The following is a 270,437-nucleotide window of genomic DNA, read 5'->3' as shown; positions in this document are numbered from 1 at the left end:
TACGAAATAAAATATATATTTTTACACAAAATAACAAATATATTTCTACACCAAATAACATATATATTTCTACACAAAATAACAAATATATCTCTACATCAAATAACAAATATAGTTCTACACAAAATAACAAATATATCTCTACATCAAATAACAAATATATTTCTACACAAAATAACCCCACAACTTAATATTTATTTTATTTTCGAATCTTATTTTATTAAACAATAAAATAAGTCACAATGTCTCATAAATTTCTCTAAAATCATATAAATCACATAAATATTATAAATCACACTAATCATATAAATATATTCTAAAACTCATTTAAAATAATTAAATAATCGAAACGGGCGTTACAACTCTACCCCCCTTAAAAGAATTTCGTCCTCGAAATTCAAAGCACAAGAGAAAAATGAATTTAATTATTACTTAAATATCTTTAACAAAATAGTAACTTCAAACATTACACAAAAACCAAATTAAGGTTAGTCAGTCAAACATGATCACATAATAAAACATAACCATTAAATAGAAAACACAACGACAGTATTCTACCGTCACACGACACAACGACTCATCTACTTGGCCGGACGGACCAACCTGCTCTGATACCAATTGTAACAACCCGTTTTCCTAACGTAAAATTTTCATAATAAAAATCAGAGTAATTCAACTTAAACGAAATGTCACATTCTTTTTCTAAAAACATAAACTAAATAAATAAATATTTATCCTTCAAAATTCAATATCATATTATTTTAAACTTCGCAGCGGAATAATTACAACAACTTTCATGTTTACAACAAAGATCAATTCAAAACAGAAACATATGAACAAAACGCAAAAACATGAAACAGAGAATGTTGTCACCGTACAATTTCGCTAAGACCTCCATGGAGTATTTTCATCATAACTCAAAAACTAAAAATCATATTCACGTCAAACCAAAGCCACTGGAAAGCTAACAAAATTATCTAAAACTTTCATGTTTTCGCCTAAGACCAATTCTGTACCGATCAATACCAGTTTTCATTTTAAATTCGGAAAGTTGTGCTGAAAATCCATAAAAATTCACTGTGACCTACGTGCAGTAATTTGACCATAACTCAAGTTCTATAAATCTTTTTGACGTGAGACCAACGACATTAGGAAGCTAACATCCATACCTACGACTTTCGTGTTTACACCTAAGATCAATTCGGCGCCGATCAATACCAGTTTTAATATCAAAATTCGGGCAGAATGCAGATTTTCTCCAAGTTTCACCTAATCTCATGGTTCTAACCTCAAAACTAATTCCAATAATCATCCTATGGATTATCTAAGGTATGTACACAATTTCTACATCAATTCAACAAGTTTTCATCATCTAATTATCAAAACCCTAATTCTCAAATTCTCATAAACTCAACCTACAACATGTTAAATCTAATTATCAGTATTACAGACTTAATATTACTGAAAGTTAGTCTCACCCTTACCTTAGAATTATCGATGCAGCCTCTTCTCTCTTCTCTTTGTCTTCTCTTCTCTTCTCACCAAACTTTGTTTTCTCCAAAAACTGATCGTACGTTTTATGTCTTTCTAAACCTAACTTCTCTTATTTATAACCCCTCATCTAATTTCTCTTACACCTCAAAATTACTCTTTTCCTCATAATCTTATTTATTTCTAAATTAAATATATATCTCTCCCACTTAATAATATTAATACACCAAATAATAAATATACCTCTTCACTGGATAACAAATATATTTCTACACCAGATAACATATATATTTCCACACAAAATAACAAATATATTTCTACACTAAATAAAATATATATTTCTACACAAAATAACAAATATATTTCTACACCAAATAACATATATATTTCTACACAAAATAACAAATATACCTCTACATCAAATAACAAATATATTTCTACACAAAATAACAAATATATCTCTACATCAAATAACAAATATATTTCTACACAAAATAACCCCACAACTTAATATTTATTTTATTTTCGAATCTTATTTTATTAAACAATAAAATAAGTCACAATGTCTCATAAATTTCTCTAAAATCATATAAATCACATAAATCTTATAAATCACACTAATCATATAAATATATTCTAAAACTCATTTAAAATAATTAAATAATCGAAACAGGCGTTACAGGCTCGGGTCCGGGTAATTACGCGCAAATTTAGATGGGTATGGGTGCGGGTAAGGGCACTATACTACCCAGCCCCGCAACCCGCATATACATATTTATATAATATAATAAATATTTTATTTATTTTTGGTGTACAATTATTTAATTTATTTAGCTATTTAAGCATAAACCTAAACCTAAAAACTAATATGGTAATCGTTTCATCCTTACCTTCATAAACTCACGAGCTACAAAGTTATGATTTAAATCAATTTGATGTTTATTTTAGCAAACACTTTTTTATATAAATTTTGAATGTTTTTTATTTGGTTAAATGCTACGGTTTCTACTATTTTATGAGTTGCTTTAAAAAAATTGGACAATAGTTTTATTTCAACTGTGATGTTTTTTTTATTGTCTTTTTATAATTAAAGTGCGGGTAATGGATACGAGTATGGGCACTTAGGTGCCCATAGAGTACGTGGAAAGGCACTAAAGTTGTTACCCACGAGGGTACGGGCTCGGGTACGGACATTTTTTACAAACGCGGGTATGGGGAAGGGTATTATAGTACCCTACCCATTGGATACCCATTGGATACCCATTGCCATCCCTTTCACTTTCTTCCCGCCATCACTATTCATCTGGTTGTCTCTCCTTCTTCATGGACAACTTGTTCATCATGTAGCACATTATTTGCAACAATACATTTTTTTTCTTCGTCGGGTTTCCTTCGACATAGTGACCAAATTTACCACATGTAAATCACAACATGTGGAATCCTTCATACCTCGCTTTATAAACATGTACCTTCAATTCAAACATTGCCAAAAATGACTTGTTAAACTTAACTTCAACACACAACCTGCATTTTTTTTCTCTTTCATAACACAAGGTGTCCCTTTCCACCTTAATGGCTTTGCCAATTTGACTACTGGTAGAGTGTAACACCTTTGCATCGTATTATATGGGTAGATTTTGAACCTGCACCCACACAATAGCTTTTTCAGTATATGGTTGCACTACTGAGATGGAAATTAGAACTTAATTTCCCATATATGAGGCAGTGATCATAAATCAATCATAGTTTATCCTCCAACGTCCCTGTGTCATCTTCTTCATGACATAAATAAAGTAAGAAATAATCCATTTCCAAAGCTATTATATTGATAACTTCCATCTTAACCCACATATATCTTAGTATGTTCTCCAAATACTTACAACCAATTCTCCTTCATAGTAGTATGTCGATATCACCTAGTTTCTACATATTTCTAAATCTATTATACTAATAACGCATACCTGTTTGAGTATGTTCACCAAGTATTTTTACTCCAATTATCCTTCTTAGCATCTTTTCGATATCACCTTGCTTCCATGGATGAGTAATCCCTTAATCCTCCTTGGAAGGACCGAAAGAAGGTCGGACTATCATATTGCCCTATATTTTATACGATTCGTAGGCTTTGAAACAAATCAACATCATCTTCCTAAAACTATTTGCAGCCATGTCTTCATTTCCACTCCTGACACCTCTTCGACCCACATATTTTGCAACAATGATTGATTGCATGCCACTTTTCGATTTTGTCAATATCACGCATTTCATCGTCATGCATGTCCACCTACGAGACTCACACAAACAATTCTCCCGCGAATCCTCTTCTTATTCGCTTAAACTCATTTTCACTTTGCTTAACCGTATGTTCTTTCGCTTAGACAATTTTCATTATGATTCTTCAAACCCTATCAACAATTTTGAGTCTTTGGATTTGCCTTTGACAAGCATTGTCAAACCCTAGCAGAACACTTATTTTAAGTTGTAAATTTTCTATAACTAATCAAATCAACTCACGTGTAAGGTTTTTTTTGTTGAAGGAAAACTTCATCAAATCGAGTACAATTGAGACCAAAAGCTCATTACAGAGATAAGGTTACAAACACTTTAAGTACAAGATAGCATGTCATTCAAACATCATTAAAATCAAACGTTTATTTATTTTAAGAATTAAATAAAATCAAATGATTTAATAATAAATTTAATAAAAGTGGTAAAAACGTTTGATAACAATGTTAAATAAGTTTTTTGTTTATTCAAAATACCGTGAATTTTAATTTTAGTTCATAAAAATTAAAGCATAACGTCTTTGACCTCTCAAAATTTTCCATTTAATTTTTTTATCGTCAATAGTAAATTTATGTTCATATTAATGTCCGATTTCTGACTCTTTTATGTTCAAATGTGTTCAAGTTATGTCAAATTGTTAGTACACTATGTCAAAACCTTATATGTTCACTTCATATTATATTAAAAAAATGTTAAAGACATGTCAAAAATTATTTATTTATTTATTTATTTTTGTCAAATAATCTAGTGTTAGAGAAATTCACCTTAAAGATGAATAAGTGGGTGTCCGGAGTTCGAACCCCGACCCCTACATATAATATGCATTGTCCTTTCACCAAGTGAGTTAAGCTCACTTAATGTGATACATTAGGGGTAAAAAACAAACGAAAATTTTGGAAAGACAAAAACATCTTATTTTATTTTTTAACAATTAAAATTAAAATTTGCTATATCTTCAAGATCTTAAAAATGTTGACATTTATATAAATTAAAATTTTACTTTCACTTTAGTCTGTGTGAAACCTCAATGTCATGTCACTGTGTCACATCATCATTTAACAAAATAAGTTAACGTCAGGGACTAAAGTGATAAGTACAGAGTCAGAAATTTATTTGTATTTAATCTTTTAAGTCAAAGACCTATGTGACAAGGGATTAAAGTGAGTATTTGGTTGTCATTTTATTTTATGTGTGTGAGTTTTAATGGTTAAAGTTTGAACTCCAATCAAAACTGAAAAAAGTTTGAAAAGTAGGACCCACGAGAATCAGGGAAAAGCATGGAAGCTGAATGCTATCTTATCTTTCCTGGATAACAATATCATCACTTCAACCCAACTCACTCTCACTCAAATCAAACCAAAATGGCGTTCTCATCATCCATGTGGTCTTCTCTCTTTGTTCCAAACCCAAACAAAACTAACCGTTTCGCTACATTCTCTCCCTCCTCTCCCGCCACCCACAACAAACTCTTAACAACCACATTCGCCATCCCTCCACTCTCAACCGCAACAGCCGCCGACGTTACCGGCGCCATAGACGGCACAACAATCGCGGTCGTAAGCGGTGGCTTCGTCGCTGGCCTCACCGCACTTCTCTCCCTTTCAGACCCGGAAAGACGACGACGCGAACAGGCGGAGGAAGTAGGCGGTGATGACAAAGAAGTTGTGAGGGAGTATTTCAACAACAACGGGTTTCAACGATGGAAGAAGATTTACGGTGATACTGATGATGTTAATAGAGTTCAACGGGATATTAGGTTGGGACATTCCAAGACTGTTGAGAATGCTTTACAGATGTTGAAAGATGAAGGGCCACTTCAGGGTGTTACTATTTGTGATGCTGGTTGTGGTACTGGTTCTCTTTCGATTCCGTTGGCGAAGGAAGGTGCCGTTGTTTGTGCTAGTGATATATCAGCTGCCATGGTTGCTGAAGCTGAGAAACAGGTTAATTTATGTGTACCTTTGATTGCTGAAATGTAAAGTGTGTGTGTATAGCATGAGAGTTCAATTTACCGTATGTGAAGCGTTATTTTAGTGAAGAAAATAAATGTAGCTCAAAATTGACTCCAAAACTTAGATATGATAAAATTAAAATGATATTAACATAAATTGAATATCGTAGACCAATAGCGGTTTGTTAAAATTTTGCTATGATATAGCTGTTATTTGATAACAATGCTTGCAACTCATTTTGAAGTGGAAGGGTAATGTTGCTTTTGCAAACTCCGTTTACAAAATGATATTCACGCAAACCGATGTTTACAAACATCAATTGAAACTTATCCGTAATTGTGCTTCCTAACACATCATGTTAGAGGTTAGAATAGGGAAATTAGTTATTTACTAAGTTGTTTTTGTTAGAGAAGGATTTATATAAATAGGAAGATTATGGAGTCAGAGAGGTATCATTTGAATATTGTACAAGTTTGTGAATAAAGTAGTGCCTCTATTCCCCTAAAAAAAAAAAAGTTGCGACTCTATTGTGAAAGGGAAACCTTTAAGGAGAGATTCTCTCATGTTCTTTCTTATTTTCTTTATTCAATTGTTCTTTCTGTTCCATTCAATTCTTAGGTCCCTAACATGCCATTCGTGCCTACCAAAACACTTTTTATCAAAGCAAATTTTTCTAGATATAAATCTGTTCCCTATTAAATTTGACCCATGACCAGGGTGAAACCTTAGAGACCAAATTTGTCTGGTGTGTGTTCTGTCAACTAAGGATTTGTGCCCCTCCTTTTACAATGTCTGACAATAATAATGTAATCATTGGCTAGAGTTATATCCCCTTAGTTCTGATCCTGAAAGGCGAAAGAGCCCGGCGCAAGATCCGGGTATTTCAAATTGTCTAAAACCAAAGTCAAATTCATTCAAAACTATGTTTTTGAACAAGCAAATTCAAACACACAAACTAACACGGCAAGTGTGTTTTTCACTTTGCAGGCAAAAGAACAACTTGTGTCCAGTGAAAATGGAGTGTCACCTGCGATGCCAAAGTTTGTGGTGAGTGATTTAGAGAGTTTGGATGGATTGTACGATACAGTGGTGTGCCTCGATGTTATGATTCATTACCCTCAGAGTAAAGCAGATGGGATGATTGCTCACCTTGCTTCTTTGGCAGAAAAGCGATTGATTCTGAGCTTTGCACCTAAGACATTTTATTATGATGCACTAAAGAGGGTTGGAGAGTTGTTCCCTGGGCCTTCCAAGGCAACCAGGGCATATCTTCATTCTGAAGCAGATGTTGAAAGGGCGTTGCGCAAGGTTGGGTGGACGATAAAGAAGAAAGGCTTAATCGCTACTCAATTTTACTTTGCCAAGCTTATTGAGGCTGTTCCTATGTAGTGAGTCCAGAGGATTCAGAGGTAAGTTTTGCATCATTAGAGGAAATTCCTAATGTATATTGTAAGCCATTTTTGTGTGCTTTTGTATGCTATGTTATCCTATGATCCCCTGGATATGTATATTATATTCCTTCTTAGCGTAAATGATGCTGATGTATTGTTTTTTATTTTGTAATATGTAACGGAAAGAATCCCAAATTTGAAACTACATGCCAGTTGATGCATCGATTATATTTATTTTGCTACTTCCTTGGGTGATGAATTTTCTGCCTTTTATTATCATTGCATGTTCTCAAAATGTCAAGGCGTTTTCACATTTATGTAATGTGTAACACGGTTAGGTAAGTATTATAACCAAAGCAAAAATAGTTTTTCCGTGATCTGGAACTTGAGGAAAAAAAATTACAGAAACATTATCTGAACATCAATTTAAGACCCCTATGTTCAACAACTTTTTAAATGGTTAACAGGTATATCAAGATTGGATAATTCATTAACTATCAAGTGAACTTTACTAACCACGATTTCAGGTATTCCAACTACATGACGATTTGAACACATGAAAATGATGGTTAATCACGTTTAAACCCGTGGTTAATAAAGTTCAATTGACTGTTAATGAGTTGTGACACTTGATATATCTATCAATCAAATCTAACACTTCATTAACCACGTATGTGAACAGTGTTAATCATTTAAAAAATTGTCGAATTTCGGCATCCAAAGTTGATGTTCAAATAACACTTCAGAAAAAAGTATAGAAAATATTATGCAAGCTGGATCTGGAATTGAAAGGATAAACATCAATTTCATAAGAACAAATGTATATGAAGAGAATATTTCACCAAAATAAAACGGCAAAAGAACTACTTCAAGGGGATAGTTGATAACAATAAACTCAAGTGCCAAATTCAAAAGTGATTGAAAGAAATAAACGATATCCAGCAGAAAGAAAGAAAGAAAAAAACTAAAGGGGAATAATTCATAACAGCAAATTCAAGTGCCAAATTCAAAAGTGATTGAAAGATCCTTTTCCACGGATACTATGTCTGATTGCAATGAAGAATACTTCATTCTCTTGAGTTTGTCTACATCTTGTCAGCAATTTTTGTGATAGCATCAGTAAGCCTGCCAAGGGCTGCAACTAAGCTGTCTGATTGCTGCTTCTGCTGGTCTCTGGCCAGTTGGGAATTTATGTTCTGAGCTCCAAGATGAGTTTTCAGTATGTTACTATTCCTTCTTAGCACTTTGATGACATCTTCATTGAAATCTGTGGTGTCTTCGGAATTGTCTGATGATAATCGCTTTCTTTTGTAGCCCTCATTGAACAAAGCTTCTCTCTGACACCCTGAATCAATATATTTCCAATGAGTTTATCAATGGAAGGGACAAATAGATGGCACCAAATAAAACCAATAACAGATGTACGTTGGTTTTGGATAAACGTCTAGTTTATGTATCATTTTTAATTTCAAAATCGTCTTTCATTTTCACTTTGTTTTTGTCTTTAAAGATTTGTGCATGAATCATTGAAAATTACAATTTTTAAAACATGAAAAATATAATGGAAACAATGGACGATCTGCAATTAAAAGTTCTCAAATCAAACAGGTGCCAATGGGTGCATTTGAATATCTCATTGTTTAGGGTTGTGGGGGTGGTAACAAAAGAGCTCTTTGAAAAGGGAGAAATAGATAAAAAGAGGATGGTGTGATATAAGAATATGCTAATCAAACATTATTGCAACCACTAAAATTGTATGATTTGTAATATCACAGGTCAAACTAAACGATTTGAACAGTTAAAAGGTTGATATTAATATATTATAAACAGGAGTGACAAGAATTAGAAAAGTTGGAAAACTGAGTTGATTTCATTTACCTGGATCGAAGTTCCCTTGGAAAAATGGGTGTGGCAGTCTCTCTGCTTATCAGTGCAAAGCAACAAGAAAATAATTGATCAATAAGAAAAAGGTAAACGATAATCTGCATATCCTTAAGGAATCACATGCACACTGATTTAATGATTTGTATTTAGAGTGAAATAAAAAGACATACTTGTAGTAAGACAATGATCATTTTTGAGCAATAGTACAATCAAATTGACTGAAATATATATTATTACGAAACTTAAAATGAACATTAAGATGAAATGAGAAAATGTTACCTGCAGAACCAGGCAGTGTGATTCCTGGAGGTGTCACTTTGAGAGTCCCTATAATGTTGGATTTCTTAGCATTTGGTGCTTTGAATGGACTGTTAACCATATTTCCATTTGTGTTTGTCTCATTGTTTTCCTCCTCAGTGCTCCATCCCATTTTGTCACTATCAACAATAGCCTCGTCCTCATCCTCTTCATTTTCATCCTCTTTATTACATTGCTCTAACGCCGGCGCACCTTCAACTGGATCACCATTCTCTGCTCTCGGCATCATCTTGATCAGTGTCAGTGGGAATGCAGCAGCAGTGCAAACCCCTCCATCCAACACATTGTACACCACAGAATCGAAGAAACCAGGCAATTTGTTTTCTTTCCTCACATCATTTCTCATTATCCAAAAAGACTCGGACTCATCCTTTATATTTGACTCCCATTTTTTGATCTTCCTGAAATCAGTCAGAAGATTTCCCCACCTTTTCCTGCACTGAACAGCTCCTCTTTTGACACCATGTTGCTGACACAGTGATGAAACCAAATCCCATTTCGGGTCGGTCTGAACAAGCCCTGATGTTGATGATCTGTATCTGCAAACCTGATCTCCATTTTCAATCACTTTCTTTGCCTCAATTAGGACAAGTGTTTCTTGTCTAGTCCATCTTGGGTGCCTTGTGGCTTTGACTCTTTCACTGCTTTTGGGTTCAGCAGTTTCTACTGGTTGTGCTCCAACTGGTGTAGTTGGAGACTCAGCACTAATTTCACCAACTTTCTCTGAATTTGGCTCACACATCTCTGACATTATGCTAAACTTTGAGAAATGAGAATGAAAGATGAGATACTTTCATTCATTCATATAGCAAAAAAATGTGCTTTTACTCTAATGAATGAACTTCCAAAGAAGGATTCAATATTTTTCGTGTAGGTAACTTCTTTTCTACAATTGATTATTGTCCAAATATCTTTACTCATTTATAAATTTTATATGGGATATCCTCTCCTTCCAACTAAGGAGATATTTACTATATGGACCAAATGTAGACCAAGAAACAATGTTTAAGGAAAGTTAATGACCCTCTTACGGGTGCCCTCATCTTCCAGCTAAGGAACCAGTGGCATATTTGGCGTTACATTTTAATATAAAGTATAAACCATATCAGGAGTTTATACCATTACTAACTCTTTACCAACTTCCTCATTTTTCTTTTCTTTTATATAATTATTTTCCAATAAAAGAAAAGAATCGGATTTTGAAGAATCAATATAAAGAGGATATCTTAAAACTTTTATTGATAGGGATAACAAAACTTAAATTGGCATCATGTATATGGACCTGGTGATGATGGTAGAAGATAAAAACGGTCTAACATAATAATAAATTGTCTGCAGGTTTGGAAATAAAGAAAATAAAAGCATATCTCACTTAAAAGGCTAAAACTTCAAAATGAATGAATCGTCGTGAAAAATGTCAATGATATTTTCGCATTCTGTTTTCATTAATTATAAACATCTTTGTATTAATAATAAAAAGATACTGTCCTCTTGGAAAAAATTATAGTAGTGTACTCTTTATTTTTATCCAAAATAATGTACTCCAACGCCTACATCCTCTTATGATTACAAACTAATTTTTTTTGGACTAAATTACAAACTATAATTATAGATGCTAATATTTACTAGGATACATAATTTTGAACAATACATATATTATATTATCTTTTTGACAAAGATATTCTTAGATGACCAATAAAACTTAGTTTTGGATTTTTTTTTTTGGTCATGAATTCAACTACTTAATTGAGAGAACTGTTATTGAATAGTTTATAAATTTTATTGATATGCACCGATAGTATAAAATTTTGTTACAATGATAATTAATCATAACCATTATAATATCATTCAAATATTTAAAATTATCTTAAAATTCATACAACTGTATATTCGTAAAAATTCATTACATCCTAAAAAAAGGTTTATACAATGTACTCGTAGAGTATTATGATGTACTTTTAATATCCAGAAGGTATCTATTAAATATATGTTTGAACACTTGACGAAGAAAAAAAAGTTTGAACAGATGTTAAAGCAAATTTTTTTAATTTATGTGGAAAAAAAAAGCATTTCATTTAACAATATGTTTAACCAAAATTGTTTTATTCAAATTTACAAGTAAAAGGATATAGAAAATGATAGTACATGGGAACATAATAAATAATTCATATAAAAATATCTACATTCCAAAATATTAAAATATTTAAAATTTTAGTGTATTTGAAATTAATTTTTTATTGAATATGGTGTTTTTTACGAGTGTCTTAAGAAGTTGAATAGAATATCATTCAACATATGTTTGTATAATTCTTGTACTTTTATTTCTGTATTCAACCATTTTTTTTTAGTATGCCAAAAAGTTTTGCTCGTTGGCAACGTACTGGTATTTGGCCCTCCCTCCTTGTTGTCATTGATCATAATATTAGTTTTGCATCAGTTGTGTTTGCTGTTTTACAACAATTAGATGCCCAACAAAAGTTGGGGTGACCTTATAGAGTATTTGGAAACATCAAAATGATAATGTTTGGAACAATACCGTTGAATTTGTTATGATGAATAATGCATCATACAAGTGTTCAAATAAATGTTAAAAAACATCATACAAATGTACTCCTGCATCCTAAAAAAAAGTTTATATTAACAATAATGCATTAAAATTAATCTTTTAGTATATTATGATGTACCTTTTAATATCCAACAAGGCGTCTATTAAATATATGTTTGAACACTTGACCAAAAAATATTTGAACAAATATTAAAGCAAAATCTTTTAATTTCTCTGTAAAAAAAAAAGCATTTCTTTTAACAATATGTTTAACCAAAAAAAAATTATTCAAATTTACAAGTAAAAGGATATAGCAAATGACAGTACATGAGAACATAATAAATAATTCATATAAAAATATCCATGTTCCAAAAATATTAAATTTTTTAAAATTTTAGTGTATTTCAAATTAATTTTTTATTGAATATGGTTTTTATTACGAGTGTCTTAAGAAGTTGAATAGAATATTATTCAATATATATTTGTAAAATTCTTGTACTTTTATTTCCGTATTCAACCATCTCTTTTTTGAGCATGACAAAAAGTTTTGCTTGTTGGCAATGTATTGGTATTTGGCCCTCCCTCCTTTTTGTCATTGATCCCAATATTAGTTTTGCATCAGTTGTGTTTGCTGCTTTACCACAACTAAATGCCCAACAAAAGTTGGGATGACCTTATAGAGTATTTGAAAACATCAAAATGATAATGTTTAGAACAATACCGATGAATTTGTTATGATGAACAATGCATCATACAAGTGTTCAAATAAATGTAAAAAAAAAAAAAATCATACAAATGTACTCCTACATCCTAAAAAAAAGTTTATATTAACAATAATGCATTAAAATTAATCTTGTAGTGTATTATGATGTACCTTTTAATATCCAACAAGGTATCTATTAAATATATGTTTGAACACTTAACCAAAAAAATGTTTGAACAGATATTAAAGCAAAATCTTTTAATTTCTGTGAAAAAAAAAGTATTTCTTTTAACAGTATGTTTAACCAAATTTTTTTTATTCAAATTTACAAGTAAGAGGATATAGAAAATGACAGTACATGGGAACATAATAAATAATTCTTATAAAAATATCCACATTCCAAAAATATTAAAATTTTTAAAATTTTAGTGTATTTCAAATTAAATTTTTATTGAATATGGTTTTTATTACGAGTGTCTTAAGAAGTTGAATAAAATATCATTTAATATATGGTTGAATAATTCTTGTACTTTTATTTTCGTATTCAACCATCTCTTTTATGAGTATGACAAAAAAATTTGCTTGTTGGCAACGTAATGGTATTTGGCCCTCGCACCTTGTTGTCATTGATCATAATATTTGTTTTGCATCAGCTGTGCTTGCTGCTTTACAACAACTAGATGCCCAACAAAAGTTGGGGTGACCTTATAAAGTATTTGGAAGCATCAAAATGATAATGTTTGGAACAATACCGTTGAATTTGTTATGATGAACAATGCATCATACAAGTGTTCAAATAAATGTAAAAAAACATCATACAAATGTACTCCTACATCCTAAAAAAAGTTTATAGTAACAATGCATTACAATTAATCTCGTAGTGTATTATGATGTATACCTTTTAATATCCAACAAGATATCTATTAAATATATGTTTGAACACTCACAAAAAAAATGTTTGAACAAATATTAAAGCAAAATCTTTTAATTTCTGTGGAAAAAAAAAGCATTTCTTTTAACAATATGTTTAACCAAAAAATTTTTATTCAAATTTACAAGTAAAAGGATATAGAAAATGATAGTACATGGGAACATAATAAATAATTCATATAAAAATATCCACATTCCAAAAATATTAAATTTTAAATTTTTTTAGTGTATTTCAAATTAATTTTTTTTTGAATATGGTTTTAATTACGAGTGTCTTAAGAAGTTGAGTAGAATATCATTCAGTATATGTTTGTATAATTCTTGTTCATTTATTTGCGTATTCAACCATCTCTTTTTTGAGTATGACAAAAAGTTTTGCTTGTTGGTAACGTATTGGTATTTGGCCCTCCCTCCTTTTTGTCATTGATCCTAATATTAGTTTTGCATCAGTTGCGTTTGCTGCTTTACAACAACTAGATGTCCAACAAAAGTTGGGGGTGACCTTATAGAGTATTTGGAAGCATCAAAATGATAATGTTTGGAACAATACCGTTGAATTTGTTATGATGAACAATGCATCATACAAGTGTTCAAATAAATGTAAAAAAACATCATACAAATGTACTCCTACATCCTAAAAAAAAGTTTATATTAACAATGCATTAAAATTAATCTCGTAGTGTATTATGATGTACCTTTTAATATCCAACAAGATATCTATTAAATATATGTTTGAACACTCACAAAAAAAATGTTTGAACAAATATTAAAGCAAAATCTTTTAATTTCTGTGGGAAAAAAAGCATTTCTTTTAACAATATGTTTAACCAAATTTTTTTTATTCAAATTTACAAGTAAAAGGATATAGAAAATGATAGTACATGGGAACATAATAAATAATTCATATAAAAATATCCACATTCCAAAAATATTAAATTTTTTAAATTTTTAGTGTATTTCAAATTATTATTTTTTTGAATATGGTTTTAATTACGAGTGTCTTAAGAAGTTGAGTAGAATATCATTCAATATAGGTTTGTATAATTCTTGTTCATTTATTTGCGTATTCAACCATCTCTTTTTTGAGTATGACAAAAAGTTTTGCTTGTTGGTAACGTATTGGTATTTGGCCCTCCCTCCCTTTTGTCATTGATCCTAATATTAGTTTTGCATCAGTTGCGTTTGCTGCTTTACAACAACTAGATGTCCGACAAAAGTTGGGGGTGACCTTATAGAGTATTTGGAAGCATCAAAATGATAATGTTTAGAACAATACCGTTGAATTTGTTATTATGATTTGTTAACGGGCGAGCACACTGCTAAATACCTACGTCATTGCCCAAGTTACTTAAGAACCCTCGTTCATAATTCGACACAGATATTGTTGCTGGCGCAAACCAAGTGTGGGTCTTTATAAATGTAATGTGGATGTCTCCTTCTTTCAAGGGCCAACAAAGTTAGCCTTGGTATATGTATTCAGGATGATGAGAGTCACTTTGTGTTAGCTAAGACATAGTGGTTGTCTATGTTACTCGATGTTGACTTGAGGGAGGCACTCAGTTTATTGTATGCTCTTTGGTGGGCACGTGATCTTCAGCTGGTTCATGTAGATTTTGAGATGGACTCGAAGGTGGTGGTAGATGGTAACTACGGTTTTACACTCGGTGTCTCCGATTTGGTCCAATTATCAATGTTTTTGGCGCCTACTTTCTTCTGATTTAGCAACCTTTGATGTTAGGTTTATTTGGAAACAAGTCAATGAAGTTGCTTATAGTTTAACTAGGTAGTTCCATGTCATGCTGATTTTCATATTTTCATTTGAATTCCATCATGAATCTTTACTCTTACTTTAAATGAATTGCATTAAGTTTTCTCTTGTCAAAAAATAAAATAAAGAGGATACACGATAGTATATATAAATGGGATGCACAATTTTAAACTGTCTTTTAATCTTCCAAAACAATTACTCCCTCCGTCTTGTAATAGATGACCCATTTGAAAATTTGCAATTTTGACCTAACTTACTTTGACCATATTTTTCTACTAATATATAAAGATAAATAATATCATATAAGATGTCGTTAGATTCGTATCGATGAGTATTTTCAAAATATCAAATTTTCATAATTTTTTTAACATATTATTCAAGATATTTAAGCTCAAAATTATGCATTGGCATGCGTAAATTATTATCCGATCAGTTATTCTTCCTTTTAAAAGCATTTTTCTTTTTTTGTCACAGAAGTTATAGTGAGAGAAGGCAAAGGCCTAGAAATAGAAATACAATCACCGATAGGCCAAAAACAGAATGCGCAGGCTCGTAACACAAATGAGTTGTACACACACAACATAGAAAACAAGTACACCATAAACTAAACTAAACAAGTACACCATAAACTAAACAATACAAAACATGTACATTTTTTTAGGGGACAGAACAAGTACACTTATTCATTGAGAAGAAGGATTTGCTTTGAAGATTTTTTATTTTTTTACTAAAGAAGAATGTTTTTTATGGGTTCCACAAAAACTTGGTTTTTATCTCTCTTCTATTCAATCATTCTTATCAAAATTATTGATTTTAATCATTTATCTATTGTTTTCTCTCATCAAAATGCACTAAAGTCGCCAAAGTCTTTTCCGTTTTTTATACCACCCATACTAGTGTCAGGAGGGTAGTGTCTTTCATTCCGCCTTTTCTACTGCCCTTAACAACCGGATTTAACTGATTTTTTCAATTAAAATTTTAAATATTATTATACTTAAGATAAAATTGTAATTAGAATATTTTAAATAAAAAGTATAATTAGAAGATAAAAGATTAGTCCAAAATCATGTAATCCATTTATATATAAGTATAGATAGATTTGCTAAACAAAAAGTATAGATAGATAACTAGTCCCCTTATGCTATAGTTCTATCAAAAATCCTATTTCACTTTTGAAAATTTTCATTCCACTTCTCTAGTTTTGTTTTTCGATAAAGTAAATTAAAAAAATTGAGTTTTATCAAACTTTTTATTTAGAAGCAAAATTAGTCAACACAAATTAATACCGAGAAAAATCAAACACAAGGCTTCGAGAAAGAGCATACTACAAAGTCTCAAACTAACACCACCCGACAAACGGGTTGAGTTTTTGGTGTACAAATTCATTGAGAGAATCACGGTTTTTCTAACTCAAAAGGTAAAAAAAATAAAATTGCAAGGTGATGTAACTAAACTTGTGCTAATATAGTTATGTTTGACACATTCACCCAAGTTTGACTTCAAAATCATCTCACCATTGCGTGTGAATTTTAGATAATGTTTATTAGATATTTTTCATAGGAAAAAAAAAAGCTTGTGTGAAAGTTTTAGTATATGTAAAAGGACTTAACATATACTTCATCCGTTTCAAAATGAGTGTCGCTTTAGGCTTTGGCACACAGATTAAGAAATTGAATGAAATAATCATTGGATATAACGCTTTTACTAAAAAGCCCTTACTTTATAAAATTAAAGTTGCATTGAAAATTGTGAGAGAGAAAAGTTAGAGTATTTATTGAGGGTAAAGTTGGAAGAAAAAAAATTAAAGTTGTATTGGAAATGTAAAGTGACATTCATTTTGAAACAATTTTTTTTGGCTAAAGCGACACTCATTTTGAAACGGAGGGAGTAGAAAAATGATATTTGTACAACCATTTTTTGACAACTTTTAGACAACTTTCTCTCTCATACTCACATTATATTTTTACTCTCTCTCTTCCTTTTTCTCTCTCCAATGTTTTTGACCAATGAAAAGAGAGAAAAAAGAGGTTGTCATAAAAGTTGTTAGCAAATGGTTGTTCAAATATCATTGCTCGTTAATCGTTATATATTACCATGGAGGAACGAGCGTTCAAAACTTCAAATGACTTTAATCTTGCGATGTTGGCCAAACAACCGAAAGACTTCAAAGGACTAGAATGGGGTTGTAATGGTAACTGGTTGCTAGTATCGTCTGATTCTTTCAGACTCAGATATAGCTGAAAGAATGGTGAAACTCATCGCTCTTGAAAAATCTTGATAGAATTTTCTAAAATATTACCAAAGCTTGATATATGCGCCAAAAATGAATATCACCTTGCTAAATTATTACTTAAGTTTGATAAATTCTAAGGTCCATTCCTTCCAACCAATGCTCATTTCCCACTTAAGGCTGTTGATTTGGTCCATACCCTAGCTCCAATCCCAAATGAGCGTCATTTTAATTCATACACCCTCTGGTCACTATTATAAGCAAAAAACAACATTTTGGATTCATTCATTTAATGATGTATGTGGTCTATAATAAAGACCAAATACATCATTAAATGAATGAATCTAAAATGTTGTTTTTTGCTTATAATAGTGACCGGAGGGTGTACACCACAAGCACATTTAATATGGACAAGGCAGATATATGACTTTTCTCGTGTCAATAATGGTCCTTATTTTTCTTTATTTATAATTAGTTCATATTTTAAAATTCTAAATTTGATTTAAATTCTTGAAACTCTTGTTTTCATCACTTTTCATTACATATTATGTTTCTATCCTAAAATTTGTAAAATTTATTAAAATAGTCCTACAAAGTTTAAAGAATGAAGAATTTTATAGCTCACTTTATATAGCGGCAAAGCTAGCTAACATATCACGAGGGGCCCAATAAAGTTTTTTTTTTAAAAAAAAATTAATATATTATTAAATTATCTTGTAAGCAAAAGACATCATAATAATTTTGCTTATGTAAAAGGTAAATTAAAGCAACACAAAGAAAATAAAAACTGACATTAACTATCTGGAAAAATCGAGCTGAATTACATTTCAATGAGTCAAATTCATGTATAATTGGACAATATATTAAAAAAACCAGCAATATATTTTTCAATGTAAACAACTTAGCTTTTTGTATGAAACTCATTGCTAATTTGTTTTTGAGTTTTGACTTGAGAATTTTGTTGCTAATAAAACTCTCTTTGCAGTTGTCGAAGAGATTATAAGTGTTAGAATATGAAGAAATCAATCTAGCAATTAAGTGACAATCTTTTGACTTTTTTTTATTTTTTATTTCTACCAATATATGTAGCTAAATATACGTTATTAGAGTATATAAATATATACACTACAAAAAAAAAGTATATAAATATATGTCCTCTAGAAACAATACATAATATATGCAAGGTCCGGAGTTCAAACCCCGACCACCACAAAAAAAGAGTATATAAATATAAAATACACCACCAAATACACCACCAAAAAAATATAAATATAAAATATACCCACCTATTAAAACAATATAACAAAAATTGGAACTCACTTGAGTTGGTCTAGTGGTGTTGGCTTGAGACTTTGGAGTGTGCTTCTCTCAAAGTCTCAAGTTCGATTTCCTCTAATATAAATTTCGGTATGCAAGTGAATAGTGCAACTGAACCTCTCAGATTAGTCGATCCTAGAGCTGGATATAGAGTTTCAAAAAAAAAATACAAAAATTTGGAGTCGTCAAAGCCTTCAACTCGGTCTTTATACAAAGAAAAATATAAAAAAAGAGAATTCAATTGAAGCACTTAAATTGCTTAAAATTCTAATTTCACTAGAATTTATAATTATCCTAGAGCTCTTGAGAAGATTGCTTTGGAAAAAAGAAACAGTTAAGGCCAGGGTTACAAGAAATGTTGGCATAGCTAGCAATGGCAAACCCAAGGAAGTGGCTCGTCATCCAGCCTGATGAAGCCAAAATTTCCAATCACCAACACAAAGATTCAAAACCTTTATCATGCATTGATGCAAGGTGATGTGTTATGTGCATTTGAAAGGCAATGATTCATTGAAAGAGGACAAGTTCAAAACCACCCTTCCTTAAAGCAAGGTCAAGTCAATCCAAACTAAAATTTTAAATGAGGCACTTAAAAGCAACTTGGCCATGAGTTACATGGTTGGGTGAAGTCATAATGGTCGGTCATTGATCACATAAGTTAAAATCTCCAAGCACACACAAATGCTCATTATTGTTTGCATTTGTGACTATCATGGAATTCATTTTATAGTTTGTAGCTAGAGTATATTATACATGAATTTAGAGGAAATTTTTCCACCATGCTTAGCCAGGCCATGGCGTGACTTATTGGATTTCATGTCTTACCAAAAATCCCTATTTTATTTTTACATACCACTACTGTTAATATGTTTGGATATATAATTTCAAATGAATTACTGAGTGAGTTTGCTCATTTTGTAACAGCCAATGCCAGAGGCTATGTAATCAACCATGTGCTTAGTTAATAGCCACATCAAGGGTTTGGATGAAAAATGCGTATTGGATATATTGTAATGTTATAACAACCGGATCAGAGGTCTAACCGGTGTGACCTTCAAGTTATGGATCGATGGATTGGACCGATACTAAATAAACAATACATGTAGTGCTAATTTATTTTAATAAGTAATTCATTTAAAATCATAACTAAGAAAGTAAAAATGCATAAATCCACAACAAAGACAAGTCTTCATGATATAAACTCAAAGTTCAGACTGCAAACATTAAAATATAAAATCTCATGCAATCTAATGATCAACCATGTATGTCGGTTGGATTTGATCATTAGCACCACTATAACTATTCACATCTTTTTTGGAAATGAATCCAAATTAAGTTCTTCTGCTTCAACTTCATTGATGGATGCCTTTTCAGCTAAAAATAGTAAGCAAGTCATTAAGTCTAGCATTTATAAACTAACATACCACAATAAAAAAAATGTACATAAGCAATATCTCATTCTCACCTTGCTCATTGTCTAAACCAACTGTGTGAATAGATTTCCCATTGTAAAGCAAAGTTTCTATCTCATTGAAATCAATAATAGATGTAGCATTTGTATCTTCTTCCATGATCCAAAATTCAATGTCATTTATGCTTTCATAGTCAATAGGATCATGTGCTTGCTTCTTGTTGAATGATCTAACCAATGTGAAGGGTATCAATTATGAAGTGATATTATTCAACTGATAATATATAAAGAAATGTAGAGGGTTGTAGGTAAAAAATTTAAAATAATTGTATACCTATTTTTTAAACTGGAAGTTGTAATTAAACAAACACAAGATCATTTAACCTCTGGTGCTCCAATCAATTCCTTTTTTTTTTTTTGGTATGAATTCTTTTAAAGACACTTAAATTACTTTCACAACCAGACGATGAAGCAGTTTAACGAAGTATTTTAATTTCCCATGGTTTCACCATGTTCAAAAGTCTTCCACCACATATCTATTAAATTCATAATATATTTGAAATCATGGTCAACCAAAATGGAATTGAAGTATCAACTTTTTCTTATGTTAAGTAAAGATGAGTGATATTTATACAATCAAAGTATAATAACTTTTGAGACGCCTATAAAAGAGAGAAAGTCGATCATTATTTAGGACACCAATAAAAGAGCGGAAGTGGATATATTTAAACAACCAAAGTGTGTTAACTATTTGCATTCAACTTAGCAACAAAAACTAATATGAGAAAACAGAAAAGAGTACAAACAAACTAATTAGTAACAAACTAACTCCTAACTTATAACTTCTTACATAAATGTTAAATTGACACACAAATTTGACAAATATATAGTATTGCTTTATATGCTTTTTTTTTCCCTAAAAGAATTCTTATAAGTTTTATATAATGAAAAACCAAGTAATAAGTAAAAAAAAATGTAAAAGTAAGTGAGAGATAAATATAAAACTATAGTATGCGATGTCTAATATTGAGTTTAGATAACATAACTCAAATTCTTATATCTCTCGTAATTCATATAGAATATAAATACACTATCCTCTTTTTTCTCTTTCTCTTAACCTAACCAACAACATTTTTTCTTTCTCAAATTTGATTTTTCATAATTTTCCATCTTGGTGTGATGTTTATTTGATTAAGGTTGAAGGGTTAATTTTGATCAAATGCAGACCGAATCATTGACTTTGCACCGTCGACATTACAAATATTGAGATATGTGTATTCCATGCACTAAAATACAATCATATTTGTAAGTTTATACATCTAGTTGTTTTATGCGATTAACCTGAATATTGTGAGTTTGTTTATAAAATTATCCTTTTTAGAGTAAACAACTTTAAATATGTATCATATGGATGCACTTTATCAATTGAAATGAATAAATTTATTGTAAAATAATCGCTAGTAGCATTTTCAAAGCATATATTATTATATTGAATAAATGGCTCTTTTTTGCACCCGTCCATAGTAGTTGTAGTTCTAGTTGTTGTTCTTGTTGTATATAAAATCATAAACCAACATGGATGGACATATAACACAATTATTTACTACAAAAAACTAAGCATAAAAAATGAATCAGAGCTTCAGAATAAATGATTGGCCATGTGATTAGGTATAAGCAAAGATAGCTGCTGATTGGTGGAAACTTATCCACACACACTACCCAAAGGAAGGAGAGAGGCGACATCCTCATATTCAAGTGAGTAGTTCCTTGAACAAACAAATCAACAACAACGATAAACAAATAAATATAAATAAACAAACAATCAAGTATTAATAATGGATAACAAATCATTTAGATATTGAAGTTGAGCACGACATATTGATAAACAATTCGAGCACATTATGCAAGTAATCAACAATTGAAATTTTAACTCTCTTTTTTTTTCTGACAAATGAAGTTTTAACGCTTATGAAGTTTTAACGCTTGTGTGCATAAAAAGTATTTGGTTGGAATAAGAAACCCATAAAGTATAGTTATAAAAAAATATTGACGTTTTTGTACAATAAAATGTTGAATTAGTTCGTATTTTTTGAAAGAGAAATGATCTTGTGCAATGAAGATAATTTTTAGGACAAATTTCTCTCTCACATCCGTATTGCATCACTCTCTCTCTCTTTCTATTTTTCTCTATATTATTTTTGTCCCAAAAGAAGAGGAAATAAAACGTTGTCCTAAAAATTATCCAAAATATAATTGTACAAATATCATTTTTTTTTTAAATTGTTATTGCGTTAGGATTCTCTTCAATTCTCAAGGTATGGAATATTCTACTATTTCATTTGTAGAGGAACACATGCATACAATTTTCTTTCTTTCTAATTATGGTCCGATAAATTGGTGATAGAATCCACCGTATATTTTTTTGTTTATCTCTCTTCAAGCTCTTTATTTCTTTCAAAAGGAACGTAGATGGTCTAACTCTACTTGACATTATTGAAGTTAAGATCTGATAAATTATGAGTAAACCATCAAATTAGTTCCTGAATTTTCACGCGTCGGCCAACTTAGTCCCTCAATTATACGAAATTTCTAATTAGTCCCTGAATTTGTCAAACGTCGATCAAAAAGGTCCCTCCGTCAAAGTGCTCTGTTAGCCATGCTGACATGTCGCCCTGCATGCTGTGTTGTCTTGTACGCGTGGCAAGAAGGAAGCCACGTGTTCTGGGACTAATTTGATTGATTTGGAAAAAGTTCATTTTTCACTTTTCAGTTTATTTTTTTCCTGCTTTTCCCATTTTGCCCCTGCATTACATATTCCTCCTTCTTCACATTTCAGTCAGAACCATCAAACACATCCTTGAACCTTCTCCTTCCCGCTAAAAATTTCTCCATTCTCACCCCTCCAAAATCATCATCATCTCCGACGATTCTGACGTTGGTAATGAAGAGGAAAATGTTGGTGCTTCTGATGAAGATTTACGGTGGCTGGCTTTGTGACCACCAAGTGCTTGATAAGATGGAAAAGCTTTGTCGCAAACACTGCACTTGTGGTTCAACTTCACTGGTGATGGCGGCGACTGCAACGGTTGTTGTTGCTGTGAAGATGATGATTCGATTTGGTGATGAGATTCAGAGATGTTGATTTTTTCATTGGTGTTGCTTTGTGAGAGCATGATTTTTTCGTTAGTAGCTCCTGTTGGAGAAGAATTCAAAGCTTGCAACTCTAAAGCCATTAAGCAATAATCAAACGATTAATTGAGGTTAAGTATGTTTGGTTGAGGATAGAAAATGAGTTGTGTTGGTTGGGTAGTGTTGTTGTGTTGTGTGTTGAGTGATGAATGAATATGAATGAGTTGGATGAATGACTTTTTCAAAGTCAAATCAAAACTAGTTATGTTAATGCATATGCTTTGCTTTACTTGCTACTACGTGATACGTCTGGGCTACCTTTCCTTTTTCTATCTCTTTCTAGGTGTATCATGTCATGAGTGATGTATGTGTGAACTACCACTAGCAGTAAATTTGTGTGTTATGTAATTTCAAGGATCTATTTGATATATGATTAAAAAATTCAGGGATTTATTTGATGGTTTTTAATATTAAGTAGGGATGTATTTGAAGGTTACATTTCTGAATCATCTTCAACCTCTTTTCATCACCATTAAACTTGGACATAGCTTGAGGAGTTTCATTGGCAGCAGGATTAGGAACTGTCTTGGCCTTTTTTACCTGTGTTATGCCTTTAGAATTGATATTTTTTAATCCTTTAGGTTTCCCCTGAAATAATATGAACACAATAATGCATAAGAAAATATTTTACATGAGCCATATCAGATAATGTAACACAATTTTGCACAGTTTTGCACATAGTTCTGCATAGTTTTACACACAAATTCTGCGCAGTTTTACACACGAATTTTGCACCATTTACATACAAATTCTGCACGTAGATAATCATCAAAATCTGCACATTTTTACGCATAATTCTGCGCAGTTTTGCATACAATTTCTGCACATTTTTATGCATAATTCTGCGCAGTTTTGCACAATTTTACATTTATTTTGCCCATTGATAGGTGTGATTCCTTCTTCATATCATTTCTTATAAGTATCTTTATGGTAATATACCTTTGCACATAGTTGACAGGGTCGTCAACCTTTTTATGAATTGCCGAGACTGCATGCCGGCATGGTATTCCAACTAATTCCCAGAAATTGCATGAGCATGAATGTTTTTCCAGATCAACAGTGAAGCTATCAGTCATATTAACATGAGTCACTTGAAAGGATAATCTACCAGCATAATGCCTCAAAATTGGGTTGCTTTTGCCTATGTAATTTCTCAGACTTATGACTTATGACCTATGCCTTTTGCCTATATAATATTTCAGTTTCAATTTGTGTGTTATGTAATTTCAAGGATCTGTTTGATATATGATTAAAAAATTCAGGGACTTATTTGATGGTTTTTAATATTACTTAGGGATGTATTTGAAGGTTGCATTTCTGAATCATCTTCAACCTCTTTTCATCACCATTAAAGTTGGAGCTTGAAGATGAAGTTCGACTTTAATAACAGTTTTTTCCCATATTCCCATTTAATTAGAATGTAGATTGCATATTGTTTAATTAGGGTTCCAATTTTATACAATTGGGGAAGACAGATACGTTGGGGAAGAAAAGAGCTGTTTGGGAAGAAGCCAAAAAAATTTCTGCAAATCAATCAATTTAGTCCTTCAAAATGTTTGTTATTTTCGGCCAAATTAGTCCCTGCCTACGTGGCGTATGACATGTGAGAGGTTAACGGCCACGTCAGCCCGTTAACCCTCCGTTTGGACAGAAGGACGAAATTGATTGACAATTTACAAATTCAGGGACTAATTAGAAATTTCGTATAATTGAGGGACTAAGTTGGCCGACGCGTTAAAATTTAGGGACTAAGTTGAGTATTTACTCGATAAATTATTGAATGATATTGTAAGAGTGATACAAACTTATGCTCAAAGACTACATTTAAAGAAATTTTGAATAGTAATTATTCCTTAATTTTTTTTGGGAAAATGAAATATACAACTTTTAATACAATGTTTTTATCTTTAGGTACCGTTTGGCCAGACTTTTTTTCGGTCTAAAAGCTACTTTAAAACAAAGTTAAAATAAAGCTCTTTAAGGAAGAAGCTAAATCTGTTTGGTTTATTTATTGTTTTTTAGTTTTAAAGTTATTTTTAAGTTAAAAGTTGTTTGGCAAAATATTTACAAAACTTTGAATTTATTACTTTTTTTATGGTGTCCGGGGTTCAAACCCCGGACCTTGCATATATTTATGCGTTATCTTTATCAACTGAGATAAGCTCACAAGGACAAAACTTTGAATTTATTATGAATATATCTATAATATGTATATGTGCGTGTATATATAATGAGAATAGTTTGTTTTTTCTTTTCCAATTATACTCTATAACAAATTTTGTTATAAGAATACCATATTTTTAGTGTCAGTCAAATAGATAAGAATTTATATTATATAATATTATATTTGTTAGATTGCTGGTGTCATTGAAAAAGATATGTTTAGTTTTTTTAATAAGAAAAAGATACGCATAATTTGTTACAATACAAATGTGTAAAATATATATAAGTATAATTTTTTTAGGCAACTACACTTGTACTTTTAATTAAAATTAAAATTTTATAAAAATAATTATATGCATTACGCAACACTAACAAAAATTATACGCATTAGTGTAACAAAAAAAAACATACAAATGGACATAAAGTATTACTCTAAACTCTAATGTGTGTGTGTGTATATTTCCGAGGTTGAAGAAAGAGAATAAAAATATTTGGTGTCATTCAATGACAACATGAATAAAAATATTTGCGAGGTTGTGATAATTAAAAGATATTGAAACTAATATATAAGTGATAAAAAGATAATAAAATTCCTTAAAAATAGATAATAAAATTAAATGGACCCTCCTTAAAAAAAATTAAATGGACCAGTTCAAAAAAATAAAATAAAATAAAATGGAAGAAAAAAAACATATTGAAAAAATAAAAGAAAAGGTTGCCAGCGTGATTTGAAAAGAGGTGCTTGTGAAATAAATTGCCGAGAAGTGGTTTTTTGAAGTAGCATTCAACAACTTTTGTTCAAAGCTCATTCCATTCAATTTTATGCATTCTAAAATAAGTACTGTTTTTAGAAGGTGCTTTATTGATATTGTGTTTGACCTAACTTCTTAAAAATATAGAGAAACTGAAAATAAGCCGGGTCAAACGGTACCTTAGTATACGTATAAATATCTTGAGGACACATGTTAACATTTTTTTTTTTTTTGATAAGCAAGGAACGTAGACAGACATCAAGAGGCATCATCAACGTCCCAACTAAGTTGGCACCTCGAGAGGCCTCCATCCTATGCCGCAACGCTCTAAAATTTTATTAAAAAAAGGGAAAAATAATTACAAAAGGAGGGGGGACAAGACCAAAACCCTCCAAAAAAAACAAAAAGAAAAACAAGAGAAACAGAAAAGAAACAGAAGAAACAAAAAAAAAAAAAAAAAAAACAACCAAAAAACAGATCATGGAAATCTATAATTTGGAAGTCCACATCTATCCCTATAGAGATTAAGCCATACAACAATAGGAATAGAGCCTAGCCAGACTATACCAACATAGGAGTGACCCATAGAAGCCAACCTATCTGCGCAACTGTTTCATCTAGTATTCGAACAGAGACAATTCAGTGATCAGTGGAACCCCGAGCACTGGATTTAGAAGACTTCTTTGAAAGAACATGTTGGACCTTCAGTTTCTGCTTCTGATTTCTTGTAAGAATAAGACCTGCAGATGCGCCAGCTGCAGCTTCAGCTGCTGATCGAGCATCATACTCTCGGACTCTTTCCCACAAATCTAAACCATGTTGAATGTTCTTGCTAGGATGTACCTCTTGTCTTTGTAATTGAGCTGGACCCACAGGAATTTCCTCAAGTACATGAACGGATGTGTTGGGCAGCCTTTCTTGATGGATTTCTGTGTCAACATTTTTTTCGTAGGTGATCATAACCTGTTCTTCGGCCTCATCAGCACACAAGTTGGCCTCCACAGCTAGAAATGCTTCAGTTGAGTTGATATCATGCGTTGGTACTGCCATAGTTGTCTGTGTTTCTACCGGGATATCATCTGCGTGATTAATACTTTCGTCCCCATGGGATAGGGACACTGCACCAAGCTCCAAAGTAGCCTTCAAAGATGCGGCCTCAAGAGTTTTTTGAACTGGAATATCTGAGTTCATGGATTGGTGTGTGACTGCTTCAGAAGGAATTGTGGTGTCTGCCATCTGGTCCGAATTTTCTTCCAACGGGATATTCATATTTGTGCCCATGTCATGTTGTGTAACATTGTTGTCTTCAACTGGAATATAAGATTGATGTTGCACCTCTGTAATATCTTCCTCCGGAATATTATTGTTGCCAATGTCACGATTCGAACCTGCCAAAGTGACCGTAATATCTTGCTGAATGGGTACCGGGGCCACCTCCTTCTGTGGTGCTGCAAAAGCAAGAGAGGAACCTATTCCCGATGGATTGTCTTTGATAGGAACCCAATTTTCCTTTGGAGTTGGAACTGGTTTTTTGCCTTGGACATTTCTTTCTTTGTGCACATGTTAACATTTTACATAATAATAATAATAATAATAATAATAATAATAATAATAATAATAATAATAATAATAATAATAATAATAATAATAATAATTTTGTTTTAAAAAAAGAAACTTACTAGGTAATGAAACATGTTGTAGAGCAACTAAACATGTTGTGACAGTGGTGGCCTCCGATCCAAAACAAAACATTTTCGTACACGACGACACTCACCTTGATACAGTAGCAGATGGTCGATTGGGATGTGCAACTTACAAGAACACAATAGATCTAAAGTTAAAGACAACTCTTTATTTATTTTTCATATTCATTTCACCGTATAATATTGCAACTTTTCTGTTGTTCTTGCGTTTTAATTCACTATTCGACAAAATGGCGAGGAAACTTGGAACAAGTTTTTTCCGGAAAAGGAGGAGGAAAAATGCTCATCAACTTAATAGGAAGGATAATCTTTTTTCCGGAAAAGGATGTGCAACTTAATAGGAATCTAATTTTTAGTCAAAAAAAAAAAGCTAACCATTAACAAAAACTGGTACTGAAGTAAAAAAAATAACAAATAAAAGAGTCAAAGGAATAAGAAATCTAAGAAAAATAGGAAGAAAAAAAAAGACCCATAGAGAAAATGCATTACAAAAATTAAATTATTATAAATCTAGGTGATTGAGCTTAAATAATTAATGAGTTTTATCGAATGACGAATTATTCGAGAGAATGCGAACTGAATTTTTAGATGAAACAATTGTTCGTGAGACTATACTTACTTTACAATCAAACTCTATATTATTAGAGCGTTCTATTAGAAATCAGAATTGACAAGACTAACCAAAAATTAAATTAAATTATTATAATATCCTTTTTAACAGAAATATTCTCTTGTTAAAATGTTAATACTTTTTTTTTGTCAAGTATTAAAATTAATTTAAGATGCGTGGAATAACAATTTTATTTATTTACTGGGTCAACAAAAAAACAATTTTATTTACATTACATAAATAAATAAATATTTTTTTGGTCAAAAAAAGTTTTATACAAAAATAATATTCTGATGGATAGGTGCATTGTGTGGCAGGTGTATTCAAGATTTCCATTTTCCAATCGAAATCTATAACACATAATATTTTTTGATTGGAATTTTTTATAAGACAAAAAAAATTGAGTAAAATCATTTTATTAAATTATTGAAACAATAAATAATATTCTTTTGATCGGAATATTTTATATAAAAAAATAAAATGTTGAGTGCAATACTTTTATTAATTTTTTATCAATTTTTTTTAGGGAACTTTTATTAAATTATTGAAATGTTAATTTTTTTGACTGTACTGTACTGAAATGTTAATTGTTATTTTTAATAAAACAGTGGATATTATACTAATAGGGTTAAACTGGAAAAATATATAATGTAATTTAATATTCTTTTGTTAAAATGTTAGTTGTTTTTTGTCAAATGCTAAAATTAATTTTTCTTGGTAGAACATTAAAATTAATCTTAAATTAAAGCGAAAGAAATATTACTTTTATTTACATCACATAAATAAATAAGTTATTTTGGTCAAAAAAAAAGTTTTACACAAATGAATACATGCACCATTTGTGTAACAAATGTATTCTAGAATTCCATTTTCCAGGCATAATTAAACGCATAATATTTTTCAAGTAATGATCCTTACTATTTAAAATGATTTTAAAAATTTAGTCAAAAAAAAGTTATAAAAAAATTATTAATCTTATCTTAATCAAAAGCCAACTAATCTAAATTCTCTCTCTATATTTTCTCTGTCTGTATTTTCTCTCTCTATATTTGTGTTTCTCTTTCTCTCTCTTTCTTACAAAGTCTTAAAAAACTCTCCTATTGTTCTTGTTCTTGTCTTTGTCTGGTTTCTTTCTTCAAACAACAACGCTACCGGCGAGCATAATCTCGCCGGCAAATTGCCCTATGCTGGCCGGAATTTCATTTCTCACCTCCATTTTCCGATCCCTTATTCCTTTTTCTCAAATTTTCAAGCCAGTATTTGGGTCCTCATAAACCAAAAAAAAAAACTTACCTCATTTTTTTTAATTTATTCTTTTATTGTTCTTCAAGCATTGCAAATATAAGAGGTGAGATTTTGTTAAAACATTACAGGATCATATGTTTCTGAATTCTTTATCTATTAAACCTTTGAAAAATTATATTTTTCATCTTTTTTCTCATACCCTCTTTCTCTTTCTCAGAGAATTTTGAGTTTTGAAGTTTTTTTATTTGTTTTGGAGAAATATGGTATTTGAATTTAGGTCCGAATTTTGCTTTGTTTGATATATTATTTATTAAAAAAACATATTTTTTTGACTTGGTTCTTTTGCCACATGGTGTTGCTGAATTTGAGATTGAATTCAGATTACAACATGTTGATGTTGTTCATAGTTGTCTTCTCCTTTGAAAAATTGGGTTTTTGTACTTGATCTATTGATATTGAGGGCTTTTTGAGTAAATTTCCCTTGAGCTAGAATTTTTTATCAAAATTTTGCAGATGAATTTGAATTTCATGATTTCGATGGATTTTTTTTTTGTTTCAATTCTCTTCATTGTTTTTCTTTGCTTGAAAATGGTTTCAATTGTGTTAGGTATTTGGTAGGTAAAGGGAGTTTTTAGTTGAATATTTATGCAAATATTTTCTGCTTAGTTTTTGCGTCTATCTCTTTGAATTTCGCAATTGAATAATATATATATATATATATGTAACAGAGTTTAAAATATTAAAAATTTCCTTTTTTTTTGTGCCATGTTTAATTTTTTTTTCCTTAAATTATTCTCCAGATTAAGATGATGATGAGTTGAGACCAAAGAAGGTAGCAAGTGAAGAACTTTTCAGCAATACTTGTAATTTATTTTTTTCCTTCCAGATTCTGTGCTGAAGGATGCCTTTTCAAGTCATGGATCAGAGGGGTGTTTCTGACCCCTCCAATTTTTTCGATGATATTTCATTTCATTCAGAGGTAATTTATTTATCTCATTTTTTTTTTCTTCATAAACTTCTATTCTATGATCTTATGAATTTGATGATAATTTGTTTTGTTCTGAATTATGATAAACATTAAATACTATTAAGAGAGAGAATTTTGTAAAAATTACGTGTATTAAATTAAAGAGCTAAAGGATATCTCATGATTATTAAACAGATATTTTACTTTACACAAGGCATTAATTAGATTTTATAATCTGTACTTAATAATCTTAAATGAAGCTTAAAAAGACATGGAGCTAGTAATTAACTTCCACTGAGTTATAGAATTTGGATTTTTTTTTTTTTAAAAAAGTGTTACAGTACTTAACTTCTGTTTGTCTTGAACTCTTTTTGTGCAGAGGAACGTTGGATTAAGGAAGCCAAAATACATGAATGCCCAACACCCCCAAGGTGAGAAACAAATCAACCCATTATTTGTTCACAATAGACCTATACGAGTATTGGTTTGCTTGCTGATCCCATCATCAATGCCCCGAAATATTTCTCGCACTTTTGTTTTGAACTTCTTATAAATGTTTGTGTGCTCATGTAATAAATTGTTATCAATGCAACTAGCAATTAGCCTTGATATGAGTGATTCCAAGTTCAAGAAGAAATGAAGTATATGATATAAGCAAATATATGTATTCGTGAATTGTGATATACTAGTATATATGCTATTTGTGATTTCATTGCTTTTTATCATGTTAATTTTGAACAGTGGTGTTCTGTTCAAATTTTGTAAGTGCATAAATATAATTCAATTACTACTTTATCTGAAAAACATGTTCCTTGTTGCTGAATAAGTAAGCTGTGCTGCATTGATTTTATCAGGAATGAATGGAATGGTAGCACCCCCTGGAAGTACTTTGAGTGCTTCATCACCCTTTGAAGCAAAATCCGGATTTCCGATGTCACAGACTAATCTATCGGAGGAAAGTGTACAAAAGCTACCTTTTGGTGGAGAACAAGGCATTGCTGATGTATTGAAGGGTTCAAACGGATCATTTCATCACAATCCCCAATCATGGTCTGACGTGTTCAGGCAGTCAGAACCTACGTCGTATCGTATAATCGGGAACAAGGTTGTTGCAACCAATGCTCTCCCTCGCGAAACTAGTTTATTTTCGAGCTCACTGTCGGATATGTTTAGCCATAAATGTAAGAATATTTTTCATGCATAGTTACATTTTATTTGTTTAAGGTTTTCCGATTTTACTCTAGTTAAATCAATATTCTTATCTGTGTTTATATGCATATCTTGGTGCAGTAAATATATTGGGGAATGATGTTCTGTCCGATCAGCCGACGGCTGCCAGTTCTCTTCTGGAGGAAGAACCATATAAATCTCTTGAACAGATGGAGGCTGACTATATACATAATCTCCTTCCTGATGAAGATGATCTATTTTCTGGTGTTGCTGACGGGTTAGAATACAATTCTCATGCTAGGACTAATGATGACTCGGAATATACTGATGTTTTTAGCAGCGGTGGAGGCATGGAGCTGGAAGGAGATGAACATTTAAGTTCACTAAGAAGAACAAGTGGTTTGGATGGAGATCATGGTTTCTTTGGAGGTTCCAAAGGAAAACTTCCTTTTGTTGAACAGCCTTCTAGAACACTTTTTGTTAGAAACATTAATAGCAGCGTAGAAGACTTTGAGCTAAAGACTCTATTTGAGGTATGTCTTAATCCTTTTTGACGCTAATGTATTCTTAAATTTTTAGCAAACATTTCAAAGCATTAATTGTAAAATGTAAATGGATTGCTGTTTTTTTTTCTGGCAGCAATACGGAGATATCCGTACCATGTATACTGCTTGCAAGCATCGCGGCTTTGTCATGATTTCTTATTTTGATCTAAGAGCAGCACAAAGAGCAATGCAAGCCCTTCAAAGCAAGCCATTGAGGTCTCGGAAACTCGATATACATTATTCGATTCCAAAGGTATTTTCGTAATAATGTGTTCTGTATGCATAATTCAATTTCTGTAGCCTTCATTTGGATATACTTGGCTGTGTTAATTTTCTTCAGTCATATAGTAGCACTGCTATGTGCTTTGCTTTTTTCAATCGCCTCGGTTTCCTACTTTTTATGCTTTTCTAAAGATGTATCATAACTTGATTGCATCTTTAGGTCAATGCTCCAGAGAAGGATATTGGTCATGGCACGCTGATGTTATCTGGTCTTGATTCATCTGTTTTAAACGATGAGTTCAAACGTATTTTTGGCTTCTATGGAGAAATTAAAGATGTAAGTGTGCATTGTTGGTTTTTACCCGTCTTAGTTGCCTGTATTTTCATGAAGATAATACAAGATTCCTTAAATGTTATGTTTTTAATTGCAGATCTATGAATATCCGGAGATGAAGCATCTCAAATTTATAGAGTTTTATGACGTGCGAGCTGCTGAAGCTGCACTTCGGGCATTGAACAGGATTGAAATTGCTGGAAAGCAGATCAAACTTGAACCTGGCCATCCTAGGTTTGCGACATGGTGGCGATACCCACTTCCTTTTAGCTATTTTTATTTTTTATTTGTTTCTTTTTAACACCCGCGATAAACAGTTCTTCTTTTAATGACTTTCAATTTATTTATGTATGCCTATCTAAGTGATATTTTGTAGATAAGGTTTTATAATGGATATGCATACTTAATATAGATCCCCTTGATGGAAAACTAGTTAACAACCGCAAAAACCTTCCTTTTAAAAATTATTTTCTTCTGTTAACAACCGCAAAAACCTTGCTTTTGTAGTCTGATGCAGCAGTCCCATAAGGTGCAAGATGAACGTGATATTGGTCATAGCATTATTGACAACTTATCATTAAGACAAAAGCGTAAGATTTTATCTGCCTCATCTAGTTTTTTCTTAGGAAGCAAATGCTCTTTTTGGTCTAACTAGACATCATTTACACATCATTTACAGCAACACTGTCGTCTGGAGCAATTGATTCTGCTGGCTCGGAAAATGGATATAATCAGAGATTTCAATCTGCTATGCGGCAACAACCTTCGAATGGATTTATTGATAATGCATTATTTCATGTCAATTCTGGCGTTAATAACACCGTGAGAGGGGGATCTATTGGAAAATTTTCTGGTGTTTCCGAGTCCAACAACCTTGTTGATGCAATGAAATTTGCATCCAGTCCAACAACATTTCATCCTCATTCTTTACCAGAGTTTCATGGTAGTTTAGCTAATGGTAGTCCTTATACCTTTTCAAGCACCATTAGCAACAAGGCTGGTAATATAGGGGCTGGAGTGACAGAAGCCTCCAATGGAAGGCATATTCAAGGAATAAGCTCAGTTGGGAACTTAGCAGAATTCAATGGAGGAGGTGAGTGTACTTGATGTTTATGTGCTGGATGTTTATTACAAATGATATCTATGATATCTTAGGAATCTAAAACTTTGCAATAATGGACTTAGTAGTTAAGGAAGATTCATAGGTTTTCTATTCCTCCTGTAATTTTATACCGATACTAAAAATATTGTTTATTTTTTGGTAATATGCCAAAATTATGAAAATCTATTTAAAAATCTGACTAATTTAAATGAATTTAGGGTTGCCAGTGTATCTGTCATTAAGTATTCCAAAATGAATTCATGTTTTATTTGCAATAAGGATTTAGTAGTTTTACATTTAAATCCTGGTGTGGAATCTTTTTTTTGTTTAGGATCATCAGGAAATGGGATCAACGCACATCATGGACTTAATCATATATGGAGTGGCTCCAATTTGCATCAGCAATCTTCACCAAGTAACATGCTTTGGCAGAAAACGCCATCGTTTGTTAATGGTTCTCCAGGCCTTCCTCAGATGTCAAGCTTTGCTAGAACACCGCCTCATATGCTGAGAACACAACATTTGGACCATCATGTTGGATCGGCACCGGTTGTTACAGCCTCTCCCTGGGAAAGGAAAAACTCGTACTTGGGAGAGTCTCCTGAGACTTCTGCTTTTCACTTGGGTTCTCCTGGAAATGGAGGTTTCCATGGTTCTTGGCAAATGCGTCCAATGGAATTTTCTGCTCATAATAACATGTTTTCTCATGTTGGTGGGAATGGTGCTGAACTCTCGTCCAGTGCTGGACAGAGCTCGCCTAATCCGTTGTCACATATTCTCTATGGTAGACAGTCAACGACTGCAACGTCAAAATTTGATCCTACCAATGAACGAATGAGAAACCTCTACAGCCGTAAAAGTGAAGCAAACACCACCGGCAATGCGGATAAAAAACTATATGAACTTGACCTGGGCCGCATATTGCGTGGAGAAGACAGCCGAACAACGCTCATGATAAAAAACATTCCCAACAAGTATGTGAATAATCTTCTCATTTTTTTAATATATTTTTCCTGCTTATTTCATTTTCTGTCTACAGCTGGATGTTGCAATGGTAATGTTGTTAATCTCCTTAAAGCTATTGTTTTATTTTAATAGATTGTTTTTAAGATCCAACAATTATTGTAGATATTTCAGAGGCAGTAAAGCATCCAAACTCGTTTGCACCGGTCTCTTGATTTGACCGATTTTGATTTTTTGGTAGGTATACTTCGAAGATGCTACTTGTTGCCATAGATGAGCAATGTCGGGGAACTTATGATTTTCTCTATTTACCAATAGACTTCAAGGCAAGTATTTATTATTAGTTGATTGATTCTTTCCTTTTGAGATGAAATCGTGATTATGTTTCTAATTAAATTCTTCAATATTTGCAGAACAAATGTAATGTTGGATATGCATTCATAAATATGATTGATCCTGCTCAAATTATTCCTTTCCACCAGGTTATTTGGAAATTCTTGTGCAATATTAATTTGAGTTATTCATCCATGTACAATGAATTTTGAGTTGGTGTTTTTTCACTTGTTAATTCTTGAATTGTTGTACTTAATAGATAAGAATTGTTTTACAGGCTTTCCATGGTAAGAAATGGGAGAAGTTTAACAGTGAAAAAGTAGCGTCACTTGCATATGCCCGAATTCAAGGAAGAGCTTCTCTTGTTTCTCATTTCCAGAATTCAAGCCTGATGAATGAAGATAAACGTTGCCGCCCTATTCTCTTTCAGACAGAAGGCCCAAATGCCGGTGATATGGTAAATCTACTTTTTCTTTTATTTGAACTCATTTACAAAGACACTGAGTTACTGCAATGCTTCCCTGATATTTTGCTCCATAAATCTGCTTTTGCTATTATTTATGTGGCCCATTGCGCCAATTGAAGTTGTGTGCATATTTATATAATTGGTGTTGATATTTAACACTGTCATGCTAGGAACCTATTGTCTTCATGCATGAGAATAGTAGTATCCAAAATGGAAGACATTCTATACAATTTGATTGGCTGAAACTAGTTTCAACAAGTTTAGTTCTATAATCATTCATTCCTGCTTGAAACAATTTCTCGTTGGAATAGCCTGTAATTGATTATCAGCTGTTTGGATTAGCTTATTTGAGTTTATCTATTGGCATAAACACTAGTCACCTGTTCGGCAGAGCTTTTGGAAACATCTTATGATATGTGAATAAGCTGTTTTTAGCTTATTTTCACAAGCTTTCCGGAATAGCTTATGAAAACATCTTATAGCTTATATTAAAACAGTTTAACTTTTATCTTTTGGTATAGAAATAGTTTATACATAAGTGCTTAATTAATGAGTTAACCTATGTCTTGACAATAAATCTCAACGAGAGTTAACCAAGTTCTTTGTCTCTACAGGAGCCTTTCCCCGTTGGAGCCAATGTTAGAGTGAGACCTGGAAAATCTCGTAATGCTGGCAACGAGGAGAATCGCATCCAAGCTACTCCTTCAACTTTAGCAAGCGGAGAAGAGACTGCAAATGGAAACTCCGATTGAAATTGCATGGAGGCAGGCACTAACTGTTCAATATTGCACCATAATATATGTCATGATTTCAACCCCCATGTATATTGACATGAGGTAAAAGGGCCTCACAATTTTTTTGCCTTTAGGAGGAGCCTCACTCAAAGTTTTCAGAAGCTGAGGTACATAACCAACCAGAATGAAGTTAATGTCTAGTATTATTTTCTTTAAATTTTTGCATGGAGTCTTTGCTATTATCTCGCAAGTTTAGAGAATGGCGTAAACGAGGCTCGAAATTTTGAATAGCTGTGAGCACAATTTGTAGTTCACATCATCGTGTGCGGTTCAAGGGTACTTGGCTGATTATGTTGTGCATTATTGTGCTGTTCATAATGTACTTTTTTTCTTTTCTTAATTCCGGAGTTTTTGTACCCTTCTGGGGTCAGTTTTTGTCCTTAGATTTAGATTTAGAAGTCATTGTTGAGGATTATATTTTAATTGCAACATTGTAGTTACCATATGTTAGTACTTTACTATTTTGGATACATTGCTATTTCTCTTTCAAATGTTTGGTTTTGCTGTTAGATCCCTCTAATGTTGGCTTGCGCATGTGATCGTTGTAAGCCTCTTTTGGTTAGCCGTTGTACCTGGCTGTTTTGATTCTAAATTTGCCTTCAAACTCATTTTTAAATAGAAGCAAAGTTTAGAAACTAATGAGCCTTTCATTCTTCACTTTTTTACCTTTTCTTATCTTGGAGTTTGTATTCAAAACAGTGTTGCTGGAAATTTGATTAGTGGATGGATGTTAGTAAACTTATATTTAACCGAACTCAAAATTTTAAAATGAGGTTGAATGAAGCTTATGTCTAAAAAATTTAGTCCCAATACACACTTAATTCTTAGGCTTTTCACTGTTAACCCCCGCCAGTTATTGATGGTTTCTTTTCAATCTGCTATGAGGCATAATGTTCTCTAGATTTTATACGGGTCTTGGTTTCTTCTAAACCTCTCCTTTGAACTACCTTGATGGCATTTAGATGATTTATTGGATTAGGTTTCGACTGACCTGGAAAGGTGACGGAGTTTTTTTAGGTGGTTGCCATTTGTTGGACTATTTAAGAGATTTGAGTTTCTAACATCTTATTGTGAGTGTTCATAGAATCAATCTTAGATCCCATTTGTACTAAGACACAAAAGAATCAATATTAGAACCATTTTTGATTATATTATAAGCACACTTTAAATTTGTTTCTCAAACATTGAATTCAATTTTCAAGTGAGCAAAGCAGGTTGACAAAAAAATATATTGCCAACAAATGCAATTCTGTGACCACCATATTGAGGGAAAATAACATACAATACAACCTGTGATAAAAATTACTCTAGTTTCAATAGAATAATAACAAACAGCAATATAAAGTTATTAAGATAGATGGATGAGCAACGAAACTTAAAAACGAATGCGACAGGTATAGACGAACCCATTTTTGTCAAATGCGTTTAATTTGCTAAATAGTAAGTACGTGACATCACAACACAACACAACACAAACCAAACTTTTATGGTACTGAATAATTTTTGGTCTTATATAATTTTGGTGGACAAAATGCTACTTTTGGTTACATCATAGCCATCATATAAGCTAAATTATTTTAGTTTGACTATAAAAAATTTCAATGTAATATACTAGTGTGGATGTTAAAATTCAATAGTTAAACAAAAGTCCATTATCTATAACAATATATAAATGATATTTTTTTGTCTGTATTTTTTCATTATTTCAGTTATACTCTTAAACAAATTTGCTTTTAAAAATGCTATATTGTTAATGTTATTGTAAAAAATAAGAATTTTTAATATATTTGTTCTATTATTGGCAAAAAAATAAGCATAATTTGTTACCATTTAAAGGTCACAAACATATAATTTTAATAAAAATCAAAATTTTATATAAAAAAAAAAACATTGTTTATAATTCACGGTGTTAGTGTATCCCTCAAAAAAAAAAATCACGGTGTTAGTGTAGTAAAAATAGCGGACAAACGGATGTGGAGTGTGTCCGTCTGAACCCTGAACGCTAGTTACAATAATAATAGTTGATTTATAATTTAACTTTAATTTTCATATAATGTGAGTGGCCAATACACTTTTGAAACCCCTTTAACGAGTTGATCTCCTCCAACAAATGTTTTTTCATACAGATCGGCTAAGAATCGAACCCTAGACCAAATGATCAAGGTCACACATTGATTTTTGGAAGTTTCACTTGTGTTTTTTGAGTAACGAGGGAGTACATGCAGTTATGTTGTTAGTGGGAAGTTAGCTACCTGTTCCGAATGATACGGCCGTTATGGTTTACAGGAATTAACCACGATCAGTTATGGGCGGTTCTTTCGCTTCTTTCAAACTTTGCTATATATACTACACTACTACTGGAATACTGGTAAGTAACCGTCCATAACACATAACACATATACAGATAAGAGAAAATGGTAGTTTCTTATCATGAAGAACAAGCGCATAGGAAGCCAATAGAGGAACATGAACAAAACGGAATTACTAGTACTACTAGTTTTATTGATGATCAAGAAGAACAAGAAGAAGCATTGATCGCTCTCGTCAACCACCGTTGTCGTCAAGTCAAAAACCTCCATGACCAGGTTCCTCCTTTTTCTATTTCATTTCTTGTTCTTTATGTCACATGCTACCATCTTTTTTCACTCATATGGTATGGCTAATCATGTTACATCATACTTGGTTTGAATATTAATATTTAATAGTAATCATCATCATGCCTAACAGTTACATTACTTTGCTAAAAAAAAAAAGTAAAACAGTTACGTTACTTGCTTATTGATTTCTTGTTATAAATACTTACTATGTGTATTCAGATTAGATTTACTTTTTATAAAATACAAATATATATAGATGGTGTTGGTGTATATAATATAGTTTCTATCTGTCTTTGTTGCATATAATATGATATATATATATATATATATATATATATATATATATATATATATATATATATATATATATGTATTCCTCCATGCAAACGTGCCTTAAATACATGTACTTGTTAATGACTTGTGTGAACTTAACATGTTTAATTTATATAGCAACAAAGGAAACGCCAAAAATAGAATGAATCTCTGCATTGAAAATTGGAAATTCTTATCTGATTGTGTTTGTGGGAAAATTTTGCAGCTTAAGAAAGCAGAAGAGAAGTACCGAAATTCTAAATCCAAGTTGGCTCTTTTTAAAGGTAAGAAAAATGGGAGTATATTAGATGCTGGAAAGACAAAGCATGGATCAAACGGTCTTAATCGTAAAAATGAAACTCCTTCCAAAATCCTTCATCAATCAAAGGCTCAACATTTTAGTCCAAAAATATCACAATGCATACGGTTACCAGATTCTGCAAAAGCTTTAATAAATTATAACTCTGGAGCTAACCTTACTCAGAGATTTCGTACCGAGCTGGATAACAAAGGAACGAAAAGGAAGTATGGTAAGACATTCATCTTGAGGCTAGCTACACGATGTTGTCTTTGTAGCACCGACACTTTTGCTGATTTAAGGTGTGTCTGAGTGTTTGTCATGTATGTAACTACATGGTACTGATCCGTCCACACTCGTAAAAATTTGAAAAAATAAATTAATTGTTTGTTAATACTTACTAGTTTGTCAATGTTGTGTATGTATCGGACACCGGACATGCCTTCCATCAGAAAAGGCTATGTGCTTCCATGTTGGTCAGCTAAGTTAACCAATCATTTTTGTTTTGAATGCTTTCAGAAATAAAGGAGCAAAAGTATTTGGTTCCTTTGATAGGTACAAGTTCTTCGTCACAATCGCTGAACTATCGAATGAGCAGCAACATATCAAGTCTACACAAGAAGAGATTGAGAAGTCTTGCTTTGTGTCCTTTGAATGATCAACTTTTTGTGACTAGGTATGGAAAGGTTTTAAATTGTAGTTACGATGATGTTGTAGTAAATTATATTGCAAAAGAATTATAGACAAATGCAGCTGCAGTTACTGCCACGGAGACATCGAAAAGCTTTACATTCCGGCCACAGTTGCAGTTGTGGACCATAATTTGAAACTTAATAAATCATAGTTTTATAAAAAAAAAACTCTAAGCAAATGCAGCTACGATTGTGGTCACGGTGACTTTCAAAAGCATCATACTGCGGCTACAAACTGTTGTTGTTGAAAATTCATTGAACATCAAAATTTTCACTTAATTTTTTGTCAAAGTCATACAATCTCCTTTTATCTTCAGAGATTTTACTATATGAAAATATTGGAAAGGGGACACATAACGCATCCTTTGTTAAAATTTCTATTTCATTTACAGGTAAAATAAATTTCTGGTGATACAAGATTCTTATATTCTCATTAGTCTGATTGCTTTCTTCATTTTGGGAATGGTTGCAGTGCTTTGGATGGAGTGATCCGCTTGTGGGAAGTTCAATCTCGAGGGTAAATATTAATTAGTTTTTTCTTTTGAGCCTTTATATTTTAATTATAATTCTCCTTATATGACATATTTTTCGACCATCAAAATATCAACCATGAAAGAGATGTTAATGTATTTAAATGAGTTTAGAATATGGATTCGTATGGCATTATTTCTGTCTTTGCTATTTCTTATATGATCATTTTCATTATGGCATTATTGTTAAACATTTTTTAGAATGCGGTTTGTGAAGCTCTTTAGTTCATTTGATTCCTCAACAGATGCATTTCATGAGAAATTTTGGATACTTTTTGGTGTATAGTATAGTAGGCGGCATTTATTGCTATGACTGATTTGGTGGTTTTATGTATTCATGTAGTCTGCATCTCTTATGAGGATCTAGCCATTTAAGATAAATTAGGTTGCTGCATCTATGAATAATACTGGGGGCAATGACTACAGTGTCAAATGTGAATAAGAAATCTTATGGTGGATGAAAATATGAATGTTGAACAACATATAAGTTAAATGATTCATTTACGCAATATCTTAATGTTTTGAGTGATGGTGTGGTATTTAAACCCCTTGTTTGTTTGCTCTTCTTAGTCTAATGTGATGATCCCTTTGTGGTCCAACATAATTAACACTATAGGGCAATTAGGTTTTGGCAGTTTGCATGGTCAAATTCCTGTGTAAATATGTGGGGTCTTTTCTTCATTTATTTTGCTAAAGTAAAATAATAATTATAGCTTCTTCTTAGTAAGTGCATCGTGTAACATTAAAATATGGTGTGCATGTTATTTCACCTAGTTTGGACTTAAATATCTGGTTCTTTCCATCACCAATGAGTCACTGATAGGCTTACTTTCACTTTTTTATTCCATATTGATTTGTAGATTAAGAGCCAGACTGCTCAGCACTACTGATTGCACATCTGCAGATCAGAAGAGATGGCCGGAAGATATAGCTTGGCATCCAGAAGAAAAGAGCCTCTTTTCGGTATACAGTGCCGATAGTCCTGACTCTCAAGTGTCAGTTACAAATTTTAAAGAAGGTGAAAGGGTAAGAGTCTTAAGAATTGTGATGCAAATATTGTTCTATAACTTAGATGTAGCAGTTTAGAGCATGGTTTTGAATAGCGCGTTCAATTGCGGCGATCTGGCCTGAATCCCAGTCTTGTTGCAATTTCAACAGTTATTATATTGCTGCCTAGATTGCGGTCCCAGACCTTTATTCAAAACCCTGGTTTAGAGTTTGTGCTTCTTCAATGTTTGAAAAATATACTAATATATAATATATATATATATATATATATATATATATATATATATATATATATATATATATGTGGTCTTGCAGAGTGGACAAGTCAATTTCTTACAAGACAAGCCTCATGTTAAAGGTGCTATCAATAGCATTGTTTTTCTGCCTTGGGAATATACCAGCTTTGTTACAGCAGGAACTGACCATACTGTCATGCTATGGAGTGAGAATGATGAGAAAAAATGGAAGTCAGAACCATTGCATAGGAATATTCATACTTCTGCTGTCATGGGAGTTGCTGGTTTTCAGCACAAGAAAATTGTGCTGTCTGTTGGTCAAGACAAGAGAATTTTGGGGTACAATGCTCACGTGGGAAGACAAGATTTCATACATCAGGTTGATAGTAAATGCTTGAGTATCTTGCCAAATCCAGTTGACTTCAATTTGTTCATGGTTCAAACAGGGTAAATTACATCTTCCTTAATGCTGAATTCATTTTATTTTAACTTTGTTTCTTTACCTTTCACTAGTCAGGCCTCATATTTATTGTTTGTCTTTATTTTAAGGGAAATGCTAACTTGTGCCCTTAAGGCACAAGTTTAGAAGCTAAATGTAGAAATTTAATTTTGGAAATCGTACATTCAATGTCTTGAAAGATTAAAAATTATTTTTTCAATACAAAACACATGTTTTAATTCTTTTTATAGATCCTTAACTTGTGCCCTTAGGGCACAAGTTAACATGACCCTTATTTTAATTACAAAAATATCACATTTTTTTATGATTCCTATTATTCAAAGATTAATAAATAAACTTTAGAAACATAATAAATAGTATAAATAAAGAAAAAGAAATTGAAATCAAATGAGGCCTAAGTAAGTTAAAACAGTAGATGCAATTTGTTGCATTGTTTTCATTGGTTTGTTTAGGTGTCATAAAAGTATTTGCTTTTGCACATGGTGCACTGTACATGATGAAAAGATTGTAATAATCACAATCTTTTGTTGTACAATGCACTGGCCTACTATGGGAAAAGGATGGGTTTTGATTCCCCTGACCTGTCAAATTCCACAGTAGTTGATGTGGTGCATGACAGCAAGACCATGTAAGCAATCTTTATGACATAACTAGATAATATTGTCATGCGTACAACAATGTAATGGTCAAAGGTTATTGTGATTTGCTATGATCAACTGGAAGACTAAATCAGGACAAAGATTCTGGTTTATTTTAAGGTGGGGTTCTAGGAAGGAGAAGTGTCTCATATGATCTATATCAAAATCATTTCAAACTCTAATAATGGTCAGTGTTGCTCCTTGTAACTTGTAAGTAGAAGATCATAGAGTTACACGACTGAGACGGTGGTCTAATTGATGCTCGTTTCGGCAAAAAACAAGGAAAACAAATATTAGTGTCCTAAAACTTGTTTTCTCGTATTTTGTTGAATCAACACTGATCATACCATTGTCTCTGTCGTAAGGACTTTGACATCTATAAACTTCTATTCAACAATTGTGGTGGTATCAATTGTACGTCGTCAAAGTTTTTAGTGATTTTCGAGCATAAGTCCATCGAATACGATATGTGATTCTTTTCCACCCTAACATTTGTCTCATTTTATTATGGTTCTCTAACCTCTCATAAAAAGATTTTCTTCTTCAATGTGAGTTTATTTATAGACGACATTAGCAAGTATTTATTATTTTTCTTATTGATTTGTTGCAGTTAGAAGCAACTTCGATTATTTGATATCAGATTGAAGCAGAAAGAGGTTCATGCATTTGGGTGGAAGCAAGCAAGAAGGGATACACAATCAGCTCTGGTAAATCAGGATTGGTCTCCCAATGGATTATACATAACATCTGGTTCAGATGATCCATTGATTCACATATTTGATATTAGATATAATGGTCATGAACCTTCACAATCTATCAAAGCTCATCAGAAGAAAAGAGTCTTCAGAGCCATGTGGCATCACTCTCGTCCACTTCTCATTTCCATATCATCTGATTCCAACATTGGATTCCACGAGCCTGTGTAGAAGTAGAACATCTTGCCTATCATCATCATCATCATCATCATCATCATCGTCCTTTGTTTTAAAATAAATCTTTAAAAAAATTGAGGTTAAATTAATTGATTTGTGTTTGGTAGCCGTAGTTTCATACAGTGTGTGATAGTTTGTGGTTTGATAAATGATCAACTGCACAGGGAGTGGTTATGGTGCATAAGTAAAACTTATGCACCATGCATAAGCCCAGACCGGATCCGGCCCAGTAAACCAAGCCCAAACGAAAATTACTTTCTCCACCCGCGAAATTGCTTTCTCCACCATAGTCATCACCTGTAACAACCTCCCGTCGCCTGTAACAAACTTCACCGCCACCGGCGAACATCATCACCGTCGTCGTTTTCCACCATCATCATCATCGTCGTCATTCACAATCTTCATCACCGTCGTCCTTTTCTGCGACTTCATCATCAACGTTCGATTCTTCCATCTTTTTCACCGTAACCGCCACCGTAACCGTCAGTCACCATAATCATCACCACCGCACTTCATCATCATCAAAATCACCTTCACGCAACCATTCTCAACTTCACGCAACCATCTTCTTCATCATTACGGTTGTAGAAATTGAACTTCAAAACTCAACAAAAATCAACAACACTCTTCAAAAATGAAATATAAACAGGTATGAACTTATCTTGAGAAGTTGAAATAATTAGAAAGTGTTTTGAAAGTGATTTTGTTAGTTAGAAACCATTTCTGTTTTGTTATTATTAGTTAGAAAACCTAGATTGACATTCTAATTTCGAATTGGGGAAAATGAAGTCAAATTAATGGTTTCAGAGTGATTAAATGTGGTGATTATAGTATGTTTTGTTTAAAAATTATGCCAAAACCATTTGCCTGTGTAAATGGTTTCTGAGATTTTCACTATGAAACCATTTTCCTGTGGAAATGGTTTCAAAGTGTTAAGTTGGTTCAATTATAGTGTTGTTGTTGTTTGTTTGTTCATGATGTAAATTGATCATGTAGATCTTGTTACTATTGGAAAATTGATCATGTAGATCTTGTTCATGATGTAAGTAGGTTCAATTATAGTGTTGTTGTTGTACTTTGTAAACACTTGTGCTGAGGAAATATGGTAAAACCATTGTGCTGAGCAAATGGTTTTGGTCAGTTGTACTCCAAAACAATTGTCTGTAAATTGATCATGTAGATCTTGTTACTATTGGAAAATTGTTCATGTAGATCTTGTTCATGATGTAAGTTGATTCAATTATAGTGTTGTTGTTGTACTTTGTAAGCACTTGTGCTGACCAAATGGTTTTGGTAAACTCTGGAAAATATGCTAAAACCATTGTGCTGAGCAAATGGTTTTGATCAGTTGTACTCCAAAACCATTGGCCTGTGAAAATGGTTTTGGTGAGTAATAAGCTAAATTCATACTCCATCAGTTTTCAATCAAGTAAAATTCAGTTTACTTCAGTTTTATAGCATAAGTTTTATAGAATCAGTTTTCAATTCAATGATCCTTTACTTCAGTTTTATAGCATCAGTTTTGTGTTTTATAGCATCAGTTTACTTCTGAAGTTTTAACAGTAATTTTCAATGATTCAACCATAAGCTTTGTATGTAAAACCATTGGCCTGTGGATATGGTTTTGGTAAGTTATACTCCAAAACCATTGGCTTGTGGATATGGTTTTGGTGAGTAATCATCAGTTTTATAGCATTGAGCTAATAAATCACAGATTGAATATTCACATTGAGATAAAAACATCACATATTGAATATTCACATTGAAATAACAACATCACAGGTTGAATGATTCAAATCTGTGATTTTATCTCAGATTGAATGAGTTAAAAATCACAGATAAAAACATCACAGATTGAATGAGTTAAAACTGATGATTACTCCAAAACAATTGGCAATGATTCAATCTAGTACAATTCAGTTTACTTGAGTTTTATAGCTTGAGTTTTATAGCATCAATTTTCAATTCAATGATCCTTTACTTCAATTTTATAGAATCAGTTTTCGATTCAATGATTCAACAGTAATTTTGTATATTCAACAGTAATTTTCACAGATTGCATCGAATTAATAGAATAAATCGAATTAAGAGAATAACTCGCCGGATAATTACGTCGGAGTGAATAACGTCGGAGAAGGTGAGTAATACGTCGCAAAGAAAGATGAGAATCACGTCGGAGTGAATAATCACGGCTAAGAATCAAGTTGCAGATTCGAGAAACAGTGAAAATAGCGGTGCCGGCGATGGATTTCTGAATCGGAAGAATCAAGATGGAGAAAGCGAGTAAGGGTGAATAACGTCGAATAGAAGGATGAATAAGGGAAGAATCACGTCGAAGAAGCAAGCGACGCTGAGAATCACGTCGGAATGGCAAGAAACCGGTGAGAATCTTGATTGCGCCGGCGACGGAATATGGAAACGGTGAAATTCTCAATCTGGAAAGGGAAGAAACGTTGTAGCAAGCAGAAAGCATAAGATTAAAACACGTGTACAAAATCCGACGGTTATGATATATTTGGGCTGAAGCATCAGATTATAACACCTGTCCTTGATCTAATGGTTCAGAGTGGCTTATGCATGGTGCATATAAATATCCTTATGCATAATAACTTGTGCCAACTGCACATAGCCCAAAAACATATATTCATTTTTATAAAGAAAAAATATTCCTAACCTCAGGGGAAATAGTAAATCAATGCAGTCAATCAATTTAAGCTAACTGATAGAGATTTTTTCATCAACAGCTGATATCATTGTCTGCACTAATTTTTCAAACAGTTTCATGTGCAAGAAAAGGGTTTTGTGTTGTTTTGGCTTGTCAAACAAGTTAAAGAGCGGGGATCAGTAGTTTACTAAGTTGAGCTAAATAATTAAAAGAGTTTAAAAAGTTAAATGTTCAGGATTTGAATCACGACAAAAGAGAAAATATTAATAGCAATTAACATTTATAGTAAAAAAATAAATTGTTAAGGAGCCAACCGAAAATGAAACACAACGACAAAAGAGAAAATATTAATAGCAATTAACATTTATAGTAAAAAAATAAATTGTTAAGGAGCCAACCGAAAATGAAACACAGAATGATGATATGCATTGCATGCTGGTGTACTTTTAGCTTTTAGGGGGTCAATATAAAGCAAGTCTATGAATGCTCCTTCCACGCGGACATACACAATCATAGCCCAATTTTCTGTCTCGCAAGCAACTTGTCCCAATTCCCAATTGCAAGTCCTTCCTTCACACTCATTTGGGAGGATCTCCTATTATCATCCAATAAAAAAAGGCTTAATTGCATGTTTGGTTCCTTATGTTTATTTTAGTTTTCAAGTTGGTCCCTTACGTTTTGAAAGTTTCAAGTTGGTCCCTTACGTTTTAAAAGTTTTCAAGTTGGTCCCTTACGTTTTGAAAGTTTCAAGTTAGTCCCTTATGTTTATTTTAGTTTTCAAGTTGGACCCTTATGTTTATTTTAGTTTTCAAGTCGGTCCAAAACATAAGGGACCAACTTGAAAACTAAAATAAACATAAGGGACCAACTTGAAAACTAAAATAAACATAAGGGACTAACTTGAAACTTTCAAAACGTAAGGGACCAACTTGAAAACTAAAATAAACATAAGGGACTAACTTGAAATTTTCAAAACGTAAAGGACCAACTTGAAAACTAAAATAAACATAAGGGACCAAACATGCAATTAAGCCATAAAAAAACTAGACCAATTCTTTTAAAAATGCTAAATACTTAAAGGGTCATGTTAACTTGTGCCCTTAAGGCACATGTTAAGCAACCCAAAAATGTAAACATTTTCTTAAATTTTGTGCATTCAATTATTGAAAAGTAAAAAAGTTAAAGTCAAATGCATTAATTACAATAGAATATTTCTATTTTGAATCATTAATTTGTGCCTTGAGGGCACAAGTTAACATTTCCCATACTTAAATTTTCATATTTTTCAATAATTAAAATGGTTTCAAGAAGCATAAAAGAGACAATTAGGAGCATTATTTTAAAATTAGGAGCATTATTTTTACATCAAAAAAAAATTAGGAGCATAATTTTAAAATTGAAGCTTTTTTCCATTGCTTAAAAAAAGGGGGAACAAGAACCGTCCCTTTTTTTGACACAAGACTAAAGAATTTCTCTGTACTTCGTATCAGTTTAGAAAAGTTGTAGGGGGTGAATTTTATGCTTCTTGATTTGTAACTTTGGAAATTTATATTTTTGTATGGTAAGATTCAAAATCTTAATATTGGACCTTTTGCTACTATGATTTTAGTAAAAAAAATTCAGGCGTCACCCTCTAAATGATGAGTCTCTAAATGGGAGTTTAACCATAATCATGAAATCACACATATTTGACTTTGTTAGTTTTGAATATTATGACTCTTGCGACTCAATGGAAATGATTATATGGAAAAAGACTAATTTTGGACACAAAATGATTTTGGATAGAATGTGATAAACAACAAAATGAAACAAGAAATTTATGGAAAGATTAGAAAATGGGGCGCCACTCTCTTCTAATCCAAGAAGGAATGATAAGCCAAAGGTAGAGGATCGCCACAAGAAAAGTGGTTTCTTGATAAGATCAAAATTTGGTCCAATCAAGAACCAAAAGAGCAATTCTCACAATTGCACAAAGAGTGAAATTTAACAAAGTTCTTCTATCTTACAAGAGTTACACGCCTCCTTTATATAGGAATGGCTAATTATTCTAGCTTAGAATGCAAAAAGAGACTCCTAGCAAAAAGAAAACTAAAGGAATCCAGCCATTAATGATATTGATTATTTTGTGGCTGAATTATTACAAGAAAAGCTACAAAATAAAAGAGAAATAGTGGGAAATCAGAATGGTACTGAATGAGAAAGTTTCAAATTGATTTCCATTGATCAACATCAATTTATTTTATTTCCTTAACTGGCTGCACCTTCCTTTTCCCTTTCATTTGCTTTTAAGCGCCTCTTGCTCTCTCTTGATCATAGATGACTCTCCTTGATTCAATCTTTATTTGCACAAAAGGAAACGCACCACAACATTCTATTTAAAGCTTTGGAAACTTTAAAATGGATTAAACACACAAAATATTCAAACATAGTGTTTTTATTTTATTTTATCATATCTAAAATAAAACTTCAAAATGGGCAGCAAACAAGCCCTCCTTCAATGCCATTGTGGTTCTCATCACTAAGGATGCACACCTGTTAATCATCACAAATTCTTTTTATTTTTCATTTTTCAGGAAGGGGTCAAACGGACACAACGACTCAACAACTAAAATGAACATTGATAGAGTCATGTCATAAGACTATGAAGACTCTACAACTAAAATGAACATTGATAGAGTCATGTCATAAGACTATGAATATAGATATATGTATGTAGATGAATGGTATAACCGCAAACGAATTAGCAACTTGGTTTGTCCTCCTAAAAATATGTTTGAGAGAAATCTTTCTTAGAAATCGTGGTTGGGCTTAACACAACCCCACAAAACCGGCCTGTGAAGTGAGGATTGCCCCACTTATAAACACATAGTCAAGCCATTTCCTAACCGATGTGGGACTCTTAACACCCCCCTCACGACCAGCACTATTGGGCTTGGTTCGTGGACATAAATGATGGATAATCCGATATGGGTAGTCCGATAGCGACAACCTGATAGCAGGTGGCCCGAAACCTGATAGCAGGTGGCCCACTGGATCTTGGACAGGCTCTGATACCATCTTCGAAATCGTGGTTGGGCCTAACACAACCCCACAAAACCGGCTTGTGAGGTGAGGATTGCCCCCACTTATAAACACGTAGTCAGGCCATCTCCTAACCGATGTGAGACTCTTAACACACCCCCTCATGACCAGCACTATTGGGCTTGGTTCGCGGACATAAATGGTGGGTGGCCCGATAGCAGAAACATGATAGCAGGTGACCCACTGGATCTTGGAGAGACTCTGATACCATCTTAGAAATCGTGGTTGGGCCTAACACAACCCCACAAAATCGACTTGTGAGGTGAGGATTGCTCCCACTTATAAACACATAGTCAGGTCATCTCCTAACCGATGTGGGACTCTTAACAATCTTCAATTCCCCTTCATTTTAAGATGATTGATGAAGATAAAGATTGTAACGCAAATTCTAACTGCAAACTTTTATCTGATTTGTCTTCTAAATTCAATTTTGCTATAAGACAGAACAAACCTTCAAATGCTAAGCTAGATCCGAATGTATGTAACATGCAACCACTTCGTCTTTGGCTCGTTTACCCGACTGGACCAAACAGTATTACTGTTTGGATCATGGCATGTCAAATTTCACGTCCCAATCTATGTGATATATTTTATTTTATTTTTTAACAAAAAATCTATGTGATATTTATGAAGCTAAATATGTAAGTTTTTGGTCACCCGTGAGAATGCGCCGCGATTTTATAATAACAAACGGTGCATCTAAACATTAACTACAACTAAAAAAAAGTATATTAACTAAAAATATTTTTTTAATGACAAATGTTAGTTAGTTATTAAATGTTTTTTTTAACTCCTCATTTTTTATAATATTATAGCTTAAAACAGTTGAGATACCCAATCCTCCTCTTAGGGTGTGTTTGGTAAAATTAAGCTATAAGTTAGCTGATAGCTGATAACTGAAAAGCTAGCTTATAGCTGATGACGGATAGCTGAAAGCTTATAGCTGAAAAGTTAGCTGATTGAAATTAAAGTGTTTGGTAAAACTAGCTTTTTATGTAATTAATAAATATGAAATGACATAAAAGTACATGTATGTTTAATTTATATAAGTTATATGCATAAACATTTTTCACCTAAAAAAATGTTTAAACATTTTTAACTAATATATTTATGTATTTTTCCCCTTGAAAATTATAAATATGAAATATGAACTTCATTGAGATATTTTTTTTAACTAAATTTGCTCAACTTCATAATCATATCTTTCAATTTTTATGAAAATTATATGTTTTATTTAATATGGTACATATGCGAAAAGAAAAAGAAAATAAAGCTAAATAAGTAATAGGAATTTAACAGAAACCGTTTCAAACATAAAATCAATATCGTGGGTAGCTTGTTTTTTAACGTGGCCAGTTTTTTTGTTTACAAACAATAATAAAATAATGTTAAAGGTTAAAAATGGAAGAAAATGTAAAAAGATAAAAGCTATAAGCTCAAAAGCTACTTGAATTAACTTTTTAAAAAACACTAAAAGCTAGTGAAAAAAGTTTTTTACCAAACACATCACATTCTATTAAAACAAGCTTATAAATTAGTCCAACAAACTATAAGCTAGCTTTTTTGTGTTACCAAACACAACCTTAATAAGAAATGCTATGCCAAATTCCTCTTTATGTATCAAAATAACATTGTCTCAAGCAACAAAAACAAACCATTGATTACTATAGAAACCAAAGTAGCAAATTAGAGTTAAACATAAAAAATAAAATAAAGAAACTCACATTTGATTGCCATAAATCATGGTCATCAATCATGTTGATGTAAGCATAACCTACGTAGATAATGATTTGTTAGTTTATAAATTAACCAAAATGTTCTAAACAAAGGTAAAAGAGTACAAGATGAAGAGGAACCGATTTTGTGTGCGGAATGTATAAATGCTCTTATTTTATTTCTAACAAATCTAAACAATTGATTAAAAATAGAGATGGAACAAAAAAACTGAAATTTTTATCTCTTATAAAAAGACAACTTTTTGTCAAAAACACAAGTTGTCTAAAATACCAAAATAATATTTTGTCTATGAAATAATATATGACAAAAAAGTTATTAAATGTCATAAAAGTTTGTTAAGTGTTGTTTTATGTTGTTTAATAGTTTGATTTTAGCAGATTAAGCACATCCTTTAATATTTATCGTTTCTCACGTTTTTTTATAACAACCGATGTAACAAAAAAAAATGATCACGCTCTTTTTTTGGTGGTGGTCGGAGTTTAAACCCTGACCTTACATATTTTATTCATGGGAATTGTTAACGAGTGCCTCCGGGGTACTCTTTAAGGGTCTAAAGTAGTAACTTTTTATGAAAAGTTGTGTAATCAATGCTTTAGAAATTGAACTATTTGACTTTTTTAATAAATACTCCCTCCGTTTCAAAATGAGTGTCCTTTAGCCAAAAAAATTTGTTTCAAAATGAATGTCGCTTTCAGTTTTCAATGCAATAATAACTTTTTCTTTTCAATTGTACCCTTCAATTAATACTATGTTACACTACTTCCAAAGTAGAGTATTATTTTTTCTTTCATGAAAAACAAACCAATAGTTGATTAGGATAATTTGGTAAAATTGCTACGACATTTGACTACTTTATTCCATTCCTTAATCTGTGTGCAATTGGCTAAAGCGACACTCATTTTGAAACGGAGAGAGTAATTTTCTAATTTAGAATGTTTAACGAGTGCCCCGGGGGCACTCGTTAACAAGACCCTTTATTCATTATCCATACGAACTGAGCTAAGCTCACGGGACAACCGATCACACACTCTAAAGCCACGTTAAATATTTGGCTAATAAATATTAAACCGTTAATAAATTGCTACATCTAATACTTTTTTTTTTTGTTTAAGACATCTAATAACCAAAGAGTTGTTATAAAAATCTATCAAGTCCAACTTTTTTTTTTCCTTTGACTTAAAAAATTGTCAAAAGTGTTCAAAAATATTTCTGAAAAGAAAAGCGCGTTTTTTTTCTTTTCTTTTTCTCTTTCTTTCAACTTCTCCTTTTTAATATCTGTAGTTTGTTTAAAGAAGCAAAAAGAGCGTCCACAAAATAACAAGAAAATAAAGGTAAATAAATTTGGCAACTTGTAAAAGAAGCATATAGATAAATAAATAAAGGATATTCAATTTTGTTGTCGTGTTTAGTCTTTTTCATTTCAATTTCAATTACACCGACTCATTTCATTTCATTTCAACGCTATGGGAAATTGCTGCTCCGATGTCGCCGGTGGCCGTACGGCAATCGGCGGAACTGCCGGAGGTCCACTGAATCCGGGAAACACTTCCAACGACGCCGTCGATAACTTCTTCAAGTCTCGTGGCTACCAAGGTCTCTTCTCTCAGATCGAGGTTCTCACTTTCTTTTTCCATCTACGCTACAATACAAACCAAAACTACTTCAATCAATTTTCTATAATTAATCGCTTCTAATTCGCAGTTGTCGTTTTCTGCTTCTGGTTTGCGTGATCGAGATGTGCTCTCTAAGGTTTGTACTCTTAACTCTTTCTTTCATCAATCTTCTCATAGCTAGTTTACTCCCTATATATTCTTATTATTTATTATTGATATTGTTAATTAATAATGATTAAGGATAAATTTATCGTAGCATTGAAACCTGTGTACATTAAATTAATCAAGATATATGATAAGAAAATTAAAGCGTAATGTTGAAGCAAACTCCTAAGTACTACTTCATGAGTATTTTACTTCTACAAATCGGAAGGGGAGATCATGAACTCTGTACCTTGAGATTACGAGGCTAAACTCTGACCACTGAGCTAGCATTTAAGTGTTATCAAAATTTTATTTTTGAAAGAGAAATATCTGAAGGATCTAATTGTAACTGAATGAGCTGTGAAGTAGTGATGTAGTATTGGAGTGCTTTCATATGAGTAGAAGTGTTACTTGAGTAATAAGACGATCCGAAATTGATATATGTTGCAGGGGCTATAAGGTTGACTTGGAGATGATGAGAGGAGTGACTTGATCTCACTCTCAGCATAATACTAACAATTACTAACGTGATCGTTTAAATTTTTTTTTTTTAAATTTCTTGTGCTTGAAAAAGAAATTTGTACTTGGGATTGATCCTCATCTTGTGAGGATCAGAGAGAATCTAAATCATAAAGAAAATTCAGTCCATAACCAGTATTGTCAAATAGCAGCTATATTGGTGCTATAGCGTAGCGGAATTTTAATGAGTTGCTATTGTAAGTACAAAGTGTTGTCAAATGGCAACTATAGCACTGTGGTGTTGCGAAATTTGAACATTCTGCGGTCGAGATGTGCTCTTGTTGGTTTGTCGTTTTAAGTTTGAACTCTTTCGTTCATGATTCTCAAGATCGTTTAGTGCTTCACATAGCTTTATTCATATTATTATTGCTAATAATTAAGGAGAAACTGAATTATTAGAGAAGTTTAGCCTGCGAGGACCACAGAAAATCCAGATAAAAAAGCAAATTCAGGCCATAATGCAATGCAATTAATTTGTTAATAGATTGCCTACCTTTGCCGCAGGAAAGTCAATGTGACTTTAGTGTATTTTAGTGTAGTTTATGAGAGAAAGATGAAAGAGAAATGATAGATAATACCAGAGAGGGAGCAAAATAGGAGAGAGATAGAGATAAATACATGTTGTTTTTACCACCTTAAAGGTAGGCGATCCGGATCCAATTCATTAATTTGGAGCAAAAAATACGCCATCTTTTTATTCAGAAAAAGATTTACAGCTAACAAAATTGGAAAATATTATCTTAAACACAATAAGTTTTGAAACTCCCCCTTTCTTCCACGTAAGAAGAAAATATGGTTGTGGAGTAGCCTTACATCATCGTAGCAAGTCAAATTATATTGAACTACTAGACCTTGTTAACATAGTTCAGCAAACACAACAGATGGATCAGGGGCTGATGTAAATTGTCCCTTTGTAATTTGTTTATACTGGTTGTCATCCTTTAAATGAAATGTTATGCTTTTAATGGCTAAATTCTCATTATTCAGTTGCATGGTTAACGTGTAACTGTTCAATGCTGTAGAGTGATCCAATAATGGTTCTTTATGCAAAAGGAAAAAATGGAGCACTTGAGGAACTTGGCCGGACGGAAGTAGTTTTGAATTCGTTGAATCCGACATGGATTACTAAACAAACTCTCATTTATCATTTTGAGGTTGTTCAGGTTTTAGTGTAAGTTTAAACATTGTTTTTATTTCTAACAAGACATATAAGCGTTTTGTTGTTTCACCAGGAATTGTTCTGTAAATTTCTTTCATCACAGGTTTCATGTTTATGATGTTGATACTCAGTTTCACAACGCAGACGTGAAGGTATAAAATTTAATATGTTCTGCAAATCCAAGTTTTTGATGTATATTTCTTCATTGAAAAAGAAAATAGCCTACTACTTACTGTTTCTGAGAATTTTTCTATTTACTAAGATGACTAACCCATTTATTTTAAGAATCTTGTAATCTACTTGTATTCATTTTCCTCTCTCTCTCTCTCTCTCTCTCTCTCTCTCTCTCTCTCTCTCTCTCTCTCTCTCTCTCTCTCTTGTACTTTTCTTTTTATCATTACCTGTTAGGGGCTTGCAGCTTTTGCATTGCAAGTTTCGTTCGTTTAAAAAATAATTGCATTAATTTATGGAATGCTAAAAATGTAAAGATGTTGATACTATCATATTATCACATGGCTGTTTATATTTCAAAATTATTTTAATGGATCGATTTATGTTTTTGCATGTCGGTTACGGCTCCATTATTTTTCCCAAGAGACTCTTACATTTCACCTTTTTTAGTTCAAGATTTTTTTTAATGAGGACAATTTACATGCTAAATGCTGTTGTGCTACCCTTTCTGTATGAATGTGTAAGTTTATAGTGTTGCAGCATTTTAGGAGAGAAATTAAATTGTGTGCATGTTTAACAACATGAATCATAGAATATGATTTTTTTGGTTACTTTCACACAATCAGATTGCTCACATTCTCTTCACTTATTTTTTTTTGTGCTTCACTAGATACAACCCAACTGCACTTAAAATTTTATTTCCTAATGGTTCAGATTCTGCACAATCTTCTCGTAAGGTTGTACAACAATCATTTCCAAGTTGTTTAGTTGACAAGATATTAATTTACTATGTGGACCTTGTCGCTTGTTCGATAGATGATAACACGTGTATTAAGCACGAGTATACAAGTTCAAATTGTAACTATTTGGTTAACTTGTGCAGATACTTAAGTTAGAAGAACAACAATTTCTTGGTGAGGCAACTTGTGCATTATCTGAGGTAATTTAGAGACGGTTCACCTTTTTGGCACCTGATATTAGACAACTAAATAAAAATTTACTACACTCTCAATGGAGCTGTATCTATACGACCATTCATTATTATTGTTTTTCTCTGTCAATGGTGATTGAAAATGTACGACTTTTCAGTTTTTAGAATATTAGGTAACTACAATGCATATTGTAAGTTTTTGAATCCAAGAAGTGCTTACTCAAAATATTATTCCCTATGTTTTACTGAAAATATATTAGTATTCCAACAATAATAGTATAATACCCATCAACAACAACAATTTGGCCTGTGCAGATAATTACAAAGCGTGATCGATCATTGACATTAGATTTACTCAGACAAGATTCTACCAGATCTGGTAACTCACAAAAATGTGGGAAGCTCAAAGTGTATGCTGAGGAATGTGTTGGCTCAAAGACTACAGTAGAGATGATACTCAGGTGTACAGATTTGGAATATAGGGATCTATTCTCAAAGAGTGTATGTACTTATTATCAGTATTGCTGTTGTTAAGCCTTATGAAGGAACATCAATTGTTATATATAATGTGCTTTTGTTTGTCTTGAAGGATCCCTTTTTATTAGTATCAAAAGTTGTGGAAAATGGTGACCATATTCCTATTTGCAAAACAGAAGCTATTAAGAATGATCACAATCCAACATGGAAGCAAGTGTTTTTGAATGTTCAACAAGTAGGAAGCAAGGTATAAAACTTGAATTTGTCTCCTCTGGATAGTCAAATGTGCAATTATAATTTATAACGACTGGCTGAATAATCAACAATGTTAGCAATTTTATAGTCTATTATAAATGTGCATATATTTTACTAAAATCTTAAACATTCTTTTCCAAACAACATTAATAACCTGTAGTGTGCCTGTCTGTTTAGATTTAGAATGAGATATAGCGGTCCAAGAAGTATCAAATTAATAAAACTTACACACGACGATATTTTTGTTTGTTGAAATTTAGGGAGTATGGAAGAGAGAAGAGGGAGAATTGTTTACTAATAGTACTGCAACCATATGTGATCTAAAAACACTCACCTAATATTTCTATTTAAGTATTTGTCTAGTAAAAGCCAGACAAATAACAGTATTCTATACTGTAATACACTCCCAATTTACAACTAAGCATACCTAGACTTGATGGCCTAGAAACGGTATAAAGTTGGCCAAATCTGAGAGACAAAGAACTAGCAAGCGTGAAAGTCATGCTAAGCCATAGTAGCATCTGATCTAGAGTTTTCTAATTGAGAGACGAAGAACATTTAGCTGGGAAGGAGAAATCCGTTGAGATTGAAGAATAAATTGGACAATAACGAGGAAACAAGGAGACTATTAAACCAAAATGGTTACGAACATTGTTAACAGATAGACAGAGGTCAGAATACCATGTTAATTTTTAGGAAATGGGTGAGAAGAGAGGTTAGTTAGTTACTAATAGGACTCTGAATAATCTTGATGTAGTTGTGTAAAAGCACTAACCTAATAATATGTTAGGTCTAGTACAAATGTTTTATTGCTACTACAACCCAATACTACTCCCAGCATAATAGATTGTTAGTGCAATAATAATCCTATTTTTATAATAATGTTGTTTACTATAGCTGCCATATTTTATGTAAAAATTTGGCTTAGCTAGCATATTTTTATATAGACATGTCTAGTTTTGATTGCCTAACGAAGTGAAGAGCCATAAAATTTCTTTTGTTTTCTAAATATGCCCTCAATGGTACAAGTGTACATAATTTAGATTTTTTTTCATTGTTAATAAATAAATAACCAGCTATGCTAATTTTTTTAACTATTAGGGATTTATGAATGGCTTTATATCTAGCATATCCTTGTCTTTGTGCAAGATCCCAAAGTCTCAAAGGGTGGTCAGTGCTTAAAATTTCTTTACTTCATGTCAGAATTCAACTTTTATTTAAGTTATGAGGTTGAAAGGATTGAACTAAAGACCACTTTGTCATAGAGGCTTTGATAACCAACTCTCCTAATAGCTTAGTTAGCTTGAGGTTTTTACTGGCTTTATATCTATTAAGTAATAACTATTTTTTACTGCATTTCAATGCATGCTATCACTAATATGGAGTTCTGATTAGTGTAAACTTATAATGAAAATGTGTTGGCTTGGGACTTTGGAGTGTGCTCCTCTCAAGGTCTCAGGTTTGCTTCTCCCCGGTGCCAATTTCGGCGGGCTAGTTTGGCTTATTAAAAAAAAATGTTGGTATTATTACCATGCCAACAGTCCACTGAAAGCATGCGCATCTTGTTTTCATGAGGGTGGCTGGTGTGCGATACCATGTGAGGGGATCTTATTTCTATGAGCGGCTAAGTCAGTGTAGGAACCTTACTGTTACAATGAGGGTCTTCTGCATTTATTGTTACCCTAACTTTGGAGTTTTCCCTTACTGTATCTCATCACTTTATCTTCTTGTTTGGGGTAATTTTTTGGACTTTATGATGAAGACATATCGGCAGTTGAAGCTAATCTCATTTTCATTACATACAGGAAAATCCTTTGTTAATAGAGTGCTACAACTTCAATAGCAATGGAAAACATGATTTGTTGGGGTAATTTCTGCCTGTTTGTCCTTTTGTCCCTTAAATCTATTTCTTGGCTGAAATGAATACCAGAGTTGTTTATCCTATTTTATCAGAAAACTGCAGACATCTCTGGTGGAGCTGGAGAAGCTCTATTCTGGTGGCCAAGGAGAACATTTATTTTTGTCTCCTGCCGTGGGTCATGATTCTCAGACCAAGGTTTTGTTATATTAAATTAAATGTTTATTTCAATCATGAATTCCTCTATCTTTCCCTAAAATAATATTTAACTATGACAAAGGTATTAAAAAGCCGACTATTTGTGGACAAATTTTCTGAAAGTATTCAATATACTTTCCTGGATTACTTGGCTGGGGGATTTGAATTGAACTTCATGGTGGCCATTGATTTTACAGGTACTCCATATACCCTTAAGTTTGTTGTACCTAATTATATTCTATGATTGTCATGTTTGTAATAGGCGAATTCGTTTTTAGTTATTTGGATCTGTTATTAGCAATGAAAATTGTATAATCTGTTCTCATCTTGGATTTGTATTAAACGAGTTTTAACTTTTTAAGTTTAGGATACTTTTTGTAAAATTGAAGTTAATTTAAATCCATAAGATTTAAATATGTATTGTAGGATATTCAATCTTGCTACTAGAATCATCCATAAGAAGTTCTAGTGTTTTTCAATATTGTTCTTGCTTTTCCTTTTTAGTTTATATCATTATGATTCTCATCATAGCTAATATTTTTAGCTTTGTTATCTCTTGGAAAACTTATATGAAATGAAATCGTTTACTCAATTTTTTGGAAATATTGCACTAACAGGATTGTTGTTCTTTGACTCTTCATAGTTAATGTAGATATTTGACTTTTTTTTTTCTCTCAGTTTTTTCATTAACCTTTTGCATTATAGGATTAGTTTTGCAAAATTAGTCTTTTGATGGTAGGACTATGATGTAACGGTATTTTTTATTTATTAAAGAGGATAACAATTATGTATGGAAATCTTAAGTTCAATATAATTTTTACTATTATTCAGCATTTCAGCTTCCCCATCATCCAATTTATTAGTTAGCTGGTTCTTAACTTATTAGTAAAATGTTCATACTTCTCGGTCCTTTCTAGTGTGTAGTTTCCAGTTTGCACCAGTGTGCGTGGCAGGGTGGGGTAAGGTTTTGTCCAGTCTACCTTAAGGGAGCATTTGTGGGTTCCTCAAAATGCCATTCCTGGGGGCCCTTTTACCCCTGTTCACTGGTATAGGGCTGACCTTATCCTTCCTTACTTCCCCAACTCCCACTCTCCGGATTATGAAATGATATAATTTATAAACATTATAGTTTATAAGACATGGTTTACATTTCAATCTGTCATGATGGTTATGTATTGGATGACAAGGGTGCTATACATTTTATTGGGTTAACCTCGTGTTGTTTACCAGCTTCAAATGGCAATTCACGCCTTCCAGATTCTTTGCATTACATTGATCCTTCAGGACGGCCAAATTCATACCAAAGAGTAAGAAATGATTTTTTATTTGAATCTCCACTACTTTATTTGTTGCTGATCCATGTTGTACGGATATTTTTAGGCAATTATTGAGGTTGGAGAGGTGTTACAGTTTTATGATTCAGACAAGCGATTTCCTACGTGGGGATTTGGAGCACGACCGATTGATGGTCCTGTCTCCCATTGTTTCAACTTGAATGGAAGCAATACTTACTGTGAGGTGAAAATGCTAAATCTGATCTTGCCTTTGTTGCTATATTGAAATAATTTAATAATTACATGTTTCTGTCTTTTGCAGGTAGAAGGCATTCAAGGAATCATGATGGCATACACAAGTGCTCTGCTTAACGTTTCTCTCGCAGGACCAACACTTTTTGGACCTGTCATAAATAATGCTGCAATTATTGCCAGCCAATCTGTAGCAAATGGTGGAAGAAAATACTTTGTCCTGTTGATAATCACAGTAAGAATTAGAATATGCACTTTTTCTGTATCGTTGCTTATTTATCTGTTAGAGTATGTTGGTTATAATTGACGTGGAATGGTAATTCCATTTAGATTGAGTCAATTCCATGGCATAATCATTCTTATGATTTTTGCTTATTCGCAAGAAAAAGCATGGAAAGGTGATTCTATTCTGTCTTGTTCCATAGAACCAGAAATCATCCCTTCGCCGGAGAGGTGGGATTGGTGATTCCTGGCTCCATATAATGAATTTTAAGTTCTTTTTCCGAACAATCCCTTCATTTAATTTATACGATGATTTTTATCCTTTTGAAATTATACTTGTATTATCAACCTACTCTTCATATGATCATATCTCACAATTGATTTTCAATTCCATAGTAAATTTTGAAGAATAATGATTAGAGTAAATTACACTCCCCTCCCCCATGAGAAGCTTGAATTACACTCCCTTCCCCTCCCCTATTATGTTATAATATACACTCTCATCCCTTGAAAATAAAAACCTAAAATAAATTATACTCCCCTCTCCTAAGAGATGCTTAGATTACAATCCCCTCCCCTAAGAATTATTTATATACTACATTTTAATCCATTTTTACATAAATAAATATTTTGTGATATCTACTAATTTTGATCCACTATTCAAGACAAAACAATTTGTTTCTTTTTAATTTCAATGTCAATAATAAGAAAAAATTGATTTTATTATTAAATTACTGATTTAGAATATAGAATGTAAAATGTATTTTTCAATACCCATATTTTAATGGTTTTAGTGATTTTTTAAAATTTATTTTCTATTGTTTCGTATTTTATAATAATGTTCAAAACTATATGTTAATGATATTGTATATCAAAAATAGAGAAAAATATGATTTGAATTTTAATTATAATAAAATGGATTCACACAATTTTTCAATGTCGTGTGTGCATTAGATTTTTGTTGCTAAAATATTAAAAATAAATAAAAATATATTAAGGGAGGGAAGTGTAGATTTTAACATTAGAGGGGGAGGGGAGTGTAATTCAATCTTCTTTCAAGGGAGGGGAGTGTAATTTTTTCTAATATTTTTTGCATGAGAGGGGAGGGGAGTGTATATTTTGACATAACAGGGGAGAGTAATGTAATTTAAGCATCTCCCGGGGGAGGGTTGTAATATCCCAAAATAAAGCTACTAGTCATTACATAATTAATATTATTTAGTTATGTGCCTGTAGTAGTTTGCCAGGAATACATATATGAATACATATTCTGATCATAAATTATATAAGTAGAATTAGAAGGAATATGACTTTACACACTTTTGTTACATGACTATTTTATTTAGGATAAGAACTTAATATTCTTTTCCATTTCCTTTTATTGCCATACGGTTCACTACACACAACAATTAATATATAAGTTGATTTTTAGACTTATCTTAGAGTAACTAAAAGGACCAATGAGAGGCCATGCAAGGCAACACCTTTTGAGTAGCCCCCTTACATCCAAATACAATATATTTTGCAACCTAGGATTACTTCAACTAAATCGTACTCAACCTTAAACTGTTGACCTAACCTTTAGTTGCTTTTCCAATGTGGTTGCATTTTCTTCCTTCATCTCCCCACTTATTTGTAGTTGTCTTCCTTTGGTAATGTTAACTACTAGTTTGTTCCCATGTTCACTAATTATTTTGTTGAACGCAATAAAGCTCTTGGACAATAAGATGTTGCGTCTTTTACCTTTGCGTTTTATGTAAGATACTTCTGTAGAGTTGCTATTCAGTGGTATGACCCTGATCTTCATTCCCATAGTAAAAATGCTGAATGGAAATTCGGAAGATAGATTTAAATTATCAAAGTTCTTTGTATCTTCAAAAATTGATGAAATCTTTTGCTTTTAATATTTATATTTGTGATTACGAGTCATTACTAACAATTATCTCAATAGGCTACTAATTGTCTTATTATTATGATTATGTGTGTTTTGATTGATAAATTGTGTATGTGCAATAGTTAGTCTGAGCTGGATCACAGTTTCTAGAGCTAGGGTTTTCATATTGTATCTTTCACTTTCAACTGTTTTGTAAAAACTCTATGTTTCATTCGAAGTGGAAGGAAGTTTCTTTGAAGTGTTTCAAGTATTCTTATGTTTTTACAAGATTTTCCTCTTGAGATATTCTAAAGAAAATTGTATGGCTTCAATTATTATTTTTTTTTTTGAGAGAATCTTCAAAATTTATTTTGTTGTATAAATTATTATACATGTTTTTCTGATTCAAAATTAGATGTTATAAGGGTAGTGTAATTTACTCTAATAATTATTATGTGAATATATGGAACAGAAAAATATAATAGTGCAAAATACAATAATCATCATAACTATCATAAAGAAGATATCATAAGAAGTGTATGGAGGGTTTTAGAAATATTGTATAAACTTCACTTTTGTCTAATAAAATTGAACAATATTATGTTATTCAATATACTGCATGGGGAATTTTTGGAGTTGGTCGCTTTGTGCTGCTTACATGGGAATGACAACTATGGTTTTAATGTATCCATGTTAGAACAATGCATACAACTTTATATTTGCCTTGCGCACCAAACAATTCCAAAAAAATTGCATCCTCTTGCGTTTTCCACTCCTAGTGCTAATGTCTAATTGGTATCCTACTAGGATGGAGTTGTGACGGATCTCCAAGAAACAAAAGATGCACTTGTTAAAGCATCGGACCTACCATTATCAATCCTTATCGTTGGCGTAGGAGGAGCTGATTTCAAAGAGATGGAGGTATTTAATTCAACGTGTATGCTCTTTAGTCTTAACTCAAAGTTATAATTGGTTGGCCTGAGGCGCTTAGCTGTGATGAGTGGTATGTAATGTCACCTCAGGGCTTATGTAGTTTTTATGTTCAATGTCGCAGATCTTGGATGCAGACAAAGGAGATAGGCTTGAAAGTTCATCTGGACGTGTTGCTTCACGTGATATAGTACAGTTTGTTCCATTTCGGGATGTTCAAAGTAGGTAACCAGTTTGCAAATTATGACTTTATCAAATGACCTTGAACTTATCAATCTCTTGTAAACTTCTTCCTATTGCAGGTGGTGAAATTTCAGTAGTTCAAGCACTTCTAGCAGAATTACCTACTCAATTTTTAGCGTATATGCGGAGCAGAAATATCCAACCAAATCTCTAGTCATGTAAAGATCTTACATATTCAAAATGTCCTATTCATTGATCAATGTGCAAGTTCAAGGCCCTTTTCATTTTTAATATTTCTTAAATCGATAAATTCGGCCAAAGGGCTGAGAACTCATGCTTTGTGCTAAATGCCAATTAAAGGTTCAAGAGAGGTTCATCTGTCAGCTGCTTTATCTTCAGGTCTGTCCGTTCAAGCCTTCTGGTTGGAGTTTTATTTTCTTGTGTTCTTTCTTTTTGGTTTTTCTGGGTAGTTAGGTCTGAAAAAAGTTATTGTACAAATTGAAGATTCTATTTTCCTGTGTAGCTGAGGGGGCAAAATTTCTAGTCCTACAGTCTACACTGAACCTGGAAATCCAATATAACTGAATACTTTTTTATCGTTGAATAAAATTCTATATAAATTTTATTCAAGAATGAGTCCCATCAAATAGAGTATTGTGATATTAGAGACAATGCATAATATATGCAAGGTCCGAGGTTCAAACCCCAACCACCACCAAAAGAGAAGGAGCTGTTGCGTCTAAGCAATTTTCTCGCAACTGGTGCTTTTTGAGCCAATTAAATTACTAATGGACTCAAAACACAAGTGATTTTCTCACAACTTCTTGCTACTAGTGCTTAGAGACCGCACTCAGTCACACATCATTCATAACTGTGAATATAGCCTACAAGAAATTAGAAATCAAGGGAAAGCTACAAACATCATTCGATTCTAGCTTATATACACCCAAGAAACTCATTGTAACAAGTAGCACAGAAAGTAGAAATTAAGAACAACTAGTAATGAACTTGACTATTTTATTCTCATCATATGTAAGATAAATGTATCGACTGAGATTGCAAAGATGAATTCCATGACTGATCAACATCAATGGTTAATATGGAAATACCACTGAACTATCAGTCTAATAGAACTCCTATCTTTTTATTTACTTAAACGAAAATAGTCAAGGAAATGCAAACAAAAACAAAATTTCAAATTATTTTTGTAGTCTCCTTAATTTGCCAGTGCTGATTAGTTTAATAGCTATCCTGGATGGGGACTAATTGCAGTTTGCCACCGTATATCTCCGGAAGTTGACTTTCGTCTATATCTTCTAAAAGTGTTGATTTCAGCTTATTGTTTTCCACAAATACTATCTGCAAGGAGATCGAACTCAACTTTTTAAGTATTTTCCATCAACATCTCAAACAAACTAATATGTAGCAATACCATGCAATGAGATATATATATATAATTTATTTAAAACATCACCTTCTTCTTAGTTTTGTTGTCAATGAACGGGTAAACTATTTTCCACACTTTCATAAAAATGTACGGTGCGTGGAGAATAAACAACTTCCCCAATCTTTCAGGGTAGTAATCCTGCATCCAAGAAATTAACAATCATAATCCCTGAGTGCTAAGCTTCCAACTACTTCACAATTCACACACAAACATAATGCTATAACGATATACCTGCAAAATGGAGAGGGCACCAATGTATCCACGCAAATCGCTATTTGAGTAACCCCATCCTTTGAGTTCTGCTATACCAACAAATTTTTCTTCCCCAGGTGGCATGCTGATACATCAAATGATATGTTACTAATCAATATTCTAATTGATTTCACAGTTTTATAGTACTGGAATAAGGAATTAATTACCTTGCACATAGTTTATCAAGAATATAAACTGCAAACCCTGTATCACAAAGAAAATTGCTTGTCATTGAGAAAATTGTTAATGAGTGGAAACAAATAATCATATCTAAGCTTACCACAAACCAATATTACACACTAGCACCAGGAATTAAACATTACATTATTTTCTTTTCAATAATCAATAATCTTTTTATTCACTTCATAATCCTTCGTTTCGATCGGTTGATCATTTGATGAAATGAGTTAAATTTGTTTATGTTAAAAAAAAGTAAATGGTAGCGAAGGGAGCACCCGAGTGGGGCACCAATGGTATACTAACCCTCTAATACTCAAATAGAGATCTAATCCAAATGATTATTGCACAAATTCAAATTACAAGCAACTTCACTCAATTGCAACTACTCAACTAGTCTCTTAATGCCAAGGGATCTCCTCGAGCAGAAATGCTGAGAGATTTTAGCCATTATGGGGGATTCACAGGGCATTGGAAGTCCAAGTACATATTCTTAACCAATTGTGCTAACTTCTGTTGGCATGTGAATTAAATTTAATGTTAACTAGATATAGGGATAGGAAATATCTTCAATGTTTATGTGCTTAATAAGTAAAAACATACGTTTGAATTCATCTAGACCATCCTTCTTTTGAAAATGTCTTCCACCAAAGACAAGAAGTATTGGTCGACCAATCTTGTCATGTCCTTGGGCGAAGGCCTTGTCTTGTGCAATTTGATTAGGAACCTGTGATAGAGATATGGAACCATTTGGAACAAATGAATGTCTCCATTTCAAGTACTTGAGGAACATTGCTGAAGCCTTCTCTACATCTAAATCACGAGCACGTAGAAATCTTCTGATCATCAAATCATCTTCTTCCTGTAACCAATAGTGAAATTAATTTCCCCTTATTACCATTTACTAATGCCAGCAAATTTAAGTATAATAATAACTTCTACTTTGCCACACAAATATATATATATATATATATATATATATATATATATATATATATATATATATATATATATATATATATATATATAGAGGACATATATTATGAGAATGATATTTTTATGTGAGAATGTGAGAATGAATTTTCAACCTTTAGATTAAGATTTAATGGCTTTGATTAAAATGCACAATTAAAACCACACGCACAGTATTAACTTTCTCTCTCTTTCTTCTATTGAGCTTCATGCCTATTCATGGAAGTAAAACATTTTTTTTCTTCTGGAAAAATGTAAAGAAAGGGTACGAGCCATTATTATTTGTAACTATCAATCATTAGACTTGTAATTGAATCAAAGACCTAATTTTGATTCCCTAATTACATGTCCAGGTGTAGATTAGGTAGTGCTTTGCAATCCTGTTTTTTATTTTGAAGAAGATGTTATGGATGAGATTCAAAACGCAAGTAGAGTCAGATCACAAAGAAGAAGGTTGGAACAGAGAAAAATAGAAACAAAAAAATCGATAACCACAAAAACAAACAGGGTAAGGCCGTAAGGGAAAAAGAAATCTAATTATCTGTCACAAGAAAAATAAAAATAAGAGAAGCAATTTGTTGCTCATGGTCTCATGGAAGAAGGAGGTTGTTAGGTTAGAAGGTTGCAGCCTGCAAATACGTGGAAGAAGAAGAGTGCGCGTGTTATTGGAAATGGAGAGGCACACCTCTTGTTTTAATTGAGCATTTTAATCTCAGCCATTAAATCTTAATCTAAAGGTTGAAAATTCATTCTCACATTCTCAAAAAAAAATATCATTCTCATAATATATGTCCTCTATATATATATATATATATATATATATATATATATCCACCTAAGACCATCTACAACAGAGCACCTTAAACCGGGTGTTTAAATTAATTTTATATGTCCACATCACTCATTTTACGGTAATACTTAATAAACACCAATTTTCTCCAACCCAGCACCTCAAAAGAAATTATTAAATAGGTCCTACAAATAATTTTATATCATTAAATTTCAACAAAATTTATTTATTTTATTAAGATTTATTAGGATCCATGAAAAATAAAGAGAGAGAGGGTGCTTCCATAGCCAACCTTCTCCATAGCCACCTACTCCCTCCGGTCCTTATTATAATCAACAATTAAATTTTTAGGTTTATTGTGTAAGTGATATATCTAGTCTATATTTATAATGAGATACATTAATTATCCAATGAACCTAAAAAGTCAATTGTTGCTTGTAATAAGGACCGGATGGAGTATGCATTTGATACTCTACGTATACCGGAGGGAGTATATATTATACTCCACAATGAGGGGTGCCTATTTAATATGGTGCTAAATAGATGAAAAACCCACCATTATGGATGGTCTAAGTAATTTATTAATTCTCGTAACCCAAAAAAAAATTAGTAGAAGATGAAATTTAAGTGTACCTAACCTAAAACAACACATTTAATATGAGAAGAGAACTATAATTATCAATATATCATCACCAGATATAATTGTTTCAGAAAAATACTGAATTCCAGCATCTGCTGCGGCACAGTATATTCTCAGAAATTAATTCTCATTATGACACTGTGTCAGATAGCAGCTTCATAATCGTAGTACTTTGTAAGTTGGTAGTGCCATTCACAAAATCAATCAAAGCCACAGCTTTCTATCAAAAAATGAAAAATTCAAAGCCACAGCCAAAAGGCAACAACTACTACAAGTTAATTATGTTGGAACAAAATATGTTTAACAATGAACCCCAAAGAGTTTTGATGATAACAAGGTATTAAAAATTGTAAATTGGACTAGCTAATATTTGTTCAAGTGTACATGACCACAGTTAAAAAGTTACATCATTAATTGGTTCTGAATGAGCAAATAAAGAGCAAAAGAAAATGAAGCTTAGATGATTCTGAAGGCAATACGCTCCTGAAAGTAAAAGCGCTCCTGAAGAAATAGTGCACCTGAAGAATAGTGCTCCTGAAGACAAGAGGTCCAGAAGCCACATTATCAGAAGCTGCATCATCAGAAGCTGCATCATCAGAAGCTGCACCTGCAGAAGCTGCATCATCAGAAGCTGCCTCATCAGAAGTCATTTCACCAGAAGCTGAAGATCAACTGGATTTGCAAAAGATTCAAAGATTGAAGAATCTACATTGCAAAAGCTGTCTATTGGATTCGAAAACATAGCAGAAAACTAGTGGAACATTGCAACGGTCACTTCAAAGGTGTTTGAAGGCATGTGCTTGCAATTTTGGACGAAAGCGTTGACATTGTACCTCTGTACGAACTGTACAACCACCTTCTCCACTACTCTGTTTTGTGTCCACGCTACAAGACAAGAAAACAGCTTCAGAATACGGCTTCGCCTGCAAAGATGTTCCTTTGGATAAGGAATGGATTTCAAATTTGTTCTTCATAGGACAACAACCAAATCAGGCAAAATATCATTGGTGAAAGATCAAGCTTCAACAACGACTCTTTGGTGTGCTGACAATTTCACAACGTCTCTTTCACACCTCTATATAAAGGAGTGAAGACTTAGAGTTTTGGTAATGCAAGAACGCTGAACGAAAGACTCACAACATTTTTACAAGTGTCAAACCTCTGCTGAAATTGTTCTGCATTCACTTAGAATTTCTGTGTCTCAGAGTCATATCTTAGAAATTCTTAAGTCCATTGAGTTTGTATCTGATTTATATTGTGAGCACCTCTGATTGTATATCAAGTGTTCAACCTTAAACAATTTTCTGTGTAATTTTGTTTAGTTAGGAAGTCTCTTGCAGTTGTGCTTGAGCAGGAAGTCTCTTGATTGTGTTCTTGAGCAAAGGAAGTCTCTAGCTTGTGTGCTTGAGCAAAGGAAGTCTCTTGCTTGTGTGCTTGAGCAATTGTAATCAGATATTACTCTTAGTGAAATCTCCTTGGAAGTGCAAGGGGGACTGGACTACTTCCGGATTGTGGAAGGAACCAGTATAATTGCTTTGTGTCGTTCTTCTTCTCTCTTTCTGTTTTATTCCGCTGCATTTAGATTCTGATCATCACTTCAGAAGCTGTCTCACTTAGCTTCTGATCAGTGTGTTCAGTTTTAGGAGAATTGAAGAATTTTTCAAAACACAATTCAACCCCCCTTCTTGTGTTTTTCTCACCTTCAATTGGTATCTAGAGCCTTGGTCTGTTGTGTAACACTTAACCGTGCAACAGTCAAAGATCTGAGAAAAACATGTCTACTCCTCCTCCTACTGGTTCTAGTGATACTAGCTATAAAAATGTCTCACATGATTATAGTGATAGTAAGAAATCCAGTGTTGGACAGATTCCAAAATTCAATGGAGATGCTGAAGAATTCTCTTGGTGGAAGACCAACTTTTACAGTTACATCATGAGCCTAGATGAAGAATTATGGGATATTCTGGAAGATGGTGTTGGTGATTTAGTCCTTGATGAAGAAGGAGCTGCTGTGGATAGAAAGAAACATACTCCAGAACTGAGGAAACTTTACAAGAAGCATCATATTATCAGAGGAGCCCTTGTCACTGCCATACCCAAAGCAGAATACATGAAGATGAGTGACAAATCCACTGCTAAAGCTATGTTTGCTTCTCTCTGTTCAAATTATGAAGAGAGCAAGAAGGTCAAAGAAGCAAAGGCTCTCCTGCTTGTACATCAGTATGAGTTATTCAAGATGAAGGATGATGAAACTATTGAGGAGATGTACTCAAGGTTTCAAACCTTAGTTTCTGGGCTACAGATTCTAAAGAAGAGCTATGTTGCTTCTGATCATGTAAGCAAGATACTCAGAAGCTTACCTGCCAGATGGAGACCAAAGGTGACTGCCATTGAGGAAGCTAAAGATTTAAACACTTTAAGTGTCGAAGATCTTGTTAGTTCTCTCAAAGTTCATGAGTTAAGTCTTAATGAACATGAGTCTACTAAGAAGAGTAAATCAATAGCTCTTCCATCCAAAGGCAAGTCATCAAAAGCTCTCAAAGTGGTTGAATCTGAAGAGGAAGAACAGTCAAGTTCAGATTCTGAACCAGATGCTGCTGAAATGGCCATGCTCTCAAACAGACTTCAATATCTGGCCAAGAAGAACAGAAAGTTTCTCGCCAAAAGGGGTAACTCCAGAAGCTCAAGGAAAGAAGATCAGAAGGGATGCTTCAACTGTAAGAAGCCGGGACACTTCATTGCTGAATGCCCTGATCTTCAAAGAGAAAAGTCAAAGGACAAGTCAAAGAGGTCTACATTCAAACCAAGCAAATTCAAGAAGCAGATTAAGCAGAGTTTAATGGCAACCTGGGATGATTTGGGTAGTGAATCTGGATCTGATAAAGAGGAAGCTGATGAAGATACAAAGGTAGCTGTTGGGTTGGTAGCAACAGCAACTTCAGAAGCTGGATCAGATTCAGACTCAGAAGATGAAAACGAGGTATGTCTAAGAGCAGTGCCAAAGCAAAGATCATGGTACCTAGACAGCGGTTGCTCAAGACACATGACAGGAGACAAGTCCATGTTCCTCAGCCTAACAATGAAAGAGGGAGGAAATGTGAAGTTTGGAGGCAACCAGACAGGCAAGATCATAGGTACAGGAACTATTGGTAATTCCTCTACCGCAATTAATAATGTATGGTTGGTAGATGATCTTGAACATAACCTTTTGAGCATTAGTCAATTTTGTGATAATGGTTATGATGTGCTTTTTGAAAAACCCAACTGTACGGTAATCAACAAGGAAGACAAATCCATTGTGTTCAAGGGAAAAAGAGTTGACAACGTCTATAAAATCAATTTTTCTGAACTGGCTGATCAGAAGGTGATTTGCCTACTATCAGTGAATGATAAGAAATGGATGTGGCACAGAAGGTTGGGACATGCTAACTGGAGGTTAATCTCTAAGCTTAGTAAGTTACAACTTGTGAAAGGGCTACCAGACATTGACTATCATTCAGATGCACTCTGTGGTGCATGTCAGAGAGGGAAAATTGTGAAATCATCTTTTAAAACCAAAGACATTGTTTCAACCTCAAGACCTTTAGAATTACTCCATATTGATTTATTTGGACCAGTGAGTACTGCATCCTTATATGGAAGTAAATATGGATTAGTCATTGTTGATGATTACAGCAGATGGACTTGGGTGAAATTCCTGAAAAGTAAGGATTATGCATATGAGGTATTCAGTAACTTCTGCACACAAATCCAAACTGAAAAAGAGTCAAAAATTGTGAAAATCAGAAGTGATCATGGTGGAGAATTTGAAAATGAGCCATTTGAAGCTTTTTGTGAAAAACATGGAATCATCCATGAATTCTCTTCTCCTAGAACTCCACAACAAAATGGGGTTGTAGAGAGAAAGAATAGAACTTTACAAGAAATGGCTAGAACCATGATCCATGAAAACAATTTGGCTAAACATTTTTGGGCAGAAGCAGTGAATACAACATGTTATGTTTAAAACAGGATTTATATTAGACCTATTTTGGAGAAAACAGCATATGAACTTTTTAAAGGAAGAAATTTGATGCCAGGTTATGAACAGCATATGAACTTTTTGGAAGAAATTTGACCTATTTTGGAAGAAATTAAACAGCATATGAACTTTCATCAATTTGGATGTACATGTTACATTCTGAACAACAAGCTCTACCTAAAGAAATTTGATGTCAAGGCCCAAAGAGGAATCTTCTTAGGTTACTCTGAAAGGTCAAAGGCATACAGAGTGTATAATTCAGAGACACTTTGTGTTGAAGAATCTATGCACGTTAGATTTGATGACAAAGAGCTTGAAGATAAAACTTCAAAGCAAGGTGAAAGTTTTGCAGAGATACAGGTTCCTGAAGTTACTCCAGAACCTAATCAGATAGCTGAATCTGAAAATAGTCCAGAAGCTGAACCCATATCAGAAGCGCAAGATGAAGCTGCTTCTGATGAAGCACAAGATGGCTCACATCAAGCAGATCCTCCCATAAACACATTCAAACACAAGTCTTCACATCCTGAGGAGCTAATCATTGGAAACAAAGATAGTCCAAGAAGAACAAGATCACATTTCAGACAAGTAGAGTCAATGATTGGACTAATCTCAATGATTGAACCTACAACAGTTGATGAAGCACTTTCAGATGATGGATGGATCCTAGCTATGCAAGAAGAGTTGAATCAATTCCAAAGAAATGATGTGTGGGATCTGGTACCCAAACCTCAGCACAAGAACATTATTGGAACAAAATGGGTATTCAGAAACAAGCTGAATGAGCAAGATGAAGTAACAAGAAACAAAGCCAGGCTTGTTGCACAAGGGTATAGTCAACAAGAAGGCATTGATTACACTGAAAAGTTTGCTCCAGTTGCAAGATTGGAAGCAATCAGGTTACTTCTTTCCTATGCAGTTAATCATGGCATAATATTATATCAAATGGATGTCAAGAGTGCATTTCTAAATGGTGTCATAGAAGAAGATGTGTATGTCAAGCAACCTCCTGGATTTGAGGATATTAAATATCCTGACCATGTTTTTAAACTGAAGAAATCACTATATGGCTTGAAACAAGCTCCCAGAGCTTGGTATGATAGACTAAGTAATTTCTTAATCAAGAATGATTTTAAAAGAGTACAGGTTGATACAACACTCTTCAGAAGGACCATTGGGAAAGATATTCTTGTTGTGCAAATATATGTTGATGATATAATATTTGGTTCTACTAATGCATCTCTTTGCAAGGAATTTTCTGAGTTAATGCAGGATGAATTTGAAATGAGCATGATGGGAGAGCTGAAGTTCTTCCTGGGCATTCAAATTAATCAATGCAAAGATGGAGTCTATGTTCATCAATCAAAGTACACAAAGGAGCTTCTGAAGAAGTTCAAACTTGAAGATTGTAAAGTGATGAACACTCCAATGCACCCTACGTGCACCTTAAGCAAAGAAGATGAAGGAGCTAAAGTAGATCAGAAGCTGTATAGAGGTATGATTGGTTCTTTGTTATACCTCACTGCATCTAGGCCAGATATTTTATTCAGTGTATGCTTGTGTGCAAGATTCCAATCAGATCCTAGAGAATCTCATATGACTGCTGTCAAGAGAATCTTCAGGTATTTGAAAGGAACAACTAATCTTGGACTCCTTTATAGGAAATCCTTAGATTATAAGCTAATTGGATTCTGTGATGCTGATTATGCTGGTGATAGGATTGAAAGAAAGTCAACCAGTGGCAATTGTCAATTTCTGGGTGATAATCTTATATCCTGGGCTAGCAAAAGACAAACAACTATTGCTATGTCTACAGCAGAAGCAGAATACATTTCAGCTGCAAGTTATTGTACACAACTACTTTGGATGAAACATCAGTTGGAAGACTATCAGATAATTGCTAACAGTATTCCCCTTTATTGTGATAATACTGCTGCTATTTGTTTGTCAAAAAATCCAATTTTGCATTCAAGAGCCAAGCACATTGAAATCAAACACCATTTTATCAGAGATTATGTTCAAAAAGGAATTTTAGATATACAATTCATTGATACTGAAAATCAATGGGCTGATATATTTACTAAACCTTTAACTGTTGAAAGATTTGATTTTATAAAGAAAAATTTGAACATGCACTACGTGTCTGATTAAAGTTTGCTTGCTCCTGAATAGGATTTTAGGTTCTGAAGTTAGTTCAGAAGCAGGAGTCCATCAGAAGCTCTGTATTGAGGTTCTGAGGAAAACTCGCTTCTGATGATGACGTCAGCATCTGAAGTCCAGAAGCTGGATTTATTGCTTCTGAATAGTTGAATTAGTGGAAACGTTGGGAGTTACTTTTTAAAAGTAACTTCTGGCCCACTAACTTGGTAGTTACTCTGTGAACTTCTTACGTGGCCTGTATGTGTTGGTGTATAACTAAAAGGGCAATGATGATTTAATAGCTTTGAAAGTACTTTTCACGCGCCCCCAATTTTGTCATTAATGTTATGTTTGTTTGTCTCTTTTGAATTGCAAACGTTTTTACTCTTAAACACTTTTTCAATTCACACACTACTCACTCACAACAAACACATTTTGCTCTCAAACCTCTTGCGAAGTAAGCGCAAAAACCTTAGAACCCTATATTCTCTAAATCTTCTTCAATCATCATCAAATGGCATCATCAAGCTCAAAAGTTTCAGAATCTACTTCAAGCAAGCAAGGCGCATCAGGATCTGGGTCAGTCTACAAAGAGAAGACTATGGATATTCCATGGAAATTCTTAATAGTTCAAGTAGAATCACCGGTGGACTTCGCTTCACTTAAGAAGTACAAAGTGAACATGGAAGGATTGATAGAAACTCAGAAGCTGTCTGAGTACTTCAAAATGCTGAATGGGCCAACATATGTGAACCTGATCAAAGATTTCTGGCTAAAAGCTGAGATGTACAATGGAAAGCCTGCAAAGGTCGAAGTTAAACAAACTGGGTCAAAGAAAGGGAAAACAATCATGGATATGAATCCCACCTCCTTTGATAGCCTGGAAATAAGGTCTGAAGTGATGGGCATTCCTATAACCATCACTGAGGATGTTATAGCTAAAGCTTGTAGAATGAATGCAGAAGGAAGGTTTCAAGAAATAGTCAAGAAGGAAGATGTCTTGCTGCAAAGCTACTACAACACTCTTCTGGGTGGAAACAAAGATGCTAAGCCTTCTGAAATGGAGATTCACAACAGAATGTTGGTGAAATTCAGTAACGATTGCTTATTTCAAAGAGCAGGAGGGTCTGATCAACCCAACAACCAACAGAAGCTAGCAATTTACTTCATGACCAATCTGGAAAAGATAAACTTCCCAAGATATGTAATGGATCATCTCTGCTGGGCTATAAATGAAGGCACTATTAAAGGAAGAAAACAAGTACCTTATGGAAGATTATTGTCTGAGATCTTTCATCAAGGAAGAGTGCTGGACTTCTTGAGAAATACAAGGAGTGCTTCTGATAAATGCTTTGAAGTGTCTACTGCTGAAAGGACTATTAGTAGTAGGAGCTTATTCTCTATGAAGTTTATCAAGAAAGCTCCTGAGAATGAAAAGTGGTTGGAGATGACCACAGAAGAAACGGAGATTATCAGGAACTTTCCTTCAATCTTTGAGGAAAGTAATTCTAAAATCTTGGCTAAATCAGTAGCTGAGTATGTCTTGGAAGAAGATGCAAACACTCAGAAGGAAGCTGTTCCTGCTAAAGTAAAGAAGGTTAAGAGTGCTACTGCATCAGAAGCAGCTACTGATAAGGGCAAGCAACAGAAGGTTGCTAAGAGAAAGAGAGGGAAAGCTGAAACTGTTTGTCATAAAGAAAGGTTGGAAGAAGCTTGGGAGGAGATAGAGAAAGAAGAGGCAGAGCCTAAGCTGAAAAGAAAGAAGGCTCCACTTGATATGAAAAGCTCTACGGTTCAAGTGACTCCAGTCATGAAGAGAATGGCTAAGGAACATTCTGATGACTTTTTAGCAAATAAGCGAGAAGTGAAAGCCTTGAAAGAACTTGGAAGAGAAGAGGAAGGAGAAAGGATGCTAATCGTGGATGAAGCTGATGCTGAAAATGTAGAGCAAGTTCAGAATCTTGGAACTTCAGAAGCAGTAGATAACTCTGCAATGTTATCTAAGGTACCTCAAGTTTCTCACATATCTTGTACCACATCCTCTATTCCTTCTGAAGACACTTCTTTTTTAGATCACCTAGAAAGTCATTATCTAGGTGAACTACCCCAATCTAGCTTTAACTCAACCTCAGAAAAAGCCTCTGAGACAACTCCAGAAGCAGCTGCTTCTGATAAAGTTGTTTCAGAAGACCCCCCTCAACAAAAACCTTCACCAGAAAAAGCCTTTTCACACCCTAAATCTGAACCTACAACTTCATCACCCCCACAACAACAACCAATTGTTCCTGAACCATCTGTTCCTGAACAAGTCACTCCTCAAAAGACCGTTCCTGAACATATTGTTCCTGAACAACCAGTTACTCAACCCATTCCTGAACCTGAACCTGAACCTGAAACTGCCGCTCCTGAACACATTGTTCCTGAGCTAACCTCTGCTTCCATAACTCCTTCACCAGTACAAGTTATCAAGATCACCCATCATACTGGTGTATGTGATATGGACACAGACTCTGAGGATGATCAAAATGATCATGCCTCTGATATGGTAGTTGACCCCACTCTTGACCAACCATCAACTAGCCAATCCTTAACTACAAATGACCAATCATCATCAAACCTACCCATTATACACTTAGCCCCTCCAAAACCCTCTAAACAACCTTCACCTCCCACCATTTACCTGGATTCTCAAGTACTAAAAGATGTGTGGGAAGATATTGCTTCTGAAGTTCTCAGACTGATAGCAGGAAGAAATGACTTGGGTCATCAAGTTAGCTATTAGAAGCAATGGAGAAGGATAAAAGAAAGGGTCGTCAACCTGATTTCAGCTTTGCATGATTCCTGCATTGAGGCTCAAGAGCAAGCCAAGCAGAAGCTGGAAGATTGGTTGAATGAAATAGAAGAGAATACTGGAGATGTTGAAGTTCTTGGTACTTGGGTGAAGAATCCACTCAGTATCAGAGGCAAAGAACCTGATGAATTCCTGCCTAAGGAGTTGCATCTGATTATTCCTTCTGAGATCCTGAAGAAGATTGATGCACCTAACCTGGCTCTAGCTCAGGAGAACAAGGTGCTCAAAGAAGAAAATGACAGGCTTGAAACAGAGCTACTAGAGCAGAAGCTGAAGATATCAAAATTGGAAGCAGATATGCAAGAAGCCAAGATCAGAGAAGACAACTACAGAAAAGATATGGACAAGAAGTATGCTGATGTTCAAGAGCTTCTGAAGAAGATTTTAGAGAAATAAGCCAAACCCATAGTTGCACACTTTTAGCTTATTTTTTTTGTCTCTTTAGGCTTTTAATATTCTTTGATCATCTCTGCCTCTGATTTAGTTCTTTTCGCTTCTGATATTATAAGCTTCTGAATTCTTCTTGCTTCTGAAAATCTTTAACTGTTTATACCTTGTGTGTTATTATTTGCATTGATAATAATGCTTGCTATGCTTGTTTATTTAATCCTTGAAGATGGTTAATATGCTTTAAAATGATTTGAATTATGCTCTGAACCTTTAATCTTATGTTTTTCCCATCTCTTCTTTTTGTTTATGTCTTTTTGCTAATGACAAAAGGGGGAGTATATGTGATAGTATTTAAAGGCTCTGAGCCCAATTAATAATATTTGAAAATTTTGAAAAATTTCTATCTTTTTGTTTTACCTTTAAAAGGGTGTGTCAAAAAGGGTGAAGTATCAAACTTCAAATAAAATTAATTGAACCATTCTTCTTATCTATAAGTCAATTCTTTTAATTTTTTTAAGCTCTGATATTATTGTGCGAAAAATGAATTTAATTAACCTGGATAGAACTTAGGGGGAGCTTACAAACCTCACCTTAAAGACTATCAGACTCAGGGGGAGTTAGAGCTTACAAACCTCAGACTCTGAGCTTACAAACCTCAGAAACCCCAAAGTCAACTCGTTAATTAGATTAACAACAATTGACCAATTTTAAATACTATTGTTTGTCATCATAAAAAAGGGGGAGATTGTTGGAACAAAATGTGTTTAACAATGAACCTCAAAGAGTTTTGATGATAACAAGGTATTAAAAATTGTAAATTGGACTAGCTAATATTTGTTCAAGTGTACAGGACCACAGTTAAAAAGTTACATCATTAATTGGTTCTGAATGAGCAAATAAAGAGCAAAAGAAAATGAAGCTTAGATGATTCTGAAGGCAATACGCTCCTGAAAGTAAAAGCGCTTCTGAAGTCAAGCTGCTCCTGAAGAAATAGTGCACCTGAAGAATAGTGCTCCTGAAGACAAGAGGTCCAGAAGCCACATGATCAGAAGCTAAATCATTAGAAGCTGCATCATCAGAAGCTGCCTCATCAGAAGTCATTTCACCAGAAGCTGAAGATCAACTGGATTTGCAAAAGATTCAAAGATTGAAGAATCTACATTACAAAAGCTGTCTATTGGATTCGAAAACATAGCAGAAAACTAGTGGAACATTGCAACGGTCACTTCAAAGGTGTTTGAAGGCATGTGCTTGCAATTTTGGACGAAAGCGTTGACATTGTACCTCTGTACGAACTGTACAACCACCTTCTCCACTACTCTGTTTTGTGTCCACACTACAAGACAAGAAAACAGCTTCAGAATACGGCTTCGCCTGCAAAGATGTTCCTTTGGATAAGGAATGGATTTCAAATTTGTTCTTCATAGGACAACAACCAAATCAGGCAAAATATCATTGGTGAAAGATCAAGCTTCAACAACGACTCTTTGGTGTGCTGGCAATTTCACAACGTCTCTTTCACACCTCTATATAAAGGAGTGAAGACTTAGAGTTTTGGTAATGCAAGAACGCTGAACGAAAGACTCACAACATTTTTACAAGTGTCAAACCTCTGCTGAAATTGTTCTGCATTCACTTAGAATTTCTGTGTCTCAGAGTCATATCTTAGAAATTCTTAAGTCCATTGAGTCTGTATCTGATTTATATTGTGAGCACCTCTGATTGTATATCAAGTGTTCAACCTTAAACAATTTTCTGTGTAATTTTGTTTAGTTAGGAAGTCTCTTGCAGTTGTGCTTGAGTAGGAAGTCTCTTGATTGTGTTCTTGAGCAAAGGAAGTCTCTAGCTTGTGTGCTTGAGCAAAGGAAGTCTCTTGCTTGTGTGCTTGAGCAATTGTAATCAGATATTACTCTTAGTGAAATCTCCTTGGAAGTGCAAGGGGGACTGGACTACTTCCGGATTGTAGAAGGAACCAGTATAATTGCTTTGTGTCGTTCTTCTTCTCTCTTTCTGTTTTATTCCGCTGCATTTAGATTCTGATCATCACTTCAGAAGCTGTCTCACTTAGCTTCTGATCAGTGTGTTCAGTTTTAGGAGAATTGAAGAATTTTTCAAAACACAATTCAACCCCCCTTCTTGTGTTTTTCTCACCTTCAATTGGTATCTAGAGCCTTGGTCTGTTGTGTAACACTTAACCGTGCAACAGTCAAAGATCTGAGAAAAACATGTCTACTCCTCCTCCTACTGGTTCTAGTGATACTAGCTATAAAAATGTCTCACATGATTATAGTGATAGTAAGAAATCCAGTGTTGGACAGATTCCAAAATTCAATGGAGATGCTGAAGAATTCTCTTGGTGGAAGACCAACTTTTACAGTTACATCATGAGCCTAGATGAAGAATTATGGGATATTCTGGAAGATGGTGTTGGTGATTTAGTCCTTGATGAAGAAGGAGCTGCTGTGGATAGAAAGAAACATACTCCAGAACTGAGGAAACTTTACAAGAAGCATCATATTATCAGAGGAGCCCTTGTCACTGCCATACCCAAAGCAGAATACATGAAGATGAGTGACAAATCCACTGCTAAAGCTATGTTTGCTTCTCTCTGTTCAAATTATGAAGAGAGCAAGAAGGTCAAAGAAGCAAAGGCTCTCCTGCTTGTACATCAGTATGAGTTATTCAAGATGAAGGATGATGAAACTATTGAGGAGATGTACTCAAGGTTTCAAACCTTAGTTTCTGGGCTACAGATTCTAAAGAAGAGCTATGTTGCTTCTGATCATGTAAGCAAGATACTCAGAAGCTTACCTGCCAGATGGAGACCAAAGGTGACTGCCATTGAGGAAGCTAAAGATTTAAACACTTTAAGTGTCGAAGATCTTGTTAGTTCTCTCAAAGTTCATGAGTTAAGTCTTAATGAACATGAGTCTACTAAGAAGAGTAAATCAATAGCTCTTCCATCCAAAGGCAAGTCATCAAAAGCTCTCAAAGTGGTTGAATCTGAAGAGGAAGAACAGTCAAGTTCAGATTCTGAACCAGATGCTGCTGAAATGACCATGCTCTCAAACAGACTTCAATATCTGGCCAAGAAGAACAGAAAGTTTCTCGCCAAAAGGGGTAACTCCAGAAGCTCAAGGAAAGAAGATCAGAAGGGATGCTTCAACTGTAAGAAGCCGGGACACTTCATTGCTGAATGCCCTGATCTTCAAAGAGAAAAGTCAAAGGACAAGTCAAAGAGGTCTACATTCAAACCAAGCAAATTCAAGAAGCAGATTAAGCAGAGTTTAATGGCAACCTGGGATGATTTGGGTAGTGAATCTGGATCTGATAAAGAGGAAGCTGATGAAGATACAAAGGTAGCTGTTGGGTTGGTAGCAACAGCAACTTCAGAAGCTGGATCAGATTCAGACTCAGAAGATGAAAACGAGGTATGTCTAAGAGCAGTGCCAAAGCAAAGATCATGGTACCTAGACAGCGGTTGCTCAAGACACATGACAGGAGACAAGTCCATGTTCCTCAGCCTAACAATGAAAGAGGGAGGAAATGTGAAGTTTGGAGGCAACCAGACAGGCAAGATCATAGGTACAGGAACTATTGGTAATTCCTCTACCTCAATTAATAATGTATGGTTGGTAGATGGTCTTGAACATAACCTTTTGAGCATTAGTCAATTTTGTGATAATGGTTATGATGTGCTTTTTGAAAACCCAACTGTACAGTAATCAACAAGGAAGACAAATCCATTGTGTTCAAGGGAAAAAGAGTTGACAACGTCTATAAAATCAATTTTTCTGAACTGGCTGATCAGAAGGTGATTTGCCTACTATCAGTGAATGATAAGAAATGGATGTGGCATAGAAGGTTGGGACATGCTAACTGGAGGTTAATCTCTAAGCTTAGTAAGTTACAACTTGTGAAAGGGCTACCAGACATTGACTATCATTCAGATGCACTCTGTGGTGCATGTCAGAGAGGGAAAATTGTGAAATCATCTTTTAAAACCAAAGACATTGTTTCAACCTCAAGACCTTTAGAATTACTCCATATTGATTTATTTGGACCAGTGAGTACTGCATCCTTATATGGAAGTAAATATGGATTAGTCATTGTTGATGATTACAGCAGATGGACTTGGGTGAAATTCCTGAAAAGTAAGGATTATGCATATGAGGTATTCAGTAACTTCTGCACACAAATCCAAACTGAAAAAGAGTCAAAAATTGTGAAAATCAGAAGTGATCATGGTGGAGAATTTGAAAATGAGCCATTTGAAGCTTTTTGTGAAAAACATGGAATCATCCATGAATTCTCTTCTCCTAGAACTCCACAACAAAATGGGGTTGTAGAGAGAAAGAATAGAACTTTACAAGAAATGGCCAGAACCATGATCCATGAAAACAATTTGGCTAAACATTTTTGGGCAGAAGCAGTGAATACAACATGTTATGTTTAAAACAGGATTTATATTAGACCTATTTTGGAGAAAACAGCATATGAACTTTTTAAAGGAAGAAATTTGATGCCAGGTTATGAACAGCATATGAACTTTTTGGAAGAAATTTGACCTATTTTGGAAGAAATTAAACAGCATATGAACTTTCATCAATTTGGATGTACATGTTACATTCTGAACAACAAGCTCTACCTAAAGAAATTTGATGTCAAGGCCCAAAGAGGAATCTTCTTAGGTTACTCTGAAAGGTCAAAGGCATACAGAGTGTATAATTCAGAGACACTCTGTGTTGAAGAATCTATGCACGTTAGATTTGATGACAAAGAGCTTGAAGATAAAACTTCAAAGCAAGGTGAAAGTTTTGCAGAGATACAGGTTCCTGAAGTTACTCCAGAACCTAATCAGATAGCTGAATCTGAAAATAGTCCAGAACCTGAACCCATATCAGAAGCGCAAGATGAAGCTGCTTCTGATGAAGCACAAGATGGCTCACATCAAGCAGATCCTCCCATAAACACATTCAAACACAAGTCTTCACATCCTGAGGAGCTAATCATTGGAAACAAAGATAGTCCAAGAAGAACAAGATCACATTTCAGACAAGTAGAGTCAATGATTGGACTAATCTCAATGATTGAACCTACAACAATTGATGAAGCACTTTCAGATGATGGATGGATCCTAGCTATGCAAGAAGAGTTGAATCAATTCCAAAGAAATGATGTGTGGGATCTGGTACCCAAACCTCAGCACAAGAACATTATTGGAACAAAATGGGTATTCAGAAACAAGCTGAATGAGCAAGATGAAGTAACAAGAAACAAAGCCAGGCTTGTTGCACAAGGGTATAGTCAACAAGAAGGCATTGATTACACTGAAAAGTTTGCTCCAGTTGCAAGATTGGAAGCAATCAGGTTACTTCTTTCCTATGCAGTTAATCATGGCATAATATTATATCAAATGGATGTCAAGAGTGCATTTCTAAATGGTGTCATAGAAGAAGATGTGTATGTCAAGCAACCTCCTGGATTTGAGGATATTAAATATCCTGACCATGTTTTTAAACTGAAGAAATCACTATATGGCTTGAAACAAGCTCCCAGAGCTTGGTATGATAGACTAAGTAATTTCTTAATCAAGAATGATTTTAAAAGAGTACAGGTTGATACAACACTCTTCAGAAGGACCATTGGGAAAGATATTCTTGTTGTGCAAATATATGTTGATGATATAATATTTGGTTCTACTAATGCATCTCTTTGCAAGGAATTTTCTGAGTTAATGCAGGATGAATTTGAAATGAGCATGATGGGAGAGCTGAAGTTCTTCCTGGGCATTCAAATTAATCAATGCAAAGATGGATTCTATGTTCATCAATCAAAGTACACAAAGGAGCTTCTGAAGAAGTTCAAACTTGAAGATTGTAAAGTGATGAACACTCCAATGCACCCTACGTGCACCTTAAGCAAAGAAGATGAAGGAGCTAAAGTAGATCAGAAGCTGTATAGAGGTATGATTGGTTCTTTGTTATACCTCACTGCATCTAGGCCAGATATTTTATTCAGTGTATGCTTGTGTGCAAGATTCCAATCAGATCCTAGAGAATCTCATATGACTGCTGTCAAGAGAATCTTCAGGTATTTGAAAGGAACAACTAATCTTGGACTCCTTTATAGGAAATCCTTAGATTATAAGCTAATTGGATTCTGTGATGCTGATTATGCTGGTGATAGGATTGAAAGAAAGTCAACCAGTGGCAATTGTCAATTTCTGGGTGATAATCTTATATCCTGGGCTAGCAAAAGACAAACAACTATTGCTATGTCTACAGCAGAAGCAGAATACATTTCAGCTGCAAGTTATTGTACACAACTACTTTGGATGAAACATCAGTTGGAAGACTATCAGATAATTGCTAACAGTATTCCCATTTATTGTGATAATACTGCTGCTATTTGTTTGTCAAAAAATCCAATTTTGCATTCAAGAGCCAAGCACATTGAAATCAAACACCATTTTATCAGAGATTATGTTCAAAAAGGAATTTTAGATATACAATTCATTGATACTGAAAATCAATGGGCTGATATATTTACTAAACCTTTAACTGTTGAAAGATTTGATTTTATAAAGAAAAATTTGAACATGCACTACGTGTCTGATTAAAGTTTGCTTGCTCCTGAATAGGATTTTAGGTTCTGAAGTTAGTTCAGAAGCAGGAGTCCATCAGAAGCTCTGTATTGAGGTTCTGAGGAAAACTCGCTTCTGATGATGACGTCAGCATCTGAAGTCCAGAAGCTGGATTTATTGCTTCTGAATAGTTGAATTAGTGGAAACGTTGGGAGTTACTTTTTAAAAGTAACTTCTGACCCACTAACTTGGTAGTTACTCTGTGAACTTCTTACGTGGCCTGTATGTGTTGGTGTATAACTAAAAGGGCAATGATGATTTAATAGCTTTGAAAGTACTTTTCACGCGCCCCCAATTTTGTCATTAATGTTATGTTTGTTTGTCTCTTTTGAATTGCAAACGTTTTTACTCTTAAACACTTTTTCAATTCACACACTACTCACTCACAACAAACACATTTTGCTCTCAAACCTCTTGCGAAGTAAGCGCAAAAACCTTAGAACCCTATATTCTCTAAATCTTCTTCAATCATCATCAAATGGCATCATCAAGCTCAAAAGTTTCAGAATCTACTTCAAGCAAGCAAGGCGCATCAGGATCTGGGTCAGTCTACAAAGAGAAGACTATGGATATTCCATGGAAATTCTTAATAGTTCAAGTAGAATCACCGGTGGACTTCGCTTCACTTAAGAAGTACAAAGTGAACATGGAAGGATTGATAGAAACTCAGAAGCTGTCTGAGTACTTCAAAATGCTGAATGGGCCAACATATGTGAACCTGATCAAAGATTTCTGGCTAAAAGCTGAGATGTACAATGGAAAGCCTGCAAAGGTCGAAGTTAAACAAACTGGGTCAAAGAAAGGGAAAACAATCATGGATATGAATCCCACCTCCTTTGATAGCCTGGAAATAAGGTCTGAAGTGATGGGCATTCCTATAACCATCACTGAGGATGTTATAGCTAAAGCTTGTAGAATGAATGCAGAAGGAAGGTTTCAAGAAATAGTCAAGAAGGAAGATGTCCTGCTGCAAAGCTACTACAACACTCTTCTGGGTGGAAACAAAGATGCTAAGCCTTCTGAAATGGAGATTCACAACAGAATGTTGGTGAAATTCAGTAACGATTGCTTATTTCAAAGAGCAGGAGGGTCTGATCAACCCAACAACCAACAGAAGCTAGCAATTTACTTCATGACCAATCTGGAAAAGATAAACTTCCCAAGATATGTAATGGATCATCTCTGCTGGGCTATAAATGAAGGCACTATTAAAGGAAGAAAACAAGTACCTTATGGAAGATTATTGTCTGAGATCTTTCATCAAGGAAGAGTGCTGGACTTCTTGAGAAATACAAGGAGTGCTTCTGATAAATGCTTTGAAGTGTCTACTGCTGAAAGGACTATTAGTAGTAGGAGCTTATTCTCTATGAAGTTTATCAAGAAAGCTCCTGAGAATGAAAAGTGGTTGGAGATGACCATAGAAGAAACGGAGATTATCAGGAACTTTCCTTCAACCTTTGAGGAAAGTAATTCTAAAATCTTGGCTAAATCAGTAGCTGAGTATGTCTTGGAAGAAGATGCAAGCACTCAGGAGGAAGCTGTTCCTGCTAAAGTAAAGAAGGTTAAGAGTGCTACTGCATCAGAAGCAGCTACTGATAAGGGCAAGCAACAGAAGGTTGCTAAGAGAAAGAGAGGGAAAGCTGAAACCGTTTGTCATAAAGAAAGGTTGGAAGAAGCTTGGGAGGAGATAGAGAAAGAAGAGGCAGAGCCTAAGCTGAAAAGAAAGAAGGCTCCACTTGATATGAAAAGCTCTATGGTTCAAGTGACTCCAGTCATGAAGAGAATGGCTAAGGAATATTCTGATGACTTTTTAGCAAATAAGCGAGAAGTGAAAGCCTTGAAAGAACTTGGAAGAGAAGAGGAAGGAGAAAGGATGCTAATCGTGGATGAAGCTGATGCTGAAAATGTAGAGCAAGTTCAGAATCTTGGAACTTCAGAAGCAGTAGATAACTCTGCAATGTTATCTAAGGTACCTCAAGTTTCTCACATATCTTGTACCACATCCTCTATTCCTTCTGAAGACACTTCTTTTTTAGATCACCTAGAAAGTCATTATCTAGGTGAACTACCCCAATCTAGCTTTAACTCAACCTCAGAAAAAGCCTCTGAGACAACTCCAGAAGCAGCTGCTTCTGATAAAGTTGTTTCAGAAGACCCCCCTCAACAAAAACCTTCACCAGAAAAAGCCTTTTCACCCCCTCAATCTGAACCTACAACTTCATCACCCCCACAACAACAACCAATTGTTCCTGAACCATCTGTTCCTGAACAAGTCACTCCTCAAAAGACCGTTCCTGAACATATTGTTCCTGAACAACCAGTTACTCAACCCATTCCTGAACCTGAACCTGAACCTGAAACTGCCGCTCCTGAACACATTGTTCCTGAGCTAACCTCTGCTTCCATAACTCCTTCACCAGTACAAGTTATCAAGATCACCCATCATACTGGTGTATGTGATATGGACACAGACTCTGAGGATGATCAAAATGATCATGCCTCTGATATGGTAGTTGACCCCACTCCTGACCAACCATCAACTAGCCAATCCTTAACTACAAATGACCAATCATCATCAAACCTACCCATTATACACTTAGCCCCTCCAAAACCCTCTAAACAACCTTCACCTCCCACCATTTACCTGGATTCTCAAGTAATAAAAGATGTGTGGGAAGATATTGCTTCTGAAGTTCTCAGACTGATAGCAGGAAGAAATGACTTGGGTCATCAAGTTAGCTATTAGAAGCAATGGAGAAGGATAAAAGAAAGGGTCGTCAACCTGATTTCAGCTTTGCATGATTCCTGCATTGAGGCTCAAGAGCAAGCCAAGCAGAAGCTGGAAGATTGGTTGAATGGAATAGAAGAGAATACTGGAGATGTTGAAGTTCTTGGTACTTGGGTGAAGAATCCACTCAGTATCAGAGGCAAAGAACCTGATGAATTCCTGCCTAAGGAGTTGCATCTGATTATTCCTTCTGAGATCCTGAAGAAGATTGATGCACCTAACCTGGCTCTAGCTCAGGAGAACAAGGTGCTCAAAGAAGAAAATGACAGGCTTGAAACAGAGCTACTAGAGCAGAAGCTGAAGATATCAAAATTGGAAGACGATATGCAAGAAGCCAAGATCAGAGAAGACAACTACAGAAAAGATATGGACAAGAAGTATGCTGATGTTCAAGAGCTTCTGAAGAAGATTTTAGAGAAATAAGCCAAACCCATAGTTGCACACTTTTAGCTTATTTTTTTTGTCTCTTTAGGCTTTTAATATTCTTTGATCATCTCTGCCTCTGATTTAGTTCTTTTCGCTTCTGATATTATAAGCTTCTGAATTCTTCTTGCTTCTGAAAATCTTTAACTGTTTATACCTTGTGTGTTATTATTTGCATTGATAATAATGCTTGCTATGCTTGTTTATTTAATCCTTGAAGATGGTTAATATGCTTTAAAATGATTTGAATTATGCTCTGAACCTTTAATCTTATGTTTTTCTCATCTCTTCTTTTTGTTTATGTCTTTTTGCTAATGACAAAAGGGGGAGTATATGTGATAGTATTTAAAGGCTCTGAGCCCAATTAATAATATTTGAAAATTTTGAAAAATTTCTATCTTTTTGTTTTACCTTTAAAAGGGTGTGTCAAAAAGGGTGAAGTATCAAACTTCAAATAAAATTAATTGAACCATTCTTCTTATCTATAAGTCAATTCTTTTAATTTTTTTAAGCTCTGATATTATTGTGCGAAAAATGAATTTAATTAACCTGGATAGAACTTAGGGGGAGCTTACAAACCTCACCTTAAAGACTATCAGACTCAGGGGGAGTTAGAGCTTACAAACCTCAGACTCTGAGCTTACAAACCTCAGAAACCCCAAAGTCAACTCGTTAATTAGATTAACAACAATTGACCAATTTTAAATACTATTGTTTGTCATCATAAAAAAGGGGGAGATTGTTGGAACAAAATGTGTTTAACAATGAACCTCAAAGAGTTTTGATGATAACAAGGTATTAAAAATTGTAAATTGGACTAGCTAATATTTGTTCAAGTGTACAGGACCACAGTTAAAAAGTTACATCATTAATTGGTTCTGAATGAGCAAATAAAGAGCGAAAGAAAATGAAGCTTAGATGATTCTGAAGGCAATACGCTCCTGAAAGTAAAAGCGCTTCTGAAGTCAAGCTGCTCCTGAAGAAATAGTGCACCTGAAGAATAGTGCTCCTGAAGACAAGAGGTCCAGAAGCCACATGATCAGAAGCTGCATCATCAGAAGCTGCATCATCAGAAGCTGCCTCATCAGAAGTCATTTCACCAGAAGCTGAAGATCAACTGGATTTGCAAAAGATTCAAAGATTGAAGAATCTACATTGCAAAAGCTGTCTATTGGATTCGAAAACATAGCAGAAAACTAGTGGAACATTGCAACGGTCACTTCAAAGGTGTTTGAAGGCATGTGCTTGCAATTTTGGATGAAAGCGTTGACATTGTACCTCTGTACGAACTGTACAACCACCTTCTCCACTACTCTGTTTTGTGTCCACGCTACAAGACAAGAAAACAGCTTCAGAATACGGCTTCGCCTGCAAAGATGTTCCTTTGGATAAGGAATGGATTTCAAATTTGTTCTTCATAGGACAACAACCAAATCAGGCAAAATATCATTGGTGAAAGATCAAGCTTCAACAACGACTCTTTGGTGTGCTGGCAATTTCACAACGTCTCTTTCACACCTCTATATAAAGGAGTGAAGACTTAGAGTTTTGGTAATGCAAGAACGCTGAACGAAAGACTCACAACATTTTTACAAGTGTCAAACCTCTGCTGAAATTGTTCTGCATTCACTTAGAATTTCTGTGTCTCAGAGTCATATCTTAGAAATTCTTAAGTCCATTGAGTCTGTATCTGATTTATATTGTGAGCACCTCTGATTGTATATCAAGTGTTCAACCTTAAACAATTTTCTGTGTAATTTTGTTTAGTTAGGAAGTCTCTTGTAGTTGTGCTTGAGCAGGAAGTCTCTTGATTGTGTTCTTGAGCAAAGGAAGTCTCTAGCTTGTGTGCTTGAGCAAAGGAAGTCTCTTGCTTGTGTGCTTGAGCAATTGTAATCAGATATTACTCTTAGTGAAATCTCCTTGGAAGTGCAAGGGGGACTGGACTACTTCCGGATTGTGGAAGGAACCAGTATAATTGCTTTGTGTCGTTCTTCTTCTCTCTCTCTGTTTTATTCCGCTGCATTTAGATTCTGATCATCACTTCAGAAGCTGTCTCACTTAGCTTCTGATCAGTGTGTTCAGTTTTAGGAGAATTGAAGAATTTTTCAAAACACAATTCAACCCCCCCTTCTTGTGTTTTTCTCACCTTCAAATTATCCAATAAGCAAAAGAGTAATGATATTTTGACATCCATTTGATGACAACTTTGTTGACAACCTTGTTTTTCTCACTTCTTATTGGTCAAAAACAATGGAGAGAGAAAAAGGAAGAGAGAGGATAACAATATCATGTGAGTATGAGAGAGAAAATTGTCCAAAAGTTGTCAAAAAGTTGTTGTCAAAATATCATTTCTCTAAGCAAAACCAACCCCAAGTACAATACATATCAGCATTTAATGTACCGTTTTTCATTTTTATCCGATAAAATAAATAAAAAATTCTATGATTATTTCTTCAAAAATAAAATAATTTATATGATTATTTAAAAAATCTGTTATTTGATTGATTAAAAAGATAAATATAAATACAATATTTTAAATAAAGAATATAATTGAAAGAAAAAACTTCACTAAAAAGTGTGGTATTAACTTTAGGTTTTTTCTAACATGTGCAAATTTGTACATGTTAAAAAATTTAAAATGGTAAATTTGTTTTGGAATTTGTACATTTTACATTAAATATACATATGAAGCGTATAGATATTTTTTTTAAAATAGTTATCAAATTGAATAAAGAATGATACAATTTTATCAAAAAAAAATGATACAATTATAAATAAAATAATTTAAATGAAGGATAGATTAAAAAATCAAATTGTTATATATATATTCGATGTATATGTATCTTAGAAATCAATTATTTATTTAATAAATAAGGATAATATTATAAATAAAATAAAATAGTTTAATTTTTTTTATTTTACTATTGATCAAGTGACCAACACGTACTCAAATAAACATGTACGTATGGGGGTGGATGAAGTGTGATGATTAGAGATCGAATATAAGATTCTAAGTAAAATGCCCCACAAAAAAAAATAGTATAAATGATATATAAATTTGAAAAAAAAATGTTACATCAAAATTTGACATCTCATTTATTTATATGTATAGATATTGACTGTCATATTAAAAAAGTATAATATGATGTAGAAAATATGAACAGTTGTATGAAGTATATTTTTTTAGGGAGCCCCTAATATAGTCCTTAACTTAAAAGGACCATTAGTGGACCTCAATAGATTACCTGTGTTAACCGGTCACCTTTTATCAATCTTGTGGGCCCATTTGGAATTTGTTTATAGTTTTACTTATGTGCTCTTTTTTTTTGCTGGAAAAAAAATAGTTCTGTCTCTTTTCTCTTTCTCCCGGTTGTAAAATTCTTCCATAATTACTACCCCCTATTTGAACACAGTTTATTTCTTTTAAAGCCATTTTCATCAATCTTAACTACTGCAACTACAAAAAAAATATCAGCTTCATAGATGGTTATTTTCAAGTCAAAATGGATTTAAACAATTTAAAAACTATAGATAAGGCTTTCCTCATTTCAATCAATATGATTTTTTTTTAACAAGCATTTCAAGCAATATTCTTGATTTATCTATTATCTTTTTCTTTTAGGAATTGATTTATCTATTATCAATAATAGTGGTAACAATCTCAAACAAGAAACGGAATTGATTTATCTATCATTTCAAGCATACTTGTGTTGGTACTAACTACTGGTAACTTAAAAGATGCGATTTTTCAAAAGGGGAAAGATTAAAGCTTCAATTTTAATTTTCATTTCACTGGTACAAGAATTGCAAATGGAATTGAGGTTAAACTATATAATCCAGAAGACCTTTAAGGATCCACAACTATTGAAGAGATGGAGGTTTATGAGTTCATTGCTTTCTCACCTATCAACATAAACTAGGAACCAAATTAACCAAACCATTAAAACTATTTCAATTGCAGAACCGAAGAGAGAAAGTGGCCCAATATTACAGTTTCTATGGATGAGATTTACACGAGAGAGAAAGAGGAAGCGTACGGAATTGTATATATTTTTAAATATTTAAAAATGCCAACCGTACCCCCTTATAACAGTGACCTGTTATTGTAAGTAATTTATTGAGGTTCACCAATGGTCCTTTTAAATTAAGGACCATATTAGGGGCTCCCATTTTTTTAATATACATTTTTTTATTTAATTTTCAGTTCAAATAAATAGTGTATATATTATTATCAAGTTTTTGTACCTTTTTTAGAGCATCAGGTTATTGTACTTAATGGTACATTTATAACAAGAATTACTATTTTTAGGATTAATAAGAAAAATTAAATAAATTATTCATCTCAAGAAATTATTTGTACAATATATATGTTTATCATTAAAATGAATAAGAAAAAAGTAATATTTCAAACTCTTTTTTTATCTGACTCCTCTTTTATTTGTTGTGTGTCGGTTTCAAACGCAAATCACCAAAGTTGAAGAGCTAATTTTCAACCAAATGACTTTCAGAAACCGTCTCCTCTATTTCAGTACACTCTTGTTTATTTGATTTATCAAATTCAGATTTTATCTTCTTTCTCTCTATTTTTTCTGTCCATTCTTTGTCTTCTCGTTTTATTTTCACATACAAATAAACTATCAGATTTTGTTTGAATTAGTAAACAATGAATTCATCATAGAGGATTGAAAAACACGACTGTCACGGTTGATTATTTGTCGGAAAATATCAAGATGGCTATTTATTAGATAGAGCAAATGTATTCAAGCATGATTACTTAGTGAACTTGTGGAAAAAAAAAAGAGCAAATATATTATAAATTGCTTTCCCAAAAAGCACAAAAATTTATTTAATTCCTAAAAATGTAAAATATCAGTTTAATTTAAAATAAAAATAAAAAAACCTTCAACATCGGTCAAAATATCATTTAAAAAAAATTAAATGGATTAATTGACTTGCATTTGATATCCTTAAATATCAGAAAAATTTATTTCTCAGTTGGACAACTAGGTTTAGTGTTTTTTATCAGTTTTAGTTTATGTGTATGTATGAAACATGTGACTATACATGTGAAATATAGGTGAGGAGAATACCAAACCATTACCATATGATACAAAAATTTGTAAGAAAATAGACGTAAATTATGTATGAAGAGGTTAGGTAGTACCTTAGAAGATGGATCTTGTGTTTCAACAAAGGCTCTCACAAGACGGATTTTGGTCAGTTCAGTTTCTGTAACAACATCGTTTGCAGCATACCCTAAATCTTTGTTACAATCTTCTAATCTTGTTCCCTTCTTGCAACCCTTCACCGCTTCTTCCATTCTTTTGCTTCTTCTTGTTCTTCTTTTACCACCGATATTAATGTGAAGTTTCTTTTTTAGGACTTATATTATTTTCCAGCTCGATCGTACATGTATATACGCAAGGATAATTATGTTGCAAATTAAATGCTTGTACCAGTTCGGTGACACTCAAGGCCCACAAATGTAATGTGTGTTGAACTACCTGATTTGATATTTATCTTTCATTTTCGGAGCCAACTCGAATTAGTTAACGACAAATTAGTAGTAAAATGAACTCTATATTTCTAGTTAGGGCTATAAATACACTGATTAAGGATTTTTCGGTCATTATGCATGTCAAAGTTCTTTATTTTGACAAATTTTTGTATCGGTTTAATAACTAAAAAACAACTTATTTCCAGTTACTTGTTAGGAAGCAAAACAAGTACAGTATCAGTATATATTAATGTAATTAATGTTATCTACCACGGCACAAGGAATTTTAATTTTTAAGGATAATAAAAAATTGCATGTTAGTGTGTAATGAATAATATAAAACCCCAAAATTTCATTTCTTTCTTTTGGGGTTTTCTGGTTAGTTACGTCTGAAAAAAGTTATTGTACAAATTAAAGTTTCTGTTCTCTTGTAGTTGTAGCTGAGAGGGCAAAATTTACAAAAACTTGGAAATTAAATCCAATGCAAATGAATACATTTTTTTATCATTGAATAAAATTCTATTTAAATCTTATTCTAGACTATAGAGAGTACCGGGAGATTATATAAATCTTATTGACCACACTCGCACATCATTCATGACTGAATATAGATTAGATGAAGTAAGATATCTAGGGAAAGCTTCAAACATCATTCAATTATATATAGATTATATACACCAAGAAATCAATTAACAAGTACTAGCATATAAAGTAAAAATTAAGAACATATACTAGTAATGAACTTGACTATTCTATTCTCATATTGACCGAGATTGCAAAGAAGAATTCCATGGTTACTGGAAATACAACTGAACTATCAGTTATTTATTTGTAACACCATATATAACATAAATTATGAGTAAAAGAAAATAGTCAAAGAAAGGCAAACAAAGATAAAATAAAATTTGAATAATTTTTTCTTATAGTCTCATTAATTTCCCGGTGTTGATTAGTTTAATTAGATATCCTGGATGGGGACTAATTGCAGTTTGCCACCATATATCTCAGGGAGTTGACTTTCATCTATGTCTTCTAGAAGTGTTGATTTCACCTTATTGTTCTCCACAAATACTATCTGCAAGGATATCGAACTCAACTTTATAAGTATTTTCCCTCAATATTTCAAACTTAAACAAATATATAGAAATACCATACAATGAGATGTTATATATAATTTGGAAAATGTTAACATGTGCCCTTAAAGTACATGTTAATGTACTAAACATAGAAATTTTGTATAGAAAATTGTGTTAATTTATTTCTCAAAAAGTTAAATACCTCATATGAATTAATTATTCTCAATAAATAATTGGTATTTTTAGAATACCTTAAGGGTATAAGTTAGCTAGACCCATATAATTTAAACATCACCTTCTTCTTAGTTTTGTTGTCAATGAACGGGTAAATTATTTTCCACACTTTCATAAAAATGTACGGTGCATGGAGAATAAACAACTTCCCCAATCTTTCAGGGTAGTAATCCTGCATCCAAGAAATCAACAATCATAAGGCCTGAGTGCTATATTAATATATAAAGGTTACATTAACTTCACAATTCACAAACACAAACATAATGCTATAACTATATATACCTGCAAAATGGAGAGGGCGCCAATGTATCCACGAACATCACTATTTGAGTAACCCCATCCCTTGAGTTCTGCTATACCAACAAATTTCTCTTGTCCTGGTGGCATGCTGATACATCAAATGATCATATGTTACTAATCAAGATTCTAACCAATTTCACGGTTTTATAAACTGGATCCATAGATTGAAATAAGGAATTAATTACCTTGCACATAGTTTATCAAGAATATAAACTACAAAACCTGTATCACAGAAAATTGTTAATGAGTGGAAACAAATAATCATGCCTAGCTTAACTACCACAAACCATACATACGTTTGAATTCATCTAGACCATCTTTCTTTTGATAATGTTTTCCACCGAAGGCAATGAGTATAGGTCGACCAATCTTGTCGCGTCCTTGGGCGAAGGCCTTGTCGTCTGCAATTTGGCTATGAACCTGTGATAGAGATATGGAACCATTTGGAACAAATGAATGTCTCCATTTCAAGTACTTGAGGAACATTGCTGAAGCCTTCTCCACATCTAAATCACGAGCTCGTAAGAATCTTCTAATCGTCAAATCATCTTCTTCCTGCAACCAAGAGTAAAATATATCCTCTTACTATTTACTAAAGCCAACAAATTTAAGCATAACTTCTACTTGACCACACCAAATATATGTCATAGGCATAGCTCACAAATTAAATTTCACATGGCTGAACTTATAAAAAAAATCACATGACTGCCAAAGATTAGTGGTGCTAAGAATGGAGAATTAAAGACAGACAAAACTTAGATGAAGTATTTTTCCAATCCCTGACAGCTAAACAAACAGCTAAGTGCAGAAGTGGATTTGGAAGAAATAATGTCTACCATTAACTGTATGTTTGTTTCAAGGGAAAGAAAGTGGTGAGGAGAGAAAGGCGAGGGAAAGAAAGCATTTCTATTGTTTGGAACTCCCTAGAAAGGTTAAGGAAAGAAAGAATTTTTGTGGGACCCACGTTGAAAACTTTTCCACCCACATTTGAACGGAATGCTTGAAGAACACTAGTGTTTTGTTCAAAATATCCAAAATGCCCCTATTTTTATTCATTGTTCATTTTACTATTCCAATTGTTGTCTTTTTTCATTTATTTTTTTCAATTCAACGCTAACTTCTTTTTTTTTTTTTTTTGGAAATAATTTACTGCCTAACGTTGGTTAGCACATGTGGTTGTTTTACGCCACATTTTATTTTTCCACTAAAACTATAGACAATTAGTTTATATATACTAAAATATTATTTGTGTTTAAGGGTATTAATGTCAATTACTAAATTTAGGTCTTTCTTTCCTCCAACTTTCTATTCCGCTTTCTCTTGTACCAAACAACTAAAACAATCCTCTTACTTTCTACTCTCTTTCTTTCCTTAAACAATCTTTCCTTTCTCATTCTTTCCTTACACTTTCTTTGTGCATCCAAACAAAGCCTAAATGTTATGTTAAACATATTTATTGGTTTCATATTATTTATCATTTTGAAAATACCAATGTATTACACCCTCCAATCACTGAAAAATACCTTTTTTTTAGAGGTATGAAAAATACTTTTGTAAATGAAATTTATTTTATCTGAACTTTTTTTAAATAAAAAGGAGTTTAATATCACTATGTATAAATTTCGTAAGAAAAAAAAATCACTAGATATAATTTTTTTCTTCAGAATAATATTAAATTTCAGCATCACTGTATATTCTCAGCAATTAATTCCCATTATGGCAGTGTGCCAGTGTCTCAGTTAGCGGCTTCAGATGCTGCTGTAGTTAGTACTTGGTAGGATACCACTTTTGACATATCAGATTATCGGCCATGAATTCAAAAATAAGTCTCTGTTAAATAAAAAAAAATTATAAATGCCATCAATATGGGTTAAAATAGTTGGAAGTTATCTCAAGTTAATCAAGGTAGTTAAAATTAGTTAGAGTTAGTTAACTTAACCACCATAGTTAGATGGTTACTAGTTAAAGTCATAGAGGGTTATAAATAATTCACTTCATTGTATCTCAATTTATCTTTTTTCATTTATTTTTTGGTCAAGTAATCTAGTGTATAGAGAGATGGGGTGTCCGAGGTTCGAACCTCAACCTCTGCATATAATATGCAATATCCCTACCAAATAGAGCTAAGCACACGGGATATCTCAATTTATCTTTTATCAATCTATATCCATTCAATATGAATTTTTATGAGTTTTTACCTCATCAATACACATATGTTATTTATCTTGTTTACATTTATGATATTTGTCCCTATGATTTTATGATTCTCAACAATGGGTCCATTTAACTTGCACCACTTAGAGTTTTGGTCCAACTTGAACCACTTAAATGACTTAGTATTGGAGGTTAAAATCAGTCATTTTTATTAATTTTTTGAGGGAAAATGTGTAGGAGAATAGCACACTATCCCATCTCTTTCTCTTCCTCTCTCTGTCACTCTTTCCTCCCACTTCTCTGCTATTAAACCTTCATTGGTACCTACCATCTTCCTTTCTTTTACATTAATTCCCCTTCTTTTTCTTTCACTCACATAAACCCTCCCATAAATTATCCTTGTAATCTCTTCGCCACTATCACAACCTACATCTTACCATAATAATTTACTTTTTCACCTTCCTTATATCAAATTATTATAAATTAATCTAAAAAATAATAGAGAGAATAAAACAATAATTGTCAAAATTTGTTTAAATTGATATGAACCGGATCTCTAATCAATGGGTTGGTAAAAAACAATAATGTTGTGTATCACTTTTTTTAACAAGGATCTCATCTATTCTACAAAAAAAAAATCTCTCATGTATTCTACCAAAATAAATTAATAGTACATTCAACATTTTTCCCCAGGTTCCAGCAAGAGAGAGAGATGACGTGTCTGAAAAATATTGTAAGAGAGGTTTTCAAAGAGAGATTATTCATTTCCCATTGTTCCCCATAGATATATGAAAGATGGAAATTTTAAATTTTTTTTAATTAATAAATCATTTATTCATCAGATGAATCATGGATATATTTTTAGAGAGGGATCTAGTGGTGGTCTGGTTAAAAATAAAATTGAAACTAAATTGCAATCCAACGTGAGAGAGAAGATGGAGGAAAGAGGGGGTGAGCCAAGGAGCTATTTCACAAACTGACAAAAACAATCTAGTGCAATCAGGCTTACATAGACCTTCACATAGCCACAACTTGGACATCAAGTTCCAAAATTCAAATCCCAACCATCCCTTTAAAATTTTACTATATCAATGGTCTGTATTCAACTGGTCCAAGTTGGACTCAAACTCTATGTGGTCCAAATTAAAACAAACCCTTAACAATATCATCGGATGAGTATTTAGTCCAAATGAATAAGAAAAAAGACAATTTTCACACTCTTCTTTCTTTTATTTATCAATTTAGTAAACTTTGTTCTTCTTTTTTTTTTACAAAAATTTTGATCTTTTCTATATTACCTCGTTTTCTCTTCTTCTCTTCACATACAAACAAATTATACTATCAGGAATTTGTTTCATTAGTAAACCATGAGTTTGTTCTAAAGGATTGAAAAACCACTACTATGGATTGACTATTTGTGGTAAACTATCAAGAGGAATTCCATATTGATAATTGCCTTTCTCTCCATGTGTTTTTACTCATCCCGTCAAAATAGTTGAGCATGAGTTAACTCACGCATGTGTATTTTCAGCGTGAGTTAACTCACTTAGGTGGAAATGAGCAATTCCACCACTTAATATTCAACTTCTTTTAGGAGACTTAATATTCAACTTTTGAAATAAGAGTATAAGAAAATATTAATTGACTAAGATAAGGCTAGCACATACTCTTTAACAAAAACTTTCTGCCATAAACTTTGTTATTTATTCAATTTCATTAAAAAAATAAAGTAAAAATAAACTTCCCTGCATTTCATTTTTCATTCCCTTGGTATTTATATAATTTGACTCCGTACTTTTTCATTCATTTACCGTGCATACTTCACTTGTTAGAGCAAATATTTAAATCGGAAAAAGAAAAAGAAAAACATATAAATCGGTTTCCCAAAAAAATACAAAACCGTATATGACTCCTAATTAAAAATGTTCTGTCGGAAAAAAAAATCTTAATTAAGAACGTAAAATATCACTTTTCGGCCATTGGTTTTTTTCCGGTAGTAGATAAAATGACTAATATCATTTAAAACTCACACTATTGCAAGATTCTGGAGTCAAACTCGGATAAAGGTGTTCATCTAAACATAGCTTTGTTAATTAGTTGAGCTGCACCTTCCTTTAAAAAAAAAATAATCTGACTTTCTTTTAAAAAAATAATCAGACTAACATTTGATATCCTTAAGGATCAAAGATATTGTCCACTTGTCCTAGCTCAACTAGAAAAATGTCGAAATCGTTAGATTGAACACCACGACTTAGGTTCGAACTCCAACTCGTCCAGTTATGTGTGCGAGTTTCAAATGGCTATTGTCATTTAATCTATCTACCAAAAACGACTAGGTTTCATGATATTTGTCAAGATTAATTTTATATTTACTTTATTATGAAGTATGAAACATGTGAATATAGGTGAGGATGCCAAACCATATGAAGCAATTTTTTGTAATATTATAGACGTTGGTTATGTATGAGAATGATAAGAAATGAGGAAGATAATAGGTAGTACCTTGGAAGACGGATCTTGTGTTTCAACAAAGGCTCTCACAAGACGGATTTTGGTTAGTTCAGTTTCTGTGACAACATCATTTGCAACCACTTGTGCTTTTGCTTCTAATTCCTTAGTTACATACGCTAAATCTTTGTTACAATCTTCTACTCCTGTTCCCTTATTATGACAACCCTTCACTGCTTCCATTTTCAATTGACCCTTTTCTTCGTCTTTGTCCTCTTGATCAAAGTGAAGCTTCCTTTCTAGTACTACTATGTATTCCAGCTCGATCGTACATATATATACAAAGATAATTATGTTGCAAATTAAATGCTTGTGCCGATGTAATGTGTGCTGACCTACCTAATTTGATATTATCTTTCATTTTCAAAGCCAACTCTGCAGCTAACGACAAATGGTAAAAATGAACTCTATCCTTGTTTTGGGATCGTTCTATTCTGTTTTTGGGCTATAAATATTGAATACGATTTTTCGGTCATTATCCATAAATCATAGAGTATTACTTTTCTCATCCTATGGGATTCTCGCGCGCCTTTTTTTTTTTATTCAAAAATGACATTGAAGTTTCCGGATTTCATAATTTCGAATGGTGTTTTCCTTTGTTAAAGGGTGAAAAATGAGTTACGAATTTTTCCAGATTTCGTAATCCAGAAACTTCAAAAAATAAGGTGTGCTACATGATTTTTTTCAAATTTCATTTGGCCAGCATTTATGTTGTTTGAAAAAAAACCTTTATACTACCAAACAATAGCCATGTAGGTTGCATATGACATTCTGAAATCTACTTTGAGATTGATTTTTATGTTGTATCAGTATATGTCTTCTGCTGTACCTGGTTATCGTTTTTAGAATTATCTCACTTGTATTCTTTTACTTTTATTTCTAAATCTTATCAATAACTTGTGTTATAGGTCGACCATCTTCAGGCATCGGATTAATAACAGTGTATCACATGCTTCTAATTATCTCAAGCAGTTTCCTTCACCTATCATATCTATCATTGCAAAATTCATATCTTTTGTATCCGGTGGCTTTGCTGCAATTCTGATCATTATTGCTTTTCTCAAGGAGTCTCTGCTAGAGGGCCATGTAATGAACTTCTGTTGATTTTTAGTGAGTTCATAATGTCATGGATTATGAAATTTGAAAAAAATCATGTAGCGCACCCTATTTTTTGAAGTTTCCGGATTACAAAATCCGAAAAAATGAAGTTTCCGGATTACAAAATCCGGAAAAATGTGTAACTCATTTTTTCACCCTTTAACAAAGGAAAACACTATTTCGGATTATGAAATTCGGTTTTCACCCTTTAACAAAGGAAAACACTATTTCGAATTATGAAATTCGGAAACGTCAAGGGCATTTTTGAAAAAAATAGGGCGCACGAGAATCTCATGAGGTGGAAAAAGTAATACTCTAGACCATAAGGTTTGCGGGTATAAACATATGGCCATGTCAGCCCAACACAACTCTATAAAGGTATTATTTTTGACAGATTTTTCTTTATCGGTTTCAAACAGAAAATAATAAGAAATAAATATTTCCAATTATTTTTCTTAGAAACCGAAGAAGTTCTGATATAAAAAAAAAATAACCCTAATATTAATATGATGTTATCTATCACGGTACAAAGAGTGTTAAGGATAAAAAAAAAAAAAAAACCAGGTACATACAAATGAATTTGAAAACAACCCTAATCAATCCTGGATGAATATAAGTTAGTACTTTAAAAAAAAAATTGTTACAAATTAGTTTTTTAATTGACAAAACATCTGGACATTATCTTATTTTCATCAAACTCGGTTAAAAAGTGTTTATATAAATGTTTAATGTTAAGTTGTTAAGTCTAAATTGATTGTTCTCAAAACTAGAGTTTATAGGTGTGTTATATTCAGTCTTGTTTTACGACAAAATTGATCGATTACTTGATTTATAATATTGTTGATGAAATATTTATCTATAAAATTAGGCTTGAACTCAAAAATATGAAGAAGAAAATGTGTGTAAGTAACAATGTTTGATGTCATAATCATTTTTAGACCTAGCACCTCAATGTTAAGTTGTCCAAAGCTCTTTGCCTCACTGTAAATATTATACGAGAAACTTAAAAACAACTAGTTTATTAATTTGCCTCATTATTTTATTTTTTGGGTACATTTGCCTCATTATTAATTTGAACAAAATAGTTTAGTAAATGAAACTTATTTTATCAATAAAATCAACGCAACTATAATCATTTTCTCAAGAATTAAGCACAACTCAATTGTGACATTTACAATGAGGCAAATTGAGTTTAACTTTGAATTTTGAAAACGACAAATAAAAGGAAGAACACAAACTCATTTTAGTCCTTCGTAGTTTTCTTACGAATCAATTTATCATTGACAAAAAATAATATCAAATTAGTGCATCGTACTTTCATACATGTGATAAATTAGTCCTTCAATAGATAAATTAGTCCTTCAATATGATGAATTAATTTGTTCACCGTATTAAATTGTGAGCAATTAATTTGATATTATTTTTTATCGGATAAAATTTATGATAGACTAAAATGAATCTTAGTCTAAAAAGAAGAAATACTTTTTTGGGTTAAATATGTTTTTGGTCACTATAAATATACCAACTTTTTGTTTTAGTCCATCTAAAATTTTCCTTCAACTTTTAGTCCCTCAAAAATTTTCCATTTTCACTTTTGGTCCCTCCTTTAAAGTAAACTCATATGTGGAATTCATATTTTTGAATAAAATTTTATAGAAAAATTCATAATATTATAAAAATCCCTCCCAAAAAAATTTAGAATTTTTTAACAAAACATGAATTTAATATAATTTTTTATATTTTTTATGGTTAAAAATTGATATTAAATTTATGTTTGTTAAAAAATTCTAATTTTTTTTGGAAAATATTTTTACAATATTCTACACATTTATGAATGATTTCATTATAAAAAACTAGAATTAATTTAAAAATAGTGATTGAAAATTTTATAGGGACTAAAAGTTGAAGGAAAATTTTAGAGGGACTAAAACGAAAAGTTGGTATATTTATAGGGACAAAAAACATATTTAACCCTATTTTTTTTAAAGAATCATACACTTCAAAAAGAAACAGAGGAGTACTATAAAAAAAAAAAAATAGCTGATAGAATTTGTGGCCTTGATTAGAGTCAATAATCACAATTAGCGATTGGTCTTCATCTGGTGGTTAAAGAAACCGAATACTATTAAATTTTATTTGGTCATTGTGGTCATCCACCTACATGTGTCCATTCACCTATCCTCAACCATATGTAGTTCATCAATGTCTTCACACAAAGTTTTGGACTGAACTTATTGCACCAAATATTGGACATAGTGGAGCACATGAGTTACTCAACTCGTCTCATATAATGTCGTTTTTAACTTTAAAAAAATTTATTTCAAAAAAAAAAAAAACTTTAAAAAATTATTTGCTATGGACAAATTCTTATTTTATTTTTTTGACAGAATGGACAAATTCTTATTAGTATTTGGTTACTTCTTTTTTTTTAAACTAATCTTTCTCATAAAACACTCGTCTCGTATATTTTTTTAAGAGGTATTCGTGTCATATATATTACGTAAAGAAAAACACTCGTCTCATATAATATTTCTTATTAGATTAATTTTTTTTTAAGTCTCTCATATCTTCCTTTAAAAAAAAAAGTCTCTCATATCCAAATGGTCTCCGATATTGATCTATGTTATTAAAATTTTGTTTAAGACTATCCAAACGATAAGACCATTTGCAATGGTTTGTTTAATGTGCCATTCAACATGCTTTTCCATTCCAATGGTGTGTTTAATGTGTGTTGAATATTAACATGGATGAGAGAGATGATGAAAGGATTCAACACAATTGAAACCTGCACCGGATGCCACGCGGCGCTGCTTCATTGGCCAAAACCTGGCACGTGTAGCACACGCGCCGACAAGGGAGAGTGAGGCAGGCAGGACGCGGAGAGAGAAGAGGGGAGAGGATAATGCTGGACACGTGTCATTTTCTGATTGGCTGTCTGAATATTTATCAACTTAATAATTTAAACTCAATTATTTCATTGCAAATTATTATTTTTTAATTTTTTTTACCATAATTCATGATTTTTTTTTCTTTATAAATAGAGACTTGGTTCATTTGATTTGGACACAGAAAAAAAAAACCAAGTTTTTCACTATCTTCATCTTATTAATATCTTTCTATTAACAAACTAAGTAAAGTTTTAATCTTATTTTTAGTGAAATGGATCCCAATAATAACCATTTCAACAGCCGAAATTATTCTAATTACCCATTTAACTATGAAAATCCCAACAATTATCCAAATCCAAATCAATTTTTCAACCAACGTCCTCAAAACATACCTCAAAATGTACCTAATTTTTAGTGTTTTTCCAAAAATACTAAAAAATAAATAGTTAATTTTATTACTTTAATTTAATTATAATCGATAATTATAATTTTACGTAATTATAAAAACAAAAATTAAATAAGAATAAGAAATAAATAAAAAGTGGTGGGGTACGGTGTTGAATGAAAAACCATTGGAGAGGTAAAAGTTGAATGAGAGTTGAATTAAGAGAGAGAAAATGATGTGGAGTATTGGGAATTGAAAAAGTGGGTGTTGAAGGGTGTTGAATGATATTAACCATTGTACATGGTCTTTAAAGTTGGTGTCTCCGCCAGTTTAATGAGGCTTAATGACCGGTCGAATTCTTCTAACATTTGGTTCAGGTCGATCCAATAAATTTAGAGGTCTAAAGCAATATATATTGTGAGGTCTTTTACAATAAACAAAAATTAGGGTTAAATAAGTTTCTAGTCACTATATGTTGATGCACATTTTAAAAAAGTCATTCTAATTTTTATTTTTTGTAACTAAAGCCTATTGATTAAATTGTTATAACTGCGTTATACTTCTATTGATATAACTACGTTAAACTTTTGAGAAAGTCATTGTAATTTTAATTTTTTGTAGCTAAAGCATGTGGATTAGAGTGATATAACGTCGTTGAACTGTTTTTTTTCTTCATTATTTTTTTGTTTTCCATCTCTGATCTTGGATCATCGTACAAAATATAGCTCCATACCTTCGACGTACATGAATGCATTTATCAATCACTTCACCTAAATCTTAATCTCGTGATTGGGGAGTTTTGGACCATCATACGATATTTAGTTTCATACCCCCATCCTAAGTAAGAGAGGGTCTTAGATGGCTTAGATAGGTTATTTGTCTCGCACATGGGCAAGGATGAAAGCTAAAGGCGGGAAGATCAAATATCTCGCCTAAACAGTTATCCAGACATGATGTTACAAGTTATCATAAATAACCTCTAGGGCACTAGGCGGTTTTAGCAATGGATGGTTCCTACTGGCATAAAAGGAAGGTTTGGCTTCAGAGAAGAGGATGATCACTTTTACAAATACAAAAACACATCGCCTTTGACAGGAACAATATCGTCAAAGGTACGTGTCATACCCCAATTTTTGACCTAAGGTCCCACTGACATGTGTCACGTGACCTTGATCGATTTGACCTTTCAATTGAAAATCCGGCAGAGAGGTATTTTAAAATACCTCATGTTTGATTCCAAGACTGGCCATCTTCTCTCTTTATTTCTTGTATTATTTAAATGTTTATTTCCATCTTTTAATTTTTGTCTTTATTATTAAGTAATGGATTTTAACCTTTTAGTTTAGTAATTACTTCTTTTAATTTATTTTATTAGTTAGAGAATAAAATCAAAAAATGTTCATACGTGTTTATCCTTTTATCTTTTTTATTATTTCATTTTTAGCCATTCTTTTTTTTTTCTCTATTATCATCAAGTGTAAAAAATCCAAAAATAAGTCCAAGTTCAAGCCACACTGTCACGCGCTGCTTCATCCTCATCCAAAAAACACAGTTTCACACATATCTGCAAGCGAATCAAAAACACGATCCAGTCTAGGTTCATTCACATTTTCCTCCTTATCAGTCTAGCGTTTTCTCCTCCCCAAGTTACTGAATTCGTGCTCATTTAAACAAACCCTAGCCATAATCCTTGAGACTATAAATATAACCTGCACAACGTAGGAAAAAAAAAAGTCAGCAGAGACGGAAGAAGGAACCTGCAGACGCACCAAACAGCAGACCCTCAAGCCAGAGTCAGGTCGAGAGCCGCACAACACAGCCCGTACGTGGATCAACACACAAATTCGATTGCAAGCTCCCACAATCCAGTAGCATTCAGCCGTTACCAACCTCAAGGAGACCGCAAAACACATCAAAACGAACCGATTCAACACTGTTCAAGGGGAATCCGAACCAAGAGGTATAAAAAAATTTCTTCTTTTTTTTAGATCTAAGTCGAATCGTGTTTGTTTTGAGAGTTTCGGACTTGAAATTGGAACCAGGAGAAAGAGTAGTGTAGATTAGGAGTAAAAAATTTTAAAAAAAAAAAGAGTTTAGGGTTCCGACGCGGTGGTGCCGCCGCACCGGCCGGCCAACCGCCGCCGGAACCCAACTTACCTGTCGTCGAAGATGATGAAGGCTCATCGGTTTCTTCATGAGAAACCCAGAAAAGAAAAGATGAGAGAGGAGAGAGCAGATTGCTCTCGGCTTTGAGAGAAGAGAGAAGATGTTGAAAAAATGAGAGGAAATTGGTTCACAGCCTTTATATACATGACCCTAACCCGACCCATTTGCCCAGAACCGACCCGGTTCGTTTACTAGACAAGGCCCAATTCCCTTTTCTGTATTTCTGCACACGCCCATTTTAATCCCTGCACCCCCTGCATTCATTTTCCCTCTATTCCTTTCGACTTTTTATCATGTTCAATTTCTCTATTTTTTTTACTTTTATGCGTTTCTATTTTCATTATACTATATTTCATTGCATCATACATCATTCTAGTTTGCTCTATTGCATTTTATTTTTTTATTTTTTTTTAAGCATTGTTTTAAATTATTAGATTGCATATTAGGCTTAAATGTAAGTAACTCATGCATTTTAGTTTATTTTTAGTATTTCACATTTTAATTTAGTTGATTTAGTTTGTAGTTCATTGTATATAATTTAGAATGTAATTAGGCTTTCATGTAATTTACTTATATTTTCTTTTTTCGCACGTAACTTAGAATGTAAAAAAAATAGGTTTAAATGTAATTTATTTATTTTCATCGCAGACCGTAGAATGTAACTAGGCTTTTTGTAATAGTTTAGGTGCATGTGTGCGTGCGTGTGTGTATGCCTCCATATCTCTTGCTAGATTAGGTTAATGGTCCTTGTGGTGGTCCAACGCTACTATAAGGTACCTACGTGTTTATATTTTATGCTCCGATAGTTTATCATTCGAAAAACAACAAAAACCACCAAAAATATTTTTTAAGCAAACCTTGATCTTAAATCAAGTGACGTCTTTTTATTTTTATTTTCTTAATCAAATGTCAATCAAACTTAACTTATTTTGAGTCCATTTTTCAAATATTAAAAAAAAACAAACCAATCCCATTTTTGCCACTTTGGCTTCTTTTCATTTCAAAACATTTTTTCAAAACTAATAAAAAACACAAAACCAATCAAACGTTAGTTTTTTTTAACCCCGAACTACGAGGTTTTGATCCCTCACGGGTACGTAGGCAGAGGACTTTGTCCTTCCAAATCAATAAAATGTAGATAATTAGGTCTTCCTTTTTTCATTTCAAATCCCTTTCTTTTTTTAAAAAAAAATAATAAGCAAGTTATAGCACACTAATTAAATAAAACCAAGAGGTTCCCGTAGATTACTACGGACATAAAGGGTGCTAACACCTTCCCTTTATGTAACCAACCCCCGAACCCTAAATCTTTTCAAAATGGGGTAGTTTGAACTTTTTTCCCCTTTTCCTTTAAACAAAATTAAATGTTCAGTCGTGAAATAATTAGTGAGTCAAAAGCTAATCAAATAGCCTTGATCTCCGAAAAATGACGCGACAGAAATGGCAACTTCACTGGGGAGGCCCTAAGAGGGTTGAGCCTAACTTGGTCTTATTTAACTATTGTGCTATAACTTGCTTTGAAAAACAAAAATAAAAGATGGAAATACGTGTATATCTGTTCATCCTTCTTCTTTCTCCTTTCTAACGTGAGTGGTGAGATAAGTCCTACACCCGGACTTGAGAGAAATTTAAGATAGGACGGTGGTATAATCATAGTGCCTTGCCAAGAGTGAATTTTGGTTTGTGACACATGTGATAACCCCACTCAACTTAGGAATCTTGGAAGTATACTATGTTGGCATGAGTATTCGTGTTTGACATGTTATTTTCAAGTGACTGTCGAAAGTTGAGGACCTTTAGTTACCTTTAACCCTTCTTGGCCTTTTAGGACGTGGTGCGGTGGCTAATCATGAGTAATCTTGGTTTAGTTGACACGCGATACCACACTCAGACGAGACTTTCTTACGAATATTATTGGAACGGAAGTATTTCCGTAACCTGATAGTGTTCGGAAGTGGTTGATAACTCTGGGAACTTGGTAGAACCCGTGATACAGGTACATCTGAAAACCATAGTCCTCACCAATGGCGTTTTTTTCCCTTGACTCCATCATTATGGGCCTAACCTCACTGTGTTTTCACCGTTTGTGTAACATATTCATGCATACATGCATTCATTCATAAAACCTTCTTTTTCATCATCAAAATATCGAAGGACTTATATGAACTTTTTTCTTTTGTAAACATCATAGATGGAAATTCCTACAAGAAACACTAGGAAGTATACTTTCCAGAAGCCAGATGTGGCTAAATTAAGGGAGCTAGGGAGGAAGGTAGCTAGCCAGGATGATTTTCGCGAACTTCATGGGAAACTGCTGGATATCCTCAAGGTAGATGTTACAAAAGGCGTCTTGGAGACTTTGGTTCAATTTTATGACCGTCATTGTCACTGTTTTACTTTCCCAGACTATCAGCTTGTCCCTACACTAGAAGAGTACTCTCATTTGATAGGTATAACCGTGCTTAACAAAGTACCTTTCAGCGGCCTTGAACCCAATCCCAAAGCCACAACCATTGCTAAAGCCCTCCATCTTGAAGCCTCCATCGTAAGGGATAATCTTATTGTCCAAACCAAAGGGGGTCCCTCAGGTTTCTCCACCGATCAGGCTTCCATTTTTGAACAGTCTGGCGCCAACCATGCCTTTTACTCTGTCTTAGCCTTACTTATCTATGGTCTTGTGCTTTTCCCGAACATTCCTAATTTTGTTGACATCCGTGCCATCCAAGTTTTTCTTACCAAAAACCCCGTCCCTACTCTTCTAGCAAACACCTACCATTCCATCCATGATCGAACTCTTGCAACTCGTGGAGCTATCCTTTGTTGTGCACCTTTACTCTACAAATGGTTCATCTCTCATCTACCTCAACCCCGCTCTTTCATAACCAACCTTGAAGGTACTCCCTGGTCTAAAAAAATCATGGCCTTGACAACAGCTGATATAGTTTGGTACCATCCAACCTGGGATGATGGGACAGTCATTATCAGATGTGGTGACTATCCCAATGTACCTCTCATTGGTACGGAGGGAGGAATTAGCTACAATCCCGTCCTTGCCCGACATCAATTGGGATATCCGATGAAGACACAACCAAGTAACCTTGCTTTAACCAATGAGTTCTACTGCAATGACGGTAATCACCTGGGTAAAAGGGAGGAATTTGTGCAAGCTTGGCGGAGTATTCACAGACTTAGCAGGAACCAACTGGGAAAAAGGGACAATTTTCTGCATGGATCTTACACTCAGTGGGTCATCAGTAAAGCTATCCAGAATCAGATGCCTTACACGGTACCGAGGCTCGTATCCGCAACAATTCCATCTTCATCATTACCTTTACCCTCTAAAACTCTGGGAGAGCACCAAGAACGATTGGCTGATAAAGACCGAGAAATTGCCACTTGGAAAAGGAAATATGACGAGGCTATGCTCATGATAGAAGATAAGAATGAAGAAATAAGGAAGCAGGAAAGTGTGATTCTCAAATTAGGGCAACAGATGATCGAGAGAAATGATCTACTCCAGGAGAAGGACAGGCTGCTTAAAAAGCATATCACTAAGAAGCAGCGCATGGATTCCATGGATTTGTTTGACGGTCCACATCCAGATTTCGAAGAGTAGTCTGCTATAGGAGTTCGAGAGTATTTTAGTTGTTTCACCACTTTATGTTATTTCCTAGCTTTTTTGTGATGTACTTTGGAGTCTATCCCTTGGCTCAGTTTTGTTAAAAGGGAATTATTTTAGTACTTTAATTATTCAATAAATTTTCAGTTATGATGTTTACAAATTTGCTTTTATAAGTCCTTCGATAAAAAAAAAAATGTCTATTTTTGCATAACATCATGCATCATTTTGCATTTCACAGTCTCAAATCCAAAGTCTCACACAAATTTTCTTTTCCAGAAAAAGGTCAGCTCGTTTCAAAAGGTGGCCCCACGTATCCTCTACAAGCCTACCCGCACTATCTACACTCGAGCAAACGTGAAAAAGAAGATGGATTTTCTCGAACAAGAAAACCAAGTGCTCCGTGGAGAAATAACAACCATGCAGACTAAGATGGACGAAATGGCTGAAGTGATGAAGACAATGGCGGAAGCACAGGTTCGGGCTCAAGCACAAGCTGAAGCGCAAGCTCAAGCACTAGCTCAAGCACAAGCTCAAGCTCAAGCACTGGCTCAATCACAAGCTCAAGCACTAGCACAAGCTCAGGCACAAGCACCACCGCCACCTCCTCCAGTCAGAACTCAGGCCGAAACATCCGCCTCTGCTCCCGCCTCTACCCCTGGATGGACAATATGTGCAGATACTCCGATACACTCTGCTCCGCAACGTTCTGCGCCTCGGTTCTCGCCTTTCACTGCCGGCGAAATACTCCGTCCCATTGTGTGTGAAGTTTCAAGTTCTATGCCAGAAGGTCGTTCTTGGGGTGTGCCAGTTTGCCTCAGTGAAGTATTCCGCCCTATCATGACCGAAGTTCCGATGCCTACTCGTCAAAGTGCAACTCATGTTCCTCCACCTCTGGTAGGAGCTCCTCCAGCCGCTATGACCTATTCGGCTCCGGTGATGCATACCATTCCACAAGATGAAGAACCCATATACCATTCAGGGAACATGGAGAACTATGACAAAGTGAATGACTTGCAAGAAAAATACGATGAAATGCAACGAGAGATGAGAGCTCTCCATGGAAGGAAGATGTTTGGGAAGACTGCTTACGATCTTTGTTTAGTGCCGGACGTCCAAGTACCTCACAAGTTCAAGGTACCAGATTTCTAGAAGTATAAAGGGAACTCCTGTCCTGAGGAGCATCTAACAATGTATGTGAGAAGGATGTCTGCCTATGCCAAAGATGACAAAGTCCTTATCTATTTCTTCCAAGAAAGTTTGGCTAGTCCTGCCTCAAAGTGGTACATGAACCTGGACAAAACAAAGATTCAAACCTTCCGTGACCTGTGTGATGCTTTCGTGGAACAATACAGTTACAATGTGGATATGGCCCCAGACCGAAGTGATCTCCAGGCTATGACTCAAGGGGACAAGGAAACATTCAAAGAGTATGCCCAGCGATGGAGAGATGCTGCTGCCCAAGTCAGCCCGCGCGTAGAAGAGAAGGAGATGACCAAGCTCTTCTTAAAAACTCTCAGTCAGTTCTATTATGTAAACATGGTCGGAAGTACTCCCAATAACTTTGCTGAGATGGTTGCTACGGGTGTACGGTTGGAAGAAGGAGTCCGAGAAGGACGTTTAGTAAAAGAAGGGACATCTGTAAGTGGAACCAAGAAGTCTGGGAACCACCTCCCGAAAAAGAAAGAACAAGAGGTTAGTATGGTGGCTCATGGGAGGCCTCAATCAAATTATTTACCCTACCAACACGTTGCTGCCATCACACCTGCTGCCAATACCATCCAACCACCAAATAGCCAACTCCAATTCCAACAATATCATCAACCACAACACCCTCAACAACATCCTCAACCATATCCTCAACAACCATATCTTCAACAACCATATCCCCAACAATACCATCATCCACAACCATATCCTCAACAACAACAATTCCTACAATATCCCCAACAACCATACCAACAATACCCACAACGACCATATCAACAACAACAGCCTCGACCACAGAATGCCAAATTGCAAATTGACCCAATTCCCGTGACATATGCAGAGTTACTCCCAGGGTTGCTCAGTAAAAATTTGATTCAACTTAGAGCACCTCTTCCAGTGCCAGAGAAACCGCCAGCATGGTATAAACCTAACCAGACTTGTGCTTTCCATCAAGGGTCCCCAGGTCATAGTATTGAAGATTGTTATGCCATGAAGAATGCAGTTCAGAGGCTAATCAATGAAAAAAAGATAACCTTTACGGACTCAGCACCAAATGTTCGAACCAATCCGTTGCCAAACCATGGTGCCGCAACTGTCAACATGGTCGAAGATTGCCAGAAGACTCATTTCATCCTGAACGTCCAACACATCCGGACACCTTTGGTCCCTATACATGCCAAGATGTGTCAAGCGTCTCTCTTTGAACATGATCATGCCGCCTGTGAAGTGTGTCTTCTAGATCCTCAAGGTTGTCAGAAAGTAAAAGATGATATCCAAGGACTTTTAGACCAAGGAGAACTTGTTGTTGAAAGAAAGTGTGATGATGTATGTGTTATAACGTCGGAGGAGCCTTTGGAGATATTCTACGACAGTCGGAAGTCAGTTGCTGCTCCTTTAGTGATCTGTTTGCCTGGGCCGATGCCTTATGCCTCTGAGAAAGCCATTCCTTATAAGTACAATGCCACTATGATAGAGGATGGTCGTGAAGTTCCGATACCACCTTTGCCGTCTGTAGGAAATGTCGCTGAAGTCAGTAGAGTGCTAAGGAATGGGCGTATTGTTCCTGTGGTGCCCCCAAAGAAAGCTAGTGCTCCGGTAATCGAGGAGACCCAAGCTAAAGATCCCAGTGCAGTCAAAGATATTGGTCAGTCTAGTGGGACCAATGCAAATTCTGAGATTGATGAGATTCTTAAGCTAATCAAGAAGAGTGAGTATAAAGTGGTTGATCAATTGATGCAGACCCCATCAAAGATATCTATAATGTCTCTACTGTTGAATTCTGATGCTCATAAGGAGGCTCTAATGAAGGTCCTGGAACAAGCTTTTGTGGACTACGATGTGACTGTTGGTCAATTTGGAGGAATAGTGGGGAACATCACTGCATGCAACAATCTGAGTTTCAGTGATGAAGAGCTTCCGAAAGAAGGAAGGAACCATAATATGGCTCTCCATATATCTGTGAACTGCAAGACAGATGCTTTGTCAAATGTGCTAGTAGATACTGGGTCATCCTTAAACGTAATGGCCAAAACAACTTATGATCAACTTTCTTACAAGGGTACACCTTTGAGACGGAGTGATGTAATGGTGAAAGCTTTCGACGGTTCAAGGAAGAATGTTCATGGGGTGGTGGATCTGCCTATTACAATTGGTCCACATGTTTTCCAAATTACCTTTCAAGTGATGGACATCCAAGTATCGTACAGTTGTCTGTTGGGCCGACCCTGGATTCATGAAGCTGGGGCAGTAACCTCCACATTGCATCAGAAGTTAAAATTTGTGCAGAATGGAAAACTAGTAACTGTGAATGGTGAGGAAGCTTTGCTAGTGAGCCATTTGTCGTCTTTCTCTTTCATCGGGGCTGACAGTGTTGAGGGGACATCATTCCAGGGACTTGCTATGGAAGAAGAGAATACCAAGAAGAGTGGGGCATCTATTTCCTCTCTAAAAGATGCTCAGAATGTGATACAAGCTGGAGGGTCTTCAAGTTGGGGAAAGTTAGTAGAATTGCCAGAGAACAAGCGCCGAGAAGGACTGGGTTTCTCCCCATCAACTGATTTGCCCTGGAACGTCGTCGTGCCGACAAGAGGTACTTTCCACAGCGCTGGCTTTATCAATGCCCTGTCAGAAGCCAATGCCATCATAGAAGACAGCTCTGAGGGGATACCACAAAGTTTTGTCACTCACGGAGGGACTAGCCACAATTGGGTTGCTGTAGACGTTCCTTTTGTTGCTCACTTGTCTAAGTAATGCATTTGTTCGTTTTATGTTTTTTCAAAAAAATCCTTTCGCCTCGCCCCAAGCGAAAGTGAATCTATCAAAGGCCATTTGCTTCAAAAAAAATTTATCATCAATTAAATAAAAATGTCGTTTTGTTCCCGACTTTTGTTTTATTTTTTCTTTTGTGCTTTTTTCTGAAAAATGGTAATACAAAAAACCAAAAAAATATGATCACCTTCGAAAATCTGCATTTACTTATTTTCTAAAATCATCAATCATATGTGCAGATTAAACATCAATGAACCCTTTGAACAACATACCCCTATGATCTCTCCCAACTTTGAATCCCCTGTGTATGAGGCGGAAGAGGAAGAGAATGAAGAGATTCCCGACGAAATCTCTCGGCTACTTGAACGAGAAAGAAGAGCCATTCAGCCTTATGGTGAAGCAATAGAGGTCATCAACTTGGGTACTGAAGAAGACAAGAAAGAGGTCAAGATTGGGGCATCACTTGAAGCAAGTGTCAAGAAGCGAGTGATAGAACTTCTCAGAGAATATGTTGATATATTTGCTTGGTCGTACAAAGACATGCCAGGCCTGGATACTGATATTGTGGTGCACCGTCTGCCATTGAAGCCCGAATGTCCACCAGTCAAGCAGAAGTTGAGAAGAGCCCGTCCTGATATGGCCCTCAAGATTAAAGAAGAAGTATAGAAACAGATTGATGTAGGTTTCCTTGTCACATCAGAATACCCGCAGTGGCTTGCCAACATTGTGCCTGTTCCGAAGAAGGATGGTAAAGTCAGAATGTGTGTTGATTACCGTGATTTGAACAAAGCTAGTCCCAAAGATGATTTTCCACTACCTCACATTGATGTATTAGTTGACAACACTGCAAAGTCCAAAGTTTTCTCCTTCATGGATGGTTTCTCCGGTTACAATCAGATCAAAATGGCACCAGAAGATAGAGAGAAGACATCTTTCATTACCCCCTGGGGCACTTTTTGTTACAGAGTAATGTCGTTTGGGTTAATAAACGCAGGGGCTACTTATCAGAGAGGTATGACTACTCTTTTCCACGACATGATGCACAAAGAGATTGAGGTTTATGTGGATGATATGATTGTCAAGTCAGGTACTGAAGATGAGCATGTCGAGCATCTGCTGAAGATGTTCCAACGACTGAGAAAGTATCGACTCCGTCTGAATCCTAACAAGTGCACCTTTGGTGTCAGATCCGGAAAGCTTTTGGGCTTCATTGTCAGCCAGAAAGGTATTGAAGTAGATCCCGATAAGGTCAGAGCTATCAGAGAGATGCCCGCTCCGCAAACAGAAAAACAAGTAAGAGGGTTTCTCGGACGACTGAACTACATTTCCCGTTTTATTTCTCATATGACTGCAACATGTGGACCGATATTCAAGCTACTCCGCAAAGAGCAAGGTATTGTGTGGACAGAAGAGTGCCAGAAAGCCTTTGACAGCATCAAAGAATATTTGCTAGAACCTCCAATCCTTATCCCTCCTGTTGAAGGAAGACCTCTGATCATGTACCTGACTGTGTTAGAAGATTCTATGGGTTGTGTACTCGGGCAACAAGATGAAACTGGAAGAAAGGAGCACGCTATTTATTACTTAAGCAAGAAGTTTACTGATTGTGAGTCTCGATATTCCATGCTTGAAAAGACATGTTGTGCTCTAGCTTGGGCTGCCAAACGCCTTCGTCATTATATGATTAATCATACTACTTGGTTAATTTCTAAAATGGATCCGATCAAGTACATCTTCGAGAAGGCTGCAGTAACAGGAAGAATCGCCCGGTGGCAGATGTTGTTATCTGAATACGACATCGAGTATCGTACCCAGAAAGCAATCAAAGGGAGTATCATTGCAGATCATTTAGCTCACCAACCAGTTGAGGATTATCAGCCTATCAAGTTTGACTTTCCTGATGAAGAGATCATGTATCTGAAAATGAAAGATTGTGATGAACCGTTATTCGGAGAGGGTTCAGATCCTGAATCAAGATGGGGTCTCATATTTGACGGAGCTGTTAATGTGTATGGTAGCGGAATTGGGGCAATCATCATTACTCCTAAAGGTGCACATATCCCCTTCACTGCCAGGCTGACATTTGACTGTACAAACAATATGGCAGAGTACGAAGCATGCATCATGGGTCTCGAAGAAGCTATTGATCTGAGAATCAAGATCCTCGACATTTATGGTGACTCAGCCCTCGTAATCAATCAAATCACAGGAGAATGGGAGACTCGCCACCCTGGCTTGGTCCCCTACAAAGACTATGCAAGACGATTATTGACCTTCTTCAACAAAGTCGAGCTGCACCACATTCCTCGTGATGAAAACCAGATGGCAGATGCTCTAGCTACCTTGTCTTCCATGTACCAAGTAAATCGTTGGAATGAAGTGCCATTGATCCGTATCAGACATCTTGAGAGACCTGCTCATGTATTTGCTACTGAAGAAGTTGTTGATGATAAGCCATGGTTCCATGATATCAAGTGTTTCCTTCAGAGTCAAGAGTATCCGCCCGGAGCTTCCAATAAAGACAAGAAGATACTAAGAAGACTGTCTGGCAATTTCTTCCTGAACGGGGACGTTTTGTATAAAAGAAACTTTGACATGGTGTTACTCAGATGTGTGGACAAGCGCGAGGCAGATTTATTGATGCATGAAATACACGAAGGCTCCTTCGGAACTCATTCTAGCGGGCACACAATGGCTAAGAAGTTATTGAGAGCGGGTTATTACTGGTTAACGATGGAAGCTGATTGTTACAAGCACGCCAGAAAATGTCATAAGTGTCAGATCTATGCCGATAAGATTCATGTGCCGCCAACTGCACTCAATGTTCTTTCGTCTTCCTGGCCTTTCTCTATGTGGGGCATTGACATGATCGGAAGGATTGAACCAAAAGCATCAAACGGGCACCGCTTCATTCTAGTGGCTATTGACTATTTCACCAAGTGGGTTGAAGCAGCATCATACGCTAATGTAACCAAGCAAGTGGTGGTCAAATTTATCAAGAATCATATTATCTGCCGCTACGGTGTCCCTAACCGGATCATTACAGACAATGGGACGAATCTGAACAACAAGATGATGAAAGAGTTGTGTGATGATTTCAAGATCGAACATCATAATTCTTCGCCTTACAGACCTCAAATGAATGGTGCTGTCGAAGCTGCAAATAAGAACATAAAGAAGATCGTCCAGAAGATGGTGGTGACTTATAAAGATTGGCATGAGATGCTTCCCTTTGCATTACACGGATATCGTACTTCCATACGCACGTCAACAGGGGCAACCCCCTTCTCTTTGGTATATGGTATGGAGGCTGTACTCCCCGTAGAAGTTGAGATTCCTTCAATGAGAGTACTGATGGAAGCTGAGTTATCAGAGGCTGAATGGGTTCAAAGTAGATATGATCAATTAAATCTGATTGAGGAAAAGCGTATGACCGCCCTATGTCATGGTCAACTATATCAGAAGAGGATGAAGCAGGCTTTTGACAAGAAAGTTCGTCTCCGTGAATTCAAAGAAGGTGATCTTGTGCTCAAAAAGATTTTGACTTTCCAGCCCGACTCCAGGGGCAAGTGGACGCCTAATTATGAAGGTCCATATGTTGTCAAAAGAGCCTTCTCCGGTGGTGCCATGACTCTTCAAACCATGGATGGTGAAGAGCTTCCACGTACTGTGAACACGGATGCAGTCAAAAAATACTTTGTCTAAAAATTATAAGAACAGCTCGGTAAGTCGAAAACCCGAAAAGGGCGGCTTAGGCAAAAATGAGCGTCTCGGTGGGCTGAAAACCCGAAAGGGCGGTCCAGGCAAAAATTAGAGACAATAAACAGAAAATCATTATCCTGATAGGCTGAAAACCCGAAAGGGCGGTCTATGCAAAAGTTAAGGATTAAAAGAAAGACAAAGTAACTGCATCTGATCTGGCACACCCGCTTGGGGCATACCTGCTATCAAAGAATCTCCAATTTGAAGCGTCAAAAGCAGCGGAATTCAAAGTTGTTAGGGAAGATAGAGTTATGAAGTTCAAAGTACCCCTCCCATTTTAAATTACCATTTTTCAAAGGATCTATGGAGTCTCGCCTTTGGCAGGCCACCATTCAATTAATAAAATTTGAGCCTGTGCCCTTTTACTTGGAATTCTAATTTATTTCGTTTTTCCAAATTTTCTTCTATTTCTTTGATGATAATATTTTGAAGCAAAATTCTTAAAACTTTTTCACATCTCTGAAAAGCATAAACGAATAAGTGCATTATAGAGCTCGAGAGTAAAAGAAGTGCGCGTCGACACTCTCCTCAAGGGTGGTTAAATCCTACTAAAACGGGCATGGCTAGACACTGTGGGAAGCCTTCAAAAAAAAAAAAATGAGCTCGCTAAGTCGAAAACCTGAAAAGGCGACTTAGGCAATAGAGAGCGTCCCGGTGGACTGAAAACCCGAAAGGGCGGTCCAGGCAAAAATTAGGGGCACAAAAAAGGAATATATTCCCGGTGGATTGAAAACCCGAAAGGGTGATCCAGGCAAAAGTTAGGGATTCAAAAAAGAAACACAAAGAAGAAGGCACGACGACTAAAAAACGCCAATAGAAGAGCATTCTGTGTCGGCTTACAAAAGGGCGACTTCTTTCCAGGCTTGTAATGGGTTGTACCTCTAGAAGACATCAGTTGTTACTTTGTCCCCGACGAGGTCATCTCCAAGGAAGTTTGCCGAGTGTTCAGTACTGCAATGTTGGTCCATTTCCCACCTTACCAGTCCTGTCTCGTTTCATTGAGTCGTCTGTCATATACCGTTCGTACGATCATACAAGTTACATTCATACATTCACCCATTCATACAATCATACAATCATACTCATTCATACATTCATATATACATAACATATACATAATATCAATTCATACATGATTGCATTAGTCACCAAAATCTTGTTTCGGTCAGGTCTTTTCAATTTGGTCTCTACTTATCATCGTGTCAAACCGCAAGTTTCTACACATGAACGTCTGACATTTACCTTCTCATCATCAAAAGTGTCATCCCCAGTGTGTCTGGTCAAGAGATGTCACCCATCAGTGTCAAGTGGCAAGTCCTAAACAACGGACAGCTTGAGTCTTTTTATCTTGTTTCAAGTGGCAAGTCCTAAACAACGGACAGCTTGAGTCTATCTTTATCTTGTTTCAAGTGGCGGGTCCTAAATAACGGACAGCTTGAGTCTACCTTTATCATGTTTCAAGTGGCAAGTCCTAAACAACGGGCAGCTTGAGTTTACCTTTATCTTGTTTCAAGTGGCAAGTCCTAAACAACGGACAGCTTGAGTCTACATTTTATCTTGTGTCAAGTGGCAAGTCCTAAACAACGGACAGCTTGAGTCTACATTTATCTTGTTTCAAGTGGCAAGTCCTAAACAACGGACAGCTTGAGTCTACCTTTATCTTGTGTCAAGTGGCAAGTCCCAAACAACGGACAGCTTGAGTCTACATTTATCTTGTTTCAAGTGGCAAGTCCTAAACAACGGACAGCTTGAGCCTACATTTATCTTGTTTCAAGTGGCAAGTCCTAAACAACGGACAGCTTGAGTCTACCTTTATCTTGTGTCAAGTGGCAAGTCCCAAACAACGGACAGCTTGAGTCTACATTTATCTTGTTTCAAGTGGCAAGTCCTAAACAACGGACAGCTTGAGCCTACATTTATCTTGTTTCAAGTGGCAAGTCCTAAACAACGGACAGCTTGAGTCTACCTTTATCTTGTGTCAAGTGGCAAGTCCCAAACAACGGACAGCTTGAGTCTACATTTATCTTGTTTCAAGTGGCAAGTCCTAAACAACGGACAGCTTGAGCCTACATTTATCTTGTTTCAAGTGGCAAGTCCTAAACAACGGACAGCTTGAGCCTACCTTTATCTTGTTTCAAGTGGCAAGTCCTAAACAACGGACAGCTTGAGTTTACCTTTATCTTGTTTCAAGTGGCAAGTCCTAAACAACGGACAGCTTGAGTCTACCTTTTCGTCATGTTTCAGTTTGAAATCACGTTTTATTTTCTTCAGTGTCATCCCCGGTTTAGCTGGTCAAGAGTTGTCACTAAAAAGTTTCGTCTTCATTAAAGCTACCACTCTTAATCGATACGATGGCAGACAGTCATCTTCCCCAGTGAAACTACACTCCCTCTAGCTGAGTAGGATCCCTTTTTCTTCAACGAATTAGGGTATCCCGTTATTGTTTCTCGTCTCAGTCAAATAATCTTCGTCGTCATGCATTCATAATTACATCACAAGCATTCATAGCGACTTAGGTCAAAATTGGTGTACTTTTATATTTAAGTCCCTTCGGTCCATCGAATCGAAGATTCCATCTTCAAATCTTCGGACGAAGGAACTTAAATAGGGGCATCTGTCATACCCCAATTTTTGACCTAAGGTCCCACTGACATGTGTCACGTGACCTTGATCGATTTGACCTTTCAATTGAAAATCCGGCAGAGAGGTATTTTAAAATACCTCATGTTTGATTCCAAGACTGGCCATCTTCTCTCTTTATTTCTTGTATTATTTAAATGTTTATTTCCATCTTTTAATTTTTGTCTTTATTATTAAGTAATGGATTTTAACCTTTTAGTTTAGTAATTACTTCTTTTAATTTATTTTATTAGTTAGAGAATAAAATCAAAAAATGTTCATACGTGTTTATCCTTTTATCTTTTTTATTATTTCATTTTTAGCCATTCTTTTTTTTTTCTCTATTATCATCAAGTGTAAAAAATCCAAAAATAAGTCCAAGTTCAAGCCACACTGTCACGCGCTGCTTCATCCTCATCCAAAAAACACAGTTTCACACATATCTGCAAGCGAATCAAAAACACGATCCAGTCTAGGTTCATTCACATTTTCCTCCTTATCAGTCTAGCGTTTTCTCCTCCCCAAGTTACTGAATTCGTGCTCATTTAAACAAACCCTAGCCATAATCCTTGAGACTATAAATATAACCTGCACAACGTAGGAAAAAAAAAAGTCAGCAGAGACGGAAGAAGGAACCTGCAGACGCACCAAACAGCAGACCCTCAAGCCAGAGTCAGGTCGAGAGCCGCACAACACAGCCCGTACGTGGATCAACACACAAATTCGATTGCAAGCTCCCACAATCCAGTAGCATTCAGCCGTTACCAACCTCAAGGAGACCGCAAAACACATCAAAACGAACCGATTCAACACTGTTCAAGGGGAATCCGAACCAAGAGGTATAAAAAAATTTCTTCTTTTTTTTAGATCTAAGTCGAATCGTGTTTGTTTTGAGAGTTTCGGACTTGAAATTGGAACCAGGAGAAAGAGTAGTGTAGATTAGGAGTAAAAAATTTTAAAAAAAAAAAGAGTTTAGGGTTCCGACGCGGTGGTGCCGCCGCACCGGCCGGCCAACCGCCGCCGGAACCCAACTTACCTGTCGTCGAAGATGATGAAGGCTCATCGGTTTCTTCATGAGAAACCCAGAAAAGAAAAGATGAGAGAGGAGAGAGCAGATTGCTCTCGGCTTTGAGAGAAGAGAGAAGATGTTGAAAAAATGAGAGGAAATTGGTTCACAGCCTTTATATACATGACCCTAACCCGACCCATTTGCCCAGAACCGACCCGGTTCGTTTACTAGACAAGGCCCAATTCCCTTTTCTGTATTTCTGCACACGCCCATTTTAATCCCTGCACCCCCTGCATTCATTTTCCCTCTATTCCTTTCGACTTTTTATCATGTTCAATTTCTCTATTTTTTTTACTTTTATGCGTTTCTATTTTCATTATACTATATTTCATTGCATCATACATCATTCTAGTTTGCTCTATTGCATTTTATTTTTTTATTTTTTTTTAAGCATTGTTTTAAATTATTAGATTGCATATTAGGCTTAAATGTAAGTAACTCATGCATTTTAGTTTATTTTTAGTATTTCACATTTTAATTTAGTTGATTTAGTTTGTAGTTCATTGTATATAATTTAGAATGTAATTAGGCTTTCATGTAATTTACTTATATTTTCTTTTTTCGCACGTAACTTAGAATGTAAAAAAAATAGGTTTAAATGTAATTTATTTATTTTCATCGCAGACCGTAGAATGTAACTAGGCTTTTTGTAATAGTTTAGGTGCATGTGTGCGTGCGTGTGTGTATGCCTCCATATCTCTTGCTAGATTAGGTTAATGGTCCTTGTGGTGGTCCAACGCTACTATAAGGTACCTACGTGTTTATATTTTATGCTCCGATAGTTTATCATTCGAAAAACAACAAAAACCACCAAAAATATTTTTTAAGCAAACCTTGATCTTAAATCAAGTGACGTCTTTTTATTTTTATTTTCTTAATCAAATGTCAATCAAACTTAACTTATTTTGAGTCCATTTTTCAAATATTAAAAAAAAACAAACCAATCCCATTTTTGCCACTTTGGCTTCTTTTCATTTCAAAACATTTTTTCAAAACTAATAAAAAACACAAAACCAATCAAACGTTAGTTTTTTTTAACCCCGAACTACGAGGTTTTGATCCCTCACGGGTACGTAGGCAGAGGACTTTGTCCTTCCAAATCAATAAAATGTAGATAATTAGGTCTTCCTTTTTTCATTTCAAATCCCTTTCTTTTTTTTAAAAAAAATAATAAGCAAGTTATAGCACACTAATTAAATAAAACCAAGAGGTTCCCGTAGATTACTACGGACATAAAGGGTGCTAACACCTTCCCTTTATGTAACCAACCCCCGAATCCTAAATCTTTTCAAAATGGGGTAGTTTGAACTTTTTTCCCCTTTTCCTTTAAACAAAATTAAATGTTCAGTCGTGAAATAATTAGTGAGTCAAAAGCTAATCAAATAGCCTTGATCTCCGAAAAATGACGCGACAGTAGGAACGATTGTACTTCTTGCAAGTACAAATCCCATTCATTAGAGATTTGTAAAAGAAGAAAATATTTTATTACCACTCAAAGTTTTATGTGATTATTTCATGCTACAAGCGTCATTGTTGTGGTTGAAATTGTGCACTTTTGATGTTAATGAAAGGTGTACCGACAACAAAACCATGACCTATGTGATGTACACCTCAAACCACATTATTTTGTCTGTGAATTAATGTGATCGTTCAATTCATTATGAGAAATGATAATTGTACAAACATTTTATAATAATTTTTGAGACAACTCTCGCACATATTATCTTTGTGTTTTCACTTTTCCTATTGATTTGGTTTTCGTTCCAATACCTAGATTCTTTTATGGGAAATGTTAACGAGTGCCCCCGGGGCACTCTTTAAGGACCATAAGTAGTAACTATTTATGAAAATGTGTATAATCAATGCATTGGAAATTGAAATATTTGACTTTTTTTAAAGAATAATTTCTTATTTTAGATTGCTTAAAGAGTGCTCGTTAACAAGACCCTTTCTTTATATATCTTCGATTGTCTCATAAGTTTTCTCAAAAATAGTTATTCAAAGAACATACCTGATGCATTATTTCAAGAGGAGAAAATTAGTTGTCTAGACCTTTGAAATTTTTCTCTTCTAACCCAAGAGTACAAAACAACCCTTGAAATTCTTCATTCATACATAACTAATCCAGGTTTCACCCACATATATGATATTCCTCTATAAAATATCATATTTGTCTCTACCACCAATGATTGTTGAAACCACAACCACCTTCGTGTAATAATAAATAAACATTAAAAAAACATAAAGATAATAATTTGTAAATATCTATTGAATATGTTTTTTTATATAACATATTACAACATTGGACTTCACTAAATCTCCCTTGGTCAATACTCCCTCTGCCTTATTTTAATAGTCGATTTAGAGTTGGGAGTGGTTTTTAAGAAAATGATTACTAAAGAGGAATGCTAGTAACACTCTCTTTTGAACACATTTGTTATTTGTAGTTAGTAGAGTGGTTAAGTAGAATGAAATTCAACAAATAAGAATATATTAGTGGAAAAATATAATAAATACTGCATTGATATTTTAAAATGACAATTATTTTGAGATCTATAATTTTTTTAAAGTGGCAATTAAAATGAAACGAAAAGAGTAATATATTAATCAAATTCTTAAGAAAAATCAAAATTCATGTGTGATTTGAATCTACTCCCTTCGTCCCGGAATATCTGACCCATTTTCTAAAAAAAAGAGTCCCAAAATAACTGAGCCATTTCAATTTTCAATACAACTTTCATCATTCCCAATACAATATATTTCACTTTCCCCTTTATTTATACATTTTTCTTAATCTGTGTGAAATGAGCCAAGGGCTCAGATAAATTGGGACGGAGGGAGTAACACTTACAAAAAAGTGAATGTTTAAAATGGGTTAACCAAACAAATGTACTTAAATGAGATTCACCAATGACGAATCATTCTAGAGAAAGAGTTCGATTCTTAGATGTGTTTTATCTTGGTTTTCGGGTGTCAAACATTGATTACGTTTGAACCTTTTAACCGGTGATATCTCATTTTTTCTTGGGGAGGGAAAAAGTAAGCAAAACCCTTGAGAATCGAGGTCCGGGAGTTGTTTTCGCTACGGGAAGGTGTTAGGCACCCATAACGACTATAGTATCCTATAGGAACCGTCTTTAATTTCTACGCGCGCGCTTTATTTTTAAATGCTATTTTGAAAGATGATATTAACACCTGAGGGTTTACTAAGTCAAGAATTGGAGGGAGAAGAATGTTTTTGGATTTTTATTTTATTTGAATTGAAGGAATTTTGTTCCTTGCCTACGTACCCGATTAAGGGATCAAATCCACCGTAGTTCTCTTCCAAAAAATGTTTTTGTTTTTGTTGGTTGATTTTAAGTTTGAAAATGGATTTTGAAGAATGAGAGTGAGAGGCCTCAAGGGCATGAGACTTATGAAATTGTGAGGTTGGATTAGTCATTTTGCAAAAGAAGTCAAAGTTTGATTATTTTTCATTGAAGTTTGATTAAGAAAATAAAAGGAAAATTCAATGGGGTTTTGACCCCAAGGTTTATTATGAAAAATGTTTGAGTGAAGTTTGTTCAAGTTTTTTGGGAAAATGATTTTTCTAAATAAAGCCTAAACATACATCTAAACATACAATCCTAACATACATCTAAACATGCATATTCTAACTATATAGTGATGTGTGTGCATGTGTCGGTGCTTGTGTCGGTGTACATCATTAGAGTCCATTGTCCTTATTACATCATGCCCTAATTACATTCTATGGCCTCTTTGCCAAGAAATTAAAAGCATGAAAGTAAAACATTACAAGAACTCCTAATTATTACATTCTAATTTTTGCATGAAATTGAAACTTAAAGTGCAAGAAATTAAAGTGGAGAAAGGGACGAGATATGGAATGAAATGGGAATGCTTATGGAGAATATGAAACATGAAATGAAAAGGTTAGTAACACATGACAACATCAAAGGGAATAAAGCAAGAGAAATACTAGAGCATAAGGGATAGACAATAAACCAAAATAAAGGCAAAAAGAGTGCAAATATGACCAAAATTCGTTCATAGAATGCAAGAACCATATGACCTATAATTCTCACATTCCAACACATTTTAAAGGTTTAGAATCAAATCTTGGAATGGGAATTAAGGCAACATGATTTAATTGGCATTTTAAAACAAATTTTAAGCATATTTGCATTATTTAACTACTCAACTAACTTGTAAGCTAAGTAACCAACCAAAATTCACCATTATGCAACAATATTACACACAAACAGTAGCTAAAACCCCATGAAATCAAGTGGTATAGGTCACAAGTACTCATCAAGCAATTGGGATTGAAATCAAGCAAAGTTTCCCTCATTTTTTAGCACAAAATATCACAAAAATAGTAGAAAAATTAACACCTTATCTTTTAACCAATTTTAATATGTAAAAAATTGTCACAAGATGCTACAAAACTATCAAGAAAAACTATATGAATTTTTAGGATTTTTAGACTAAAAAAAGTGCAAGAAAATTACTAATTCTAATAAAAATAAGAAAGAAAACTATACATATTTTTTATCAAATTTTATTATGTGAAAATGTTCATAAAAACATCAAGAATATCATCAAGAGCCTATGGAAAATTATTTGGAATTTTTATAAAAAAGTTTGATGCATAAGAGGTGCAGAAAGCAAAGTCCAGTGGTGTGATTAGTAAGAAAGAAGCCAAAAACGAAAAAAAACAGCAAAAAGGACCCAGGCCCAAAGAAGCAACGGGTTCTGGATCATCCAAGTGCTCCACGAGCGTTGGATTGATCCAGATCACTCTTGACCTAGATCTAACGGCAAGGAAACAAGTTGAAATGAACCAGGATTGAACCGGTCCGGTTCAATTGCTTATATAAAGATTCTAGGACCGGTCCAGTCCATTTGTTCATTCCCTTTCTCTCTCTAAGTTACAGGCTCTCTCTCTTCTCTCTAGACTTCTAGTCATATTCTCCGGCGGGTTTCACCGCCGCCGGTGAAGATTCCGATGCCGGAAACCTAACTAACACTCAATCACACCAAAACTCTCCGATCTAAAGCTTTTCACCGTTTATTTTTCAATCTAAACACGAATCAAGCATCAGACATCACAAACAAGACCTAGATCTATGTAGATCGAAGCTCAAACTTTACGGTTTTTTAAGTTTTTTCAAAACTCTTCGCACTTTTTGAAACGAGGCTTTAATCCATGTTATTTCTTCTGCTGATGATTGATTCGAACTTGATTTTGTAAAAGGAACAGTGAATTTTTGCAGATCTGTGTCTTAGGGTTTGGTTTCGAATCTTTTGAAAATTTTTTTGAATATGAGGAAACGAAACCCTAAACTGAAGTGTTTTACATACTTATGATGATTTCAAGCCTCGTTTCAAGAAATAAGCGGTGAATATTTGAAGCTTCACATCTTTTAGGGCTTCGTTTCAAAGTCTTTCGAATTTTTCGAAGCTCTTCTTCAATTCACCGTTTATTTGTGTTCGTTGAGCTTCGTTGAGCTTCTGGCAATGAAAAAAACGAAGAGAGTTTGATGAATACCTGAATTAATCTGGAGGTTCGAACAAAGATCCTTAAGAGTTTTTCTGGTAAGTTGAAAACCGAAAATAAATTGGTATCCTCTTCTTCTTCTTCACTGATTCGAAGCCTACTTCAATTCCTCTTCTTCTCGTCTCAAAACCCTTCGTGATCGTACTCTGTTGAATTAAGCTTCGTGTTGATATGAATTTGATGAATTTCGAAGTTCTTAGAAACGGTTAGGGTTTCTGTTATGAATGTTCTTGAGAGTTTTTCTGAGAATTTTGGCGTTTGATCTTTGATGATCAGAGAGAGAATCTGAAATGTGTTTGTTGAGTTGTAAAAATCTGAGTGGCATGGCAATGATTGGAGCCTTTTATAGGCTGCCAAGTGTATTACTGGACCAATGGAAATTTGACACCTGGAAATGGACTTGAAATGGCTCGGCCTTGGCTTATTTTGGACCTGGGGACCTTCCTGAAAATCTTAAGACCTTGGGGACCTTCCTGCAATTGTTGAAAACTTCATGGACCATTTTGTAATTCGAAAAAGGGACTGGACTGCAAGTAAAAGGACCAAAAAGACTGGACACAAAAAAGGACTTGACCGCAAAAAACAAAAGTTTGACCTAACAAGGAAAAAAGGACTAAAGTGCAATTTTACAAGTTTTAAAGGACTAAAATGCAATTTTTAACAGTTTTAGGGACTAAAATAAAAAATAAAAATAAAATTGGAATAAAATTGGTAACTTGGAAAAAACGTAAAGTGAAACGATTAAAATTGACAAAACGGACTAAAATGAACCAATGGCCTAAATGAGGTACTTTAAAGTAACCTCTCTCTGCCGAAATTTCGTGTGAAATGACCAAAATGCCCCCTAGGGTTAAAACGACTGAAAATGACTCAGATACAAATTTAAAAATGGATTTTTTACAAGAATTTGAAGCAAAGCCTCATACAATCAAAATTAAAAGACTCAGGGGCAATTTTTAGGATTTAAACAGGGTTTTAACACATGAAAAGACTAAAATGCCCCTAGGGGCAAAACTGACTCAAAATGACTTCAAATGCAATTTTTAAAATGGATTTTGACGTAGGATGGAACAGAGGCTTATTCAAACTACTTGAAAGGACTCAAACAAAATTTTAAAAGATTGAAAGAAATCTTGACATAGGAAATGACTGAAATACCCTTACATGTGAATTTTGCAAATAACATTGAAATAAAATGCAGAGAGGGATGCAATTGATCAGAGACATATCAAATGGCTTGAAATGCAAGAAAGGAAGAATTGATTAGTATTTTTAGGTCCAAAATTAGGGTATAACAGCTGCCCCTATTTAAGTTTCTTTGTCCGGAGGGTCAAGAGACGGAGTCTTTGAGTTGACGGGACGAAGATACTTAAATATTAACATTTGCACTGCTTTTGGACATAAAAATACGTTTTCAGATTTTCAAAAACATGAATGCCATGCAACATTTCATTTATGAATGCAAGACAATCGAACCGGAATCTACGGGCTGTGTCATACCACCAAGGGATTTATAGACATCGAGGTAGAAAGAACGGGCATCAAATAGACAGGTACAAGCTGTTCTTTGGATCGAACTTGCCACTTGACCGAGAGATACAAACAAGAGATGGGTACAAGCTGTTCTTTGGATCGAACTTGCCACTTGACCGAGAGAATACAAACAAAAGATAGGTACAAGTTGTTCTTTGGATCAAACTTGCCACTTGACCGAGAGAATACAAACAAAAGATAGGTACAAGCTGTTCTTTGGATCGAACTTGCCACTTGACCAAGGAAATACAAACAGGAAATGAACACAAGCTGTTCTTTGGATCGAACTTGCCACTTGATCGGAGATACAAACAAAGGGTAGATACAAGCTGTTCTGATCGAACCTGCCACTGGATCAATACCACAACATGTAAGTAGGTGCAAACTGTTCTTTGGATCGAACTTGCCGTTTGACCGGAAACATAGACATATAAGCAGGTACAAGTGGTTCTTTTTGAATTGAACCTTGCACTTGACCAGTAACAAGATACAAATTGAAAGTCTAGTTTAACAAGATACCAATTGAGGGTAAATTGTTATTGACTTGATTTGAAAATAGACATGACCATTTTTGTTGGCCCAAAAGTAAATTGACATTGATTTGAATTGAATTGAAAGTTGAATTTGACATTGACATTGACATTGGCTTGGAAATTGAAATTGACATTGACATTGACATTGGCATTGACATTGACATTGACATTGGCATTGGATATTGACATTGACATTGATATTGACATTGGCATTGGATATTGACATTGACATTGACATTGACATTGGATATTGACATTGACATTGGATATTGACATTGACATTGACATTGACATTTGAAATTGAAATTGGCATTGAATTTGACAGTTGACAGTTGGATATGCAACATGTATGTATGGTATAGCAAGATTATTGGATGTATGAGCACATAAAATGCATGATTATGCATGTATGAATGCTTGAAATGCATGATTGGTAGGCAATTTCACTAGTGCAGAAAACACTTTTTAAATCAGGTGAATATGACTTTTTAAATCGGGTGAACATCCGATTTATAGGTGGCCGATTTAAAAAGTGTATTCGATTTTAAGTCGGCCCCCTTTACCCGATTTAAAATCGTTTAATTTAAATCGGTTGAACCCATCTAAAATCTTTTAATTTAAATCGGTTGATACCATTTAAAAAAGGCTAACAAGAGTCAAAAATCTTTGAATTTAAATCGGTTCACCCCATTTAAATTCTCTCTTTATTTTAATTTTTTTTATACACGATTATGGTACTGAATATAAAATGAAATATCATATGATCAATGAAGGTATAAAACAATAATATTAATTTACTAAAACTTAATTTGTACTTACTAGTACATGTCAAATTACAAAATAATTCTGGACCACAATGTCTCGTCATGTAAACATAAAAAATAAGAGAAATATTGTTCATCTAACAAAATAAGCTATGAACATGACATGGACAAGCTTACTAGAAGAAATCAATTCACTAGCTTTAGAACCTAGAATTTGCAAAGCTTATCATCGGCCTTCTATTTTTCCTCCTTGCCAATAACCTCATTATGGCCCAAAGCATCAACTGAATCAATTGCAGTAATCATTACTTGAACCTGTACAATTAAGAAAACATGTTTTAGACTCTACATATTTCATTTTATTACTTGAAAGAATGGGGCATGACTACTAAACATGTTGGCATTTAACATCACTCCTTTCATATGATCTAGATTAAATAAATGAGTACGTAATCTACCAAAAAAAAAAATGAGCATGTTCATTGTTATGAAGAGAAAGCAATCTAACATGAAAATAAGTAATCAACAAAACATATTTTAAGATATAGATGGTACTGCATATTAGGCTCAAACTTCAAATGAAATCCAACGATATGGACAAAATCAACAATGATATGCTTTTACAATATAAAAATACATAAATTTGAATACCTCTCATGTTTATTGAGACTAGGAGAGGAGTATATGTATCGATGCCCTGCACGCATTTAAGAAACATGGTATAAGCATAAGTAGAACAAATGATGCTTCTAATTTATAAATTCAAATCATTTGTCGCCATTCTCACACCAACTACCTCCTCTGCATCATATCAAAGTATATCACTTCCAGTAACTTGGAAGACTATTGATTTCGCACACGCCATAGCATAAGCAAGGGCAAATACTTTAGACATGTGCCTATATATGATGAGAATATTCATGATTTGCACTCATTTTCACCATGTAATTTATATAAATTTTGTACATTCGTATATCAATATTCAAAACAACTCTTATCAAATTACACTTTAGTTTCCTTCCATTGGATATCGGATATCATCGAATGCCATCAAATTTATCCATAACCCACTGACCCCAGCCACAGTATCATAATGGTTGTTCCATTTGACCAATAGTTAACAATTAATTCGGTCTGGATATTTTTCAAGATCGTACTTAGGAGTATAAACATGCTCAGTCATTTTTGAGTGTGTGTACGTCCTGAAATCTAGCTAAGGAACGCATAATTGCTATTTTACATCGCACAAATATTATAATCTACCAAATATACTCTAAGTAGTTTCATAGTGAATGCCTATAATCACAAAATTTAAGATGGCAAGGAAATAAAACAAGAGTTAAAAAAAAAGATAGGAGGGGCCAGAAGGGCCGAGGGAAGATAGGTAGATAGGACTAAACAGACATGGTAAAGCTTTGTAGTCTGTACCAAGGGATCACGTTGTATGAGTACTGTGTGTCCGTGAAGCCCATATTCCAAAGACAAGAAACCAGAAAACAAATAATATTGCCCAATAACGTGCAGGTCCATACCTGATTCTTGTAAGCACAAACTGCAATAACCAATTACACGAGAGAAACAATTAGATTTTGATTGGCACCAAAATTGAAAGGAAAAAAATATTGCTAATCAGTTATGTAAATGCCATTAAGATCGAGCATTGTATTTGTTTTCCTAGTTCCTGCTGTCATAACTTTGAAAATGATTCATTCAATTATTCAAAGTTCTGTGCTGGTTGCAAAATTGAACAATGAACCAACACATATAATCATGGTCTTCTTTTATTAATTATTTTTATAAACATAGTAAAGTTTTATTTAATCCAGCCAAACGATAACAATATGAACCAAATTTCTTTCAAAAAATACAACCAGGGGCCCGAAAGGAAGGTACATGAAGTACTTACAAAGCGGAAAAAAATCACCACTGTTAAAGCACAAACACCACCGAGAAGGATATGAAGACCACTTCCTGCAGTTTTCTAGACAAAAAAATTGTAGGCAGTAAGTATTAGGAACATGCTTCTAACCAAAATCTATAGGGAATAAGAAGCAAATACATATAACAAAAAATCTGTAATACAAACAATACCACTGTATTTTAAGAAAACACCTAAAAAAACAAAAATATACAAGTGTAAGAAATAATAATTATATACAAGTGTAAGAAATAACAAGGAATGTGATAAGGGTGTGTCGTCACTTTGCAAGTCCAAAATAGCAACTCTCTTGAAGTACTAATGACTCAGTGAGTCACCAAAGGCCACACATAAGATTTTAGCCTTTGAAGTCTTACCAAAACCTTTTTAGTTAATTATAAGTGATAAAATTTATTATTTTTTTAAAATTATGACAAACTTCACAGTTAATTACACACATACACACACACACAAAAATGTATATATAATTATTCCTGCCTTCTGGGGCTGAGGCAACACATTCACTGCTTCGCAAAGCTTAAAAAAAAATCCAAAGGAAAGTAACAAGCTTCCATTGCTGAAACAGAAAACATTCTTTTTCTTAGCTAGATTTGCACATATCATCACACGTAAAAAATGAGAAGTGATGCTAAAAATTTGCAACAAGTGCTTTGTATTAATTTTAATAAGAACAATCCTCCAATCTAAAGACTTATCTTTGAGGAAGATTTGGGCTTCCAAATAGGTTTGTCAGGAAGGAAACTTTGAAGACTAGAAGTGTGTATCTCTTGGAAAAGTAACTCCGCAAAGAAGTCCAAATTCCTCTCCTATCATTATTGACAGATAGACATAAATCTAGTAGGAACAGAAAAGTTTGCAGTTCACGAGTTTCCCTGTCATTCAAATATCCTTACTCAGGGCAGAGCCAGGATTTAGCAGTGGCAAGGGCCATTAGCAAGGCCATTGGGACTTTAAGGGATTTCATGTGTTCAATTTAAGAGATGGTGGTCGAGGCTTATGGACTAAATGATCAAAAGGGGTTAACGAACTATCAATGTTCAGTAGCGAAAGGGCTTCATTCCTCCTGACCAGCAACTACTCACCCAAATCAGAAACTGCTCATTCCAAAGCCCAAAATTGATCAGGAATCTCAACCATTTCATCTCCCTCGACACCGCATACTCCAAAACTGATTTCACATCCAACTGAAGCTTCAATTAAGCATCCCAAAACCCTAATTCTTTGACAACAAATTAAAAAGGGGAAAAAGGGGTTAACGCTTACATCGGCAACAAGTTAAATTTATCTCTTTTCTTCATGAATTTGGTAAAAGATTAATACACAATTATAGCAAAAATTACAAATCAAATTGGAACAAAAATGAAATCAAAATAGTAACATCAACAATCTATTCAAAATTATAACAAAGATCACAAATGAAATAAAATTCAATTCAACCGGCGAGCATAACCTGAACTTAGTGAAGGAAATCAGCGAGAACGTCAGCTGCAGAAACGAAATCAGCAACGCACTCTTTTTAGCAACCTGAAATTATAAAAAATTATTTCAAAAATCACAAACGAAATAAAAAAAACTAACAATCTAGATGCAAAATTTTCAAGGGAACCAAATCGAATAGCGTGGATCTGAGCAACCTGAGTGAGAATGCGTTTCGGTGACCTATAATAGGCTTCAGATGCGTGAATCAGAGAAAACTGATCGAAGGACCGATGCGTTTCAATCAAGATGACGAGAACAAGAGTGAGGGCTTCAGATTTTAAAATGTTGGTGAGGCTGAAGGTCGATGAACAAATGATGAAGTTTGATGAAGTTTTAGGTTTCACAGTGTAGCAGAGAAAGTTTGGTGAGATCTCGGCATATTTGGGGCTTTGTTGATTTTGGGGTTCTAATTTTGATATGTGTGTTTATTTTTTTAATATAGAATAGATTTTAAATGGGGTTAAACCATTTAATATCTATTCAAGTTAAAATCCTCCCCTCTGCCCATGTTTTTAAATCTGGTGGATGACTACCCACTTAAAATCTCTGAGCTAGTAAGTGTTTTTTGTACTAGTAATTGGCAGAGAAATTTCACAAAGGCAGACAAGACATTGGAAGATTGGGCACGTAGTGGCTCGTGCTGCGACATATTCACAGGGGAAAACCTCTTTGGAGAGACCGTCGTTGAGAGACGTATCGAAACCATGGCTGAGGGCAATAAAACTTGTAGAGGAGGACCCTTGGAAGGTTCTTGGATACAGGTCGTCATTGCTAGGCGTGTCAGTGCTGGGTAAACATTGGATGTTCGCATCTGTGGTCAATGCTTTTTCAATATTTCATTCTTTCATTTTTCATTTTCAAACCCCATTTTTGCCTGAACCGCCCTTTCGGGTTTTCGATTCACCGGGGAATAAAATTCTTTTCATTGCCCCATTTTTGCCTGAATTGCCTTCATAGGTTGTCAATCAGCGGGGTGCTCATTTTTTGCCTAAGCCGCCCTTTCGGGTTTTCAACTTAGCGAGCTTTTCATTTTCATTTTTCATTTTTTTTTACTTTCATTTTCATTCTGTTTTTTCATTCTTGCCATTGACCACAGATCATCCTGGGGAGTAACCTGCTTGTAACATGTATTGAAATAGACATTGACACTCATTCATTCATGCGTGTTTCATTGAAATGTACCTTATTGCTCAGGTTTGCTTTCAAAATAGACGGAAAAAGATTTTTCAATTTTCAAAAGATGTTTGTTTCAGACATTGACATCATCAAATAGAAAGAAAATATTCTGTATAAAGCATTGAAAGTAGAAAGAAAATAGAATTTCAAACAATAGAAAGGCTCAAATTGATGTAGAAGAGTGAGAGTCAGCCAGAGGCATGACTTCACGGATTTACAAAGCTTGGAAAATGGTAATTTTATTGGTTGGTGATACATTGAACACGATGACCGCTACATTTCCTAGAAATTTTGAATTCACAAGTACAGAAGCCTCTGATGAAGACGACCATTGACAGTTGCAGATGCCCCAAGGGGTGATGGTGATTTGCCGGATATAGTTACTTGTCTTTTATCAACCTCATTTTTGCATGAACCGCCCTTTCGGGTTTTCGGCTCATCGAGGCGCTCATTCTTGCCTGAGTTGCGTACAATCTCAGCGAGCTTTTTCATATTCATTTTTTGTCCCTAACTTTTGCCTGGACCGCCCTTTCGGGTTTTCGATCCACCGGGAAGCGCATTTTTGCCTAGGCCGCCCTTTCGGGTTTTCGACCTACCACGCTGTTCTTTTCTTTTTAGACAAAGTATTTCTTGACTATATCGGCATTAACAGGATTTGGGAGTTCAACACCATCCATGTGTGTAAGAATCAAAGCACCACCAGAGAAAGCCTTCTTGACAACATAAGGGCCTTCATAGTTAGGTGTCCACTTGCCCCTTGGGTCGGGTTGCTGACTTATCCTTCTTTTCAATACAAGTTCGCCTTCCTTGAACTCTCGAGGTCGGACTTTCTTGTCAAAAGCATTCTTCATCCGCACTTGATACAACTGTCCATGAGTCATGGCATTCATACGTTTCTCTTCAATCAGATTCAATTGATCGTACCGACTTTGACACCATTCAGCCTCAGTTAACTTTGCTTCCATGATTACCCGAAGAGATGGAATCTCCACTTCCAGAGGGAGAACTGCTTCCATACCATACACAAGAGAGAAAGGAGTTGCCCCGGTTGAGCTGCGCACTGTAGTTCGGTAACCATGCAAGGCAAACGGTAGCATCTCATGCCAATCTTTGTAAGTAGTGACCATCTTCTGAACAATCTTCTTGATGTTCTTGTTAGCGGCCTCAACTGCACCATTCATCTGAGATCTATAAGGAGAAGAGTTGTGATGCTCAATCTTGAATTCTTCACATAAAGCTTGCATCATACTATTGTTCAGATTGGAACCGTTGTCAGTAATGATTTTATTGGGAACACCATATCGACAGATGATGTTATTCTTGATAAACTTGACAACCACTTGCTTGGTCACATTGGCATAGGAGGCAGCTTCAACCCACTTGGTGAAATAATCAATTGCCACTAGAATGAAACGATGTCCATTGGAAGCCTTCGGTTCAATTCTTCCGATCATGTCAATGCCCCACATAGAGAAAGGCCATGGGGAAGAGATAACATTGAGAGCATGTGGAGGCACATGAATCTTGTCAGCATAAATTTGACATTTGTGGCATCTTTTAGCATGTTTGTGGCAGTCACGCTCCATAGTTATCCAGTAATAGCCGGCTCTTAACAGTTTCCTTGTCATGGCATGGCCCGAAGCATGGGTCCCGAAAGTACCATCATGTACATCATGCATCAACTTCTCAGCTTCTTGTTTGTCAACACATCTCAGCAAGACCATGTCATAGTTCCTCTTGTATAGGATTTCTCCGTCCAGAAAGAATCTACTAGCCCATCGTCTCAAAGTCTTTTTATCCCTGTTGGAAGCACCAGGTGGATATTCACGATTCTGCAAGAATTGTTTGATGTTGTAATACCAAGGCTTTTTATCATTCACATCTCTATCAGCTTGATCTGGCATATTTTCAATAGTAAACACATGAGCGGGTCTATCAAGACGCTGCACCTTGATCACAGGCACATCATTCCAGTGATTCACACGAAACATGGAAGACAAAGTAGCGAGAGCATCAGCCATCTGGTTTTCATCCCAAGGGATGTGGTGCAGTTCAACCTTTGTAAAGTATGTCAACAGACGTCTTGCATAGTCACGGTATGGGATCAGCTTCTCATGATGAGTCTCCCATTCACCTTTTATCTGGTTAATAACAAGTGCAGAATCTCCATAGATGTCAAGGTGCTTAATTCTCAGATCGAGGGCTTCTTCAATGCCCAAGATGCATGCTTCATATTCAGCTATGTTGTTTGTGCAGTCAAAGGTTATTCGAGCGGTGAAAGGAATGTGGTGCCCCTGCGGAGTTACAATGATGGCCTCAATTCCTTTACCATAAGCATTAACAGCACCATCAAACACCAATCCCCACTTGCTATTGGGATCCGGCCCTTCATTGATCAGTGGTTCTTCACAGTCTTTCGCTTTCAGATACATAATCTCTTCATCAGGGAAATCAAATTTAATTGGCTGGTAATCATCAAGAGGTTGACAAGCAAGATGCTCAGCAAGGACGCTTCCCTTGATTGCTTTCTGAGCTTTGTACACAATATCATATTCAGACAACAACATTTGCCAACGTGCAATCTTTCCAGTAACAGCAGGCTTTTCAAAGATGTACTTGATTGGATCCATTCGGGATATCAACCAAGTTGTATGATTCACCATATAATGACGCAAGCGTTTGGCAGCCCAAGCTAAAGCACAACAAGTTTTTTCAAGCATTGTATACCGAGTCTCACAGTCGGTGAACTTTTTGCTCAGATAGTAGATGGCATGCTCTTTCTTACCAGTCTCATCTTGTTGACCGAGAACACAACCCACCGAATCATCTAACACCGACAGATACATAATCAAAGGCCTTCCTTCCACTGGTGGGACAAGGATAGGTGGTTCTAACAGGTATTCTTTAATGCTATCAAAAGCTTCCTGACATTCATCATTCCATACAACAGGCTGATTCTTTCTGAGCAATTTGAAAATTGGACCACAAGTAGTAGTCATGTGAGATATGAATCTTGAAATATAATTCAGACGTCCGAGGAAACCTCTGACTTGCTTTTCAGTTTGAGGGGCCGGCATCTCTCTGATGGCTCGGACTTTGTCAGGATCAACTTCAATGCCTCTTTGACTGACAATGAAGCCTAGCAACTTTCCAGATCTTACACCAAATGTACACTTGTTAGGATTCAACCGCAGCTTGTACTTTCTCAGTCTTTCAAACATCTTTTTCAAATACACAACATGCTGCTCCTCATCACTTGACTTCACAATCATATCATCAACGTATACTTCAATCTCTTTGTGAATCATATCATGAAACAGAGTGGTCATACCCCTTTGATAGGTAGCACCAGCGTTTATCAAGCCGAACGGCATCACTTTGTAACAGAACGTTCCCCACGGAGTGATGAAGGACGTCTTTTCTCTATCTTCAGGAGACATTCATATTTGATTATAACCAGAGAAACCATCCATAAAGGAGAACACTTTGGATTGAGCAGTACTGTCAACAAGCACATCAATATGAGGCAATGGGAAGTTATCTTTTGGACTAGCTTTATTCAAATCTCTGTAATCCACGCACATCCGAACTTTCCCATCTTTCTTTGGTACTGGTACGATATTGGCAATCCACTCAGGATATTCAGCTGTCATGAGGAAGCCCGCATCAATTTGCTTTTGTACTTCAGCCTTGATCTTAAGAGCCATGTCTGGACGAGACCTTCTCAATTTCTGTTTGACAGGAGGGCATTCCGGTCTTGTCGGTATCCTATGTTCCACAATCTGGGGATCTAGACCCGGCATATCTTCATAAGACCATGCAAAGACATCTGGATAATCGTGGAGAAGCTGAGTAATCTTCCTTTTCACTTCTGGCTCAAGTGCAGCACCAATCTTGATCTCTCGCTTGTTCTCTTCAGTACCCAGGTTGACGAGTTCAATCTCTTCCTGATGAGGCTGAATGGCTCTTCTTTCTTGCTCAAGCAGTCGAGTGATCTCATATGGTATCTCTTCATCATCCTCATCCTCATCTTCAGCTTCATATACAGGGAATTCAAAATTTGGAGGAACCATAGGGTCACTGTGTTCAACGGGTTTATTATGGTTCAATCTGCATAATATGATTGGGATGATTTTAGAAAAAGTTTTTCATGCAGATTTTTGAAATTAATAAGAAAAATACAGATGTTTTGGTTTTTTCTGGCATTACCATTATTTCCAAGAAAAAGGCACTAAAAAGTAAAAAGCAAAGAGTCGTGAGAAAGACGACAACTTTTATTGAAAACGGCAATGCCGAAATAAACAGCCCTTACAATGATATCACTTTCGCCTTGGGCAGAGCGAAAGGATTGTTATTTTGAAAACAAGAAAACATGAGCAACAAGACACATTACATGGAAGCATGCATGACTAAGGGAACATCAATGGCTTCCCAATTTCTCACAGTGCCTCCTGGTATAACAAATGTAGGCACGTGACTTCCTTCAGCAGCATCTTCAGTAATAGCGTTGATGAACCCAGCACTGTAGAAAGTTCCCTTTGAAACAGCAGATGTCGGGGAGAATCCAAGGCCTTCTTTTCGCTTGTTTTCCAGAATCTGAATCACTTTGCCCCAGCCATCAGCTTGCCCTGCTTGAACAGCCTTCTGGGCGTCTTTCAGTGAAGCCATAGCAGTACCAGCCCTTCGGGGTTCTGCACCCTCCACGGTCAAGCCTTGAAACGACGTCCCTTCAGCGGACCCTGCTTCAACACAAGAGAAAGATGACACTTGGCTAACCAGATATGCCTCTTCACCATGCACCGTGACAATCTTACCATTCCTCATGAACTTGAGCTTCTGATGCAACGTAGAAGTTACTGCTCCAGCGTCGTGGATCCACGGTCTTCCGAGGAGACAACTGTAAGAAGCATTGATGTCCATGACTTGGAAAGTAATTTGGAATGTCTCAGGACCAATGGTAATTGGCAAGTCTACTTCCCCAAGAACATCCTTGCGGGATCCATCGAAAGCCTTAACCAGATAGCTGCTACCCCTCAGGGAAATTCCATGATGACTTAATTGCCTTAGTGTGGACTCAGGCATTACATTCAACGATGATCCAGTGTCCACCAACACGTTGGATATCATATCAGACCCACAGTGCACCGAGATATGTAGAGCCAAGTTGTGATGTTTCCCTGCTTCGGGGAGTTCATCATCACCGAATCCCAAACTGTTGCAAGCAGTGATATTACCCACTATTCCATTGAATTGCTCCACAGAGACTTCGTGATCAACGTAAGCTTGCTCAATTATCTTCATCAACACCTTCCTGTGAGCTTCTGAGCTCATGAGCAGAGACAAGATGGATATCTTTGATGGGGTTTGTAGCAGCTGGTCAACAATCTTATAGTCACTTTTCTTGATAAGCCTCAGGATTTCGTCTAGATTGGACTCTTCGATAGATTGGCCTGCTGGGCCGGTGTTCTTGTCAACAGGAGGAACAACTGGTGGAGTTATTGCGGCAATAGGTGTCACCGCCTTCTTTTGAAACAAGGGTGGACGGATTTTTCCGCTTCTCAGAGTTGTAATTTCACCGGCAACATTGTCAACTGCAGCTGGGGATACCAGAGGTACTTCCACTCCATTCTCGACCATGGTTGCATTGTATTTGTAAGGAATTGCTTTTGTAGAAGTATATGATACCGGACCAGGTAACCTGATCACCAAAGGTTCAACATTCCTTGTATGAGATGCAGTTTCAACAGGAGAATCATGGAACACTGGCACAATCACGCATACATCACTGACGATCAAGTATTTGTCATCCATCAGACCCTGGATATCATCTTGCACAACACAACAGCCCATAGGATTCCGAAGACATTCTGAACAAGAAGTATGATCATGTTTGAACAGAGAAGCCTGGCAAAGTTTGACATGTAATGGCACCAAGGGAGTAACGACATTGCGGACATCCAACATGGGATCCTCTTGAGGAACGGGGACCCTTTCAAAAGCCTCAATCATATTAACAGCAGCATGGTTTGGGAGTGGATTGTCAAGAACATGAGGAACACTATTCTCAAAAGTCAACCGTCCCTTTTCTATTAAGTCTTTCACAATATATTTCAGAGCAAGGCAACCCTCAACATCATGGCCCTGAGCTCCCTGATGAAATTCACATGTTAGATCCTGTCGGAACCTGGGAGGCAATGGATTAGGCGGAGGCCTGCCTGGTCTAGTGACACAGTGTCCCTTGGCCAGTAGAGTTGGGAGCAGCTCACCGTACCGCATTGGTATTGGTGGAAAGGAAGGTTTGGGTCGGGGACCCTGTTGTTGCTGCTGTTGCTGTTGAGCAGGAGGCTGTTGTTGCACTTGCTGAGCGATGGCATTGACGGGCACTGGCGGTTGGCCCGGTGGCAGAGGATATTGCTGGTAGAATGGTGGGAAGAAAGGATGCTGAGAGTACTGCATGTAGTGGTAGGGCAGAGGTAATTGTGTAGCCGCTGCAGATGGGTTACCGGACAACATCCCTACATCAGATTCTTTCTTCTTATGATGACCATTACCATACTTCTTTGGTGCACTGGTTGAAGATTCACCTTTCTCAAGGACAATAATACCATCTCGGACGGCCTCCTCTAGACGAGTTCCCATTGTGACCATATCAGAGAAGTTGTTTGGGGCAGAGACTATCATTCTCTCCTTATATTCCTTCTTCAGAGTCTTCAAGAATGTCTGTGTTAACTCTTCCTCATCAAGTCGAGGAGAAACACGGGCAGCTGCCCCTCTCCACCTCTGAGCATATTCTCGGAAGGTTTCATCTGATTTCTGAGATAGGGCTTTAAGAGAGTCCCTATTTGGTCTCAGACGGGTATTGAATTCATATTGACTCTCAAAAGCAGCAGCCAGATCCTCAAAAGTATGGATGTTGTCTTTACTCAAACTAGTGTACCAATCTGCTGCATCATCTGTCAAGCTACTCTGGAAGCAATGGATCATTAGTGCATCATTGTCGGCGTAGTTAGCCATCTTTCGGACATACCGGATAACATGGTTGTGTGGACAAGAAGTCCCATTGTATTTGTCAAATTCTGGCTCTTTGAATTTCTTAGGAATCTCAAATCGGGATACCAAGCATAGATCACGAGCTTTAGCATGGGCACCATTGTTTCCTCGGCTAGCCTTGACCTCACGGAGTTCTCCGGCCAACTCCCTTAATTGTCTCTTCATAGCTTCCATTGCGGGATCTTGTCCGCGCGGAGTATCGACATCAATTACCTGTTGCACAGTGTGTACAATAGGGTCGGTAACAACAGTAGTCACTTGAGGCATAGCAGTGGACACAGGAATCTGTCCATGACCAGCACAACCAGAGACACCAGCAGCAGTATTAGGAGAATAGTAAGCTGAGAGACCATAAGGACGCCCATTGGGCATAACAAAACGAGCATCAGTAGCCACAGTAGATAGTGGGATAGACGGAATTGCTTCAGTAGAAACTGGGACAGATGTGGCTGGTTGTTCTTGTGCAGCCAGCAAAGCAGACATAGTGTCATGGGCCTTAGCCAAGTCTTCCTTCATAGCAGCCAATTCGGCACGGAGCTGAGCATTTTCTTCTTCGAAGTTAGCCATGATCCTTCTCTTGTGAAATCTTGTTTGATGAATTCTATCTGGTTGGTAGACTTTGCGAGCACGAGCCACTTTTCAGACTGCGGCGGACAAAACCAGGAGGCAATGAGCACGAGAGAAGTTCTTTGTGGCCAATGAATGCATATGATGCATGAAATGTGTTAATGCATATGCAAAAAGACTCTTTTTTGTGTTATCGAAGGGTTTTAGACAAATTAAAAACTTGTAAACATTACTAAACAACAATTAACATAAACGGGAAACAAACAACCAACATATAGTTTTACAAGACAATTCTGACATAAACAAATGGAAATAACAACAGGAAAAAGAAACCCTCAAGCATAGGAAGTGGAAGCATCATCCTCAGACTCAGACTCATAACTGCAGTATCGTGCATAGAAGTCACGGGCACCCCTAGCCCTCTTGGAGTCCCTCATAAGCATCCTATCTTTCTCTTCAATCTCTCTCTTAGCCTTAGCTAACTCTTTCTTCAGTGTCAAGACCTCATGAGTCTTCTGCTCATCCTTTCCATCCAAAGTCATGATCAAGTTCTCAGCCTCATAGTACCTAGCCCTCCACTGATGCTTCTCCCGACTCTCCATAGCTAGATGCTCCTGATACATCTCCTGGGTAGGTGGGAGTAGAGGCAAAGGCATGGTAGGAATAGATGCTGACACATATCTCATAGAGGGGTAAGGCATACCAATCTCCTCAGCTTGGTCTATCACCCACTGTGTATAGGCCTCATGAGCAATTCCGGACCTTACACCCATATGCTTCACCTCTTTCTTCCGAAGCTTAGTCCAAGCTTCCATGAAGTCCTCTCTTATCCCCGTGGGAGCATTGGAGTAGTGAAAGAAGTAAGGAGCCGTAGCAAGATTGATGGGCTTATCTTTCATCGAGAAACCAAATTGTCGCAAAGCAAGCTCCGGGTTGTAGTTGATTCCACCCCGGGTACCAAGAAGAGGCACATTAAGAAACTTCCCACCACCAAAGATGATTTCCTTGACTCTAGAAGCGGGAGTGAGCCAAACCACTTCATTAGGAGTGAGAGCCATAATCCTCTGTGAAATAGACCAATTCTCCGGATTGTCGTGGAAAGACTTCGGAAGGTGCGAAATAAACCACCTATAGAGGAGAGGCACACAACAAAGAATGTATCCATGACCCTTGCCGGAACGATCGTGAATAGCATGGTATGTGTCAGCTAGCAAAGTAGGAACCGGATTCTTGGAGTGGAAGATCATAATAGCATTCATGTCCACGAAGCCATCAAGATTCGGAAAGAGAATAAGCCCATAGATGAGAAGTGCAAGAATAGCCTCGAGAGTGTCCTGACAAGTGGTATTGAGGTTGGCTTTCCCAAGAAGATACTCTGAAGTGAACCCTCGGATGCGTGCCTTAGTGACAAGATTCTTGGAGACATCGGTGGTCTTGAGATAGAGATCCTTAGCAATAACCAATGGAGTAAGAGGAGGCTCAAGTCCTGAGAAAGGTACCCCCTTAGCAATAGGCAGATCCATCAAGGAAGAATAAGCCTCTAGAGTAGGCACCAACTGAAAGTCGGGGAAAGTAAAACACCGATACCTCGGATCATAGAATTGCACTAGAGTGTGCACAAGCTTCTCATCCACATTAGTATGAAGAATAGTAAGTAAAGCCCCGTGACGACGTCGGAAACCAGTCGGATCCTCAATCTTGAGTGCCAAATCTCTCAAACTAGCCAAATCCACTTCCTTGAACTTGTAGGAATTAGTCCTCTTCATTCCTACAATGTTTACAAATTCAACTTGTCTAAGCCCTTCGATAACAATGCATGGAAAAAAAAAGTTTATGCATGTATGCATGTATGCATGAATGCATGATTATGTTCAAGTTCGGAGAAAACATGGTGGGTTGAAGTTCAAAGTCGAGGAGTCATGGGTGGACACGGTGTCCGGTGAATCTAGGGCTTTAGGATAATAGTAACCGGGTTCTAAAAAGGTTCCCAAGCTGCAACCTCTCCGACGTATATCATGGTGTCACGAGACAACACTCGCTCCAAGATTATCCGTGGAAGGTCTAACTTGAGTGTAGTATCGCGTGACGACTAAAACTCTAGACAACACTCGGTTTAGCCTCCGCACTACGTCCTAGAAAATGGCCATGGATGGGTTTGGTTATCTACGGTTCATAGCGTCATAGAACAATTAGAAGTAAAGTGCCTAAACGCGACAACACGCGCCGACAACATCACCCCCAAAATGCCTCAGCTATGTGGCATTGATCGCATAATCCAAAACACGAGGCAACCCCCGGAATGAATTGTCGATTATATCCCTCCTAAATCCTAAGTTCACTCAGCCCGGGTGCAGGACTTTTGATATTCTCACCCCACACGTTTGCAAGAAATTAAACATTTATTCACATAGGAAAGCAAGTAAAAGAAACAAGTAAAAAGAGCGCAAACGTGGAAATAAAGACTAGGCGTAACTCTCGAATCTCCCCAGTGAAGTCGCCAGCTGTTTTATCTTGGTTTTCGGGTGTCAAACATTGATTACGTTTGAACCTTTTAACCGGTGATATCTCATTTTTTCTTGGGGAGGGAAAAAGTAAGCAAAACCCTTGAGAATCGAGGTCCGGGAGTTGTTTTCGCTACGGGAAGGTGTTAGGCACCCATAACGACTATAGTATCCTATAGGAACCGTCTTTAATTTCTACGCGCGCGCTTTATTTTTAAATGCTATTTTGAAAGATGATATTAACACCTGAGGGTTTACTAAGTCAAGAATTGGAGGGAGAAGAATGTTTTTGGATTTTTATTTTATTTGAATTGAAGGAATTTTGTTCCTTGCCTACGTACCCGATTAAGGGATCAAATCCACCGTAGTTCTCTTCCAAAAAATGTTTTTGTTTTTGTTGGTTGATTTTAAGTTTGAAAATGGATTTTGAAGAATGAGAGTGAGAGGCCTCAAGGGCATGAGACTTATGAAATTGTGAGGTTGGATTAGTCATTTTGCAAAAGAAGTCAAAGTTTGATTATTTTTCATTGAAGTTTGATTAAGAAAATAAAAGGAAAATTCAATGGGGTTTTGACCCCAAGGTTTATTATGAAAAATGTTTGAGTGAAGTTTGTTCAAGTTTTTTGGGAAAATGATTTTTCTAAGTATAAAGCCTAAACATACATCTAAACATACAATCCTAACATACATCTAAACATGCATATTCTAACTATATAGTGATGTGTGTGCATGTGTCGGTGCTTGTGTCGGTGTACATCATTAGAGTCCATTGTCCTTATTACATCATGCCCTAATTACATTCTATGGCCTCTTTGCCAAGAAATTAAAAGCATGAAAGTAAAACATTACAAGAACTCCTAATTATTACATTCTAATTTTTGCATGAAATTGAAACTTAAAGTGCAAGAAATTAAAGTGGAGAAAGGGACGAGATATGGAATGAAATGGGAATGCTTATGGAGAATATGAAACATGAAATGAAAAGGTTAGTAACACATGACAACATCAAAGGGAATAAAGCAAGAGAAATACTAGAGCATAAGGGATAGACAATAAACCAAAATAAAGGCAAAAAGAGTGCAAATATGACCAAAATTCGTTCATAGAATGCAAGAATCATATGACCTATAATTCTCACATTCCAACACATTTTAAAGGTTTAGAATCAAATCTTGGAATGGGAATTAAGGCAACATGATTTAATTGGCATTTTAAAACAAATTTTAAGCATATTTGCATTATTTAACTACTCAACTAACTTGTAAGCTAAGTAACCAACCAAAATTCACCATTATGCAACAATGTTACACACAAACAGTAGCTAAAACCCCATGAAATCAAGTGGTATAGGTCACAAGTACTCATCAAGCAATTGGGATTGAAATCAAGCAAAGTTTCCCTCATTTTTTAGCACAAAATATCACAAAAATAGTAGAAAAATTAACACCTTATCTTTTAACCAATTTTAATATGTAAAAAATTGTCACAAGATGCTACAAAACTATCAAGAAAAACTATATGAATTTTTAGGATTTTTAGACTAAAAAAAGTGCAAGAAAATTACTAATTCTAATAAAAATAAGAAAGAAAACTATACATATTTTTTATCAAATTTTATTATGTGAAAATGTTCATAAAAACATCAAGAATATCATCAAGAGCCTATGGAAAATTATTTGGAATTTTTATAAAAAAGTTTGATGCATAAGAGGTGCAGAAAGCAAAGTCCAGTGGTGTGATTAGTAAGAAAGAAGCCAAAAACGAAAAAAAACAGCAAAAAGGACCCAGGCCCAAAGAAGCAACGGGTTCTGGATCATCCAAGTGCTCCACGAGCGTTGGATTGATCCAGATCACTCTTGACCTAGATCTAACGGCAAGGAAACAAGTTGAAATGAACCAGGATTGAACCGGTCCGGTTCAATTGCTTTTATAAAGATTCTAGGACCGGTCCAGTCCATTTGTTCATTCCCTTTCTCTCTCTAAGTTACAGGCTCTCTCTCTTCTCTCTAGACTTCTAGTCATCTTCTCCGGCGGGTTTCACCGCCGCCGGTGAAGATTCCGATGCCGGAAACCTAACTAACACTCAATCACACCAAAACTCTCCGATCTAAAGCTTTTCACCGTTTATTTTTCAATCTAAACACGAATCAAGCATCAGACATCACAAACAAGACCTAGATCTATGTAGATCGAAGCCTCAAACTTTACGGTTTTTTAAGTTTTTTCAAAACTCTTCGCACTTTTTGAAACGAGGCTTTAATCCATGTTATTTCTTCTGCTGATGATTGATTCGAACTTGATTTTGTAAAAGGAACGGTGAATTTTTGCAGATCTGTGTCTTAGGGTTTGGTTTCGAATCTTTTGAAAAATTTTTTGAATATGAGGAAACGAAACCCTAAACTGAAGTGTTTTACATACTTATGATGATTTCAAGCCTCGTTTCAAGAAATAAACGGTGAATCTTTGAAGCTTCACATCTTTTAGGGCTTCGTTTCAAAGTCTTTCGAATTTTTCGAAGCTCTTCTTCAATTCACCGTTTATTTGTGTTCGTTGAGCTTCGTTGAGCTTCTGGCAATGAAAAAAACGAAGAGAGTTTGATGAATACCTGAATTAATCTGGAGGTTCGAACAAAGATCCTTAAGAGTTTTTCTGGTAAGTTGAAAACCGAAAATAAATCGGTATCCTCTTCTTCTTCTTCACTGATTCGAAGCCTACTTCAATTCCTCTTCTTCTCGTCTCAAAACCCTTCGTGATCGCACAATGTGCTTGAATTGCGAAGGTACGAACTCGATGATGAAGGTTCTTGATGAATCTCTGAGAGTTCGTGTCAATTTCAATTGATTTGCACAATAATCTGTTGAATTAAGCTTCGTGTTGATATGAATTTGATGAATTTCGAAGTTCTTAGAAACGGTTAGGGTTTCTGTTATGAATGTTCTTGAGAGTTTTTCTGAGAATTTTGGCGTTTGATCTTTGATGATCAGAGAGAGAATCTGAAATGTGTTTGTTGAGTTGTAAAAATCTGAGTGGCATGGCAATGATTGGAGCCTTTTATAGGCTGCCAAGTGTATTACTGGACCAATGGAAATTTGACACCTGGAAATGGACTTGAAATGGCTCGGCCTTGGCTTATTTTGGACCTGGGGACCTTCCTGCAAATCTTAAGACCTTGGGGACCTTCCTGCAATTGTTGAAAACTTCATGGACCATTTTGTAATTCGAAAAAGGGACTGGACTGCAAGTAAAAGGACCAAAAAGACTGGACACAAAAAAGGACTTGACCGCAAAAAACAAAAGTTTGACCTAACAAGGAAAAAAGGACTAAAGTGCAATTTTACAAGTTTTAAAGGACTAAAATGCAATTTTTAACAGTTTTAGGGACTAAAATAAAAAATAAAAATAAAATTGGAATAAAATTGGTAACTTGGAAAAAACGTAAAGTGAAACGATTAAAATTGACAAAACGGACTAAAATGAACCAATGGCCTAAATGAGGAGTCCATCTTTGCTCCATTTATGTTTCCTCAATTTACCCCATTTTAAGCCATAGATGTATGACATGTGGCAAAAATAAAATCAATGGTTGGGATTATATGGTTTGGAAAAAGCACATTTGTTTGGTGAATAGTAAAACCCACGGACCCTCACCTTCTTTTGTTCATCTCAGGATTAAGAAAAAAACAATTGATTTATCTTTTCATCTATTGCGGCAACAACATTATCTTCATCTAAGACATGTGATTGCAAGTTTGCAGTTACTAACGGTAGAAACAAAATATGTCCAATTCAACAATCTAAATCCTAGTTCAACACAAGGAGAGAAAGAAACAACCAATGGGACACCTTGGTTAACGTCGGAGAAGGGTTCGACGGTGGGGCGTCAGATCCAGTGCCAGCAGAGCTTTTTTTTATTTTTTTTTCTCTCTTTCAATTTCTTTTTTATTTCCCTTATATTACTACTATCCCTCTTTTTTACTATAAATTACCATAAAGGGAGAGGGGGAGGGGCGGCGGTGATCATGTGAAGAGGAAGAAGGAAATGAAAATGGGTGCATGGGTTTTTCTATTCATCAAACGCAAGTGCTTTTTCTAAACCATTTAATCCCAACCATTGATTTTATTTTTGCCACATGTCATACATCTATGGCTTGAAATGGGGTAAATTGAGGAAACATAAATGGAGCAAAGATGGACTCCTAAATGAGGTACTTTAAAGTAACCTCTCTCTGCCGAAATTTCGTGTGAAATGACCAAAATGCCCCCTAGGGTTAAAACGACTGAAAATGACTCAGATACAAATTTAAAAATGGATTTTTTACAAGAATTTGAAGCAAAGCCTCATACAATCAAAATTAAAAGACTCAGGGGCAATTTTTAGGATTTAAACAGGGTTTTAACACATGAAAAGACTAAAATGCCCCTAGGGGCAAAACTGACTCAAAATGACTTCAAATGCAATTTTTAAAATGGATTTTGACGTAGGATGGAACAGAGGCTTATTCAAACTACTTGAAAGGACTCAAACAAAATTTTAAAAGATTGAAAGAAATCTTGACATAGGAAATGACTGAAATACCCTTACATGTGAATTTTGCAAATAACATTGAAATAAAATGCAGAGAGGGATGCAATTGATCAGAGACATATCAAATGGCTTGAAATGCAAGAAAGGAAGAATTGATTAGTATTTTTAGGTCCAAAATTAGGGTATAACAAGATGGTGAAACAATTCTATTCTTACTTTACGGCCGAACTTCGGATTACCGGAACCATTTTCTCTGCAATCCTAGGTTAAAGCCTAAAAAATAGCAAAAAAAATAAATAAATATAAGGTTGAATTAAAGTTGAAAGCCAAGAAAGAGGCGAAGAAGTTGAATTTTGGTGCGTAAATGGTAGTGTGAAATTGACTTGTTATCAAACCCCACACAATTACAATACCCCTCTAAACCAGCAAAATTCACCTTCGTCAATCTTCATCTTCTTCTTCTTCCACACTCTTCCATTTTCAACTTCGCTACTCTCTCTTCTTTACTGCATCCTCACTCTTCTAACCTGTCTCTGTTGCTTCTCAGAACAACCCATTTCCCTTTCCTTCCAGCTAATTCCATTGAAACCCCATTTCTAAGAAATCTCCCACAACACAACTACTTTCCCTTACGACACCTTAACCTTCTTCTGTTGACTAAATTTGACTTCTTTATATTACTCACTTTTACTTCTTTTCTAGTAGCACCACCTTTTTCTTCCAATAAAAAATGGGTATTTCCAAATTCAGTTTTTTAGGGTTTCTTTCTGTTGCTTTTCTCTCTTCAATTGATGCTGTGGAGTTGCACAGGAATCAACCTACTGAAAGAATTTCAGGTGATTTTTCGTACTAAATTTTTTGTTTTCCATTTTTTTTTTGTTTGCCATGTTCTATAGTTATGTTGATTTGAGTTGGTGTATTGAATATTTTGACTGTGATCAATTTTTGTCACGTGGGTTTGAATTTTTCATGTTATGGTTTACAGTGTTGTGTATTTGTTGTTAATTATTATGAATGTGATCTGCTCTGGATTGAGGTTGATTAGGAATTTAGGATATTTATTGCATCAATTGACTGGTTTGTGCCAATTCAATCCTGCTAGTTTCATACTAGTATGACTACAATTTTGATAGAGCTTTTTGTTGTTAGTGTTCCTTAGATTCAATGTCGGCAATTATGAGGTCAGATACTGCATATTTCCTCATGTGTTTCCCTTGATACTCTGCATTATGCTCCGTTAGGCTGTCAATATGCATCAGTGTAGTATCAGAGACTCGTTTTTTAAGAAAAGGAAAAAATCCCAACACGCTGTCGGCATGTCTGACTTTTCCTCTTATGACTTCACATCTCATATACATGATTGTTGAAACTCTCACCCATCCGGTTATGTCACGGTTACGTCATGAATGTTGCAACAAATGCAGTTTATGCCATGATTATCACCATTTTATTTAGGTCCTTCCAGTTATATATTAGTTGCAACTGAATCAATTTATATCATCACTTCATCATTTCTTCACTCATTTTCAAACTTCCATTACTTCTTTAGCTCATCATCAATATCCAAACTTGCAATTTTAATTTTAAAATTATCTACATGGTTGAATTTTTTGAAGATGGTGATTTGCAATTTCTTATAATAATAATATTAATGTTTAAGAGACATGTTCTTAGTTTGGATTTTTTTAATCACAATAATATATCACGTTATGTGAATTTTTTATTTATTTTTATATATGTATCCTAAACGTATCATATCCTGTATTTTTCAAGGAATGGTGAATGCCCTTATTTGATATGTTCTGATACTCATATCGTGTCTGTACTTCAAATGTTGGCAAGTGGCAACTAGTTTAAGAGTTTGGAAGGTGTATAACTTCATAGGCGGTGAACCTTCAAAGATAATCCAAGCAAATTGGGACCTTAGGATAATTAATAGGTCGTGCTTGATTTCCAATGAAAACATGAAAGTTATGGTAATCTAATATATCCAATGGTGTACCTCTTACGTAAGTGCGGATGCAAATGCAATGTATTTTAAGACATATCTTTTAGGGATTCTTGCTGAATCCCGGGGCTTTCTGCCTTCGGAGTTTCAATGTTTATAGTGAAATCAAAATACAAGTATTTTCAGAGTTTCCCCCACTTTGCCCAAGAATTAAATTACTTGATCATGTTTGATAATATACAACAAAAGCACATCCCCGGGGTCCTGGAGTTTTAAGTCGTTTGTAAGCCAGTCTTGTGTATTGTTTCTAATTGGTTGAATTAAGCAATTTTATTTTCGAGAAATAGTGGAGTCAAATACTCTAATTTTAATTTTCTGTGTGAGTTTGATTATTTTAAAATCAGTATATTTTCATTTTATCAGTGAAGAGATTACTAAGCATATTGTGGTTGAACCAATTGTAGGTAGTGCTGGCGATGTATTGGAAGATGATCCGGTTGGAAGGTTGAAGGTTTTTGTTTATGAACTTCCAAGTAAATATAACAAGAAAATTCTGCAAAAGGACCCAAGATGCCTCACCCATATGTTTGCTGCTGAGATCTTTATGCATCGGTTTCTCTTATCTAGTGCTGTCCGAACCCTTAACCCTGAAGAGGCTGATTGGTTTTATACTCCTGTCTACACAACCTGTGACTTGACACCAAATGGCCTCCCTTTACCCTTTAAATCACCACGAATGATGAGGAGTGCCATACAACTTATTTCTTCAAACTGGCCCTATTGGAACCGAACAGAGGGGGCGGACCATTTCTTTGTGGTTCCTCATGACTTTGGGGCATGTTTTCACTACCAAGTACGAGATCTAGTATATAACTTTTAAATTTATTATTTAAACCATTTTAAAGCTATCTTGAGAAGTACCTCTGATTCAACTATTAATGCCTCACGTGGGTCATGTAACATAAACTATTTTGTTTCAGGAAGAGAAGGCAATTGAAAGAGGGATCCTTCCACTGCTACAGCGTGCTACCTTGGTTCAAACATTTGGTCAGAGAAATCATGTGTGCTTGAAAGAGGGCTCAATTACTGTTCCTCCATATGCTCCACCACAGAAAATGCATTCCCACCTAATTCCTGATAAAATCCCCAGGTCTATTTTTGTATACTTTCGAGGACTGTTTTATGATGTTGGAAATGACCCTGAAGGTGGATACTATGCAAGGTAGATCTTATTACAAGCTCAAACTTCAAATGAGGCTTGAGTAGGCATATTTTAGTTCATCATCATATTATGTGTGCATAAGAAAGCCGGCTCATCCTTCTACTCTGAAAAGGCGACATATAATGATTTTGATTTATGTAAATATATAATTGCATTTTGTGTCGTTATTAAAATTGGTTAAGCAATGTTGAGATTAATTATATTCAATATTGATGACCTAAATAAAATTGGTTTGTTCAAAAATTCTGATGCATGCATGAATTTCGGTGCATGCATAGATGTTTTTATAACAACAAATAATCCTGACTATTCAAACTGGCTGTGATTTTCAATTTTACAGAGGTGCAAGAGCAGCAGTATGGGAGAACTTTAAGGACAATCCACTATTTGACATTTCTACTGAGCACCCAACAACATATTATGAGGACATGCAACGAGCTGTGTTTTGTCTATGCCCACTTGGATGGGCCCCTTGGAGCCCAAGATTGGTTGAAGCTGTGGTATTTGGTTGCATCCCTGTTATTATTGCAGATGATATTGTTCTGCCGTTTGCCGACGCAATACCATGGGAAGATATTGGGGTGTTTGTTGATGAGCAAGATGTTCCCAAGTTGGATACCATACTCACATCGATCCGACCAGAAGTTATATTAAGGAAACAGAGATTACTTGCTAACCCTTCCATGAAACAAGCAATGCTATTCCCTCAACCTGCTCAAGCTGGAGACGCTTTCCATCAAGTTCTAAATGGACTTGCACGGAAGTTGCCACATGACAGGAGTGTATTCTTGAAACCAGGGGAGAAAAGCTTGAATTGGACTGCTGGCCCTGTCGGTGACCTTAAACCTTGGTAACAGTTGTAGTAGTTTTCTTAGGTGATTAGGATAATTTTACATGTCTTGGTCTATCCTCCCTAAATGTTCATAAAAATAAGGCTTGGTAAATAGATGTCTATTTTTTTATTTTTTTTTTGACATTGTAAATTTTGATATTTTGGCACACAATTCATTAGATACTATAATCTAACTTGTAGCATGATTGCTCTATAGCATGCTTTCAAAACGTGTTCCCTGGTCTAGTAGGAGTGCCTGTTCTCTTTTTTGTGCTGCATACTAGATTAGGTAATTTGGGTCACGGCTTTGGATAATCAAAGTATTCTCAGGTGGTGAAATCAAATTTCAAGATTAGAATGGGCAGGTGAACTATGAAGTTCTCTTTGGTACCAGTGACCTTTGTAACTTGGTTCCATGTGTTCATATTAATGAATCTCATCTTTTGTTGAATGACTTTTGTAATAATGGAAGTTGGAATTTTGATCATCTCGCTGTAGATCAAGAGTATTTTGTATTGATAACAGTTAACCAGATCTTATCATCTGTGCTTCTTCTAATTCTAGAATTGATTGGATTCCAAGTGGTTACCATTGGTTCTTGAACTAAATGCTAATGTAGATAACTCTATTATCTACCAACAAAATTTTCACATCAGAATTCAAACCCACGTTCTTGAATGTAAATCGAATTCTTACAACTAAACCAACCTTGGTTAACTAAAATTGAATGGTTTTTATTAGAAAAGTTTTATTCTGTGATACCGATAGATTTGGAAACTAATCAATCATGAAAATCCATAATTGCCTTCTCAAAAAAGAAAATCCATGATCATACAAGAGAGAAAGTAAAAAAATTGTCGTAACTTGTATCATAACACTTTTTTTTTTAAGCATTATATCATAACACTTGAACTTCACATTATACTTCAGTATTTTGTGTCATAATTCGTTCTTAATAATCACTCCTTTCATTTCTTTAAACCTTTGTTTTTTTTGTTACAATGAACTATGTCACTTGTTTTTGAAGGAATGAACTATTTCACTTTTATCGACTTGTAATTTTTCTTTTAGGAACTTTATCGACTTATAATTGTCAGTATTTAGGGCTGGCAATGAACCGAACCAACTCGAATGTAGTTCGAAATTCGACTCGACAATTGATCCGTTGAACTTGGTTCATGAACCAAATGAACCGAACCTGAGCTGAAAATTAAGTTCGTTAATTAAATGAGCCGAACTTGAACTATAGATAGTTCGATTCGTTTGGTTCATGAGATGATTCGATTATATATATATATATATATATATATATATATAAATAACTTTCATATTTATTAAATGAATTAAATATATTTAAAAAAAAAATAACTTAATCGTTACCGTTTCTCCCTTTTTTTACCCATCCGTTCCATTGTCTATCTAGGAAATAGGAATTTCACTTTATTAGCCTAACAACCTTCATTTCCTTTAATCGTTATCCCATTTTCCAATTCCACCAAAACATAAAACGTTTTCTCTTCTTCTCCGACGGCCATAGGCAAATTCATATGCGAAGCCCTTTGGTAATGAGAACCATAATAAGATGATATGGTCCCTTAGTTGTTTGTATAGGAGTTTCCATCAATTGTGCATCTTCAACGCTGTGCTTTTGTTTAGTTTGCCCTCTTTATTATTGGAATAGGCTTTTAAATTGCTTTTGTTCATTTTTCAAATTGTTTATTGGTGCATGTGGACTATTCCATGATGTTAGTAATCTACTTTTTCAACTGTTTTTTTGAATTGTTGCTGCTTTGGAGTCCACATCATTTGTGAAGCTTGTTGATGCCTAAAGGAGTAAACATTTAAGTTGAAGGCTATATGGAAAATGTGGCTGTTATAACTGATACTATTTCTCTTGAAGGGGAGAACTATTAGAGTTTAGAAGTAGAAGAATATTTTGAGAATGTTCTCACTTTTGATTATTGAATTTTGTTGTTTTTTTTTCTTCCTTTGTTACTTATATCAGTTATAATTTTCGATATTTTTCTGCATATCTATGCATCTTTGAATTTTCTACCATTCAAGTCTATCCTTTGTATGGATTTTTTTTTTTAAAAGGTCAAAGATCTATAAATTTTAATATTTATTTAAAAAAATGACTTTTAAATAATGTGATTCGAGCAACTGAACTGAACCTAACGAGCCGAACCGAGCTGCTCGCGAACTCAAATCGAGTCGAGTTCGAGCTAAAAAAAAAGTTCGTAACGAACTCGAGCCGAGTTTCGAGCGGAACCAAATCTTATCGAGTCGAGCCGAGCTCAGACGAGTTCGGTTCGACTCGACTCATTTCCAGCCCTATCAGTATTATATTTTATGAGTGTGATTGGAAATACTATTTTAAGCAATATTTTTGGTCAAAAAAATTAATTTTAGTCAATATATTTCAAATGTTTTAAAAATATTTTTTTGACAGATAGAAGAAATGACAAAATCATTATAAATTCACAATAAAAGTGGAGGTGTCGGAGTTCAAACCTCAGTCATTGCATCCAACGTAACATTTTCAGAATTTTGTCGATTCAACTAGGACTTGTGGACGTTTTAAAGACAGTTTTATTAGCTAAAAATTGCATTTTTTTTACAAGCTAAAAAATGTATTTTATCTATATATGCAATTTTAGTGGAATATTTGCGTCACTATAAAATTTTCCATTAATAATTTTTTTAATTTTAAATTTTTAAATGATTTTCTTGTTTAAAACATCATAAAAATTTATTTTTTCAAAAAAATAGATTTTATTAGTTTGTAACGAATTAAATATTATTTGTTTACAATACTAATAGTTAAAAATATAAGTAATGAAAATCTTGACATAAAAATTAAATTTTGAACTTTTTTTTCTGGATAAATTTTACATAATGTTCTAAACATTTTTTTTAAAGAGATAATGATCCAAACATGTTTGCAATAAAATCATTAAAAAATTTAAAAGTTTAAAAACAATTAAACAAATTTCAATTTAGCAGAATACTGAAACTTATAGTTGGAGAATTTTATAAAGACTCAATTTTTTTTTTGAAATTTGATAATTTTGTAAAGAGGAAAAACTTATTTAACCAACTTTAGATAAAACAAAAAGATGTCAATGAAAATTCTTTTAATTGATAAAAAGTTGACTTATTTACAAAGTCGTATGTTCAACTTTCGTCATAGTCTAAAAATATCTCTATAAATATTATTTGAATCTTAAAGTTTGTACTAATGAGATAAGTCTAGAAACTTAATTCATCTAAACTTTTTTTTGTAACAAACAAAAAAATAAAACAAAAAGTTGAAGTTTAACCCCAACAGACAGCAGTTGGTGCAAAAATGGTTGTGTGAAATAGACTTGATATCAAATTTGACAAAAACAAAACATTAAACAAAACCAGCAAAATCCAGTTTTACATTACCACCACCTTCATCTTCTTCTTCACTCTTCCAATTTTCAACTCTGTTTCTTTCTTCATTGCAAATTCACTCTTTCTTATCTGTCTCTGTTGCTTCTCAGCTAAATCCCATTCCTAAGAAATCTGTCACAACTACTTTCTCTTGTGACCTCTTAACCTTCTTCTTTGACCAAATTTGACTTCTTTATATTACTCCCTTTACTACTTCTTTTGCAGCAGCATCATAAAGTTTATTCTTTTCTTGGGGAACTAAAAAAATGGGTATTTGGAAATTGGGTTTTTTGGGGATCCTTTGTGTTGCTTTTCTCTTTACAATTGATGCTGTTGAGCTTCGTAGGAATCAACCTACTGAAAGAATTTCAGGTAGCTTTTTGTTGATTTGATTATTTTTGTTTAGGTGTCATGTAGGTTTGAATTTGATTGCTTCATGTTATGGTTTTCAATGCTGTGTCTTTAATTTATGGTTATTATGAATGTGTTTGATTAGGATCTGCTTTTGATTGAGGTTGATTATCATATTTGTTGCTGATATTATTTAACTTGCCATGTTATAATTTCAATGATTAAAGGATTGGTTCTTCTGTGAATCTGTAATATCAAGATCTGAATTTTCAAGTGCCATGCCTTCTAGTTCAATACTGTAACTACAATTTTGGTACAACTTTTTTTTGTTGGTTTTCGCTTTAAAACATTTCCTTAGATTAGGTCCAATCAGGGATGGAGCTGGACATATATGATGGCGGGGCCAATTATTAATTAACCCTAAAGTTCATCCAACTAATATTTAAACATCAAATTCCACATAAGACATTCATAATTATGTGACTAAGATGCCGCAAATCTGCTGTATTACCGGCATCTTTTAATGTTGTCGTATTGCAAGAGCTATTTAAATGAGTTCAGATATTCATTTATAAGCTTTGTATAATAGCTCTTGCTGGTAATACTATTTTTTTCTCCAAGTTTTTAACAAACCTTTAAGACTTTCAAGGTGAAATTAGACCCACTTTACCTCAAAATAAATGTTTTTTGAAAGAGAATAAGTGAATCATATTTTGCATAGGCTTAGTAATTTTTGTTGAGAATTACGAAAAGTGTTAGCAGGCGCTCGAGCCACTGCAACAATGCCAAACTTACGTCCATCCCTGGGTCCAATGTCAGCAACTCATTTAAGATTTTTGAAAATTTATAATTGTACGGGTAGTGAACCTTTAAAGACAATGCAAGCAAAATTGAACCTTGCGGTTATAAATAGGGCCGTGCTTGATTTCCAATGAGCATTCGAAATATATTGTTCCTACTCCCTCTCAATGTGCACAGGACACATCGATAGAAACCTGAATTAACATAGAAAAGGAATTGATTATTGATTGAAAAAAGGAAATATTGCAGAAAAGATGAACCCTTGTAAATCAGAGCAAATGCTGCTGAGAGAAGAGAAGAATTCCCTGCCCAACCCCAGTGGTTACTAACTGCCAGAACTCCATGACCGCCTCTTTCCTTTTCCACCCTATATTGATGTTCTATCTAACTTCCCAGTTAAGCCCATTTGTAGAGCTTAGGTCTAGATCTGGTATCCTAACATGACCCACCCCTTGAAGAACAGCGTTGTCTTCAAGGATGAGGTACTGAAATTGACTTCCGAGTAGAAATGTATCCTTCCCAGCTATGACTAGAGGGACTGAGCTCAGTGCCTCTTGTTGAACTATTTCCCGAGTGTTGCTATCTGAAGTCATCAAGGTTATTTTAGTAATCCTGAATGTAAACTTTGATCCAGCTGGAATTATGGAATCGGAAGCATACAGAGATAGTGACCACGAGGACCCTTAAAATTTGTATCTTAGAGAAATCGAAATTGCCATGCTTTACAAGCCATAAAGCATACCAAAGACCAAGTACATAGGGAGTATAATGTGCAAACAAAACTATCTCATACCTACTTCCAAAGATTTGTCCTTTCCTAGAGAGCTGTCACAATCGAGTTTCAAGGTTTTAGTTTAAGCAACCAAAAATTTCCATTTCTGAATTAATGGGAGCAACAGTCTTTACATCGATGACAACAAGAAAGATAGCTATGAGGGCAAGGCGCCCCTGCAACACAAAACCTGTAGTATAGGTAGCAAAATAAGTGTTGTATTCCCCACAATTACTGAAATTTGGGCTCCAATGGCAGATCTGACATTGTTGGCATCAAGAGTTATCCTTACAATAATCCTAACGCTCATATTTTCCGCTTTGATTAAAGCATGCCATCTCATTTTTTAGCACTGCTGCCAGTAGATTCTTCCTCACACATTTTGTTAGATTCGCGCCAACAACAACCCTGTAGCGTTGCAAAGTATCAAACAGAAGGGGAGTTGATGAAAGACTGACTTATCTATCAACAACTACAAGTACTTTTCTAACTCTCGGCTCATGTGTATGTGGCCTGAACTTTAGTAGACACCGAGGGCAACACTAAGAACAAAAGGAAGTGATAGACTACTCGATACAGTTCCTGATGTTGGACCAGAATTAACAATTCTTCCAGTTTAAGAAATGTTTTGTTACAACAGGGATTGGTATTTGTAGCTCTCCTAATAACTTCCTTGCCTTTGTTTATCTGACCAAGCTGAACATATATATATCCAAACGCTTTCAGTGTCTTGCCATTATCTGGGCACACCCACAAAACATCGAAAAGCCTGAAAGTATGATTCTAAAATGTTCCAACTTTACGCCATTAATTGTTTTAGAAGCTTAACATGCTCTCTGAAATGGTTAACAGAATGGTAAAACATACCGAATAATCTTCCTCCAATTTTCTGCAATTACAGGATATTTCCCCAGAGCCAGTATCCTAACACACCCCCTTGCGGAAGGATATATTATTAGTAATCTTGTGTCTGTAGGCTCGGTAGTTTTAATAGATTGGTAATTTCTAAGGAATTCCTAAGGATATGTTTGGTACATATAATAAATGTGCACATCCTTGGTCACTTGGAATTTTGAGGTGTTTATAGGCTTTCTTGTGTTCTATTTTAGAAGGACTTGCATTAAGAAATTCTGTTTCTGGAGATACAGTAGGGTCTAATGCATTTTTTCAAATTATATGTGTGAGTATAGTTGTTTTAAACTGATATTTCATTTTATTATATATTCTAAGCATTTTGTGGTTGAACTAATTGTAGGTAGTGCTGGTGATGTATTGGAAGATGATCCGGTTGGAAGGTTGAAGGTTTTTGTTTATGAGCTTCCAAGCAAGTATAATAAGAAAATTTTGCAAAAGGACCCAAGATGCCTAACCCATATGTTTGCTGCTGAGATCTTTATGCACCGGTTTCTCTTATCTAGCGCTGTCCGAACCCTTAATCCTGAAGAAGCTGATTGGTTTTATACCCCTGTATACACCACCTGTGACTTGACACCAAATGGCCTCCCTTTACCCTTTAAGTCACCTCGAATGATGAGAAGTGCCATACAACTTATTTCTTCAAATTGGCCTTATTGGAACCGAACAGAGGGAGCCGATCATTTCTTTGTGGTTCCTCATGACTTTGGGGCATGTTTCCATTACCAAGTATGAGTCTAGAATATGTTATTTAAAATTTATTGGTCATATCACTGTTAGAGCTACTTTGAAAATTCCAATGCTGCACATAAACCATATAACACACTTTTATTTTATTATTATTTTGTTTCAGGAAGAGAAGGCAATTGAAAGAGGGATTCTTCCGCTGCTGCGGCGTGCTACCTTGGTTCAAACATTTGGGCAGAGGAATCATGTGTGCTTGAAAGATGGCTCAATAACCATTCCTCCATATGCTCCACCACAGAAAATGCATACCCACTTGATTCCTGATAAGACCCCCAGGTCAATTTTTGTGTACTTCCGAGGACTGTTTTATGATGTTGGAAATGACCCTGAAGGTGGTTATTATGCAAGGTAGGTCTTTTTATCGGTCCAAACTTCAAATGAGGGTATTTGAGTATGCATCTTTTTTTTTTTACTATCATATTATTGTATGCATAAGAATGCTGGCATGCATTCTTTTACCGAAAGGCGAAAAGGCAATGGAGAATAATTTTGATTTATTTAAATATATAATTGCTGTATTTAGTGTCATTATTGAAATTGATGAATCATATTGAGATTAACTGTACTCAATATTCAGCATCTAAAATTGATTAGTTCTAAAATTCTGATTGAAAATCAAGTCAAGTAATGCATACACGTCTTGGTGCATGCATTGATGTTTTTATAGCAAAACAGACTCGGATGAACAAATAATCCTAACTGGTCAATCTGTCTGTGATTTGGAACTTTAACAGAGGTGCAAGAGCAGCGGTGTGGGAGAACTTTAAGGACAATCCACTATTTGACATTTCGACGGAGCATCCAACAACATATTACGAGGACATGCAACGAGCCGTGTTTTGTCTATGCCCACTTGGATGGGCCCCCTGGAGCCCAAGATTGGTTGAAGCTGTGGTATTTGGTTGCATTCCTGTTATTATTGCCGATGATATTGTTCTACCGTTTGCCGATGCAATACCGTGGGAAGAGATCGGGGTGTTTGTTGATGAGCAGGATGTTCCCAAGTTGGATACCATACTCACATCGATCCCACCAGAAGTTATACTAAGGAAACAAAGATTGCTTGCCAACCCTTCTATGAAGCAAGCAATGTTATTCCCCCAACCCGCACAATCAGGAGATGCCTTCCATCAAGTTCTAAATGGACTTGCACGGAAGTTGCCACATGACAGGAGTGTATTCTTGAAACAAGGGGAGAAGAGCTTGAATTGGACTGCTGGCCCTGTTGGCGACCTTAAACCTTGGTAGCAGTTTTAACAGTCCTGAGGCGATTATGATTCTTTATATGTCTTGGTCAATCCTCCCCAAAATGTTCATAGGGGTCGGTAACCGAGGTGCCCTTTTTTTGTGGACATTGTAAATTTTGATATACGGGCACACAATTAATTTGATACTGTAATCCAATTTGCTACATGATTGATCTCATAGTATGCTTATGCAACTTATTTTGCTGCCTTAGTAGGAGTGTCTGTTTTCTCTTGTGTCACGGCATTGGAAAATAAGATTCATAATGGCAGCATTACATGTGTTTCTTGTTCTGATGATAGTTGGTGAGTTTAGAATAAATGCTTACTCTTGATGCACTAATTTGTTTGTATTCCAATTGAGACTTCAAGCATATCATAGCTTGTTGTTTTGGTAAACTTAGAGTGGATTCTCTAAGTTACTCATTTCATATATTTTGTGTCTGTGTGTGTGGATTTAGGTTAGGTTAGGAAGAAGTGTCAAATCTGGCTTGCTTAGAAGAAACGGAACTCCTTCCAGTATTTAGATTTTAGCAGGATTTGGATTCAAGCTTGTCTTTAGGATTCAGTGTTTTTTCTTTGACAAGGAATCACTAGTTGATTACCACTTTATTATTTTGGAGTTTTATTTAATTTAGACATAGATTCTCATGAAAGATATTAGTCTGGTGATACGTAATTCTAGTTTATTCTCCAGGTAGGGTGGTAGATAGCTTGGTTTTATTATAGGCCATTTGGCGTTTGTCTTTCTTTAACTATTGTCCATAGTTTTATAATTAGACGGTTTTATTTTGAAGTTTACTCCTATATAATCTTATTCTCCTAAAGGCAAAGAAAATACTATAAAGAGCCAAGTTCAAAAACTTCAAAACTAATTAAATTGTGTATTTTTACCTTTTTTTCTTCAAGGATGCACCGACCCTGATGGTTGTGCAAACCGAAAAGGAATAAGGGGAAAGGAATGTTAAAAGAAGGCAAAGGTACATTTTCAGATTAGAGTGCATTCTCATTACATCACCTGTTATGCTTATGCATTTGGATTGATAGTAAGATAGCGAGAATTACGGTGAACTACCATGATTTTGAAAAATACTGCACTTTTTGAGTTTCTACTAAATTATGATGGGCTCACTTCTCATCTAAACATACACTAAGTGCTAAAAATACTAGAATCACATTTTTTTGTTAATAAATTGAGAGAAGTGATATTTGTACAACCATTTTATGTTAACTTTTGTACAACTCTCATACTCTGATTATGTTCTTACTCTCTCTTTCATTATTTTTGACTGATAAGAAAAGAGAAGAAAATTGTCTCATAAATTATCACAAAATGGTTTTACAAATAACATTACTCTTTAGTAAAGTGCTTGAAAACCATGTTTGTGGAGACTTTCCCTCCTATTCCCATCTCCACTAAAAAACCATGTTTATGGATCTCTAAATAGGATAGTCTCCGAACACATTTCCGTTTATGAATGCAAATTCACATCCCTAATCAACACAACCTCTTTTGAAGAGTTTTTTTCCTCGCAATTTCATCAAATATACTAAAAAGTATCTTTGTAAACATTGTCTTCACTTGCAACCGAAAATGCTTCCATATACATGCCACCTGGGTTTTAATAGTTTTTTGTTTTAGTCTTACCCTACTGATTTTAAAACTCTTTTTTTTTTTTTTGGTCAGATAGCCTAGTGGCTAGAATTCACCTTATAAGGTGAATAAGTGGGGTGTCCGGGGATCGAACCCCGGCCCCTGCATATAATAATGCATTGTCCTACCAACTGAGCTATGCTCACGGGACACTGATTTTAAAACTCTATTAGTGATTTCAGTCATATTATTTGACGTTGAGATTTAACCATCAATTTGTATGTTTTAAATCTCAAAATCGACATCAAGATTTCAATTGACTTCTTCGTACACATTATCTCCACATGGGACCTAACGTGCTTATATAAGACCAACACACCAATAGGTATTTCATGCTTTATCTCCTAAATTTTTTTACTTAAGTGCTTTTATTTTTATTATATTTATAACCATATTATTAATGTGAAATATTCATCGATTTTATCTATAATTAATTTCGGTTGACAAATCTAACTGAATACATTTGTTGAACCTCCTCTCTCAATTATATAATCCACAAAATTCAAACCAAAAACCTTGTGTTAAGGGGTCTGAGTCCTGGTCAGAATGTAATTTTGTTTTGTTGTTTTTTATTTTAGTTACTCATATTTAACTATACAATTTCTTAAATCTTAGCAAGAACGTCAATTTTTATGTGAGTCTCCACTTTTTCTATAATCCTCGTGTATTGATTGATGATTTAAAAATTAAATATCATAATCTTAGAATGGTTTTTACTCAAATTAAAAAAAGAAGTCAATGTCATGATTCCAAAACTATAATTGAATCAAATATACTAAAAACTAAAAAGTATTTTTCGTTCACATATCTACATTTGCAACCTAACATGTTGTCAACATGCCACTAGGCCTTTTTATGACTTATTTTATTTTAGTCTTCTCAGCTAATTTTAAAACTCTCCGTATTGATTTTAACATTTTAAAATAGGGAGCAAAATTTTCAATTAACTATTATTCTTGACTTTGAAATTTAACCATACAATTGCATCTTTTAAAATCATAAAGGAGATGTCACAATTCCAAAATTAGTTACTGATATAAATAAAATTCTTAGACAAATCAAAGAGCAACGGGGTTGAGTCTAACAGAATGAGCTAGACTCCAATAGACAAACCAAGATTCAAACTATGATTGAATGAATAGAATACTTTTTTTTGAAGGAGAATGACACGTCTTAAATAAGATTACATTTAATGAAACAAACATATGTGAAACCCCAAAAGATTGCATAGAGTGAACACATTGTCAATAAATATATTCACATTAAAATTTAAATATTACCCATTTACTTTTAGTTCTTGTAAAATTACGACTTTTAAATATATTATTTTGCATAGATTTTTTTTTCAATTTTAAGCCTCAGTTTAAAAACTTTTAACAAAAGAGTGTTATACTTTATTTAGTTCCTAAATTTTGACAAAAATTACGAAGAAACCAAACTTAAAATATATTTAAGACTGAAAACAACAACTAAAATACTATAGAAAATATACCAAATACACTTAATAAACAAATTGTAGACAAAAAAAACTATGACAAGAAACTTATATTTTCGGAAAACTTAGCATAAATGGCTCGATTAATTTCACAACAACAAAAGTTAGTTCAGTTGATAAAGATTCCGCTCATATCATATGAGTTTGATTGAATTTAGATATAAATGTATAAATTTGATTGATAGGTAGAGATATAATATAAGTGTAACTTCTATTGTTAATGTGTGACCTTAATTGGTAGGTAGATCATTTGGACCACATAAATATACTTTTTTTTTTCCTTATAGGAGGAGTGCTTAAAAACTTTATTTTTTTTGGATAAAAAGGAGTAATTGCAGAAAGTAACTAATGTATTTAAAGGGTTAAGATTTGTTGAGAGATGTACTCATATTACAAATATGAAATCTAATCAAATGCAAAGAGCACCTGATGATCTCTACAAATTGTTATTTTGTGAGTCTCATTGTAACACATCATCTTAAAACAATTCACTCATTTTAAGTTTTGTTGGGGGACTCTAAAGAACTCATATTGGGTCCCACAACTTTACCTTAGATATTAATATTATATTCATATTTAATTTTAACACAATTTAAAATATCAACTTAATTATTTTAAATTAATATTAACAGGAAAACAAAATTAAAATAAAATAGAATTTAAATATTTATGACAGAAATGGAGTGTGATATTTTTATGTTGTAACTTTTCATGAAAAAATGTTAAAAGATGTATATATACGCTCCAAGCTTTCATAATGGTAGCAAATATTAAGTCAAAAAAGAAAAGAGGGAGATATATAGCTTTTTTAATCAAAGTTTCATCAAAGTGGCGTGCGTTTCCGAAGCAACGGTTGCGCCAACCTGGCGGAGTAGTGAGTGCAGTGGTATTTGTTGCAGAAGAACACATGTTTCGTTGAGATAGACAGACACATCAACTTGCTGTCCTTTCCTTCCATTGGTCATTCCATTCCAATTACTACAAAGCATGGCTTCAATTTGCCAGTCAAACATCACAAGTTCTGTTACACCAATACCTAAAAACAAGGCACTGGATTTCCATTTTCAAACTAGACCAAGTTTGTTCCAATATTATTATAGACCCTTGAGGTTAGTCCCTAAATAAACTGGATCTCCTGAACTGAACTGAACTGAACTTATCTATAAAATCAGGTGAAAATAACCTAATTTCACTCACACGCTCAAATCTCATTCTCTTTTTTACTTCATTCAGTCCTGCGAGATTACTTCCCCTTCCTTCTCACCTCCACCAATCTGCCGCCGCCGTTATCCTGTGATTTTCTTCTCTCTCTAAAAATCTTCTCTGGTTCTTAGCTTCCTTTTTTAAAAAACAATACATTTTGTTATCCTTTGTTTGCTTAATCTTAACTTGTGCCTCAGCATTTCCCTTCTATTCTTCTCTTCTCACTCGCGTCACTCACTTCTCATTGTCCTCCTCACTTGTCTCTCGTCAGATAAGGTAATCCAATCGATTCTCCAATTGTTTGTTTTAGAGTTTCACAATTTGGATTGGAATTGTTAATGTGTTAGCAGCAATCTTATGAAAATTGCTTATTATTATTATTATTATTCATAATTTCTTTCATGCTATTCCATGAATCTCTCATTATTCTCTTTTCTTCTCATTTCGTGTGATTTTATCGATTCCGTTCTTATCAAGTTTTGATTTCCATTTTTTTCTTAGATCCTAGTGGTGGTTGTAGATCAAATTATTCATCTGTTCTTCTGTTCTTGAATTTTTTTTGTTCCAAAATTTTTTTACGTTTTTTTCTGCTTTATTCAAAACTCACCTAATTATTTTTTTGTTAAAAACCTAATTCCAAAAAGCTTTTTACGTTTTTTTGTTTTTTAATAGATAGTAAAGTTATTTATTTATTTATTAAACCAATCTAAGGAAAACCAGTATTTTATTATAATCCGCATATGAACTGGTTTTTTTAACATAAACCAATTTAAATTGGATTTGATCCAGATTAGAACTATTTTTGCAATAAAATGCCGTTATCTATTAAAATAGTTTGGTTAAGTAAACTCTGTGAAGCACGGACACTCTTCGAATAAGCCGTGTCCGTGTCTGACACGACACCGACATATATAACTATATGATTTTATTTTTATTTTTAAATTACTAACGGTGTCGCTGTGTCAGTATCCGTGCTTCATAGAGTAAACTACATCTTTAAAGTGGATCGGTTCACATAGTATGGTTAACCACATTTTTTCTTCTTCTTTTTTAACTATAAAAATAGTTGCATATATATCTTATATACCACTTGTTATTTCTGAATTTCCAATCCGCAGCTTCAAGTGTTTGTGTGCAAAAATGAATAATGGTAACGTGACATTTACAAGGACTATTCTGCACGATCTTTATGAGAAACAGAGACAGAGTCCTTACTATGATAATCTATGTCGACCAGTTTCAGATTTGGTTCCATTCATTGCTTCTGGAATCAGAGGTGTTACTACCAATCCTGCGGTATTCTTCTCATTTTTCTTCACCTGCAATTACTCTCTTTGAAAAGAACATAATTTTGTCTTTTTGTTACACGTAGCTACTTTCTCTATTGACTTTCACTAATTTCCACCACAATGTTTACATATTGCAGATATTTGAAAAAGCAATATCATCATCAAATGCTTACAATCAGCAATTAAGGTAATATTTTTGCTTCTATACAATAATCATCGTCATCAAATTGCAGATTTGAAGTGAATTACTTAGAAAAATGTATTTGTTTTTCAAGTGTTGTTGGTGGGATCAAGATTGCATGCGGTTAGAGTGTTTCTTGGACGGTCCAGATTTAAAGCAATTTCATTCTTTTTATTAAATCTAAAAATCCAATCTTGAAATTGGATGGTCCAAACTTAATCAAACGGAAAGAAAAAAAATGTTCCAACTGCAGGACTGGAATCAATCCGGATCCTTGTTGGTGTATCTACCTTTTTTAAAATGAGTTGTTCACTTTAGAGAAATTACATCCAATATAAAACGATAATAATTTGATTTATGGTTTAAGCAGGGAGTTGGTAGAGGCAGGAAAAGACACAGAAAGTGCCTACTGGGAATTGGTTGTGAAGGACATACATGATACTTGCAAACTCTTGGAGCCAATTTACAATGAAAGTGATGGTATAGATGGGTATGTATCAATTGCAGTTTCCCCCAAGCTTGCAAATGACACCAAAGGGACAATTGAGGCAGCAAAATGTCTTCATAAAATGGTTGGATGCCCAAATGTTTATATTAAAATTCCTGCAACTCATGAATCCATTCCTTCAATAAAGGAAGTCATTTCTCTAGGGATCAGTGTAAATGTCACTGTAAGTTTGTTATTTATGAACATTCTTATTTTTTTACTCCAACAGCAATATGCTTATATAGTTTGTGTATTTGAACAGCTCATATTCTCTCTCCCTACATATGAAGCAGTTATTAATGCTTACTTGGATGGTCTTGAAGCTTCTAGTAACACTGATCTCTCAAAGGTTTCAAGTGCAGCAGCTTTCTACATCAGTAGAGTGGATGTTACAATTGACAAGAAACTTGAGCAGATTGGTACTGCTGAGGCTCTTGGTCTCACAGGAAAGGTGTGAAGATTTTTTCTTTTCCCCTTAACTTTTGTTGTCTACCTTTTCGCGGGATCCAGGTTGCTTGCAGTCACACAAAAGTTGTAATCACTGCAGTTCGTAAACGTCGATCATTAGATGGAGATCAGTCGGTTTGTATTTTAACTTCTAAAATATGATTTACAATGTTGTAATGGTTGTTTCAGGCTGCGGTTGCTCAAGCAGTCTTGGCTTACCAGCTTTACCAGAAAATGTTTTCTGGTCCAAGATGGGAGCGCCTGGAGAAGAGAGGTGCCAAGAAGCAAAGATTGATGTGGGCATCAACAAATGTGAAAAATTCAGCTTACCGTGATACCTTTTATGTTGATTCTCTTATTGGACCAGATACGGTAAGCCGTATCAGTCAAATATATACCTTTCTCTATACCTTATCTAATGACTATCTAATAGTAAATGATATTTTGACACAAATTTGACGACAAATTTCAACAATAATTAATCATGGTCAGCAGATGATTACTGAATATAACAAGGTGTCTCACCCTATTGACCATTCGTTGGACATAAGTAAACATGATTTTGAACGTCATTAACCATGTTTTGCAACTATTTAAATATACATGATATTCATTCATCACGATAGGTGTTCAAATATATATAAAAAAACAGTGGTTCATGACATTCAAAATCATGATCAATTGTGTTCGGTGGATGATTAACAATGAGTTGCAACTTGTTATATCTATATACCATCTACCGATAATTGCTGCCTAATTTTTGAACTACATTAACTATCCAAATTGTTGCCCAATTTTGTCTCAAAATAGCAGCTCTAATATAAGTACATAGTACTGTTGGTAAGCAAATGTAAAATGTTGCAAATCATTAATTTATATTATAAGGTTATTGAGTTGAGGTTGTAACTCTTTGGTGCATCTACAGATTTCAACCATACCACCAAACCCTGCTCTTAAAGCATTCATGGACCATGGTATTCTTTCAAGAACCCTTGATGCAAAAGTATCAGAGGCTCAAAGCATTTACAATGCAATTGAGAAGTTGGGGATTGATTGGAGTGGTGTTGGATCACAACTTGAACATGAGATACTGGATTCTTTCACAAGAAGCTTTGACAACGTGCTTGAATGCTTGCGTAAGAAGGCTAGACCGCAAGTGCAAGATGAATAGAAACACTCTCCATGCATGCCAACTTATTTTGCTGCCTTAGTAGGAGTGTCTGTTTTCTCGTGTCACGTGATTGGAAAATAAGAGTCATAATGGCAGCATTTCATGTGTTTCTTGTTATGATGATAGTTAGTGAGTTTAGAATAAGTGCTTATTTTTGATGGACTAATTTGTTTGTATTCCAATTTAGACTTCAAGCATATCATAGCTTGTTGTTTTGGTAAACTTAGATTGCGTTCTCTAAGTTACTCATTTCATATATTTTGTGTCTCTGTGTGTGGATCAAGGTTAGGTGGATAATCTGGTTTGCTTAGCAGGAACGGAACTCCTTCCAACATTTAGCAGGATTTAGATACAAGCTTGTCTTTAGGATTCACTATTTTTTCTTTGACAAGGAATCACCACTTTTATGTTTTGGAGTTTTATTTAATTTAGACATTGAATCTAGGTTTCACTGTTTTCTTTGACAAGGAATCACTAGTTGATCACCACTTTATTTTGGAGTTTTATTTAATTTAGACATTGATTCTCATGAAAGATATTAGTCTGGTGATACGTAATTCTAGTTTATTCTCTAGCTGGGGGTGGTATAATTTGGCGTTTATCTTTCTTTAACTATTGTGCTAAGTTTTATAATTAGACGGTTTTATATTGAAGTTTACTCCTATATAATCTTATTCTCCTAAAGGCAAAGAAAATACTATAAAGAACCAAGTTTAAAAACTTCAAAACTAATAAAATTGCGTATTTTTACCCTTTTTTTGCAAGGATGTACCGACCCCTTTGATGGTTGTTCAAACTGAAAAGGAATAAGGGGAAATGGATGTCAAAAGCAAAGGTACATTTTCGGATTAGAGTGCATTCTCATTACATCACATGTCATGCATTATTGGATTGATAGTGAGATAGAGAGAATTATCCTGAATTACTATGATTTTGAAAAATGCTACAATTTTTGAGCTTTTACTAAATTTCGGTGAACTCACCTCTTATCTAAACATACACTAAGTGCTAAATAGACTAGAATCACAAATGATATTTTTATATTTTGTGACAATTTGTACAACTATCTCTCATCATAATTTTGTAGCTAAAATCACATCAAGATGATAATTTCTTGTTTATTTTTTTTCTTTTCCTTACAAATCCCAAACGCTGTTGCGTTGAACAAAATTACCACTTCCCCTCTAAACAAACACATTTGGGAAGTTTTAATGACACCTGGCAATGCGATCATTTTAGTTGTGTAAGAATTTGTGCTATGGTAAGACATTGAGGTCAAAATATATCCATGGTTTCAAACCCCTTAGCACTTACTATATTAGCAAATGAATTTTATTTTCTAAAATATTTTTATTAATAGTTGTTGTATAATATTAAAGAAGGTATATTAGTTTTTTATGACAACAAAACAAAATACTCGGAGAAAAAAGTAATTTTCTTTTATAATGGAGAAAAAAGTAATTAATGTTTCATTATTAAATTTACATATATAGTACAAAAACAAGACACTGACACATAATAAGAGATGGAGGGAATAGTGATTTTGTCTGTTGCAGTTCTCAGAAACGAAGATTTAAGCCCTATGCACTAGCTGTGACAAAAATTGCAAATGATCTCAAGACCACAGAGTAGTAGGCTGAGTGTTCACCATCAGAGTTTAATTTTATTCCTGCCTTAACTTCCAACAGCTAAAAGCACCTGTAATGGCCATGCAATAAACACTACAATTTATAAAATATGGATATTTATATAAATACATAATTTTTATTGTTAAATAAATGATTTTGGTAATTTCATCCAAAACCAAATATTGATATCACAGACAATCGATCAAGGTAAATAAGTCACTAGTAAGATGCTAGATTGCCACTGGTAACAGAATCACATATTGTGGCTATGTAAAAGGCTTTTAAGGGAGAAAATTCTATTTTTCTTACAGTTAAAACAACTTCATTCAACATAAAGCGACACCGTACAACCAAATTACTAGAATAAACTGTGTGAGACACTTTCCTTACACAAATTTGACCCTAAGCCAAAAAAAATGAGCAACACAAACCTTAGAGGGACATGTCAATCTCATCTCTAAATGCTAACAAACAAAACAAATTCTTCTACGTATGACAAAGGGAACAGGAGAGTCCACAATCTTAAATTATATCCATTTACTGATCATATGTTTGGATTCTACGGGCACGATTTGACTACAAGTGATCTCAAATCTGTCCAAATTAACCACATGCCCGGAAGCTATTTATCTTTAGCTCTGCAGACAAAGCTCTAGTCCATCAAATTAAATCCCTTTTGGCGGTGTATCATCAAACACCATAAATACATACTTAAATCAAACTAAACATAAAGATAAAAAACAAAACATAAAACAAGGGAGCTATGGACCCTGTGGTAGCAGAATGAGCGTCAGATACGCTGCAAGTACAAAGAGAATCTAGCCATGGTGATGAGTGACAAAGTCATAGAGGAAGGAGATTCATAACCCACGCTACAGTCAACAACAAAGCACTACGACGACTGCATCCTGAACACATCAAAGCGCAGAGAGGAAAACATAGAGGCAAAAACCCAGGGGAGAGTATAGAACCAAAGCACTACGTCCAATAAATGAGTTAACAATGAAAGAAAACGAGCAAGGAAAAACCTTATCCCTGGTGAGAAGTCAAGAGGACTTGAAGAGGAAATATGGATGAAAGAGGACAAAGCCAGAAGAGACTGGGAAGTAAACCCCCACATCCCTGGCGATGAGAGAAATGCAATTGAAACTTGAGATCAATGCATAAATATTTGGTTCTATTTGCAATCATCTATTGCGGCAACAAATATTTGTGCACGTGTCGATGAAAAGCCATTCTATCATAGCAGTTAATGTTTTTTTTTAATATTTTCCTACTGATTTCTACAAGGCAGACATGCTTAGTGAACCAAAAATGGACACAAAAAAACACTTAAAGTTGAAACATGCTTGGTTTTTCATTCAAAATTTAAACATTATGATTTGAGCAAAAATTAAATGAGACGTGTTTTTGGGGACACTTATTTGAGGTGTCTATAAGTGTCCAATGAGTGTAGGTATCCAACTCGTGTCGATATACAGACACACCTAAAACTCGGGAGTGTGATAGAGGTGAATTAGTGGTGAAGGCCAACGTCATCTCTTGTGATCAAGCAATATCTCCAAACCACCTCATTCTTCATCAAATGCTACCCCCTAATATGAGCCAGGAGTTCTTACCTCATACCCTCAAGCTTTATAAGCAAGAAAGAAAGAAGAAGTGAAGAACATGATCCAACAAGACTCCAATTATAATGCGGCTTCCAACAAGATTCTATTAGAAGATATTTAGCAAGACATAAAACATGCATATTTGGATTATGCAAACCAAAAACAAAGCTTCTATTAAGAATAATAATATGCATACCAACTCCCAACAAAACAAAGTACATTGCAAACCCAAAACAAAGCTTTTATTAAGAATCAATAATATCATCCCAACTCCCAACAAAACAAAGTACATATAGCTAGATTATTATACACAGTACATATGCTAACCTCACAATTATAAACCGTACGCTATTGCTGGGTGGCTTATCTCATCTCACTCATTAATGTCCCACGAAAACCACCACCAACAGCAGCTTCTAAATCTAATAAGGAACTGCTCCTTCTTTTCTGTATCTTTGGTTCAGGCACAGCCTCACTAAAACAATAGACAGGAGCCTGCCAATGCTCATCGTCCAGCACTGCACCAACCTCAAATGTCATCACATGAGCAATCATTCCTGCACTCACCAACCATCATATCATATATCAGGCTTACCAATCACTATCAACACAACTAATAATTGACGAATTGAATAAACATAAAATATTTTTCTAGCAATTAATCATTTAGTAGCATCGACACTTCAAATTAAAGCAGTGCCATACATGTGGTGGTGTATATCTGACACTGATACGATACCAACACATAGTTTTTTTTTATTGACAAATGTTACTACTCATGTACTTTCTTCTTCATAAGGATTCAAACTCATGTACTTTAATTCATTCGACTATTAGTCCAAACTAGTTGAGCTATTCGACCTGACACATATAATTACACTCAATTGCTTCTATTTCTTTAAATTATTACATATGTATTCGCGTCTGTGTCAATGCTTCATAGTAAATTAACATGGTACATCAGTTAAAGGCATAAAAGCATAATAACTAACCGGAGTAGAAGATCCACTTAACAGGTCTTTTAGTGACAACATCCTCATAATACCAAATAAAATCAACTTTCTCCCAAACATTACAAAGAAAAGTATCAGCATATTGTTGACCCAAATAGTTAGCACCATCAAGCCAATTGGGACGAAGAATACCCACATCAAAATGAAGCTTTTTGCAAGTGTGATTAAAAGGGTCGAGAGTATAGAGAAAGGAGGTGCCATTGTTCCATTCAAGGTCGTATTTGAGAACACCAAGCTGATATTGGATAATGTTGAAGTTGCGTCCTTTGGGCCAATCGTACCATAGGTCGGTTTTTTGAAGATTGCCGCTTCTGTTTATGAATAGGACTGAATGAAACTGTTCCGGCCACGGCGTTGGAATTGGGTCGTTTTTGGTTGATGTTGAGAGATGGAAGAAGAGGAAGAAACACAGACACAAACAAATACGTTCTTCTGTGGCAGAGGCCATATTGCTGATTTTGGAAGGATGAGAATTGGGAATGGCAGCAGTATCACTGTGAACAACGTGGATAAGAAGATATCATACGGGTGAGATTTTTTTTTTAGAGGAATTTGGTTATGAAATCAAATATAATTGTATTACATTAAAAGTTGTGCAATCAATTTCTAAGTTTTAAACTTGTCATTTTTTATTTAAATTTTCATTTTTTTTTTGGTTATGAATTATATGTTGAACATATATGGGTCGGCCAAATAGATCTAATATGTTTTTCTATAAGTCTTATCGTGACCTATTTAAATTAATGTGTTTTTAAAAAAGTCTGAACTTAGACTAATTACTAAACGAGTTAGGTCGAACAGGACTTTAAGTAGGTCGGATCATAGGCAATTGATGAACGGTCTGACCTATTCTAACCCTTAGTATTAACCATTGCATTTTGTCACTGCAGACACTCTTTAAAAGAGTTGAATCTTTTTATCAAAGGACATAAATTTTATATAAATAAAGATATTTTGGAGGCAGAAAAATAGACATAAAATCACATTCTTGTTAGCCTAAATTCTACCGAAAAATACTATTAAATTATTTCTTCTTTTCTCTAATGCACGAGAGTAAATAAGGTAATTTTATTCTGTAAATTATCATTGATCGATACACTTGGTGTGATTGTGTGAGTCACATTTAAGGATTCTAAAGTATCCTGAAGTGGATTCATCAATACACTCATTTGCATCCGGTTGACATAAACTAGTAGATATGAATCGAATTGAAAGCTTAGTTTGTCCACACACGCTTTAGAATTTATGTGAAATCATCATTATCTTCTTCATATTCTTCTTTTTGTTCAATTTTTGCAGAAGTCCTCAACACAAAATCTAACAATATGTACTCGTGAAATGTCACGAATAATTTAATGTTTTTCAACCATTATTTGCTGAAGAGTAGTATACCTGTACACCTTTAATTTCACAACATTCGTTCAACACTTCTTTTTTACTCTTTTTCTTATCACATCACTGACATATCATATTATCCTTTTTGAAGGAAGTATTGCTTGGTCATGAATATTTGAGCACTTTATTTGGACACACATATTTGGAAAGGGTAGAAAGAGAAAGAAAAAAAAAGATAAAGAATGTTTATTTATAAAATAATTAAATAATGTGTGTCCAAATATTTGTGATCAAGTAAGTATTTTTCACCCTCTTTATTTCTTTCTCTCTCAAGATGAGGAACAAGTAAACTGAGTCTTTACCAAATATATTTCTTTTTGGGTAGAGTGAACAAACAACAATGATATATAATTTTTCTAACCATTATATATGCAACACTTCATTTTATTTGTATCTATCTCTCTTCTTATCATAACATTAATCTACACATCATTCTCTGTATTTATTTTTCTTCTCAAGTTGTTCATGAGGTGTTTGGGTGTAGAAAAAATATTTTTCGTAAGCAAAATGGCAACTTCCCATGAAGCTATGAATCGCATGTTATGAGAGGGGTAGGGTCTGACCCTAACCCAACATAAAATAGAAACAAAAGGGTGCCTAGTAATTTGCTCCCATTGAAAGAAGGAATTGGGGTCCGAGTTGACATGCATATCAGTTATCATGCATCCCATCTCATTAGTTTGTAAGGATACAATTTTGTTTACTTATAACTCGTCTCACACTCCTTCTCCGCTAGAGTTATATATTTAACAATAGAGTAATGATATTTGAACAATTATCTGATGACAATTTTTGTGACAACCTTATTTTTCTCTCTTTTTATATTGGTCAAAAACAATAGAGAGATAGAGGGAAAAAAAGGAAGAGGAAAGATAAGAACATCATGTGAAATGAAAGAGAAAGTTATCTAAAAATTGTCATAAAATTGTTGTACAAATATCATTTCTCTCGATGTGGTTTCTTTTATCATGTTAGATATGATATGCCAAAAATTATTGGTATGTTAGTTATTATCAAATTCAAGTACAGAAGGTAAAATAACCGTTAAAAATGATGAGTAATGACAACAAAATAAAGTGGATGTTACGATTGATAAATTATTGAAGACTTGTACAATTGTTTTGAAAAAGAATGTATATCATCTATATGGCGTATTCAGAACCCTGTTTTAGAAGTTCAAACTTTTGAATTCTTAAACCAGTAATGCAACAAAATGTTTCAAAATACAAAATATATAAGAGTAAATTTGGATTTTTTTTAAAGTTCAAGGGGTTTAATTGAACCCCGCCAAATTATTATCAACTTCCGCGGTTGAAGGATGCAACTAGTTATAACTTTTGTCAATTTTAGCTTGATATCAAGTGTTTTGAACTTTGAACAATTAGCTTGATATCAAGTGTTTGGAACTTTGAACAATGTAAAATGAGAGTTAGCAGAATTTTTCCCATGAAAACGATGACAATAATAAATGGTTTCTTCAATAAGGTTGGCTATGATGCAATTAAATTTTCTGTCCAAGAACATTCTTAAAAGGCATGATAGATAGATTTTAAATAGATTTTTAGCACAAATTTATAAAAGATGAATATTATATATAACCTAACAGTAAAATACACACGCTAACCTAACAGTTATAAATCATATGCTACCAAAGCCACCTTCAACAGCATCTTCAAAATCTAATAAGTAATTGGTCCTTCCCAAGTATTTCTGCTGGGGTTCAGCCTCAGCCTTACTAAAACAGTAGACAGGAGCCTGCCAATGAGCATCATCCAGAACTGCTCCAACCTCAAATGTCATTACATGAGTAATCATTCCTGCAATCACCAATCATCATATCAGCCTTGCCAATCACTTGTAACACAATTAGTAATTAATTAATGACTTTAATAAACTTTACATATTTTTCTAGCAAGTAATTCGCTATGTAGCACCAAACTTCAAATTAAAGGAAAATCACACTTTGCACATGAGAAATGATATTTGAACAATTATTTTGTGATAACTTTTATGATAATTTTCTTTTTCAAACTCACGTTGTATTTTTTATCTCTCTATTGCTTTTGTTTTTGTGTCAATACTTACATTTCTTTGAATATTTTAGGTGTCCCACAAGCTAACTCAATAAATGGTTGTTCAAATAACACCCATCTTGTATATACTCATACATGTGGTTTTCTCCAATGTGTTAGTACTTGGTATAGATTAGTTGTTATGTTTAGGCAAAATTATTTCAAGGGTCATTTATCTTACTTATTTGTAATAATTATTAAGTCCTTTGTTTTTTTTTGTCCCGTTCAAATCCTTTATGTGTTAAAACCTCTACAAGTTAGTCCTTTCTTTATTTTTTTTAATAAAAAATAAAAAAGCGTTGAGGTGAATTGCCACGTATGATTATTAGTAATAGTTTTTATTGTAAATATATTTTATCGTTATAAACACTCAGAAAAAACAATCAAAACCTAGAAAACACCAACCCTAATAATCTTATGTGGCTTGCCTCATCAATGTATTTTTTAATGAAAATGAAAAAAAGACTAACTTGCAGACATTTTAACCAATAAATGATTTGAATGAGACAAAAAAAAAAAAACTAAACAGTTACAAATAAATAAGATAATTTTTTTTTTGAAAAAATAAATAAATAAGGTAAATAACCCTAAAGTAATTTTGCGGTAAGTTTAATATTGTTACTTACGACTTAGGGTTTACACTCTTGTTAAAAATAAAATTAGGGTTTACACTCCCTTGCTTTAACACCTTCAAGATTTAACTCAAATCAATTGACTTATACAACTCTATAATTACATTCAATCACATCCATTTCTTTACATTATTACCGGCATCCATACATGTATTCATGTTTTCTTTACATTATTACCGGCATCCATATATGTATTCATGTTTGTGTAAGTGTTTCATAATAAACTAATATATGTACATGTTTGCGCAAGTGTTTCTTAATAAACAAACAAGACATAAAACAACTAACCGTCGCGGAAGATCCACTTGACAGGTCTTCGAGTGACGACATCCTCGTAGTACCAGATAAAATCGTCTTTTTCCCAAACATTGCATAGAAAATTGTCGGAATGTTGTTGACCCAAATAGTTAGCACCATGAAGCCAATTGGGTGGTAGAATACCCACATCAAAATGAAGCACTTCGCATTTGGGGTTGAAAGGGTCGAGGGTGTAGAAAAAGGAGGTACGGTTGTTCCATGCAAGGTCGTATTTGAGAACACCAAGCTGGTTCTGGAAAATATTGAAGATGCGTCCGTTGGGCCAATCGTACCATAAGTCTGTTTTTCTAAGTCTGCCGCTTCTGTTTAAGAATAGGACAGAATGGAACTGTTTCGGCCACGGCGCCGGAACTGGGTCGTCTGCGGTCGAGGTTGAGAAATAGAGGAAGAGACACAGACAAAAACAAATACGTTTTTCTGTGGCAGATGCCATTGCTGATTTCGGAAAGAGGTGAAGGTAGGAGCAGTATCAATATATGAACAACGGGGTTATATAAGATGTATTAATAAGCGTAATTAGTGCTCAAATTTTGGGATTGATATTTAATTTCTTAACTGTACATGATTCTCTCATTAATTGTAAATATTGGCTAGTTATTTTAGGATATCAATCATAGATGTAATTTAGAAATTATAGGAGGAATTTTAGCATCTCTGATTGTATGGATTGGATAGATGTTCACCGGAATGAGAAATACTTGATTTTTTTTTTGTCATAAACACCAATAAAAATGATTAGGCATACACATAAATGGAAAAAACTAAAATGAAAATAATTGAATGATGTTATTAAATTATTTTTTATTTATTTTTCTTCGCGCCTTAACACATTTTATTTGTATTTTTGTTCAAATAAGACTTACTTGTTCAATGGAATACAAGACACACTACCTTTCCACCACATTTTGTTGGATTTCTTCCATGAACTCAAGATAAGTATAAATTTCTTAGCACATTCACAAAATGTTATTTTAACATTTTATTCTTTTAAATATTTTAAAAGTAATAAAAAATATATAAGCGTGAGTGTGCTTAAGGCTTGTGCCCATAGTCTATTGCTACATTTTGTTATATCACAGCTTTCACACCACTAATTAGTGTGAAAGAAGCAGAATAAGAAAGATGTCGAAAAAAATTGAAACCAAAACCAAGTTTGGAGAAAAAGACCCCTGCACTTTATGACATGAATTCAAATAACAACCGAGAGAATTTGATCTCTTGGGTTCAACTGAAAGTGGAGAACTATGATGAGAACTATGATATGAGTGTTCTGGTGCCATACAAACTTCCTTTCTTGCGAGACACAATGGGAATTCGTAGAAAGAATCATCGCACAACAAAGAAGGGTTCGTCATATCTAGAGGATTACTCGACAGTCCAAATCCATGTTGGTGAACGGAACACGGTGGAGCCGAGCTTGCATTATACTATCTCCTACCAAGAGAATGTAAAAGATTTGTAAGGAACAATTCTCAATCATGAACGGATGAAGGATTAAACGAGAAACTCTTCTACAGACACAATCACAAATGATAAATATTTAGACACACTCACATCAAATGCAAAAATTAAAAGAGAATAAAAATTAAATGATGTTGATTGATGTGATCTAATTATTTTTGCTTTAAATTTTTTCATTTGATGTGAGTGTGTCCAAATATTTATCATTTGTGATTGTGTCTGTAGAAGAGTTTCTCGGATTAAATAAATCAAGGCAAAGTTGGAGGAATGTCGACGAACAAAGATGACCATGGTTAGTTGAAACTTGAAAGCATGAACCGGCAAATTATCAACAACGACAATGCAAGTGTGATATTGGGAAAAAGTTGGAGAAACAACAAAAAGTGTATAGAGTCATCAATTTTTTATGGGTCTTACTGTGATTTTATTAAAAACTACACTTTAGAGCTTCAACAAAATCACATTGTGTCCCATGAAGATAACTTGGTTGATAAGCTGAAAAATGCTGAAGGAGTACTAAGAGGAGGTCTAGGATTCAAATTTTGAAAACCAACATATGCCTACAAAAAATCAAAGTCACGGTGCCTAATTTCTTCAAACTCATAAAATTCCAAACACACAGTGAAATGTACTTTTTAATTTTTCAGTGAAGTTTACCCAACACTTTAGTTATTGAACGATGACTCCAAGAGGTTTATATTGGTATCATCTTGGCTCTGCTGTGATTCTACATTGAATTAATGAAACCATTCCTTGTAGTAACAATGATTATGACATCCTTGATTATTTGTTTTTTTGGTGTATGAGATCAACTATTAGAACATGAAAAGAAGTATCCACAATCAGGCATTTTAAGTTATAACATATATGATACACCCACCAGCAATAGGTACATGGTAGATGAATACATAATAACAAAGGTTGGCGAAATCGCAATCTTCTATTTTTCACTCTTTTTGTTGATTTCTAGTAGCCACTAGCCTAAAACAAACCTTCAAGTTGTTGCCACTCAACCCTTATTTATAGTAACAAAGATGGTATAAAAAAATTCAATTTATTGTTACAGACAATATATATCATTGATGCCCAAGCAAAGCTTATTATAAACCAGCACCGAGGCCTCCCCAAAACAAAGATTATTATACAGAGTACACATCACAATTATAAATCATATGATATTGTTGGGTGGCCTATCTCATCTCACTCATTAGTGTCCAACGAAAATCATCAACAATAGCAGCTTCTAAATCTAATGAGAAACTGCTCCTTCTGTTGTGTATTTGGGGTTCAGCCTCAGCCTTACTAAAACAATAGACAGGAGCCTGCCAATGGGCATCATCCAGTACTGCTCCAACCTCAAATGTCATCACATCAGTAATCATTCCTGCACTCACCAATCATCATATAATGAATTTAATAAACATAACATATTTTTCTAGCCAGTAATTTTAGCTATATGTAGCACGAAAACTTCAAATTAAAGCAACTAACCATCGTAGAAGATCCACTTGACAGGTCTTTTAGTGAGAACATCTTCAAAGTACCAAATAAATTCGACTTTCTCCCAAACATTACACAGAAAATTGTCGGCATATTGTTGACCCAAATAATTAGCACCATCAAGCCAATTGGGTCGTGGAATACCAACATCATATTGAGTCACTTTGCAAGTGTGCTCGAAAGGGTCGAGAGTGTAGAGAAAGGTGGTGCCATTGTTCCATTCAAGGTCATATTTGAGAACATCAAGCTGGTATTGGATAATGTTGAAATTTCGTCCATTGGGCCAATCGTACCATAAGTCTTGTTTTCGAAGAGAGCCGCTTCTGTTGAGGAGTAGGACTGAGTGGAACTGTTCCGGCCACGGCGCCGGAATTGGGTCCTCTGTGGTCGAAGTTGAGAGATGAAGGAAGAGGAAGAGACACAAAAACAAACAAATGCATTCTTCTGTGGCAGAGGCCATTGCTTTGCTGATTTCGGAAGGTGTGAACTACGAACAGTATCAGTATGAACGACGTGGATAAGGTTTAAGTGCGTGTAACATTTTAAATGTTTCTCAACCTTTAGTTTTGGCTGGGTGAATAATAAAATCCGTTACTTCCCATCAAGTTAAGGATAGTATTTATCTATCGGCAGCTTCTTACAAATATCGTGGATCTTCACTTCGGTAGCTCAATTGATAAGAACTTCATAGTTAAAAGTGTTTGAAATGAGAGTAATATTTAGATTGATTTGGAATAATATTTGGATAAGTGGTCTTTTAAGAAGTTTTTCAAAAAGTGTGCTAGTGAAGACAAAGTATGTTAGAAAGATTTATGTTGGTTTGCAGGGTAAATCGAGAATTTTAAAAATAGTATGAGGTGTTACACTCGAATTCTAGTAGTGATATATAAGATTTAGGACAGCTTGGTTTCAAGGACCGGAAGCATGGGGATTAAAGGAAGTGATAAAATGACTTGATAGTTTGGGTTGTTTAACGCATATATTGAACTCGACTGCAAACAAGTTTGGCGCTATTAGAGATTTACAAAGCTTCATTGGGAATTTACAAAACTTTAAGATATGTTTCATAAGGCGACAAACAAATAATGTTCATTTGTTAACTAGAGCGTCATTATCTTATGGTAGTTTTCAAATTCATGATCATATGTCATCTTGTATCGAGATTGTCAATATTAATAAAATGTGTTGATTTTGTTTTTGTTAAAAAAAAATCCTCTAGAGTGATATTATTCGCTTTACATTCTAAAATTGGTTGTTCATTTTAGAGTAATCGGATCCTTATTATTACAAACCCGATCTTGTCTTGTATAAACTCTTATTTATTAAACTCTTACCTCATCAAGTTAAGTCAAACCTAAAATCGGTCTAATGAAAATAATCTACCACATTGAATTAACGAAACCATTCCTTGCAGCAACAATGATACCCTTGATTTTATTTGTTCTATTGGTGTATGAGATCAACTGTTAGAACAGGAAAAGAAGAATCCAGAGTCAACCGTTTTAAGCTACAACATCTATGGTACAACCACTGGCAATAGGTATATAATAGATGAATACAGAACAAAGTTTCACTGAAAGCGAAACCGCAATCTTCTACTTTTCACTCCTTTTATTCTTTTACTGATCTCTAGTAGCTACTAGCCTAAAACAAACTTTCAAATTGTTGTTACTAAGCCCTTATTTATAGTAACAAAGATGGTATACAAGAATTCAATTTATTGTTACAAAGACAGTATCATTTATACCCAAGCTACTGATTCCCGGCACTGGGGCCTCCCCGAAATTTCTGTATATCATCCCAGCCTCTTACCCATGGTTGCCCAGGTGTTGCTCTTGTTTCAGGAGAAGAATGGCTATCAAGATTCTTCATAACTCCTTCCCGCATTGCAGTAAAGACCTAAGCAACAAACAACTAGCATTAGCATTGTATGCTCAAATCTCAATAATATTGGAATTTCATTTCAATATTGACATGAGACTCACAGGGTTTATGTTGATTGGTTCCGGGGGTTGCTCTTGCCCAGATAACCATTTCCATAAATCTGGATTCTCCTACATAAGTAGGAATTTGATGTTAACATAGACTAAAATCAAGATATCTGTCTATCTCAAAGTTAAGCAACTAGTTGCTAACACATATCCGTTTCCCATCAAGGCTTACAAAATTAATCCCGTGACAAAACAATCACACTATCTACATTCGCCACACACAACCTTTATCATTTACAGACTTAGATCTCGTTTGGATCTTACCAACATGCAAAATGCAAATCACCATTTCATAATGTGTACAAAGAAAGATGCTAAACTTTTCACCAACAAGATTCCAAACACAATTGTGCCCTCTTAGAGTAGATGCCATAGTTCTAAATTGCGGTATTGTGGTCGCACTTTTCCGCAATATCAAGGTTCGCAACGTATCAGTAACGGCGACGCAACCATAATTTAGAACTATGGTAGATGGATCATTGGCTAACAGGTAAAACAACCAAACTGAAGCATTTGTGCATTGGGGGAAAAATCGGGACCATTCCACAAATGAAAATAATTGAATGAGGTCAACAAAAACATGCATTTGGAACATCCAATCCAACCAGGCTTTTGTGACCAGACTCTAGCTCTTTAAAACAGATACATCATTTACATTTGAAAACTTGTGATATATATATATATATATATATATATATATATATATATATATATATATTGTTTAACCCAAAGGTCTTGAGGTTTTCATTTCCTAGATAGATGATACAAAAATATCAAGTTCATCAACAATATAAACCTAACAGGCAAACATCGTCTCAATTCCATCCTCCTTGCCTATTGTACATGGAGTTATGTTCATCCCTTGAAACCAGGTTGACAACACACTCGGAGTGCGTTTGATTTGCATAACAGTACTAGACATAACAGTATAGGACATGACAGAATAGTACAAGACAATACATAACTGTATTGGAGAGAGATAGAGAGATAATATATTTTTTCTTGGAAAATAAAAAGGGTATTTTGATATTTATAATAGTCTAGGGACAAAAAGTTGTCCCAGACAAAAATTCTTGTTTTTGTCCAGTCCTTAGCTACATGTTTTCTCTCGTCTCATGATCAGTTTCTAAATCAAATAGGTACAAAAAAAGTTGTTCAACTCAATCTCCTGTTTTTTAGCAAATCCAAGAGGTACCAATTTGGGACTTTGAGCTTATCTCTTACCATGTGCACTTGTGAGAGTGTTTGGGAGAGCTTATGAAAACAAAACTTATGACATGTTCATAATCAGCTTTCAACTAACTATCATAAGCTTTTTAGGATAGCTTTTGAAAATAGTTTATCGCATATATACAAATAAATTGCTTTGATTTTATCTTTTGTGAGAGAAGTAGTTTACACAAAAGCACTTATGATCCAAACAACATCATGATCATGATCTACTGTATTCTTCCCCTGAAGTACTTCCCTCAAAAGGCTAAGAAAACAATATTGTCTAAAACTGGAATTAAATTCATCAATAATATTTACAGAATAGCATTTTGATCGATCATCGTCATAAATTCACAATTTATAATGAGAAAAAAAAAATGAAAATAAAATACCAAGTCGAGCACATGAATGAGAGATCGAATTTGATTTTCATCCAAGGAGTGGATATTATTCTGTACCCATTTTCCGAGAACCAGATCGAGTTCGAGAAACCCTCGTTGCTTGCTTCTATATATTAGCCTATTAGTTGTAACACAGAGATCATTCAGTAATACGCACACGTTAGGTTTATTAATTATTTATTTATGATAGAAATAAGAAAAGAAGAAAGAGGAAGAGAAGCGACCTGTTGAACAAGGTTCTTTTGGATTCTTCATTTGATAAATCAATATGAAGCGAGTTATTAGACTGAGTAGTGTTACCGGTGTGGGAAGTGAAAGGAGAAATCTTATAGTATCCAAAAACAGGTCGGAGAAGAGTGGTTGATGGTTGCGGCGAGGAGTTGAGGACTCTGTGAAAGTTTAGTACGACTCTTCTCAACGAACCCATTTCGATTTCGTTCTCCTCTCTCTTTCTCTCAGTTGCACTATTATGATGCTACCGTGCCTTCTTTCTTTCTTCCTTTTTGGCTTCTGCTACCGTGGCTTATTTCTCCAACGCAAATTCTATTCTTTGCCCACGTCTCAACTAGTACTTCAAAAATCAGCTGATGTGTCTTTGGTATCACCGGGATATATGTTAGACTTCTTACGACTAAGGTTGAGAATACTAGCAACACACTCTCTTTTAATTGGTTAAAACTCACCTGAATTTTAACCAATCAAAGAGAAAGGGTTGAAAAATGTTTGTTGCTACCATTTCTCTTACATGGTTTTGCATAAACAGCGTGCCTCTTTGAAGTGCTGTTTGATGAAGCAAAATCACATTTGCATATTATTCAAAGTAAATTTTCCGTGGTTTTTAAAAGCTGAGAATCAAAGATTCTCCATTAAAGTGATTTTTTGTCATGATTTCAAGCAAAACGTGATTTACAATCATTCATCCAAACAAGCATTGTATAGTGTAAAGTGTACCGTTTAAAAAATCACGATGGGCATGGTGATTTTAGACTACCAACGCAATACCAAATATAGGTGTTCGTAGGTCGGCATCATATTCTCATCCTTATGTATAGTTCTACCAAAAGATTAGTCTATCGCACCCTACGAGTTTCTCACACGCCATGTTTGGATTCTAAAATCCGAAATATTTTAACGTATTTTGGAGAAATTTATAGGGTGTTTATGCCATAAGGATTTTATATCCGAACTATATATGGCACGCGAGAAACTCAATTGGATGGAAGACGAAGGTGCCTAAATTTTTTGAATGAATGTTTCCCAAGTTGAGTCAGTAGAAGTGAAAGTCTCGTGTTCTTTTTGTCTAAGGTTCAATTCTTAGCTCGACCAAATTTGAATTTTTTTTATTTATTTTCATAAAATGTATGTAATTTTTTTATTGTAAAATGTCTCACAATAAAATTGCTTTAGGCCTCTAAATTTGTTGGACCAACCCTACATTTAATAAGAAAATTATGCTCTTAATTTTTTTTTTTTACAAAAACAAAAGGATATTCATTCATTCAAATCGATAGAGTACATCAGATACAAACATCGCTAAAAACGTAAAGGGTGAATCTGCGAACAAACTCACAACACCCAAATTAATAGCATACAACTGCAAAATGCCTCCAAATAATATGATGAAACCTAATTCACCAAAATACCCATGTTTCCGGATCTGCAACGATGACGCCCAAATCATTGGTTGAATTTGTAATTGACTGACGTAGATCTTTCAATAGGAACTAAACGAACACCGCGACAAGACGCGAAATCAAGCGCCGCACAGGACGGGGAACAACGCAACGCCGCACTTAGACGACGAAATCACAAAAAACACAAGAAAAAACTTGATACATGAGAAAACCACTTATTTAGATTGAAAGAAAAGGGGAAAAAAAGATGTAGAGGGTGATTCTAGGTCAAAAAATGACCTAAAACCACCCCTCCTCGATGAACGAAAGAGAAAGAAAGTTTAGAGAGAAGTTAGAGTTTCTCACACTAGAAAACTACTCTTAAATTAATGAAAAATGCTACTCCCTCCGTTTCACAATACTTGTCCATTTTGGAGAATTATTTTGTTTCATTTTACTTGTCCCTTTCAAGTTTCAATGCAACATTAATTATTGGTTTATCAATAATACCCTTACTTATTTATTGTAGAGAGAGAAATAATAGAATGAAATAATAAATGAGTAAGGGTATTATAGAAAAAACACAAAGAATTTCATCAAAAATGACAACATTTATTTGATTCCTTGGTATGTGTAATTTCTTCAAAATGGACAAGTATTGTGAAACGGAGGGAGTACTTGGTACGACAACCAATTCGCGGGAATCACACGAACAATTAAATAATGATGTTTTAGTTATTTTTTCTTTATTCACACAACTAAACAAGCCTTTCACTACTTTAATTATACTGAAATATATTTTGGTACTGAGATACATGGATAAATTCATCTAAACAATTTAATTTGCTCAAATCTGTTTGCATATGTCATTTTTTTTTTACATTTATCTCTGTTTTAGAGGCAATTGTGGTAAACTTCAAATGTCATTTTGGTTTCTGAATGTGTAATGATTAGTTACAATAATTCCTCAATGTATTAAAATTTTAAAATAGTTTCTTAATTATTGTACATTATATTGTACACTATGTTAGTCAAAATAGTCTTAGAGACTAAAATAAGCTCTCGGTACTCACAATATTTAGACTATTTGGACTAGCGAAGTGCACAATCATAGATAATTTTAAAATTTCGATACATTAAGAAATTATTGTGGCTACTCATTACACATTCAGGAACAAATTGAATATTAATTTTTTTTTTTTTTTTTACAATTACCTTTGTTTCTATTGTTTAAGAGTTTGGGTTTTTTTTTTTTTTTTGGATAAAAAGAGTTTGGTTTTACTTGAATATGCTGTCAAACCAATTGGCGGCAACGTGTGAAATTGTGGGTACGTGTGAGTTTGGTTTTCGCTTTGTAAGAGGTGGAAATTACACGCTCGTGTGTTTTACGCGAAAAAACATTCGCACCATCTAGCACTGCTCTAAATTAATTTCTACAAAAATAACTCATTGAAAAAATATGTCCCATAAGCATGATACATAACAACAACATTCAACATGGTAACAATTCCATGATGGAAGTGCCTCAAATAATCTCATGTATGTCGCACTGAAAAAGCGTAGACTCCTTCACACAAATAAAGTATAAACTACTGAGTTAAATTTTCAAATTTTCTTTCCTTTGCAATACGTGAAGTTGATTCTAATTTTATTTTTCAAGTCCCTATCCCAACCTTCTTAGAAGTTGATTTCTCTTCTCTCAGCAAAAAACTTTCCTGTAATTGCTTGTTCAGGAATAAGGGAAAGCCAAACTCCAGTATCAGCACCATCCTCAACTGAGACACTTCCTGCATAACCTGTTAGAGCTGTTTTAACCCAACCAGGACAATAACAATTAATAAAAATCTTTTCACCCTCAGGTCTATCTGAAAGTTTCTTTGCCATAAATCTTGTATAAGCATTAACAGCTAGTTTCGACAACGAGTAGTCGGTAAATATTCGAGGCCATCCTCCCGATTTCCAAGTTCCATCCTCTACTTGATGTAGAAAATTAGTCACAACACCGTCAATAAGTTCCTCTGAAAGATTATCCACATTGCTTAATTGCTCTCTCAAATCATCATTCTCCAATCTCTGAAACATTATTCATAATTATCATATCATTAAAAATGTTTAATTTAATCATAGTCAATTCTAAAGTTGCACATATGATTGGTTATGATACGCTAACAGTATAAAACTTTTTAAATTGACCGTGTGACATAATTAAACTCGTGTATATAGTACTTACATTTCGTTTTCCATTTAGTCGACCTAGACGCGAGCTAACATTTACAATACGACCACCAGCAGCGGAAGCCTTCATTAATGGAATCATAGCTTCAATCATACGTTTGGTTCCAAAATAATTTGTATCAATAACCGTATGAGCATTTTCAACTGAATTATCAGACCCAAAATTGAAATTAATCCCTGCATTGTTTACCTGCAAATATATGATACATTATTGTTTAGATACATATGCAGACATTTAATTAATTTAATTCAGTTATCTTGCAACTAGATTGTAAGAATGAAAGCTAGAAATTAACCATATTTGCTTAATAAACTTGCCAGAATATTTAAGCCACCATAGTTTTCCTTTAACCACTCAGAGAATTGGGTGATGGATGAAGAATCTAATACATCAAGTTGATGACATGCCACATCGAGACCACCTTCTTGCAAGACCTTAATTGATTCAACGCCAACACTAGCATCTCTTGTTGTTAATATTACAGTCACTCCATGATCAGCAAGTTGTCTTGAGATTTCAAACCCAATTCCTCTATTTCCACCGGTAACCACAGCAATTGTTTCCTTAGACCACCACCTATATACGTATATGTATTAGCCCAAAATTAAATTTAACACATGCTAGTAAGAAATATACTAGTATTCCTTAATTCCATCAATAAATGATTTTTTTAAGAAGCTAAATTAGTCCACCTAAATTGTCGAACCTGACACCTCTAGGAGGAGCACACTCCCAAACTCTCCCAAACTCAAAAGGTTAACTATTGATTCAAAAATCAATGCCATTATACGCTTAATTATATAGTTTTTAGGCTTCTGCATTTTCAATTTGATTCCAAAACCTCTTATTAAACTACTCCCTCCGGTCACTATTATAAGCAAATTTCTACTTTTTAGATTCATTTAATAAATGATGTATGTGGTCTACAATATAGACCACATGCATCATTTATTGAATAAACCTAAAAGTCAAAATTTGCTTATAATAATGACCGGAAGGAGTATGTGATCTCGTTCATCTCATCCAAGCAACTATTGGATAGTTGAATTATATTTAAACTCACACAAATTACACCTAATTATAAGATGAAATAACATATAGCTAGAAATTAAATGCAACCTTTGGTGATCAGAATAAGGAATGGTCCTCAAAAGCGATATCTCTTGCGATCTCTTGTCTTTTTTCTCTTTTGATTTTTCTTTGTGCCCCATTTCTCTCTTTCTCTTTGAGGAATGTGTTAATTTAGCACCAATGACCTCTGCAATTTGGAATGATAGAGGATAGAATGTGTGAAAATTGGAAGTGTATAGGAACAAATGTATTGTCACACATGAAAATGTATGCCACGTTGTTGGTCTAAGCACTGATGTTGGCCATTTGGTCAAATGTGCAGAACTAGACTTCAGGCTAACTTTTGTTCGGCATATTTTAAGGAAAAGTTATTGTATGTTTTTTTTTTTTTTGGTTACATGTATGTTCTTATTGTTGGAGGATTTATTTCATCAAAAGAACTAGGACAATCCAGTCAAAAAAATAAATAAACAGGGTCATTGTTTGCAACTTTCCATGTGAACTCTATTGACATAAATCTTCTAAAAATTCGAAGGTTGTATAGTTACCCCAAAAAAAAAATCAAAGGCTGTATATTATGGCTGTGTTTGGTAACCCGAGAAGCTAGCTTATAGCTTGTTGAATTAGCTTATAAGCTTGTTGGATCAAAACATGACGTGTTTGGTAACAAGCTTTTCTCACGAGCTTATAGCTTTTCATGAGAAGCTAATTCAAGTAGCTTTTGAGCTTAAAGCTCATAGCTTTTTATATTCTCTTCCAATTTTACCCTTATTAATTTAATTTTATTTATTTTTTAATAAAAAACTACCCACATTTATATGTAACCACCCACTTTTCTACTAACCTAGATAGGAAAATGAATGTCTGTATTTTTTACAATTTTGCCCTTGGAGGGGTATTTTCGTAAATTGGTTAATTGCTATCTCACCCATATATATATGTTGTGGTACGGTTTGATTTTGTTCATTCCCACTCTTTCATGCTTTCCTTCCAACTACTTCCAACTATTTCATTCATGCTTTTGCTAACTTGAGTCCGGTTCCTTCTTCATTGTCCATTCCAGGTTCTGGTTCGGTTCCCTGTTATTCATTGCATGTCTTTGTTTTCTTCTTTTTTTTTTTGTGATTTTGTTCTGTTATGAGGTTTTAATTGATGTTCTTCCTCAGGTTCGGTTGATATCAAGCTCAAAGGTTTGTGTTTTGTTTGTTATTGCTTTGCATGTTCTTTTGTGGTTCAATTTTTATGATTTTGTTGTCTTTGTGTTCTGATTTTGTGTTTTGTTGGTTTTTTTGTGCTTTGATTTTGTTTTTTTTGTTCCCTGTTATTCCAGGTTTCTTTGTTATTGAGCTCAGAGGTTTGTGTTGTGTTTTTGATTGTTTTGCATGTTCTGGTTTTGTTCAATTTTGTTAATTGCTCTGTTCTGTTTTTGATCTTATGTGATTTTGGGTTTGAACTGACTATATTTTCAACTTTTTTGCAGGTTTGTTGGTTATCTAGCATAAGGTTTTCTGATTTTGGTAGTTGGTGTTGTTTATATCAGTTAATTGTTGATATTTGTGTCTTTTTTCTGTGTGATTTTCTCTGTTTGTGATTTTGGGTCTGTGTTTGAGTAGTGAAACAATCTGTTGAAAAGCTTAAGTAATTGTGATGTGGTTGGTGACTTTGAGACCAAGTAACCTTATGGCTTTTCTTTGTGATTTGTTGTTTTGAATTTTTGGTTCCAGAACTGATATAGTTTGTTCATACGAGATTTGGGTGAAAGATGTTGTTTGGATAAATCATTGGTGTATAAGGACTGTCTTAGAATGAGATTATGATGGTAGTGTTTGGTACAAAATTTGGGATCAGCTTTGCTTCAAAAGTATTGAAAACAAGTTTGCTGCATAAATTATACATGCATGTTATGGATTTAGCTGTTTTTGTTTATTCAGTATTTTTTTCTCTCTTTCTGCGATTTTGGTAATTGATTAAGGAACAGTAGAGTTAAATTGAAGGGTTAAAGGGTTTGATGAGTAACCAGAGATTCAATTGAAGGCTTTGATTTTTCTGTGATTTTTTGATTTTTCTGTGATTTTGTTATTTTTTTTTTTTATAGTGAATGTTGATATCTTTTCTTTTTTGTGATTTTGGTTGTTCTGCTGGAAGAGTAGGTAGGTATGTGTGAATATTTATCCATTGTGATTTGGTTTGGCAATAGAAACAAGAAATTTGCAGAAAAAGGATTACTGAAAGTTTGGGTAAAAGCTGGATTTTGGAGAGTTGAGTAGAGAAATTGAAGTTTTGCAGAAGGTAGAAACTATGAGCTGGAGATAAGCTTAATCTGATTCAGAAGGTTGTGGTAAGTTCTCTATTAAACTTGAATTTGATTAGATAGAGAAGGATTGTTTATGTATATTAGTGAAATGAGTAGCCTATATTATTGTGTGATTATGTATATCATGTGCACTGAGATAGTTGATGAAATGTTTGTGGATTTTAAGATTCTACCCTCAATTCCCTACAGTTTAGATATAAATTTTGTACGATTTGGATCAATAATGAATTCAGAAAACACATTAGAAGTTGGACTGTAGTGCTGAAAATCTGCAGAAAAAGCTATACAGGTTTTGGCATGAAAATTGCAAAATAAGCGATTTTGAAGTTTAAGCTGCAGTTAAGCTGTTTTGAGAAAAGTGCTTATGGGGCATAGCAGGAGCTGAAATGGGACGTAAGCAGCGTCGAGACTTTAAAAAAAATGTTTAAGGTGAGTTCCTTTAGTTGTAGAACGCACCTCTTGGGTAGTTTATGATTATGTTTGAGTGAGATAAATATTTGTGGTTTGTTGTTTTCATAGAGTTAAGCTCTTTGTCAGGCTTGTGAACAGTCACTATCATCTTTGCTTATGTTGATGGATGTTTATAGAAGAGTTAGATTATGTTATTGTATCGAGACTGATCGATGTAAGTATATACATCTTCTCTACTATACTTTTTCCAATCACCTCAACATCTATCTATAGTGACGCAATATCATAATTCTTTTTTATGACAGGTTTGTTATAATGTTCTGAAAATCGCCATTGACGCCATTCCAGATTCCGTGCATGAATTGAAGCAATATTTTATAAGTCTTCTCATGTATTCAGCAGAGTAAGGGTGTTGCAAACTTTGCTCAAATAATTCAACATAATGGTTGGAATTTCCCTTTGAGTGAATATTTACTTTGATTGTGAGTTTCTGTCATGTAAAGATGTAAAAATTCTGTAGTTTATGCATTAGTCAGAGTTGCTTGAAACTATGGTTCTACATTTTGAATATGGTCAGATATGCAGTGCAGCTTCCCGTCTTATTGTACATGTAAGTATAATAGATTGATCCCACTCCTTCCGTAAACTTTTGTGCTAGCTCATTAAACAAGTAATTGTAACTTCCATTTGCATTTTTTCTTTTGTCTGCGTATATGGGACTGATCGTGCTAACTTCAATTGAGCTAGAACTTTGTCAGACAAATTGGTAGTTGGGATTTTGTCGGCATTCATCTTCAAAAACTGATAAGCTAAGATACTCTTATTATTTCAGGAAAGTATAGCAACATAATTTTTGAATAGGATGATGAAATGGATCAAAAACATCAAAATTTCAGATCCCTTGGAAGAAGGTTGCAGGCTAGGACCTGTTGTTAGTGAAGGGCAGGTATATTTTCATTTCTCATTTCTGTACAATGTATATGCTTTATACTTAACTTATATTCTGAACTTTGTAAAGTAAAGGACGGTTATGCTTTTGTATGTTTAAATTGCTTCTTCATATTCAATGAAAATGTATTGGTAAATATGATATTGTAATGAAATATGTCAATTTGCTTGTACCATGGACTGGTATAAAGCTTCCTGAGAAGCACTATTGGCTGGTTGGTTTTAACTTGTATGTATAATTTATGAGAAGGAAGAAGGAATCTTCTTCAAACAATTGTATATGTCCACATAATGTAGTTTTCTTTCTGGTCAGGCAACTAAAAATAGTTCACTGATTCTAAACATATTTGTCTGGAACAATGATTATATGATATCTAATATTCTGTATTCACATTATATGGTTCAGTACGAAAAAATATTGAAGTTTGTCTCGAACGCTAAGAGTGAGGGTGCGACAATTTTGACTGGTGGGTCTCGACCAGAGGTATGATTATGCTTTCTGTGCAAGTGTGTTCAGTTAGGTATTTCTGCATTTTCCATGATAATTGATTATGTTTTGCAAATGCAATGGCAACATCTAAAGAAAGGATTCTTTGTTGAACCAACCATCATAACTGATGTGACTACTTCCATGCAAATTTGGAAAGAAGAAGTATTTGGACCTGTTCTGTGTGTAAAAACGTTTAGCACCGAGGAAGAAGCTATTGATCTAGCAAATGACACTATGTGAGTCAGTTTTCTGCGAACTAACGTTGACTTCATCTGTATACTCTTTTCCGGTCATTTGTGGAATGGTATCTAAGTTATATACTTTGGTCCTCTACAGCTATGGCTTAGGTGCTGCTGTAATATCAAATGATCTAGAAAGATGTGAGCGTGTAACTAAGGTGAGACTGATTATAGGTCATCAAGAAAACAACTAAATAATTGGATTGTTGTTGCAATTGAATAGTTTATCTTGCTCTGATGCAGGCATTTAAGGCCGGAATAGTATGGGTCAATTGTTGTCAGCCATGCTTCACTCAAGCGCCATGGGGAGGCATTAAACGTAGTGGTTTTGGCCGTGAACTAGGAGAATGGTATGACTCTATTTACTAAATTAGCTAATGTGAAAGTCTCCTTAAATGCCTATCTTTTTATTTATTTTTCTCTGGATGAAGAGGTGATCGCAGCTTCTTAATATGCAAAAGAAACCCATAATTATAAGGTGAAGTCTAAGTCTGTGGATTGTTAAATGTAGTACATTCCCTGCTGACAGTGTAGTGATCATCAGATACTGTACTTCTAAATTCAATTTAACAGTCAATAAAGCTATGAACGGATCATGGCACTGGTGCATTCCTTGCATGGTAAAATTGGAATTATACATGATAGGGATTAACATGTGTCGACACATTTGCATGTTTCCTTGGTCTGAATTTGGCATAAAGGGATAGTTGGATTGGGTAGACAATTAACTGTTACACAATCGCTGTAGAGACTACATACCTAAACCTGTATTAATGTCAGATCTGGCGTGGGAAATAAACAATTTTGCTAAACCTGTCTTATTTGACCTTGAGTCTGATTTTGTTTAATATTTTTAACAGGGGACAATTACTTGAGCGTGAAGCAAGTGACTCAGTACATCTCTGATGAACCATGGGGATGGTACCAACCTCCTGCAAAACTATGATATGTATCTAAAAACTAACATGAATAAGGGTTGGGTAATACCAAATTATGACTATGATCCTAAGGTGGGAAGGCATATATTTATAATGTCTCTGTAAAACAATGGAACTGGTTGCACTCAAGTTTATGCCGGTAGTGTGTTTATTTGATTTGGTTTTATGCTAGCCTAACCATCATGCTTCAATTTTTGAACGCCATTATGACAGACTTCTATCAACTCTATTATCTTTCCTACTATGATTCCGTTGAAGTCTATTCTGAATGGCCGCAATAAGTAGGTCATTGAGTTCTATGAGGGGTTGTGAGTGTAAAAATAAAGACTATTAAGTTAAGCAACACAAAGAAAATGGTCCATTTAGTTTCTTTCCCTATGGTACTTTAATTTTATTAAGCTTTTTCCCACTCAATTAGTTTTGCTTCTTATGTGTGTTTAGCTTCTATGTCCATATTGAACTTTACAATTACTATCTAGGTACAACATGAACCTTGACTCTTATAGGGTAATTTGATGAAATATTTATGGCATGGAGCCAAAAACATATATAACATGCTGTTTGTTAAATTTGAATGTTTAGACTAGACATAGTAGTCCTGATTGCAAAGAGATATGGGAGATGAAAAACTTTGATGTGGTCATATACAATTTCTGATTAGGTAGACATTAGAAAAAAGGGAAAAGTGATGAAATTGTAAAATATTAGTAAAATTCATTGGAAAGAAATGTGTTTTTTCCTGGATGCCTTGATCAAACTCAAATATATAGAAAATATATGTTGGAAACAGTTTAGGGATAACTGCAGGGTATGAATAGTTTAATCTCTCTATCTTAGTTAATTTATTTTGACCATTTGGTAAAGGATGGAAGGAGAATGGGGTTATATGTTGTGTTTAAGGGCTTATTTGGATTGGTTTATTTGAGATTATCTACTTGTGTATGCACTTGTGATACTGTTTGTAAGAGCTTATGAAAACAATTTATGACATGTCCATAGCCTTTTTCTAACTCATTTTCCTAAGCTCCTCAAGTATAGCTTATGAATATAACTCATAGCTTATTTCAGTAAGCTCTCTAGGACATTGTTTAAGTTCAGAATCAGCACAATACATTGAATGCTTTTCGTAAGAATTGTCTGTTACCATGCAAAAGAATAGTCTGTTTAAGTTATTGAACTTATTTTCCTGGTGGATCCTATTCAATGCACATTGTATGACAGATTTGATCAGAGATCATGCACATGAAAAAAAAGATGTCTTTCTTTTCCCTCCGGAGTTTCACATTGCGAAAGAGTTAAATAATGGAACTGAGATAACAGTAATGACGAAACTTGCGAAAACCGTGAGTTAAATCAGAGATGCTTAGTAGAGGACAGGTATTGGAATTATCAGTGTTAGATTGAGCAAATATTATTTTCTTTTACTTATCAGGTGCTTTTATGTTTTTGATTAGGTTGAATATATCAAATCTGAAAGGAACCTTCTTGCAGAAGTTGATAGCAATTGCATTGTAAAACTTTACTGTTCCTTTCAAGATGACGAGTATTTATATCTCATAATGGAGTATCTACCCGGTGGAGATATGATGACGTTGCTGATGCGGAATGAAGTACTGACTGAAGATGAAGCTAAATTCTATATCGGGGAGACTGTGCTAGCCATAGAGTCTATTCATAAACATAATTATATTCATAGGTGCGCTTAATCTGTAATCACTATTGTTTTGCGAAATCCTATTTAGTATAAGATTGTAGCTTAACTGAGTTTTGACAAACCGTTATTTTCAACGAAATCACTATTGTTTTGGAATTATCAGTGTTAGATTGTAGGGTACTTAACTTTACGACATGGATCTTGAATACCGATCATTCAGAGGTATTCATGTTAATCAAGAAATATTTAATATTCTGATTAATTGCATTTTACAGAGATATCATGCCCGACAACTTGCTTCTGGATAGAAATGGTCACGTGAAATTATCAGATTTTGGATTATGTAAGCCGCTAGACTGCAGTAACCTTCAGGAAAAAGACTGCAGTAACCTTCAGGAAAAAGACTTATCTAATGGAGTTAACATAAGTGGAGTCCTTCAAAGTGATGAACTTGCTTTATCTCCTAACCAATCACAACAACAGCAACTGGAGCATTCGCGGAAAAATCGCAGCAGAATGCTGGTAAGTCTCTCAAATAAACACATTCATAAATAAGCATGATTTTTTTTTTTAACATAGCAAACTTTATTATAAAACGGCGAGACTCACAACACATGAGTACTCACAAAACGTATTCATAAACAAGTATGATTACTTTATTCAAAGCGGCCTACACCTTTTTTCAGTTATAATAAAAATTCAGTCATTATTCTTTCGTTATGTTTGGACTTCGGTTCTTTCGTGATATTTTTGTTTGGTTAGTACGAGTCTAGCATCATTTACATCATATATCAATTTGGGTTATTGCTTTATATTTTATCCTTTAAAGACTATTCTCTCTTTTGATTGTATGGCTGCTCTACTTAGATTCATCATTAATGACATTTTAAGCTTTTCTATCTTTGTGATATTGCAGACCTATTCTACGGTTGGAACACTCGATTATATTGCTCCAGAAGTTATTCTGAAGAGAGGGTATGGCGTGGAATGTGATTGGTATAATAGTATATGGCGTTGAAAGCTTGGCAAGTTTGCATTACTGAGAATAAGTGAATAACTTCTCAGGTCTGCTGCTGATAATCTCTAACATGCTGGTCAAACTAAGTGAAGAAAAAGCTCATGTTGAGGCTGAGATTGAGCATTAAAGGAACACCGTAGAATAATGTGAGAGAGAAATTAATTCCAAAGAGCTTGAAATTCGCAATGAAGAAAAAAACATGAGTATGAGGTCTGCAGAAGCTGCTAACAAGCAGCATATGGAGGGTGTCAAAAAACTTGCTAAGATATCTCCAGCAGGCTATCCTTCAGAAAAGCACATAGAAATAGCCACTCTAGAAGTGAAATAGCTGTTATAATATTATAACAGCACAGCCATGTGTAGATTACTCTGAAGTCTGAAGCATCAAATTATATTGTAAGAATTATATGGTGGATACATTAATCTGAAATATTAATCATTTCAACTAAGGAATAATTGAGGAAGAAAAAAAAACACAATATGGTGATAATCGAACTTTTCAAAGGTGATTAAATATTCAATTATTGATTAAGGTCTATTACAATATAATTTAAAACTTTACAAATATTAAATTTATACCGTTATCCTTGGCATTATCAAAAAGTAAAATTACAGTTCATAAACATATTAGATAGTATCACTACCTGGTGATAAAAATTAAGCTCGATTGAATAATACAGTATTAACCAATATTGATTCCAATTATTTAGAACTTAAATATTGTAAGATTGTGCTATATACAATATTAATTTACTTTATAAACAATTTTTTTTACAAAATACGTTACTGAACCCCATGCCTTAGACCATGCATCACAAATATTTGGATTATGCGACCTTCGTTATCAAATTTACGAAGAATGATATTCCGTAATTTGAACATTTCTCCTTTAAAACAAGTTTTTTAAAAGTACGTATAATTCACCTGAAAGGACTCGATACTAAATTGTAGTTAATATCTGCCTTTGCTATAGATCATGTGAAAGGATTTATATACGTTGAAACTGAAAGACAAAATGATATAAATCAGGTAGAGAGGCATTCAGCTATCTGTCTGATGCAGAAGTTTGTTCACTTGAAAGAACTGGATAGTAAATTACAGTTAATATCTACCTTTGTTGTAGATCATGTAAAAGGATTTATATACGTGGAACTAAATTGCAGTTAATATCTACCTTTGCTTGGGGTGACAAAAATACACATACCCACGGGTACCCGTGGGTAAAATCCGTCACGGACATGGAGTGGGTAGCTAAACGGATATCCACGGGTATAATAAACGGGTATTTGACTACCCATTATTATATGGACACAGACACGGATTTGATTGTATCCTTCCCCAACTCATCAAGATTAATATCTGAATGACTAAAGTCCACCAGGAGAATTGTACTGATTAAGAAAATATTTGCAGATAAGTAATTTCATACATTCATGTGTCGAAAAATTTCATAGCATGAAATTCAATTTTTGAAGAAGGAAGATGATCATTCATAAAAGTGCATCAATGAAGAAAATGATCACTTATATCAAATTTAGTCGCTTAAAACAAAAACATAAATAGATCCATGATGGAAAACATAGTATCCATATTAGTAGGTATGATTTATGAAATTTTGAACGGATTATATATGGATGTTTAAAAGTTGAAGTTTTTTGGTAATTAAAAAAAGTTTTTATTTGTACCAAAAAATAAATAAATTCAAAACTCCATGGGTACCCATGGATACCTGAATATCCACAAGTACTCGTATAGTGGGTACCCACGAGGTTATATTGACTCTGCATAGTGCAAGGGTGGTGGATCAGATCAAGTACACAGTTCACAATTATTCTACTAAATTAACTTTACAGTTATTGAGTTGTTGAAAGCCACTACTTTTCCAATGCACGTTTAGCCTTCTCAATTGTTGTCTTCGCTGCAACTTGCTTTGTATCTCCCTCTACAAAAAAAGTCATTGATATTTTCATTTGTTACTCGTGATAAGCCATTTTGAACATTTCATTTTCTAACCCGTGATGCAGGAGTACTCTAAATATTGTGTTATTGTTTATAATTATCTGTCATTTCGCAATCTGTCCGTCCGATATAATATTTTGTCAAAAAAGTAGCTAACCCCCGTGCGAAGCACGGGTTTGTAACTAGTTCTTTAAAAAAAAACGTAACTACCCACATCAGTACACGGTTACCATTTCTCATGTTGTAGTTTTTTTTATATTTTGTTTGTTCCTTTTCTTATTACCTTGCTATTAATTCATATAATATAATTATAATTTTAAATAAAATATACAATAAATAGTAAAGCAAATGTTTAGTATAAAAAAGTTAATTGAATTCATAAAACACATTTATCATTTTGGAGATGAAAATAATTTGAATATTTAAAAAGACATAAAACACATTTATCATTTTGGAGATGAAAGTAATTTGAATATTTAAAAATAAATAAATTAAGTAAAAAAAATTGGATGTATATAATTTATAAAAAATAAATAAATAAACATGTCCTTTTATGTCATTTTATATGTATCAGCCACTTCAACAACTAATTTTACCAAACACATTATTTTTAACAAGTGAGCTTTTCAGCTATAAGCTACCAGCTATCAGTCATCAGTTATCAACTAGCTTTTTCAGCTATCAGCTAACTTATCAGCTATCAGCTAGCTTATAGCTTGTTTTTACCAAACAGAGTCTATATGTAAATGTGTTGTTTGAAAAAGAATGCTTTTATATGTGTTATTTGGACAAATAACTTTAAATATAACGTGTTACTATTAAAGAGCTTATAATCTTGCCAAAAAAAAAAACACTTAAAAGCTTATAAAAAAATTAAAAATTTATTATATTTTTTTAGGGGAAAAAAAATATATTATATGAACACATCATATGTTTTTTGTCAAAACAAAATGAACACATCATATGCTTATTCTTATTTAACAGCGGTCGATATCAACATATCTGAAGAATTTAATCAATTTATATGGTTTAAAGCGGTTCCGTTAAAGGTTAACATTTTTGTTTGACGTCTCTTTCTGAATAGACTTGCTACAAAGGACAACCTGTGCAAAAGGAATGTTCTTGAGGCTAATAATGTATCTTGTGTGGCCTTGTGTGGTAAGGAGGAGGAAAGGGACCATTTGTTTTTTCAATGTGACCATTATGGTCGGCTTTGGCTTTTGATATCACATTGGCTTGGTTTTGATACTGTTTTGCATGACAATTTATATACACATGCTAATCAGTTTTGTGCTCTTGGAGGTTTCTCAAAGAACTCTATGATAGCTTTTGCTATTATATGGATTTCGGTCTTATTTGTTATATGGAAAGACCGCAACAGGAGAATTTTCCAAAATCACATTGATCACCTTGAAGCTCTTCTTGAAAGGGTTAAACTTCAAACGTATTGGTGGTTGAAAGCAACCTTTATCATGTTCACTTTTGACTATCCCTTTTGGAGACAAAACCCCTTATGTTGTTTACAGACTGTCATGTAATGTCTGTTTTTGTTTTATGGCTGTTTATAGCCTTACTGTATTGTAACTAACATTTTTCAGCTCCTTCCGACACAATTTGTGCTTGAAGGACTGATAGTTTCTTTAATATATTTCATTTACATCCTTAAAAAAAAAAAAAAAAGATATTTTTATTAGCTTTTTAAACACTTATGTCCTAAAATAAACACTCTTCAGACTCCTCTTTTGCCCTTCATTAATATTTGGATTTTGATAAATAATTATTATAAGAGAGCGAGCAATTTCAAGAAAACAATAAATCAAAATATTTTTGTTCACTACCCATTTTTTTAAAAAGAATAATGCATATATATTAAAAATATTAGGTTAGTTAGATCTTAAAAGCTCACCAAAGTTAATCTCAACGTTCAAAAAATACCTACAAAAATAAGTACATATGGTCTATCAACAAGTTCCTCAGATCGATAGTAGGATTTTAAACTTACATTATAGCTGAGTAAACTTTTGTCAATTTTTTTTATAGATGGATAAACGGAATCCTTATCAATTCAACCAATCTTTATTAGTTAGTTTAGCTGATTTTAATTGTTTTTTTTTTTGTTTTCATTATTCAATAAATAAAAGAAATTCTTGTATAGTAAATTCAAATTATCACTGTTAAGGGTAATAAAGTTGGTTGATCATCCACATGAACTTAACTTAGTTGATAACAATGCATAATATATGCAGGGGGTCATAGTTCGAATCCTAGACAATTCACTTATTCCCCTAAAAATCAATTTCTAACCACTAAGCTACATGACAAAAAAAAAATGGTCGGTCATTGTCTTCGTGAGCTTGGCTAAGTTGTTAGGTACATTACATTATATATGCATAGATTGAGGTTTTAACCATGAATTGTCTACTTATTCACTCTAAAATGAGAATCTCCAACCATTAGATCGGAAAAAAAAATTAGTCGGTCATTTATATTTAAGCATCTTGACACAATCTTCTACTATCTCGACATATATTATTAAAAAATGGCAACTCAAATATAAAAATAAATCTAAGACAGACTACATATCCGATCCAAAAGGCCAAAACCTTGGTTTTTTTAAACTCTCATAGGTTGAGACATAATAGTGTGCTCTTCTTTAGGTCAAAGTTTAAATTCTAACGGTGTCGTCAATCTCTATGTTGGAACACTCCATGTTGAGATTTGTTCATGCTTCATTTGGACCATTGCTAGTGAAAGATGGAATTGGTCCCCATTTTTTTGGGTGACTAAGCGTGATTCTAAGTTTTACAAAAAGAGAAATGCTAACAACATAGTACATTTTAACACACATTTTTCAACACACTCTCTTTGATTGATTAAAATTCACAGTAGTCTCATCAAATCATGTGGATCCCATATAAATTTAGTGGAACCCATGTGAGTTTTAACCAATCAAATTGAGTGTGTTAAAATATGTGTTGTTAGCATTTCTCTTAAACTTTTTTTTTCTTTCCTTTTTTACAAAATCAACCTAAAACTTAAGTTTGCAAAATCTTGTTCAATTTTAATTCAAACAATATTTTCATTCGAACGCAACTGCAAAGATTAATCATTTAAGATAAAAAAAATTTGTGGGAATTTAAGATAAAATATTTAAAATCCATTTTAAGGTTGCCTTTTTTCAACAAATATTTTTTATACACACTGGTTAATGATCGAACTCTAGAGTATTAATAATTAAGAAATCCGAGTATCAAGTACCTTGGTTTTTTGCTTTTAAAAAAAAGAAGTACCGTAGAGCACCCATATTGGTAGGGTCTTTACCATTTAAGATCCGTTACCTAATATGTATCACTATTATGGGAAAAAAATTGGGGGTTTCTTAAGACCCCCAATTTTAAGTGGATCTCACACCATTTTTTAATAAAATAATTATTATTTGAGTTGCTTTTCACTAATAAATAATTATTGGTGAATCCATTTAAACATTTTGATAAAGAATCTCCATTGGAGTGACTGAGTACCTATTAAGTACTATGATTAAAAAATAAAAAAAATAATGTCTCTTCACCGTGGATGCTATTAGTTTATTCCCACGTTGAATAGATAGGAATATCCAACGAAAATATACCTCTTCTTCTCTTCTGTAGCTGTTACCAAAAAGAGACATCACAATCACAATAAAATATTTCCTTAAATCAGAAAAGCACTTTCCATGCTCCCTCGATCACAATGTGGACCTCTCTCCTCTCTTAATTACTCTCATTTTCTTTCTACGGTAACTCCGCATCAAACATAACGTAACGCATTGCCTTATTTTATTTTTAATATATAAATCAAACATATAGAAACCGTCGTCACCACCTCTCTTCAAATTTCAGGTACCTTCTTCTTCTTCTCTTAAATTACGTTTCACTGTTTTTAGTCTAATCAAATTCACTTTTGATCTTACATTATTTTATTATTCTTCTCTCCTTTGACTTATTTTTCAATTCAATGTTATGTTACTAGTCTATTTTTTTTCACTTGCGGCGGTTTTATAACTTCAAGATTTTGACCCATCTAATCCCACATTTTTTCTCTCTTCAGATCTAAAATCTTCCACTTCTTCAAATTCAAATGCTTCACTGGGTTTTCAAAATTCCCAAATTTTGAAACCCCGAACACAGCATAAAACACATGTCTGGGGCCATAGACATGGACCACGTGGGTTTCTCCAAACCCAAATCATCTCCGGCGACTTCTCCGACCACCGATCACGGCCGTGGTAAAAAACCCGGTTCAATTTCAATGGATCATGTTCTATTGGCTTTGCGTGAGACTAAGGAAGAAAGGGATGTTCGTATTCGGAGTTTATTCAATTTCTTTGATGCTACTAACAAAGGGTATTTGGATTATGCTCACATTGAAGCAGGGTTATCTGCACTTCAGATTCCACCTGAATATAAATATGCTAAGGAGCTTTTTAAGATTTGTGATGCTGATAGAGATGGGAGAATTGATTATCATGATTTTAGACGGTATATGGATGATAAAGAACTTGAACTTTATAGAATTTTTCAAGCTATTGATGTTGAACATAATGGTTGTATTCTTCCTGAAGAACTTTGGGATGCTCTTGTCAAGGCTGGTATTCTTTTAGCCCCCTCTTGTTAATTATGTCACTTACTTTGTTAATTATGTTTTTTCATCTGACCTATGAAGCTCATACACCGGACACGACACTGACACACCGGTTATAATTTTAAAAAATGGCATAATTGAAGTAATCGCATGTGTCACTGTCCGTGATAGACATGGACACATGTCAGACACCAAACACGCCTTCAATCAGAAGTGTCAGCGCTACATATTTTATAACAAACAGGGAGGCTAAGTATAATTATCACTATAGTAAATTTTTTTTTTGAACAAGCTATAGTAAACATTAATATTGGTTGGGGGGTGGTATTGTTGTCTCTTTCATCCATTGCATGCTTATTCCTTTTTTTGATGTTAGTATGTTGTTGGTTGTTGGCTTGTTACTTTTCCTTGAGTGGGACAAGAAATGTTGATATTTGATGTTGCTCTTTAACTCAAACTTGCATTGCCTATGATTGTGGCTGCTGTAACTGTAACCTTGCTCGAAGAAACTTAGATTGTAGTTGTATATAAGTATTTGTAGATTCTACGCAACCTTTTCTAAATGAGATTGAGTTTCACAAAGGTTCCTTCTAAAATGGGAAAATATCTCATATGGTGGATTGATGCTTGGATTTGTACGAAACAATACAACAATCGGTGCCTCTCCCCATAAGATGAGAAACTCATGTATTACTTGTACATACAATTGAAACAGTGATCCAATCGGTGCCGGTTCAGTAAAAAACAAGGAAAATGAACAGTAGAGCATCAAAACACAACCTATATCCGTTTTCTCTTGTTTTTATTAAATTAATAACATCGATCAAGTCACTGCCTCTTCTGTACGGACCATGAACTTCTACTTGAAGGTGGTGACGTTGATCGGTGCCAAAGTTTTGACCGATTTTCAAGCATTGATCCAGCGCCGCATCTTTGACACAAATAAGCTAGAAATGCGCTGCTTGAGAGGTCATTCGTAGCCATAGTTATAACTCATATATATCATGCATGAACAAATGTTGAGAGACTGCAGAGGTTCTGTAGTCATTCATAGCTTTGGTAAACCTTGTGAATGCATGTTTCTTTTGAGGATGTTGTGTTGCTTATAGAAAAAATTTCAAAGGAAATTTGTAAATAACTCTATGAATTTGTATGGTGTGTGGGCCGTGGGACTTGTGAAGGCCGATTCGACTTCAATCTTTGATGGTGGATTCTATATATGTTTACTCAATTACTTGCTTACTTTATCGTGTGGGATAATATGTTCAGGCATTATTATTTATATACTAGGTCTTTAAGGTGGTATTCCCTTTTGTGGAAGATTTTTCCATTCCCTTGTTTCATTTTCTCATTGTAGTATTTATCATAACCAAAGCCAGCTTTGATGCTGCAGGGATTGAAATTGATGAGGTTGAACTTGCGCGCTTTGTTGAGCATGTTGATAAGGATAATAATGGAATTATCACTTTTGAAGAATGGAGAGATTTTCTTCTTCTTTATCCTCACGAAGCAACCCTTGAAAATATATATCAACATTGGGAGAGGGTATGCCTTGTAGACATTGGAGAACAAGCTGTCATTCCTGAAGGCATCAGCAAGCATGTGCACAGGAGCAGATATTTTATTGCAGGGGGAATAGCAGGAGCTGCTTCTCGCACAGCAACTGCTCCTCTTGATCGTCTAAAGGTGGTCTTACAAATTCAGACTGGAAAGGCATCCATTATGCCAGCAGTAATGAAGATATGGCAACGAGACGGTTTATTAGGGTTTTTCCGAGGTAATGGGTTGAATGTTGTGAAGGTTGCACCTGAGAGCGCCATCAAGTTTTATGCTTATGAAATGCTGAAAAATGTAATTGGAGATAGTCAAGGGAACAAGTCAGATATTGGTACTGCCGGAAGACTTTTTGCAGGTGGCATGGCTGGTGCCATTGCACAGATTGCTATCTATCCATTGGATCTTATCAAAACTAGGTTACAGACATGTGCGTCTGAAGGTGGAAAGGCTCCGAACCTAGGAACCCTTACAAAGGATATATGGATCCAAGAGGGACCCCGGGCTTTCTATAGAGGCCTTGTTCCATCTCTTCTTGGTATGATTCCTTATGCAGGCATTGATCTCACTGCTTATGACACCTTGAAAGATATATCCAAGAAATATATTATATCTGACCATGGTATGATATTTTTGCCACTCTTGATCTCTTTAACTTATTTAATTTCGTTTGTACACCTTATATTCTTATTGATAAATTGACACTTCTAGCATATTTAACCTTTTTATGCTCTTTTCTTCTTCATAGAACCTGGTCCTCTAGTACAACTTGGATGTGGGACAGTTTCGGGAGCTCTTGGAGCTACTTGTGTCTATCCACTGCAGGTTATTCGTACAAGGTATTGTTTTGTGCCATAAGTAATGTTTTTCTCTGGTCTTCTCGCCCCAAAAGCAAATAATGAGTGTGGGATGATATCGGTTTTGTTCTTGATAGCTAGTTTTATAATGGCTAACTTGCACTTATATGTCCTTTAGTTATTTTAGGTTTCCCTTTGGTCCTTAAGTTTTTTTTGTTCCACTTTGGTCCCTTAATTTACGAATGTTAGACATTTTGGTCCTTCCTGCCTGGTCTCCATATTTGAGTCCGTCAAATGTTTGGCACTACAATTTGTTGATTAGGAGCCTCACCCAGCAAGAAGAAGAAGAAGGAAACACAAGAAATGGGAACATTTGACAGACTCAAATGAAAAACTGAAAGAAAGGACAAAAATCTGTAACATTTGTAACTTGGGACCAAAATGGAACGAAAAAAACTTAAGGGACCAAAGTAAAACCTGAAAACAACTCAAGGATCCAAAATAAAATTTAACCTTTTAGAATTTATACAATGTATGTTCTTTAATTACATTACATTGCCATGCTTCTCAGGCTGCAGGCGCAACCTACCAACACTTCTAGTGCTTACAAGGGAATGTCTGATGTTTTTTGGAAAACCCTTAAGGACGAAGGCTTTCGAGGGTTCTACAAGGGACTCATTCCAAATCTCCTCAAAGTTGTGCCGGCTGCAAGTATTACTTACATGGTTTATGAAAATATGAAGAAGAATTTAGATCTTGATTAGAGTTGTTACAGTTACTGCCCAGAGCTGATTTCAAATGTTATATAGGACATCTTAAAATGTTGATGGTGACGAAAAAAGAGAGATTAACTAATCCTGTAGGCACTATTACAAGTAGTGATTCTTCAAGGAGGGTGTTTAAACACAATTTGTAGTCAGAAAGTTTTTCCCCTTGCTTATCTGAACTAAAAGTTTGAGAAATTAGGATTGAGTACTCTATATATATCAAGTTATTAGGTGTTATCCATTTTGATATGTACTTTACCCACTATTAGTGTCTTATATTAAAAAGTGAATATATCATAAATATATACAGATTGGCGCATGGCTTTGTAATGGTGGATAGAATTGATGGACGACATTCTTATGAGGTTTATGAAACAACAATAAGTTGAGTCATTTTTCGCACAATGTTACACATTCTTACGAGTTGACTTGTTTAGATCTGAAGTTTCAGATTTTGACATTTTTTGTTGAATCTACTGTTTAACTCTAGATGCATGTATACCAAACATTAGTCGAAAAGGAAATTGATATTCTTGATGTGTTTGGTATCGATACTTAGAGCTTAGACCTCTGACCAGGTGTTTGGAACTGTGGTAGATAACCAGATACCTGATGCACGTGTTGAGATTAAAGCTCCATGATTGGGACACAGTTTCACCATAGTTCCAAACACTCGATTTTTGTCTGGGGTTTTCGTTGTCTCCCATTGTAAATGTGAAAAAAGGATCTCTTGCTTGTCTAGCCATGTGGATTTCATGAGTCACAGCATTCTCATACGCCCAAGTAATACTGTCTTGTGTGGTGTTTGGACAGAAAAATTTGCATAAATACATCTAATTATCTTTTCAGGCTAACAAGACTATGAAATGAACACTCACATTATATCAAAACACATTTTGAAGTTCTTTCCAAGGTCTTCATTTAATATCTTCTTTTGGTATGTTTTTCACTTGTGGTAGCACTAGGTGTGCGATGTATAATGGTATCATTTCTGTGTTTAACCTCACATCACGTTGGTAGTTAGTTGGGTTAATTGGGTTTGTTATTAATGTCGTAATATTGTTAGGAATTAGGATGCAGTACATGTATCACTGCTTACATACATCTTCACATATGATATATAGTTATGTACCAGTATTGTTCGTGACTTACTGCAGAGTGAAGATGTTATGTCAGCACTTGACTTGAGCTTGTAACTTCGAAACAAACGGACATGTCGCATTACACAAATTCCAAAAATAACAGACAACAGACATGTTTACAGCAAACAGACATGTTTACAGCACAAGGTAAATGTTGACAGTGGAAAACAGTTAAGTTTTCTATGTGACAACAAACTGTTTACCATTTTATTCATTGCTTGCAGCAAAAACAGCAAATATTACAATACAAGTTACAATCTCAGTTTCTGCTGCTTGCCTTCGTAACAGACACATACATCTATTGGATTTTATTTATTTAGATATATATATATATATATCATGCATGGTTTCTGAGTTAACCATTCAAACTAACTAGTTTAAAGAATGAGCAGAAAGAGATACAACACTAAACAAACATTGATTGATTTAAGATGAAAATGCAGACTCTATTTGATTTGATGTAGCTGTCTTAATCACCAGTGCAGGTGTAGCATCACGAATGGAACCTGGAAGAAAGGCTTGGCCTTCCCTTAGCCTAGATGAATTGCCTTTTAATTTCATGCTCCTCTCTTCAGAAGGAGAGAAGCATAATGTTCATGAACTGAACATATTTGTCTTCATCCTCTTCATTTCCTTCTTCCTCCATATTCTGGTCGTTACTTGGCTTAGCTTATATATAGATTTTAATGAAGAACAATCAACAAAGAGAGGGTTTTCATTTCCCTGACATTCAAGCATATATAGTGTCTCTTAGCAGGCAAAGATGTATCATATATCCATTTCCAACTTGTTAGGTAATTTAAAAAGCAGACAAGAGAATAGTTGCCAAAAATAAAAGTAAACAAGAAGTTGCAATATTCAAATTTAATTTCCAAAAGGTCTCTCAAAAGCAAGATGATTTGAGTAAGTTTTTTAAAATAAAAAAAAAAACTAAAAAACGATATTTGTTTATTCAAATTAGTAGAATACATCAAATACAAACACAAATTCAACATCAGTAAAAACAAGAATGATAAATCTGCAAAAATGCTTGCAATATCCAAGTTACATTTAAGGTTTTAAACTGCAGGAAAAGTTGTTTTGTGATTTTTGATACAACAAAAGCACTTGCAGATTGATACGATTGTGGAAGCTTCCAAGACTTTTACGTTTTTGCCAAACTTTAAGCTGTAGACGACACTTTTAAGTTTTTTTTAATAACAAATGTTAATAGTTTACTTGTTAGATTAAATATTTACTCCTTGCCAAGATATAAACCAGGACCTCAAACTTCTTTATCCTTTAATTCAAATCAGTTGAGTTATTTATCCCTCCCACACTTTAAAGTATATTTATGTCATTCAATATAGTTTATTATGATTCTTATGCTTAACATTAATATTATAGGAGGGAGGGAGAGGCAGACTCTTGAATAATAAAGAAGTTTAGTGATAAGGAGATTAAAGATTCAATTTTCACCAAACAAATACTAACAATATTATCGTTTATCGTTAAAAAAAAAATATGGAGAACAAGGGGCTAGAAAGGATTGGAAAACAGGTAAAAAGAAGAGAATATATAGATGATATAATATGAAAAGTTGGTTAAAGTAGTTGTAGTGGCAAAACAACCAAGTGTAAAGAGGGGAGAGGGTGGTAGATAAGCACTTACATTGCATTTTAAGATAATATATATGTTGGCACCGTCCAATTTGTACCCCATGGAGATGGTGGGTCAAATGCTTTATGAGTGGATATAGTATAACCACTGATTTTTTAACCTTTAGTGAGATTTGCTTAATACTTAAGTGATTGTACGTAACCAAAGAAAGCCAATACTTAACTTTTTTTAATGAACACGTATAGGATTATTACATCATATGATTAAAAAATGTTGCTCAAATTAACCTGATTTAGAATATCAATCTTTCCTTACTGAGAGAGATAACGATTATTGGAGCTTCTCACGATAAAATAATTTAGCTAATTAGGTCGTCAACTCCTTTCTCCTAATTGCAAGTGGATGCTTTAAGCATGCTTTGGAATAATTTTATTTTCTACACATTAATATAATCCTCTGCTTTCTTTTGAGTCTTGAGTTTGCTTTTATGATTACAGGCTATATTATTAATTATGGAATGTGAGGAAAGCTTTTACAAAATGCTTTGAAGAAATGACATGGGTTTGCTTGTTTTGTTCCACATATAGAATTTGCAAATCAGAGATATTTGCTTGGTGTCATATTCATGCACTTTCTCCTTTACAGTTTTGATGGCACCACTTTGGTTTGAACGTACGAATATGCAAGAAGGTAATTAAATAAACGTGATATATTTTTCTAAAAGTTATTATAATAACAAAAGAAAAGTTATGTTAATTGTGCATGATTTTCAACTAACACACGGTGGCATTTAGCCTGCACAAGCAAAAGAGTTGTGCACATGCACAAGGGAGGAAATTAAGGACAGCTGGCGGTAAAAAAATCACTTTTTACCTGCTGGAATATTTTAATGTTTCATATTATATTGTAAGATATTCCTTTTATTGTTTTTGCTGCTCACACTCCCTAAAAAATCACCAGTTATCAGCAATTAATTGTATACCCCCTACTAAAATTGAAACATGGAGAGTAGTAATTCACACTTCACTAACACCTGAGTTACGGTTTGAATCTCACTTGAGCTATCTTTCCCTTTTTCCTTCATGCTTAACACTTTTCTTCATCTTCATCACTACCCATGTTCTTCATCACCATCAACCTACCCATTAACTATCAACTCCAAACCCTAATGGCACCGAAGAAGGATAAGGCACCACCACCGTCATCAAAGCCAGCGAAATCAGGAGGAGGAAAGCAAAAGAAGAAGAAATGGAGCAAAGGTAAACAAAAGGAAAAGGTTAACAACATGGTTTTGTTTGATCAAGGTACCTATGATAAGCTTCTCACTGAAGCTCCTAAATACAAACTCATCACTCCTTCAGTCCTCTCTGATCGTCTCAGGATTAATGGATCTTTGGCACGTCGTGCAATCAAAGATTTGATGGCAAGAGGTTTGGTTAGGTTGGTGTCTGCTCATTCTAGTCAGCAGATTTACACTAGAGCCACTAATACATAGGCGGTTTTGAGGTGTTTTTTATTTTCCTGATTTTGTTTAGAGACAACATTATTATGAGGATGTGTTTGGTTTTCATGTTTTTGTCATTTTGTTGAAGACAGTTGTTGAAATTTTGTTTTAAATTAATGATGACAAGTTTAATTTTTGGGAAAAAAAAACTACCCATTAACTTCAATTCTTCATCAACAAAATTGTTCAATATTATTTCATTTTCTTTTGAAGTTTGGAGATTGCAGCTTAGTGTGGTTTATAGATCTGGATTCATTAAATCTCTTGGTTGATTTCTGAAATCTTTCAACTTAAAGGTTTTATTATGCTATATGGTTGTTGAATACTAGTGTTGTTGGCCAATAAAAGAGGCTGAGAAACCATAACTGAAAGAAACTTTTTTTTTTATATAGATAAATTTTGGTCAATAAAAGAGGCTAAGAAACCAACACTGGTTGCACGACAGTCAGAAATGTTGGTCTGCAGTCGCGCACGGTCGTGCATAATGTTGGAACGACCGTGCGTAAACTCACTGGAAGAGAATTTATTTTTGTTTATTTTCATGCACACGGTCGTGCTCTTATATGGCACGGTCGTGCGTGACATCCTGGAAGTGATTGTGTTTGGTTTCTACTAGTTTTGTTATGTAATTATGTATGTCTTTGGTTCCTGCAATTTTGTTGATAAAAATGAAGTGTGGGTTTCGGTGAATATGTCTTGTCCAATTTCCTGCATCCCTTAGTGAAATTTTGAAAAGAGGAAAGAAATGAAGTTAGATGTTATAATTTGATTGACGTGTATAGAAAGAGGTGGGGTTTAATTCAATATAGAGGTGGGGTATAGAAAGATTATAGCATATTGAAAGAATGAAAGAAAAAATATCCAAGTTTGTGTTGTCTGTGTTACTGCCTTGTTTTGTTTTCTGAGTTTGTTTTGTGAGTGCTTGTGATTAATTCAATATATGTATGTATTATGAACAGGAAAATGGATATTCATGAAATCCTAGAAATTTTCGTAATTCCAAATTTAAGCAACATAGCTGGGGAAAGCAACATTACTGGGGAAAGTTCAGAGGTATGTTGAAGTCATTACATTATTGTGTAAATTATTTTTGAAGTTGAAGATATTATCGAAAACCATAGGGTAATTCTGCTCCGAGGTTTGTCAATTACTAAGTTATTTTGCATTTTATATTATACAGGACTTGGGCAATAACCCTTGTTCAGAGAGTGTTCTATGTTCCTCGGATGAAGATGTCGAAGACATCTACACTTCGTTGTATGGGTGCAACTTTGATGATGAAACGACGGTTGATTATTATTATTAGGCGAAGGCTAGGACGAGGGGCAAGAACCATAAAAATCTGCGATTGTGCAAGAAACATAAAAATCAAGATTTTAATGGTGTTTTTTGTGCAAGAACCATAAAATAAATTATATGCGAGTGGCTTGTGGGTTTGCGAAATTAAGTATGTGCTTCTTGCCTTTGAAAGGTGATGCGTGTGAAACTGATTTGGTTTTGTTTTGTTGGGCAGATATAGACATCATCACAGAGCAAAAAAATAAGTATCTACATTGTCAAAAGGGGAAATAGGTAGAGAATGTCATAAAAAGAGTTCTTATTGTGTATAATAATGCCTTTGACATATTGTTGCAATAAATTGTCAAGAATATTGCTTACAAAATAACAGTAATAGTTAACATTACATTGAACTTTGAGACTGATTTTCATCTCTAATTTTCGTCTCAAAAAACAGCACAGCCCCCGTGAAAGAAGTTACACGAATAACAGCATGCCGCAAACAACTCAGCCTCACTCCCTCCGCTCTCAGCCGTTCCAAATTACACTGTTAATATAAACTTACATTAGAGCAGAAAGGATGTCAAAAACATAATCTCAAGCAGAAAGGATGCCAACTATAAAGAATCTAATAATATCAAATCGACCAAAACCAGGAGCTACTTGAAAACTCTTATTCACATCCTTACTTAACCCAAAATCATGTCTACATACACACACAATCTAATAATGCTTAATTTCACCACACATGACAGACCCTTTCATCGCTTATTTGAATTCACAGCCAATAACTCAAACATTACCCTTACCACTTTCTGCTCCTTGTCACTTATTCTTTGGTTTGTTTTTGCTTCCTATTTTTTCAATCGTTCTAGATTCACCATCGCTACTTGTTTTTCAGTCCTGCATGATAATAATACAATGTTCTTTTTAAAACGAGATTGATTAAAGTCACACATTGCAGGACCAATTTCACTAGAATCATGTCTTATTATTATGTTCCCTGTTTAATAATCAACAACCAATATAAGAGTGGCTTGTTACACTTCAAACTTTAATAATAAAAATTAAACTTTAATTTTTTTAACCCAGCACAAATAAGAAAAAGGGAAAATAAAAAAAGGGAACTAGATCTAGAAGATAATTTGTACTACATGATAATGAAGGGTCCTTCTAAAAATCATTTAGCTCCTTCACGATGCGCTTTGAAGCCGTTATAGTTGAAACTTCAAAATAACAACAAATGGAAAACATAATAAAGATTATCATGCAACACATTGTTGGATCTAGAAAGCAATAAAAAGAAATTGAAAGGAAAAAAGTTTCAATTGGGATATGGAACAAAAGATAAATGAAGGGTTACCACTTACCAATCGATTTCAATCAGCAGGAAAGTTTCAATTCGTGTGGTCGCGTTGATATCAAAGACTGACACATGTCAGATATAGAATGCTCCTTTTATTTGAAATGTCGGTGCTACATAGGTTGAGAATTACAATGATGCCTCAGATGTGCAGCTCTTGGTGACTCCAACAGCTGAAGTAGACCTTCCAAACTAGCACATGGAATGGAAGTATTATTATGAACATAGAAAAACAATGTAAGAGGCAAAGAAGATACAACAAAGAAAGGATATAAGGAATAAAAATCACTACCACAGAGCGTTTTAAACCAGGCAAGGATATCAAAGTACTCCTCCTATTACAACCTTCAGTGTTTATTTTTGCCTCATTTGATTTCCCTGCATAGTTTGCTGACTTAATACCTAATAACACTGGTTAAATGATTGAAAACCCACCAAGGCAACTAAACTTACACAATTACAAGCTTATGCAATGTATGCAAGCAAGTAAGAACAAATACAATTCACAGTTCTAGCAGCAACCCATTTTAAGATTCAAAATATATCATTTTACCATCCTATTGTAAGGATACTTCAATTCCACAACACATTCAAAAATCCCAAAATAAAAAAAGTAAAAAAAATAAAAAAAAACATAAACATCATGCATAATCATAAACTAAGCTTTAGTTAATAACAACATCAGAGTCAAATCACACAATATCATGACACACACATCCACGGTTGCAACTGGATAACCTTAAGAAACAAAAAACTGCACCTGCACCAGCGTTTCACGAGCGAATTTGCCTCATCCTCCACACCATCCAACATCTTTACAACGTGGAGATTCAAGTCCAAGTACAGGTGCTTCAGAGAGGACTGAAATTCTACCATTAGAAACAGCTGATACGTCCCTGAAATATTACATCAATATTGAATCAGAACAAACAAGACAAGATACTTAACAGGACTTTCAAATATTTAAACTAGTTATCAATTACTGGCCAGAATACTCAATCATAGAGAAAAGAGAACTATTCTATCATATTGAAACTATTATTGTAAGTTACTCACCAATCTCTAAAAGCTAAATGAAGAACCTTTCTAAACTAAATAACATAGTCAAAATATTAACAATGACCCACATAAAAAAGTGCAAAATTGGATAATCAACAACATGATATTTTTATTATGTTCCCTGATCAATAATCAACAACCAATATAAGAGTGGGTTGTTACCGCCCTTCAAACTTTAATAATAAAAATTAAACTTTGATTTTTTTAACACAGCACAGATAAGAAAAGGGAAAATAAAGAAAGAAAACTAGATCTGGAAGATAACCTGTACTGCATGATGTTGAAGCTTCTACAAATCATTTAGCTCCTCCGCGATGCACTTTGAAGCCGTAATAATTGAAACTTCAAAATAACAGGGTTACCAATCGATTTCAATCAGCATAAAAGATAAATTTGGATATGAAAGAATCTTATAGTCAAAGTACTTTGATGAATGTTTAAAGACTAGTCAAATCTTTCACCGACTAATCAAGTTTACAACTCTCAACCTAATGACAAGATTCTTCAACTTAAACTACTTCCAAAATGTCATAACGAATGAACAAACTCACACTCTTGCCCTAACCGAAAAAACATTGTAGTCAAAGTACTTAGATCAATGTTCAATGACTAATCAAATTTTTCACCGACTAATACTAATCGAACTCTTGCCCTAACCAAGCTTACTACCCTAACACTATTGACAAGATTCTTTGACATAACCTAATTCAAAGATTTCAAAACGACTAATCGAACTCACAACTCTTACCCTAACTGAAAGAGTCTTAGAGCCAAAGTACTTAGATTAACGTGCAATGACTAATCAAACTCTTATTATCGACTAATCAAGCTTGTAACTCTCACCCTGATGACAAGTTTGTTTGACCTAAACTACTACAAGGACTTCAGAATGACTGATCGAACTCACAACTCTTACCCTAACTAAAAGAATCTTGTAGTCAAAGTACTTGGATGAATTTTCAATGACTAATCAAATTTTTCACCGACTGGTCAAGGTTACATCTCTCACCCTAATGACAAGATTCTTTCACCTAAACTACTTCCAAAACTGCCAAATCGACTGATCAAACTCACAACTCTTACCCTAACTTAAAGAATTTTGTAGTCAAAGTAGTTGGATGAATGTTCAACGACTAATCAAACTCTTTATCGACTAATCAAGCTTACAACTCTAACCCTAATGACAATTCTAACCCTAATGGCAAGATTCTTTGACCTAAACTACTACATAGACTTCAGCAAGACTGATCAAACTCACAACTCTTACCCTAACTGAAAGAATGTTGGAGTTAAAGTACTTGGATGAACGTTCACTGATTAATCAAACTCATGTCATCGATTAACCAAGCTTACAACTCTAATCCTAATGACAACTATGACCCTATCGACTAACCAAGCTCACAACTCTTACCCTAACTTAAAGAATCTTGTAGTCAAAGTAGTTGGATGAATGTTCAACGACTAATCAAACTATTTATCGACTAATCAAGCTTACAACTCTAACCCTAATGACAATTCTAACCCTAATGACAAGATTCTTTGACCTAAACTACTACAAAGACTTCTTAACGAATAATCAAACTCAAAATTCTTACCCTAACTAAAATAATCTTGGAGTCAAAGTACTTGGATCAAAGTTCAATGTGGTCATAAATATACATCACACACACTATTTATTAAATAAACCTAACATGTTATATTTTGTTTATAATAGTGACTAAACTGTCTATTTATTTATGCATATTCTAAATTTTCGAAGAAAATAAAAAAGCCAATTACTAAATTTTTGTCCAATTATCAAAAATTTTGAAAAAAAATTATAATTACAAATTTTTTATCCAATTATTAAATATTCTAAATTTTCCAAAAAAAAAATCCAATTCTATAAATTTTCTCAATTTACTTCAACAACTTATACTAAATTTTTATACTTTTTCGATTTAATGTATCTTTAATTTATAATTATTATTTATAAATATGATTTAGTATATTTAATTTATAAATATGATTTAGTATATTATAAATATTTTGACGCATGGCGATGAACGTAAATTCAATTCACCTTGGTTTTTTTTATTTTAAAAAGTAAACAATATAGGTTGCAGATTTATCCATCCCATAATTGAACAACACCAAAAATTGAATTGATAAGAAATGGAATAATTGAACAATATCATATGTGATTGTGAAGCACATCACTTGGCTGAATTGATTTCGGTCAATTTTTCCCAAAAATTTTCGTGTTGCTCGAAAATGGAATACACTTACAATTTTGCCATAAATTCACCTACGTTAATTCATTTCACATGTACGTAGGTGAGAATTGATTTCACGTGTATACAAGTAAATTAAGTTCACCTCTCAAAAAAAAGTTAATTAAGTTCACGTACAACCTTCAAAAATATGAATATGCGAATGTGATGGTTGCAAAACAACAATTTAATAAAACACTGCTTAAACTGCAAAAACAACAAGTTAATTTTTGTTCTTAAATATATGAAGTAAATTATTCATCTTATAATTTTTCCCAAAAAATTAAAATCCAATTACAACCGTCCAATTTAATAAAACAACTTCTACTAATTATTAATTCTTTTTAAGACTTTTCCATATTAAATTAAATGCAATTTTCGGCCAAAAATAAATAAAATTATGCAATGCTAAAAATATTTCCTTTTTTTCGGGCCAAGAAAATTAAATTTGGAAGCCCATAGACAAAATTTTACTCTACAAATGCCAAGCTCAAGCCCAATACAAAATATACCAAAAAAATGAAATAAAATATTCTGATTTAATCAAAGGGGTGGGACCCGCGTGGGACCCACATGCCCTCTCTCCCTTTGTGGCAGCAGGTCACCCATTCCCAAATCCAAACAAATCTCAACCGTTGGCATTAAAATAATAATATATGAACGGTCCAGATTTGATTTGGGCCCACCATTTGCACAAGTTTGTGTTGTGCACAACTCTTTTGCTTGTGCATTGTAAATCCCACCCTAACACACTAGTGGCAATATAATTAAAAAATATATGAATATGTAACTTGTGTAGGTGAAATATGGCGTGAAAATAACATATCTTGTAAAGGAAATTATACCTTATACCCCTACATTTAATCCTTTACCCCCTACAAAATATTGAAAATACCAATTTTACCCTTGCATTTGATTTCACCCTACACAACATTTCACCTGCTAAACTTTTCCGATATTGAAAACTCCAAAATTCAACCTGCAATTTCATTGGACCTTGCTTACATCCCCACTTTTAGAGACTCCATTGACCCATAGATGTAATAACTGAAATGTTTTCCTTTAGGCCATAGTAACTAGAATAGAATTATAAATCCTTACTTTGTGAGAAAGAACTACGACGAGAGAAGAGCGAGGAAGTATGTAATAGGACGCTCATATGATGGTTAAATTTCATGTTTGTTAAGAGGAAAAAAAATTCTTGGTATGCCTCTTTTTCAGATCTAAAATCAATTATGTATAATTCACATTTTTTCCAGAAACCGTGAATATGCAATGTCAAATATTTTAAATCTCTTAGCAAAAGATTGTTACTGGATTGTATGAAAATAAGGTGTCCATGATGAAGAGCAATGATCCGCAAACGAGGGGTACATAAGGATGAATAGAAATGGGTTGTACTAAATATTGTTGTTGGTGAAGAAAAATGAATCCCAAAACCATTCTTGTTTTCTGGAAAATTTTGCGGGGGTGAAATCAAATGTAGAAAGGGTAAAAATGGTAGTTTTCATGATTTGTAGGGGTATAAGGTATAATTTCCTCCCGTAAACTGTCAAGAAAATTGGATTACATTAAACACAAACTAGTGGCAATGTAATTAAAAAATACTCCCTCCGTCCCTATATCTAAACACCCATTCGACTTTATTTTTGTCCCTAAATGTAAATCCCTTTTCAAATTACTAGATGCATTTATTATTTTTTCCTAAACATATCCCTAATTAATACAACTAACTTGTCTTGAAATTTGAAAAATCAAATTTAATACACATACAAACAAAGGACAATTTGGTAATATTATCACACAAAACAGACACATTAATTATACTAACAGCTTTTCTTAAGAAATGTGAAAAAAGCAAAGAGGGGTTACATTAAGGGATGGAGGGAGTATATGAATATGTAACTTGCGTGTGTGTGAAATATGGCATCAAAATAATATATCCCGTAAATTGTCAAGAAAATTGGATTAATTGTGAAGATTATTTTTTGTTATTAAAAGCATCGTTGAACACAGCTATAGACACCAATCTCCCTAATTGGCTAGGTTAACAACAATGATAAAAATATCTCCCTCAAATATTGCAAAGAGTTTTAATAGTTTGTATAAAATAAAATAATACACATTCAAATATCATTTCCCACCGTCTATATACTATTTATTAAATTTGATGTCATATGATTTTCCATTTTTGCCCCTATGAGGGGCAATTTTGTAATTTTCAAATTCATGGTTTTGGGTGAGTGCCACCTCACCATGCCGTGTGAATTTCCATTTTTGCCCCTCACCCTTTTTTTAATTATTTTCTAATTTTTATATTTTTAATAACTTTTAACTATTTTCCAACTTCCCTACATTTTTAAGAAGAAGTTAGGCCAAACACAACATCAATTAAGTACTTACTAAAAAAAGTACTTTTTTTTAATGCATAAAATTGAATGAAATGCGTTTTGACCAAAAGTTGTTGAATGTTACTTTAAAAAACTACTTCTCGACAATTTATTTCACAAACACCTTTTTTCAACCCACATTGGGAACCTTTTCTTTTATTTTTTAATATTATATTTCAATATGTTTTTTTCTTCCATTTAACTATATTTTATTTTATTTTTTTGAACTGTTCTATTTAATTTTTTAAGGAGGTTCCATTTAATTTCAATATCGTTTAATTATCACAACCTCCCAAATATTTTTATTCACACTGTCATTTAATGATACCAAATATTTTTATTTTCTTTCTTCAACCTCGCGAATATATACAACACATTAACGTTAGAGTAATATTTTATGCTCGTCCGTATGTTTTTTTGTTACGCTAATGCATATAATTTTTTTTAGTGTTGCTTGGTTGAGTGCTACCTCACCAATTTTTTTAACTATTTTTCAATTTTTATATTTTTAAGAACTTTTAACTAATTTCCAATTTTTTTATTTTTAACTATTTTCCAATTTTTTTCTCCCAAATTCAGTTGTTTCTAGACTGCTGTTGTGGGAGATTAAGATACCGTTTGACCTGATTTTTTTTTTTCAATTTCTCTACATTTTTAAGGAGAAGTTAGACCTAATACAATATCAATTAAGTATTTACTAGAAAAGGTGCTTTTTTTTAATGCATAAAATGGAATGGAATGAGCTTTGGCCAAAAGCTGTTGAATGGTACTTCAAAAAACTACTTCTCGACAATTTATTTTACAAACAATCTCTCTTCAATTCATGTTGAGAACCTTTTCTATTATTTTTTAATATTATATTTCAATATGTTTTTTTTCTTCCATTTAATTTTTTTGACCGTTCCATTTAATTTTTTTTAAGGAGGTTCCATTTAATTTTATTACCTTTTTTTCAAAGGAATTTTATTATCTTTTTATCACGCTGTCATTTAATGATACCAAATATTTTTATTTTCTTTCTTCAACGTTGCAAATATACACACACACATTAGAGTTTAGAGCAATACTTTATGTGTGTCTGTTTTTTTGTTACGGTAATGCGTATAATTTTTTTTGGCGTTGCATAATGCGTATGATTATTTTTATAAAATTATGATTTTAATTAAAAATAAAATTTTAGAAGTCTTTTCTTCAAAAAAGGTATAGATGCCTAAAAAAATTATACTTATATATATATATATATATATATATATATATATATTGCACCATTATAGGGCTGGAAATGAGTCGAGTCGAGTCGAACTCGACTGAGCTCGACTCGACTCGATAAGAATTGGTTCGGCTCGAAACTCGACTCGAGTTCGATACGAACCTTTTGTTAAGCTCGAGTTCGGCTCGTTTAAAATTTACGAACAGTTCAGATCGACTCGTTAGGTTCACGAACATTTTTACTTAAAACATTGTTTTTACATTTTGAGCTTTCAATTTTTTTTTAAAGGTATATATTAAAATAAACTAAAAGTCATAACGCACAAATTTGTGCAGATATAAAAACACTTCCAAATAGCGCTTCACTGTTGAGTGTTTGTACAACTAGACCATCGACCCGTGCTCCGCACGGGTCCCACCGACTAAAATATGTACGAATAAGTTATATCATAATAATAAAAAATATATGAAATATTCACATGATAAAAATGTATTACATTAATCATATCATCTTGACATTAATATATAGTTTGAAAATCGTACATTTTACATTAGATATCATACATTATGAAATACTATAAAAACGACATTTGAAGTGACATTAGTATTTTCACATTCATCATTGGTTATCATCAACCTTTTTTTTTTTTTACGTATTCAACTCATCTCTTAAAGTAACTCTTGTTAATAGTCATTACAAATAAAACAAACAAAAATTGACTCCTTTGAAACTTGATCCAAGCCTTACACCAATTCCATATTAAGTTTGTGCTTGTGTGGCAAGAGTTTGTAATTCCCCTCATTAACTCCTATCATGACATTCTCTAGCTTATATGTTCCTCCTTCTTCAACCATTCCTTGAATCGTTGACACCAGGAACTTATGAACAGTGGCATGGATCCGTCCTCGCTAAACAAAAAATAACATGTCATTAACATAAACCATAGTATATGTTATCGTAGTGGCAACTTGAAAAAAGGATCATTTATTTATACAATCGATTTATATAATATACCTTCTCATCAACCAATATCATGTTCATGAAGATGATATCGTCTGGATTTTCCTTATCACGGATCAGCCATATATGGGCCACACAGACAATCAACTTCAAATCCTTCTTTCCACCTGTCACAGCTGAAATGGGGGTGAAAATGTTTGCCATATTAGCAAGTGCAAGAAAGAGTTATATTTGCTTAATTTTGCTTAAAGTCGAGAATGGTTGTATTAGCACATCTAAGTGGTATTTAAATAGGTAATTGGCAATTCTCTTCGTTAGTTTCAAATGTGATTATTAATCATAGTTTTCTATTGGTAATAATTACTATTCAAAATTTTTTAATTGCCATTAACTACGTTCTTGATTGCCATTAACACTACGTCATAATTACTATTCAAAATCGAATCAACCTTGATACGTGTTATTTTTTGAAATAAGTACGTCATAATTGCTTTTAATAGGTAGTAATTGGTAGAGTGGTTAGTGCATACACCCTCCGGTCACTATTATAAGCAAAAAACAATATTGTAGGTTCATTCATTTAATGATGTATGTGGTCTTTATTATAGACCAGATACATCATTAAATGTATGAATCCAAAATGTTGATTTTTGCTTATAATAGTGACCGGAGGGTGTAATGCATAAAAGCAATTAAAAGTAATTCCTATACGAAAATATTCAACTTTCATGTTTTTAATTGTCATTAACGACGTTTTTGTCACGACCCAAAATTCAATATCGTGACCGGCGCACGAACTAGAGCATTCTAGTCCGGCAAGCCTAATGACAACACTTGACAAACTATAATTTAAATAATTTTCAAATTGAGTTTCATTTAAAATAATATCCAATGAAATTTCGACAGAGTATCCTCTGTATTTTGAATACTTCCCAAGATATGAATCCTGTTTATGTACTTGTATTATCAGCAGAATCTCAAAGTGACATAACTAGATGTTTGTACAATTTAAAACAAAACATTTAAAGACTACCAATAGCTGCAGATACATCGACCATTCAGTTTATACATATAGGAAACCTACCAAAAGAATGACGTTGATATATCTTTAACTCTGCTACAAGCTTTCTACGCACTTGACTTTAAATCTGAAAAAAAAAATGTAAGAAGAAGGGGTAAGTCACAAAGACTTAGTGAGCAGACAACAACCACCACCAACTAGAAGGGAATCACACATGGGCACGAATAATTAAGTTTCTCAAATTCTAATGTTCATTTACAAACTAGTAACCGTATAAAAATATAATAAATTCACAATCAAGTGTACCATGAAAATTCATAAAACTTTGTAAATTTATCAAACCAAATAAGACTATATCAAAATTTCAATGTCGTCAAGAGGTGAAACCAAATCCACAACTTTAAAGAAAGTATAGAAATCGATTATAATGAAAAGGAATCGAGATAATCAAATCCAAATAGAAAATAAAAATTGTAATTAATGAAATGGAATCAAAATAATCACTTCAAAGAAAATATAAAATCATATTCAATTTCATAATGCCAAAATAATCAACTTTAAATAAAGTATAGAAATCAAACTTTAGTGAAAATAATCAAATGGGTGAATCGAGAACTAGCTCCATCTCGTTGATAGCCCTCTCCTCCTAATGGTGGCCTTTCCATGGGGCGGCTCCATCTAACGGATAGCTCTTTTCTCTCGACTCAAAACAAGATGTAAAACATTTTCAATTAGGAAGTTTACCTCTCATTGATAGCCCTCTCCTCCTAATGGCGGCCTTTCCATAGGGGCGGCTCCATCTAACGGGGTAACTCTACCTAATTGAAATCACATACTAGGTGCACCTAGGTCGTCGTCATTATAACCATAATTTTCAAAACATCATTTTTAAAACACAACGCTAAAACCATATTTCACAACATAACGAATCTTATTTCAAAATACGTATCATCAAAATTCAATCGAAAATCTACTACTTATAATCCAAAGTAAATCCGAATTCAAATCTAAATCAAAACCCAAATCGCGTACAAATTATTATCAAACCTTTCAAAAACGCATATTCCAAAACCACATTTCACAACATATCAAAACAACTACGAAAGTACGTACAATCAAATTCTCTTCTTTATAAATCACAAGTAAAATCCAAATCCAAATGGAGCACATATTAATATCGAAAATTCCAAAGAACATATATCTCAAAATCGTATTTCTCCATGTCTCAAAATTCATGTCATAGTACATGCAACCAAACCTCAATTTCAAATCTTTTGCAATGCAAATAGAGTATAGTTAAATTTGACGACTTTTCAAATTATATAACAATGACGAGAGAATTGTTCAAAATGTTCAAAGGGTGTGTTCCCCAATTTGATAAATACTTTAACATATAAAATCAACAAAATAAAAATAATAACGATAATTAAAATAAGTGATAATGATCGTCATCAACTCACAGTTATGACGAATCAACTAAGTTTGCTCTCTAACCACTCCTGAAGAAGCATCTGAAGCGTCCGGCGTCATATCTGAGCATCAATAATATTTTCTTATGAATTAGAAACTCATTCTACTACTTCACAAATTATAGTTAACCATAAAATCCCCATAGTATATATTCTAACCTCTAAATAATTTCCAAACAAACTAATCATGTCTAAATTAGCACTAATTGAATTGTAAGTTGATAAATATACCTCAAAGAGTCTCAATAGACAAGTTTTATGAGATGGGTATTCTTCTCCTTCTTTGGAGCAATAACTCAAATCTCAAATTCTACCCAATAGCACTTGTGTGGTATGAGAAAGCTTTTATTTGGGATGAATAAATTCTTTCTCTAAAGAGAGTATGATTCATGCATGTTAAACTTTAGTTTGTGAATTGAAAAGAGAAGAGAAAGAAAAATGGAGGAAGGTTCTCGAAACAGAGAAGAAAGGGAAATTGAGAGTTGAGATAAGTGAGAGAAAATAATTAAGTAAAGAGGGGTGGGTTCGGTTGTTTAACTTATTATTATTATTATTATTATTATTATTATTATTATTATTATTATTATTATTATTATAATTATTTTATTTTGACAAAAACTTAGTATTATTATTATTTATATAATTAATCAAAACGGTGCGTTTCATTCTTCCCCCCTTAAAAAAAATTCGTCCTCGAATTTTTAACCACCCCTTGCTTTGGTTTCTAAAAAGTGTGGGTACCTTTCAAACATCACTTCTTCGTATTACCAATTTGTTTCTTCATCGATCGGCCTTTGCCACAAAATCTTTACCAAAACGATATCCTTTGAGTTAAACACTTCACTTTCTTATCTATTATAGTTGTCCAATGATCGATGTAACATAAATTCTTGTCTAATTGCACATCTTCATGACTAGTCACATAAGACAAGGTATAAAGACATGACGAACTCTCCGATGGAAGTACCAAATGATAAGCTACAAGTCTGACTTTCCAAAATTTCAAACTCTCCAATGAATGTCTAACTAGCTAGTCCCTTGTTGCCAAACCATAAAACACTCCACATTCCTGAAACACGTAAGAATACCTGCTCTCCCACCGTCAACTCTAAGGAATGGCGCCTCTAGTTAGAATAAGATCTTTCCTACTCTAGTTAGAATAAGATCTTTCCTACTAAACAAAATAGATTAATTTGACCTTTTCAATGGAACTTTTAAACAACTCTAGACTCACTGGTTCAAACTCTCCAATTTTAACCCATACTATTGACGAAATATATCACCTATCGCACAATTCCTCGAAAGGTGCCACCTGGCTATTGAATTGGTAGCTATTTCTATGCAAATTCCATCACAGACAAACGCAGGCCCCACTCTCACCAATAACAAAACCACAAACACAGAACATATTCTCTACGATTTGTATAACTTTCCTAGATTGACCATCTATCTTTGGATGAAAGTTGTAGTGAGGTTCAATGGAGTATCAAATTCATATTCGAAAGACTTTCAAAACTTAGTGAATCGAGCCTTATAATCACATGTAGTAGAGATCGGCACACCAAATACTTAGAGATAATTATTTTATTTTATTTTACATCCTCATTCATTCTTTCCCATCAATAAAATCTCCGCAAGCCTTTGTATATCTTATTAGAACCCAATATATAACAAGAATAATGATCCTCCTATAATATTTTCTCCTTAATTTAGCGAACACACGATCAAGGATTCAACCACAAAACACCATCGAAATTAACTAAGAAGCTTATAACTTCATCATTCCACACATTATATACCACCTATACCAAGTCTAAATCAAATAAGAAATTTGTAACTTTACTATTCCTCCCATTATCTATCAACTTACCTAGTCTAAATCTTAACTGAGTCTCCCTGATATTGTAAACTATGGTGGAACAAATTTACACATGACCAATACTGACATTGAATGATCAAGCTAAAATTGAATCTCACTCCCAACAAGTTTTTCTAACCCTTTAATTATAGGTCCCTTCATTTTGTTTAAATGAGTAAGACTACCCATGTACTTCCTACTCAAAACATTTACAACAACATTCGACTTTCCAAGGTGATACAGGTCTTTGCAATAAAAGTCTTTAAGAGAACTCCATCCACCTTATTCGTCTTAAATTTAAGTTATACTAAGACCTTTGTGGTTGTTATAAATCTAAGAAAGTTCTTTCATATAGATAATGCCTCAAAACCTTAAGAGCAAAATTATTATTGCCATATTCACTCTTATGTAGGATAGTTTAGATCATGCCATAAGTCTAAGAAAGGTTGAAAAATCCAATTCATAAAATCCATAAAAGATGTTGGAGCATTAGTAAGTCTTAAAGGTGTACCTAGAATTTTACAATGCTAGTAGCATGTGCGAAAAGTTGTCTTTGATACATGTTCACTCTTAATATCCAACTAGTGACACCCCTACTTCATTAAATCTTGGAAAACACTAAGCTTCTTGATGTTGGTGAAACAATTAATAAATGCATGACAAATAATATTTATTCCTAACTATCACCTTATTCACTTGTCTATAAACTACACACAGTCACAAAGATCTATCTTCCTTACCTATAATCAATACCATTAATCCTCAAGGAAACGAACTTAGGTCAATAAATCTCTTATTGAGAAGGTCTTGTGGTCAGTCCCTTAACAATGTAAGTTATTCTAGGTCATTCGATAATAAGGTATGGATGTGGGTTGAGTGGTAGGAACGAAGTCTATAGAGAATATAATCTCACTATCAAGTGGCAATCCAGGAAGTTCAGGACAACATCAAGAAACCCAAATGTTTTTAGAACTCTTTATAATTCTTCACTCACTTGTATATCCATAATCAAAGCCAATTATTCTTGACAACCTTTTTGCAATAACTTGTTAGCTCCTATACCCAAGGTTAAATTATATGCTACCCAACCGGGTTTTTCCTCAAAAGTAGAAAAGCGATTACCCAATATCTCAACTCCCGCAACCAATTCACACTCAAAATCCTATAAATTTGTACTAACACGACTATGTTAATGTGTGACTAGATAATAGTTGCGGCGTAGCTACCCATGACGATCCCTCCTAATATAACATACTTAATCACATTGAAATCATACCTTTCCATCTTCGAAACAAAATATTTTCAGAGTTGAATCAACCATTGGAGAATCAAAAGTACCCTAAGGAAAAGTGAATTACCTGCATGCCCCATGATCTAATCAACGACTTTGCGTTGTGCCCAAAAGTTTGTCTACTAGAACTATCCATTTATGATATTTATATTTGTTTTCCTAATAAGAAAATATAACTTCACCATCACGCTAAGAAAATCTATTTATAATCATTCAACCCATTTCTTGCAAAAAAATGTGGTTTACTTTTGTTGCCTAATATGAAGTGTCAAGCTTGAAATCTCCACAAAATATCACAATTAGATCCAATTGAGTATTCCCTTTATCATTTTAGTGAATCACTTGAAACACATCTCTTCCATGATAGAGTGACGACTGCGCTTTGAAGCTCTGTCCCACATGTTTTGTACTCTAAAAGTGATGTATCCTCCGTTTGTTCCTACACTCCGTACTAGTGAGCTAATCCATAGAAAAATGCCATATGAAAATATCAAATATAAACTAACTCTTCTTCTTTAATCTCCGAACCTCCGCACAACTTAACTGAATCAAGATCTGCTCCATATAGGCTCCCTCTATTTACTTAACAATTTTAACAAATTCCAAAACTCTCAAATCATAACTTAAACAAAATAAGTTTCAATTAAAATTACCTCAGAAGTCCAACACTGCCAAACAACACCTCTACTATCCCATTGGTTATTGCGTTCTCTAATACAAAAGAATTTTCATTGAACCGGCAAACTTATGACATTAATGGCTTTCTCAAGATCAAAGTTCTAATAATTAAGGAGTATTCAGAACAAACTAAAAAGGATTTTTCAACATATTCCTTGAACTTCAATAGTTAATTGACACAAGAAAAGAGAATTACTTGTCACTCACTGAGATAGAGAAGTAACTGAGACTTTGAAAGAGATTTGACACTCCTAGAAAGGTCTTTCATATGGTCTTGTTTGGAGTATGTCTAGGATTCATAATCACTTCTAGATGAATTTGTGTCTACTGCTCACACTAACTAACTCTTTGTTGACCGCCAAGATTTGTTTGTCTTAGATTATCGTGTTGCTTCCCAACAACAACCCAAAAAAAAATAATTGTTGGAAAACCAATAGCAAAATTCGCCTTCCTCTAGGAACCTCCACACTAACTACTCTTACAACCAAACTACGTTTGTCAACATGAACGCCATAAGTACGAACCAAACCACGACCTCTTTGACTAGGATCTTAAGGTTGGGCAGTAAACCCATAAGGAATTATCTTCCCTTCTAGTGGTGATCATAGAATTGGGTGACATCCTCACCGAATGAAAGAAAATTGATCAAAAATAGGACAAGACGACAAACAAATGTGAGACAATTCAAAGACCAAAAGAAACAATAAGATCGGACAACAAATGACACTACCATAGAATGCAAATAGATTTTTGCAAGTAAATGGTGCCGCGGTTCACAATTTACAGGCAAGAATCTATTTTCATTCTATGTCTGCAGCTATTAGGACCTACAACCGGGCTCTGATACCAACTTTGTCACGACCCAAAATTCAATATCGTGACCGGCGCACGAACTAGAGCATTCTAGTCCGGCAAGCCTAATGACAACACTTGACAAACTATAATTTAAATAATTTTCAAATTGAGTTTCATTTAAAATAATATCCAATGAAATTTCGACAGAGTATCCTCTGTATTTTGAATACTTCCCAAGATATGAATCCTGTTTATGTACTTGTATTATCAGCAGAATCTCAAAGTGACATAACTAGATGTTTGTACAATTTAAAACAAAACATTTAAAGACTACCAATAGCTGCAGATACATCGACCATTCAGTTTATACATATAGGAAACCTACCAAAAGAATGACGTTGATATATCTTTAACTCTGCTACAAGCTTTCTACGCACTTGACTTTAAATCTGAAAAAAAAAAATGTAAGAAGAAGGGGTAAGTCACAAAGACTTAGTGAGCAGACAACAACCACCACCAACTAGAAGGGAATCACACATGGGCACGAATAATTAAGTTTCTCAAATTCTAATGTTCATTTACAAACTAGTAACCGTATAAAAATATAATAAATTCACAATCAAGTGTACCATGAAAATTCATAAAACTTTGTAAATTTATCAAACCAAATAAGACTATATCAAAATTTCAATGTCGTCAAGAGGTGAAACCAAATCCACAACTTTAAAGAAAGTATAGAAATCGATTATAATGAAAAGGAATCGAGATAATCAAATCCAAATAGAAAATAAAAATTGTAATTAATGAAATGGAATCAAAATAATCACTTCAAAGAAAATATAAAATCATATTCAATTTCATAATGCCAAAATAATCAACTTTAAATAAAGTATAGAAATCAAACTTTAGTGAAAATAATCAAATGGGTGAATCGAGAACTAGCTCCATCTCGTTGATAGCCCTCTCCTCCTAATGGTGGCCTTTCCATGGGGCGGCTCCATCTAACGGATAGCTCTTTTCTCTCGACTCAAAACAAGATGTAAAACATTTTCAATTAGGAAGTTTACCTCTCATTGATAGCCCTCTCCTCCTAATGGCGGCCTTTCCATAGGGGCGGCTCCATCTAACGGGGTAACTCTACCTAATTGAAATCACATACTAGGTGCACCTAGGTCGTCGTCATTATAACCATAATTTTCAAAACATCATTTTTAAAACACAACGCTAAAACCATATTTCACAACATAACGAATCTTATTTCAAAATACGTATCATCAAAATTCAATCGAAAATCTACTACTTATAATCCAAAGTAAATCCGAATTCAAATCTAAATCAAAACCCAAATCGCGTACAAATTATTATCAAACCTTTCAAAAACGCATATTCCAAAACCACATTTCACAACATATCAAAACAACTACGAAAGTACGTACAATCAAATTCTCTTCTTTATAAATCACAAGTAAAATCCAAATCCAAATGGAGCACATATTAATATCGAAAATTCCAAAGAACATATATCTCAAAATCGTATTTCTCCATGTCTCAAAATTCATGTCATAGTACATGCAACCAAACCTCAATTTCAAATCTTTTGCAATGCAAATAAAGTATAGTTAAATTTGACGACTTTTCAAATTATATAACAATGACGAGAGAATTGTTCAAAATGTTCAAAGGGTGTGTTCCCCAATTTGATAAATACTTTAACATATAAAATCAACAAAATAAAAATAATAACGATAATTAAAATAAGTGATAATGATCGTCATCAACTCACAGTTATGACGAATCAACTAAGTTTGCTCTCTAACCACTCCTGAAGAAGCATCTGAAGCGTCCGGCGTCATATCTGAGCATCAATAATATTTTCTTATGAATTAGAAACTCATTCTACTACTTCACAAATTATAGTTAACCATAAAATCCCCATAGTATATATTCTAACCTCTAAATAATTTCCAAACAAACTAATCATGTCTAAATTAGCACTAATTGAATTGTAAGTTGATAAATATACCTCAAAGAGTCTCAATAGACAAGTTTTATGAGATGGGTATTCTTCTCCTTCTTTGGAGCAATAACTCAAATCTCAAATTCTACCCAATAGCACTTGTGTGGTATGAGAAAGCTTTTATTTGGGATGAATAAATTCTTTCTCTAAAGAGAGTATGATTCATGCATGTTAAACTTTAGTTTGTGAATTGAAAAGAGAAGAGAAAGAAAAATGGAGGAAGGTTCTCGAAACAGAGAAGAAAGGGAAATTGAGAGTTGAGATAAGTGAGAGAAAATAATTAAGTAAAGAGGGGTGGGTTCGGTTGTTTAACTTATTATTATTATTATTATTATTATTATTATTATTATTATTATTATTATTATTATTATAATTATTTTATTTTGACAAAAACTTAGTATTATTATTATTTATATAATTAATCAAAACGGTGCGTTTCAGTTTTCAAGCCAATAACTACATTCTTAATTGCCTTTAACAGTACGTAATAATTACTATTCAAAATCGAATCAACCTTGATACGTGTTAATTTTTGAAATAAGTACGTAGTTAATTGCTTTTAATAGGTAGTAATTGGTAGAGTGATTGGTGCATAATGCATAAAAGCAATTAAAAGTAATTCCTATACGAAAATATTCGACTTTCAAGTTTTTAATTGTCATTAAAGACGTTTTCAAGCCATTAACTACGTTCTTAATTGCCATTAACGATATGTAATAATTACTATTCAAAATCGAATCAACCTTGATACGTGTTAATTTTTGAAATAAGTACGTAGTTAATTGCTTTTAATAGGTAGTAATTGGTAGAGTGATTGGTGCATAATGCATAAAAGCAATTAAAAGTAATTCCTATACAAAAATATGCGACTTAAAAGTTTTTAATTGTCATTAACGACATTTTTAAGCCATTAACTACGTTCTTAATTGCCATTAACAATACGTAATAATTCATATTCAAAATCGAATCAACCTTGATACGTGTTAATATTTGAAATAAGTAGGTCATAATTGCTTTTAATAGGTAGTAATTGGTAGAGTGATTAGTGCATACTTTAGTGGTAAAATTCGAGGGAATTTTCACCTTGAAACGCATATCTTCCTATCACTCTATATCGGATAACACATTATAGTGTAAAAAAATGCATGCGTGAAACATTGAAATGTCAGTAGAATGTGATATGAATTAGTGTATGCGTGAAACAGTAAAAAATGTATGCGTGAAACATTTTCAATTGCCGCTTTCTAAGGGATGTTTATATTATTTCTGATTAGCAATTAGTGTAGGGGAATTAGTTATTTCTGATTAGCAATTAGTGTATAGGAATGTTGACAGACTTGATTAGGCTTTAATACGTATTCAAGTGCATTAACGAAGTGAGAGAACTTTTTTCAAGTTTGAATAAACGGATGTGATCAAGTGCTTGAACGGATGAGATTACTCGAGCAAGTAGTACATGTTTAGGAGGGAAAAAAGCTAGGGAATTAGGGCAAAGTAGGGAGGATTAGGGCAAACATGATAGCCAAGCAAGTCTAGATTTTATAATAAAGGATCAAAACATATAATATACCTTCTCATCAACCAATATCATGTTCATGAAGATAACATCGTCTGGATTTTCCTTATCACGGATCAGCCATATATGGGCCATACGAACAATCAACTTCAAATCCCTCCTTCCACCTGTCACAGCTGAGATGGGGGTGAAAGTGTTTGCCATATTAGCAAGTGAAAGAAAGAGTTATATTTGATATATATTTTGCTTAAAGTAGAGAATGGTTGTAATAGCACAACTAAGTGGTATTTAAATAGGTAATTGTCAATTCTCTTTGTCAGTTTCAAATGTGAATAATCGTAGTGTTCTAAAGGTAATAATTACTATTCAAAAGTTTTTAATTGCCATTAACGACGTTTTAAAGCCATTAACTACGTTTCTAATTGCCATTAACACTACGTCATATTCAAAATCGAATCAACCTTCCCTCAAAAAAAAAAATTCGAATCAACCTTTAAACAACAATAATTTTTTGAAATAAGTATGTCATAATTGTATTTAATAGGTAGTAATTGGTAGAGTGGTTAACCATGATATGTGTTATTTTTCAAGCCATTAATTACGTTCTTAATTGTCATTAACAGTATGCAATAATTACTATTAAAAATCGGATCAACCATGATATGTGTTATTTTTTGAAATAAGTACGTCATAATTAATTTTAATAGGTAGTAATTGGTAGAGTGATTAGTGCATATTTTAGTGGTAAAATTCGAGGGAAATTTCACCTTGAAACGCATATCCTCCTACCACTCTGTATCAGATAGCACAGTATGGTGTAAATAATCCATATGTGAAACATTGAAATGTCAGTAGCCTAATGCGACAGGAATTAGTGTATGCGTGAAACTGCAAGGCGTGTATGCGTGAAACAGCAAGGCCTAAAAAATGTATGCGCGAAACATCTTCAATTGCCATAAACTTAGGGATGTTTATGTGTATGCGTGAAACATTTTTAATGGCCATTAACGACGTTTTCAAGCCATTAACTACGTTCTTAATTGCCATTATAAGTGAGCATTAATAGCTATTCAATTGGCAGTAATTGGTAGAGTGATTAGTACATGTTTCGACTTGATTAGGCTTTAATGGGTATTCAATTGCATTAACGAAGTGAGAGAACTTTTTTCAAGGTCGAATAAACGGATGTGATCAAATGCTTGAACGGATGAGATTACTCGAGCAATTACTACATGTTTAGGAGGGAAAAAAGCTAGGGAATTAGGGCAAAATAGGGAGGATTAGGGCAAACATGCTAGCCAAGCAAGTCTATCTTTTATAATAAAGGATGAAGCTCCATTGCACACACTTCCGTCTTTTTATATAGCTAATCTCATCTTTATTGTTTTAAACCCACCGATGTGGGACTATTTTAACTTACGCAAAAGCTTAGACTATTGACAATGTTATGTTGTTGACTTTCAATGTGAAACTTTTTTTCACCATTTTTTATTATTAAATGAGACTACTCTTATTTTATTATTGTTAGTTCTTGGGTATATTTCTTTTTTATGTTGGCGTGTAATTTATTATTAATTAGAAAAGACTTAAAATTATCATTTGAACTTACCCTAGAGCAACAAATTAGTGCATATAAGAGAGACAAAATCCAATAAAATTCAACAATTAAAATTGAGAATATCCTCAAAATACTTTTTCACTTCCAAACTATGATATATATATATATATATATATATATACATATATATATATATATATATATATATATATTATCGAGCCAACTCATGAACCAATCGAGTCGAACTACATATAGCTCAAGTTCGGCTCATTTATTTAACGAACTTAATTTTCAACTCAAGTTCAGCTCATTTGGTTCATGAACCAAGTTCGACGAATTAATTGTCGAGTCGAATTTCGAACTATATTCGAGTTGGTTCGGTTCATTGCCAGCCCTACACCCTTATATCGTAACAAACTATGCATATCTTTTTCTTATTTTAAAAAAACTAAACATATCTGTTTCCATGACACCAACAATGTAACAAATATAATATCATATAATATAAATTCTTATCTTTTTGAAAGACACCAAAAATATGGTATTCTTATAACTAAATTTGTTATAGAGTATAATTGAAATAGAAAAAACCAACTATTTTGATATTATTTATGTTATTATTTCAGGCTCCATAATTTGTTTCTCCTTTTCAAATATTTAACAAGTCATTTATATATATGATGATACAAATTTGTATTCATGTTACACAAAATAAACGTTGTTGAGTAAATATAGTATTTGAAAAGAAAAATATCTTTTATTTTTTAACATTTTTAGCCTTTAGAAAATATTTTAAACATTTTTTTTATTTATTATGTTAATTCATAATAAATTCAAAGTTTTGTACTCATGAGCTTAGCTTAGTTGATAGGATCAATGCATCAATATATGCCAGAGGTTCGAACCCCGGACACCGTAAAAAAAAATATTCAAAGTTTGTACAATATTTTGCCAAACAATTAACTTAAAAATAGCTTTAAAACTAAAAAACAAAGAAACCAAACAACTTTAACTTCTTTCTTAAAGACTTGTATTTTAACTTTGTTTTGAAGTAACTTTCAGACCATAAAAAACCTTGGTCAAACGGTATCTAAGTTCAGCTCATATGAGGTCATTTTCTTCCTTTTTTCATGGTTCTGAGACCATGCATGACTTAAGTTGACTGATTTTATGGCTTGAGGGGTTCATTTTTCGACACTGTTTTAGTTTTTGCTTCATCATAGGTGGTTTTCTTTCTTTTTTCACGATTCTGCATTTTAAGGGTTTTTTTTTCTTTTTTTTTAAAATTGTTAGTGGATTATGTACCAGAAATTGTTATGTTGCATGGCTGTAGAAAAATATTCCTTTGTTATGTAGAGTATAGTAGAGGTCATGATGATTGAATTTTAGCTCATGGTAATGTTTTGACACAATTGTTATTTTAGCTTCTGGTACTGTAGTTGAAAAAAATTGATGCATGTGGGTTATTTTAGTTTTTGTGAGTAATCCTAAAGCTGTAACAGTTTTCATATTTGGTTTATTCTTTCCTATTATATCATTGAGTCGTACGAAAGTTGATTGGTGTAAATTTGTTTTGGTCATATCATTGAGGTCCATAAAGTTGATGATACAAAAATTTGTGCATTTAATGAACAAAGGGAATAAAATTAAATGATGTATTATTGTATTTCTATATATGGCTTTCAATGTCAAGGGATTATAACTACATTAAGGATCTCAAAAATGATTTGGACATTTGAAAAATAGGATTTGGAGTGCTGGATTCTTGGATTGTGACCGGTAGTAATGAGAATCAACATACGAAGCTCATTATTTGTGATGCAAAGGTTAGATGAGTTAGTTAAAATTTGTTGTAATTTCCTTTATGATTTATCAATGTTACTTATTAGTGTACATTTTGATTTATTTATATTTTTTGGTTTCTTTCTCAGATTTAGGGTGAACGAGTTCATGTAATAACTCGATATAGAGAATTGGAGCATTGGAAGACTTTGATCGAGGAAAAAAAGACTTATGCTTTGTATAATTGTCATGTGTTTGATAATGACATTGCATTTAATCCCTTTAGGGTTGTTTTTGGTTCTGGAACAAAGGTGCAGAAGGATGACAAGTTAACTAATGTTCTTACTCATGAGTTTCGCTTTAAGTCATTTAAGGAAATTCAAGATGGAAAATTCAAAACTGACGTTTTATACGGTATAGTCATGTGTTTAATTTATTTGTGTGTTTTCTCTGATTATAATGTTCTTATAAATGTAAATTTTTTTAAGAAATCATCGGGCTTCTTCATGAGATTGTCAAGACAACGTCAATTGGGATTGGAAAGAAATCGTGTACGAACATTGTGTTGAAAGATAAAAGGTATTATTTTCTAATTTGTCAGCATTAGATGGTAAGATTTTGTATAAGTTTGATAATGACCTGAAAGATGTCTTTCCTTATGCAGTGAGACTAGGAAGACGAAGCCAGGGGAAGATAGACCATGTCCCTTATCCCCTCTCTCTTCATTATACATGCATAATATATATATATATATATATATATATAGGTAAATAGTTACATCGACTTTTTTCCCTCAAAAAAAAAAAGTTACATCGACTTCTTTTAAGGAATTTTTTTACGCTGACTTATATTTTTACGTTTGTATAAAAGATAAAATTTATATTATTTATTCCATATTTGATTTTTTTTAACAAAATTCCATATTTGATTTTGTTATTATTTTATTTTATAAATATTAATTTAAGTGTTTTTTTTTGAAAGAGTCAGTTTAAGTTTTTAAATTATGTGGTTTTAAAGAGATTAATTTTCATATACTATCGATGTAAAATATTTTATATTGTAGACAAATTATAGTCATTCATCCTCTAAAAATATCATCTTTATATAATACAAAAGCATACTTCTATGGGCAAAAGTACATGTGGCATCTTCATATTCTTCATCACATTTAATGTTTTCTTATCACCCAATCAAATTAAATTATGACTCATTTGTTTTTTTATTAGCCAATCAAGATGGACAATGACTCATTAAGTTTTCATCAACCAATCAAAATTGATCAAGCCATGATTTTTTTCCCTATATATAGACAATTTTTTTTCATTATTTTCATGTGTCTCTTCCCCCATCAACAAATCATTATTTTTTTCATTATTTTTTATGTGTTTTGAAATCATAGAAGTTTAATCACTTGGTCGTAGATTATGGGGTTGATTTTCTTTTTTATTTGTATCTAATTGTTAATGAATAATGTTACTTTCCCAGGATGTCATTGGAGAGCATGTGTCTACATTCTACGACTTCAAGATGTTCAACATCAACAATATAATTTTTAGTCAAGACAATGTTTTGTATTTGATATAGAATCAAGATGTTAGAGTTTAGATACCTTAGGTTTATTGAATATTATTTAATGAATTTATATGTCGATAAACTAATCTCAATAAATTGATTTAGCCTTTATCTATACCTATTTTATGAATTTTTGTCTTGCACAAAAACGTATATTACACGTGAACTCTTATTTGATGAATCCTACACATGAACTCTTATTTGATGAATCCTAATTGATGATTTTAAATACATCTCCGGATATGTTAAACATCATCATAAAGGTTGCATACAATTGGTTCACATCATCTAATTTGGACAAACCTTTTCTAATAAGAAGACATCTTAAATCATCATGTTTTACTATGACGACTTTTCACTTATCATAGTTTCTTCAATAGAATGTATAAAAAGCTTCAATCAACCATTGAGCAATATACATGGTTTTTTTTTTTATTTCTTTTGACCATATATGAGATAATACACAATCCTTTAAGTGTAATTTCATCTTATTTATTTGACAATCAATATATGACTTTTTCTCCTTTAATTTGTCAATTAGATAGTTACTATTAAATAATTTTTTTGTGGGGACTATTAAATAATATTGTTAATTTTGTTATCTACCCTTTATTATAAATATCATCCATTTGCAAGCAATTCCACCCACCATTTCAATCAAAAATTGTATTATTTTCAATCTTTTGTCTCAATGCCATGCCATTTTTCTTTTTGTTTTTTTTTCCTTTCTAAGTTTCACGTATTTGGTATTTTTAACAAGCCAAAATGATTTTTTTTTGAGAAAAAAAAATCCATTTAATATAGTTCTCAAATATAACAAAAAATAAATTATATTAACGCAAAATTTTCATGTATTTTTGTATACTTAATAATTTAATATAGTTCTCAAATATAATTATTTTCGCATTTATTAATGATAATATAATGATAAAGCAATTTAAGAGTAATTAATATGTCATTTAAATTAGAATGATTATATAAAGGTTAAAATGTGTCATTTAATTATTTAGAATGAAAATGTCTCATTTGGTGGATCAGACAGGAAACAGAAAAAAAAATTAAATGATAGCGTTAATTATAACCCTTAATTAAAGGAAACAACTAAACACTACCAAAAAAGAAAAAAACTAAACCAAAAAAAAAAGATGGAAACAAACAAATATTTAAGTAGTATATTATAACAAATAAATGAAAGACATTTAAAATTCAAATAGTTCGATTTTCCTATCTGTATAAAAAAATGAATTATTTGAATCTTTTAACCTTTTAATTAATGTTTTATATTCATTTGTTTTAAGGGAATATTTAATTTACATAAAAAGTTTTTGACAAATTCACAAAAAAAAATTCATTAAATTTTGATTTTTTTTTTGAATGGATTAAATTTTGAAATTTATATTTTTATAATTTAAAATAATTATATTTTATGTGTCATTTTAATTGGGTTGATCCAATAAATATTAAACTTTGTCATTTAATAGGTCAGACAAATAATAGACTAAAAAAAAAAGGTTCTTTAAATAATAGTCATTAATGTGGTAATTTAAATTAAAATGATTCTGTTAAATGTCTCATTTATTTAGTCAGATGAAAAAATGTTATTTAAATGATACCATTATATGATATCATGTTTTGATTCACTATTTTTGATACTAATACTTAGGGGTGTTCAAAGTCGAACCAATCCAAAAGAAAAACCGCTAATCGAATCAATCCAAACCGAAACCGCAAAAAACCGCATTTGGTTTGGATGTATTCGGATCATTTTTTTACCTAACCGCATGGTTTGGTTCGGTTTGCGGTTTTGATTTTACCAACCAAACCACAATACAAGAAGAAAAAAAAACTAATTAAATATATATCATCTAGATCAATACTCATAGAAATTCAATGGAAACTTTAATAAAAGAACATATTTTTTCTCTTATTAAGTTTCTACTTTGCTGCTTTTTCTATCAAAAATGTATTTATGTGCTACTTGAACTCTTAGAGAATGATTTAAATTTTAGTCTTTTGTATTTCTTACAAAATAGGATTACTTTTTGTCCACGTTTTAATTTGGTCTACGTAGTTGAAAACATTGTTGGATGAAAATAAAATTATAATGTTGGATGAAATTTAAAACATTCCTGAAAATATGTTGTGTTTTAGCTTTTTAATTTGATTTTAAAGTTGAAAACAAAAAAAATATATTATTGTCTAAAAAAACCGCACCAACCGATCCAATCCAAACCGGATTGGTTTGGTTTGGTTTGGATTTTATTTTAAAAGTCAACCGAACCAAACCAAACCACGTACTTATTTATCTTGCGGTTCAGATGACTTTTACCCTTAAAACCGAACCAAACCGCACCGCGAACACCCCTACTAATACTAATAATAGCATTCCTAATCAAGATTGGTTTTGCTAATAATGAGTTGACTCAATTTCAAGGGTGTGGATTCAATCTCCGCTATTAGCGTGAAGATCTCTTTGACAAGGGATCTCTAAAATTTTTGTAAGTGCTTATTGAGTCCTGAGACATGTCCTGACCTTGATGTGTCCTAAAATTTTTTTATGTAAAATTAAAGTCTATTTGCCAGATTCTAAAGGAATTTTTTTTGTCAAATAATAATAACAAAGATAATTTAAAAGGAGAATCGAATGATATCAAAATTAAATTTTACCAATAACTCGGTAATTTTTCAAATTTCAATTTTACGAATTTCCTACAATGTTTATCTTGATTTTTTTTTAAAATTATGTCATATGTTTTAATAACAAATGCACGTAATTGTCAAAAAAAATAACAACAAATGCACGTAAATGTGTTTTAATATATAAAAAAAAACTTTCTCTATTATAAAGATTTGGCTTCAGAGAATGCAAAAGTACACGTGTACATATATGGTGCTTAAGCTCACTAAATGTTATCAAACTAATCCACATCAGCATGTACATTTTCAGTTTTTAGTGAGAAAGGAATGCATTAATATGATATTTAAGATTAGACATTTATCATATCATTAGTCAACTATGCATTTATCCTATAAGATATTCATACATTGATGATATCACAAAATTAAAGGGGTAATTGATGTTTTTCTTTTTTGAGGGGAAGGGGGTAATTGAGGTTATTTAATTGATTTTTATTTTATAAAATATTGTTTCTAACTTTCACCATTTTCACACTGTTTCAAAATTCAACGTTCATTCCAAAATTTGAAATTCTTCTCGAATTCTCAAATCCCTTTTTCGTTGAGTGGAGAGTTTGGTTTTCGATGTGTCCTCCTTCAATATACGTTGACATCTAAATGTAAATTTTACATATCATATTTGTAATTTTTTTCTAAATTAAAAGCACAATTTAAAGAGAATATATGACGTCTCAACTAGACTTTATTCATTTTTGCTTATATATATTATATTATTAAAAAAAGGGGGAGATACAAATACAAATTAGGGGGACATAAACCTACCCCAGTAAATCCACGCAAAAGTGTAGGTGGACCCTAAACGGATAATACAAAAAATTAGAACAACACAAGTGGGTCAGCTTCTAATTAATCCTAAAACTAATCAAAGGTTTTGCGTATATATGTAACTCATCAAATTATTTCCCTAATTTATCTATCATATATTTTTTTAATAAGCATGTATTTTGTCAACTCAACATATCACATTAGCGTTTTTTCATTTTTAGATTCCTCCAAAGACCAAAAATGAAGGAATTTAAAATAACGCAAAAAAATAAAATGATTTTTTTTATATTTAATATAAAAAATTAAGCTAATGATATTAAAAATCTAACAAAATATTTCATCATAATGTTTGAAGTTATGAGGGAGTCTTCAATGGGTTGGATCTTCATATTTGGCTAAGAGAAACCCCACAAATGAGATTGACACACCCCTAAAAAAAATGAGATTGACACCACATCTCACTTATATGTTACTCAATATGTACTTTTGCATCTAATGTGTAGAAGTTTAACTCACACACGACACATTAACATCTCTCCCTTAAGCGTGAGACTCTTTGTATCTATGATATGGTGAAATAACCAAATAAGGTCATTTCGTAGAGAGATGTTTTCACTCATTTATTTCATGAGAAGAGAAAAAATAAAGTAGAAAAAGAAATCAGATGAAAAAAGAATTTGAACATGAGAGAAAAAGTAAGGGAGAATAGTGAGTTGTTGGTAATTCTATGGGTTTGTTACGTTGAAGAAAATTGAGATAATTTAGTAATCATGCTATCAAAGTATCAAACTCATTAAAAAGTCAACATCAATTTAAAATGTCTAATAAACATCTACAATTTTCCTTTTTCAGATTCCACTAAAGACCAATAGTGAAGGAATTTGAAATAATAGATGTTGAATAAAAATATATATTGCCTTGACAAAAAAAATTGCATGAAAATGAATGACGTCCAACATCTAAATGTTAAGATTAAAAATATTAAAAAAATAACACGCAAAACTAACAAAACAAATTATCGTAATGTTGGAATTCCCAGTGTAGCCTACATTAGGTTATATCGTAACATTATGCTAAGAGAAACCACAAAAATTAGATTGATACCACATTTTCATACAATTTTTTCAGTTCATATCACTTATATGTTATTCAACATCTTCTCTTTTCTCCATTATAATTTTAACTCACATTTGACATATTACCATCTCTCTCTCAAGTGTGTGAGTCTCCACGTCTGTAATTATGTGACATAGGCAAATAAGATCAAATGAAGGCACAACATGGTCATAAAGATGGGATGGTAGTAATTAAATAGAAGGAGGTTTATGTTTCTTACTTTTATGAGAAGAGAGAAAGGAAATTGAAAAAGAAAGAAGATGAAAAATAAATTTGAGATTGAGATAAATGATACAGGTAAAAAAAAAAAGAATTGTGTATTTGTCGATGAGGTTATAAGAAATAAAGTGAGTTGCTGGTAATTTTATAGGTCTATCGAAGAAGTTTGATATTTTTGGGTAATTAATTTGCCAAAAAATTATACCTAATTAAAAAACACTACAACATTTAAATCTTTTTAATAAGCACGAATTATGTCAACTCAACATTCTACGTGAGAATTTTTCTATAGTTAAATCCAACCAATGATCAAAAGTGAAGGAATTTGAAATAATATAGATTGATTAAAAAATAGTGCATGAAAATGAATAACATCCAAAAACTTATATTTAATATAAAAATGAAATAAATGACATCAAAAAACTAACAAAATAGTTAATCATAATGTTCGGAGTTTTGAACAAGACTAAAATAGGTTAGAACAACACATTAAGCTAAGTGCGACTATAAAAGTGAGATTGACACCACATCATCACCAAAATCTTAACACATTAGTTATATTGATCATCTCACGTATCTATTTCTTAACAATTGACACATTAACATATCTTCGTTAAATGTGAGGCTCTCTTCGTTTGAGATCTGGTGACATAGCCAAATAAAGCTAGACAAAGGCAAAACATAGTAAAAAAGGTTGGTTGATGGTGGTTTCATGGAAGGAGATTTATGTTTGCACATTTAATGAAAGAGAGAGAGAGAAAAATAGAAAAAGAAATAATATGAAAAATAAATTTGAACATGAGAGAAATGATAACGGGAAAAAAGTAGTGTGTGTTTTGTCCGTGGAAATATTAAGAAAAGAGTGTGTTAGTGATAATTTGATGGGTTATTTGAAGGAGTACGAGATTTATGAGTAATTATTTCACCAAAAAATAGACACAATAAAAAAACTCCACATCAATTTAAAATGTCTAATAAACATGTACGCATGTACTTTATCAACTCATCATAACATATATGTAGTTTTCTATTGTTCAATCTCATCAAAGATCAAAAGTGGAGATATTTGAAATATAGAGGTTGGATAAAAAATTGAATGAAATCGAACGACATCCAAAATATATATTGAATATTAAAAAATTAAGATATTATATTAAAAAATAAAAAAAATTAAATAATTCATCATAATATTTGTAGTTATAAGGGAGCATACAATGAATTGAATCCTCACATTTGACTAATAAAACTCCAGAAGTGAGATTGACGCCACATCTTCACCTAAAACCTCAAGACATTAGGCATATTATCAATTCATTCATATGTTGCTCAATATATATATATATATATATATATATATATATATATTGCATCCAAAAGAGAAGTTTAACTCACATGACACATTAACATATCTCCCTTAAGGTTAGGAATCTCTGTGTATGTGATATAGTGAGATAGCGAAATCAGATCAAAGATACAACATCGTAAAAAAATTTGGTTGGTGGTGGTTTCATAGAGGAGTGTTTTTGTTTGTTTCTTTCATGCGAAGAAAGAAAGTAAATTAAAAAAAGAAATAAGATGAGCAAGGAATTTGAACATGAGAGAAATTACGATGGAACAAACTAAGGAAAGTATGTTTTACCCATGAGAGTATAGGTAATATAGTGAGTTACTGATAGTTTATGGATTTGTTGAAGGCGTTGGCGATTGCTGGTAATTATGCAACCAAAATATTAGACTCATTAAAAAAATACCACATCAATTTAAACTGTCTAATAAACATGTATTTTGTGACCTAACACATCTATATTTTCCACTATGATTCCACCAAACACCAAAAGTAAAGAAACTTATAGTAACAAAGGTTGAATAAAAAAAAATTGCATGAAAACGAATGACATCTAAAAATTAAAATTTAAGGCTAAAAATTCAACAAATGACAGCCAAAAACTGAAACAAAAAAATCATCATAATATTATGTCTTCTGTGGAAGCCTACAATGGGTTGTATCATCACATTAGACTAAGACCAATCATATAAGTGAAATTGATATTGCACCAATCGTAAGATATTAGATATATGAGTCACCATACTTATATGTTGCTCAACATCTATTCTTGCATATAATGTGAAATTGTTACTCACAGTTGACAAATTAACATCTCTCCACTAAGTAGCATAGTCTCTGTATACGTGATCCACTACCAAGAACCGCTCCCCCACAATGTTGAACCGGGATATGATACCGTCGTTGGACCTTCAAGGGGAGACATCACTGGTGTGGTTCGGCACATTGGAGAAAGAACAACCACACTACAATGGGTTGTATCATCACATTAGACTAAGACCAATCATATAAGTGAAATTGATATTGCACCAATCGTAAGATATTAGATATATGAGTCACCATACTTATATGTTGCTCAACATCTATTCTTGCATATAATGTGAAATTGTTACTCACAGTTGACAAATTAACATCTCTCCACTAAGTAGCATAGTCTCTGTATACGTGATCCACTACCAAGAACCGCTCCCCCACAATGTTGAACCGGGATATGATACCGTCGTTGGACCTTCAAGGGGAGACATCTCTGGTGTGGATCGGCACATTGGAGAAAGAACAACCACACAGGTGAGAATGATACCACATCTTCATTCAAAACTTTAAGGTTTAAGTATGTGTTTTTTTTCCATTTGTTTGTTGTTAAACCTCCACTATTTTATCAAATCTTTAGCTTTAATCGATACATGATACATAATAATATTCTCTATGTCAAGTATAACCAAATTCTAGCCCGTGCTTGGCACGGGTGTCCAAACTAGTAATTACTCATATGAATAACTTTGGAAGTAGTATTGCTCAAAAAAAAAAAAAAAAAAAAAAAAAAAAAAAACTTTGGAAGCAGTAGAGAAATGTCTATACCGCAACAAATATAAAAACAGAGAGAAAGCTAACACAAATGTGGACGTGCCGGAGTGGTTATCGGGCATGACTAGAAATCATGTGGGCTTTGCCCGCGCAGGTTCGAATCCTGCCGTCCACGTTTTTCATTTTTGTTTCTTCCATTTTTATTTGCTCTCGCTGACTTGCTTCCTCCTCCAACATATTGGAAGAACCAATCAACACAATCACGAAATGCGATGAAATCATATGATCACAAAAATCACATTTTCGTAAATAATTCATGAGTATCTTAAATGTGATAAAACAATGCAAATCAATGAAACAACTCCACCAAATCCATGCATACACAATCACCACAAATCTCTTACCACACCACCCTCTCTCAATCTTAAACAATCTTCTCTCCACTTTCACTTCCTTACTCAATTCCAAAAACAACATCAAAACTTATTCAAATTCATCTCTAACAACCTATGCACTTTCCCTTTTCAATTCAATTGCAAATCCAACAACATTCACCTTCAACACACTCATCAGAATCCACACTCTCCTCTCTTCCCCTCTCTCCGCCCTCAAAATCTTCCTCTTTCTTCGCCGTCTCTCTCTTCCTCTTGACTTCCACACTTTCCCTTTAATCCTCAAAGCCTCTTCTCAACTACACTCTCTTTCTCTTGCTCAGTCTCTTCACTCCCAAGTTTTCAAGTATGGTTTTCTGGTTGATTCTTTTGTTATGAACTCGCTCATTCGTGTTTATTCGGTTAATGATTGTGTAAATGATGCATACAAGGTGTTTTGTGAAAGTGGTTATAGAGATATTGTTTCTTATAATGTTATGATTGATGGGTTTGTTAAAAGTTTTAAGCTTGATCGTGCACGTGAACTGTTTGATGAAATGCCTCAGCAGAATGAAGTTACCTGGGGTACTATGATCGCGGGTTATAGTCAGGCGAAAATGTGTCGTGAAGCTGTTGAACTTTTTAATGAGATGATTGGATTGGAATTTGTTCCGGATAATATAGCGTTGGTGTCGGTTTTATCTGCTTGTGCTCAGTTAGGGGAGTTGGAACAAGGTAGGTTTGTTCATGATTATATTACAAGGAATGGGATTCGAGTTGATTCGTATTTGACAACTGGGTTGGTGGATTTATATGCGAAATGTGGTTGTGTTGAGATTGCGAGGGAGATATTTGAGTCATGTACAGATAAAGACGTGTTTACCTGGAATGCTATGCTTGTTGGTTTTGCTATTCATGGGCAAGGTTTGGTTTTGTTGGAATATTTTTCTAGAATGGTTGGTGAAGGGATTAAGCCTGATGGGGTTACTTTCTTGGGTGTGTTGGTTGGGTGTAGCCATGCTGGTTTGGTTTCTGAAGCTAGAAAGGTTTTTGATGAGATGGAAACTGTGTATGGGGTTGCTAGAGAGGGTAAACATTATGGGTGTATGGCTGATATGTTGGCAAGAGCTGGGTTGATTGAAGAATCAAGGGAGTTGATAAAAGGGATGCCAAATGGTGGTGATGTGTTTGCATGGGGTGGGTTGTTAGGTGGATGTAGGATACATGGGAATGTTGAGATAGCAAAGCAAGCAGCTCAGCAAGTAATGGAGATTAAACCTGAAGATGGTGGGGTTTATTCTGTTATGGCTAATATTTATGCTAATACAGAGCAATGGGATGATTTAGTTAAGATTAGGAAATCGTTGGGTGCTAATAGAAGAGCTAAGAAAATCACTGGCACTAGTTTGATTAGACTCAATGAGCATTAACAAGATGCCAAGGTGATTATTATTTTTTGTGAAAATAAAGTTAGATTAGTGGAGACATACTCTCATGTTCGGTTAAAGAGAACTCTGAACCTCGTTGAGGATTTACAAAGAAATTTATGTATAACCTACCAGATGTAGAATTCCAGAATTTGAACCAAACTAACGATAAGTGTGAGCAAAAAGTCGAATCATCTGTGTCAACTGCATTTGGCACCAAAATGATTATTTCCTTCGGTACTATTGGTGACTATTTAGATTTAATTACTTAAAATTAATGAGTGATTAAGATTTAAGCACTTGTCTGTTAAATTTATTTCATGTACTGATGCATAGCTCCCTTACTAACACTAGATTTGACTATCTCCGTAATCGCATGGAAGTGATAATGTGTAGAGATTAGTTGGATACTAGAGGCAAAAATGATTTTCTCACCATTTTTTTATAAACAGAAACTTTATTATAAGGAGTACAGGGGAAAAATACTTCCATGACATAGTTTTGGTGCCATTGGTGCCATTGGGGAAACCCTAGCCATTGATGTGTGTGGATGTGTGTGGGGATGTGTGTGTGATGTGTGTGTGTGGTGGAGATGCAAGCTATGGCACCAATGGCACCAAAGCTATGGCACCAAAGTGCTACTCGTACAGGGGTGCTCAAAACCCATTACAATAGAATAAATTTATGCACTTTCAATTTGAAGATATTGTAATAGACAATTATACCAATCCGAGAAAACAAACTTTCTACTTCTACCTTCTCAATTTACAAACCAAAACCAAAACCAAAACCAAAAAAACTCTTTTGATGCTGTTCTACTTCTACCATCACCTTCAACTTAGCCACATTTCAATTGGAAAACAAAAAGTTATTTTCTCACACTTCATATTTTTGTCTGAATTTTCCTCTTCTCTTACTGCCAATATAAGTTGTTGGGCTACTAAGGCTCTTAGCATTCCAGATTTTACAAGACATGTCAAGAGCCAGAATGATAAAGTTATTAGTCACCTCATCTACAAAACTGACATTGATTAAGTTACTTCCAACCCAATTCCACTTCTTGGTATAATTGGCGGCCTTGCAACTAATAAATACTCCCTCCGGTCCTATTTATAAGAGAAAGTTGGGTCAACAAAAGTTGATGTATTTGGACTGGATTTTTAACTAGATACATCAACTTTTGTTGACTTAAATTTCTCTTGTAAATAGGACCGGAAGAAGTATTTATTAGTGCTTAAATTTCTCTTGTAAATTTCTTTTGTTGACTTTTGTTGATGTACTGTATTATGGAAATCCTTGGTGTAAGTGTTGCCACTATCACGACCAATATTGTGATATTAATGCTTTAACACCTACAAAAGCTCTTGTTAAACTCAAACATGGTTCACCTTTAGAAATGGAGCTCTTCTAACGATGCTACTTGGAATTGCATTCTAACCGTGGAGGCTTCTCTAGTCATGTGAAAGCTTTGCTTAGACTTGGCTGGTAGGATTGTGTTCTCCATATCTTAAATAGAAAACAAACCTAAACAATTACTTGGAACTTGAATTTTCTACATTAAAGTTTTCGAACATTTTCTGTGTTTAGCGTCAAAAAACGAAAAAACTAGATTCGTAATATAAAAAATTGAACTAGTATTGGTGGGGTGCGCCAAGCTTATGCAATAGTGCAACGCATAAACGACACTTGAGAAGCCCAATAGCAAGCTATTTAAGTGGCCTCTCCCCCTCAAAAAAGTAATTTAATATCATGTGACCCATTGGGCCACATATCAGATATTAAACTGATAAGAACAGATACTACACTTGATCTTAGCCAAAAGGCCGAGAAAGGTATGAATTGTAATGAGGCCTCGCATCTGTTTTTATATTCACTGTCTACTCAGCTCTTTTCTTCATTACTCGATGTGGGACTTTTATGCAGTAGCACCTTGGGACTATTACACCATTCCCGTTTATCTGCTGCTAAGTTTCGTTTCCCTTAAATTTTTAACGTGATGCCTCCGGTATCAAAATGGTAAATAAACTATGAAGCCACACGCACAATTTTATTTTGAGTAATCATGATATTTCACAAGTTGTTCAGAATCAGGGAATTTACTTGACTTAATAACTTGTCAGTCTTATACACTACAAATTTCTTTATTCCTAAACATTATCATCAGATGGAATTTCCCTTTTACCAATTCAGATAATATTATGCTGAAGTTGTTTAGGCCTTAGAACTTACAATTTGGACTGTATTGGTTGCTACGTACAGGAAAGTGAAGTTCCATAATATACATCGATGAGTCTACAGAGTTAAATGTCTACTAAAGACAAGCCTTATAACTTCTGGTACCTAGAATTGGGAAATACTTGTGTGACATTAATGTCACGGTGACATTAAATCTGGACCACACATTGGGTGACATTAGATGTGTTGTGTGGCCCAGATGCAATGACAATGACAATGTGTGGCCCAGATGCAATGGCACGGTGACATTAATGTCACCAAAGTGCCACCCCCTAGAATTGATCCATGTTGTACCTGTTCCTGTTGATTACTTTGAAACTTGGTATACCAATGGTGCTATAGCAGAGACGGTACTAAAAATAACTTTATTTATTTTTTATTTATTTTAGGGGGTACTAAGAGGGACTTTAGTTGATAGATTTGAAACTAAACAGGAAGGTCAGGAATAATAAACAGGCACTTCCAGGTCTACTTTTTTCCCTGAGTACAAACTAAACATAAACACTTTTTCCTATTTTTTATTTATTTTAGGGGTACTTCCAGGTCTACTTTACCTTAAGGTCATCAAATAGTTTATTTGACCTACTAAACAGGTTTTTAAGTAGACTTACTTAAAAGCCTTATAACTAAAAATAAATTTTAACTAGATTAAAGTCTACTTAAAAGTCAATAACAACAAAGCCTATTAAGGGACTAATAGATAGAGAAAAAAGTGTTTATGTTTTTAATGTATGCAATTACTTTTAATATAATTTTTTTTAAAAAAGCTTAAGCCTAGACCTATCTACTAAACAGACTAAATCAGGCCAAGCCAAAGCAGGCCAGGCCGTAGACCCCCGTAGGTTGGCCCGGTCTATTCCCAACTCTGGTTGTCATTAACCATGGAGGAGGGAAAATGAGAAATTTTTCTTATATCTTACTCCCTCCGTTTCAAAATGAGTGTCGCTTTAGCCCGTTGCACATAGATTAAGGAATGCAATAAAGTAGTCAAATGTCATAGCAATTTTACCAAATTATTCTAATCAACTATTGGTTTGTTTTTCATTAAAGAAAAAAATAATACTTTGGAAGTAGTGTAACATAGTATTAATTTAAGGGTACAATTGAAAAGAAAAAATTATTATTGCATTGAAAACCGAAACTGACATTCATTTTGAAACAAATTTTTTTGGCTAAAGCGACACTCGTTTTGAAACGAATGAAGTATATATTATATGTTATTCTTTATTCTTTACTTCGTATATATAGTAGATTATAATTAAGAGAAATGATATTTTGACAACCACTTTTTGACAACTTTTGGACAACTTTCTCTCTCATACTCACATGATGTTGTTATCCTCTCTCTTCCTTTTTCTCTCTCCATTGTTTTTGACCAATAAGAAGTGAGAAAAACAAGGTTGTCAATAAAGTTGTCATCAAATGGATGTCAAAATATCATTACTCTATAATTAATTAAGTTTAGAATGGCAGAATATGTTCATCAACTGACATGTCAGAGTATAAACAGTGCGTGGCATATCTAGAGGTTTCTATGATTATCGTGTGAATCAAGTACAGTGACAAGTGTCCAGTGGCTTCGACACTCTGCTACGTGTCTCCCGAACTTTCCTTCTCTACTGTACTAACTTACATCACTTTCAAGTGCTTATAATCCATCAAACTGAACTATAGAACCTCACTACTAGATCAAGCAACAAACATAAACTAAACTAAACTACTTCTACTTTCAGATTTTGCACAAGTAACTAACTTCAACAACTATAGAGGCATATTTTCTCCAATTTTTGACTCTATTTCATTTGTAATCATGTTGAAGCCTACGGTACCATTTTAATCCTTTTTTTAAATATCTATATTTTCTTCTTCCTATTTTTGGCTATTTTAATTCTTCTTAATGTGATTTAATTAACACAACACCTTAATTATATGGTGCAGATGGGTAATTGGATGGTACTGATTAAAAACGGATTTGGAGGAGGAGGAAAATCAGCATATACAACCTCAACAGTACCAAAGATGAAAGCATATGCTCCACCAGCATCTGATTATGGACACATTCATCACGGACAACAACATGGGAAAGCATCTTCCAAGTCAACAAAACAAGACTTCGTACCAGTTTACGCTGCTGTTGGAATGATAGCTTTGTCAACAATGTTGGGTATCCACACAGCGCAGCGTGGCAGAACCTAAGGAATAACCCAACCGTACGTGTGAAGAAACAAAGGAGAGAGACTGTTCCGGAAGTTGTGGAACCCGATCATGTTATGGAAGAATCTGATAGATTCTTTAAGAGCTCATTCTTTAGGAAAATTGCACATGTTCAGGAACGTAGTTATCCTGATCATAACCAAGTTTCTAGTCCGATTCACAGAGATGCTTTTGCTTATCAACCTCGTGCTGAGACTCTTAGGGGCTGTTTGTTTCAAGTGATTGTGGAAGGATTGATAGTAGGTAGGAAAGAAAGTTTATAGAAAAGTTTCTTTCCATCCTTTGGTTTGCTTGTCAGAGAGAGGAAAGAAATTACTGTTTGTGGGCCCCATTGCTTAAAACCTTTCCACCCCAAATTGCGCAGAAAGCTGTAAGAGAACATTCAATTTAATAAAAAGACCAAATAGCCCTTGTTTATATCACGTTTATGTACTCAATTTTCTTCAATGAAATTGTGAAATAGTGGGACCTTCATATGCGACCACCTTTCCATTTTTTATTTAATATTTTATACTACCACTTTCTTTATTTACAAGGACACAATTCTTTTGTTCATTTATATTATATATTTATATAATTGTAATAAAATGTTATATTTTAAATGTGGGGTACTTGTGTCAATTTTTGTGTGCATATTATATATATGTATGCATTCATTCTGAAAATAAAAATATACATGCATATTCATTTTAATATAAGGACATTTATGTCATTTTATAAAATTATAACTTTCTTTCCTTTCACTTTCTTTTCACTTTCATTCATACCAAACAACTAAAACAATCAACTCACTTTCCATTCACTTTCCTCATACTTTCTTTCCTTTAACAATCTTTCCTCTTACAATCTTTCCTCTCACTTTCTTTGGTGATCCAAACACACCCTTAAGTCTGTTGGTGTTGATCCATCTCATGTGTGACTGTCACTCTAATTAATTACTCAAGTTTCTGGTTTTGTAAAATTATTTCCTTTTAATGTTGTTATTGTAGATAAATAAATCAATCAATGCATACTTTTGGCTTGGTATTTAAGTTAGTTTATGACTCTTCACAAAAATATGGGTTCGAACCCTCTCTATCAATTGAGATATGCTCATGAAATACATTGTTAATCACATGAAAATTTGTGGTGGTTGATTCAGCTAAGTATAGAACTAAGAGCTGTGTGCTATTCATTTAGGGGAGGATCCATGACTTAGTTTTCGGTGTGATTAAAATAATGATGTCAAAAAAACTTGATATGAAGGAAAATTTTCATAGTGTGATGAATAGAGCAAAACACTCAAGCTAAGGATGTCAAACACATAGTAAGATGTGTCCGCCATGATCTAATCACCGTGCTTTAATGTTAAAGGATGTTAAAATTGAATCCTTTGATATTTGATATGAATCACCACCATGACATCAATTTAATAGTCTAAAACATTATTCATGACTAGTTCTCGATGAAGAAATATATGACATATAAAGATTTTTAAATATACCACACAACCATCTAAAGGGCATGCAACATTCACATTGCAACCATCTAAATGACTGAGCAAGTTTCACAATGCTATTAGACATACACAAATAATAGCCAGCAAAACTGACATTAAACATCAAATAATGAAAAGTCCCCGAATAAATGCTGGGAAGAGTATATTTTGCACGAGCCTCAATAGAAAAAAGAAACATTCAACTGAGGATCCGACATCAAATCTTATAAACCGCATTAGGCTTACAACTTAGAATTTTGCTCTCCACCCAGCACATTTTGCTTGCACCCTGCAGCGATGCCAAAATTTCCCTTGCACATGTTAAGTCACGTAGCGTGACTTAATTAACGCACGTTGTAACCTATGCGTGAGTTAAGTCACACACCAAATGAGCTATGCGCAAGTTAACTTGAGCAACTTGTGTAAAAACTGATTTTTACTTTTTTTATACTTTTGTTGGTTTTTACTTTTTGATACCCTCTTCGGTATATGCCAATAGCTCATGGGGAAAATAGTGATCAGTTATGTTGGGGAAAACGACATCAAGATGCCCTTTTCCCCATCGGACCGACCACTATTTCCCCCATAAGCCACTGGCATATACCTAAAGCGGTATAAACACACTAGAAGGTGGGAGGAGAAAATGTGAGGAAAAGAGGAAGTATGTGAGGGTTTTTATAGGTGGTATAGGTATATAGCACTTAATGAGGTCCAAAAACGTGGTCAACTATTAAGGAAAACATGCAAAAACCATTGAAGACCATTGACTACCGTCCAAGAAACGTTTGTGCTTCAGTTTTTAGTACCGGCCACCTTGCGCAAGTTAACTCACGCATAGCTTATAAGGTGCGTGACTTAACTCACGCACAGCTTATAAGGTGCGTTAGTTAAGTCACGCTGACTTAACTAACGCAATAAATTTTTTATAATAAAGTAAATAAAATTTTAGAATAAAGTCAATAAAATAATTTGAATTAAAATTTGCGATAGCGTGAATTTGAATAAAAAATGTGATAGCGTGAATTCGAATAAAAAGTACGATAGCGTGAATTCGAATAAATATTGCGATAGCGTGAATTATCATCATTACATTCGGAAATAAAGACATGTACGTCAACTATCATTACATTACATTCGGAAATGTACCTTCCAACTACAACAATTATCTTACCTCTGAATGGGGTCAATTCAAACTAGCTAAAAAGCAGGACTCCGACATTCGTCCAGAAGTGTTATTGTTCCATTCCAAATGTTAAATTCTTGTTGGTCTTGGTTTTAAATGATAGTATCTAAGTGCCAACGGAATGAAGTCCAGACCTTGACACTTCGATACCAAGAAGAAGAAGAAGAAGAAGAAGAAGAAGAAGAAGAAGAAGAAGAAGAAGAAGAAGAAGAAGAAGAAGAAGAAGAAGAAGAAGAAGAAGAAGAAGGGGAGAGAGTGGGAGGAGAAAATGTGAGGAAAAGAGGAAGTATGTGAGGGTTTTTATAGGTGGTATAGGTATATAGCACTTAATGAGGTCCAAAAACGTGGTCAACTATTAAGGAAAACGTGCAAAAACCATTGAAGACCATTGACTACCGTCCAAGAAACGTTTGTGCTTCAGTTTTTAGTACCGGCCACCTTGCGCAAGTTAACTCACGCATAGCTTATAAGGTGCGTGACTTAACTCACGCACAGCTTATAAGGTGCGTTAGTTAAGTCACGCTGACTTAACTAACGCAATAAATTTTTTATAATAAAGTAAATAAAATTTTAGAATAAAGTCAATAAAATAATTTGAATTAAAATTTGCGATAGCGTGAATTTGAATAAAAAATGTGATAGCGTGAATTCGATTAAAAAGTACGATAGCGTGAATTCGAATAAATATTGCGATAGCGTGAATTATCATCATTACATTCGGAAATAAAGACATGTACGTCAACTATCATTACATTACATTCGGAAATGTACCTTCCAACTACAACAATTATCTTACCTCTGAATGGGGTCAATTCAAACTAGCTAAAAAGCAGGACTCCGACATTCGTCCAGAAGTGTTATTGTTCCATTCCAAATGTTAAATTCTTGTTGGTCTTGGTTTTAAATGATAGTATCTAAGTGCCAACGGAATGAAGTCCAGACCTTGACACTTCGATACCATCATTTAAACGAAGCCAACAAGAAATTAACATTTAGAATGGAACAAAAACACTCTCGGGCGAATGCCGGTGTCTTGCCATTTAACTAGTTTGAATTACCCCATCCAGAGGAAGACAATTGTTGTAGTTGGAATGTGCATTCCAACTACAACAATTGTCTTACCTCTGAAATGGGGTAAATTCAAACTTGCCAAACAACAGGACTCAAGCATTTCGCTCAACATTCATGCTTTCCTTTGAAAAGAATAAATTTTTGTTAGGCTTGATTTAGATTAAGGTATTCAAGTGCCACCGAAATGAGGTCCATTCCTTGACACCTAATACCTTCATCTAAACCAGCCTAACAAGAATTTAATCTTTTCAAAGGAAAAACATGAATGCCGAGCGAAATGCTTGAGTCATCGCCGTTTGGCAAGTTTGAATTACCCCATTTCAGAGGTAAGACAAATGTTGTAGTTGGAATGCACCTTATTATCCTAACTAATGACGATCTTCGGGCGGAATCAAGATGTTGATGATATCTTCAGTTGATCTCAGTAACGTCACCCGCATATCGATCCACTGGAACATGCTGTGCTCCCAAAACATGCTCGTCACATTTTCGTCGTTCTTTAACTCCACCCAAGTGAATGATACCCTCCCCTCGTCGAGCGTTGGACGTTTATACCGGACGTATTCCACCCTCCTTGTGTCTCTGGGGTTGACTCCTTGGTTGAATTCATCCAGTTGATCCTTGAGACCTCTTAACGTTACATCAAGACACCGAACCTTCAACCTCTGAGGTTCTCCGCCGTTGAATTCTGCATGAACGTCAATCCACCCGACCATTGCTTCAAATCTACACAATAAGAAATTAAACACAATCAATGAAAAAACTCATTCAAACATTTCATCAAACACTTGGAGTGTAAATTATACATAAACCCTAAAAATTATACATTAAACATAAACATGCAAACATCTAAATAATTAAGCAATATTGCTCATTTGCATGTAACATTGTATCATATCTTGCAAAAAAAATCAAAATTTAAACAAACCCTAATTCTAAAAAAGTTCTCTAAAAAAATCTCAAAACTACAACATAAACATGCAAACATCTAAACATTTAAGCAACACAACTCATTTACATGTAAACATTGTATGATTTCTTGCCAAAAACACCAAAATTTAAACAAACTCTAAATCTAAAAAATTTCTAATCTAAGAGAAAAAATCTAACATGTAAAAATAAAAGGTTAATGGTGTTTGATCATGAAAACTTACTTGTTATTGGAGTGTTGTTTGATTTGAATTTGAAGGAATTTTGGATTTGGGTGATTTGAGAGAGATTTTAAAGATTTTTTTTTATTTTAGATGAGAAATGAGGAAATGAGGTGGTCTGGATGCTTAAGACAGCACGCCACGACAGTTAACTAATGTTGCGTTAGTTAACTCACGTGGCGTTAGTTAAGTGGCGTATGTTTAACACTTGCGCATGTTAACTTGCGCAAGGGCATATTTGGCATGGCTGCAGGGCGCGAGCAATTTGTGCTGGGTGGAGAGCAAAATTCTACAACTTATTAAAAAGGCAAGAAAAAATCTATTGAAGTAAATAAGTCAGGTTTAGATAAAAAAAAGCCCACAAAGTCTGATATTACGTTTATGCATATTATTAAAACTTAGTTTTTATTTATATTAAACATAAAAATAAAAAAATCAACTCAAATAATGTACTTTTTAAATAGGCTTTAAGTCCTTATAATGAAACAGACATTTAAGGCCTTATAGTGATAGACAAGTATTATAGTGAAATAGACTTTAAGACCGATTTAACATATTTAGAAGTAGATAAAATAAACTATTTAATGATTTTAATATGAAATAGGTCTGTAAATAGGCTTTCAAACCAGACTTTTAAATAGGTTAGACAAGGTCAACAAAATAGGTCTACGAAAAGCCATAAGTCAGACTCGGGCTTGCAAAGATTTTCTTAAGCCAGACTCAGGCCTATCAAAGCCAAGTCTGGCCTGGCCTATTCCCATCCTTAAGCCCCATTACTAGAAAAATCGTCACCTAAACTATTTTTTAAAGTAAGATACACTAACAACAAAGAGTATTTCAAAAAAATTCTCACACGAAATGAATACATCAAATTCGATGTTAACTTTCATTAATTGATATACGTGAAAAAGTATTATAGGTTGTTTCGTTCTATGTCCAATTACTCGACATCACGTTTCTATGCTGATTTCACTAAAAAAAGTAATATGTTTTTGATTCTGTGCAAAGTTACTCAATCTCGTGTTTCAATGTCAATATTGCCGCAACTTTACAAGCTACAAATTTAAGCTTGACTCTCGATGCATGTCTGCTTTCGAGTATCCTCCAAAACAAACACTTACTAAGAGGTGCTTATAATTGGAAACTGATGGGACAAACCGCAAGTGCACAGTTTACCGAAGTAGTAATAAAAGATATCGTTCCGACAGGGAGTTATGAATTCAATTAACTTTCAATAAGGATTAGAGAAGAGTTTAAAAGGTAGAAACTTTTATTTTTGTTTAATTAAAAGAAAATAACAATAATAAAATAAAAGAGTTTTGGGATTAGAATCCTTGAAGAACGAAACTTTATGTGCCTCAAAGTTCACTAGACTATTCTCAGGTTTCGCAACCCTTGTCTAATTTTACTTGTTCCAATATTAAAACTTCATCTTTCGATCCTTCGCCTAATATTTGTGATGATGACTTAACGATTACTAATCCCTCCACGTTCGCTTCCTAGCTTAGTAATTACTAATTCATTATAAAAACGGTAAAACTAGATTAGAAAGTAGATTTCTATAAAACTAGGGTTTATGGTTTGGTTTGATTAGGATTACGTCATTAGACTTATCCAACAATCCCAAGACAAGAAGAGTCTACTCACTAACGTTCATTGTAGACATAGAAGAGAAGAAGAAGAAGAAAAACATAAAAGTAAATAACAATAAAGTAAAGGTGAACTTTTATTCCAAGAACAAAAGATGAATCTTAATGATAGATGGCTACTCTATTTATAGTCTTATTGTCGACTTAAAACCTAAGCAACTATTTAGTAGAATGTTCCACAAGAAACCACGGGCTTTTCGGTCAAAACAGGTAGCTTGCATAAGAAGCAAAAGCAGCAAAAGTGGCATTGGAGGGTGGCACGGCCGTGCCAATTGTTGGCACTGCCCGTGCCAACCTTCTGACTTTGGGGAATTATATTTTTGTCTTCAATCTTCGTATTTTTCACCCGAATCAGCTCCTAATCCTCTTTCTTTTGCTCTAAGGCTCAATCTTTAGAATATTTGTTCCTGAAATATAATAACTTGCAATTGTAGTAAAAAAGTTCTAAAAAGGAAATAAACTTAAATAAAATAAACTCAAATATAATTAAAAGGGACTTAAATATTATATTAAAACTAACTAATTATTGACTCATCAGAAACCAACGAGTAAGTAAAGTTACCCAAATTTCTTTTATTTAAGAATGTAAATTGAATGTCAAACACCATCTTAAAATTCACAAACACTAAAAAATATTGAGGAGTGATATTTTGACAACTAAAATCAAACAACTTTAATGACAACCTTTTTTTCTCTCTTCTTATTGGACAATAACAATAGAGAGAGAAAAAGGAAGAGAGAGAATAAAAGTATAATGTGAGTATGAGAGAGAAAGTTGTCACAAAAGTTGTTTAAAAGTGGTTGTTCAAATATCATTTCTCAAAAATATTAAAGTACAAACCTAACTAATCATTGAAAACACCTATCTTTTTTGTTGTAGTCAAACTTGGCTTGACATATTCTCATCCTTGAGCCCCATTGATTGAAAAATCGTCACCTAAATTATTTCTTAAAGTAAGATACACTAACAACAAAGAGTATCTCAAAAAAACCATCACGTCAAATTCTATGTCAACTTTCATTAATTCATACATATGTGAAAAACTATTATACACCCTCCGGTCACTAATATAAGCAAAAATCTATATTTTAGATTCATTCATTTAATGATGCACATGGTCTTTATTATAGACCACATACATCATTAAATGAATGAACCTAAAATGTAGATTTTTGCTTATATTAGTGACCGGAGGGTGTAGGTTGTTTTGTTTTATGTCTGGTTACTCGACATCACGTTTCAATGTCGATTTCACTACAACTTTAAGAATTAATATATGTGAAAAAAGCAATAGGTTGTTTGGTTTCGTATAAAGTTACTCGATCTTGTATTTCAATGTTAATATCCCTGCAACTTTAAGAAACTGCAAATTCAAGCTTGACTCTGAAAACATGTGTGCTTTCGAGCCACCGCCAAATAGACACTTAAGAAGAAGAGCTTATAATTAGAAACCAACGAGTAAATAAAGTTACCCAAATTTCTTTTACTACCCCGGTCCTATTTATAAGAGAAAATTAGATCAATAAAAAATTGATGTATCTAGTTCAAAATTCAATCCAAGTACATTAACTTTTATTGACCAAACTTTCCCTTATAAATAGGACCGGAGGGAATATTTGAGAACGTAAATTGAACGTCAAACACCATCTTAAAATTCACATACACTAAAAAAATTGAAGTACAAACCCAAATATTCATTGAAAACGCCTGACTTAACAATCTTTATTAGTTGAGTTAGGTGTGGTGGGTGTATCCAAAATAAACCCCCTTTTTTTTTTTTTTTTTATTTTTTTTTTTTTTTATGTTTGCAATGCAAGTAAAAGCACATAAAATTAGTTTAAAGAAAATGAAAAGTTGAAAAAGGACAACGTGGCAAAATATAATTGGGAAGAGTCACGTGGAGCATAACACCATTGGTTGAAATAGCTCGCAGAAAGTGTGACCTTGAGATCTAAATAAAAACCGCAACTGCTCGAGTCTCGTGTTCGAATGAAACAAACACCAGTGACATTTAAATAAACATCCTAGAAACTTCTCTATCATTTCATCGTTAGGGTTTCATCGACAGGGGAATATGGGAGAACGAAAGCGAATTCATCTTGGAATTTTTGCAGTGCTCTTCTTCATAATTTGTTCTTCATCGTTGCACCTTCTTCATGCTTCCGATGATGCCGATGACGCGGTAATTCATCTTCTCTTTTTTTTTTTTGGTGTTTGTTTGATGATTGAATTTGGATCTATGTTGTTTTTATGAGGCTTAAATTGAGGAATTGTTTTATGTTGTGATTTCTTTCAGATCTTCTACGAATCATTTGATGAGGATTTTGATGATCGTTGGATTGTTTCCGATAAGAATGAATATAACGGTAATTAATGCTTTTAACTCAACTCACTTTCTTCTTTTGGAATTTGTTTCATTAATTGTGAATTAATGGAACATGCGGTTGATTTTTGTTTTTTAATTTCAGCGTTCGTTTTCTTCTGTTTCATTGATTTTGTTAATTTTTTTGGAGTGAATTTCTTACTCACTAGCATATAACTCCAATTTCAAATCTATTTCAAAAAAAAATTCTTGTAGGTTGAAGGAATTGCATGAAAATGTTGAGTGAAAAAAGAAAGAAAAAAAAAAATCAAACAAACAAGGGTATTTGTTGGACACATGATTGGATGAATAATGATATTTGTAAATTTACTAATGATTCTAGAATAGTAAACAACTCTTGAAAAGTAGTATAGTGGTATTAATAGTGTTTATTTTTATTTACAAAAAGATTAGCTTCCTTGATGTCAATATTTATTATTCCCGACTCCTTTCGTGTTTAACAAATTAGAGTTAGATCCCTTACATCCTTATAAGTAGAGAGGAATGTTCAGACTTTAGGTGAGGTGAATGTAAACTATGCCCTAAAAGTAATTGGTGAAATGCTAATGTGTTTCCTTAGGGAGTTGGTTAAGGAATTAAAAATTGTAAAGTGCCTATTTATAAAAAAAAAAAAACATACAGGTTCATAAGTTACCAATTTTTTTGTCAAAAATAGTTTTCTGATTCTTGATTCTTTAACAAGTGTCCACATGTTGCTTTTTACCATTTGCTTGTGTAAGGGTTTTGCTTGCAAGTTTCTTAACACGTCCCTTTATCAATGGCTTATACTAAGAGAAGCAAATTTTGAACATTGTGTTCTTAATGTATAAACACTTTATTATTTATTTAATATTTCAACTTTAATTTTTCAAGTGGTACGGCCTTGTTAGCATATCTTAAACAAGGCAAATGCTAACAACTGCTTTCATGGCACTGGTTAATAATTGAAAAATTGAAAGTACTAAATGAAAAATGAATATTTATTCGCTATCAATGTAATGTTACACTTTTCAATAATATTTTTTTATATCTTTCTCAATAAGTGTTCTTGAAGATACTCGTTAGCAAGATCCCTCTGAAATAGTTATAGAATATAATATTGGAAAGTGGAACGTTTTAATTTAACAGTATATGTATTTGTGGCAGTGATTGACTGAATTTTTGTGATGATTATGAAAATAAGAGTCGGCTGTATACAAGCAAATTGTAGATTTCCAATCATATTTTCTAAGAAAGGATAAATTGTGTAGATTCACAAATTTCTGGTACTTTTGTGGAATGGAACTTCAGAATGTGTTTCACTTTACTGTTTCCTTAGATTTGCATGGATACCTTGTCCTTAAAATTTAGCTTTGCATGGCCTTCTCTAGGTTCATGTTTTTGCTCGTTAGTTCCCTTGGTAGTGGGTGCATATTGGATGCAATTCGACTGAAAAGATCCACATCTCCCTTCAGTTATAGTGACTTGATAGATAATCTGTTCTTGCAAAACTTTGTATAATATTTGATTTGTTCTGTGCATTCTAGGCATCTGGAAGCATTCAAAGAGTGAGGGGCATGAAGATTATGGGCTTCTTGTCAGTGAGAAAGCAAGAAAGTATGCTATAGTTAAAGAGCTTGATGAGCCTGTGATTCTTAAGGATGAATCAGTTGTTCTTCAGTTTGAGACTCGCCTTCAGAATGGCCTCGAATGTGGTGGTGCATATCTAAAATATCTTCGACCACAGGAGGCTGGTTGGAAACCCAAGGAATTTGACAATGATTCTCCCTATTCTATCATGTTTGGTCCTGACAAGTGTGGGGCCACAAACAAGGTGCACTTCATTTTCAAGCATAAAAATCCGAAGAGTGGGGAGTATGTTGAACACCATCTCAAGTTTCCCCCATCTGTTCCCTCTGACAAGCTATCTCACGTGTACACTGCTATTTTGAAACCCGACAATGAGTTGCAAATTTTGATTGACGGGGAACAGAAGAAAAAGGCAAATTTCTTATCTTCTGAGGATTTTGAGCCTTCCCTTATCCCTCCCAAGACAATCCCAGATCCTGAAGATAAGAAACCTGAGGACTGGGACGAGAGAGAGAAAATTCCCGACCCAAGTGCAGTAAAGCCTGATGACTGGGATGAGGATGCACCCTTGGAAATTCTTGATGAAGAAGCTGTGAAACCTGAAGGATGGTTAGATGATGAGCCTGAGGAGATAGATGACCCAGAGGCTACAAAACCAGAAGATTGGGACGATGAAGAGGATGGTGAATGGGAAGCCCCCAAGATTACTAACCCAAATTGTGAAGCAGCCCCTGGTTGTGGTGAGTGGAAAAGGCCAATGAAGAAGAATCCAGCATACAAGGGAAAATGGCATGCCCCCCTAATTGAAAATCCAGCTTATAAGGGTATATGGAAGCCTCGGGATATTCCAAACCCTGATTACTTTGAGCTTAAAAAACCCGATTTTGAGCCTATTGCAGCTATCGGTATTGAGATTTGGACAATGCAGGATGGCATATTGTTTGACAATATTTTGATTGCTAAAGATGATAAGATTGCCGCGTCATACCGGGAGACTACATGGAAGCCCAAGTTTACTATTGAGAAAGAGAAACAGAAGGAAGAAGAAAAGGACACTGAATCAAGTGGTCTTGCAAGCATACATGTAATGTCATCTGGCTATTCTCTCTCTCTCTCTCTCTCTCTCTCTCTCTCTCTCTCTCTCTCTCTCTCTCTCTCTCTCTCCTACTGTTTTTTGTCTGGTCTTTGTTTTCTAGCATTTTCTCCTCTTTCTTATGCATGATTTTACTTTTTGCCCTTGCAGAAGAAGGTATTTGCTCTGTTATACAAGATTGCAGACATTCCCTTCCTGAGTGCCTACAAGCTTAAAATACATGTAAGTAAAAAAAAAAGCAAATCTTCCTGCTGTGGCATTTGATTCACTTGTAGATGTAATGTTTCACTTTGTGGCATATGACTTGAATTCTGTGTTGATTTGCAGGATCTCATTGAAAAGGGTGAAACGCAGCCGAATCTCACAGTTGGAATTCTTGTAGCCGTTGTGGTTATTGTCTTGACAGTTTTCCTTCGTATCGTATTTGGTGGGAAGAAAAAGCCAGTAAGTAGAAACTCCCTGTAGCCAAAACAACTCTGTTATCATTTCCTATATGTTAATCACCGGATCATGTCTCTTGTGCAGGCAAGAGTGGAGAAAACAAACACACCCGCCGCAGAAACTTCCACTAACCAAGACAGTGGAGAGAATGAAGAAAACAAAGAGGAGGAAACATCGAAGGCTCCACGTCGGAGGGTAAAGCGAGATAATTGAAATGATTTAAACTAGACAGGGGCGGCCTATCAAGATCACTATCACACAAATTTTGAGCTTAGTTGGAGATTAGGTCAATTCCATTTCTACATAGAACTTTCTTTGCGATTTTCTCATTCACTTTTTGACAGATGATATGCATAAGGAGTGTAGATCAGATATTCTGCGTAGTGCCGGTCATTTTGGAGACTTGAGTATTTTTAGCTTATTCAGGTTGTACAATGATTTTTCTTTATCTTTCTAGTTATGTAGCTCAGAAATCAATTTGCAAAACAACATTCCTACTGTTCACTATATTCCTGATTTTAAGCATGTGCTTGATCCAATGTTATGACTATGTGGCCATAATGGTTGAAACCTGTGTTGTTTCTTATGCGTACGAGTGTTTGGATCATCGACCCATAAGTTTTCTGGAACTTTTCTCTTCATGGATTTGCTTCTAACCATTAGTTATCATGTTTTCAATAGCCTTCGTTTTATTAATAACTTTTGTGTAGAGATTTGCAAACAAGTTTTTTAAGAACTGCTTTATAATTAAATTATTTTTTCTTAATTAATCATTAGTATAATCTAATTGTTACCAACTTGTTTGTTGACGTGCATTTTCTTGACAACTCTTCTACTTCAAGGAAGCAAGGCCAACCAATATTTTAAGAAAGCTCTTTAAGAGAAAGAAAAGAAACATCAATGTCCTCCTCGAACTAACACTCTGAATTGGTTTTTGAACTAATAAAACCCATTAAAAGGTTTTTTTTTTTTTTGTCAAATTAAATGGTTTTTAACTATACGCCATTCAAAATTGAGTTCCTCGATTATTTGACATATTTAATAAACCATAAACTATGCAAATACATTAATATAGTTCCTAAAGTAGCATTATAAAAAATAATATTTAGTCCTGAACACTAAAAAATGTATTGTTAAATACTTTAATTAATTCAATATTTCAATCACTATTCTCTTCTTTAATTTCTTCATTTAAATTACAAAACAAATCAAGTATATGAATGTTCCTTGAATTGGCATGAATCTCATTTACTTGGCAAAGGGGTAAGCAATAAACAGCTGTCTAAAACATCAGGAATGTTCAAAAAGTTGATTAATACTGCAGGTTGAAAATGATGACGTTAGAGAAAAGATGAGATTATGGATTGAAAGACTTGGTTGGGGTATTTAACAAAAAACTTTTCAAAGTTGAGGGACTATATATATATATATATATATAGGGTTTTGCTAGAAGACACCTTTTGTGAAGGTGTCTTTTAGCAAGTTACTCTATGAGCATTTGCAAAAAGACACCAACTTACTTTTATGAAGGTGTCTTTTAGCAAAGTTATAACTAAAAAGTGAAAATCACACCTTGAGGTGTGACTTGCTAAAAGACACCACCAAAGGGTGGCTTGTAGCAAGACCCATATATATATATATATATATATATATATATATATATATATATATATAATTAGAGGAACAAAATTTGGTATCATCGCCTTTCCCGTTTTGAGACATCCAGGTAACACTCTTCCACCACTCTAATTATATGACAATTAGAGGCTAAACTTTTGTTATGACTTAGCTAGTTACTTAGTAATATTAAGTATAACAAATATTGTCATGATCATATTAACTTTTATTTCAAAAATAAAAGAATTTTGGGACGGATCTGGTGATTCTTGCTTCAGACAAAAAATCTCGTTTTCCCGGGGAGGGAGTTTTTAGAGATCCTTGATTTGTCTGTCGTTGCTTGAATTTTTTGTCAGATTACTACGTTCGATGTCTCGCTGAGAGCTTTGCTCTTCTATCCCTGCGGGTTGATAGGTTTAGAGACTTTTATAAAGTTTTTAATTTTTAAACTACTTGATAATATGATCATGAGAAAATAGTTTATACTTTGTTTTACTTTGTTATTTGGCTATGTCATAACACTGTTCGCCCTTCTTTTCTTCATGGAAGAACCCGATCAGAATGATCTTACCACCAATCAAGAATTGGTCGAATTCCCAAATAATTTGGAACAATTAAACAAATGGGTAATACCATCTGTCCCTAAAAAAGAAATTTATAATTTTGGGATATTTGACTTTAAGTCTAGAATGGCTGTTAAGACCATTGAACAAAATGTTAGAATCTCAAAAGATTCTCAAGATATATTTATGTTATGTAAAAAGGATTTAGAATCCTTTAAAGAGTATAAATATATACATGTTGGGCTAATACAAATTGCTATTAGACCTTTAACTCTGCTTGGCCTAAATACCAGCATTATGGCCTATGTTAGAGATGGCAGATGTAATGATTTTAAAGAATCTTTAGCTGCTGTTATTGAGACCAGTTTATGTCATGGTCCAGTCTATTTTGATATAGCACCCAATTTAAGTTTATCTTTGTCTGATAAACATCATTTTGAAGCTTTACAAATGAATATTCATACTAATGGTTATAATTTTAAAGCTGGAAGTCAAATCATGGCTGTTTGTTATAGGATATATTTTAAGGTGTTAAATACCCTTAATCCTAAGGCTAGACAAATAAGTCATCCTGGAACTACTACGTTGGTTAATACTAATTTGTTGACTTCTAAGGTTGCTACCAACAGACTAATTAGGTGGGACGAATTAGAGTTCCCTGAAAACTGGAATCTTCCTCGTTTAGTTAATCCTGAACCTATCGTCAGAGATGTTGAACAAATTGTTCAAACTACTGATGGAGATGTAGAAATTAGATTCACTCCTCAGAGAATTTGTAAAATACCTAGAAGTATATCTTCTAGATATTCGTCTAACAATTTTTATTCCGCTCCTAGTAATATTTCTAGGAAATCTTTTTCCGAAGCTTCATCATCTAAAATGAAAGATGATTCTGAAACTGTTGATCACATAATTATGAGTGATAACAAAATTCCTTATGGAATTTATGAGACTAATGATAGTCAAAAGGAACGTAAAACTTCCCCTACTGCATCAGATTTTTAATGGATCTTACGCCTAATAGTTTGTGGAGAAAATTCATAAATGATGAATTCATGATGGAAAAATATTTCGATTTTAGAAATTGGTTTTTTAAAAAATTTCCTGATTGGGAACGTAAAAAAATCAAGGATGATTATTATGAACATCTTAGGATAACTCAAGAGTTCATTAGATTTGTTGAATGGTTTATAACCTACTTTCTTGATCAAAATGAAAAAGAAATTTTGACTCTAAAATCTAGGTCTTGGTATATTATTGGGCAAAATGAGCCTATTCAATCTCCTTTTCCTCCTGAAAGAAGTTTAAATTTGGGAACTGACGTTGAAGCTGTTGCGTATTCGCACACTAACATAGGACCTAAAGTAGGTAATACCTTAAATAGTCTTAATGAGTTAAACTCTATAATCAAAGCGCAAAATTTTTCTAATGCTTATTTGACTCGAATAGGAGATCAACTTTTGTCTTTAGATAAAGATATCGCGTTTTTAAAATTTTTGGTTGAAAAGAACCTTGATAATCAAAAGATTATTATTGACCATTTTGAGAAAAGGATATTCCTTCAACTTCTAAAGGATTTTATGATCAAATTAGTGAGACTCCTATAATTCAGCCTCCCACTAAAATTGAGAATTTCAAAATTGATGATAATTCGAATGAATTTATGAATACTTTGCAAGAAAAACTTAAGAAATTAAATCTTAATGTTATTTCTAAAGATGAAGATTCAGATAATGAATCTAAAAATTCTAATAAGGATTTTGAAAATGTTGATGAACTGGCTACCATGTTCGATGATTTTAGTCTTAATGATAAGGCTGACATTAATACCGTTTATACTAAACGTGGTGTTGATAAAATTTACTACGATAGACCTTCTCCTCAAGATTTGCTTTTTGAAGAAAATGATGATATTGTTCAAAACTCGTACTCGGGTAGGTCCATTTATGAATGGAACATTGACGGTCTAAATGATAGACAAATTGTCACGGTTATTCAGAAAATGCTTATGTATTCCACTATTTGTAAACAGCAAGGTAATTCTGATAGAAACATTGCTAGTTTTATTACCGTTGGATTTGTTGGCCAACTTAGAGGTTGGTGGGATTGGTATCTCACTGCGGCTCAAAGAGAAGAAATTCTTTCTCATAAAAAGACTATTAAAAATGAAGCCACAGGATCTATGACTAATACTAATGAAGAAGACGCCGTTTATACTTTAAGTCTTTCCATAATAAACAATTTTGTTGGTACTACAATACCTGTTGGAGAGCGTATTTGCACTCTTTTACAAAATTTACGATGTCCTTCTTTGACACATTTTAGATGGTACAAAGATACCTTTCTATCAAGACTTTTTATGATTGAAAATCCTAATGACAGTCACTGGAAAGCTAAATTTGTTGATGGCTTACCTCATCTTTTTGCCGAGAAAATTAGGCAATCTTTAAGAAATAGAAATGATGGGATAAATATTAATTACCCAGAATTAACTTATGGTCAAATTACGAATACTTGTATTCAAGAAGGCCTTTCTTTATGCAATGACATAAAGTTAAAGAATCAGCTTAAAAAGCAGAAATTAACTGAGAAACATCAGCTTGGCGAATTCTGTGAACAGTTTGCCTTCGACTTAGGAAAACTGGCAGTTGAAAGAAAGAATAAGAAGAAAAATAGTTCTTCTAATGATACTTCTCAAACTAAGAGAAAGAAACATCATAAGTCTTCTAATAGGAAGAAACATAGAGAAAATTTCTTTAAAAGCAAGAATAGGGAAAATTTCCCTAGTGCTAAAAACAAAAGGAAAGCTGATAAGTTTTCTAAAAATATTACTTGCCATAAGTGTGGCAAAACTGGTCATTATGCCACTCAATGCTGGACAAAAAAACAGCTTAATGACATAGAAGATGATAATCTTCGATTTCAACTTGAGAAAGTTTTATTTAAATATTCTGATAATGAATCAGAAGATAATAATGATGTTATAGATCAAATTGATGATTCTTCAAGTGATAACGAGTCTAATAAAAGTTATGACTCTGATTGTCTTTGTAATGAAGAAATAGACTATTGGAAACAAATAGTCGAAATGAATGGTTTAAATGTTCTAACGGCAGAACATGATGAAGCTTTAAAAGCTATTGATAGTATTTCAGACAATAATCTGAAAAGAAAAATGTTAGAATTTCTTATTAAAGATGGTTCTAATAAGGAAAAGGGCCCTCAAATTATTGAGACACCCTATAGAATTAGTGAAGTCTTATCTAGATTTCGCGAAACCAATATTAAGGAAACACCTGTTTCTACTGATGATTTAAGAAGAGAAATTAATCTCTTAAAAGGTGAAATATCTCAAATAAAAAGAGATAATAATATATTATCTCAGCGAGTTTCTAAATTAGAGACTTTAAAGATTGAGGAAATTATTCAGGACATTCCCAAAATTGAAAGTTCTAAACCCTCTACTTCCGAAGAAAAATCGGAAAATACTTTCTTAACTACTCTTCAAAGAGTTACCTCACAAAAATGGTTTGTGAAAATTACTTTAGTTATTAATAAAGAATATATTCTTAAAAATGAAATAGCCTTGGTTGATAGTGGTGCAGACTTAAACTGCATTCAGGAAGGAATTATTCCTACAAAATATTTTTCTAAAACTACTCAATCTCTAACCCAAGCCGGAGGAGATAAACTTCAAGTTAATTACAAACTTTCTAATACCTATATTTGCAACCAAAATATTTGTCTACCAACTAATTTTATTTTGGTAAAAAATCTAACTCATAGAGTTATTTTAGGAACTCCTTTTTTGCATAATATTATGCCCATAAAAAATATTGATCAAAAGGGAATTACTACTTTGATTGATAATCAAGAAATTACTTTTGAATTTATCACTAATCCTCATACTAGGATGCTTAATGAAGTTAAGGATATTCTTAACAAAAAAGAAAAACAAATATGTTTTCTTAAAGAAGAAATTAGTCTTCGTAATATTGATAGTCAACTTAAGAAAGTTGAGATACAAAGACAGATTAAGTCTTTAGAGCTTCAATTCAATAATGAAGTCTGTAACGATTTTCCTAATGCTTTTTGGGATAGAAAGAAACATATTGTTTCTGTACCCTATATTGATGACTTTAATGAAAGTCAAATTCCTACTAAGGCTAGACCTGCTCAAATGAATGAAGCGTATCATAATTTATGTAAAAAAGAGATTCAATCTCTTCTTGACAAAGGATTAATTAGAAAATCTAAATCTCCTTGGAGTTGTACTGCGTTTTATGTTGATAACGCAGCTGAAAAGGAACGTGGTGTTCCTAGACTTGTTATTAATTATAAACCTCTTAATAAGGTTTTAAAATGGATTAGGTATCCTATTCCTAACAAAAAAGATTTGCTTGATAGATTAGCAACTGCTACTATATTTTCAAAATTTGATATGAAATCTGGTTATTGGCAAATTCAAGTTAAAGAATCTGACAGATATAAAACTGCCTTCACAGTTCCTTTTGGCCAATTTGAATGGCTGGTGATGGCTTTTGGTTTAAAAAACGCGCCATCAGAATTTCAAAAAATTATGAATGATATCTTCGAGTCATACTCAGAGTTTGTTATTGTCTACATTGATGATGTTTTAGTCTTCTCTAAAACTATAGATCAACATGTTAAACATTTGAAAATTTTCAAAGAAGTTGTTAAGCATAGTGGGCTTGTTGTCTCTGCGCCCAAAATGAAATTATTCCAGACTAAAATTAGATTTCTGGGTCATACCATTGATAAGGGAACTATTATTCCTATTGATAGAAGTATTGAATTTGCTTCTAAATTTCCAGATATTATTCTGGATAAAACTCAATTACAAAGATTTTTAGGTAGTCTTAACTATGTGTCTGACTACTATGAGTATTTATCTAAAGATACAGCTATTTTGTACAATAGGTTAAAATCCAAACCTAAGCCCTGGACGGATGAACATACTCATGCTATTCGTAGGATTAAGAGTAAAGTCAAAAATTTGCCTTGCCTTTCTCTAGCCAATCCTAATTATTTCAAAATTGTTGAAACTGATGCTTCCAATTTGGGTTATGGGGGAATCCTTAAGCAAGTTAACCCTACTTCTAATAAAGAAGTATTAGTTAGATTTACTTCAGGAAAATGGAATCCTACCCAATCTAAGTATTCTACGGTTAAGAAAGAAATGCTTTCCATCATAAAATGTATCTCTAAATTTCAGAGTGATTTACTTAATCAAAAGTTTTTGCTTAGAATTGATTGTAGTTCGGCAAAACCTATTATTGAGAAAGATGTTAAAAATCTTGTAGCAAAGCAAATCTTTGCTAATTGGCAAGCTCAATTATCTGCCTTTGAATTTGATATTCAATATATTAAAGGAGAAAATAACTCTCTTGCTGACTTCTTAACTCGTGAATTTTTGCAGGGATATG

The 270,437-nt window shown here is 33.9% G+C and overlaps 21 protein-coding genes, 4 long non-coding RNA genes, 2 other non-coding genes and 2 pseudogenes across 42 annotated transcripts; 16 read left to right on the top strand and 13 right to left on the bottom strand.

Annotated features, from left to right (window-relative positions):
• Nucleotides 1–5,100: 5,100 nt before the first annotated feature.
• Nucleotides 5,101–7,379, top strand: CHLM (magnesium-protoporphyrin IX methyltransferase). Its single transcript, XM_085705878.1, has 2 exons — nt 5,101–5,720; nt 6,717–7,379. Exons 1-2 carry the CDS (start codon nt 5,139–5,141, stop codon nt 7,116–7,118), a joined length of 984 nt encoding a protein of 327 aa, XP_085562004.1. The 5' UTR covers nt 5,101–5,138; the 3' UTR covers nt 7,119–7,379.
• Nucleotides 7,380–7,901: 522 nt separating this feature from the next.
• LOC146934043 (trihelix transcription factor ASR3-like) lies at nt 7,902–10,220 on the bottom strand. The gene is made up of 3 exons (XM_085705877.1): nt 9,284–10,220; nt 8,999–9,040; nt 7,902–8,465 (listed from the first exon to the last, which is right to left on the bottom strand). Exons 1-3 carry the CDS (start codon nt 10,071–10,073, stop codon nt 8,206–8,208), a joined length of 1,092 nt encoding a protein of 363 aa, XP_085562003.1. The 5' UTR covers nt 10,074–10,220; the 3' UTR covers nt 7,902–8,205.
• Nucleotides 10,221–20,007: 9,787 nt separating this feature from the next.
• On the bottom strand, nt 20,008–20,452 carry LOC146934042 (uncharacterized). The gene is made up of 2 exons (XR_015008453.1): nt 20,281–20,452; nt 20,008–20,189 (listed from the first exon to the last, which is right to left on the bottom strand). It is a non-coding gene; the product is annotated as an uncharacterized LOC146934042 (long non-coding RNA).
• A 9,236-nt stretch (nt 20,453–29,688) lies between these two features.
• On the top strand, nt 29,689–37,275 carry LOC146934041 (protein MEI2-like 4). 2 transcript variants are annotated; one of them, XM_085705875.1, is made up of 15 exons: nt 29,689–29,991; nt 30,689–30,867; nt 31,235–31,286; nt 31,710–32,036; nt 32,146–32,558; nt 32,665–32,823; nt 33,013–33,129; nt 33,224–33,360; nt 33,634–33,716; nt 33,806–34,219; nt 34,560–35,202; nt 35,433–35,517; nt 35,605–35,673; nt 35,802–35,981; nt 36,605–37,275. In XM_085705875.1, exons 2-15 carry the CDS (start codon nt 30,790–30,792, stop codon nt 36,740–36,742), a joined length of 2,895 nt encoding a protein of 964 aa, XP_085562001.1. In that variant the 5' UTR covers nt 29,689–29,991; nt 30,689–30,789; the 3' UTR covers nt 36,743–37,275. The 2 variants fall into 2 exon arrangements, with proteins under 2 accessions (XP_085562001.1, XP_085562000.1); XM_085705874.1 differs by having other exon boundaries at nt 33,224–33,372.
• Nucleotides 37,276–38,720: 1,445 nt separating this feature from the next.
• On the top strand, nt 38,721–46,583 carry LOC146934040 (uncharacterized). The gene is made up of 7 exons (XM_085705873.1): nt 38,721–39,369; nt 39,920–40,223; nt 40,511–40,667; nt 41,156–41,200; nt 42,074–42,239; nt 42,537–42,904; nt 44,196–46,583. The coding sequence occupies exons 1-7, from the start codon at nt 39,199–39,201 to the stop codon at nt 44,479–44,481; spliced, it is 1,497 nt and encodes a 498-aa protein (XP_085561999.1). The 5' UTR covers nt 38,721–39,198; the 3' UTR covers nt 44,482–46,583.
• Nucleotides 46,584–53,371: 6,788 nt separating this feature from the next.
• LOC146934039 (protein BONZAI 1-like) lies at nt 53,372–64,659 on the top strand. Its single transcript, XM_085705870.1, has 16 exons — nt 53,372–53,583; nt 53,672–53,719; nt 55,269–55,417; nt 55,509–55,557; nt 56,460–56,516; nt 56,823–57,008; nt 57,097–57,231; nt 59,045–59,106; nt 59,193–59,295; nt 59,378–59,492; nt 60,526–60,602; nt 60,676–60,813; nt 60,892–61,056; nt 63,724–63,837; nt 63,971–64,067; nt 64,149–64,659. The coding sequence occupies exons 1-16, from the start codon at nt 53,434–53,436 to the stop codon at nt 64,241–64,243; spliced, it is 1,740 nt and encodes a 579-aa protein (XP_085561996.1). The 5' UTR covers nt 53,372–53,433; the 3' UTR covers nt 64,244–64,659.
• A 367-nt stretch (nt 64,660–65,026) lies between these two features.
• On the bottom strand, nt 65,027–93,171 carry LOC146934038 (uncharacterized). The gene is made up of 6 exons (XM_085705872.1): nt 92,730–93,171; nt 66,509–66,767; nt 65,896–65,932; nt 65,708–65,813; nt 65,504–65,614; nt 65,027–65,388 (listed from the first exon to the last, which is right to left on the bottom strand). Exons 1-6 carry the CDS (start codon nt 92,883–92,885, stop codon nt 65,269–65,271), a joined length of 789 nt encoding a protein of 262 aa, XP_085561998.1. The 5' UTR covers nt 92,886–93,171; the 3' UTR covers nt 65,027–65,268.
• Nucleotides 93,172–93,794: 623 nt separating this feature from the next.
• LOC146934037 (uncharacterized) lies at nt 93,795–99,628 on the bottom strand. Its single transcript, XM_085705871.1, has 6 exons — nt 99,329–99,628; nt 94,969–95,227; nt 94,858–94,894; nt 94,655–94,760; nt 94,434–94,544; nt 93,795–94,137 (listed from the first exon to the last, which is right to left on the bottom strand). The coding sequence occupies exons 1-6, from the start codon at nt 99,515–99,517 to the stop codon at nt 94,021–94,023; spliced, it is 819 nt and encodes a 272-aa protein (XP_085561997.1). The 5' UTR covers nt 99,518–99,628; the 3' UTR covers nt 93,795–94,020.
• Nucleotides 99,629–108,062: 8,434 nt separating this feature from the next.
• Nucleotides 108,063–109,487, top strand: LOC146934036 (uncharacterized). The gene has a single exon (XM_085707871.1). The coding sequence runs from the start codon at nt 108,063–108,065 to the stop codon at nt 109,485–109,487; it is 1,425 nt and encodes a 474-aa protein (XP_085563997.1).
• Nucleotides 109,488–110,666: 1,179 nt separating this feature from the next.
• LOC146934035 (uncharacterized) lies at nt 110,667–117,173 on the top strand (annotated as a pseudogene).
• A 2,855-nt stretch (nt 117,174–120,028) lies between these two features.
• Nucleotides 120,029–122,091, bottom strand: LOC146934034 (uncharacterized). The gene is made up of 2 exons (XR_015007631.1): nt 120,886–122,091; nt 120,029–120,437 (listed from the first exon to the last, which is right to left on the bottom strand). It is a non-coding gene; the product is annotated as an uncharacterized LOC146934034 (long non-coding RNA).
• Nucleotides 122,092–129,305: 7,214 nt separating this feature from the next.
• On the bottom strand, nt 129,306–133,134 carry LOC146934033 (uncharacterized). 3 transcript variants are annotated; one of them, XR_015007628.1, is made up of 6 exons: nt 132,882–133,134; nt 132,698–132,771; nt 131,215–131,289; nt 130,737–130,860; nt 129,960–130,005; nt 129,306–129,623 (listed from the first exon to the last, which is right to left on the bottom strand). It is a non-coding gene; the product is annotated as an uncharacterized LOC146934033 (long non-coding RNA). The 3 variants fall into 3 exon arrangements; XR_015007629.1 differs by lacking the exons at nt 132,698–132,771; nt 132,882–133,134 and adding an exon at nt 132,330–132,470; XR_015007630.1 differs by lacking the exons at nt 132,698–132,771; nt 132,882–133,134 and adding an exon at nt 131,725–131,851.
• Nucleotides 133,135–149,248: 16,114 nt separating this feature from the next.
• LOC146934032 (putative beta-1,4-xylosyltransferase IRX10L) lies at nt 149,249–153,034 on the top strand. Its single transcript, XM_085705852.1, has 4 exons — nt 149,249–149,381; nt 150,958–151,346; nt 151,474–151,715; nt 152,056–153,034. Exons 1-4 carry the CDS (start codon nt 149,276–149,278, stop codon nt 152,567–152,569), a joined length of 1,251 nt encoding a protein of 416 aa, XP_085561978.1. The 5' UTR covers nt 149,249–149,275; the 3' UTR covers nt 152,570–153,034.
• Nucleotides 153,035–156,190: 3,156 nt separating this feature from the next.
• On the top strand, nt 156,191–161,011 carry LOC146934031 (putative beta-1,4-xylosyltransferase IRX10L). The gene is made up of 4 exons (XM_085705869.1): nt 156,191–156,339; nt 159,147–159,535; nt 159,660–159,901; nt 160,288–161,011. The coding sequence occupies exons 1-4, from the start codon at nt 156,234–156,236 to the stop codon at nt 160,799–160,801; spliced, it is 1,251 nt and encodes a 416-aa protein (XP_085561995.1). The 5' UTR covers nt 156,191–156,233; the 3' UTR covers nt 160,802–161,011.
• Nucleotides 161,012–164,708: 3,697 nt separating this feature from the next.
• Nucleotides 164,709–168,946, top strand: LOC146934030 (uncharacterized). 2 transcript variants are annotated; one of them, XM_085705866.1, is made up of 7 exons: nt 164,709–165,055; nt 166,268–166,445; nt 166,576–166,625; nt 166,990–167,290; nt 167,369–167,557; nt 167,743–167,925; nt 168,479–168,946. In XM_085705866.1, the coding sequence occupies exons 1-7, from the start codon at nt 164,934–164,936 to the stop codon at nt 168,722–168,724; spliced, it is 1,269 nt and encodes a 422-aa protein (XP_085561992.1). In that variant the 5' UTR covers nt 164,709–164,933; the 3' UTR covers nt 168,725–168,946. The 2 variants fall into 2 exon arrangements, with proteins under 2 accessions (XP_085561992.1, XP_085561993.1); XM_085705867.1 differs by having other exon boundaries at nt 164,709–165,425.
• A 1,192-nt stretch (nt 168,947–170,138) lies between these two features.
• On the bottom strand, nt 170,139–173,514 carry LOC146934029 (uncharacterized protein At4g14100-like). Of its 2 annotated transcripts, XM_085705865.1 has the most exons (3): nt 172,955–173,514; nt 172,290–172,519; nt 170,139–170,422 (listed from the first exon to the last, which is right to left on the bottom strand). In XM_085705865.1, exons 1-2 carry the CDS (start codon nt 173,421–173,423, stop codon nt 172,326–172,328), a joined length of 663 nt encoding a protein of 220 aa, XP_085561991.1. In that variant the 5' UTR covers nt 173,424–173,514; the 3' UTR covers nt 170,139–170,422; nt 172,290–172,325. The 2 variants fall into 2 exon arrangements, with proteins under 2 accessions (XP_085561991.1, XP_085561990.1); XM_085705864.1 differs by lacking the exon at nt 170,139–170,422 and having other exon boundaries at nt 172,183–172,519.
• Nucleotides 173,515–176,008: 2,494 nt separating this feature from the next.
• Nucleotides 176,009–177,928, bottom strand: LOC146934028 (uncharacterized protein At4g14100 pseudogene; annotated as a pseudogene).
• Nucleotides 177,929–179,686: 1,758 nt separating this feature from the next.
• On the bottom strand, nt 179,687–181,131 carry LOC146934027 (uncharacterized protein At4g14100-like). Its single transcript, XM_085705861.1, has 2 exons — nt 180,345–181,131; nt 179,687–180,237 (listed from the first exon to the last, which is right to left on the bottom strand). Exons 1-2 carry the CDS (start codon nt 180,811–180,813, stop codon nt 180,044–180,046), a joined length of 663 nt encoding a protein of 220 aa, XP_085561987.1. The 5' UTR covers nt 180,814–181,131; the 3' UTR covers nt 179,687–180,043.
• Nucleotides 181,132–181,761: 630 nt separating this feature from the next.
• On the bottom strand, nt 181,762–184,495 carry LOC146934026 (succinate dehydrogenase assembly factor 2, mitochondrial-like). 2 transcript variants are annotated; one of them, XM_085705862.1, is made up of 4 exons: nt 184,182–184,495; nt 183,949–184,075; nt 182,339–182,407; nt 181,762–182,252 (listed from the first exon to the last, which is right to left on the bottom strand). In XM_085705862.1, exons 1-4 carry the CDS (start codon nt 184,382–184,384, stop codon nt 182,106–182,108), a joined length of 546 nt encoding a protein of 181 aa, XP_085561988.1. In that variant the 5' UTR covers nt 184,385–184,495; the 3' UTR covers nt 181,762–182,105. The 2 variants fall into 2 exon arrangements, with proteins under 2 accessions (XP_085561988.1, XP_085561989.1); XM_085705863.1 differs by lacking the exon at nt 182,339–182,407.
• Nucleotides 184,496–186,996: 2,501 nt separating this feature from the next.
• LOC146934025 (short-chain dehydrogenase/reductase 2-like) lies at nt 186,997–189,122 on the bottom strand. Its single transcript, XM_085705860.1, has 4 exons — nt 188,926–189,122; nt 188,124–188,382; nt 187,801–187,995; nt 186,997–187,643 (listed from the first exon to the last, which is right to left on the bottom strand). The coding sequence occupies exons 1-4, from the start codon at nt 189,015–189,017 to the stop codon at nt 187,248–187,250; spliced, it is 942 nt and encodes a 313-aa protein (XP_085561986.1). The 5' UTR covers nt 189,018–189,122; the 3' UTR covers nt 186,997–187,247.
• Nucleotides 189,123–189,746: 624 nt separating this feature from the next.
• On the top strand, nt 189,747–197,345 carry LOC146934024 (aminoaldehyde dehydrogenase 2, peroxisomal-like). 10 transcript variants are annotated; one of them, XR_015007637.1, is made up of 18 exons: nt 189,748–189,940; nt 190,044–190,067; nt 190,208–190,231; nt 190,358–191,215; nt 191,473–191,620; nt 191,729–191,816; nt 191,908–192,005; nt 192,123–192,212; nt 192,435–192,548; nt 192,957–193,034; nt 193,134–193,276; nt 193,377–193,437; nt 193,523–193,629; nt 194,140–194,200; nt 195,439–195,594; nt 195,672–195,913; nt 196,147–196,393; nt 196,788–197,345. XR_015007637.1 is itself a non-coding variant. In XM_085705858.1 (14 exons), coding segments are annotated over exons 8-13 (474 nt in total). In that variant the 5' UTR covers nt 189,751–189,940; nt 190,044–190,067; nt 190,208–190,231; nt 190,358–191,215; nt 191,473–191,620; nt 191,729–191,816; nt 191,908–192,212; nt 192,435–192,464; the 3' UTR covers nt 193,712–193,757; nt 194,140–194,408. The 10 variants fall into 10 exon arrangements, 3 of the variants coding, with proteins under 3 accessions (XP_085561983.1, XP_085561984.1, XP_085561982.1); XR_015007638.1 differs by lacking the exon at nt 192,123–192,212 and having other exon boundaries at nt 189,747–189,940; XR_015007636.1 differs by having other exon boundaries at nt 191,531–191,620; nt 191,908–192,212.
• Nucleotides 197,346–202,446: 5,101 nt separating this feature from the next.
• Nucleotides 202,447–206,991, top strand: APC3 (Mitochondrial substrate carrier family protein). The gene is made up of 5 exons (XM_085705855.1): nt 202,447–202,726; nt 202,935–203,475; nt 204,862–205,644; nt 205,771–205,861; nt 206,391–206,991. Exons 2-5 carry the CDS (start codon nt 203,025–203,027, stop codon nt 206,581–206,583), a joined length of 1,518 nt encoding a protein of 505 aa, XP_085561981.1. The 5' UTR covers nt 202,447–202,726; nt 202,935–203,024; the 3' UTR covers nt 206,584–206,991.
• Nucleotides 206,992–209,972: 2,981 nt separating this feature from the next.
• On the top strand, nt 209,973–212,338 carry LOC146934022 (small ribosomal subunit protein eS25y-like). The gene is made up of 3 exons (XM_085705854.1): nt 209,973–210,767; nt 211,791–211,884; nt 212,012–212,338. Exons 1-3 carry the CDS (start codon nt 210,445–210,447, stop codon nt 212,135–212,137), a joined length of 543 nt encoding a protein of 180 aa, XP_085561980.1. The 5' UTR covers nt 209,973–210,444; the 3' UTR covers nt 212,138–212,338.
• Nucleotides 212,339–222,191: 9,853 nt separating this feature from the next.
• On the bottom strand, nt 222,192–230,743 carry LOC146934021 (uncharacterized). The gene is made up of 5 exons (XR_015007627.1): nt 230,479–230,743; nt 230,239–230,310; nt 228,841–228,904; nt 223,825–223,896; nt 222,192–222,491 (listed from the first exon to the last, which is right to left on the bottom strand). It is a non-coding gene; the product is annotated as an uncharacterized LOC146934021 (long non-coding RNA).
• Nucleotides 230,744–244,659: 13,916 nt separating this feature from the next.
• TRNAS-AGA (transfer RNA serine (anticodon AGA)) lies at nt 244,660–244,741 on the top strand. Its single transcript has one exon. It is a non-coding gene; the product is annotated as a tRNA-Ser (tRNA).
• On the top strand, nt 244,737–246,607 carry LOC146934019 (Pentatricopeptide repeat (PPR) superfamily protein). The gene has a single exon (XM_085705851.1). It carries the CDS (start codon nt 244,883–244,885, stop codon nt 246,365–246,367), a length of 1,485 nt encoding a protein of 494 aa, XP_085561977.1. The 5' UTR covers nt 244,737–244,882; the 3' UTR covers nt 246,368–246,607.
• Nucleotides 246,608–248,004: 1,397 nt separating this feature from the next.
• LOC146934018 (U2 spliceosomal RNA) lies at nt 248,005–248,200 on the bottom strand. Its single transcript, XR_015009012.1, has one exon. It is a non-coding gene; the product is annotated as a U2 spliceosomal RNA (small nuclear RNA).
• A 2,079-nt stretch (nt 248,201–250,279) lies between these two features.
• LOC146934017 (NFU1 iron-sulfur cluster protein) lies at nt 250,280–251,774 on the top strand. The gene is given in 3 exon segments (XM_085705850.1): nt 250,280–250,424; nt 250,538–250,777; nt 250,780–251,774. Coding segments are annotated over 3 exon segments (552 nt in total). The 5' UTR covers nt 250,280–250,409; the 3' UTR covers nt 251,077–251,774.
• Nucleotides 251,775–259,328: 7,554 nt separating this feature from the next.
• LOC146934016 (Calreticulin family protein) lies at nt 259,329–263,380 on the top strand. The gene is made up of 6 exons (XM_085705849.1): nt 259,329–259,527; nt 259,642–259,711; nt 261,234–262,360; nt 262,520–262,591; nt 262,697–262,813; nt 262,895–263,380. Exons 1-6 carry the CDS (start codon nt 259,420–259,422, stop codon nt 263,021–263,023), a joined length of 1,623 nt encoding a protein of 540 aa, XP_085561975.1. The 5' UTR covers nt 259,329–259,419; the 3' UTR covers nt 263,024–263,380.
• Nucleotides 263,381–270,437: the final 7,057 nt, after the last annotated feature.

The sequence above is a fragment of the Medicago sativa genome, chromosome 4 (genome assembly GCF_051527215.1).
Source record: "Medicago sativa cultivar Bolivia chromosome 4, Bolivia_mono, whole genome shotgun sequence".
Lineage (NCBI taxonomy): Eukaryota > Viridiplantae > Streptophyta > Magnoliopsida > Fabales > Fabaceae > Medicago > Medicago sativa.
The sequence above is the reverse complement of the archived record's forward strand: the minus strand, read 5'-3'. Positions and strand labels throughout refer to the sequence as shown.

Excerpts from the sequence above, each read along its gene's own strand:
- CHLM (XM_085705878.1), top strand. The coding sequence starts at position 5,139 with ATGGCGTTCTCATCATCCATGTGGTCTTCTCTCTTTGTTCCAAACCCA. Across the intron at positions 5,721-6,716 it reads TTGCTGAAGCTGAGAAACAG|GCAAAAGAACAACTTGTGTC; the intron begins GTTAATTTATGT and ends TTCACTTTGCAG.
- LOC146934043 (XM_085705877.1), bottom strand. The coding sequence starts at position 10,073 with ATGTCAGAGATGTGTGAGCCAAATTCAGAGAAAGTTGGTGAAATTAGT. Across the intron at positions 9,041-9,283 it reads CACACTGCCTGGTTCTGCAG|AGAGACTGCCACACCCATTT; the intron begins GTAACATTTTCT and ends ACTGATAAGCAG. Across the intron at positions 8,466-8,998 it reads CCAAGGGAACTTCGATCCAG|GGTGTCAGAGAGAAGCTTTG; the intron begins GTAAATGAAATC and ends ATATTGATTCAG.
- LOC146934041 (XM_085705874.1), top strand. The coding sequence starts at position 30,790 with ATGCCTTTTCAAGTCATGGATCAGAGGGGTGTTTCTGACCCCTCCAAT. Across the intron at positions 34,220-34,559 it reads AGCAGAATTCAATGGAGGAG|GATCATCAGGAAATGGGATC; the intron begins GTGAGTGTACTT and ends TTTTTTGTTTAG. Across the intron at positions 35,982-36,604 it reads GCCCAAATGCCGGTGATATG|GAGCCTTTCCCCGTTGGAGC; the intron begins GTAAATCTACTT and ends TTGTCTCTACAG.
- LOC146934040 (XM_085705873.1), top strand. The coding sequence starts at position 39,199 with ATGGTAGTTTCTTATCATGAAGAACAAGCGCATAGGAAGCCAATAGAG. Across the intron at positions 40,668-41,155 it reads GATCAACTTTTTGTGACTAG|TGCTTTGGATGGAGTGATCC; the intron begins GTATGGAAAGGT and ends GAATGGTTGCAG. Across the intron at positions 41,201-42,073 it reads TGGGAAGTTCAATCTCGAGG|ATTAAGAGCCAGACTGCTCA; the intron begins GTAAATATTAAT and ends ATTGATTTGTAG.
- LOC146934039 (XM_085705870.1), top strand. The coding sequence starts at position 53,434 with ATGGGAAATTGCTGCTCCGATGTCGCCGGTGGCCGTACGGCAATCGGC. Across the intron at positions 55,418-55,508 it reads GAGGTTGTTCAGGTTTTAGT|GTTTCATGTTTATGATGTTG; the intron begins GTAAGTTTAAAC and ends CTTTCATCACAG. Across the intron at positions 59,493-60,525 it reads GGTGGCCATTGATTTTACAG|CTTCAAATGGCAATTCACGC; the intron begins GTACTCCATATA and ends GTTGTTTACCAG.
- LOC146934038 (XM_085705872.1), bottom strand. The coding sequence starts at position 92,885 with ATGGAAGAAGCGGTGAAGGGTTGCAAGAAGGGAACAAGATTAGAAGAT. Across the intron at positions 66,768-92,729 it reads CACAAGATCCATCTTCTAAG|GAAGAAGATGATTTGATGAT; the intron begins GTACTACCTAAC and ends TATTGGTTACAG. Across the intron at positions 65,389-65,503 it reads ACAACAAAACTAAGAAGAAG|ATAGTATTTGTGGAAAACAA; the intron begins GTGATGTTTTAA and ends ATCTCCTTGCAG.
- LOC146934037 (XM_085705871.1), bottom strand. The coding sequence starts at position 99,517 with ATGGAAGCAGTGAAGGGTTGTCATAATAAGGGAACAGGAGTAGAAGAT. Across the intron at positions 95,228-99,328 it reads CACAAGATCCGTCTTCCAAG|GAAGAAGATGATTTGACGAT; the intron begins GTACTACCTATT and ends TCTTGGTTGCAG. Across the intron at positions 94,138-94,433 it reads ACAACAAAACTAAGAAGAAG|ATAGTATTTGTGGAGAACAA; the intron begins GTGATGTTTAAA and ends ATATCCTTGCAG.
- LOC146934036 (XM_085707871.1), top strand. The coding sequence starts at position 108,063 with ATGGAAATTCCTACAAGAAACACTAGGAAGTATACTTTCCAGAAGCCA.
- LOC146934032 (XM_085705852.1), top strand. The coding sequence starts at position 149,276 with ATGGGTATTTCCAAATTCAGTTTTTTAGGGTTTCTTTCTGTTGCTTTT. Across the intron at positions 151,347-151,473 it reads GGGCATGTTTTCACTACCAA|GAAGAGAAGGCAATTGAAAG; the intron begins GTACGAGATCTA and ends ATTTTGTTTCAG. Across the intron at positions 151,716-152,055 it reads GAAGGTGGATACTATGCAAG|AGGTGCAAGAGCAGCAGTAT; the intron begins GTAGATCTTATT and ends TCAATTTTACAG.
- LOC146934031 (XM_085705869.1), top strand. The coding sequence starts at position 156,234 with ATGGGTATTTGGAAATTGGGTTTTTTGGGGATCCTTTGTGTTGCTTTT. Across the intron at positions 156,340-159,146 it reads ACCTACTGAAAGAATTTCAG|GTAGTGCTGGTGATGTATTG; the intron begins GTAGCTTTTTGT and ends AACTAATTGTAG. Across the intron at positions 159,536-159,659 it reads GGGCATGTTTCCATTACCAA|GAAGAGAAGGCAATTGAAAG; the intron begins GTATGAGTCTAG and ends ATTTTGTTTCAG.
- LOC146934030 (XM_085705866.1), top strand. The coding sequence starts at position 164,934 with ATGGCTTCAATTTGCCAGTCAAACATCACAAGTTCTGTTACACCAATA. Across the intron at positions 167,291-167,368 it reads GGATCAGTGTAAATGTCACT|CTCATATTCTCTCTCCCTAC; the intron begins GTAAGTTTGTTA and ends GTATTTGAACAG. Across the intron at positions 167,926-168,478 it reads CTCTTATTGGACCAGATACG|ATTTCAACCATACCACCAAA; the intron begins GTAAGCCGTATC and ends GTGCATCTACAG.
- LOC146934029 (XM_085705865.1), bottom strand. The coding sequence starts at position 173,423 with ATGGCCTCTGCCACAGAAGAACGTATTTGTTTGTGTCTGTGTTTCTTC. Across the intron at positions 172,520-172,954 it reads TAAGTGGATCTTCTACTCCG|GAATGATTGCTCATGTGATG; the intron begins GTTAGTTATTAT and ends TGGTGAGTGCAG.
- LOC146934027 (XM_085705861.1), bottom strand. The coding sequence starts at position 180,813 with ATGGCCTCTGCCACAGAAGAATGCATTTGTTTGTTTTTGTGTCTCTTC. Across the intron at positions 180,238-180,344 it reads CAAGTGGATCTTCTACGATG|GAATGATTACTGATGTGATG; the intron begins GTTAGTTGCTTT and ends TGGTGAGTGCAG.
- LOC146934026 (XM_085705862.1), bottom strand. The coding sequence starts at position 184,384 with ATGGGTTCGTTGAGAAGAGTCGTACTAAACTTTCACAGAGTCCTCAAC. Across the intron at positions 182,408-183,948 it reads TCATTCATGTGCTCGACTTG|GAGAATCCAGATTTATGGAA; the intron begins GTATTTTATTTT and ends CTACTTATGTAG. Across the intron at positions 182,253-182,338 it reads AACCAATCAACATAAACCCT|GTCTTTACTGCAATGCGGGA; the intron begins GTGAGTCTCATG and ends TTTGTTGCTTAG.
- LOC146934025 (XM_085705860.1), bottom strand. The coding sequence starts at position 189,017 with ATGGGGCACAAAGAAAAATCAAAAGAGAAAAAAGACAAGAGATCGCAA. Across the intron at positions 187,996-188,123 it reads ATGGTGGCTTAAATATTCTG|GTAAACAATGCAGGGATTAA; the intron begins GCAAGTTTATTA and ends ATATATTTGCAG. Across the intron at positions 187,644-187,800 it reads GACTAAATGGAAAACGAAAT|AGATTGGAGAATGATGATTT; the intron begins GTAAGTACTATA and ends ATAATGTTTCAG.
- LOC146934024 (XM_085705856.1), top strand. Across the intron at positions 195,914-196,146 it reads AAACATAATTATATTCATAG|AGATATCATGCCCGACAACT; the intron begins GTGCGCTTAATC and ends TGCATTTTACAG. Across the intron at positions 196,394-196,787 it reads AAAATCGCAGCAGAATGCTG|ACCTATTCTACGGTTGGAAC; the intron begins GTAAGTCTCTCA and ends GTGATATTGCAG.
- APC3 (XM_085705855.1), top strand. The coding sequence starts at position 203,025 with ATGTCTGGGGCCATAGACATGGACCACGTGGGTTTCTCCAAACCCAAA. Across the intron at positions 203,476-204,861 it reads GGATGCTCTTGTCAAGGCTG|GGATTGAAATTGATGAGGTT; the intron begins GTATTCTTTTAG and ends TTGATGCTGCAG. Across the intron at positions 205,645-205,770 it reads ATATATTATATCTGACCATG|AACCTGGTCCTCTAGTACAA; the intron begins GTATGATATTTT and ends TCTTCTTCATAG.
- LOC146934022 (XM_085705854.1), top strand. The coding sequence starts at position 210,445 with ATGTTCTTCATCACCATCAACCTACCCATTAACTATCAACTCCAAACC. Across the intron at positions 210,768-211,790 it reads ATGGCAAGAGGTTTGGTTAG|GAAAATGGATATTCATGAAA; the intron begins GTTGGTGTCTGC and ends TATTATGAACAG. Across the intron at positions 211,885-212,011 it reads TTACTGGGGAAAGTTCAGAG|GACTTGGGCAATAACCCTTG; the intron begins GTATGTTGAAGT and ends TATATTATACAG.
- LOC146934019 (XM_085705851.1), top strand. The coding sequence starts at position 244,883 with ATGAGTATCTTAAATGTGATAAAACAATGCAAATCAATGAAACAACTC.
- LOC146934016 (XM_085705849.1), top strand. The coding sequence starts at position 259,420 with ATGGGAGAACGAAAGCGAATTCATCTTGGAATTTTTGCAGTGCTCTTC. Across the intron at positions 262,361-262,519 it reads GTGGTCTTGCAAGCATACAT|AAGAAGGTATTTGCTCTGTT; the intron begins GTAATGTCATCT and ends TTGCCCTTGCAG. Across the intron at positions 262,814-262,894 it reads TTGGTGGGAAGAAAAAGCCA|GCAAGAGTGGAGAAAACAAA; the intron begins GTAAGTAGAAAC and ends TCTCTTGTGCAG.